Consider the following 274,801-nt stretch of genomic DNA (forward strand, 5'->3'; position numbering starts at 1 on the left):
TATTTGTTTTAAATGCTTATTTTCATTTACTTTTTTCTTTTAGATAAGTAATAGAGTATTTCATAGGGTCAGATTTACAATGGCACAACTCTTAGGTCGCCTCTTATCTTACTTTCTTTTTTTTTCCTTTGAGAGTAATGACAGTGAACATTTATTAAATACTGCATGCTGGAAACCCTGGTGGTATAGTGGTTAAGACCTACGGCTGCTAACCAAAAGGTCAGCAGTTCGAATCCGCCAGGTACTCCTTGGAAACTCTATGGGGCAGTTCTACTCTGTCCTGTAGTGTCGCTACAGGGTTGCTATGAGTTGGAATCGACTCAGTGGCAGTGGGTTTGGTTCGGTTCGGTTCGGTTACTGCATGCCAATCAAGGAGCCCTGGTCGTAAGCTCTTGGCTGCTAACTGAAAGATTGGCAGTTCAAACTCACCAGCCCCTCCAGGGGAGAAAGATGTGGCAATCTGCTTGTGTAATGATTACAGCATTGGGAACCCTATGGGACAGTTCTACTCTGTCCCATAGCATTACTATGAGTCAGAATCAACTTGACAGCAATGGGAGGTTTATGTGCTAATCACATGTCATATACCTTACAGCTTACCAAATTTAGATACTCTACACTCAGTGGCAAAGTGGGCCAGTTACAGGAAGACTCCACCTCTATATCCCATATTCCTGAGTACTGTCCCTGAGACACTACAATGGGGAAAGTTGTAGTTGTATTTTCAAAGCAAAGCAAAGCATTTTAGAAGCATTGACTCTACTCCGATCATCTAGTTCACAAATGAGGAAATCGAAGACCCTTCCCTCTTGTCCACAGTAACAGAAAAACATCCACTGAAACCACTTCTTGTTATGAATGATATTTTATTTTCACGCATCTAATATGCATGTGAAAGCTAGACAATGAATAAGGAAGACTGAAGAAGAATTTATGCCTTTGAATTATGGTGTTGGGGAAGAATATTGAATATACCATGGACTGCTATAAAAAAAATAGGAACTAACAAATCTGTCTTTGAAGAAGTACAGCCAGAATGCTCCTTGAAAGCAAGGACGGCAAGACTTCACCTCACATACTTTGGACATGTTATCAGGAGGGACCAGTCCTTGGAGAAGGACATCATGCTTGGTAAAGTAGACGGTCAGTGAAAAAGAGGAAGACCCTCAATGAGGTGGATTGACACAGTGGCTGCAATGATGGGCTCAAGCATACCAACCATTGTGAGGATGGCTCAGGACCAGGTAGTTTTGTTCTATTGTACATAGGGTCACTGTGACTCCTACCCAACTCAACACCACCTAACAACAACAATGCCATAATAAAGGTGTGTGAAACATGGCAGAAAGCACAGAAGATGGAGAAACTATCTGCCAATCAAAACTTTGAGTAACTTTATCTGAGTTCTTTTCCTTGCCTTTTAAATAAATACCACTTAAATCTTGGTATTTTAAAACTGATGTTTTTGGTACTGCGTTCTATCGCATTTCATCAAACAACTTACTGAATCCACAGTATATAGCATATTGATCCCCTGTATTCCCTTATCTAAGAAATCCATCATTACATTAAAGAAGGAGATAATACTGGTTTGTTATAACTTTCTTTAATAAATTTGTGATATTCAGCACTTTTTTAAACATTTTGTCCCCAACTCTTCACGTATCCATAGAATTCCTTGGGTCACAAATTTAAACCATCTGGAAATCATATTACTTAACTTCGTTTAAAAAAAAAAAACTTTCTGTGCTTTTCAACTGTAATACCCCCACCCCAGAGTGAAAAATGTTCAATCTAAACAGTGCAGAACATTGAACCTAATAATGAAGTTGAATAAAGCAGAGGAAAACCGCTTTCACAATGTTTTTTCTATTAAAAGTGTTAGGAAGCAACTCTTAGTTACATTCTTAATTAAGTTCTTACCTTAGCAGACCCCAGACACACTCACTGGCCATTTGATTAAAAACATTTATAATAATAAAAAACATTATAAGAGAGATGTCAAAGTTATAAGAAAATAACAATACTTTGAGTTTTCCGTAATACTTCATATACATATAAAGTACTTTATCCCCAGAATAATCCTATGGAGTGCTAATTAATACCCCCCACGTTAGATATGTGAAAAGTAAGGTTCTGAAAGTTTGATGGATTTGCATAAGAAGACACAATAAGTAGGTAGCCTGAACACTACTTCGAAATCTTTTTTGATACAGGAAGTCACTGGGTTAAAAGGTCCCATTTACAGGCAACCTACTTGCCCTTTATTGTTATGTAAATTTGCCCTTACTTTGGAAAGGTAGAACCAACCCCTACCCGCAGCAATTTCTTCATCGCAGTCACCTTCGCTTACTGCACATGCAGCTTTTAAATCACTGAAAAGAGCCTTTTCTTGCACTAAAACTCAAAAACCCATTGCCATCAAGTGATTCCAACTCATAGCGACTAAAGTCAGGCTGATAAGAACCTTACGCACTTGTTCTGACTTACCTACAAATTCTACTTAAAGACAAACACACTTAGGAACTGATCTCATTCATAACCTTCAGACTGCGCGTGTTTCAGAGAGTAGCATAATTTCTAATCTAAAACTTAGCATTTTTACTCACTCCAACCATCTCCATTTATACTTAAAGGCATCTTTTTTGTTGGGATACTAGAACATTTCTGGTGGCATAGTGGTTGATAGCTACGGCTGCTAACCAAAAGGTCGGCAGTTCAAATTCACAGCTGCTCCTCAGAAATCCTATGGGGCAGTTCTACTTTGTCATATGCAGTGACTATGAATCAGAAGTGACTCAGTGGCAACAGGTTATACTAAAATAATTATAAAATAAATTAGAAATTCTAAAGATTGTTGTAGTTAATCACAAAAGCCGCAAGAATAAAGGAGACAGACTTTGGGAAAAGAAACAGCACTTAGCTCTGTCATATACTAGGCGAGCTTGAGGAAATGACTTAAGTTCTTTGAGCTTCTGTTCCTTCTCTGTAAAATATGGATAATAATACTTTACACACAGTACTTTGGTGACAGACGAGCTCTAGGAAAATAGGCAATGGTTGACATAGAACAGACACTAGATAGTAGGTAATACTGATTTAATATTAATTTAAGGAGCCTTGGTGGTGCAGTGTTAAGAGCTCAGCTGTTGACTAAAAGTTGGGCAGTTTGAATCCATCAGCTGCTCCTTGGAAACCCTAAGGGGCAGTTCTATTCTGTGCTATAAGGTCTCTCGCTATGAGTCAGAATGACCCGAAGATAGCTGGTTTTGTTTTTTTTTTTTTGATGGTACAGTGGTTAAGCACTCGGCTGCACTTATTCACTGGCAGTTTGAACCCACCAGGTGCTCTGTGGGAGAAAGATGTGTCAGTCTACTTCCATTCAGATCACAGCCTTGGAAACCCAATAGGGCAGTTCTACTCTGTCAGAATTGACTTGATGGCAATGAGTTAGGTTAGTTTTTAGTTAATATTAATTTTATTCTAAGAAAAGCTACCTTAGAAATTGATATTATTTTAAAGTTGCTAATAGTATTTTTTATTAAGACAACTCCAAAGTTCAGTCTTCAGACATCGTGCATTTATTTTGTCCTAAGGAATTTACCAAAGTCTTTTCCCTTTAAGTACTAATAATTTCTTAAAGAGAACTTAGCTGGCAACTTGCCCATAATGTATTCTGTGAAGGAGCCGGAATTACAAATTTGCATGAGTTTCCCCAAACTTATTGTCAATTAGAAAGCTATCTGGAAACATGATTTCACACATTCTCCACAATAGTCAAACACCCGAATCTGGAAACAGCACTTTGAGATGTCATTTAGATTTGCATTGCTTAAGAGAGGAGAAATATTCAAGTTTACAAATTCTTAAAGACCTTGATAATTGGTGCCAACAAAAAGTTAAAATCATAATTAGCAAGATATACCTAGAGATTAATTAAAAGCAAATATTATTTTAGTTCAAAGGATTTTAAGACTGCAAGTATATGTGGAACAAAGAACCATATGGAAAACAAATTTGTCTTTTGACAAAAACCAAGAAAAAGCAAGTTTATATAAACTTCATATATTTAGGAAGACATATGTCTGAGTGCATATACGGTCTTACCTTTCAGTAGAGTGAGGATGTGTGTGTGTGTATTCTACCTTTGAACAGATAAGGAGAAAATATGTGTAAATACACATACATAACAAGTTTTTTTGTTTGTTTGTTTGCTGTTTTGTTTTCCTGAAGACCCAGGGCCACAAATACAGGCTTAACTTTTGTTTTCATTTTTTGTAGGTGCTACAACTGCTAACCAAAAAGTCAGCAGTTTGAATCCACCAGGCACTCCTTGGAAATCCTATGGGGCAGTGCTACTCTGTCCTGTGGGGCCACTATGAGTCGGAATTGACTTGACAGCTACAGGTTTGGTTTTTGGTTTATATAACTTGTTCATCTTTCTCTTCCTTCTATTTCTTATCTTTTATTTTTCTCTCACCTTTATAATTTATAACACCCTTTTCCCTCCCTCATCATGACATTTCATCTTCTGAAATTTTACTTTTATACCCCCTTTCTTCCTTCTCCTCCATGCAACCCATGACCTAATAACTAAAAAAAAAAAAGGGTCTACGCAGTCCAGTAATACGTGCCCGGAGCCATGACTGGATGGGTGATTCTGAGGAGAATAGTTCTCACTGACTGGAGGAGTCGGTGAAGGAAAATGTTGATGGGAAAAAAAAAAAAAATGGGGGCCTCCAAAAAGCTGTGAAAGTTCTGAGAGGTTCAAACAAACCCTGGATGATTTCTTAGAGGAAATGGAAGAATTCTTCTAAAAACTCAGCTTCCAAAATTTCATTTGGCCTTTACCTGTGAAAGTAAATGGATCCATAATTTTAAAGTATCTAAAAACAAAACAAAACACAAAAACAGGTCTAGAAGGAACACAACAGCAACGTCCACTATCACCATTTCTATTCAACATTAAACTCAATGTTTTGGTCAATGTGATAAAGAAATAAAACATGAAAGATAATACTAAGATGTACTATTTTGTTTGTCTTTGTCTTTACATGTATACAATCATGTCATCTATAAATAATGACAGATTCCTCTTCCTTTTTAGTCTTTATAATTTATGACCTTTCCATTGGCTACAAGTCCTGCAAAATGTCAGTTCCTGCTTCTGACCTAAAGCCTAGTTAGTCTTCAACAGGGTTACCCAGGAAACTTAACCTGTTACCCTGCTGTTAGGTGGGACACAGTGGACTGGACAACCTAAAAGGCAGAAATAGCAGCTAGCTGTGCCAATGGTGCAAAAGAAGGAAGGGAGAGGTTTGCTGCCTCATGAAGCATCGCTGACCTCTCCAGAGTTTGTTCATGGTAAAGAAGGCATGAGTGTTTCTAGAGAATCAATAATGGGACATGTGAGAGAAAGCCAGACTGACACCATTGTAGATTCTCTCACAGGGAAAATAACGTTAATGATAATGAATTCTTACATCATTCTTCCTACAATTTAATATTAATTTAATGAACCCTGGTGGCACCAGTGGTTAAGTGTTCAGCTGTGCTTAATCACTGTCGGTTCAAACACACCAACTGCTCTGGGGGAGAAAGATGTGACTGTCTGCTTCCGTAAAGATCACAGCCTTGTAAACCCAATGGGGCAACTCTACTCCGTCCTTTAGGGAAGATAGATAGATGATAGATAATCTCCCAGATAGTGGGATAGATAAATATGACTTACTCTCAGCCTCTCCACTTACAGAGGAGGAAACTGAAACAGAAATATTAGGTAACCTGCCCAAGGTAACACAACTACTAAGCAACAGAACCAGGGTTTGAACTCAGTCAAGTCCAAGAGTTTCTTAAGCACCACACAATGCGACATAAACAGAGAAGGTCTAGGTGGAGTAGACAGACAGAAAATCAGGAGCTAGTCGGAATCGACTCGACCGCACTGGGTTAGGTAGGGTGGGGAAGAGGGAGAGAGGGCGACCAATCAGAGAAAATTGCATCACCTGCAACAGTGGAATCTACGAATGTACACATGAAAGAAATGCTGTTGAACGCCGACCCGGCTCAGAAACAGAAAGCCAATTTAGCAGTATCAAACAAATAAGTTCGAGGGTTTTTTTTTTTTTTTTGCTGTTGTTTTTGCCTCCCCCCGCCCCTTCTCTTCCCCCTTTCCCCAGTTAGACCCTAGAGATTTCTGGAACATTTGTAAGAAAACAGGGACAAGAAAGGGACATCTCTCCCATCCCATGTTTCCAAGGAACCATAATAATGAATGAAGTTGGAAGCTTTGACTATCACAAGGAGGTGGACATCCTAAGAAATGAATAAAAACTGTGTTTTGCAACTTAGAATGGTGATAGGAATTTACATTACCTGTGAATAAGCCAAGGACTACCGTAAACTGTGTGAATGTTCTTCGTGGGACTGATGAAAAACTATCCTTTTGGAGGAGATTTAAAGGACAGTGGTAAAAACAGCAATAATCATGATGGAAATAATAATAATGTTTCTGGTTTATACCCCATGAGAACTACTTGTTCATTATACCATTTCTGGAAAGGTTAAAATTACAACAAAACTATAATTCTTGAACAAGTATCGTAAACCTTATCCTCCAGCCTTCCAGAGGTTATGACACAGTATGTTTAAAAAAAACTCCAAATCACAAAAATAAAAACAAACTACAGCAAGTATAACTGGGGGATGACTATCCCTTTGATGAAAATATTTTTTCACCTTTAAATGAGTTCATTCTAGAATGTTTTTAATTAACAAAATTCATTGACATTGAAAGTGTCATATTTATACAGCACATTTCGAGAACTCATTTATGGCAAAAAAAAAAAAAAAACTGAGTATATTTCTACAGAATTTTTAAAATCCTGTATCATCTTGATTATCGTGGACTGGCAAGGTGTAAATATATTAAATATCACCTTAGAAATGTCATCTTTTTTTTTTTTTTTTTAACTAAATAACTGTTTGCAATTTATGTTGGGCTGATTTTTGCGTTATTTTGATAGGCTTTAAAAAACACATATTTCATATGGATGATGTAAGTGTTTATTTTTATGGGGATTTAAACCATTTTGATTATATCCTGTGAATGAAATATAATTATCATCACCATTTTATAGTGGAGTTATGTGCTCCTTTTATTGTTCTATAGTACCTTCCTCACTAGCCCCTTATGTTGTTATTTATTTTCTGTCTTTCCCAGTAGACTACAAGCTCCCCGAGGGACTATGTTTATCTTACACAGCCTTATGACTCCTTGTACCAGCTGTCTGACCTAGGATAGTAAATTAATAATTGTTTAACGACCAAATGCGGAAATGAATGAGTGAGATTTAGTGACTTGTTGGAGACCATCCAGGCAGCAAGTGACAGGGCTAGAGCATGAACCCGAATTTTCCAGCTCCAAGTCCATGAGCTTTTCCTATTTTCTCTTGTTATCTTGTTATATCTTTTGTTGGGAGAAAAAAGACTTTTTAAAAATGAAATAATAATTAAAAATTAAAAAAAAAAAACCAAACCCGTTGCTGTCGAGTCGATAAGGACTCATAACGACTCTATGGGACAGAGTAGAACTGCCCCGTAGAGTTTCCAAGGAGCACCTGGTGGATTTGAACTGCCGACTTTTTGGTTAACAACCTGTATGACTTAATCACTACACCACCAGGGTTTCCAACTAAATAATAGGACACCAAATATTACATAGTTTTGCTTAACAAAAACATGGCAATAAACTGACATGTATGGGGAGAGGAGAGGAGGGGAAGGAAGGGGAGGAGAGAGGAGAGGACATTGATTGACCTCAAGGGATTGAGTCACGCAATTGTTGGGGCTGGCAAGTCCAAAATCTGTAGGGTCTCCTAGTGAAAGCGTTCCTCCCTCTAGACCAGCAGAGCATAGGGTCTCAGGGACAAGAAGCAAAACTTTTACAAATGAACCACTAGGGTAATTGTGAGTGATATCACTCCCACTTCCACCCCTTGATTCCTGGACCCGTGAATCCTGGCTATAGGAGAAACAGCACCATATATTGGACACTGATTTAGATGTGTATATTTTTTTTATAATAGGTAAGGAAACCCTGGCTGCATAGTTGTTAAGAGCTATGGCGGCTAACCAAAAGGTCAGCAGTTGGAATCCACCAGGTGCTCCTTTGAAACTCTATGGGGCGGTTCTACTCTGTCCTATGGGGTCGCTATGAGTCAGAATCGACTCAACGGCAGTGGGTTTGATGTTTTGGTTTGGTTATAAAGAGGTAAAATTTGTATATTTTTCTTTGTTTCTGGAGATAAAATATTTCCCCTTTAACTGTATTCATCCACAACATTTTTTTTAAAAGAACTACATTAAAAAAAAGTTTTAGCTCATATTTGCCAGATTCTCTGATTCTGATTGCTCTGAGGAGTTACACTACTGCTTGCAGTTCACTGTAGTTTGTAAATCTCTAGTCTCTGAGGGCGCGTGGCCTCAGTTTCAAAAAGGACCAAGTGCCTATATTTGGTAGCACAGGATATTAAATAAACGGGCAGAGACCATGGATTAGTGGTTCTCTTTTTCCTCCTACAGTGTTTCCCTTGCCAAAGCAATTAAGTAAACAAGCTGTAGTTTCAATTTCAATTCTAAAAATAAAAACACGGAGCTACAGTTGCCCAAATATGTTTTTCTTTTCATATAGGAAAAGGAATACTCGGAGGATTTAATTATGGCAAGCCTCTGACATTTGTAGCATAAATACGATGTGTTAGTTAATGTTTGTGTACCTTCTCTAAACACAGAAACAAACTGAAGGCTCCAGCAAGCAGCCTGAATGCTGTCCAACAGCTTACAAGCTGGAAATTTGTCATATGGATGCCGTAACAGTCTTAATTAGCTGGCAGTTCCTGGACTCATCAGGCAAAAATGCTGTCATTCCTTGTGGAAATTAGCAGTGTAGAGGGGAAATACTGGGAGAATTAATATAGTCTTATGGAGGTAATAACTGTCAAAGCAAAAAAAAAAAAAAAAAAAGATTATTCGCAGCCGAAGTTGTGAAATGTGCAATTTACTGCAAGAATCCTTGAATGAGGGCCTAAAATATTGCTTTCAGAGGAATCATGCGGGTGGCCCCCAACAGCTGCTTTCACCTCAGCCTACAGATATTTTAAACTTCAAGGTTTGGTTGAGGCAGGTGCTAAGCAAAGACTGGGAAGATCCTTTTGGAAGATGATGGGCAATGGGATAGTTGCCAAGAGTAGGAGCAGGGGCATTAGCCAACAAGGATTTTCTAAGGAAAGACTTTTCCAAGTTCTGATTGGGCCATCGGCAACAGGCTCATGTGTATCCTGAAATCTGCTAACTTCAAATATCAACAATTTCTTCGAAAGCGTTAAGCTTTTCGCAGAAAGAATGTTTCTAAAGGAAGCATTTCCCTCTACTTCCCGCTTCTCCAGACAGCTCTAAAAGGGGCTAATCAATCCTTTTCAAAGTCCAAACTGTGCTTCTAGAATTAGGTGTTTGATGTTTTCACTCTGCTTATGGAATCACACTGAGGAAAAGAGAGCAATGAAATTCATTCATCTCCCAACATACGCATTTTTGCTCTCTCTCTCTTGCCTCCATATATTACTGTAAGCTGTTATTTCAGCTTAGAACACTCCTTCTTTGAGTTGAGTCTCAGTTTAGATGTTCCTTCCTCCAGGAATCTTTTTTTTTTTCTTTTTGACTCTTCCAGTGATGTGGAAACTTATGGGACAATCCTTGACCCTCATCAATGTAGGATTCATGCAAGAATATATTAAACCAAAAAATTTAAAAAAACAGTTGCCATCAAGTGGCAACCCCATGTGTTACAGAGTAGGACTGCACTCCATGGGGTTCCCAATGGCTATGATCACCAGGCCATTCTTCCAAAGTGCCTCTGAGTGGGTTCAAACAGCCAACTTTCCAGCTGGTAGCCAAGTGCTTAACAGTTCGTGCCACCCAGGGACTTTAAGGACCAAACCCATTGCTGTCGAGTGGATTCCAACTCGTGGCAACCCTATAGGACAGAGCATAACTGCCCCAGAGGGTTTCCAAGGAGCAGCTGGTGGATTTGAACTGCCAACCTCTTAACAGCTGAATGCTTAACCACTGAGTCACCAGCGCTCCAAGGGCACATTGTGGACGAGTTGATTCCAATTCAAAGCAACACTATAGTACAGAGTAGAACTGCCTCATAGGGTTTCCAAAGCTGTGATCTTCAGACTATTACATCTTTCTCCTGACGATCAGCTGGTAGGTTCTAACCACCTACCTTTAGGTTAGCAGCTGAGTCCTTAACCACTGTACCGCCAGGGCTCCTTTGTGCTCTCATAGTGCCCTATATTTCTGCTCTCATAGCACTTAACATGCAATGCATTGAATTTGCTTATTTACTTTTTTTCCCTTAACTCACCATATAATCCCTCAGGAAGTAGAAAATCTGACTTTACCGTTCATTGTTATGTCTCCAGGGCTTAGTGCAAGGTCTCTTTCATAGTTAGAACTCCATAAATATGTGGAAGGAAATAATAGATAAGCTCAAATAGAATGTGCACAAAAATTCATACAGCAAGGTTCCAACTCAGAAAAAAAAATCAGAATTTTGAACAGCATCGTTAAGAGTCAATCAGCAACACCAAAAAACAAGCAAGAATGGCAATCCAAAGTAAATATCTAGAAGATACTATTAAAAATGTGGGAAATAGAAGCAAAACTTACCAGTAGACACAAAACATTCACCAAAAAGTAAATTTATAAGCAAGATGGAAAAATGCACCAGTTAGTTAGTCATAATTTTTTTCAAATGCTGACTGAAGCTATCTCTTTTGTGAAGAAAATCACAAAGCAGAACTATAAAAATTCAGGACAAAGATGGTGAGAAAATGGAGGAGGTAAAAGGCAAGCTGTTAGAAATTAGCAAAGATGTAGATGGAAAACAAATCATAAATGAAGACAACGTTTGAAGGAGCACAAAAGAACACGGGATTGTTTCAGTAATATTTGATATTAGATCCTTCTCCTAAGAGACGAAATTGTTAGTATACCTACTAATTGTGATGAGTTTCCAGCAATGATAAGACATGTATAAGTATTCAATTACACTAATAGACCAAGCTGGTATATCATAATGCCAAGGCAATAAATTAATTAGGCCAGCTAGGTAAAACAACGAATACATATTTCTGGAAAAACAGTGTTATAGATTGAATTGTATTCCCTAAAATATATATTTAAGTTCTAATCCCTGTACCTATAAATATGACCCTGTTGGGAAATTGGGGTTTCTTTTGTTATGTTAAGAAGGTCATACCCAAATAGCACATAAAACTCATTGCCGTCTACTCCATTCTGACTCATATTGACCCTATAGGACAGAGTAGAGCTTCCCCATAGGGTTTCCAAGGACTGTCTGGTGGATTCAAACTAACTTTTTGGTTAGCAGCCAATCTCTTAATCATTATGCTACAAGGGCTTCTACCGGGGATGGGGGGGAGAGATAAACCTAACCCCTCTGAGTGGTGTCTTATAAAAAGTGAAAACAGACATGGAGAGACAGACACACAAGAGGAAGAGACCATATGAGGCATATCTACAAGGCCAGAAATGCCAAGGATTGCCAGAAGCTACTAGAATCTGAAAGAGACAAAAAAAAAAAAAAAGACTTTCTCTTAGTGCCAGTGTCCTGAACTTGAACTCCTAGCCCCCAAAACTGTGAGGCAATAAATTCCTGTTCTTTGAAGTCACTCACTTGTAGTATTTGTTGTTACAGTGGCACTAGGAAACTAAGAAAGGCGCCAATCTTAGAACTTCAGAAACAATTACATGTTTGTGAAAGGTAAGAAATTAGGGTTTCATGATGTAACAGAGTGGACTTTGCGGTAAAAACTGACTCCGCCTAATCACCAAAGTTCCACGTTCAAAGCAAAAATCACCTAATTGACATCAACGAATCTGCAACTTCAGCCAATCTGAGACCACTTTCTTTTGGGGGTTATGATAGTGGCGGTGGTGCTGTCAGGAGAAGGGTTGTGAGATTACTGTGACACTCAGAAATAAATATCTGGTAAAATTATTGTATTGTCAACAAGTTATAGAAATGAGAGTAGAACAAAAACAAGGAGAACTGTTTGTTGTTGTTGTAGTTGTTGTTGTTCTTAGGTGCCGTAGAGTTGATTCCGACTCATAGTGACCATATGCACAACAGAACAAAACACTGACCTGTCCTGCACCATTCTTACAATTGTTGTTATGCTTGAGCCCATTGTTGCGGCCACTGTCAGTTCAGCTCATTGAGGGTCTTCCTCTTTTCCGCTCACCCTGTACTCTACCAAGCATGATGTCCTTCTCCAGGGACTGATCCCTCCTGACAACATGTCCAAAGTATGTAAGATGCAGTCTCACCATCCTTGCCTCTAAGGAGCATCCTGGTTGTACTTCTTCCAAGACAGATTTGTTCGTTCTTTTGGCAGTCCATGGTATATTCAATATTCTTCGCCAACACCACAATTCAAAGGCGTCAGTTCTTTTCCAGTCTTCCTTATTCATTGTCCTGCTTTCACATGCATATTATGTGATTGAAAATACCATGGCTTGAGTCAGACGTACCTTAGCCTTCAAGGTGACATCTTCCTCTTCAACACTTTTAAACAGGTCTTTTGCAGCAGATTTACCCAATGCAATGTGTTGTTTGATTCCTTGACTGCTGCTTCCATGGCTGTTGATTGTGGATCCAAGTAAAATGAAATCCTTAACAACTTCGATCTTTTCTCCATTTATCATGATGTTGCTCGCTGGTCCATTTGTGAGGATTTTTGTTTTCTTTATGTTGAGGTGCAATCCATACTGAAGGCTGTGGTCTTTGATCTTCATTAGTAAGCGCTTCAAGTCCTCTTCACTTTCAGCAAGCAAGGTTGTGTCATCTGCATAACGCAGGTTGTTAGTAAGTCTTGATGTTAGTGAATCCTGATGCCCTGTTCTTCTTCATATAGTCCAGCTTCTGGAACTTTGTATGCTCAGCATACAAAGGAGAAGAATAAGGAGATACAAAGAAATAGATTTGATCCCTTGGCAGTGGGTCAATTTTAATGTCAGTGTAATGATTTTATGATCATTGTGGTATTTTCTTGGGTTTTTTATTTTTTGTCTCTTAAAGGATCTGAAGGGTTTCTGAGGCTTTCATATATTTAACTTTTAATTTTAATTAAATGTTTAGGAGAGTTCAATTTATATGTTAATGCTTGGTGAAGTTTAATAATGCATAAGTTTCAACTTATAAATTGTACAAGTAGTGAATCAACACTCAGAGAAGTTTTAATTGTTGAATTGTAGCAGTTATTCTAATAGATTAATTAGATTAATAAAGCAGATAGTAGATAGAGTAGAGCGGTGGTGGTATTTCCTCTCCATGTTTCAAAGACCATAGGACATCCAAATACTACTAAAACGGTGTACATAAAATTAGCACCTCTTGTGTAGTAAAAATTTCAAGAATATAAAATATACCTTATTCGAAAGTAATCTTTTATGCTCATGTTTCCTTTGGATTCAAAATTTGAATACTCCTTTCAAATGTAACAATGACAATCAGAGATGGAAGATGTTGAGCAATGATGTAAATGGTAGCTAATAGAGAGTGATTCCCTTGTGCCAGGTACTCTTCCGGAAGCTTTATGCATGTCCTTACTGTTGTTGTTAGGTGCCGTCGGGTTGGTTCTGAGTCATAGCTAGCGACCCTATGCACAACAGGAGGAGACACTGCCTGGTCCTGCGCCATCCTCACAACTGTTACTATGTTTGAGCCCATTGTTGCAGCTATTGTGTTAATCTATCTAGTTGAAAGTTTTCCTCTTTTTTGGTGACCCTCTATTTTACCAAATATGATGTCCTTCTCCAGGGACTCATCCCTCCTGACAACATGCCCAAAGTACGTCAGATGTAGTCTCACCGTCCTTGCTTCTAAGGAGCATTCTGGCTGCACTTCTGCCAAGACAGGCATGTTCGTTCTTTTGGCAGTTTATGGTATATTCAATATTCTTTGCCAACACCACAATTCAAAGGCGTCGGTTCTTCTTTGGTCTTCTTATTCCTTGTCTAGCTTTCACAAGCATATGAGATGAGTGAAAATACCATGGCTTGGGTCAGATGCACCTTAGTCCTCAAAGTATGACATGCTTTATGCGTAATAACTAATTAATACCAAAATTAACCCTATGAATTTGGGTTAGCTTTTTTTTATACATAAGGCATCTGAAACAGAGGTTAAGAAAATTGTCCAAGCTCTCACAACCTGTTTAACTATAGCAGATGCATTTGTGTCAAATTTTGTGCAATTGTTCAATGTCCCTGGCCTCCTCCTGGGCCAAGTTCTCAGCAGTCTCTGACTGGGTCACAGAAACAACCCCCAAACTGGGCCCCTGCTTTCAGAGCTCTTTCTTCCCTACAATCTACTCCACAAATCAGCCTAAGTAATCTTTCTAAAAGTTAAGCTGATCATATCATCCTTCTGATTAAAACCCTGATTAGTTCCTGGGTTAAAATCATTGCAGTGGTTTTCGAAGGTAATTAGAATAAAAACCAAACTTTTAATCTTGTCTTTCAAGCCTCTCTGATCTAGACCCTATGTACATTTTTAATCTCACCTCTTGCAACTCTTCTCTTTTCACTTCCATCCAGTCAAGCCCGTCTAAGGGCCTTTCACTTGAAGTCCCTCCACCTGGAATATTCTTTTCAAGATCTTCACACTTCAAGTTCCTCTGTCTGGTATGTTCTCTTAAAGACCTTCATACACCTGACCCATTCTACTTTTTTAAGCTTCAGGCTGTATGTCACCATAGAGAGGTCTTCTCTGAATACAGCCACCAAGCAATCACTCACCATCCAATTAACTGGCTCCTACTTATTTATACTATCAATCACTATTTGAATTATCTTAATTATTATTATTTCTATGTTTATTGTCTGTATCCCATATCCCACCTCCCACTAGAATATAAACTACTTAGATAAAGGTATTTTGTCTTTTTCACAGAGCTTAGAATAATGGCTTGCACACCGGAATTCAATAACTAACTACAAGTTGAACAGATGATTATCTATGTTGAATGGATGATTACTGTGCCTTCCATTTCTACAGGGCTATACTCTCAGTGCTTCTTACTGGTTTGGTAAGATAATGAATGTGAACCTGGCCATGAATAATAACATTTCATTTATTAACTATCCCTGAGTTGTTTTAAGCAAACAAGTTATTCTTCATTCAAAACAAATACCTACTATAAGAATTTTAAGTGAGTGTACAAGCTGGTAGAGAATCCATTCTGGAGGCAAGAGACTCTTCTTGGTGCTTAAGATAATGCGATCTGTAATATGTAAATTCCATATGCATATAATATACATATCAAAGAAACTCAGCCGGAGTTACTTCCAGAGACAATGCAAGAACTGAGGATGTAGGGTGAGAGGGGAATAAATGTTTTACTATAAACACCATTGTCCTGTTTGAAATACCTGCCAGGGGTATATGTTACACTTTCAATTTTTCAAAAATAGATGAAAAATACTACCTATTCTTCATGTGTATTATTTTTGCCCCACTTAGCAAGGGATGCAAAATGAATAAGGAAAGGCAACACCCAAACTGTCATTATTATAGTTTTGCCCATGTTCATCTCTGCTTATCAAATATTACTACTTAGGGCCATTTATAAAGATAAGGAGCCCAGTGGTTAAGAGCTTGGCTGCTAACCAAGAGGTCAGCAGTTCAAACCACCAACTGCCCCTTGAAAACCGTATGGGGCAGTTCTACTCTGTCCTATAGGGTCGCTATGAGTCAGAATCAACTAGATGGCAATGGGTTTGATTTCTTTGGTTTTATAAAGATAAAAATGTATATTTTATAGATGTTACATATAACTTTTTCAAGAAAAACTGTTACAAAATATAATTTGTTTCCTCATATTGGAAGTGCTTTATACATTAATTTGTTAAATGACCATTGTGAAATGTGCTCCCACTATAATGTATCGATCGCTGTGGGTTAAGTAGTCACTCTATTTATTAATAGCAATTGCAATGTGTTATATCTACATGTACTAATATTAAAAAATATTTCTTTAAAACACCACTGGCTTTTCTGATCTCCATAATTCCAGTCTTGTAATCATTCATTTTAAATTGTAACCATTCAATATTTAATATACCACGAACTACCAGAAGAACAAACGAATCTGTTTTTGAAGAAGTACTTCCACAATGTTCTTTAGAAACAAGGATGGCAAGGATTTATCTCACATACTTTAGACATATTATCAGGAGGGACCAGTCCCTAGAGAAGGACTTCATGCTTAGTAAAGTGAGGGTCAGTGAAAAAGAGGAAGACCCTCAACAAGATAAATTGACACAGTGGCTGCCACAATGGGCTCAAGCAAAGCAACAATTGTGAGGATGGAACAGGACCCGACAGTGTTTTGTTCTGTTGTACATAAGGTCAATATAAGTCAGAATTGACTTGGCGGCACCGAACAACAACAATCATTCAACATCAAATCAGGAACAAATCTCATACTTTCAAAGCCACACTGAGGTAGTGTGATGAAATATCATTCTAAGATATTGTTTCAGTTGTCAGAAAAATCACACCTTTGAAGAGAACTAGTCTATTTGTCTGTTTCAAAATGAATTTTTTTTAAAAAAAAAAAAAACCTCTTGAGAGATAATAGATAAGTGACAGAAAACAAGACTTACAGTAAGATAAGTCACTAGTGTTATTTTGCTTTCAGCTCAATTGGACCCACCAAAGAAATAATAAGTCACAAAACAAGGAGTGGGATGGGGTTGGCAGTGTTGTCTTTCACTATTGAGCTAAGTAGAGACAAACAAGAACCTCAAACCGTAAGGAAAGCACTTACTCTTTATATAATGCATTTGATATAAAATGCATATTTGATGTAAATAGTATTAGCCATCATTTGGAGAGATAAAGGATAATCATAATAACTGACATTTAATAACACATTCTAATATACCTAGCACTCTTATATTCAATGTCACATTTAATACCCCATTTTTAAATATTCAAGATAACGAAACAAGTATCAGAAGAGTAAGGATTTATTCAAATTAATAAACACATGACATAGAAGGGGAGAAACTCAAATCCAGTATCTCTCAATTCTAAGTACAAAGTGGAACATACAACATTGATTCACTAAATATTTATTGAGTGCTTACCTGCCAGGTGCTCTGCTAGGACCCTGGGGTGCAATTCTCTCAAGGAGCTTAAAGTTTAGTCGGAGAGGTAGATGGTATCAGGTGAACTAATTTATTTTTAGAAATTACATTTCATGGTAATTGAAGGAAATAAACAGTGTGCTATGGTCCGGACTGAGACGGGGAGTCAGAGATGGCTCAGAGGATGCGGCATTGAGTTGAGCACTGAAGAAAAAAAGCAACACAAAGGACATTATTAGCAGAGGGAAAAGCAAAGTCCCTGAGTTTCTAAAAAAGAACTTAATATGCTGGAAGTCAGAGGGCAGTATCATAGCCTTTGTTTTGTGGCACTTGGAAAGAAACCGTACTGCTTTTAGTTTTCCACATTTCAGTAAAGGTGGAGGGATCATACATCCTTTGCGCTTTGTGTGGTAGATTGCAAAAAATGGCCACAATATTTTGCAGGAAAAACACCAACACAAAAACCCAGGTTGCTGAATGGTGGAACCAGAAGGAGAGAGGCATGAATTGAGTTGATAGGTGCCGAAACAGGGCCAAATTACATAACACATTGTAGATCATGAAAGGAGTTCAAATCTGTTCTAAATGACATAGGAATTCACTTAAGGGTTTTAAATGAGAAAGCAATTCTATCTACACTTTTAAATGTAAAATTTGTTTGGCAAATGAGTAGATGGTGGTACTATTTACTTAAGTTGACTGTTTAACTTACCCTCCAAACAAGGATTGTTCTGAGAATAAAAAGAAGCATTTGCTTATAATTATATAATGATAGTCAATAGGTCTAAATTATGACTGTCCTGGGTGTAACAGCTGGCTTCTGCTACAAAAAAAAAAAAAAAAAAATTACCAATTGTCTTTAAACAGCAACATTTATTTAGTCCTGATTCTGTGAGTCAGTTAGGAGAGACTTATGGTCTGTGCCAGCTTGGTTTATTTCCACTGGGCTCACTTGCAGAATGCAGAAAGCCATTTGGTAACTGGATGATCTAAGGTGGCCCCTAGATCAACCTAGGCTCACGTAGCTGGCTGTTGGCATGTGATTAGCTCAAGGTGTGAGAGCTAACATGCCACTTGTCCCTTATTAATCAGGCTTGCTCCTCCACGTGGTGGCCATATGGTTCCACAAGCAGCAAAAGTGAAAGCTGTAAGACTTCTTTAGGTTTAGGCTCATAATTCATGCAACTTGTAACTCATCATTTCTACTACGTTCAGTATGCCAAAGAAGATCACGAGGCCAGCCGCAGATTCAAGGAATGAGGAATCAGACTTCACATATTGGGAGAGCTATTACAAAGTATTGTGGCCATTTTTGCAAGCTATTACTCCAGATACACTACATTTGATCACCCTATATGTACTGATGTACTGAAGTGCAGAAAACTAAAGGAAGTACAGCTTCTTTCTAAGTACCAAAAAACAAAGACCGTAATACTGCCCTCTGACTTCAAAGACAGGTCTTAGAATTATACAAAACATCACCTTTGGAAGCCAGACCAGGACCACAAAATATTAAAGAGAATTCACAGTTTGACAGCTTGTGTAAAACGGACCCACTGGGTTAGGATAAATCCTTTCAATACTCCCTAAGTCAACCACAGTCTCATAACGAAATAACCCACTGCCGTCGAGTCAATTCCTACTCATAGCTACCCTATAGGACACAGTAAGAACTTCCCCCATAGGGTTTCCAAGACTGTAAATCTTTGTGGAAGTAGACTGTTATATCTTTCTTCTATGGAGCTGCTGCTCAGTTCAAACCACCGACATTTTGGATAGCAGCTGAGTTCTTAACCATTGTGCTACCAGGGCTCCCTCATAATGAGGTAAACAAACAAACAAACAAAAAAGCCATTGCTGCTGAGCCAATTCAAACTACTAGTGACCCTATAGGATAGAGTAGAACTGTTTCACGCGGTTTCCAAGGAGCAGCTGATGGATTTGTATTGCTGACCTTTTGGTTAGCAGCCAAGCTCTTAACCACTACACCACCAGAGCTCCTCACTTTTAAAGCCAAATACTTAAATCAAGTCTCTTCACAAGGTGCATTGGTCAAACAAGCTATTTTTTCATTCCTGGTTTCTCATGCAGCCATTGGAACAAAGTACTCTCACAGTCTGGATTCTTTCCCTTCGGTGAGTGTGTTGATGGCAGTTGAAAATTCAATGGCCACGTTTGGACCATTAACTAACTGCCTGTAGCTTTGCCAAATTTTCTTCCTAAGGAAATTCAAAGGCATCAGAATGAAACTCAAGCATCACTTAAAAAGGAGGGACGTGCCAAATCCAGTGGTCTCATCCTCTATTTTGAGCCCTAGCCTTGTTGTGGTACTCGCATCTCCTCCTGCCTAGAGCATTAGCACCAAATCCCCACCTACTCCTACGTGTAGTCAGTTCCTAATGGACTGAGTTTTAACAGGAGTCTTTATTTTTAAAAGCTTCCCAGAGTATCTTGATGAGCAGCCAGGTTGGAAACCACTGATGTTATCAACAAGTTTATATTGGAATCTAAATTCTTCATTTAATCTTGTGCAAAATGACATTTGCATTTTCTCTGAACTAAAGAAAATATAAAGTATAGATTAATTTCTAAGAAAAGACAAATTAGTCTTTCAGTTTGTCTGAAATACTTTTACTAGGAAAAGAAAAGTTTATGTCCTTAAATAAAGAAATCCTCCTAGTAGTGATATACTTCTCCAATTTCAGATACCTGCTTCCTGTAAATTAGGAGTTTCCTAGGGATATGCCCGGCAGATGCCACTTTTAGGTAGTAAATCTTCAAGACTGGTACATTATTCTCCTGAAAAAAAGGTGGAAATGTATAAAAATGAACAATAACCAGCACAGAGTACACAGATGGAACACTCCTGCTCAGTCGCACAGGAACTAATGGAGTGAAGAATCAATGCAAAGGCCCATGTTTACCTTTTCTTTCCTTTGTGTACAGCAAACGCTGTTAAAGTCATAATAGCAGTAATGGCTAAAATATTGAGTCCCCCATTATGTGCAAGACTTTTCACTAAGTATTTTACTTGCATTAGTCTATTTAATTCTCACCAAATTATGAAGTGGTTGTATTGTTCTTACTTTCAAGATGAAGAATCCAGGACTAAGAATGTTAAATAACTTGTCCAAGTTCACAAAGCTGGTAACTGGCGAAGTAACAATTCAATGCAGGCTGTCATACTCCAAAGCCCATTAATTCAACCATTACTGAAACCTGCCACAGAGCACTACCACATGTCTGTCAGTTTTCCGTACTATGGTGGCTTACCTTTTGTTATGATGCTGGAAGCTATGCCACCAGTATTTCAAATGCCAGCAGGGCAGGGTCACCTTTGGTGGACAGGTTTCAGCAGAGCTTCCAGACTAAGGCAGCCTATGAAGAAAGGCCTGGCTGGTGATTTACTTCCAAAAATTAGCCAATGAAAATCTCATGGATCATAACGTGATATTATCCGACTTACATAATACCTTAGAGAGGGCATCAGGGGAGATCATTCACTAGAGGAGGACATCCTGTTTGGTGAAGTAGAGGCATGAGATACCCTTGGTGAGATGGCTTGGCACAGCAGCTGTAATGACGGACTTGAACATGCTAGAGATTGTGAGGATGACACAGGACTGGGCAATGTAAGTTCACCATGAGTCAGAGTTGATGCGATGGCAGCTATCTATCTATAGAGTGAGCTGACTAGGGGTGGAGCTAAGGTGGAGAAGTTGGCAATATCTGAAATCACGTTCATGATTTGTCAATGTATGCTTAGTAAAGACGACAAATTTGACTTCAAAATGTAGAATTCTTCTAAACCCAGCTACCAATCCATAATGCAGATAAATATATAACTATTCCCAGGGAAAAGTGAATGGCATATCATGTTTAATAACTATGTTCATCTTCTTATCTTTTTCACTTAGAAAATTTTATTAAGCTAAACTGTAGTTTTTTGCAGGGTAGGGAGGAGTATTGTTTGTTTTTGTTTCTATACTTATTCGGACAGGTCAATGAGATGAAAATTTCTTGGTGCTTGATCAATAAAAAGCAATAGAATTCAGGGACTGCCAACCAAGTGAACAGTGGTCTTTGATTGGGATTAACTGATAAGTCAATTGCTGGGTCCCATTCAAGGGAGAAAAAGAAATCGATGCAAGTCCTGGTCTCCCACATATCATTATATGGATCTTCCTGCAAGAAGAGCGACATTTCACTAATTTCCAAGCAGTTCAGTTTTTTTTTTTCATAACAAGTAAAGCAAATTTACCATACATTTATTATTGCTAATTAGGAACAATTTTATTTGAAAACGATTTGTTTCTCAACTAGTAGCAAGAAGTCACTGCAGATAATCTGAACATAGTTTCGCACTGTGAATTTTTGCTGAAAAGGCTTTCAAAACGTATTAAGCAAGACTTTTCAAATATGTCAGGCATTCATATGTCACTTCTTTTGCTTGATTCTGTTTTTATCATAACTTCTAAATGAGAATTTATCTTTTTAAATTTTCACAGCAAATGACTTAAGTGGTTTTGCTAGATATATTCCATAGAGACATTGTCTCCATTAAATGCAATATTTAAATATTTATAGTGTATCTTTTTATTTTGTCCTGAATGTTATACACAGAGCTTTACTGCTATTCTCACAAAAGATTTTAAATTAATTATTACAAACTATGTAAATTTATTTTAAGATCCCTGAGTGGTGGAAAGAGTTTGAGCCTGACTACCAACCAAAAAATTGGTGGTTTGAATCCATCCAGTGGTGCCATGGAAAAAAAGGACCTTGCAATCTACTTCCGTAAAGTTTTGTCATTGTTAGATTCCAACTCATAGTGACCCTACTTACAACAGAACAAAACACTGCCTGGTCCTGTGCCATTCTCACAATCTTTGTTATGCTTGAGCTCATTGTTGCAGCCACTGTGTCAATCTCATTGAAGGTCTTCCTATTTTACAGTCATTGAAAACTCTGCAGAGCACAGCTCTACTCTTAAACATGTGAGGTCACCATATGCTGAAATAGACTCCACGGCAATGGAGTTGGGTTTTTAATTTTATTTTAGATACAGTCTAACAAGTCAAAATTAATGATTTTGTTACTGCTGTTAGGTGCCATCAAGTCAGATCCGGCTCATACTTTCATACTTACCCTATGTACAACAGAATGAAACACTGCCCAGACATGTACCATCTTCACAGTGGTTGCTATCCTTGAGCCCATAGTTGGAGCCACTGTGTCAGTCCATCACTTTGAAGATCTTCCTCTCTTTCTCTGACTCTCTGCTTTACCAATCATAATGTCCTTCTCCAGGGCATGGTACCGCCCGATAACATGTCTAAAGTGCCTAAGACAAACTCTCACCATCTTTGCTTCTAAGGAGAATCTGGCTGTCCTTCTTCCAAAACAGAATTGTTCATTCTTCTGGAAGTCCATGGTATATTCAGTATTCTTCGCCAACACCATAACTCAAAGGCGTCAAATCTTCTATGGTCTTCATAATTCATTGTTCAGCTTTCGCATGCGTATAAGGCATTTGAAAACACCATGGCTTGGGTCAGGTGCACCTTAGCCTTCAAGGTGATAGCTTTGCTTTTCAACACTTTAAAGACGTTTTCTGCAACAGATATTCCCAAGGCAATGCATTGCTTCATTTTTTGACTGCTAATTCCATAGGTGTTGATTGTGGATCCAAGTAAAATGAAATCCTTGACAACTTCAATATTTTCTCCATTTATCATGGTGTTGCTTATTGGTGCAGTTGTGAGGATTTTTGTTTTCTGTATGTTGAGGCATGATCCATACTGAAGTCTTTGATCTTCATCAGTAAGCGCTTCAAGTCCTCTTAAATTTCAGCAAGGAAGGTTGTGTCATCTGCATAACGAAGGTTGCTAATGAGTCTTCCACCAATCCTGATGTAGCACTTTTTCACGTAGTCCAGTTTCTCAGATTATTTGCTCAGCACACAGATTATATAAGCATGGTGAAAGGATACAACCCTGATGCACACCTTCCCTGATTTTAAACCACACAGTATCCCCTTGTTCTGTTCGAACAACTGCCTCTTGGTCTATGCACAGGATCTACATGAGCACAATTCAATGTTCTAGAATTACCATTTTTTCCAATGTTATCAGTAATTGGTTATGATCCACACAGTCAAATGTCTTTGCATAGTCAATAAAACATAGTAAACATGTTTCTGGTATTCTCTGTTTTCAGTCAAGATCCATTCAACAACAGCAGTGATATCCCTTGTTCCATGTCTTTTTCTGAATCCAGCTTGAATTTCTGGCAATTCCCTGTTGATGTACTGCTGCAACCTCTTTTGAATTATCTTCAGCAAAAATTCACTTGCCTGTGGTATCAATGATATTGCTCAATAATTTTCCACATTCTGTTGGATCACCTTTCTTTGGATGGGCACACATATGGACATTTTCCAGTCAGTTGGCCAGGTAATTGTCTTCCAAATTTCTCGGCATAGATGATAGAGGACCTCCAGTGATGCAATCATTTGTTGATACATCTCAGTTTGTATTTCATCAGTTCTTGGAGGCTTATTTTTCAGCAATGCCTTCAGTGCAGCTTGGACTTCTTTCTTCAAAACTGTCGGTAGTTGATCTTATGCTACCTCATGAAATGGTTGAACGTCAACCAATTCTTTTTGGTACAGTGACTCTGTGTATCATTTCCATCTGTTTTTTTTTCCTTTTTTTTTGATGCTTCCTGGAGCATTCAATATTTTGTCCATAGAATCCTTCAATATTGTAACTCAAGACTGATTTTTTTATTTAGTTCTTTCAGCTTGAGAAATGCCAAGCCTGTCCTTCCCTTTTGGTTTTCCAAATCTAGATCTTTGCACATTTCATTATAATAGTTTACTTTATAATACTTTATTTTGTCTTCTCGAGCTGCCATTTGAAATCTTCTGTTCAGGTCTTTTACTTCATCATTTCTTCCATTCACTTTGAATATCTACATTCAAAAGCAAACTTCAGAGTCTTTCCTGATATCCATTTTGGCCTTTTCTTTCTTTCCTGACTTTTTAACGACCTTTAGCTTTCTTCATGTATGATACCCTTGATGTCTTCCCCCAACTCATCACTTCTCCCGTCATTATTGTTGAATGCATCAAATCTATTCTTGAGATGGTCTCCAAATTCAGAAGGGGTATATTCAAGATTGTATTTTGGCTCTTGTGGAATTATTTTAATTTTCTTCAGCTTCAACTTGAACTTGTGTATCTGCAATTGATTGATTGTGTCATCAATCCCTGACCTTGTTCTAACTGACGATATTGAGTTTTCCATCATCTCTTCCCACAGATGTAGCTGATTTTGCTTCCCGTGTATCCCTTCTGGTGAGGTCCGTGTGTATAGTCGCCATTTATGTTGGTGATAAAAGGTATTTGGAATGAATAAGGCATTGATCTTACAAAATTCTATCATATCATCTCCAGCATCGTTTCTATCACCAAGGCCATATTTTCCAACTACAGATCTTTCTTCTTTGCTTCCAACTTTCGCATTCCAAACTCCAGTAATTATCAATGCATCTTGATTGCATGACTGATCTATTTCAGACTGCAGAAGTTGGTAAAAATATTCAGTTTCTTCATCTTTGGCCTTAGTGCTTGGAGTGTGAATTTGAATAATAGTTGTATTAACGCGTCTTCCTTATAGGGAAATGGATATTATCCTATCACTGACAGCATTGCATATCAGGATAGATCTTGAGGTGTTCTCTTTTAGAATGAATATGACACCATTCCTCTTTGATTTGTCATTCCTAGACTAGTAAATCATATGACTGTCTGATTCAACATGGCCAATACCAGTCCATTTCACCTCACTATTGCCCAGGATATCAATCTTTCCATTTCATTTCATTTTTGATGACTTACAAATTTTCCAAGATTCGTATTTTGTACATTCCATGTTCCTATTATTAATGGATGTTTGCAGCTGTTTCTTCTTCCTTTGAGTGGAGGCACTCAAAATCAGCAAATGAAGACCCTGAAAACTTGACTCCACCCATGTCATTAATATAGAATCTGCTTTGAGGAGGCAGCTCTTCCCCAGTTGTATTTTGAGTGCCTTCCAACCTGAGGGGCTCATCTTCCGACACTGTGAAAGACAATGTTCCAACGCTATAAAAAATAAAAAACTTCCCTGTAATGCAGTGCCACTAGGTGGGTCCAAGTATTTGAATGTATCCAAACACAATTGAAAGGAATATAACTGTGTATTTTCTGAGTGTATATTCTTAGTTTCATAAGCCCTCTCACTTCCTTCTATTTGTTTTCAATACCAAAGGGAAGGTGGGAGGGAAGTTTGTAACTATTTGGTCCTGTCATCAATGTTTAGAGACCTGTGCCTATGGTTTAGCCAAGCAGCATAGGGTGAAGTTTTATCATAAATGCAAACCCCTCCTGAATCAGTGCTACCTGAATCTATGAGCAGGAGACGAAGGCCAGACTGAAGAGTCTTAAGATATGAAACGTACATGGCTCTCAATAAGGCTTGCAGAGGACATGTGTTTTCTTTCAAATGCTATATTTAAACCAGTTTCTAATAATTGCTCTTAGAAAAAAAAATTATATCTTCTTCCTTCAAACGACTTGATAAAATCCTGTATCTATATCTAACCAGAGATTTCAGGTGTGTCAGGAGCCCCACTTAAAAGAAGCACCCAAGAAGTAGATCTACACACAGCCCATCTTGACAAACAGGTCTGAAAATTCACTTTGTGGGACTAAATGACTGAGATGAGCTGTCCACATTAATCAGATTACATAAGAAATGACCAGATGTTTACTATGTGCTATATAGAGATCAACACTGACAATCAAAGCTAGGGAGTTTTAATGAGGAAACTTAATTAAGATACAAATCATTTTCAAACATATGATTCCTTAATTCTGCGAGAATCACTGCCAAACTTAGCTTCAGTATGCTAATTAGCAAAGATTGGGTGTGCAGAAAATCAGGCTCTTAGAAAAAGGTATGCTAAAGACTGGTTTTACAGAGCATTGCACAAATAGTCTATTATTGGCACTTTAATCCTATGACACAGACTTTTGTATATTTGAAAGGGATAGGTTATTAAAAGATATCTTGTAGACCTCCCCACTAAGTGCATAGTTCTAATATACAGAATGCTTCAAGACATCAGGGATGACCTCAGAAATGAAATAAGGCAATCTACAGAAAAAGCCAAGGAACACACTGATAAAGCAGTTGAAGAACTCAAGAAGATTATTCAACAACATAGTGGAAAAATTAGTAAGTTGCAAGAATCCATAGAGAGACAGCATTCAGAAATCCAAAAGATTAATAATAAAATTACAGAATTAGACAACGCAATAGGAAGTCAGAGGAGCAGACTCGAGCAATTGGAATGCAGGATGGGAAATCTGGAGGACCAGGGAACTGACACCAATATAGCTGAAAAAAATCAGATAAAAGGATTTAAAAAAATGAAGAAACTGTAAGAATCATGTGGGATTCTATCAAGAAGAATAACTTGCGGGTGACTGGAGTCCCAGAACTGGGGGGGATAACAGAAAACACAGAGAGACTAGTTGAAGATCTGTTGGCAGAAAACTTCCCTGACATCATGAAAGACAAAAGGATATCTATCCAAGATGCTCATCGAACCCCATTTAAGATTGATCCAAAAAGAAAATCCAAGACATATTATCATCGAACTTGCCAAAACCAAAGATAAAGAGAAAATTTTAAAAGCGGCCAGGGGTAAAAGAAAGGTCTCCTACAAAGGAGAATCAATAAGAATAAGTTCAGACTACTCAGCAGAAACCATGCAGTCAAGAAGGCAATGGGACGACATATGTAGAGCACTGAAGGAGAAAAACTGCCAGCCAAGGATCATATATCCAGGAAAACTCTCTCTCAAATATGAAGGTGGAACTAAAACATTTACAGATAAACACAAGCTTAGAGAATTTGCAAAAACCAAACCAAAGCTACAAGAAATACTAAAGAAAATTGTTTGGTCAGAAAACCAATAATATCAGATGCCAGCACAACACAAGGTCACAGAACAGAACATCCTGATATCAACTCAAATAGGGAAATCACAAAAACAAATTAAGATTAATTTTAAAAAGAAAAAAAAAATGCTCAAAACAGGGATCATTGAAGTCAATATGTAAAAGATCACAATAATCAAAAAGAGGGACTAAAAACACGTGGCATAGAACTGCCATATGGAGAGGGATACAAGGCGATATAGGACAATACAAGTTAGGTTTTTATTTAGAAAAACAGGGGTAAATATTAAGGTAACCACAAAGAGGTATAACAACTCCATAACTCAAAATAAAAACCAAGAAAAACATAACGACTCAGCAAACATAAAGTCAAATACTATGAAAAGGAGGAACACACAATTTACAAAGAAAAACGTCTGAGCACAAAAAAGTAAGTGGAAAAATGAAATTGTCAACAACACACATAAAAAGGCATCAGAATGACAGCACTAAACACATACCTATCTACAATTACGCTGAATGTAAATGGACTAAATGTACGAATAAAGAGACAGAGAGTCTCAGACTGGATAAAGAAACACTATCCACCTATATGCTGCCTACAAGAGACACACCTTAGACTTAGAGACACAAACAAACTAAAACTCAAAGGAGGGAAAAAAATATATCAAGCAAACAATAAGCAAAAAAGAGCAGGAGTAGCAATATTAATTCCTGACAAAATAGACTTTAAACCTAAATCCACCACAAAGAATAAAGAAGGACACTACAGAATGATAAAAGGGACAATTGACCAGGAAGATATAACCATATTAAATATTTATGCACCCAATGACAGGGCTGCAAGATACATAAAACAAACTTTAACAGAACTGAAAAGTGAGATAGACACCTCCACAATTATAGTAGGAGACTTCAACACACCACTTTCGGAGAAGGACAGGACATCCAGTAAGAAGCTCAATAGAGATACGGAAGACCTAATTGCTACAATCAACCAACTTGACCTTATAGACTTATACAGAACACTCCACCCAACAGCTGCAAAGTATATTTTTTTTTCTAGTGCACATGGAACATTCTCTAGAATAGACCACATATTAGGTCATAAAACAGACCTTTGCAGAATCCAAAACATCGAAATATTACAAAGCATCTTCTCAGGCCACAAGGCAATAAAACTAGAGATCAATAACAGAAAAATCAGGGAAAAGAAATCAAATACTTGGAAACTGAACAATACCCTCCTGAAAAAAGACTGGGTTATAGAAGACGTTAAGGAGGGAATAAAGAAATTCATAGAATGCAACGAGAATGAAAACACTTCCTATCAAAACCCCTGGGACACAGGAAAGTCAGTGCTCAGAGGTCAATTTATATCGATAAATGCACACATACAAAAAGAAGAAACAGCCACAATCAGAGAACTGTCCCTACAACTTGAACAAATAGAAACTGAGCAACAAAAGAATCCATCAGGCACCAGAAGAAAACAAATAATAAAAATTAGAGCTAAACAAATTAGAGAACAGAAAAACAATTGAAAGAATTAACAAAGCCAAAAGCTGGTTCTTTGAAAAAATTAACAAAATTGATAAACCATTGGCCGGACTGACTAAGGAAATACAGGAAAGGAAACAAATAACCTGAATAAGAAACGAGATGGGCCACATCACAACAGACCCAACTGAAATTAAAAGAATCATATCAGATTACTATAAAAAATTGTACTCTAACAAATTTGCAAACCTAGAAGAAATGGATGAATTCCTAGAAAAACACTACCTACCTAAACTAACACATTCAGAAGTAGAACAACTAAATAGACCCATAACCAAAAAAGAGATTGAAACGGTAATCAAAAAACTCCCAACAAAAAAAAGCCCTGGCCCAGATGGCTTTACCACAGAGTTCTACCAAACTTTCAAAGAAGAGTTAACACCACTACTACTAAAGGTATTTCAAAGCATAGAAAATGACAGAATACTACCTAACTCATTCTATGAAGCCACCATCTCCCTGATACCAAAACCAGGTAAAGACGTCACAAAAAAAGAAAATTACAGACCTATATCCCTCATGAACATAGATGCAAAAATCCTCAACAAAATTCTAGCCAAACAGAATTCAACAACATATCAAAAAAATAATCCACCACGATCAAGTGGGATTTATACCAGCTATGCAAGGGTGGTTTAATATTAGAAAAACCATTAATGTAATTCACCATATAAATAAAACAAAAGACAAAAACCACATGATCTTATCAATTGATGCAGAAAAGGCATTTGACAAAGTCCAACACCCATTCATGATAAAAACTCTTACCAAAATAGGAATTGAAGGAAAATTCCTCAACATAATAAAGGGCATCTATACAAAGCCAACAGCCAACATCACTCTAAATGGAGAGAGCCTGAAAGCACTTCCCTTGAGAACGGGAACCAGACAAGGATGACCTTTATCACCGCTCTTATTCAACATTGTGCTAGAGGTTCTAGCCAGAGCAATTAGGCTAGACAAAGAAATAAAGAGCATCCGGACTGGCAAGGAGGAAGTAAAATTATCTCTATTTGCAGATGACATGATCTTATACACAGAAAACCGCAAGGAATCCTCCAGAAAACTACTGAAACTAATAGAAGAGTTTGGCAGAGTCTCAGGTTATAAGATAAACATACAAAAATCACTTGGATTCTTCTATATCAATAAAAAGAACATCGAAGAGGAAATAACCAAATCAATACCATTCACAGTAGCCCCCAAGAAGATAAAATACTTAGGAATAAATCTTACCAAAGATGTAAAAGACCTATACAAAGAAAACTACAAAGTACTACTACAAGAAACTAAAAAGGACCTACTTAAGTGGAAAAACATACCTTGCTCATGGATAGGAAGACTTAACGTAGTAAAAATGTCTGTTCTACCAAAAGCCATCTATACGTACAGTGCACTTCTGATCCAAATTCCAATGACATTTTTTAATGTGATGGAGAAACAAATTACCAACTTCACGTGGAAGGGAAAGAAGCCCCAGATAAGTAAAGCGTTACTGAAAAAGAAAAAGAAAGTGGGAGGCCTCACTCTACCTGATTTTAGAACCTATTATATAGCCACAGTAGTCGAAACAGCCTGGTGCTGGTACAACAACAGGCACATAGACCAATGGAACAGAATTGAGAACCCAGATATAAATCCATCCACATATGAACAGCTGATATTTGACAAAAGCCCAGTGTCAGTTAATTGGGGAAAAGATAGTCTTTTTAACAAATGGTGCTGGCATAATTGGATATCCATTTGCAAAAAAATGGAACAGGACCCATACCTCACACCATGCACAAAAACTAACTCCAAGTGGATCAAAGACCTAAACATAAAGACTAAAAAGATAAAGATCATGGAAGAAAAAATAGGGACAACCTTAGGAGCCCTAATACAAGGCATAAACAGAATACAAAACATTACCAAAAATGACGAAGAGAAACCAGATAACGGGGAGCTCCTAAAAATCAAACACCTATGCTCATCTAAAGACTTCACCAAAAGAATAAAAAGACCACCTACAGATTGGGAAAGAATTTTCAGCTCTGACATCCCCGAACAGCACCTGATCTCTAAAATCTACATGATTCTGTCAAAACTCAACCACAAAAAGACAAACAACCCAATCAAGAAGTGGGTGAAGGATATGAACACGCACTTCACTAAAGAAGATATTCAGGCAGCTAACAGATACATGAGAAAATACTCTCGATCATTAGCCATTAGAGAAATGCAAATTAAAACTACGATGAGATTCCATCTCACTCCCACAAAAAAGGCTGGCATTAATCCAAAAAACACAAAATAATAAATGTTGGAGAGGCTGCGGAGAGATTGGAACTCTTATACACTGCTGGTGGGAATGTAAAATGGTACAACCACTTTGGAAATCTATCTGGTGTTTTCTTAAAAAGTTAGAAATAGAACTACCATAAAAAAAAAAAAAAAAAAACACACACACAACCCAGAAATCCCACTCCTCGGAATATACCCTAGAGAAATAAGAGCTTTCACACGAACAGATATATGCACACCCATGTTTATTGCAGCTCTGTTTACAATAGCAAAAAGCTGGAAGCAACCAAGGTGTCCATCAACGGATGAATGGTTAAATAAATTGTGGTATATTCACACAAGGAATACTACGCATCGATAAAGTACAGTGACAAATCTGTGAAACATTTCATAACATGGAGGAACCTGGAAGGCATTATGCTGAGTGAAATTAGTCAGAGGCAAAAGGACAAATACTGTATAAGACCACTATTATAAGATCTTGAGAAATAGTATAAACTGAGAAGAACACATACTTTTGTGGTTACGAGGAGGGGAGGGAGGGAGGGTGGGAGAGGGTTATTTACTGATTAGTTAGTAGATAAGAACTACTTTAGGTGAAGGGAAGGACAATACTCAATACACGGAAGGTCAGCTCAACTGGACTGGACCAAAAGCAAAGAAGTTCCGGGATAAACTGAATGCTTCAAAGGTCAGCGAAGCAAGGGCGGGGAGTTGGGGACTATGGCTTAAGGGGACTTCTAAGTCAATTGGCAAAATAATTCTATTATGAAAACATTCTGCATCCCACTTTGAAATGTGGCGTCTGGGGTCTTTAATGCTAACAAGCGGCCATCTAAGATGCATCAATTGGTCTCAACCCACCTGGATCAAAGGAGAATGAAGAACACCAAGGTCACACGATAACTATGAGCCCAAGAGACCGAAAGGGCCACATGAACCGGAGACTTACCTCATCCTGAGACCAGAAGAACTAGATGGTGCCCGGCCACAACCGATGACTGCCCTGACAGGGAGCACAATAGAGAACCCCTGAGGGAGCAGGAGATCAGTGGGATGCAGACCCCAAATTCTCATAAAAAGACCAGACTTAATGGTCTGACTGAGACTAGAGGAATCCTGGTGATCATGGTCCCCAAACCTTCTGTTGGCCCAGGACAGGAACCATTCCCGAAGACAACTCATCAGACATGGAAGGGACTGGACAATGGGTTGGAAAGATATGCTGATGAAGAGTGAGCTACTTGTATCAGGTGGACACTTGAGACTGTGTTGGTGTCTCCTGTCTGGAGGGGAGTTGGGAAGATAGAGAGAGTTGGAAGCTGGCAAAATTGTCACGAAAGGAGAGACTGGAAGGGCTGTCTCATTAGGGGGAGAGTAAGTGGGAGTATGGAGTAAGGTGTATATAAGCTTATATGTGACAGACTGACTTGATTTGTAAACGGTCACCTAAAGCTCAATAAAAATTATTAAAAAAAAAATAAAAGGGTGCAGAACAAGGGATATCATTGTTGATGTCAGATGGATCTTGGTTGAAAGTAAAGAATACTAGAAAGATGTTTACCTGTGTTTTACTGACTATGCAAAGGCATTCGGCTATATGGATCATAACAAATTATGGATAATATTGCGAAGGATGGGAATTCCAGAATGCTTAATTGTGCTCATGCGGAACATGTACATAGGCCAAAAGGCAAGAGGCAGCCTTTCCAACAGAACAAGGGGATATTCACTAGTGTAAAGTCCAGAAAGGTGTGCGTAAGTGCTGTATCCTTTTACCATACTTATTCAATCTGTGGAAACCCTGGTGGTGTAGTGGTTAAGTGCTATAACTGCTAACCAAAGGGTCGGCAGTTCGAATCCGCCAGGCGCTCCTTGGAAACTCTATAGGGCAGTTCTACTCTGGCCTCTAGGGTCGCTATGAGTTGGAACCGACTTGACGGCACTGGGTTTGGTTTTTTTTGGTTTTTATTCAATCTGTGTGCTGAGCAAATAATCAGAGAAGCTGGACTATATGAGAAGAACGCAGCATCAGAATTGGAGAAAGACTCATTAACAACCTGCATTACGCAGATGACACAACCTCCCTTGCTGAAAGTGAAGATCAAAGACCATAACCTTCAGTGTGGATTACATCTCAACATAAAGAAAACAAAAATCCTCACAACTGGACCAATAAGCAATATCGTAATAAATGGAGAAAATGTTAAAGTTGTAAAGGGTCGACAATCAACGCCCATGGAAGCAGCAGTCAAGAAACCAAACCACACATTGCATTGGGCAAATCTGCAGAAGATCTCTTTTAAAGTGTTAAAAAGCAAAGATGTCACTTTAAGGACTAAGGTCCACCTGACCCAAACCATAGTGTTTTTAATTGCCTCACATGCATGTGAAAGCTGGACAATGAATAAGGAAGGCTGAAGAAGAATCGATGCCTTTGAATTACGATGTTGGTGAAGAATACTGAATATACCATGGAATTCCAGAAGAATGAACAAATCTGCCTTGGAAGTATAGCCAGAATGCTCATTAGAAGCAAGGAGGTGAAGACTTCATCTCACATACTTTGAACATGTTATCAGGAGGGATCAGTCCCTGGAGAAGGTCATCATGCTCGGCAAAGTAGAGGGTCAGCAAAAAAGAGGAAGATCCTCGAGGAGATGGATTGGCACAGTCACTGCAACAATGGGCTGAAGCATAAAAATGGTTGTGAGGGTGACTCAGGAATGGTCAGTGTTTCCTTCTGTTATTCACGGGTGTCTATAAGTCAGAACCAGGGCACCTAACAACAGTGGCTGTTTGTATTTCTCCTTTGGAAATTGCTTTTTCCTTGGTCTTTGATTACTTTTCTATTGAGCTCTCTCTTTGAATGTTTTTAGAGGGCTTTTTTTTTTTTATGTATTAAGAACACTAAACATTGTCATAAGTATACTGCAATATTTTTCTCCTTTTGTTATTTGCCTTTCATACTGTAAATGAAATTTCTTTTTCTGTACTCAAAGTAACGTTCTTTAATAATGGTTTCTTTTTATGGGGGTCTTCTTTAAGAGTCACACATTGTATAAAAATTCACCTATATTTTCTCCTAGTGCTTTTTAAAATTCCATTTTTATATTACATCTTTAATAAATCTGAACTTTTGGTACATGGAAAGAAGAAACTACATTTTTTTTTTCTAAATTATTATCCATTTCCTTGAACATTATATATTGAATACAGGCAGTTCCCAGGTTAGGAACATGTCTTACGGACAGTTCATATCTGTCCTTTACTGTTATGTAAATTTGCCCTCACTTGCAATGATTGAACCAACCCCTACTCTCAACAAATTCTTTATCACAATCACCTTCACTCTTTGCACATGTAGCTTTTAAATCATTGACTTGGCTTCGAGTCTTTTCTTGTGCTGAATTACAGCTAAATAAGAACCATACGCACCTGTCCCAACTTGCCTACAAATGGATTTTGCTCATAACCCAGGGACTGCCTGTAATCAATTTTTTCTCCCATTTTTTGAGATGTCACCTGTATCATACACCAAATACCTAAGTATAAAAAAAAGTATCTCTATTTTTTATTTTCTGTATGATCCCATTTTTCTGTCTATTAAACTTATTGCTCTATCAAGCAATCTATTAATCAATGTATTCTTATTACACATTCTACTTACTACCACTTTCTAGGCTGTGATACTTAAAATTTTTTGTTTCTTAAAGACATTTGAGAATTTCATGGGAATTACAAATTTTTCAGCTGGAAGAATGCATTTATGTACATACATGACATTTTTTCATTAATTTCATACAGTTTACTCATCTCTGAGACCCATATGTGGACTTCATCTTTGCACGTATCTTATGAACTTAAATCCTAAGTATTTTATAATTTAGACTGCAATCGTGATAGGGCTGTCTTTTCCATTGTACATTATATCGATGATAAATAAGAAAATTGTTGATTTTTTAAAATATCTTTTTCATCCAGCTGTCTTATTGAACTCACATCTGAATTCTAATTGTTTTCTATATAAATTGTGTGTTCTTTATAAATAACCTGCAAGGAATATAATATTGCCTATAATATTTCCTTTTTATTTAAATATATGTATTATGGATTACACCTCAATATAAAGAAAATAAAAATCCTCACAACTGGACTAATAAGAGACATCATGATAAATGGAGAAATGAAGTCAAGGATTTCATTTTACTTGGATCCACAAACAATGCCTATGAAAGTAGCAGTCAAGAAATCAAACCGTGCATTGCTTTGGGCAAATCTGCGGCAAAAGACCCCTTTAAAGTGTTCAAAAGCAAAGATTTCACTTTGAGGACTAAAATGGGCTTGACCCAAGCCACAATAAATTCAGTTGCCTCTTATGTATGTGGAAGCTGGACAATGAATAAGGAAGACCAAAGAAGAATTGGTGCCTTTGAATTATGGTGTTGGCAAAGCATATTAAATATACCATGGAATGACAGAAGAACAAACAAGTGTGTCTTGGGAGAAATACAGCCAGAGTGCACCTTGGAAGTGAGGACAGCAAGACTTTGTTTCACCTACTTTGGACATGTTATCAGGAGAGACCATTCCCTAGAGTAGGACATCATGCTTGGCAAAATAAAGGGTCAGCGAAAAAGAAGAAGACCCTCAATGAGATGGATTGACACGGTGGCTGCAACAAAGGGCTCAAACACGATTGTGAGGATGGTGCAGGACCAGGCAGTGTTTTGTTTTGTTGTATATAGGGTCACTATGAGTCAGAACTGACTCAATGGCACCTAACAACAACAACATCACAGTAAGAATGTCTAAAACAATAATAAATAATAATGTAGATAATATGCCATTTTTATTCATTTTTTTTTTGCATAAGTTAATGGAATGTAACTAAGCTTTGTTCGTAATATAGCATTGGCTATATATGTGATGTAAAAATTCTTAACTGTGTAGAGTTTCCTTCTGTTCTTCATAAGTGTTTTTTATGAAATTCACAGTTTGTTGTCTTTGGTCTTGTAAAATTCTATCATGCCACCTCTGGTGTCATTTCCGTTACCAAGGCCGTATTTTCCAACTAGCAATCCTTCTTCGTTTCCTATTTTTGCATTCCAATCGCCAGTAACTATCAATGCATCTTGACTGCATGTTTGATCAATTTCAGATTGCAAAAGTTGATAAAAACCTTCAATTTCTCCATCTTTGGCCCTAGTAGTTGGTGCATACAATTTGGATAATCGTATTAACTGGTCTTCGTTGTAGGCATGTGAATATTATCCTATCATAGGATAGGATAATATTCAAGGACTGCATTGTCCTTCAGACTAGATCTTGAAATGTTCTTTTTGATGATGAACACAATCCCTCTTCAATTTGTCATTCCCGGTATAGTAGACCACATTATTATCTGATTTAAAATGTCCAGTACCAGTTCATTTCAGCTTACTTATGTCTAGGGCATTGATGTTTATGTGGTCCAATTTCCCTATGTTCCAATTATTAAAAGATGTTTGCAGCTGTTTCTTCTTATATTGAGTGGAACCCACATCCGCAAATGAAGATCCTGAAAGCTTTACTCCATCCACGTCATTATTATGAAATCTACTTTGAGGAGGCAGCTCTTCCCCAGTTGTATTTTGAGTGCCTTCCAAATTCTTAAACCCTAGTGGCATAGTGGTTAAGAATTATGGCTGATAACCAAAAGGTAAGCAGGGTTGCTATGAGTTGGAATCCACTTGAAGACAACGGGTTTGGATTTTTTGTTTGTTTGTTTTCCAACCTGAGGGGCTCATCTTCCAGCACTGTATCAGACAATGTTGTGCCGCTATTCATAAGGTTTACACTAACCAATTTTTGAGAAGTAGACTGCCAGATCCTTCTTCCTAGTCTGTCTTAATCTGGAAGTTCAGCTGAAACCTGTCCACCAAGGTTGACCCTGCAGGCATTTGAAATATCAGTGGCAAAGCTTCCAGTATCACAGCAACATGCAAGCCACCACAGTACGACAAACTGAAAGACACGTGGTGGATTCCCAGTTTATTAACCATAAATTCCTTTTTAAATTTTTTCTATTGAGATGCAATTCACATACCATAAAATTCTCCTTTTAAGTATACATTTCAGTGGTTTTTAGTATATTCACAAAGTTGTCCAAACATTACCATTGACTAATTCTAAAGCATTTTCATCACCCAAAAAATAAACCATTAGTGGTTACCCCTCAGTCTTTTTTCCCAGGCCCTGGCAACCATTAATCTATTTTCTGTTTCCGTGAATTTGCCTGTTCCGGATATTTCATATAAATTGGATCGCATAATATATGACTTTTTGTGTCTGGCTTCTTTCACTTGGCATTAAGCTTTCAAGGCTCATCCATGTTGTTGAATGTATTAGTGCTTCATTGCTTTGTATTGACAAATAATATTCCATTGTATGGGTACATTAATTTATCCTTTCACCAGTTGATGGGTATTTGCTCTGTTTCCACGTTTTGGCTATTATAAATATTGGTACTATAACATTTATACACGCATTTTTGTGTGAACATATGCGTTGAATTCCCTTGGGCATATACATAAATGCTTTCTATTTCATAAAATACTTTTTCTGCTGTGTCAAGATAAATATATGCCATCATTCTCAGGCTTTGATTTCCAATACTGAACCCTTCCATTCCTTAAGTAAACTTGCTTTGGTATTTTGTGATTTTAATGTTTTGATACACCCAGTTTGTAACCGTTTTATATAGAAAAGTTGCCTCTATTTTCATAAGCTAGATTTATTTACTACGCCCCTTTTTACTGAATTCAGCCTATTATTCTCAACTGTAGAGATCTTCCTGAATCCTGATTCTACTCCAGTTTATGTCAGTCATTAATTTTACATTGCCAGATGAATATTGATCAGTTTTATATGCATGTCTCTGTGACTCAAGTCGTCAATAAATTTCAAGCACCAGGGAGGTGTTAATTACTGATCAACTTCTGTCTTAGAATATTTTGTTACAGTTGTATAACAAGCTCAAATTCACTCATCTTTAGAATCACCTTGTCTGCATGTCTTTATTGCCTCAAAGACCCTGTTAAACGTTTTGCTAAAAACATAATAGTAGCCAAACCCTGCCACATGCAGAATCAGGCTTTGGCAAGGTTTATTCTGTCTCCATATACTGACTCATAACTAATCAATCTACTCTTTTCTGTGTATGAATAAACTATTCCTTTCATAACTCAATCCATACTCTTCTTTGATATTAACTACCAACCAACTGACTCACAGTTTTCATGACAAAGCCTTTCCAAAAAAACCCTATCTTCAGTGTTTTTCCCTACTCTACATTCTGTAACCTTTCTGTTTTTCATAATGTGTCATAAATCACACATAAGGTGACAATGGCTAAATCGCCACTTCAGTGTCTGCTTTGTAAGCACAACAGCCTGACTGGAGAAATGATGAAAGAAAGGACAACATAACTCACAATATGTACAGGTGTTAGCGATTCTTGAGCCACAGTTTACAGAAACTTGCATATTGGATTTTTTATAATCAATAATCCAGTTTAACATTCCTTCCTCAAACATTTGATAAAAGTATATTATCATTAAAGATGAAAAGTAATAGACTAATAAAATATCACTTGAGGTAAGAATTTTACAAATACCTACTTGGGGATCTCTGATTCAGGTGACCATAGGATCACAGGATCGTAAACATTGTGTTATCTTGTTCAGGGCATGCGTATGCAAATCTGCAAATATGTAAACGAGGACACCTTTACCTGAGGTGAGGCTAATGAATGTTTAATGAATTCTTGAGTGATGTAACCTTTCAGTGACAGTGCTCCCTCTGATTTTAATGCTTGCATACAAGATACTTTTGTAATTACTGACTTAAATTTTTGCCTTTCATCATTTAATGGATAAAAAAGATAAGCTTCAATATATTCTATTATGGCAGAAAATGACAAAATACTATTATAACCAAAGAGGAAAAATATTTTGAAAAAGCTAGTAAAGACCTACTTTGTTGTTTTTAATACTAACCATAGTTACAGAAATAAAAACTAATAACTATATATTACAGAAATAAGGTTTATGAAAACCCAAAGCTTTCATGTTCTGTTTCTGAATATGGTGAATAGGCACTGCCACAAAACAGAAGAAAAGGTGAGCCTTACAATACTCAATCTAGAATGTGTCCATGACCTTTTGTGCCTTGTACTGAATAATGTATTATTCATAGAACATACAACGTTGATAACGACGTGACATACAGCCTCATACATAGTGGATCAAAGCCTTGAGCTGGGAGATGGAAGACTTTAATTCTTATTGTGGCTCTGTCACTAACTGTGTTATACCAAATAATCTATTCAATTATTCATTCATTCACTCACTCAACAAAATTTTAGGGAATTCATACCATATGTTATGCACTCTTCCAGGCAGTGAAGATATAGCAGTTAACAAAACAGACAAATATTCCTGTTTTTACACCCCTTACATTCTAGTCTTTTAACCCCTACTTCCACCAGCCGTTCCTTGGAAACCCTGTGGAGGGCAGTTCTACTCTGTCCTATAGGGTCACAATGAGCCAAAATTGACTCAGTGGCAACGGTTTTTTTTTTTTTTTTTAAGTCATTTACCTTCTAGTCAAGGTATCTAATTTGCTTTATCTTCAGTGTTCCCATTCATAAAATGAAATAATTGGATTGGTTTATTTCTATTATTCACTCAAAGACCCCTGAGTCTTCATCAATAAAACATGGTTTTTCTCTCTTTCTCAGTAATGATGGTAGGTTGTCCTGAGTTATACAAGATGGTCCCTGTGTGTCCATGGACAAGTTTCTTGAGCCAACTGGCATTCTTCCTATATGATATTTCAAATGCCATCATGATACTCCCTGAGCAACATAGGTGTCAATCCTGTGATCATGACCTCTGTAAATTCTATACCAAAAATTAGAGCATCCCAACCAATGTAAGTGGGTTACAGATGTGACAAGATATTGATTCCCTCCAGCTTCAGGGAGGACTGATAAGGGCGTAGGAGGCTGGCGCACCTGGATCGTGGTCTCCAATAGCAAGCAGCCTGATCTACTTCCTTTCATGTACTTTCGTAGTCATCAGTGCTGCTATAACAGAAATACCGCAAGTGGATGGCTTTAACAAAGAGAAATTTATTTTCTCACCGTCTAGTAGCTAGAAGCCCAAATTCAGGGCGTCTGCTCCAGGGCAAAACTTTCTCTCTCTGTTGGCTCTGGAGGAATGTTCTTCTTGTTGATCTTCCCCTGGACTAGGAGTTTCTCCCTGCAGGAACCCCTGTTCCTGGTGCTTCTTTCTTGGTGGTATCAGGTCCCCAGCTCTCTGTTTGCTTCCCTTTCCTTTTATCTTGTAAGATAAAAGTGGGGCAGGCCACACTCCAGGGAAACTCCCTTTACATTCATTGGATCAGGGATGTGACCTGAACAAGGGTATTATATCCCACCCTAATCCTTTTTAACCACAAGCAGAGATTATGGTTTATAACACATAGGAAAATCACAAAATGTAGGGCAATCACACAATACCGGGAATCACAGCCTAACCAAGTTGACACATATTTTTGGGGGACACAATTCAATCCATGACACGTACCATATACATACTATCGTTTTCTAGGTATGCCAAGATATAGAAAGAAATTGAGAAATATTTCTTCATTTTTGTAAAACAAAAAAAATTCAAATATTACATTGCAAATAAAGAAATAAAGAGCAGAAGAAAATTAGTAAAAGGTCATAGTCTTGTTTGACATAGTCTTTTAGATCACCAAGACTAATTTAATTATCTGCAGAAAATTGAAACCAATAGATCTTAGGCTTTTTCAGAGGCATAAAACTACATGAATTAATGTAAAAACTAAAGTGAAGGAATAAGAAAGCATCTTTTGTCAAAAGGCTCAAGGAAAGCTATAAATTCACCAATTCAGTTTATGAGGTCATGTTCTCCTTTAGTCAATAGGCTTGTAAAGAGCATTCTGTAAAGGGGCATACATAGCCTCTACATTTTTAAACTCAAATAATATATGTTACCAAATCTAAATTCTCCTGATTGTATCCATGGAACCCCAAGGATCAATATTTATAAAGCTTCCTTCAACTAGCCTAAATATAATTAAGTTCTGTTAATCCTACCACCCCTCAAGTCGCTCAAATCTGTCCTGCTCCCCAATCACATGGCCACAACCTAAAGTCTAGCTTTCATGTCTGTCATCCAGACCACCTCCCCATTGTTAACAAAATGCTTCTCTGTCTTATACAAAACCTTTTAAAGGATCCTCTTTTTCTATCTAAATCATGTGCATGAAAGTGCATGGTACCATTATCTCAAAATTCTTTTAAATGGGTTTGTATGTTTTTCTAATGAATTTTATTTAAAAACAAGTAATACTGGTCACCTGAATGAAGCCTTCGCTCATTCCTTGATATGGCACATGAATTTCTTCTTGATCTATCCCCAGCATATATCTTCAGCATCATAGCCTACCAATCCTACTTCAAACCATTTTTAACTATTCCCCCTAATATTGGTACAATGAATACTGATACTTTTGAAAATACCTTTCTTTTGCCTAGAATAATCTGCCTCTCTGCTTGTCACATTCTTCAGTTAAACTTCTCTGATTTTCATGAAGTTAATCACTCCCTTCATGTTTTACACCTGCTGTGCTTAAAACATGAAACAGCAGGTATGTCTACCTTACCTACTAAACTAGGATACATTTGAGTTTAGAGATTGTGAATTTTTCTTGTTCCACCAACAAAAGGCCCAGTATATACTATCTACTCAATAAACATTTATTAAATAAAAGGAAAATCCTTCCTATGAAGGTTTTCATAATATTCATTGAAGCTTTAGAAATCAAATTATGGTTGGATCCTTGTAAGATTATATGCTGTCAACTTGAAAAAATATTTCAACTCCTTACAAGGTTAATAATAAGTCAGTGTGTTGGAAGAAGGATTTGTAGTTACAATGTCAAGATTCAAAATTCCTTTCCCATTTCAGCAATGACTATGAAGTAGGCATTGTGCTATAGAACAGAGTAGAAGAACTGCCCCGTACGGTTTCCAAGGAGCGGCTGGTGGATTTGAACTACCAGCCTTTTAGTTAGCAGCCATAGCACTTAACCACTATACCACCAGAGCTCCAGCCATTGTGTTAAGTAGTGAGAATTCAAAGGTAAATAATGAAGGGCCCCTGTAGCCTTCAGTACAAAAGGTATGTGGTTAGCAGTTTTTATGAAGCTACCCAAACTTCACTCAAATATTCATGAAAATAACAGGAAAAAAACTTAATGTTGTCAATATCATTAATTAGTTTGATTAATAAAAGTCAATACCAGTGCTCTGGGAAGGAAATGAATCAGAACGGATACATTTTTAAGGTTTTAGTTAGTGTCATATTTTGCCTTTATTTCACAAAATGGACTCAGGCTGCAATAACATAACATATGCTTCAAGATTCTGAGGAAAATTATTTTAGACCTAAAATTCTATACCAAGCTACAACAGGGAAACTGTCTCCTGGCTTCTCCTGGCAACTCCAGCTTATATCATCTTTTTTTTTTTTTAAAGGTAAACTCAATGTAAAGAGACTTCTCATTCCTGATATTTCCAGGGGTGGGTGGGGGAGGGATCTCAACATTTCTTCTGGTTGTACTAAAATGGGTCGCGTGCCAATTTCTGACTCAATCACTGTAGTCATGAGAATTAAATGAGTTATTTGGCCAGACTTAGGTCATATAACTTCCCTAAAGAGACAAAAATGACAGCAAGGAGCCATCCACACCTGAACCACATAAACTAAGTAAGAGTGGACTCCTCCAAGTGTAATCATGTCACTGATCAAGAAAAGAAAAAGACACTGGGGGTAAAAAAAAGTCCAAGTTCACCTTAGCATAAGAAGATGACTTGGGAGAAAACATCAAATCAGTATTAGTCTATGCTCTCCCTTTCAGTATTATTCCTCACTAAGGATATGAAGACTATTGTGGTACCAGGTGCTCTAGGTAGGGCAAATATCCATGGCCGTCGAATAGATTCCAACTCATGGCGACCCTACAGGACAGAGTAGAACTGCCCCATAGGGTTTCAGAGGAGAGGCTGGTGGATTCAGACTGCCAGATCTTTTTGCTAGCAGCCATAGCTCTTAACCACTGCACAACCAGGGCTCCAGGTAGGGCAAATAACGCCTTTCAACTCATAGGGTTGCCCTGAGTTGGAATCAACTCAGCAGCAACAGATTTTGTTTTTTGGTTAATTCATTAAAACCATTTTGACTTCGCAGACCTCGTGAAAAAATATTGGATCTCCCCAGAGATCCATGAACCGCATTTTGAAAGCCACATTTGTAGATAATCCTTCTCAAATTTTGATAGGTACATCAATCACCTGGAGGCTGTGTTTCGGATAAAGTGGTGTAGGTCTTTATTTCAATTGGTTTGGGAACGGGTTTGAGATTCTTCATTTCTGACAAGCTGCCAGGCAATGGGAGCGTGGTTTATGGACCACTCTTTAAGTAGCAAAACTTAAACAGTAAGGACATAATTGACTCACATAAATGAAGATCCAGAGGCAGGAAAGAATTCTTGATTGGTTTACTCTGATGTTTTTGTTTGTTTTTTCTCTCCCTCTACCTTACTTTTTTTCTGAGACTCATTTCACCCTTGATAATAGGATGTCTGCAAGAACCATTTGAGTTTTGTATTTCCTCATTCATGTCCAGCTGATGAGGGCATTCCCACAACCAGTCCACATTCCCTAGCCTCTCTTGAAGCAGTCCCTGCAACCAGGAAAATGCCATGTGCTGACTGGCTTGGAGCTGCCATACCGGAGCCATTCACTGTGGCAGAAGTAACTGATCTACTCTAGTTAACTGAAGAGGGAAATGGTGAGGTATAACGTTGAGTCAACAAGTTCTGCTTCAATTCAGCATAAAAGAAGAGATGAAGTATATGAAACAAAGACTGAGAGAGAGGAAAGGTAAATATGGAAATCACAGCTTCAAGAAGGAAGGAAAAGAAAGAATGAAGAAATGGCTCATTCTGCCATGGCTGTTGAGATGATTCTGACTCATAGCAACCCCAGAGGAGAGAGTAGAGCTACCCCCATAGGATTGGTTTCCAAGGCTGTAATCTTTATGGAAGCATACCATCACATGGTTCTCCCTAGGAGCAGATGGTGGGCTCGAACCACTGACCTTTCAGCTAGTTACTGAGCTCTTAATCACTGCTCCACCAGCGCTCCTTGAAGAAATGGCAGTGTTAAAGAAATAAATGAAAAAAAAAATTCTCAGAAATACTTTAAGTACTGGCAAATAAAGAAGCAATGACTAAAATCATGGAATTAGAAACTTTTTTTAAGTAGTAAAGAAAAAATGTTCAAATAGTTAAAGAAAAATTGGGTAAATAAAATGCAAAAATAATTTTGGAAATGAAAACAAGCAGAAATGACACAGAGACATTACAAAATGATACATACAGTATGATGACACAAAATTTGTCAAAACACACCAGGTGATATATTCTTTATGAATAAACACATGTAAAGCACTAGTGTAAATGAGGCAGAGAATTCATAAGCACCGGATTCATGATCGTTCGTACTTGCCAGGAGGGAAGGTAAATGGGATTGAGAGTGGTCTGCAGGAGGTTTCAACAGTATCAGTTATGCATTATTTCATTTTAAAAATTATAAATCAAGAATAGATAGAGCTGACTCATGGGTATTTGGGTAGAAATTATATTTTTTGTGTATTATATAAATATATAATAATAACATTTTAAAATAAAAGATATTCCAGGTTAAAAAAAAAAAGCAACATTTATACTTGCTTTTTCACAATATCTGCATCAAAGCAAATAGAATTAAACGTAAAACACATTAGAAGAGAGAATAAGGGACATTTCATGCTGGTAAAGGGAGCAATACTCCGAAAGAATATAATAGTCGTAAATGTGGATGCACTTTACAACCTAGCTTCAAAGACATGTGAAGGAAAAGACTGGTAGCGTTACAGGCAGAAATTGGAAACTCCACAATCACAGTGGGAGAGTCTAACACACTGCTCAGATGTGAACAAATCAAGTAAACAAAACAGTAGAAGGATACAGATGACTTGAGTAATACAAATAACAAAATACTGTGAGAAATGTGTAGAAATTTGTAAGTAAAGCAGAACATTCTCATATACATAAAAAAGATTCTCATATACACTTAGGACGTTTACCAAAATAGATCACATATTTGGTCTTGAAAATAGTTATATTAAACAATCAAAATGGCTAATGAAGTTAAAAAAAAATTCTATATCTTTAAAATTTTACAAAACTCACAAAAATGCAAATTAAAACAACAATGTAAAATAGTTCTTCTACAATAAAAGTGTTTGATATTATCAAATGCTGGAAAGGCTATGAATAAATTGATATTCTCAATCACTGTAGATAGGAGTGCAAAGCTGCAAAACAACTTTGCAATGCGTCTTGACAGTGTTTATTAAAACCAAAACTGTATCGATCAACTAAACTTTTAGGTGTCTACAGTGACAAAACCCTTTTGCATCTTCATAATGAAATATTTATTGCAGCGTAACACATAAAACCAGCAATTTTATTGGCATTTTCTCATTGGTAGAGAAATGGTAAATAAAATGTGGTATACATAACAGTTAAAAAGAATGTTAGATCTATATACAACACGGAATTAATACAAAAATATATTGTGCGAGATGAGCATTATACCAAATTATAAAATATAAATCTCTTTATTTTAAACATGCACAAACTAGATGATTCTGTACATTTTCTCTGGTGTATCATAACAGATATAATCGTAATAGTGATAACATCTGAGGAGGAGGTCGGGGCCCAATTGGGTTATAACCATTTTCTGTTGTTCTAAATATTCTTTTAAGGAGCCCTGGTGGATAGTGGTTAAGCACTTAGCTGCTAACTGAAAGGCCAGTGGTTCAAGCCACCAGACACTCTACGGGAAAAAGGCGTGGCAGTCTGCTTCTGTAAAGATTATAGCTTTGGAAGCCCTATGGGGTGGTTCTACTCTCTCCTGTAGGGTCGCTATGAGTCAGAATCAACTCGGTGGTGATGGTTTTTGTAAATATTCTTTAATAAATAGTTGAACCCGAATCTAATTAAGCCTTTACAGCTAACATTTTTTTTCCAGTTAAAGGAAATGTGAGACAAAGAAAATGAAGTTAGATGACAGCACAAAGAAGGAAACACAAATTCAAAATTCAGTTGCTCTAGTCCACTGATCCAGTTTTTTCAATAACTCGATGCTACAAAGAAAGAAAGAAAAACAAAAAAGAAGAAGAAGGAGGTGGAGGAGGGGCAGACAGTGGGAAGAAGGATTGATCTAAATTTTTTAAAGTCTTAAGAAACAACAGTAATTTAACATACAATTGGCCTAGTACTTCTACAAAGCAGGAGACTTTGGAGCCAGGGCTTGATGTCAATTAGGAAGTTACATTAAAACCAGCCACAAATGGCTGGAACTAAATGATTTTTTCAAAACCCTTCCAGCATAGTTATTCTGTGATTCTCCATGACTACACCAACTGTTGGGAGTATGAAAATATACGGCCCACAGCTGACACTCCATTACAGCGATTACTTGGATCACTAATGCTTCAAGCCTGGTGGGTTTCAGTAGAAAGCATACTGATCTCAATGCTGATAAGCTGTTTTGCAAGGTCTGAAATCTTTTGATAAATTTGGTAGAATTAAAAAATCAGTAATGTGGAGGTACCCCTGGGTTTCCAGTGCTAAACTGAAAATGCATGAATGGTATATACAATAAAAGGTGAAAATAAAATTTGTTTTTACTGCCATAGATCTAATGAAAAAGTAGTTTAGGGAAAGAAATGAGGCCATGATAGCATGTTGCTAGTACATACCAACCCAGGAGGAAATTTTAGAAGAGGGAGAATAAAAGACGTAATCACTTCCCAATGAAAAAGTAGCTTGACCAGACCTAAAATTTTGCTAAATCTTTGGGAAAAATAAAAATTTAATTGCAGAATTAAAAGTGGAGATTTCTACACCTGTGACACTGGAAAAATGGTTGTTCAGTGTTGCTCTCAAAAGCGGTTTGATAGGAGCCAAAGTGCCTCTTGGCTTGTGAGCCTAAGTGATAAACTGCTCAGCCAGCATGTTCTCTCTCCAAGCCCAGAGAAGTCTTTCATTACACTGTTGCTGACAGTTGGTTAACAAGCCTAAATGATCAAACCGAAAACTACCCTTATTAAAAGTTTAGAGTGCTACTGAAAGTGTTGAAAATAATCTCAAAAGTTTTCTTTTTTTTTTTTTTTTTTTTATTGTACATGGTTAACCACAAAATATAACTGTGGGTCTGAGAGCTACAAATCTTTTTTTTTTTTTTTTAATTAAGGAACCTTGATGATTAAAGGTGTAATCCAAAGAGAAAGGATTGAAAATGTATTTAGCTCTCTTTCAAATTATTGTTAAAAAAGGTGCTAATTTTCTTGCAGTTATGAGTAAACAATATTCACACATTGAAAATGTACTGTTCAATTTAATTACACATTTTTCATAATTTATGCATTTACAAATTTTCACATTCTATATTGATCCACGTAAAGAATGGACAGCATGATTAAGTTATCCTATTAAAATGTTATTGTTGGTAAAGAAACCACTAATAAATACCCATAATTATCCACTGACGTGTATATCTGATGTAACATACTGAACACAGTAGAATAAAAGACCTAACTAGAAGCATAGAAACTAAAGATAGGATAAACCAGTTTTCGTAAATGACTTCATATTCAAATACTGCATTCTCAGAACTCCTTTTCTGTTGAACATGTCCCATTAGTAAAAAAGATGTAGTTTATTACAACAAAGTTTCTTGTTATATAGTCTTGAATATGTGGTTGATCAAATTATGTTCCCCATATGTAATGTAATATGTAGTGTGATTTGTTTCCACTATAGACAGTTCTCAACTACCCTTCAAATTCTATTCTATAGTATCTCTTTATTGGGTAGTGAAATTAATTTCCATGAATTTTCTGTAGAAGCCAGCTGTGTTTTTCATGTGTCTGACTCAGAGAGAGAGAACTCTATGCACAGGACCTTAAGAGCATATGGCTATGAATTACCCATCTACCTTTCTGATATTAGCCAAAGCAGAAAGTGAATAATAAAAAGAGTGGCGGCAAGAAGCTGTAGCCACAATTTTATTTGAAATAAGGTCCTTGCCATGGGTATATCAGTGAGGTGGCAGAGTAGTTTTCCAGGTTGCCCCTCTACATTAGAAAGTAAAGATCTATCAAGGCACAGGAGAACATCAACAGTATTATTAGGTTAAGGCTTACAAAATAAGTTTATGTAAAAGATAAAGATATATGCTGCTGACATGATCAAATACATTAAAAACATAAGAAACTATTAAAATTTGAGTGATCTTCTGTTAAGTGTATAAATTGGGAATATTAGCAGTAAACAGTAAGGATTTGATTGTACCAACTCAATGAGAACATCTATGTAATGTGAACTGCGTTCAGCACATAGCACATGTTCAAAAATGGTGACTATGAGTAGGTGGAAAATAACAAAGTCACCTCAAAAATGTCTCATGGAACATAAGTTTCATATCCTGTGACCCAACAATTTAGACTTGGAAAAGCTCTTCCTAAGGAAACAATGAGATACGCGTGCCAAGATTTGTATGTGATGATTTTCATAAAAGTTAGATATAATAACAAAATTGTTATCAACCTAAGTATTAACCAAAAAGAGGTATACTTAAATCAATTATGATTCATCTGTAAAATGAAATGCCAGGCAACCATTATAAATGGGGTTGTAGAATAGAAATAATTTTTCACAGTATATTGTTAAGTGGTAAAATATATACGTCTGAGATGATTTAATTTAATTTTGAATATCTGTAAGTATAAACAAACAACAACAACAAAAAAAACCCATCGTCTTCAGATGGATTCCAACTCATAGTAACCTACAGAACAGAGTAGAACTGCCGCATGGGACTTCCAACGAGCACCTGATGGATCTGAACTGCCGAACTTTTGGTTAGCAGTGGAATTCTTAACCACTACACCACCAGGGTTTCCCATATATGTATACATATATTCATTTTAGGTATATATTTTACATGTGTGAAATTTTTATATAAATTTAGAATAGGTATATATATTTGATACTATTTATATATTCTAAATTTACATACATATATATACCTCCCCCACGTGTCTGTCAGTTTGTCATACTGTGGAGGCTTATGTGTTGCTGTGATGCTGGAAACTTTCCACCGGTATTCAGATACCAGCAGGGTCACCCATGGAGGACAGATTTCAGCTGAACTTCCAGACTAAGACAGACTAGGAAGAAAGACCCAGCAGTCTACTTCTGAAAAGCATTAGCCAATGAAAACCTTATGAATAGCAGCGGAACATTGTCTGATATAGTGCTGGAAGATGAGCCCCCCAGGTTGGAAGGCACTCAAAAGATGCCTGGGGAAGAGCTGCCTCCTTAAAGTAGAGTCAACCTTAATGACGTGGATGGAGTAAAGCTTTCGGAACCTTCATATGCTGATGTGGCACGAACCAAAATGAGAAGAAACAGCTGCAAACATCCATTAATAATTGGAACATGGAATGTATGAAGTATGAATCTAGGAAAATTGGAAATCATCAAAAATGGAACGCATAAGCATCGATATTCTAGGCATTAGTGAGCTGAAATGGACTGGTATTGGCCATTTTGAATCAGACAATCATATAGTCTACTATGTTGGGAATGACAACTCGAAGAGGAATGGTTTTGCATTCATCGTCAAAAAGAACGTTTCAAGATCTATCCTGAAGTACAACGCTGTCAGTGATAGGATAATCTCCATACGCCTAAAAGGAAGACCAGTTAATAGGACTATTCTTCAAATTTATGCATCAACCACTAAGGCCAAAGATGAAGAAATAGAATATTTTTATCAGCTGCAGCAGTCTGAAATTGATCAAACATCCAATCAAGATGCATTGATAATTACTGGCGATTGGAACACAAAAGTTGGAAACAAAAAAGAAGGGTCAGTAGTTGGAAAATATGGCCTTGGGAATAGAAACAATGCCAGAGATCAAATGATAGAATTTTGCAATTTCATTCCAAATACCTTCTTTCACCAACATAAACAGCGACTATACACATGGGCTCCACCAGATGGAACACACAGAAATCAAATTGACTACATCTGTGGAAAGAGATGATGGAAAGCTCAATATCATCAGTGAGAACAAGGCCAGGGGCCGACTGTGGAACAGACCATCAATTGCTCATATGCAAGTTCAAGCTGAAACTGAAGAAAATCAGAGCATATCCACTAGAGCCAAAATATGACCTTGAGTATGTTCCACCTGAATTTAGAGACCATCTCAAGAATAGATTTGACACATCAAACACTAGTGACCGCAGACCAGACGAGTTGTGGAATGACATCAAGGACATCATCCATGAAGAAATCAAGAGGTCACTGAAAAGACAGGAAAGAAAGAAAAGATCAAGATGGATGTCAGAGGAGACTCTGAAACTTGCCCTTGAGCGTCGAGCAGCTAAAGCAAAAGGAAGAATTAATGGAGTAAAAGAACTGAACAGAAGATTTCAAAGGGCCTCTTGAGAAGACAAAGTAAAGTATTATAATGACATGTGCAAAGAGCTGGAGATGGAAAACCAAAACGGAAGAACACGCTCAGCATTTCTCAAGCTGAAAGAATGGCAGAAAAAACTCAAGCCTTGAGTTGCAATAGTGAAGGATTCCATAAGGAAAATATTAAACGACGCAGGAAGCATCAAAAGAAGATGGAAGGAATACACAGAGTCATTATACCAAAAAGAATTAGTCGATGTTCAGCCATTTCAAAAAGTAGCATATGATCAGGAAAAGATGGTGCTGAAGGAAGAAGTCCAAGCTACTCTGAAGGCATTGGCGAAAAACAAGGCTTCAGGAATTGATGGAATATCAATTGAGATGTTTCAACAAACAGATGCAGCGCTGGAGGTGCTCATTCGTCTATGCCAAGAAATATGGAAGACAGCTTCCTGTCCAACTGACTGGAAGAGATCCATATTTACGCCTATTCTCAAGAAAGGTGATCCAACTGAATGTGGAAATTATAGAACAATATCATTAATATCACACACAAGCAAAATTTTGCTGAAGTTCATTCAAAAACAGCTATAGCAGTATATCAACAGGGAACTGCCAGAAATTCAGAAGAGGATGTGGAACCAGGGATATCATTGCTGATGTCAGAAGGGTCCTGGCTGAAAGCAGAGAATACCAGAAGGATGTTTACCTGTGTTTTATTGACTATGCAAACGCATTCGACCATGTGGATCATAACAAACTATGGATAACACTGCGAAGAATGGGAATTCCCAAACACTTAATTGCGCTCATGAGAAACCTTTACATAGATCAAGAGCAGTTGTTCAGACAGAACAAGGGCATACTGATTGGTTTAAGTGAGGAACGGTGTGTGTCAGGGTTGTATTCTTTCACCATACCTATTTAATCTGTACACTGAACAAATAATCCGAGAAGCTGGACTATATGAAGAAGAACGGGGCATCAGGATTGGAGGAAGACTCATTAACAACCTGCGTTATGCAGATGATACAACCTTGCTTACTGAAAGTGAAGAGGACTTGAAGCACTTACTAATGAAGATCAAAGACCACAGCCTTCAGTATGGATTACACCTCAACACAAAGAAAACAAAAATCCTCACAACTGGACCAATGAGCAACATCATGATAAACGGAGAAAAGATTGAAGTTGTGAAGGATTTCATTTTACTTGGATTCACAATCAACAGCCATAGAAGCAGCAGTCAAGAAATCAAAAGACGCATTGCATTGGGCAAATCTGCTGCAAAGGACCTCTTCAAAGCGTTGAAGAGCAAAGATGTCACCCTGAAGACTAAGGTGCACCTGACCCAAGCCATGGTATTTTCAATCACATTATATTCATGTGAAAGCTGGACAATGAATAAGGAAGACCAAAGAAAAATTGACGCCTTTGAATTGTGGTGTTGGCGAAGAGTATACCATGGACTGCCAAAAGGACGAACAAACCTGTCCTGGATAAAGTGCAGCCAGAATGCTCCTTAGAGGCAAGGATGGAGAGACTGCGTCTTACATACTTTGGACATGTTGTCAGGAAGGATCAGTCCCTGGAGAAGGACATCATGCTTGGCAGAGACAGGGTCAGCGGAAAAGAGGAAGACCCTCAACAAGGTGGATTGACACTGGCTGCAACAATGAGCTCAAGCATAACAACAATTGTGAGGATGGGTCAGGACTGGGCAGTGTTTCATTCTGTTGTGCATAGGGTCGCTATGAGTCGGTACTGACTCGACAGCACCTAACGACAACAACAAAATATATACCTAAAATGAGCATCTGTATCTGGTTATTACTTGTATCTTTTATTTCCTTTTCTGCATATTTCAAGTTTTCTATGCAATATGTATTATTTTTCAAATGTTAATATTGATCAAGTGGCTTACTAAACAACACTTTTTGTAGACACTATAAAACTGGGGAAGGGATTGAATGAGGACATTGATTTGGTTTTATTTGAAATCTGAGATTCTAAAGGACCTTAATATTGTAAATCAGAGATAGAGCCAACGATGAAATGAGTACCTTGTCCTGACTTTGGAAGTCTATAAAGATACCTTTAAGCATTTCCTTAAACCACAATTTATCTAGGATTGACCCAGATAGGATCTTCAAGCAGTTTAGAACACTAGTTCACTAAATCAAGTCAGCACTTTGACAAGTTCATTGAGAGATGATCTCAATGATTCCTAATGCCTTAAAATTCACAGTAGGAGAATGTGGTCCTCCTCCCACATCTGAACAACTCAGCGGAAAAGCTAAAATAAAGATGGCACAAATGAATATGAGGATCCAAACAGCAGATGGCTCTGCTGGTCTTCAGCAGGCGTTCATTTACATGTTTTGGCCGTAACCTCCCTTTCCTTTCCTCCACCATGGCAAAATACTCTGGCTTGAATGTACATTTATTCCAGAAGCTGCATGATCTATTGAAAAGGACATTGAATAAAGAAAGAATCTCGGGTTTGGTTTCTTATCTGGATCCTGACGCTAAGTAGATGGGCTATCTTAATCAAGTCACTAAACTTTGTGAACGTCCCTGTCTTAGGCTGTGTTCTCCAAAAAAAAAAAAAATTAGAGAAGCAAAATCAGTGAAGCATATAAATACATACATAGGGAGAGAGAGATTTATATCAAGGAAATGGCCCATGGGTTTGTAGAGGCTGGAAGGTCCTAAGGCTATGGGTCAGGCTGGAGGGTTCTCCTGACTCATATAGTTGCAGGGGTTGGGGAACCCAAGATCGGCAGGTCAGGCAGCAGCGCTCTGGCTCACAGGCTACGGAGACCGAAGAATCCTAAGATCAGCAGGCAAGATGGCAGGTAAGCTGCTGGCTCAAGTCTCAAGAACCGGAGGTTATACAAATAGGAGCCAGCTGCAGGATCCAGAGCAAGCAAAAGCCCACGATCCTTGCCAGAAAGGCTACCTATATTGGATATAGGCCACACCCCCAAGGAAAATCACTTTCAAAGGATTGGCTACTCACAGCAGATCCCATCATGGAGGTGAGCACATTATAGCAGGCCTCATCATGGAAGTGATTGCATCAATATACAACTGCCAAACTACATCATAACTGCCAAACCACTGAGAATCATAGCCCAGGCAAGTTGACACACAACCTTAAGGCTCACAGTCCCTTATCCTCAACCAGAATTCCTGGTCATAATATTCAGACAGAAATAAAAGAAAACTAAACGGAAAACTTCAGAGGAACTTGGATTCCACCATAAAAAAAAAATATATATATATATAGCTCACTGATATTTCAAGAGCCCAAATTTTGGGAAGAAACAGAATAGTATACTGGGGAAAGCCATAAAAAGTGAGATCAGGAGATTATAGTTCTGTCTCTACCACTAGTCATAGTGCGAACTTTTATATATGTAACTTCTTCCATCCTTAATTTACCAGTGTGCAAAATATGAGTAGAGAAAGGGAGAAGAGAAGACAGGAGTTAAACTATATTGTCTTTAAGATCTTAATCAACTGTAAAATCCTTTGATTCTGTTCTATGAATAATCCAGTGGCTTGTTTTCCAAGAAAAATAAATCTATACTCAAATCAAAAATTATTGGCACATGTTAAAGGGAATATATAATAGAACAGCACTGAAACAAATGATGTATAATGGAATTAAACAAAAAATTGCCCCAAGTCAATTTCAACTCACAGCATTCCTATAGGACAGAGTAGAACTGCCCCATGGGGTTTCCAAGGAGCAGCTGGTGGATTCGAACTGCTGACCTTTTGGTTAGCAGCCACACACTTAACCACTGTGCTTAGATGTATATTATTTTTCTTCTTTCATACTAGCTAAATATAAGGGCATCTTCTGACATAGAATATTCTGCCAGTATTAGTAGTGTAAATTTTGTCACTGTGATTCTTTTAGATATCAAATTATTGCCTAAATTAGTTTTTACAGCACTCATAGAGCTTTTGGAATAGAAGACTAAATAATATTAAAATTTGTAAGAACCAATTCAGACTAGTTTAAAGCCTCTTTTATAGCAATTATCTGGTATTTTTATATATATATTTGCTGACTTTTTTTTTTTTAATCTCCAAGTATGGTCACTCGACAATCTATGTGTCATAAAAATAAATTAATTATGGAAAAATGATCCTCTGCAAAGAGTAGACTTGTCTGGACATTTGATGATGCAGTCAAATGTTTTAATATCACTGCCTTTACATAAACTAATTTTTTTTAAGTAAATTCAAGGTTTTATTCAAAGGTACCCATTTATACAGCAAAGTGTGATTGGGTGTTTGTGTATACAGCACTCTAGAGGGCATTGGGAAACCCTGGTGGCATAGTGGTTAAGTGTACTGCTGCTAGCCAAAGGGTTGGCAGTTCGAATCCACCAGGCGCTCCTTGGAAACTCTATGGGGCAGTTCTACTCCGTCCTATAGGGTCACTATGAGTCGGAATCGACTCGACAGCACTGGGTTTGGTTTTAGTGGGCATCGAAGTCTTTAAATAATGTTAGGTGAATATTTCAGAGGCAAATCATTGTAATCTCAATTTCTTTGTATTGCTCTTTTGTCTTCATGATATGTTGATCTTTATATTGGGAATAGGATCTGCCCATCCCTTGAGAACTTTCAATTATACAGAACTTTAAAAAATATGAACATAGAGAAATGTTTTATCTAAGGGCCAACTAAACTAAGTAGTATTGGAGATCACAGAGCATCTCACCAACCTAATTATTTTTGTTCTAGGATGTAGGAAAATAAACAACTTTCAAATACAGCATGAGTGAATCATTTTGAGGATGAATTATGTCAGCTCCCAAAAGGATAATAACTTCCATGTTGAATTTTCATAGATTTTAGAGAGAGAATGACAATGAATCATATTCAAGAGATAAAAGAACCCTTTGCCATAGATTTTGATCTGCTGATAAAAATGCATTGCCATCCCAGAAAGAAAATAATGATGAGAATCTGAAATTTGTACAACTCATCAAGTTTTCAAGCAAGCATAATACAATACAATGAAAATACAGGAAAAGAAATGATCAAAAATCTCATGTACAATCTATTTATCTGCAGTAGTTGCTTTGAATCCAAAGGAAATCAAGATATTCCCTTTGCTGAGCTGTAAGTATTTTCTGAAGAACTGAGAGCTTCAACGTTTTGGAAATCTGCTTCAAATCCAGCACTGAATTGGCTTTCAAGGATTCTAAAATTGACATTGAGAAATATTGAATCTTTTAGAAGCAGTAGCATTTTTTAATGGTTACTTAAAAATAAATTTTACTATTTTAGGTAAGTGTAATGAAAGAGAACTAATCTGATTATTACAGAAATGTAAATTATTTGCCAGTAGCTCTCTTAAAGGAAACCCTGGTGGTGTAGTGGTTAAGTGCTATCGCTGCTAACTGAAGGTTTGGCAGTTCAAATCCACCAGGCGCTCCTTGGAAACTCTATGGGCAGCTCTACTTTGTCTTGTAGGGTCACTATGAGTCGGAATCGACTCGACGGCACTGGGTTTGGGTTTTTGGGTTTAGCTCTGTTAAAAGCTAGGGTGGAATTAATGCACAAATTATTACATCAAAGTTTGCAGATGAATTTCCAGTGGTCACCCGCTATTCAGTTAAGAGGACTAAATGGCCACTTTTGACCATCCCTTACTCTTTGTTTACATTTCATGTTTTCCTGTTTGTTTTGTTGTTTGCTTCTTTCTACCTATTCAATTTTTCCTGACAGGTAATCAGTTTTTAAAATATACTTACTTCTATGATGCAAAAAATTACAACAATTTTAAATAATTATAGATAATAAGATTTATATGGTATTAAATATTGAAAACCAATTTCACATTGATCATTTTGTTTTCAATATCCCTTTAAGGTACCGATTGGTATATTATAAACAATTTTTTTTGAAGATAGGTTGATATGCTTGTGAAATTGGTTCTATGATAGCGAGGATTGAGTTGTTTTCAGATGTATTGATGAATTCTGCCACTTTTCATACATATTCGATCTGCTTAAATTGTTCTGCCAACAAGGAAACTAAAGTTGTTGTTGTTAGGTGCCGTCCAGTCGGTTCCAACTCATAACGACCCTATGCACAACAGAACAAAACACTGCCCGCTCCTGAGCCATCCTTACAATCGTTGTTATGCTTGAGCCCATTGTTGCAGCCACTGTGTCAATCCACCTTGTTGTTGTTCCTCTTTTCCACTGACCCTGTACTTTGCCAAGCATGATGTCCTTCTCCAGAGACTGATCCCTCCTGACAACATGTCCAAAGTATGTAAGACGCAGTCTCGCCATCCTTGCTTCTAAGGAGCATTCTGGTTCTATTTCTTCCAAGACAGATTTGTTCATTCTTCTGGTGGTCCATGATATAGTAATATTCTTCACCAACTCCACAATTCAAAGGCGTCAATTCTTCTTCAGTCTTCCTTATTCATTGTCCAGCTTTCACGTGCATATGATGCAATTGAAAATACCATGGCTTGGGTCAGGCACACCTTAGTCTTCAGAGTGACATCTTTGCTCTTCAACACTTTAAAGAGGTCCTTTGCAGCAGATTTGCCCAATGCAATGCGTCTTTTGATTTCTTGACTGCTGCTTCCATGGCTGTTGATTGTGGATCCAAGTAAAAAGAAATCCTTGACAACTTCAATCTTTTCTCCGTTTATCATAATGGTGCTCATTGGTCCAGTTGTGGGGATTTTTGTTTTCTTTATGTTGAAGTGCAATCCATACTGAAGGCTGTGGTCTTTGATCTTCATTAGTAAGTGTTTCAAGTTCTCTTCACTTTCAGCAAGCAAGTTTCTGTCATCTGCATAATGCAGGTTGTTAATGAGTCTTCCTCCAATCCTGATGCCCTGTTCTTCTTCATATAGTCCAGCTTCTCGTATTATTTGTTCAGCATACAGACTGAATAGGTATGGTGAAAGAATACAACCCTGGCACACACCTTTCCTCAATTTAAACCAATCAGTATCTCCTTCTTCTGTCCAAACAACTGCCTCTTGATCTATGTAAAGGCTCCTCATGAGCACAATTAAGTGTTCTGGAATTAACTAAAGTTAAAAAATAAAAAAAATATACGTGCACCAAATTTGGACAGGGAAATTTCATGAAAGTAAACTCAAATGTGAGATAGAGTGAGAAGTAAAGCAATCTTCTTCCTTTAGAAATAGCTTATATTTTATTTTTGTCCCAAAGAAACAAACGTGTAATACGTAACATTTCATTTTGACATACCTACTATCTTAAAAAAAAAAAAAGGCAAAATGTGACAAGTATTCTAAAAGGAGTGAAGAACTCTTTAGTTCAGAACTGCTTAATGAATCATGGTGCACAATTTTAAAACTGGAGAAGAGAAGATAAGCTACCAAATAACCCATAGCCATTGAGTCAATTCTGACTCATAGTGACCCTATACAACAGAGTAGAACTGCCCCATCAAGTTTCCAAGAAGCAGCTGGTGGATTTGAACTACTGACCTTTTGGTTAGCAGCTGAGCTTTTAACCACAGTGCCACCAGGGCTCCAGATCAGCTAGGTATTTGCCAAATAAATATCTTCCCACAAGCTTTTAAAAATAAATCTCTCTTCTACAGATTACATCTTGTACAATGGCATCATCTTCTTAATGATAGAAGGCAAATACCATGAGGGATTTTTAGAAGCTGACAAGGGAATATAGATAGAAGTGAAGCCAAATCTTCTAAAGTTATGTGACAAGTCTAAGAAAAGCAAAGAATAGTTTCCTGAACTCTAAGCTTTCTATCTGTTGCTTGGTTCACTAGAGTACGTTGCTTTTTGTGATGTGTACAGTTGAGCAATTCTTATTCATAACACTAGAAACAATTGGGGAAACCTGATGCTATTTCAAGCCTGAATGGGTGTGAACTGACAGGTAGTTTGATGAAGGTAGTCATATGATGGCTCTTTATAAGGAAAAGTTTGACAAGCTGTCAAAATTCTTTTGGAGGAAGAAGTGGTGGATAGAATTGCTCTAAGGGACACATGTCAATTCAGGTATCTTATTCCTACATCATGTTTTGATGCTAGATGAGTGATCTTGGTGAACCCATGCTGGAAATGAGGTTGAAGTAAAGACAGTCAAATAGGTTTTGAGTCATTTAATTAATGTTACTAGGACAGCAGTGATAGTCATGCCAAAATCTCACCACAAATTAAGCTTGTTCTTACCACAAATTAAAGCAAATTATTGACAGTATGTAAATAAAGTTTATGGCTTGATCAAATATCTCTATACAAACCCAGTAGTTCAGAGGCTCAGATTTCAAATATCCAAAGTTAGAATCTGAAAAGAAAAACTGCCAGGAGATAGCGAAAGAAAGGTAATTCTCTGAAAGTAGGTTAAAACCTACAATCTGTCATTTTACAAGAAGACCAGGGAACAGTTGTATAGTAGATACATTGAGTAACTATAGAGATGTCACACAAGTGCCTCCGCTAACTTCACCCATCAATGTGTTATTATATTTCCCACATCACTGAACATGTTGTTGTTGTTGTTGTTGTTATTAGGTGCCGTTAAGTCGGTTCCGACTCATAATGACTCTATGCACAACAGAACGAAACACTGCCTGGTCCTGCGCCATCCTTAGAATCGTTGTTATGCTTGAGCTCATTGTTGCAGCCACTGTCAATCCACCTTGTTGAGGGTCTTCCTCTTTTCCGCTGACCCTGTACTTTGCCAAGCATGATGCCCTGATCCCTCCTGACAACATGTCCCAAGTATGTAAGACGCAGTCTCGCCATCCTTGCTTCTAAGGAGCATTCTGGTTTTACTTCTTCCAAGGCAGATTTGTTCATTCTTTTGGCAGTCCATGGTATATTCAATACTCTTTGCCAACACCACAATTCAAAGACGTCAACTCTTCTTTGGTCTTCCTTATTCATTGTCCAGCTTTCACAAGCATATGATGTGATTGAAAATACCATGGCTTGGGTCAGGCTCACCTTAGTCTTCAGGGTGACATCTTTGCTCTTCAACGCTTTGAAGAGGTCCTTTGCAGCAGATTTGCCCAAAGCAATGTGTCTTTTGATTTCTTAACTGTGAGCTCTCTCAACATAGAACTTCTCAAAAGTCCAACTCTATCATGTGTATAAACTGAATTATGACTTAGCATCTCCTAAGGAACACCATCCAACTATTTTAGTTTTGGCATTCTACACTCTCTGTGGTCTCAATCCCCTATTACTCTCCAGTCTTATCTCTGTTTGCCGTATTCCAGACACACTAGACCACGTACCTTGTCTCTGCATTCACGGCCTACAAGCCTTCGCTGCTCTTCTCTTTCCCTACCTTTCACTACTGAAACTTTACCTAATTTTTAAAGCTCAATTCGAATATTCACATTACATCCCTAGCAAGAAAAGTCCTCTGATTTTCTAGTGAGAATTATGCTGTCTTGCATACAGATCTTGGTTGGATCTTTAATCAACTCACCACAGTCTGCCTTGTATTACAGTTTATTGTATACTTCAGTCTCTTTCCTACCAATAGAGTATCCTAAAGTGTAAGCGTGTCCCAATGATATTTGAAATGATTGTGGAATTTAATTAAATAAATCAACAATCAGATTAGGAAACAACCCATAATGTTACAATTTAAATATCCTTTGTCAAAAGCAAACAAAACTACAGAAGGTCTTTGAAGACCTTGATCTCCCAATTCCCAGGACATGTCTTCTGCCACATGTCTACTCTTCCATTTGGGCACCCAAGTATTTCCTAGGGCAGACATACCTCTGAAATTTTTAAGACTCATTTTGTATATTTATTTCCTGGTAGGTGACCATAGTATCACATAACATGAAAACATTTCCAATAGCACTAAACATTTCTGTCTCATTTGTGATTACAATAGTCTGTAAAACATCACACTGGATTGTACACTGAATGCTGAAAATTAAAGTTGAAGATATGAGCTATTGGCAATGACTAATATATAATTTTTTTTTGTTATTAGGTGCCATCAAGTCAGTTCCAACTCATAGCAACCCTTTGTGGAACAGAAAAAACACTACCTAGTCCTGTGCCACCTTCACAATTGTTGTTTGAGCTCGTTGTTGCAGCCACTGTGTGAATCCATCTCATTGAGGGTCTTGCTCATTTTTGCTGACCCTCTATTTTAGCAAGCATAAGGTCCTTCTCCAGGGACTGGTCCCTCCTGATAACAGGACCAAAGTATGTGAGATAAAGTCTCACCATCCTCACTTCTAAGGAGCTTTCTGGCTGTACCTCTTACAAAACAGATTTGTTCATTCTACTGGCAGTTCATGGTATATTCAATATTCTTCCCCAATACCATAATTCGAAGGCATTAATTCTTCTTTGGTCTTCCTCACTCATCGTTTAGCATTCACATGCGTATGAGGCAATTGAAAATATTATGGTTTGGGTCAGCCACACCTTAGTCCTCAAAGTGACATTCTTGCTTTTTAAGATCTTAAAGAGGTCTTTTGCAGTAGATTTGCCCAATGCAAAGCATCTTTTGATTTCTCAAATGCTGCTTCCGTGGACATTGATTGTGCATTGAAGTCAAATGAAATCCGTGACAACTCCAGTCTTTCCTCTGTTTATCATGACGTTGCTTATTAGTCCAGTTGTGAGGATTTTTATTTTCTTTACATTGAGCTGTAATCCATATTGAAGGCTGTGCTCTTTTATCTTCATCAGTAAGTGCTTCAAGTCCTCTTCACCTTCAGCAAGCAAGGTTGTGTCATCTGCATAATGCAGGTTGTTAATGAGTCTTCCTCCTATCCTGATGTCCCATTCTTCTTCATATAGCCCGGGCTCTTGGATAATTTGTTCAGCATACAGATTGAATTAGCGAAAGGATACAACCCTGACGCACACCGTTCCTGACTTTAAACCATGCAATATCCCTTTGTACTGTTAGAATGAACACCTCTTGTTCTATGTACAGGTTCCCTATTAGGACAATTAAGTGTTCTGGAACTCCCATTCTTCACAGTGTTATCCATAATTTATTATGATCTACACAGTCGAATGTCTTTGCATAGTCAATAAAACACAGGTGAACATCTTTCTAGTATTCTCTGCTTTCAGCCAGGATCCATCTGACATCAGCAGTAATATCCCTTGTTCCACATCCTCTTCTGAATCCAGCTTGAATTTCTGGCAGTTCCCAGTTGATGCAACTGTTTGTTAATAATCTTCAACAAAATTTTACTTACATGCAATATTAATGATATTGCTCAAAAATTTCCACATTCTGTTGGATCACTTTTCTTTGGAATGGGCACAAACGTGGATCTTTTTCAGTTGGTTGGCCAGGTAGCTGTATTCCAAATGTCTTGGCATACACCAGTGAGCACTCCCAGCTCTGTATCTGTTTGTTGAAGCATCTCAATTGATATTCTGTCAGTTCCCAGAGGCTTGTTTTTTGCCAATGCCTCCAGTGCAGCTTGGACTTCTTCCTTCAATACCATCGCTTCTTGAACATATGTTACTTCCTGAAATGGTTGAATGTCAACCAATCCTTTTTGGTACAGTGGCTGTGCGTATTCTTTCCGTCTTCTTTTGGTGTTCTATACTTTGCCCATGCCAAAAACCAAACCCATTGCTTTCGAGTCAATTCTGACTTACAGTGACCCTATAGGACAGAGTAGAACTGTCCCACAGTGTTTCTGAGGAGCAGCTGGTGGATTCAAACTGCCAGCCTTTTTGGTTAGCGGCCAAAGTGTTAGCTAGTGCACCACCAGGGTTTCCAATAGAATCATTCAATACTGCAACTCGAGGCTTGAATTTTTTCTTCAGTTCTTTCAGCTTGACAAATGCCAAGTGTGTTCTTCCCATTTGGTTTTCTAACTCCAGGTCTTTGCACATTTCATTATAATACTTTACCATTTCGAGTTGCCTTTTGAAATCTTCTGTTCAGGTCTTCATCATTTCTTCTACTCACTTAAGATACTCTATGTTCAAGAGTAAGCTTCACAGTCTATTCCGACATCCATTTCGGTCTTTTCTTTCTTTCCTGATTTTTAATGACCTTTAGCTCTCTTCATATATGATGCCCTCGATGTCATCCCACAACTCGTCTAGTCTTCGGTCATTAGTGCTCAATGTGTCAAATCTATTTTTTTTTTATATAATTTTTATTGCGCTTTAAGTGAAAGTTTACAAATCGAGTCAGTCTCTCACACAAATACCCATATACACCTTGCTACACACTCCCAGTTACTCTCCCCCTAATGAGACAGCCCGCTCTCTCCCTCCACTCTCTCTTTTTGTGTCCTTTTCTCCAGCTTCTAACCCCCTCCACCTTCTCATCTCCCCTCCAGGCAGGAGATGCCAACATAGTCTCAAGTGTCCACCTGATCCAAGAAGCTCACTTCTCACCAGCATCCCTCTCCAACCCATTGTCCAGTCCAAAACATGCCTAAAGAGTTGGCTTCGGGAATGGTTCCTGTCCTGGCCCAAAAGAAGGTCTGGGGGCCATGACCACCAGGGTCTTTCTAGTCTCAGTCAGGCCATTAAGTCTGGTGTTATGAGAATTTAGAGTCTGTATCCCACTGCTCTCATGCTCCCTCAGGGGTTCTCTGTTGTGTTCCCTGTCAGGGCAGTCATCGGTTGTAGCCGAGCACCATCTAGTTCTTCTGGTCTCAGGATGATGTAGTCTCTGGTTCATGTGGCCCTTTCTGTCTCTTGGGCTTGTAATTGCCTTGTGTCCTTGGTCTTCTCCATTCTCCTTTGATCCGGGTGGGTTGAGACCAATTGATGCATCTTAGATGGCCGATTGCTAGCGTTTAAGACCCCTGATGCCACTCTCCAAAGTGGGTTGCAGAATGTTTTCTTAATAGATTTTATTATGCCAATTGACTTAGATGTCCCCTGAAACTATGGTCCCCAGGCCCCTGCCCCTGCTACCCTGGCCTTTGAAGCATTCAGTTTATTCAGGAAACTTCTTTGCTTTTGGTTTAGTCCAATTGTGCTGACCTCCCCTGTATTGTGCACTGTTTTTCCCTTCGCCTAAAGTAGTTCTTATCTACTATCTAATTAGTGAATACCCCTCTCCCACCCTCCCTCCCTCCCCCATCCCGTAATTAATGAATGTCACTCTCCCACCCCCCCACCCCCGTAACCACAAAAAAGTGTTTTCTTCTCAGTTTAAACTATTTCTCAAGTTCTTATAATAGTGGTCTTATACAATATTTGTCCTTTTGCAACTGACTAATTTCACTCAGCATAATGCCTTCCAGGTTCCTCCATGTTATGAAATGTTTCACCGATTCCTCACTGTTCTTTATCGATGCATAGTATAACATTGTGTGAGTATACCATAACTTATCCATTCATCCCTTGATGGGTACCTTGGTTGCTTCCAGCTTTTTGCTATTGTAAACAGAGCTGCAATAAACATGGGTGTGCATATATCTGTTTGTGTAAAGGCTCTTATTTTTCTAGGATATATTCCAAGGAGTGGGATTGCTGGATCCTATGGTAGTTCTATTTCTAGCTTTTTAAGGAAGCACAAAACCGATTTCCAAAGTGGTTGTACCATTTTACATTTCCACCAGCAGTGTATAAGTGTTCCAATCTCTCCACAGCCTCTCCAACATTTATTTTGTGTTTTTTGGATTAATGCTGGCTTTGTTGAAATAAGATGAAATCTCCTTGTAGTTTTGATCTCCATTTCTCTAATGGCTAATGATGGTGAACATTTCCTCATATATCTATTAGCTACCTGGATGTCTTCTTTAGTGACGTGTCTATTCGTATCTTTTGCCCATTTTCTCATTGGGTTATTTGTCTTTTTGCAGTTGAGTTTTTTGCAGTATCATGTAGATTTTAGAGATCAAGCACTGATTAGAAATGTCATAACTAAAAACTTTTTCCCAGTCTGTAGGTAATCTTTTTACTCTTTTGGTGAAGTCTTTGGATGAGTATAGGTGTTTGATTTTTAGGAGCTCCCAGTTATCTAGTTTTTCTTCTACATTCTGTATAATGTTTTCTATACTGTTTATGCCATGTGTTAGGGCTCCTAACGTTGCCCCTGTTTTTTCTTCCATGATCTTTATCTTTTTAGATTTTATATTTAGGTCTTTGATCTATCTTGAGTTAGTTTTTGTGCATGGAGTGAGGTATGGGTCTTGTTTCATTTTTTTGCAGGTGGATATCCAGTTATGCCAAGACCACTTGTTAAAAAGACTGTCTTTTCCCCATTTAACTGTTTTGGGGCCTTTGTCAAAGATCAATGGCTCATATGTGGATGGATTTATGTCTGGATTCTCAATTCTGTTCCATTGGTCCATGTATCTGTTGTTGTACCAGTACCAGCCTGTTTTGACTACTGTGGCAGTATGGGTTCTAAAATCAGGTAAAGTAAGGCCTCCTACTTTGTTCTTCTTTTTCAGTAATGCCTTACTTATCCGGGGCCTCTTTCCCTTCCATATGAAGTTGGTGATTTGTTCCTCCATCTCATTAAAGAATCTCATTGGGATTTGGATTGGAATTGCATTAAATGTATAGATCGCTTATGGTAGAATAGATATTTTCACAATGTTAAGTCTTCCTATCTACGAGCAAGGTATGTTCTTCCACTTATGTAAGTCTCTTTTCGTTTCTTGCAGAAGTGTACTGTGGTTTTCTTTGTATAAGCCTTTTACATCTCTGGTAAGATTTATTCCTAAGTATTTTATCTTCTTGGGGGCTACTGTAAATGGCATTGATTTGGTGATTTCCTCTTCGATGTTCTTTTTGTTGGTATAGAGGAATCCAACTGATTTTTGTATGTTTATCTTGTATCCTGATACTCTGCTGAACTCTCCTATTAGTTTCAGTAGTTTTCTGGAGGATTCCTTAGGGCTCTCTGTGTATAAGATCACATCATCTGCAAGTAGAGATACTTTTACTTCTTCCTTGCCGATCTGGATGCCCTTTATTTCTTTTTTCTAGCCTAATTGCTCTGGCTAGGACTTCCAGCACAACGTTAAATAAGAGTGGTAATAAAGAGCATCCTTGTCTGGTTCCCGATATCAGTGGGAATGCTTTCAGACTCTCTCCATTTAGGGTGATGCTGGCTGTTGGCTTTGTATAAATGCCCTTTATTATGCTGAGGAATTTTCCTTCTATTCCTATTTTGCTGAGAGTTTTTATCATGAATGAGTGTTGAACTTTGTCAAATGCCTTTTCTGCATCAATTGATAAAATCACGTGATTCTTGTCTTTTATCTATGTGTTGGATTACATTAGTTGTTTTTCTAACGTTAAGCTATCCCTGCATGCCTGGTATGAATCCCACTTGGTCATGGTGAATTACTTTTTTGATATGTTGTTGAATTCTGTTTGGCTAGAATTTTGTTGAGGATTTTTGCATCTACATTCATGAGGGACATAGGTCTATAATTTTCTTTTCTTGTGGTATCTTTACCTGGTTTTGGTAACAAGGATATGGCAGCTTCATAGAATGAGTTTGGTAGTATTCTGTCCTTTTCTGTGCTCTGAAATACCTTTAGTAGTAGTGGTGTTAACTCTTCCCTGAAAGTTTGGTAGAACTCTGCAGTGAAGCCGTCCGGACCAGGGCTTTTTTTTGTTGGGAGTTTTTGATTATCTTTTCAATCTCTTCTTTTGTTATGGGTCTATTTAGTTGTCCTACCTCTGTTTGTGTTAGTGTAGGTAGGTAGTGTGTTTCTAGGAATTCATCCATTTCTTCTAGGTTTTCAAATTTGAGTATAATTTTTCATGGTAATCTGATATGATTCTTTTAATTTCAGTTGGGTCTGTTGCAATATCACCCCTCTCATTTCTTATTCAGGTTATTTGCTTCCTCTCCTGTTTTTCTTTTGTCAGTTTGGCCAGTGGTTTATCAATTTTGTTGATTTTTTCAAACGTCCAGCTTTTGGTCTTGTTAATTCTTTCAATTGTTTTTCTGTTTTCTATTTCATTTAGTTCAGCTCTAATTTTTATTATTTGTTTTCTTCTGGTGCCTGTGGGTTTCTTTTGTTGCTCTCTATTTGTTCAAGTTGTAGGGATAATTCTTTGATTTTGGCCCTTTCTTTTTGGATGTGTGCATTTATTGATATAAATTGGCCTCTGAGCCCCGCTTTTGCTGTGTCCCAAACGTTCTGATAGGAAGTGTTTTCATTCTTACTGGATTCTCTGAATTTCTTTATTCCATCCTTAATGTCTTCTATAATCCAGTCTTTTTTGAGCATGGTATTGTTCAGTTTCCAAGTGTTTGATTTCTTTTCCCTGCTTTTTCTGTTATTGATTTCCACTTTTATGGCCTCGTGGTCAGAGAAGATGCTTTGTAATATTTCAATGTTTTGGATTCTTCTAAGGCTTGCTTTATGACCTAATATGTGGTCTATTCTAGAGAATGTTCCATGTGCACTAGAAAAGAAAGTATAGTTGGTTGCTGTTGGGTGGAGTGTTCTGTATATGTCTACGAGGTCAAGTTGGTTGATTGTGGCATTTAGATCTTCCGCGTCTTTATTGAGCTTCTTTCTGGATGTCCTGTCCTTCACCGAAAGTGGTGTGTTGAAGTCTCCTACTATGATTGTGGAGCTGTCTATCGCACTTTTCTATGCTGATAGAGTTTGTTTATGTATCTTGCAGCCCTGACATTGGGTGCATAAATATTTAACATGGTTTTATCTTCTTGGTGTATCATCCCTTTAATCATTATATAGTGTCCTTCCTTATCCTTTCTGATGGATTTAAAGTCTATTTTGTCAGAAGTTAATATTGCCACTGCTGTTCTTTTTTGATTGTTGTTTGCTTGACGTTTTTTCCCATCCTTTGAGTTTTAGTCTGTTTGTGTCTCTAAGTCTAAGGTGTGTCTCTTGTAGGCAGCATATAGACGGATCTTGTTTTTTAATCCATTCTGCCACTCTGTCTCTTTATTGGTGCATTTAGTCCTTTGACATTCAGGGTAGTTATGGACACATATGAATTTAGTGCTTTCATTTTGATGTCTTTTTTTGTATGTTGACAGTTTCTTTTTCCCACTTGATTTTATGTGCTGAGTAGATTTTCTTTATATGTTATCCTTTCCTCATATTTGTTGTTGTTGATTTTGTTTCTGCTGAGTCTGTATTTTTCCCTTGTATTTTATTTTGATGAGTAGGATAATTGGTACCCCTATTTTTCTAAATTTAAAACTAACTTTTATTTCTTTGTATCACCGTATCTTCCTCTCCATATTGAAGGTGCATAATTATGTTTCTTAGTCCCTCTTTACTATTTTAATGTTATCTTCTTTTATATAATAACATCGCTGTTACCCTGTTTTGGGCTTTTTTTTTTTTTAAATAATCTTGCTTTGTTTTTTTGCATTTCCCTGTCTGGGTTGACTTCTGGTTGCTCTGCCCAGAGTTCTAGTCTTGGGTTGGTACCTGATATTATTGATTTTCTAACCAAAGAACTCCCTTTAGTATTTCTTGTAGTTTTGGTTTGGTTTTTATGAATTCCCTAAACTTCTGTTTATCTGGAAATGTCTTAATTTCACCTTCATATTTAAGAGACAGTTTTGGAGGATATATGATTCTTGGCAGGCAATTTTTTTTTCCTTCAATTTTTTAAATGTGTCATCCCATTGCCTTCTTGCCTGCATGGTTTCTGCCGAGTAGTCTGAGTTTATTCTTGTTGGCTCTCCTTTGTAGGTGACTTTTCGTTTATTCCTCACTGCTCTTATAATTCTCTCTTTGTCTTTGGTTTTGGCAAGTTTGATTATAATATGTCTTGGTGACTTTCTTTTAACATCTACCTTATGTGGACTTTGATAAGCATTTTGGATAGATATCTTTGCATCTTTCACAATATCAGGGAAGTTCTCTGCCAGCAAATCTTCAACAATGTTCTCTGTATTTTCTGTTATCCTTCCCTGTCGTGGTACTCCAATCACTCGTAGATTATTTCTCTTGAGAGAGTCCCACATGATTCTTAAGGTTTCTTCATTTATTTTTAATTCTTTTATCTGATTTTTCATCAAATATATTAGTGCCAAGTGATTTATCTTTGAGTTCAGAAATTCTAGCTTCTACTTGCTCAGTTCTGCTTTTCTGACTTTCTATTGAGTTGTCTACTTCTGTAATTTTGTTGTTAATCTTCTGAGTTTCTGATTGCTGTCTGTCTACGGATTTTTCCAGCTTATTAAACTTTTCATTATGTTCCTGAACAATCTTTCTAATTTCTTCAGTTGCTTTATCTGTGTGTTCCTTGGCTCGTTCTGCGTGTTGCTTCATTTCCTTCCTGAAGTCTTGAAGGGTTCTGTATATTAAACTTCTGTATTCTGCATCTGGTAATTCCAGGAATGCACTTTCATCTAAAAGATCCCTGGATTCTTTGTTTTGAGAGCCTGTTGAGGTGATCATGGTCTGTTTCTTTATGTGACTTGATATTGACTGTTGTTTCTGAGCCATCTTTAAGTTGCTGTATTAATTTTTGCTTGCTTACTGTGTCATAGCTGCTTGGTTTGTTTTGTTTTGGTATACCCCTATGGGTTGCTTGAGAGAGCTAGCTTGATTATTTTCACTTTCGGAGCTCCAGTGTCCTGTCCCCAGCTGGCCAGAGCTGTTATCAGCTGTATCAGTCTAGGAGTCCACTCAGTTTTCTTGTATGAATTCAGCTCAGGTTTCCAGGTGGCTGATCATCAAGTGTGTGGTACATGCTCTGTCCTACAGTCTTAGAGGGGCAAGGGTGATTGGTGTATATACCGGTATCTAATTGCAGCAGGGGGTCACTCTCTAAACAAGGCAGGGGGCTGAGAACTGACCCCCAAGTGTCTCTGAGAAAAATGTGTCTCTGTTCCCTAGATCATGCTGGTGGGTGGGTTCTGCAGAGGGACCATGGACACCCAAAGTTTTTGGTTGTAAGGACTGGGAGGTACCACTTATCTTCGGACCCCTGTCGTGGGTGGCTGGGTGACCTGAGTGGAGCTACCAGTCCTTAGGTCCCTGATGTGGGTAAGTGAGAACCTTGTTTAATAGGAAAAGCAATGTCAAAAGTCAAACACCCACCTCTCCACCACACAGCTGAAATGGTTGGAGTTTGCCAACAAGGGCCTATTCTCCTGAAATAGGCCCTCACAGGTCCATGCAGAAGGGAAAGGTGCTCAAGGTCTATGGACAGTTTATGCCCGGACAGGAGCTGCTTCTGTCCTGAGCTGCCCTGGTTAATGGAGCTAGCAAACTATCTTTTCCCCCAGTTGCAAATTTTTTTCCTTCCCCAAGGCCGGGAGGATGGCTCTAGGTGCTCACCAGGGTCTATATCAGGCCCAGGGATTCAGCCACTGAAGCCAGCTTGGGGGTGGGAGGGTGCTGCAAAATATACACAAGTACTTAGCTTTTGCCGAGAGCGCCGTTCTCCTCAGGTTCCAGAGGTATGAGTGGGCTGTGTGGCTGGCTGCTTCTTCCTGAGGAAACTGTGGCCTAACGCTAGTACCAGCCCGCCGTTGCCGCTGCTCCGGGAATGGTGCCTGAGGGCTTCCCGCAATTCAGGTCTATTAACTCCTCTCCGCTTCTGAACGGTCTCTTCCTCCCCCTGCCTCTCAGTTTGTTGTCTAAGCTTGCCTTTGATGCTCAGGGCTCCCAGCTTGTCACAAATATACTCGTTTCACTTGTTTTTTTGGGTGTTTGTTGTAAAGAGGGCTCGCCGGAAGTGTCTGTCTGTTCCACCATCTTGGCTCTGACTCTCTAAAGTCTCAATGTGTCAAATCTATTTTTGAGATGGTCTCTAAATTCAGTTGGAATATACCTAAAGTTGTACCATCTTTGATATATGTCTGTATGTATATATATATATATATACATATACACATACATACAGTTTCAGATGCTAGATTAAAATGAGAAATATTTCTTTACTATGGAATAACTTCAGGGTTTCCACAATAACATTCTGAATTTTCCTATGTAGTAAAAAGAAAAGAATGTATATCTTTATGTTTACTTATTTATAACACCAGTATTACTCTGGAGTTGTAGTCAGGCATGAGCTCAGATCTTACCAGGGGCTCCCAGCAGTTAACATCTTCTAACTAAGCCTTATAATGTTAATATTTTACGAAAAGGCTGGCTTAAATGATCAATATAAGAAGTGCCTCTGCTAGAAAGCAGTGGCTGCACCATTCTCTGGCAATCTCTCAGTAGTCAGCTATTTGTTTTTAGGCTCTAATACCTATAGGCATCCAGGGAAGAGTTACTGAGGGTGAAACTCATCCAGAGAAGACAGCAATAAAGGAAGCTGGGGTGTGGGGGAGCAACAAGCCTCAGCTTCAGGATCATTCTTTTCTTCCCTCTTTTAGTCTGGCTCTGTGTCTCCGTTCGCATATAATCTTGCCTTTGCTCCATCAATTGATGAAGACGTCTAATTCATCAGTTCTTCAACCAATTCCTCTCTTACTGTGCTTCCATTTCTTCAAAACACTGTAGTTGATTTACATGAATCCTGGACCTCCTGCTCTGCTTTGTCTTTTTTATCTGTGTACCTGCAACAGATCCTCTTGGTGCCTGGACCTACTAAGTTTGTGCATATATCCGCTTCCCCAATTATGGCTCCTCAGGGTCTTCTCTGCTCACGACTGGAAGAGGCAATCTGCAAACTATAGCTTTCACTTTCTCAACTCTTCCCAAATACCAATTTTTACACAGCTTTTTAAAATCATTGAAATTAAAAATGTACTGGAAGAAAAGGATAAGGGAAAAGAATGGTTTATACGCTGTTTGGTCAAATTTAGTAGCAAAAGTTTAGGACTATTCAAGGTTATCTGAGTCTGACTTCAGATAAATACATCCCTAGTCTTGCAGGATGTGGTTACACTGACTTTCTCTGCCTTTGTTCTTCTTCAAAGAAAACTTCCCGAAGTCTGAGTGCCTTATGCATTTTCACAGGATATAGTGATTTGGTTTATTTTGTTCACCATAACTACAATTAGTTTTCACGTTTGCATCACCAGCAAGCTTACGTTTTAGTGAATAAATACTTAGTCCCCCATAGTTTATTGGATACTATTAGGAACAAAAGGGGGTTATAAAATATATATGAGTGATAATTCACCCCTTCAGGGAACTTTTAATTTAGAAGAAGACTAACTAAATCAAAGGTAGATACTGTGCTAAACTCATAAAATAAGGTATAAATGAAGCATTATAGATTTTGGCAGAGGAAACAAATAACATCACCTGAGGGATAAGGAAATGCTTCCCAGAAAAAATAATTTTAAATTTAGGTCTTAAAGGATAAATAAGGGGGAGAGAATGAATACTCGCCAGCAAACTGGATTAGGTGGGACATTGCATTAATTGTTCTTAAAAATTCTACGATTCTATGATTCTGTTGTCTTGTTGATGTTATTGTTAGGTGCTGTCGAGTTGCTTCCAACTCATAGCAACCCTATGTACAACACAACAAAACACTGCAGGCCCTGTGCCAGCCTCACAATCATTTCTATGTTTGAGCCCATTGTTGCAGTCACTATCAATCCATCTCATTGAGGATCTTCCTCTTTTTCGCTGACCCTCTACTTTACCAAGCATGATGTCCTTCCTCAGGGACTGGCTCCCCCTGATAACATGTCCAAAGTATATGAGATGATGTCTCGCCATCCTCACTTCTAAGAAGCATCCTGGCTGTACTTCTTCCAAGACAGATTTGTTCATTCTTCTGGCATTTCATGGTATATTCAATATTCTTCAGCAGCACCATAAGCCAAACCAAATCAAGCCCAGTGTCGTCGAGTCAATTCCAACTCATAGCGACCCTATAGGACAGAGTAGAACTGCCCCATAGAGTTTGCAAGGAGTCCCCACAGGATTCGAGCTGCCAACTCTTTGGTTAGCAGCCATATCACTTAACCACTACACCACCAGGGTTTCCACCAGCACCATAGTTTTTGAAAATGGATTGATGACATAAAAACATCAGACATGAATAAGCAAAGGGCAAGGAGAGTACATACAGCTCAGTGTATTAGAATTAAGGCTAGGGGAATTAACTGGAGAAAACCAAAGACACAAGGAAAATATTAACCCAAGAGACTAAAGGATCATATAAACCAGAGACTCACCAGCCTAAGACCAGAAGAACTAGATGGTGCCTGGCTACCACCAACGACCAGCCTAACAGGGAACACAACAGAGAATTCCGAGATTTGGCAAAGGAAGAGGTCAAACTGTGATGCAGGCCCAACAGAGCCCAGCTAACCCAAAGGAGAGCTCTGGGGTAAGTATTGCCCTTCAGGACGTCTGTGTCAGGTCTGATGACTGAGCCCTTAGCCCCTAAATTGGATCAATCGCTGGATGGGGGTTACCCCAGGAAGGAAGCCAGGTCTGGCCATGCAGCTTTCTGCAGCCGATGTGGACCATGCAAGACCTGACAGCTGCAGGCTGTCTGCCGACCACACTTTCTGTGGCTGAGGAGCAAGTTTATCCTTGTAGGGGAGTCTGATTGGCACATCTCCGTGTCACCTACACCAAGTATTTAAAATGTACCTATGGGTTACTCTTTTAGAAATTGATTTGTTTCACTTAATATATTATGAATATTTTCCAGGAACTGCATGTTCTTAATGTTCAGCTGATGATCCCATGGTTCCCCGAAGAGATAACTTGTGGTTTAACATTTGGGTTACTTCCAGTCGTTTTTGTTTCTTTGTTTTTTGTCTTAGTTATCTAGTTTTGCTATAACAGAGATACCACAAGTGGATGGTTTTAACAAATAGAAGTTTATTGTCTCACAGTCCAGTAGGCAAGAAGTCCGAATTCAGGGTACTGGCTCCAGGGGAAGGATTTCTCTCTCTATTGGTTCTGGAGGAAAGTCCTTGTCATCAGTCTTCCCTTGGTCTGGCAGCATCTCAGCACAGGAACCTCAGGCTCAAAGGACATGAATTGCTCCTGGCACTGCTTTCTTGGTGGTATGAGGTCCCCTTGTCTCTCTGCTCATTTCTCTCTTTTATATCTCAAAGAGATTAGCTTAAGACACTTATCTTGTATATCTCATCAATATAACTGCCATTAATCCATCTCATTATCTCATTTCATCACAGTGATAGGATTTACAACACACTGGTATATCACATAAAATGGTGGACAATCACACAATACTGGGACTCATGGCCCAGCTAAGTTGACAGATATTTTGGGGGGACAAAATTCAATCCATGACAGCTATTATGAACAATGCGGCCATGAACTGTGAACTTTAATACTAATGTTATTCACCTTAGACTTATATTAATAATATTCACCTTAGACTTAATTTTCCGTCCTGTCCAGAGAGCTAATCACACTTTTCTCCCATCCCTCATAACAATCAGATCATATTGGGGTAAGAAGCAGTAAAGAATTGAAATCTAAAACTCTATAATTCATCTTCTAAAAGTTATATTTTAGGACTGAATATTGTATTTTTTTCTGGCATTAAGGCCTAAAGTTTTTCTTATGAGTATACTGTTTGCACTAATGAATGCAAAGAAATAGGAACCTAGTCAAAATTTATAAAAGCTCAATATTAATTTTAAAAGTAAAAATCTAGAGCAGATCTGAGGTGCTCCATTCATAGTCAACCTGCTTCCCCATCTCAGGTGCCCTGGGAGTTTCTCATCTCCCACCATCTCCATCCTGTCAATCCCATTGTCACGGGCTTTAGCTTTACCCACATTGAGACGCAAAGGCCTGCTCTCCCGGTCCTTAAGTTCTAAGCCTAATTCAGAGCCAATATCTTGAAACCATATGAATTAAGAAGGCTTCTACACTCCCCTTCCACGAAGCTAATTCTGAGCGCGCATTTATGTCAACCAAGAAGAGTTAGAAATTCTCTAACCACAGAGAGTGTTTGGGAGATTAACAAACCCTGGTCCTGTCTACACCAAAAAATGAGTCATCCTAGAAGGCGTCATGCTATTTTTGCCTTGTTCAAAAATGTCTTTATCCAGATGCATTAAGAAATTAAGAAACATTTGGGAACAAATTCATAGCAAAGAGTGGAAAATTTTGTTAGTATTTGCAAATATGAATCACTTTTTTACATAGATGCAGATGCGTTAATAATTGTGCCAGCACTTAGAAGTAAAATTGTATTCAAAGGAAAAAGTTTGTGCATTCTTAAATACATCCCACGCATAATTGCTCAATACAAAATGTTTCTCCCATGCCTGTTTCCACTACTTTTAAAAGAACACCATCATTCAAAATTTAATTGGGTACTAAATTGTCATGTCACAAATTACCTCGTCACACATAACTTTTAGCATCAAATAAAGAAGCATTCACAGCAAATATTTCTAAGGTTAAATGTTCAATGTAATAATATATTAAAAATAATTTGGGGTTTGTGTGAAAGAAAGCCTGATGTAGCTAAATTGCCCTCTGATTAGAAAGTGAAAATGAAATAGACACCTAAAGAATAATACAATAAAAATTCTTTACTTATTAAATAGTTCATTAGTAAAGTGAGTACATTTCTTTTGCCTAGAATTTATGAGCAAACTGGTATTTGCAAGTGCTTGTGTGTACTGAATTTTTTCTTTTTCCATGTAAGGAATACTACGTCTGAATATAGAACAGTCACTATGACAAATTATTGACAAAAACAAACAAGAAGTTATTGTTCACTATTATGGAATCGAGTTGGGTGGAGATGAAATTAACTGAATTACGATGATCTGACAGTTAGATAATTTTGTTGGACTAATTAGTGTCACCCTGCAATGAAAGGAAGGGATAATTGGGCACCAAACCAAGATCTCATTTTAAACAGACTCTTCTGCTTCCTTTTAAGGCATGTGAAGGAAATACCTGTCTCCAAATGAATTAAGACACTAACGGTCGCTGTAAGTCAGAATCGACTCGATGGCAACAGGTTTGGTTTTTTTGGTTTACTAACAGTGAAGGGGTTTCAAAAGTACCACAAACATCAGTGAGCTTGTAGATGATTTAACATTTCTATTCAAGTAGCCACTTTTGTCCCCGTCACTGTAAGGCCATTTTTTATCGCAGTTAAGACAATGATAACTTGAAACATAATAATCGTAGGATTATTGTTTCAGCCTGCAAAAGGGGTCTGTCAAAGCAACTGCTATCAATGGAACATGCACAATGTAAGTCCATGGTGTGGCCTGAGCAGGGTTGGGGTGGAAAATGATCACTCTTCAGGTCTTGGCACTAAAGCAGGTTCTTGTAATAGGAGAAGACTAAGCCCACATGTACTATGGGTACTCTAGCTCCCCGTTTCTAGTTGTAGGGACAGGTCATAAAGATATGGGGTGTACCCCAAAGAGGGCTGGGCTTAGCAAGGAGCAATAGGCTCTTCATTTCTATAATTCACATAAAGCCCAGGAGCTGGTCCCCAAATTCATAGTAGTGTTGGTTTGTGCAGATGGGTTGGCAATCCTAGGCCTTTATCTGAGACTGGCCTTCTGGTATGATAAACCAAAAAAACCTGTTGTCATCACGTTGATTCCAACTCATGACAATCCCATGCGTTACAGAGTAGAACTGTCCCATAGGGTTTTCTTGGCTGTAACCATTACAGAAGCAATTCGCCAGGCCTTTCTTCCATGTAGCCACTGAGAAAGTTCAAACCATCAACCTTCAGGTTAACAGCCAATTGAAAACCGCTTACATCACCCAGGCTGCTTTCCAGTATGACACATGTTCCTTATCCTATGACTGTCTTTACCTCTGGTCATGCCAGGGGAAGAATAGGAGAGAGTCGAAGAAAGTTTGCAGGAAGAAAAACGGTGTTAAATAACAAATCTGGCAAGGCAATAAAAGGGAAGGGAAAGGTATAAGGTCAAAACGGTGAAAGATTAGAGACAAATTAAAATGTGGTGATTAAAATGGTTAGGATATACTCTCCAAGACAGTAACCATGAAAAATTCAAGAATTTTGGAGACCACTTTTTTGGAATGCCCACTATGTGTTGTAGAAGGGAACCATACAGCTTAAAACAAATCTTTCCTTTGGAACGCCCTTGCCCACCCCCACTTCAACATCATAATAAACAGAAAATACTGAAGTTGTCAAGATTTCATTTTACTTGGATCCACAATTAATGCCCATGGAAGGAAGCAGCAGTCAAGAAATCAAACAGCACATTGCCTTGGGAAAATCTGCTGCAAAAGGCCTTTTTAAAGTATTCAAAACTAAAGATGTCAATTTAAGGACTAAGGTGTGCCTGACCCAAGCCATGGTATTTTCACTTGCCTCATATGCATGCGAAAGCTGGACAATGAATGAGAAAAACTGAAGAACTGATATTTTTGAATTACGGTGTTGGGGATGAATATCGAATATACCACGAACTGTCAGAAGAACGAACAGATCTTCTTGGAAGAAGTACAGCTGGAATGCTCTTTGGAAATGAAGATAGTGAGGCTTCCTCCCATGGACTTTGGACATTTTATAAGGAGGGAACAGTCCCTGGAGAAGGACATCATGGCTTGCAAAATAGAAGGTCACCAAAAAAAAGAGGAAGACCCTCAACAAGGTGGATTGACACAGTGGCTGCAACAATGGGCTCAAGCATAACGATTGTGAGGATGACGCAGGACGGGGCAGTGTTTCACTCTGTTGTACACAGAAATGCTGTGTGTCAGAACTGACTCAATGGCACCTAACAACAACAAAACAACCCCCACCCCATCTGCCTGAACAACTCCTACTAATACCTGAACTCCCTCCTGTTCTAACTCATGTCACCTGCTTACTCCTTTGATAACACGTGGCACCATCTGTAATTACTTATTTGTGAACATACTCACTACTAATTTTTTTTTATTGTGCTTTAAGTGCAAGTTTACAAATCAAGTCAGTCCCTCACAGAAAAACATATACACCTTGCTACATACTCTGAATTGCTCTCCCCATAATGATAGCCCGCTCCCTCCCTCCACTCTCTCTGTTTGTGTCAATTTCGCCAGCTTCTTATGTCCTCTATTCTTTCATCTCCACTCCAAGGAGGAGATGCCAACGTAGTCTCAAGTGTCCACCTGATCCAAGAAACTCACTCCTCACCAGCATCCCTCTCCAACCCATTGTCCTATCCAGTCCCTGTCTGAAGAGTTGGCTTTGGGAATGGTTCCTGTGCTGAGCCAACAGAAGGTCTGGAGGCCATGACCACCAGGGTCCTTCTAGTCTCAGTCAGACCATTAAGTCTGGTCTTTTTACGAGATTTCGGGGTCTGCATTCCCACTGTTCTCCTGCTCCCTCAGGGGTTCTCTGTTGTGTTCCTTGTCAGGGCAGTCATCGGTTGTAGCTGGGCACCATCTAGTTCTTCTAGTCTCAGGCTGATGTAGTCTCTGGTTTATGTGGCCCTTTCTGTCTCTTGGGCTCATAATTACTTTGTGTCCTTGGTATTCTTCATTCTCCTTTGATCCAGGTGGGTTGAGACCAATTGATGTGAAAGATGGCCGCTGGCTAGCATTTAAGACCTCAGATGCCACTTTCCAAAGTGGGATGCAGAATGTTTTCTTAAAAGATTTTTTATGCCAATTGACCTAAACGTCACCTGAAACCATGGTCCCCAAATCCCCGCCCCTGCTATGCTGGCCTTTGAAGCATTCAGTTTATTCAGGAAACTTCTTTGCTTTTGGTTTAGTCCAGTTGTGCTGACCTCACCTATATTGTGTGTTGTCTTTCCCTTCACCCAAAGTGGTTCTTATCTACTATCTAATTAGTGAATACCCCTCTCCCACCCTCCCTCCCTCCCCCATCCCATAACCATCAAAGACTATTTTCTTCTCTGTTTAAACTATTTCTTGAGTCTTATACAATATTTATCCTTTTGCAACTGACTAATTTCACTCAGCATAATGCCTTTCAGATTCCTCCATGTTATGAAATGTTTCATGGATTCATCACTGTTCTTTATTGATGTGTAGTATTCCATTATGTGAATATACCATAATTTATTTATCCATTCATCTGTTGAAGGGCACCTTGGTTGCTTCTATCTTTTTGCTATTGTAAACAGTGCTGCAATGAACATGGGTGTGCATATATGAGTTCACGTAAAGGCTCTTATTTCTCTAGGATATATTCTAAGGAGTGGGATTGCTGGATTGTATTGTAATTCTATTTCTAGCTTTTTAAGAAAGCAAAAAATCGATTTCCAAAGTGGTTGTACTATTTTACATACTCACCAGCAGTGTAGAAGTGTTCCAATCTCCCCACAGCCTCTCCAATGTTTATTGTTTTGTGTTTTTTGGATTCTTACTAATAATTTTGATGAATGAATGAATGGATTCAAGATCTAATTCAAAAATCATCTGTATAAAATTTTTGCTAAATACCTTAGTAACTTCTTCCTCTGTGTAATGATGGTACCTTCTACATACAATTGTATTATACTCTACTTTCATAAACTCACTTGTTTACCTGTTTATTCTAACAAAATAAGAGTTCCTTGAAGGTTGAGCCTCTTTGTAACTGAAGACCGTTGGCATATAGTTTTGTGAATAGATGAATGTGTTTGAGAAAATGCCATTAGATTGGTTACCAGAACCATTTTGACCAAATAAGAAAATTTACATTACACAAATTATCAAATTTGGAAAGCGTACTTATTTATAATTCAGATAGCAGAGAGGTTTGTATTATTTGCTTATGTATATTTTTATATATACATATAAATAGTAACCACTAAGACAGTAATACCTTGAAACATAATAATTTTAGGATTATTGTTATAAATTATCAATTATTGTTACAGCCTTGTGTCAATGCAACAGTTATCAATGGAATTTGTTCAATGTCAAGGCCAAGGTACTGCCCAAGCAGGGTTGAGGTGGAAGATGGAAATACATCATTATTGAAAAAGTATTTTCTCTTTACCTATAACTTCCATTTTCTATTTTAACCACTACGTTAGGTAAAGAATTAGCTATTCAAAATAGGCAAATACAAGGCTTTGAAACATTTCTGAAGAATTCTTTTTGTGAATTGATGACTGGCTTCCTAACTCCTTCACTTTCTTCAATTTATCAGATACTATGATGCCAGTAAATAATTATGAGTTTCTCTAGAATACCTAATAATAAATTGTAGGAATACCAGGAACTCGATAAAAAAAAAAAAAAAAATTATAACAGGTATTAATTTCAAGAAAATCATTTTTCACCTTTTTGCAAAATTGCCACCTAATAAAAGTCCCCTGTACTTTATTAAATTAGAAGGAGATATTAAAACTACAGAAAAGCAGACTTTCTTTTTTTAACAATAAAAACAGAGGACTGTGATTAAGGAAAGTTGTTAATATTTTTCTCCGTTATGGATATTAACATTTAGTCTTGCCTAAAAACTTTTTTTTTTAAACATTTACTTAGATATAATTTGCAATGAAACATTTAAGATATATTTGCTTTAGACTTCTTAAGAAAAGAATTACATCATTGGGCAACCAACTCTACCAGTTTGCTTAGGCCTGAGAATACAGGATTTCAGCACTAAAACCAGGACAAAACCAGGACAGTCCCAGGCAAACCAGGGGGTTGATCATCTCAGGCCGATATAACATTATTACTATCATTTTTTTTTTCTATTTTTACGTAAGTAATATACTTGTTGAAAGAGTTTCTGGAATTTTATAAGAATGCCTGTCTACAGTACAGTTAAAGAGAGAAAGGTAGCTCATTTCTGTTTGAAGGGTTGACATTTTTATGTTTTATTTTCATCCCAAGATGATGATGATGATTTATTTATAACAGTTGTAAGGGTACGCGGCACTTCACAAACACATAAAAGACAACATTCCTGTGAGATTTTCTATTTAACTCAATACACAATATACCCTATAAGAGTTCAAGAGCAAAGGAGGAGGTGGAAAAGAGTTGGAAAAAAATCAATGTTGGAAGGCTTAGTGAAAGAAATGTGTTCTAAACTTTCAAGAAGAGATGTCAAGGAATAAAAGGGACTTTTTTCAAGGACTATTCTGGTTTTAAGCCTATTGAGAATTATACATGCATAAATAATAGGTAAACGAATTTCTGTATCTTTTTTTCTTGTTCTATCTTCCCAGTATTTTTTTTTTTTAATCATTTTGTAATGACCCACTTTAATCTTAATGTTTTCTGCCTTAAACTCTGTTTTCTCTGTGTTATATAGCTACACCCACTTCTCTGGTTAATATTTGCCAGGTACTTCCCTTACTTTGGAAATCCTCTGGTGTAGTGGTTAAGAGCTACAGCTGCTAACCAAAAGGTCAGCAGTTGGAATCCACCAGGCACTTCTTGGAAACTCTATGGGGCAGTTCTACTCTGCCATGTGGGATTGCTATGAGTCGGATTGGACTCAATGGCAATGGGTTTGTTTTTGTTTTCCTTACTTTAAAATTTATCATGAAACTATATTTTAGATGTGATTTTTAAAATAGCCAAATCCAAACCAAGTTCATTGCCATCAAGTCAATTCTGATTTACAGCGACCCTATAGGAAGAGTAGAACTGCCTCACAGGGTTTCTAATGAGTGGCTAGTGGATTCAAACCGCCAACCTTTTGGCTGGCATGCAAGCTCTTAACCACTAGCCACCAGGGCTCCTTTAAAATAGCGTATACCTGGAAATAAGTGATCCAATCATAGAATTTCCATCTTTTAATTCTCAAGTTTATTCCATATTACCCAGCCTTACTGTAATTCTTAAAGTTCTATTGTATTCATCTTACTTCATGTTTTTATGTTTTTTCTTTTTTCTTTACTGCCTTCAATTGGATTGAACAAGTGTCTACTCCATTTTTGGCCTCTAAATTACTGGAAATTATACATCAGTTTCTGTCATTTTAGTGATTCCCCTTAAATTTCTAATATGTGTGACTTAACCTGAGAAAGTCTAAATTTAATCAGTGTCTTTATATTCTCCTGTTGTAAGAAAAATAACTTTGATAACCCCTTTCATGTAATTTATGTCTAATATTTTACTTTAGCCATGTTTCACACCACAACGATTAGTCATTTTTTACAGTAATTTTGACTTACGTTCATCACATATTTACCAAAATCCATTTTACCATACATTTTTGAATCCTGCTCCTTCCTTCTGAGTACAGTACTTTTTTTTTTTTCCTAAAGGAAATCTTTGAATGGTAATTTAGGGGATGGAGGGTCTCTAAGTGGTTTTAAAGAACCCCTCTCTACCTCAAAATATCTTTGGGTGTTTTTTGTTTGTTTGTTTTTGTTTTTTCCCTACTCTCGTTCTTGAAGAACGTTTAGCAGGGTATAGAGTTCTAGATTGATAATTTTGTCTAAGCATTTTGAAGGTTTTTTTATTTTCATGTCTCGATTGTTGCTTTTTTCAGATACATGCTGAAGTCCAATCAATCTCTGTCTCTGTCTCTGTGTCTGTCTCTGTCTCTGTCTCTCTCTCCTGGTTGTTGTTAGGATTTTTCTTGGTGCCTTTGGTGTTTAACAGTTTCAATTAGATGTGATTGGTGTGTTTTTATTTTTGTTTATCCTGGTTGGATATTACTTTGCCTCTTGAGTATGAAGATTCTTATTTTTCGTTAATCTGATTTAAAAAAGAAAAAAACCTTTTAATCATTATCCATCCGAATATTGCCCCTCTCCACTTCTATTTTTATAACTCATACTAATATGTATGTTGAATTTTCTCTTCCATCCTCCCTGTGTCTTAGTTTCTTCTTCATATGTTTAATCTTTCTATTTCTCTGGGCTACATTCTGGGAAAATTTACTAGCCAGTCAGATCAACATTATGTCTACAGCTTTATTTAATATACTGCTTGGCCTGTTCATTGTTATTTTTATTTCAAGAATCTCTTTTCTTTTTTAATTTCTGGGAGTTTTAAGTGATTATTTTTGGAATCAGCTTGTTTGCGCTGACAGTGGCTTTTTTTTTTTTTTCTTAAAGCTTCTGTTTCTTCCTTTACAGCTTTAACCATACTAAGTATGCTTATTTTATTGTGTGTTTCAGATTGCTCTATTATATTTTGCTGGTAACTTCCTCCTGAATTTTTTGATACTTGGTTGTGATCTTATTTATTCTGGAAGCATTTTACACAGCATCGATTTGGAAGCATCTCTTCAGAATATGTTTACTTTGTATAACTGTATGCCTACTTAGTTTAGACGTGAAGATTTTACAGGAGTAGATAAAATAGGTATGGCTAAAGAATGTAAAGCTTTGTCTTATTTTTAACATGTGTCTTGGATTGAATTTTATCCCCCCAAAATATCTGTCAGCTTGGCTGGGCCGTGAATCCCAGTATTGTCTGATTGTCCACCATTTTAAGTGATTTCCCTATGTGCTGTAAATCCTATCATTATGATGAAATGAGATGGATTAGCTAGTGACAGTTATATTGATGAGATATATAAGATTAGATAGTGTCTTAAGCCAATCTCTTTGAGATATAATAGAGAGAACCAAGCAGAGAGACAGGGGAGCTTCATACTACCAAGAAATCAGTGCCTGGAGCAGAGCACATCCTTTGGACCTGGGGTTCCTGGGCTGAGATGCTCCCAGACCAAGGAAAGATTGATGACAAGGAACTTCCTCCAGAGCCGACACAGAGAGAAAGCCTTCTCCTGGAACCGGTGCTCTGAATTTGGACTTGTAGTCTACTAGACTGTGAAAGAAAAAATGTCTTTTTGTTAAAACCATCCACTTGTGGTATTTCTGTTATAGCAGCACTAGATGACCAAGACAACATGCCAAAATTATTTTATATATTTCCGAATTCATATTTTGGGTTAAAAAAAGATCTAAATTAAATGCATTTCCAATTTATTAAAACAGGTATTTTGTTCTGCGTAATTCTATAGATGTGACATTGTAGAATGAAGTTTTACACAGAGACTTCCTTAACAAGATTAACAGCTGATATAGTCATCCTTAGCTGAGTGAATTTATTTTGTAGAGGATTGTTTTGCTCTGTTGAATTTCCCAATAGATGTTCATCTCATTTTCTCATAATTTAATCTTTTAAGATCTTTACATGTGATGTTTTAGCATTATGTTAATTTACTTCTGCAGGCAATTTTTTTCTCCCTATAAAAATAACTCTACTCAGTTTCACTTTCAGGTGAAAGCGTAACATTTTTATTTTTAGTACATATGTTTCTGTAACTTATTTTATGTCATCTATTATTTAGGAGTTTCCTTTAAGTTGTTTGATGTCAACTAACAACGGTGCCATAAAATAAATATGAGGAATTTTCATACAATGCATCAGTAAAATAATGCTATTCTACCAAAAGTTTCCTGAGTATGTTAACGGTTGATGCTGGGCTACTAAATTAAGAGTTGGCAGTTCAAACCCACCAAGTGGCACCATGGAACAAAAGGCCTGGCAATCTGCCTCCATAAAAATTACAGTCAATAAAATCCTATGGAGCAATTCTACCCTGCAACACATGGGACTGCCATGAGTCGGAATCAACTCGACTGCAATGAGTTTGATTTACTCTTTCAAAAATGACAGACATAAAAGACTCTGTATTTATCTCAGAGCTTTTTCATTAAGATAAAGGAAAAAGCTTTGATTGTATTTTCTCATATTTGAGAGATGAAAATTCACAGTGGAAAGTTAAATTTCTCGCCTAGCTGAGTAGAGAGTTTGAAAATGATTATTTAACTTCCTGGGCATCAAGAATGAAAAATTAGCGCTAAAACACATATAAAGGATTTTTTTTTAATGTATTAGTAGAACTGAAACAGCAATATTTGAGTCCAATGCATAAGTTTTGTCGTGTGTAATATTTCAGTTTTCTGTAGAGATTCTTCTTGGTGTAGAGCTTACCTGGCAGTTTCACTAATACATGTGTACTTACAGAAGCACTTTGAAGCTCAGTGGGAGATAATAGCTGAACACAGGAATTGGAAGTAAATGTGACTCCGTTCTCATTTTCAAAAATCTTTGTTTTTCATAGAGTTTACTTGAAATTTCACATAATCCCTGTGCAAGAACAACAGATTGCGAGAGCACAATCTAAGATTCCAGTTACCGAATAATAAAATAGCTTGCCTCTCTGTTTGAGAAGATAGCCTTAATGCTATAAATCAAGGCACCAGTTTCTTGTAAACTGCAGGGAAGCCAGACAGCCTGGAACAATTTAACACCAAGAGAGGTGTGAATGTCCTCTATTTATCTTAATAAAGTGTTAACTTCAAACTATTTAAGTGCTTACGGTTTTATTTCAAAATAAAATTGCGCAGATCCAGCTATGGAAACTTAATTAAGTCACTTCTCATTCCTCAATGTCTTTCGTATGCCCTGCTATTTAACCCTAGTATATTAACAATGGAAACACTCATGGTAGTGGTTAAGTGCTAGGCTGCTAACCAAAAGGTCGGCAGTTCAAATCTGGCAGGCGCTCCTTGGAAACTCTATGGGGCAGTTCTACTCTGTCCTATAGGGTCGCTATGAGTTGGAATTGACTCCACCACTGTGGGTTTGGTTTGGTTTTGGTTTATATAAACAACAGGAGCCCTGATGGCACAGTGGTTAGGAGCTCAGTGGCTAACCTAAAGGTCAGCAATTTGAATCCACCAACCACTTCTTGGGAACCTGATGGGGCAGTTCTATTCTGTCCTATAGGATCGCCGTGAGTTGGATTCAACTTAACGGCAATGGGTTTGGTTTTGGTTTTTTATATAGGCAACAGGTTCTCCAGAACCAATGAAATGAGTTGGTGAAATAAACTTCTGACCATAAACATAAAAAGCATGTTACCATACTGCCCAAGTTTTATAAATAATAACTTTGTAAAGAAATTAAATGATGCATTGCATTGGGCAAATCTGCTGCAAAAGACCTCTTTAAAATGTTGATAATAATAATAATATCATTGTGTTTATCATGTAATAAAACCTGTTATTTCACTGCAGAGTTATAAATTGGCATAAATCATAGCAATTGAGCTTCGTTATAAAGAGCACTGAATCCAGAGTAAAGTTTTTTGAGTTCAGACTTTGTCTCTACCATTTACTATCTAAGACTAATCTTGGGCTAGTTATAGAACCACTCTGTGCTTCAGTTTACACATCTGTAAAATGGGAATCCCCCACTCATCTGTCAATTTGTCATACTGTGGTGGCTTGTGTGTTGCTATGATGATGAAAGCTATGCCACCAGGATTTAAAATACCAAGAGGGTCACCCATAATGGACAGGCTTTGGTGGAGCTGACTTAGCTAGTTAAAATCAAACCAGGAAAAAAACAAAGTTTTACATTTAGATGTTAAAAAAAAAAAAAGTTACATCTAGATTGGAGGAATTTTGTTTAACAGAGATTCAGTGTTCTAGTAAATGGCAAGTTCAAAATCAATAACATGTTCTAGTTGCCTAAAACCACTATTAAACTTCAGATTGCATTCATAAATATGTAGTATCCTTATGCAGTACCTGGGTGGTAGAAATGCTTAAGCGCTGAGCTACTTAACCAAAAGGTTACATTCCAAATCCACCTAGAGGTGCCTCGGAAGAAAGTCCTGCTGATCTAGTTCTGAAAGATCACAGCCATTGAAAACCCTAGGACTTGAGGTTCTGCTCTGAAATACATGGGGTCACCACGAGTCCTAATTGACTGACAGCATCTGGTTTCGTGTTTTTGGTTTCAGTCACAAAAAAAGGAAAAGAAAAGAAAAATGAAGAAGAACAAAGGAAAAGTTATGCCGGAATCTGAACAGGTCTAAGCATTCCTAGAATATCAGAAAACACCAGGGAGTGTAGTTTAAGGTAGGTGTTGACTAGCTGAAGTATGTGTGGAAGAAGCCAGGACAACTAGAGAATGGAAACCTTGGGAAAGGTGGAACAATTGAAGTGAACAAGGAAGTTTAGTCTAAAAAGGAGACACAAAAGTACAGGATAACTGTCTTCGGTATCTTGAACTCTACTGAGTCCTTTAAAGGAATTTTATCTTTTATTCTGTTACTTTTGAAAACAGAAATCATTTTGAAGTGCTTAAACACCCACTATTTTAGCAAAATTTTCCTCTTTCTACTTGACATATCCACTGACATTTCTCAGAGCTCCTCGTCCCCATCCTCTCTATAGCATCTATCTTATTCTCCTAAAGCCCTCTTCTGCCTTTTCTTCACTACCCTGCAGCCTTGTACTCTCACCCTTCCTTTGCCTCCTCCTTCGAAGGTTCTCCTTTCAACTTTCACTCCCTAGACTAGGCGCTCAGGAAAGTTCTGTTTTCTCTAGGCTATATAGATATACGTATATATTTCTCTCTATATACATACCGTAACTATGCTCTCTCTACACTTGTAAATAAACAGCTGGAACTGTACTTAGCCTCTCTCTCTTTCATTCCCACGTATCATCTGTCATTTCTTTCTCAATGACTGCCACATTTATTTTCTTAGCCCTGTCTCTAGGTGTAACCATTCACAGCCAGGTAACTCAGAGTTTCTGTTATCACCGCAGTCATTCAGGCACAGCAATTTCTGGTAAAGATAAAGAAGGGAGGAATTAGGAGTGAAAAGGGAGAAGGCTCAGAGAGAGCCTCTGTCAAGCAGTATCAGAGATAAGATGTAGAAAACAACCAAAACCCAGTTGCCACTGAGTCAATTCAGATTCATGGCAACCCTGGGTGTATCAGAGTAGAACTGTGCTCCACAGGATTTTCAATGGCTGATTTTTTAGCAGTAGATCATGAGGACTTTCTCCTAAGATGCTTCTGAGTAGACTCAAACCTCCAACCTTTATGAGCACATTGACCATTTTCACCCAGAAACTAGTGGCTAAAGGGAGAAATCCAGGATACTTATAAATGAGTAATGATATCAAAGTAAACTCTTTTTCTTAAGAAATTTTATATATATATAAAATCCCATTTAAAATTAGAAGAAATATTTACCTTTTACATCTAAAGTAAGTAACCAAAAAAAAAAAAAACCAGTTGCTCGGGAGTCAATTCTGACTCATGGCAACCACGTGTGTTGCAGAGTAGAACTGAGCTACATAGAATTTTCATGGCTGTAACCTTTCAGAAGCAGATTTCCAGACCTTTCTTCCCAGGCACCTCTGGGTGGGTTTGAACCACCAACCGTTTAGTTAGTAGCTGAGTACTTAACCATTTGCACCACCCTAGTGTTTTTTTTTTTTTTAAGTCCACTCTAATATAATTATGCTTACAAATGTGAAAAGTGTGGGTTAAAAAAAATACTTTGTCCGTATGTGCCTATGTTCCAGGCAAGTAATTGACAAGCCAAAAAGAATTGCAGTAGGAAGAATTGATGGCAGAATTTGCACAAACGGCATTTCCTGGGCCTCATACGCATTTGTTTCTTGGATTCAATAGCCTCATATGCATTTGAAAGCCAGACAATGAATGAGAAAGATAAAAGAAGAATTGATGCCTTTGAATTATGATGTTGATGAAGAATATCGAATATACCATGGACTGCCAGAAGAACAAACAAGTCTGTCTTAGAAGAAATATAGCCAGAGTGCTCCTTGGAAGCGAGGATGGCAAAACTTTGTCTCATGTACTTTGGACATGTTATCAGGAGGGACCAGTCTCTGGAGAAGGACATCATGCTTGGCAAGGTAGAGGATCAGCGAAAAAGAGGAAAACCTTCATCAAGATGGACTGACACAGTGGCTGCAACAACAGGCTCAAATATAGCAACCACTGTGAGGATGGCCCAGGGGGAGGCAGTGTTTTATTCTGCTGTGCAAAGGGTCGCTATGGGTTGGAACCCACTTAACAGCATCTAACAAGCTCTGAGAAAGAAAGAACGCATGGTTAAAAAAAAAAAAGCTTGAGAAACATTGCATTTGCCTTCAAGTGTGCTCTGATTAGAGGTTGTTGGCACGGAGAAGCTGGAGGGAGGCCAAATAGAAGCTGAGGGTCTTATGTGATTGGTTTCAAGACAATATCTAGCTTTCTCTGTTTGGTCCTGAGTTGGTAAAACCCATTGCTGTAGAGTTAATTCTGAGGCATAATAACCCTATGTGTAAGGAGAACTGTTCCATAGGGTTTTCTTGGCTGTAATCTTTACAGAAGCAGATCGCCAGGCCTTTCTTCAGCAGTGCAGCTGGGTGGGTTCAAACCACCAACCTGTAAGTTAGAAGTCAAGTGCAAACTGTTTGAGCTACCCAGTGACCTCCTGAGTTGGTAGTGGGGGCAAAAACATAACAAAGCTGGCAGTCATTAACTTGATTAAAGCCTGCCCATTCTGGATCAATTGTTACCGAAGCTGTGGTTTGGCCCCTGTTTATTGCTCTAACTGCACTCTAAAGAGAGAAAACGTGGTCCAGGCCACACGCTAGGGAAACTCCCTTTACCCTGGATCAGGGAGGTGACCTCAGTAAGGGTAGTCTTACACTGAAACTTTAACATTTTCACATTATAGGTTTATATCAAAACTTTCTTCACTGTACTTTTAAAAATTATAATTTGTAATCCTTATTACAGTAATTGTTAGCCTTCGAGTAGCTTTTTCATTCTCCTTCAGTAGGCATAGAAAAAAAGTAATGGAATGTTTCGGCATTAATAAGACTATAGTGCCTTACCAAGTTGATTTAATCTCTCATTTTTTCACTTCCTTATTAAGTTGTACTGTATATTCATGTTCAATTTTCTTCGTTTGTCAGACAAACTAATTGCTAATGTGTAGGAAGGCAGTGTAACCTCTGAAGCTAGATGAGCCCCTTACTCTACTACTAACAGGGAGACTGTGAAAAAGAAACAAGATTGGAAGTTACTCCACGTGTAGCAAGCGTTTGCGGTCCGAGAGAAACCAAGACCAACCACCATAATTTTTTAAAAATCACAGTAACGTACGTGTCTGCTAGATATCTTCATCACAATCTGTAGAATTTGGACAATCTTAGGCTAAACAAAGGGACAGGGAGCATGTAGACAATTCAGTACATAGAGGTTAAGAGGAAAACTAGGAATGTGTGGTAGCAAATTGAAAATGCTTCGAAAAAGGGGAGTAAGAAAGGCTGAAAAGTGATCTATGGCTTAGCACAAAGAGGTCTTCTGTGAACCTGGCAAGGGGAGTTTCAGTGTAATGGGGTGGGGGAGGGGGAACGGAGAGTTGGAAGCCAGAGGAAAGAAACATTTTTCCTGAACATTTTTCAGTCAGCAAATATTTAGCACCTACAATGAATCAAAGGGGTCCCAGTGGTGCAGTGCTTAGGCACTGCACAGGCCTCATGGATATAATGAACTATTCTCTCTGCACTCAAACTTAGGCTAGTGGAAGAACGTGTTTAAAGGGCTATGGGAAAGAACCCATAGGGAGAAAACTCACTGCCATGGAGTGGATTCCGACTCATAGCGACCCTATAGGACACAGTAGAACCGCCCCATGGAGTTTCCAAGGAGCGCCTGGCGGATTCGAACTGCGGACATAGCACTTAACCACTATGCCACCAGGGTTTCCCACAGGGAGGGAAAGTCGAAAATGTTGAGAGAATATAATTAATTGACAACTGATATGAGATGAAAGGACCCAGAGCCTATGTGAAGGGCTTCCCTTAAGGAAGAGAAACACTTTATTTCCGAGCTGGCTGAGGACATGCAAGGTACGAGGAAAGGACCTAAGCCTTACTTAGCATTGTTTTCCTCTAAGGGACACCTCAGACTCTTGTAACTTTTGGCTTATGCATGGTGTAACTGAATACTGGGGGAGGCAAGGGGAAACGGAAGACGAGCTTATGCTGAATACATCCTATTGAAAAAAGGTTACTTTTAAAAATTAGCTGTACCCCCCTGTAAATGTCTACCTATAACAGATATTTTAGTTCAAATTAGCCTCGGAAGCATTCTTTATTTCATTACGGTTTGACGGTTTCACTTAAATGATAGGAGGCATAAATCATAAATTAGCAAAGGGTTCTCAATTAACAGTACATTATTAATTACGCCATAAAACCACAGACCTATAAACCTATGAAAAGGTTAATCAAATCCGTCTGAAAACAGCATTTCTCAGTAGTATTATGCCAAAGCCCTAAAATTGTTATAAAAACCATCAAATAACATTGTTATCGCTGTAATTTTTTTTTTTTTTTTGTAAAAACTGAATTTTGGAGATGATTGCTTCTTCAAGGAGAGAAGTGGGGAAAAATCGCAGGGCATTGTCCGTAGGCGCTTCCAGTCTACCAAAACAAAACAGCTACACCACCCCCAGTTTTGGAAAGGCTTTTCAGCGGTTCGGAGATTTAGGAATGGCGCAGAGCACCCGCCTCACTGAGGGTGAGGGGGCGTCTCCCGTCAGGCCGAGGGGCAATGACAGGGGCGGGGCTAACGGGAACGGTGAGGATTCCTGATAAACGCGCCCCGACTGGTCAGGGCCTGTACGGGCACGCCCGAGGCCCGGGCACTCTGACGCAGCTTGTCCTCCGTGGGTGCCTCAGCACGCATGCGCGGGATCTGGGCGGCAAGCGTGCGTGTGACGTCACGGGCGCGCCAGCTCGCGCTCTTCCTAGTTTTCTAAGATCCCGGGTGAGTAAATTTCTTAGTAATTTTGGAGTTCGTTCCGTGGTTAGAAGGTGGGCTAGGGCCTGAGCTGATTGTAAAGAAATTGATTTAGTTTAGATCAAAATTTGAGGTAGTTATTACAGAGAAGCCCTCCATACGAGTCTTTATCGAGAGGCTGCTGTTACAACGTTCAGCCTCTTGTTTGGCGCTTTGGGAGAAGCTGACATGAGCGAATCCAAATCCTTGCAGTCACAGAGCTCTGACTGCACTTAGGGAAGGGAGATGGGCACACATTAAAATTAAATATTGACACTGATTGTCCCGGTGAAGAGATTTAAAAAAGACTGAACTACAACACAAGTTCACATGAATGTATTAGTCGTTTATTTCAGCTGCTTGGAGGCAGCATATATTTTGGAGTGATAAGGTTCTGGTGCACAATTTGGGTATACACTATTACAACTGCCAAACGAATTTAAAAAAAGTTTTTTTTCAAATCCTCCCCAGCCGTTCATAGCTTTTACATTTTAAATCACAGTGGTAAAGGCATGCGTTAGCACAATTTTCAGAGCTCGTAAAACTGGCGTTTGTAGTTACTTCTTTAGATACAAAAACAAATGTAAAAGGGTTAGTGTCAGTGCTTTAAGAGGATTTACGTATTAATCTTTGTAATTAAATTACCAAATAATTCACCACCCCCTCACAGTGATATCTAAAAAGAAAAGCAAAACTAAGTTGTTACGTGCCTTCAAGTCGGTTCCGCCTCATAGCGACCCTGTGTAGCCCTGGTGGCACAGTGGTTAAGAGCTTAGCTGCTAACCAAAAGGTGGGCAGGTTTGAATCCACCAGCCAGTACTCTTTGGAAACTGTGGGGAAGTTCTACTCTGTCCCACAGGGTTTCTATGATTCAGAATCGACTCAACGGCATCGGTTAAAACTAAGCCGCATAAAGCAAATTATTCACTACATTTTGGATAAAACCCTGGTCTTTGTGTCTTCAGCGCAAGTTCTCAGCTTCCCTCGTTGAATTTGATTCGGACAACACTGTGAAGCAGAAGTGATATGCCACTTGAATTAATAAAGGAAGTCAGTGGGGTGCCTGAAGTTCAACTGCTAAGCAAATTTCACAAAGTAGATTTCAAATCCCTACGACCGGGTTGTGATTATAGCAAGAAATATATCCAGGTAAGAATTTCCATAATTCAGAATGTTTTTTTCCCATCTAAAGTGAATGCTGATTTTTGTGGTGAATTTTTTTAATGGGAGCTGTTTTAAGAGTGATCTACCTGTGTCATAACATTTGAGACTGAATATTTTGATGATAAATTATTCTTAATTATGCAGCATTCACATAGGGTACGTGGATTGAATTTTTATGTAATAACACTGAAAAAAATGTTGGAGGTACAAAAATGAATAAATACATTTCCTGAATCTAAAGGTGATCACATTCTTGTGGGGTTTGACAGTTTGCCTAATCTCTAATTCTAATTAATGTATGTAGTATTAGCATTGTGATATGTGAACATTTAAGAGAGAACTTTTTGATTCTGACAAGTTAAGTCAGGAAAGTTGAGCTGCAACTTAGAGAATGACATATTATACCTTCCTTTTGAGTAAAAGCAGCCCTCTTGAGCATATTGATGAGTTTGGGTGTTACCCTAACAACTGTGGGGCCTTTACAAGAATTTAAGCAGGAGGAAGACATGATTCACTTTGAAATCTAAACTACTCTGCCTTCTGGGTGAAGAATGCGTTGGAGAGGACAAGATTAGAGGAAGGATATTTAGTTAAGAGGCAGTTGCAGTCATCTAGTGAAAGTTGTTGCTGGTCTGAACTGGTGGCAGAGGCACTGAAGAGAAGGAAATATAAAAAAATAGTAATAAAATAGTAACGACAATAACATAAGTTAACATTTATTGGGCTCTTTCCATGTGTTCGGTAGTATTCTAAGTGTTTTACATACATTAACTCATTTAATCATCACAAAATTCTCTGAGTTAGGTACGTTCTTCATATGTAGAGGATGAGGATACTGTGTTTCAGAACAGTTAAGTAATTTGCATGAGAACTTATAGCTAATAAGTGGTAGAGCTGGAATTAGAACCTAGATGACCTGCTTCAGAGCTGACAGGTTAAAGAAAATGAACAAGTCTTGGAGAACAATTAGATATGGGGGGGCGAAGAACAGATCAAGAAACTTCCATGTGTCTGATTCCTGGTCACCATGAGGAAGACAATAGGTGGTGGACAGTTAGGGAGAAAGATGATGAATTCAATATGGGACTTCGAGATGAGCCATGATGAAAACTGGGCTAGCGGAGGGCTGTCTGACCAAGACTCATAGCGATCCTATAGGACAGATTAGAACTGCCCCATAGAGTTTCCAAGGAGTGCCTGGTGGATTCTGACTGCCGACCTTTTGGTTAGCAGCCTTAGCTCTTAACCACTACGCTATAGGGTCGCTTTGAGTCAGAATCATCTTTATGGCAGTGGGTTTGGTTTTTTGGGGTTTTTTTTTAGAGGGCTGTAGCTCTCAGTAATTAATTGATATCATCCAGTGGCTGCAACAATGGGCTCGAGCTTAACGATTGTGAGGATGGCAGTGTTTCGTTCCATTGTACATAGGGTACCTGTGAGTTGGAACTGACTCGACGGCACCTAACAACAATAGTGGTGTTTTACAAGATTTTATTTACTTACATAGCAGTTAGAACTCAGGTGAATGGGATAAGGTTTGTTGTGGGGTTGACCTCCCTCAGATCCCTGTCCCAGGGTGAATTGATAAAGGAAATCTCTTCTCCACGTAGAAGGCTCCAAGTTTACATGGCAGGCGAAAGGCCCCAAGGCAGAGAGGTCTAGGGGTTTTGTACCTCAGAATTCATTATTGGGACGGTGAAAAGGAGTGAGAGGAAGGGGCCTTTGTTCTGCTGCACCTAGCCTGACCATCCTGTTGCCGAGCTTGAAATTCAAACAGCATGGTAGTCGTTTGGGTGCATGTCCAGAGAGAACATTTCTTCCCCCACTGGCTATAAGATTAATTACTTTAGTACAATTAAATAGTTGTGTTACCAGGAGGGACCAGTCCCTGGAGAAGGACATCATGCTTGGTAGGTAGAGGTTCAGCGAAAGAGAGGAAGACCCTCGATGAGATGGGTTGACACAGTGACTGCAACAGTGGACTCAAACATAGCAATGATTGTGAGGATGGTACAAAACCAGGCAGTGTTTCGTTCTATTGTGCATAGGGTGGCTATAGGTCAGAACCAACTCGACAACAACAACAAGTAGTCATAGGTAGTCATAGAGACAGAAAGTTACTGTGGGTCCAGAAAAGGCAGGAAGACTTCTCTGACAAGGAGAAGGGACTGGGGGGTTAGAGAGAAACCCAGTTCCCAGCCTCTTTACTGGAGAATGCTCTAAGCCCAAGGCCTCAGCTTAGGCAGCCTGGCTGGGAATCCTAAAGGCAGACTACCCTTCCAGCAGATGTGTTCAAGGGGTCATTGGAGTTATTCAAGGGGTTATGTTCAGTGGGAAAATGGATTTAGGAATCTGGAGTTCAAAGGGTCTCTTACTCAGGGAATTTTGAGCTAAAGAATAGAGAGTCAGTGAAAGAAGGTAGCAGGAATAAGCAACTGAGATGGTTTCAGAAAGTAGAGGAAATTGGGAGGAAGTAGGGTCTTAGATTCTTAGGGAGGCAAAAGTTTTAAGGATTGAGTAATATCAACTCATAGGTTGCTGTCTGGTAGGCACCCTCCTAAGTGCCCTTACGTATGTTATCTTTCTTAATCCTCATACGAACCTTGTTGTTACGTGCCACCGAGTCGGTTCCAATTCATAGCCACCCTGTGTACAACAGAACAAAACACTGCCTGGTCCTGTACCATCCTCATGATCGTTATGCTTGAGCCCATTGTTGCAGCCACAGTGTCAATCCATCTTGTTGAGGGTCTTTCTCTTCTTTGATGACCCTCTACTGAGCATGATGTCCTTCTCCAGGGACTGGTTCCAGCTGATAGAATGTCCAAAGTATGGAAGACAAAGTCTCTCCATCCATGCTTCTAAGGAACATTCTGGCTGTACTTCATCCAAGACAGAATTGTTCATTCTTCTAGTAGTATGTGATCCATACTCTTCTCCAATATTCTTCTCCAACACCATAATTCAGAGGCGTAAATTCTTCTCTGGTCTTCCTTATTTATTGTCCAGCGTTTGTATGCATATGAGGTGATTGACAATACCATGGCTTGGGTCAGGGTCACCTTAGTCCTCGAAGTAACATCTTTACTTTTTAACACTTTAAAGAGGTCTTTTAAAGTAGATTTGCCCACTGCAATACATCGTTTGATTTCTTGACTGCTGCTTCCATGGGCATTGATTGTGGATCCAAGTCAAATGAAATCCTTGACAACTTCAGTCTTCTATTTATCATAATGTTGCTTATTGGTCCAGTTGTAAGGATTTTTGTTTTCTCTATGTTGAGATGCCATCATAACGAATCATAATACTGACCTTCATCAGTATGTGCTTCAAGTCCTCTTCACTTTCAGCAAGCAAGTTTGTGTCATCTGCATAGTACGGGCTGTTAATGAGTCTTCTACCAATCCTGATGCCTCGTTCTACTTCATATAGTCCAGCTTCTTGGATTATTTGTTCAACATACAGATTGAAGAACCTTATAAAAAACCAGAAACCCGTTGTCATTGAGTCTGTTCCAATTCATAGCAACTCTATAGGACAGAAAGAACTGTTCCATAGGGTTTCCAAGGAGCAACTGGTGGATTAGAACTGCTGACCTTTTGGTTAGCAGCCAAACGCTTAAACCACTGTGCCACTAGGGCTCCAAAGAACCTTTCCCATTTTTAGTTGGGAAAACATAGATTAAGTAGTCTATTCAGGATAAAGTAACTAGTATGTGGCTGAGCTGTGATTTGTATTCCCATTGTCTTTGCTATTAACCAAAGCAATATGTTGCTGTCAGAGGCTAATTCTGAGGTCTGAAAAGCATTTGTTTGATTTAACCACCAAGAAGTTATGATCACTTGGCAAGATTAGTTTAGCTTGAGCCCTAAGAAATAAATACATTTTTCAGTGATTTGAGGATAAAACGTTAGGTGAGAAAAATGAGGCAAGAAGTATCATCCCAGAAATTTTGTTATGGTAGTTTTGGTATTCTTATTATGTGAGTCATAGCCCTAAAATGCAGATGGAAGTCTTTCTCATCCTAGTTAAGTCAGTTTTACATTTGGATAACAGTAACTGGCTTTTAAGGAGCTCTGGTTGTGCAATGGTTAGATGTTCAGCTGCTAACCAACAGGTCGGTGGTTAGAACCCGCCAGCGGCTCCCTGGAAGAAAAGACCTGGCTGTTTGCTCACGTAAAGATTACAGCTTGGGAAACCCTATGGGCCAATTCTACTGTGTTATACAGGGTTGATGTGAGTTGGAATCGACTTAATGGCAAATAACAACAGGCTTTTATGCTACCTAAAATCAACTCCATAACCAGTTCTCTTTTCTCATTGCCTATAATTGTACTAGAGTGAAACAAAACCAGTATGAATTCAGAAAAGCTATTCAGCTTTAAGAGTGTATCCACATTTACTTTCCTCCTCTATTCTGCTCTCTTGTCCCCAAAACACACCCATAAACCAGTCACACTCAAACTCACAGGCCAGTATCGCTAGCTTGCTCCTATAGCAGTTAAGCATGCTGAAAAGGAGTGTGAGCCCTGAAGTCAGGCTGCTCGAGTTCAACTGTAGGTCCACCATTTATTAGCTCTATGATTGGGAGAGTAATTTAGTCTTTCTATGCCTTATTTTCCTCATTTGTAAAACAAGGAAACCTTGGAGCAAAGTTGTAAGGATTAAAGAATTCTAAGCATTCAATTCATCCTGGTGGCACAGTGGTTAAGAGTTTGGCTGCTAACCAAAAGGTTAAAATCCACCAACCACTTCTTGGAAACTGTACGGGGCAGTTCTGCTCTGTCCTGTAGGGTCTCTGTGAGTTGGAATCGACTCAGTGGCAACAGGTTTGATTTGATTTTGGTTTAAGCATTCAATAAATGCTGTTTATTGTGGTAAAGATGATTACTTCAGCAAGTGTCTTTGTACGGTGAATTTGCCTGGCCTCTCAGTTTTTCAGGGGTGAAAATAACGTACATAGCCCCATTGACCAGCGACAGAATTTTTATGCAGGTAGTAAACCTCAGGGGTCCTGGTGGCACAGTGGTTAAGAGCTTGGCTGCTAACCAAAAAAAAGTCGGCATTTTAATTTACCAGCAGCTTCTTGGAAACCTTACAGGGCAGTTCTGCTCTGTCCTGTAGGGTTGCTATGAGTTGGAATCAACTTGATGGCAGTGGGTTTGTTTTGTTTTTGTTCAGTGAAGCTCAGTCTTCAAAGACTCTTGTACAAGCCCTTCCAAGGTCCTGAGAAGACCTTAGAAATGAGTTTACATATCCATGTATGTGTAATAAAGAATTTGGCTGATCTTTGTTCCTGTCTCTGGTTCCTGGGAGGAAGTGTTCAGATCCTTGACATTTTCTGAGTGATTGGAGTGTCTTTATTATTAATGGTGGGCCCTGGGCCCACCCTGGTAGTCTGTGCTAATGAGGTCACTCATGGTGGGTCTCTAGGTAGCTTGTGCTGATGAGGTGACTCATTAGAGGGGAGGAGACTAGAGATTGAGTTCAGCCAAGGGGCAGTGATTCAGTCAGCCATGCTCCTCCTCTGCCTGGTTAATTTATTATGTTTTATACTGAGCTCAACTGTGACTCTCTCCAAAAAAATTTAGCTGATTATTTCTCCGCTTCCTGGTAGTTGGTTAGAGATCCCTCTTCTCTTTTTATATGCTCAAGTGGTGCTTAATATATTGTATTATAGTTTTCTATTTTTGTCTCTGACTGAATAAATGAACGAGAGAAAGAACACATAACAGAAAGGGTGGTTGGCGTGTTCATTAGGCACGGCTGAATCCCCAGTGGGATGCTAACATAGAAAGCAAGTTGTTGGACTGAGGGGAGAATTGCGAGGCTGAGCTGAGAGGCCTGCTAGTAAAAGACAAAAAAATAATGCCACATTTCAGTACATTAAATAATGTACTTAATACTTTCCATATAGACATTTGTTTGCTGTGTCTTTTATCCTTTATTTTCCATTTTTGTGTTATTTCCTTTCATTTGAAATAAGGTTTTATGGACTACAGTTACATCTACTACTTCACTGTGGTTAAAGTCTTTCAAAGGTTGGCTGCATTCTCAAACTCATTTTACAGTCAGGTGGTTAGTGTGACATTTCGGGCATAACTGTATGTAGTAATACAGTGCTGGGGTTTGACTCCTTTTCTTTCCCACAAATGGTAATAATTACTGAACTGCATCTGGTTTTGACATTCTTTTCTTACCTTTGTGTTAGTGTCACAGCTGAGGAACATTGAACTTATCCAACCCCCAGCCTTATAAGAGATGGTATGTTTTTAATGTATGTATTTATTCATTTTTATCCTGAAAAAAAGTGAGATTTCTAGAATAGAGGAGGACCATTATTATTACTTTCAGCAACAACTGCATCAGTTCCCCAAGCCCCATTTTACTTATTCAAGGCGATTCGCTGAGGGCTAATGTCATCCTGTGCTCGTAAAGGGGACTTCTTGCACCTTAGGAGAAGGATCCCAAAATTACGAATTTGAGCCTTTATAAAGGACAGCTGTGCAGCTTCACCCTCCCCACCTGAGAGAGGAGGAAAAACTAATCTCTCTAATGTACATACCTCCTGTGGAATCTAAAGGAATGGCGCTAGGTTCCATCTCCTACTGGAATGTAAACACACACCTCTGAGGAGATAAATCTCTCTGAAGTCTGTCCCTTTCAGTCATACTTTAACTTCCAGAGCTTGTCCTTTAACTCAGTTTCCATTTTTCTTTACTCAGAAAGCCCTAACCCTGCAGAAACATGAAACTATATTGATTCTTGACCACCATCCCCCTTTTTTATAGTTTGACTTCAGGCAGATTTTTTACGTATGTGGTATATGCCATTCCATCAGTCATTCTGAGTAATCTCACTGACGGGCTAGGACCCAATCTGTTCAATTTGTTTTATAAGCACTTACCAAAGCTGTGGTTAGCAGGATGAGGCCAGTCTGCTCTATTGATCTCGGCTGTGCCTTCCTCCCCACCCTGCCCCGGGAGTCCTGGATTTACCCATTAACCATCTGGATCTACCTTGGAAAGCCAGGTGACTCTCTCCATAGGTTTCTGTATTGGTCTTTCCTGCCCAAGGTATTAAACCAGGTACAGAAGGATATATTAATAATTTGCACAGGCTTTGCCTTGGCCTGCAAGCAGGAAGTCTGGCAAATCCTAGTATTCATTACAGCTCTGGCCAGTGAGTTGAGGTTGACCTGAATGCCTTCAGCACTGAGATAGTGACATTGATTGCTCTGCTAAAGTCAGGGACAGAATTCATACCAGCTTCCTAATGAAATAATTCCCATTGGAGGGACTTTCCTGATCTACTGGGGGCATTTTCTTAAACACCTGAATGTTTTTATAACTATATGGGCAAGTCACTGTTTTTGTGGTTAATTTCACATAAGGAACACAATTCTGAGGACACACATGGTGCCCCTGGAAACAGTCTAAACTTGTTGGGGACCCCTCCAAGAAGGACATATGGATCAGTCAGGCAGCACAGGTTGACAAGATCCCCGCATTGTGCTCCTGTCAGTTGGTAAGACTCCCAGTTCGGTCCCAGTAATTTAGTTCATTCAGTCCTTGTTTCCAGAGGGACTGCCACTGCCTGAGGGCAGTCAGTCTGTCCAGCTTGTCTAATTTGTTCACCTTATAAAGTGTGAAGGACCCAAAAAAACCCAGTGCCGTGGAGTCGATTCCGACTCATAGCGACCCGATAGGACAGAGTAGAACTGCCCCATAGAGTTTCCAAGGAGCGCCTGGTGGATATGAAGTGCCGCCTGGTGGATATGAAGTGCCGACCCTGTAGCACTTAACCACTATGCCACCAGGGTTACATTTGGAGGTATTCTACAGGTGAGGTGCAGAAGCTAGGCCATCCCCTGCTGTCTCTTGTTTCAGGTGGAGAATGGTAGGCTCAGCAGGTGGTTTGCTTTCAAAGCTTGCAGCATTTGTGAGAGCTGCACCAGCACGTGTTCCTTTGGGAGGAGGGGAAGGCTCCTGGAGCAGTTCTAAAAGGCAAAGATCCCTAATGCCGCTCAGGAGCTAAGGGTTCCCTCCTCAGATGCCAGGGATCCTTCCCTAGGTGCTTGGGTTTTTCGTTCTCTCTCCATTGTATCAGTGTTACATTTGAGCAACCATGCCTTCACATTTTTTCCATTCTCCTCCTCTCAGACCTTTCTTTGAGTTGGGTCAGGTATAAGAGGAACAGAAACATTCATTTCAAGTTTAATTTAAATAAAGCGAGAATTTAATGTTGTGGTTCTCTTGATTGTTTTGTGTCTTGACAGCTTGTTGACTTTTGCTTTTTTTGTATGCCTCCTGTTTGGTGGTGGTGGTAGTGGTTGTTGGAAGTCTTACATCTCATGTAGGACAGTGGCAGCTGAAAGAAGTAGTTTTTGTTTTTTAGTTTTTATTGTGCTTTAAGTGAAAATTTACAAATCAAGTCAGTCTCTCATACAAAAACTTATATACACCTTGTTGTGTACTCCTAGTTGCTCTCCCCCTAATGGGACAGCACATTCCTTCCCTCCACACTCTACTTTTGTGCCCATTCGGTCAGCTTCTGACCCCCTCTGCCCTCTCATCTCCCCTTGAGACAGGAGCTGCCCACATAGTCTCATGTGTCTACTTGATCCAAGAAGCTCACTCTATACCAGTATCATTTTCTATCCCATAGTCCAGACCAATCCCTGTCTGAAGAGTTGGCTTTGGGAATGGTTCCTGTCTTAGGCTAACAGAAGGTCTGGGGACCATGATCCCCGGGGTCCTTCTAGTCTCGGTCAGACCATTAAGTCTGGTCTTTTTATGAGAACTTGAGGTCTGCATTCTACTCCTCTCCTGCTCCTTTAGGGGTTCCCTGTTGTGTTCCCTGTCAGGGCAGTCATCAGTTGTAGCCATGCACCATCTAGTTCTTCTGGTCTCAGGCTGATGTAGTCTCTGGTTTATGTAGCCCTTTCTGTCTCTTGGGCTCATAATCACCTTGTGTCTTTGGTGATCTTCTTTCTCCTTTGATCCAGTGGGTTGAGACCAATTGATGCAAAAGATGGCCACTTGCTAGTGTTTAAGACCCCAGATGCCACTCTCCAAAGTGGGATGCAGAATGTTTTCTTAATAGATTTTATTATGCCAATTGACCTAGATGTCCCCTGAAACCGTGGTCCCCAAACCCCGACCCCTGCTACGCTTGCCTTCGAAGCATTCTGTTTATTCAGGAAACTTGTTTGCTTTTGGTGTAGTCCAGTTGTGCTGACCTCTCCTGTATTGTGTGTTGTCTCTCCCTTCACCTAAAATAGTTCTTATCTCCTATCTGATTAGTGAAAACCCCTCTTCCTCCCTCCCCACTCTCGTAACCATCAAAGAATATTTTCTTCTCTGTTTCAACTATTTTTTGAGTTCTTATAATAGTGGTCTCATACAATATTTGTCCTTTTGCAACTGACTAATTTCACTCAGCATGATGACTTCCAGATTCCTCCATGTTATGAAATGTTTTCACGGATTCGTCATTGTTCTTTATTGATGGGTAGTGTTGCATTGTGTGAATATACCATAATTTATTTATCCATTCATCTGTTGATGGGCATCTTGCTTGCTTCCATCTTTTTGACATTGTAAGCAGTGCTGCAACGAACAGGGGTGTGCATATATCTGTTCGTGTATAGGGTCTTATTTCTCTAGGATATATTCCAAGGAGTGGGATTTCTGAACTCTATGGTAGTTCTATTTCTAGCTTTTTAAGGAAGTGCCAAATCGATTTCCAAAGTGGTTGTACCATTTTACATTCCCGCCAGCAGTGTATAAGCATTCCAGTCTCTCCACAAACTCCAACATTTATTATTTTGTGCTTTTTGGATTAATGCCAGCCTTGTTGGAGTGAGATGGGATATCGTTGTAGTTTTGATTTGCATTTCTCTAATGGCTAACGATCGTGAGCATTTCCTCATGTACGTACTATCTACCTGAATGTCTTCTTTAGTGAAGTGCCTGTTCATATCCTTTGTCCATTTTTTTAATTGGGTTGTTTGCCTTTTTTTGTTGAGTTTTTGCAGTGTCGCGTGAATTTTAGAGATCAGATGCTGACTGGAAATGTCATAGCTAAAAACTTTTTCCCAATCTGTAGGCAGTCTTTTTACTCTTGGTGAAGTCTTTGGATGAGCATAGGTGTTTGATCTTTAGGAGCTCCCAGTTATCTAGTTTCTCTTCTGCATTGTTAGTAAGCTTTTGTATACTGTTTATGCCGTGTATTAGGGCTCCTAGTGTTGTCCCTATTTTTTCTTCAATGATCTTTATTGTTTTAGATTTTATGGTTAGGTCTTTGATCCATTTTGAGTTAGTTTTTGTGCATGGTGTGAGGTATGGGTCCTGTTTAATTTTTTTACGGATGGATATCCAGTTATGCCAGCACCAATTGTTAAAGAGACTATCTTTTCCCCATTTAACAGACTTTGGGCCTTTGTTAAATATCAGCTGCTCATATGTGGATGGATTTATGTCTGGATTCTCAATTCTCTTCCATTGGTCTATGTATCTGTTGTTGTACCAGTACCAGGCTGTTTTGACTACCGTGGCAGTATAATAGTTTCTAAAATCAGGTAGAGTGAGGCTTCCCACTTTGTTCTTCTTTTTCAGTAATGCTTTACTTATCTGGGGCCTCTTCCCTTGAAAGAAATAGTTTTTGTCCGTGGAAACATTCACCCTTTCCTTCTGCTAGGCCTTAATGTGATGCATTGAGTTAATCTAGTCAGTTGTTGAGTTGGGTTTGTGGTTTGTTGTTGCTGTGGTACAGTGGTTAAGTGCGTGTCTGCTAACCAAAAGGTCGGTGGTTTGAACCTGCCAGTTGCTCCATGGAAGTAAGATGTGGCAGTCTTCTTCCGTAGAGTACAGCCTTGGAAACCCTATGGGGCAGTTCTACCCTGTCCTATAGGGTCGCTGTGGGTTTGGTTTGGTCAGGTTACTTGAATACATTACAGGCTTCAAGCTTCTCTAGAGTTACTTTGTATTTTAGGATGGGGCTCGTTGGCCAGAGGATTTCATTTTTACCCCTACCCTTACTTTTAGGCCTTTCCTGTAGGGTTGGTATGAGTCAGAATCGACTGGACGGCACTGGGTTTGGTTTTTTTTATCTTCATGCTTTGCGTCACAGAAGGTCTCCATGCTCTGGAGCCTTTCCCAGTAGTAGGCCATGTTACTTTTACTAGCCTCCTGATGGGGAGTGGTCTCTCTTGTTCTGATTAAGCCTCCCGGTGACAGGTATTGTGTTCATGGGTCTTGTGGGTGAGGCCTTCTCCGTAAACCTGCCCTGCCCCTCCCTGTAAGTCTAGGCCTTCCCACCTGTGCACCTTTTCCTGCTCATCCCTACAGGGCTAGAAGGTGTATTTCTGGTCCCCTCATCTAGCTGCAAACTCTTTTTTTCTTTGTAGGGAACAGTATTACAAGTGAAAATGAGACAAGGAAAAGTTGGTCTAGTTCAGGTTTATCTGTGATATGAGAAATTGATGGTACTTAACCAATAGGATTGTTTAAGGAATTAAATTATGAACCCAGTTCTCTAAGTGTGACAAGTTTGTTGCCCTTCTCCCAGCAGTTTAAGGCTTTTGGGGTGAACAAAAAAGATAAGGGAGAAAGATCCAGGCAGGATTTTGTGCCTTTTCTGTAGTTACTGCTGCCACCCTGGCCCCCTCCTGGCCTTAACCTGGAGAAGAGCTTGAAAGTGGTTATGAATTCCCCTTGTATATGCAGCTCCCAGGGGCTTCATGTTCTTTTCCTAGCCCATTCTTGGCCTTTGGCAATTCATTAATAATGTTAGATGAATTTTTCTTACACTTGTCTGGTAGCATTTGCCGTTTGTCTTAGGTATGCAAGTGCTTGTCTCGTTCTGTCCTTGGAGGCACCTTTCTCCTTAGATTTCTGGTTATTTGGTTGCCCCGTGATCTAAACTCTCTGGTGGGCCAAGAAAAATTTAAAAAATTGGAGATCGTCCAACTTTTTGTTAAGTGTGAAAGGTGTACTCTTTCTAGCTTTCTACCACCTATGTAGAACTATTTACCTTTACTTTTGACTGTTTGGGGCCCTGGTGGCCAAGTGATTAAGAGCTATGGCTGCTAAACAAAACGTTAGTAGTTCAAATCCACCGGATGCTCCTTGGAAACCCTATGGGGCACTTCTACCCTATCCCATAGGGTCGCTATGGGGTGGAATCCATGGCAGTGGGCGTTTAATGGGCTTTTTACTGTTATTCATTATTTACTGTTGATAGGCTTATTTGTATTTTCTTATTTTTATCTGTAAGTAATACTGATGTGTCAACATAGCTTTTTATTGTTGACTACATCAAAGTGTGGAATATTAGTGTGGGACATATGTACTATAGGATCTATTTTTAAACTCCGTAAATTAGATTTCTGTGTGAAAGTTTTCAGAGTCCAATAATATATTTACTCATAGAGTGATTAAAATTTAGAATCAGAAGAAATTCTAAAAACTATCCAGATTAAACTTTTCCTTTTATGTGAGACTGAGTAAATGACTTTTTTTTTAAGCTAACAGAGCTGGTTGGTTACAGAAGCAGAACTCAGACTAAAATGTACTTGTATCTTAGTCCGTGTATTTGTCCATGACGTCCTAATTTAGGAGATTATTATTTGGTACTTTTTCATTTTTCTTTATTAGACTTTCATTTTTTTCTAGGAGCACCCTCCTCATTTTTTTCTTTAGTAGGGAACAGTATTACAATTAAAATGAGACTGGGAAAAGTTGGTCTAGTTCATCTGTGACTGAGGAATTGATAGTACTTAACCAATAGGATGGAAACCCTGGTGGCGTAGTGCTTAAGTGCTACGGCTGCTAACCAAACGGTTGGCAGTTCAAATCTGCCAGATGCTCCGTGGAAACTCTATGGGGCAGTTCTACTCTGTCCTATAGGGTCGCTATAAGTCGGAATCGACTCGACAGTACTGGGTTTGGTTTTTTTTTTGGTGACCAATAGGATTGTTTAAGGAATTAAATTATGAACCCAAAATGTCTTTATGCCCTCTGGTTTTTCTCTAGAAAAATGAATTCAGCACTGTTTTATGACTTAAAAACAGTTAGTTGAACACAGTACTTTTTTTTGAAAGGTAAAGCTCTTTATTGCCTTAAAATATTTTTCTGAGTTTTCCTTTTATCTTGGTATTATAACAGGCTCTTTTGGCTCTTCTGTATAACTGTTTTTCTCTCATTTCAGGGAAAACTTTCACTTATCTCTTCTTTAACTTATCGTGGAAATGGAACAGCTGTTTTGAAAATTGAACTCCAAGGTATATATCATAAGCAGATTGTATTTCTGCTTAGCTTCTTGCCGGTAATCTAAATGGCAACTTCATATATATGTACATGTACATATATGTGTTTAATAGATACTACAGAGTAGTATAAAATACACAAATTGAAAGGTTAACCTTTTCCTCTCTTAAAAGTTTTTTTTCAATATCAGCATCTGACTCTTCCCCACCCCTGACCCTGCAATTGCTTCTGTTCAAGTTCTTTTAACAGCATATGGAAACTATTGCAGTTGTTAACTGGACTCTTTACTTCTAGTTTCACTAATGTGACCTAAACACCTTAGCAGACTTAACCTTCCTAAAACTCTGCTTTCAATACGCCACTTCTTACATATGATTAAATAATTCTGTCTCCCTGATAACTTTCAGATAACCTTGGTAAGCTAGGAGGAAGGCTACTTGGAACACTTGGAAACCAAAGTAGATCTCATATGAAGCCTGAAATTGGTTCGAAGGATGGTTTGGAGCAGTGAATGGGAAGCAAACATTGAATTATAACATTCTACGATTGTCGAACCAACTATGTGCCAGCCACTATTCTAGGTACTGGGGACACAGCAGTAACCAAAACAAAGTCCCTGCCTAGGTGGAGTTTACGTTTTAGGGGAATAAAGAAATTCAATAAATAATTGCATAAAATAATGTTAGGTAGAAATAAGTGGTCTGAAGAAAAGTGAAGCAAGTTAAAGTGGTAGAGAGTGAAGCACTTGCCACCTAGTTGATTCCTACTCATGACGACCTCATGTGTTTCAGAGTGGCACTGCACTCCATAGGGTTTTCAGTGGCTGTGATCTTTTGGAAGTAGATCGCCAGGCCTTTCTTCCATGACACCTCTGGGTGGATTTGAACTGCCAAGCTTTTGGTTAGTAGCTGATGACTTAACTGTTTGCACTACCTAGGGACTGCACAGAAAGTAAACGTATTATAAATAAATTTTCTGAGTAAATTAATGTAACTACATTTATCAACTACTGGATATTTGCAGAAAATTGAGCTACTTCAGGAGAGGGTTTTTCTTTTTTTGTATTTCCAGTAGTTAGTGCCTTATACATAGCAGAAGCTTGGTAAATGATTGTTAAATTACTGATAAGGGTCAGGCAAGGAGCTCTGATGGTACAGTGATTAAGCACTCAGCAGCTACTCTGGAGGTTCAGCTGTTTGAATCCACCAGCTGCTCTGTGGGAAGAAGATGTGACAGTCCATTTCCATAAAGATTACAGCCTTAGAAACCGTGTAGAGCAGTTCTACTCTGGCCTACAGGGTCGCAATGAGTTGGAATCAACTAGATGGTGGTGGGTTTTGGTTTGAGGTATTTGCAGAAAATTGAGTTACTTCAGGAGAGAATCTTTTTTCCCTTTTTTGTATATCCAGTGGTTAGTGCCTTGCACACAGCAGAAACTTGGTAAATAAATTTTTAAATGACTGATAAGGGTTAGGCAAGGAGCCCTGGTGGCACATTGGTTAAGTGTTTGGCTGCTAACCAAAAGGTTGGCAGTTTGAACCCACCAGCCGCTCCACAGAAGAAAGATGTGGCGGTCTGCTTCTGTACAGATTAAAGCCTTGGAAACCCTGTGGGGCTCCTCTGTTCTACTCTGGCCTTATAGGGTTTCTGTGAGTCAGAATCAACTTGACAACAATAGGTTTTTAAGGGTCAGGCAGGGCCATTTATTAAGTAAAAAAAAAGGCACAATTTTGGACTTCTCCTTTGTGATCTCAGGGAGAGAAGTCATTCATTCAAAAAAGAAAGTTAGCACATTGGTGAATACAGTATGACATGGTGCCCATGAATTGTAATTTCAGTCAATCAAGGTACATTTCTTGAAGGCACTGGATTTTTTTTTAGTGCGCAGAAATATGTAATGTGCGTATAGAAAGATAGACAAATCATAAGAGTACCCAATAATTTTTACAAAGAGAACACACATTTATAATTAGCATTCCAATCAAGAAAAGACCATCTGTGAGCATCCCAGAAGCTTCCCTTCTAGTCACTCTTTTCCCTAAGTGAACCTATTCTCCTTACTTACAGTCCCATAGATTAGTTTGCCTGTTTTTGGAATTTATATAAGTTGAGTTATATAGCATGATCTCTGTTGCATCTGGATCCTTTCACTAAATATTATGTTTATGAGGTTTTGGTTTTTAAGTTCTTCTCATTACTCTCTAGTATTCCATTGTGTGGATATTGTACAATTTATTTATCTTTTCTACTGTTGTGTTCGTTTTGTTGTACATAGGGTTGCTATGAGTCAGCCGACTCAGTGGTGTCTCACAACTGTTGATGAGCAATTGGTTACTTTCATGTTTTTGGTGATACCAAATAGTGCTTTCATGAACATACTTATACATGGTTTTGGCAGATGTGTGCATTCATGTTGCATGTGTATACCTAGTAGTGAAATTGCTGTCATAGGACATACATATGTTTACCTTTAGAATATACTGATAGATGCTTTCCTAAAGTGGTTTTGCCAGTTTACATTCCCACAAACAGTGATGAAATTTTGGGTTGTTCCACATGGTCATCAACACTTCATAGTTTTCATTTTTTTAATTTATGTTATCCAGTGGGTATATAACACCAGTTGATGATGAAAGCACTTAGGCAGCCAGGAATATAAGAAAGCTTCCTTAATCTGTCAAAGAGTGTCTGCAAAAATTCTACAACAAATGCCATGGTTAATGGTGAAGTATTGAAAGCTTCCCCTCTGAGATCCGGAATGTGACCTGTCACTACTTGTACTCAACATTTTGCGGGAGGTCTTAGTGAGGACAATAACTAAGAACAAAGAAATAAAAGGAATAAAAACCAGAAAGGAATTAGTAGAACTGTCATTGTTGACAGATGACATGACTGTGTATGTAAAATATCTAAAAGAATTTATGGAAAAAAACGCAGGATGTAGCAAGTAAATTTAGTCAGGTTGCTGGATAAAAAGGTCAGGATACAAAAATCAATTTTATTTTTATATACCAGCAGCAGCCAAATGATTTTGATTGCAGTTGTGTTGACTCTGTAGATAAATTGAGGACAAGAGATATTTTAATAGTATTCAGGTTTCTGATCCATGAGCTTGGTATAAATCCCTATATTTAGTTCATTGATGTTTCTTAATAATGTCTTATAGTTTTCATTGTACATATTTTGTTGATTCCAAAGTATTTCATACTCTTTGATGCTGTTGCTAGTGTTTCTTTTTTGCTTTGTTTCCGATTTCTAGTTGTTTGTTGCTAGAGTATAGAAATGCAATCGAATTTTGTATGTTGAACTTAACGCTTTGCATCCTCGCTTAACTTTCTTATTAGTTCTAGTACCTTTTGTAAATTCCTTAAAATTTCCTGCAGAGATCGTTATGCCATATGTGATTTAAAACAGCTTTCTTCTAACCTCTTAGCTTTCCAACCTATAAGCCTTTTATTTCTTTTTCTTTATTCACTACATTGGCTAAAACTTCAGTATTGTGTTGAATGAGATTTTAAATGACTGCAACTTAAAGGGCTCATTTAAAATATGCGAAGTAAGAATTATGACTTGTAATTTTTATGTTGTAAATTTAGATTATTAGATTTCTGTAGAGTGACTGAATTGTTTTAATGCTGGGAATTTTAGATTTCTTGTCTTTAGGGAAGAAGATTATGTTTTTATGAAACTTAACCTAATAAATATATAGTGTTTGTTGCTTGTTAGTGCGTTTTTTTTGTAACCTAATTGTTTCATTAAGATTTTATCTAGACAAATGTGGTTTTCTCCCCCAGCACCCATAGTAAAGAGAAAAGGACCAGAGTGTGCTGTTATGAACCCAGCTATCTGTAATTTTAACAGTGAGAATTACTGGAGGAATAAGGAATGAATAATCTAGGGTAACTGTAGTTTACTAAAATTGAAGTTCAATAGAAATGAATTATTTTGGAGGTGATCTGTTATATACTTCTAAATTGAATAATTAGTACTTTATTCGATTTATTTTGGTTACAAGCATGGAAAAGGAAACAGTGGAAGATACATTTTGGCAATACTTAAAGTATTAGAGTAAACTAAAAGTGAATTATAAGCACTTAAATTATTAGTCCTTATAGTTACATTTTAAAGTAGCTATAGTTTTTAGAATGTAGTTGTCATCAATTGTGTGTATTAGACTGCCGTACGCTAATAAGTGCTTTTCTCTGTGCATGTGTTTTTCTCTCTAGAAAAAGAAAATTCAAATTTGGAGGTCAACACCATCAATGTATTGTTTTTTGGAAAGCTAGCAAAGGATTGTGCGGACGTTTTCTATCAAGGGGTAAAATATTTTTATATTGCTTTGAAAGTAGATTTAGAGTTACATTGATGATGATTCGTTATATATTTGCAGGTATGTTAAAAATGATACTAAAAGAAAAATCTTTAAAATAGCTGCAGTCTTAAGAGATCATGAAAACTATCACTAACATAAAAAAGCACAGTTCTTTCTCTCACTTAATTTTAATTTTTAGCATCCTACAGACTTTCTTAAAGATATGTACAATACCTAGATGTAATAGAAAGTGAGAATCCTCTTTGGCCGCAGAGAGCAGCACTGTCTTTAGAACTTTTTGTAACAGGTAAATGTTTTGTATCTGTGCTGTCCAGTTTGGTAGCCAGTAGTCATATGTGGCTCTTGAGTACTTGAAATGTGGCTAGTGTCATGGTGCAACTGAATTTTTTAGTTTAATTTTTAGTAATTTAAATTTAAATAACCACGTGTGGCTAGTCCATATTGTATTGGGCAACACATCTCCAGGTATGAACCACTGTTTAGTGTATAACCTTAGAGATTTTTTTGTTTGTACATTAAAATGATTTTCTTTAAGAATCATATGGCCATAATTGGAGATCCCTGAGATATTTGCAAAATTAAATTTTGGAGTTACTACTATGAAAACATATAACTATTAAGTAGATTGTTGAGTCAGCAGAAATTCTTGAAATAAGCTGTTTAGAGTTAGACAGTTCTTCTAAAATAATGCTGTTACAGAAATATTAGATATATGGCTTCAATTCCTTTTGATTTATGGTTGTTACTAACAAGTAAATGATGTAAGTAAAAAAATTCTGGTTTTCGCGAAATCACACAGTCAAATGAGATTGTTCTGTGTTTCTCTCCGTTTACACTCACTTGGGCACAGTCAACATTTATTAACAGCTGACATTTTGTTAAACGCTGTGCTAGGCTCTGGAGAAACCAGAATGAATAAGTTACAGTGCTTGTCCTTATGGAGCTCACCATCTCCAGTCTAATGGGAAATGATTTGATAGGGGGACTATAATAGAGTTATAATAGCAGCATCAATAACTGTGAATCTACCTGGAAGATTTGGGAAAAATAACGAACGGTGAACAACTTTGCTTTTCTGCTAAGCATTTTATTTATTAGTTCTAAAAGTTGTCATTATGGCAAATTTCAAGTATATATAGGAAGCCCTGGTGGCGTGGTGGTTAAGTGCTAGAGCTGCTAACCAAGAGGTTGGCAGTTCAAATCCACCAGGTGCTCCTTGGAAACTCTATGGGCTAGTTCTACTCTGTCCCCATAGGGTCTCTGTGAGTTAGAATAGACTCGACGAAAGTGGGTTTGGTTTTTGGTACAGAAACATTGAGAATTATATAATGAATTTCCATATACCTATTGTCTAATTTTGACAGTTATCAACATATACCACTTGCCCTTGAGTTGACTCTGACTCATATCAGAGTAGAAATGTGTTCCATAGAGTTTTCAGTGGTTAATTTTTCAGGAGTAGATCATCAAGCTTTTCTTCCAGGGTACCTCCAGGTGGACTTGAACTTCTAACCTTTCGGTTAGCTACCGAGCACGTTAACTGTTTGCACCTCACAGGGATTCCTGTCAGCATACAGGCTATCCACATACAGGCTAGCTTATTTTATCTGTTTTCATCATTTATTTGCTTTACTGCCACATATTATTTTGAATAAAATTCCAGGAATTACATGGCTTAAAACATAAAAATTTTAGTATATAAAAGAGAAAGATACCTAAAATTATTCATTTATGTGTACCTTAGTTTTACTCAAGTAACGCACACCTTCTGCTTTTGTGTGCCAGCCGCGCTTGCCCCCCGCAAGGTATTTTTGTAAGTGTGCCATGCTGATTCTTTTTTTACAGCAACATGTGGAAGAAGACTGGCATGGCATTGCTTACAAGGGTACATCCTGGGGGAGAGGGCAAAGCCGGCAAACAAACACAGAAAGCACCTGTTATTTGTGTAAATATATGGTACACATAAATGTATAATTTTCGGAATCTTTTATTTTATATTCAGGAGCTTCTCCTGAATGTATAAAGACCAAAACTAAAGCATTGGTGGACTTCCCATGGAATTGATTAGCTGTGCTTGTGTGCATGGGGTGGGGTACTCTGCAGTACTGGAGGCAACACTTAGCAGATAACCAAAACCAAACCAAACCCAGTGCCGTTGAGTCGATTCCGACTCATAGCGACCTGATAGGACAGAGTAGAACTGCCCCATAGAGTTTCTGAGGAGCGCCTGGTGGATTCAAACTGCCGACCCTTTGGTTAGCAGCCGTAGCACTTAACCACTGTGCCACCAGGGTTTCCACTTAGCAGATATGTCTGTAAAAACATGTTCACTAAGTCCTAAGTTTGAATTTTTGTTAAATGCAAAACATTATTTGTTCTCACTTTTTTCTACATTAAGTCAAATCTGAGTAAAAACAGCTGTTCTTGGGTATTAAGTGTTCCTATAATTTGCTGATCTAACATAGCATGTGTGTCAGATGTTCATTTGACACTCTGAAATGTGTTACGTAGGAAAGTGAACTTTCCTTCCTACTTTATGTAGGAAGAGCGTTACAAGCATATTCTGAAATATTTTCTTGCCCTTTAAAATACTTATTTTTTAAAGCATTTAATTCTGTATCTTAATTTAGAGAAACATTATGGCAGATTGCTGACGTAGCAAGAAATAGAAGTTATGCTGAAATGTTTGCCTAAAACTTAAGTCACAAAATCCTCTTTTGTTGGTATTTTGTAATAAGCAAATAAGCACATAAACACCAAGATTGTACAGAAATTTATTATAATATTTTTACCTTCCTGATTTCCTCAGATCAGAATATTTATAGTTCGTAACTTCTTTTAATAAGGCAAGCTTGAACATCATCTTTCAGTCCTTTAAAAATTTTTTCTCTCAATTTATCAGCTGATAAGTATAGTATAGCATAGTATCTAGTAGTAGATAAGTACAACCAGAATGTTTCTTAGAAGCGAGGGTAATGAGACTTCAGCTCTCTTACTTTGGACATGTCAACAGGAAAGACCAGTTTCTAGAAAAGGACATCATGTTTGGTAAAGTAGAGGGTCAGTGTAAAGGAGAGAAACCCGCAGTGAGATGGGTGGACTCAGTAGCCGTGATAATGGACTCAGATATACCAACAGTCATGTAGATGGCCCAGGAGCAGGCAGAGTTCCTTCTGTTATACCTAAGGTTGCCGTGAGTCAGAACCCATTCTACGGCAACAACATTTGATGAGTGGATTTGTGCCATTTGTCCTGTTAGATGAATTACTTAATAATTATAATAGTGCTAGGAGTGAGGAATGTGCTCAGGACTAATCTTCAACCAGTGAGCACAGGTATTTGGCTGTACTGGTCGTAAAATATTAAAGTAATTCTATAGAGAATGGTGAATAACTGCCGTTTGAAGTTTCCCAAGCATTCCTTACCATTTCAGCCCCTGGGACCCCTGACCTGAACAGGCAGTGCTTTATTCCTGCCCCCATCCCTGCTTGCCCCATGTGTGGGAGAGACTGTGCCTCTGATGGTAGTCCTGCCACTCTGGTGGATACTTAGCGTTGCCCTTCTGGCCTTCTGAGGCTGTGGCCACCACCTGGCTTTGTAGGAACTAGGGCCTCTATGGCATCCCCTACTAGCCTTTTGTATTGTAAATATTATCTCTCTGTGTCTCTGTTTCCCAGAGGGGAATGTAAGAGTATCAGTGTGTATTCATTCAGTCACTCACACATTTTTTCAGCAAATACTTATCGAACACCTGTTATGGGCCAAGGCCTGTTCCTGGGCACTGGTGATTTGAACAGACAAATTTTCATTCTTATGCAGCTTACTTTTTGGTTGTGAAAGACAATAAGCAGATAAGTAAATCAGTGTATAATTGTTCAAGTGACAAACATTGGTATGGAGAAAATAAATCAGTAGAAGAGAGATAAGGTGTGAGGATGAGAAAGGAAGGGAAGATATGTTTTTATCTTATGGTAAAAGAAAGACTCTGATAAGGTGACATTTGAAAAGTGACTTTAGGAAGTGATGAAGTGATACTTTTAGACATTTGGAGTAAAAGTACCAGTAATCAGCACGCGCAAGGGCTCTGAGGTATGAGCACACATTCCAGGCATAGCAAGGGGACCAGAGTGCATGAATTGTGGGGGAAAGTAGATGAGATGCCATTGGAGGCGATGGTGAGTGTGGTGAGCGATCATGGAGGTAGGACATTATGACATTCTGGATTCCATGAGTTGGAACAGCAATAGAAAGTATAGGCACTGGCATGACCTGTTTGTTTGTTTGTTTGTTTGTTTTTGCATATAGGCACATGCTTGTACATTCACTACCTGATGGAGAGTCAAGAATGCAGATTTATAGCCTTTTAATATTACATGTAATCAGCTACGAAGTACTTACCAGATTGTTCCTTAGATTTTAAAATTCTGGTGTTTGGGTTTATGACAGTTCGAGTTGCCCTGCTTACCTCAAGGAGATGCTACTAGACGTGACACACAAATCTGAGGTTGTGTGAAATTATAGATGACAAGCTGAAGGTCAAATTGCTGTTTAATGATAGAGTTAGCCTTCCTAGGCGTTTTCTATCAGCAGCTCTATTTAAGTGTTTAGTGCTTAGTCTTGTAGGGTAAAAACATTCATAAAGTTTAGAAAAGCAAGAGAAAGTTTTGTTTGGCATATATTCAAAAAAGCAGGAGTGGGAAGTCGGACAAGCGTGCTGCCAGAGCCATGTCCACCTGCATCCAAGGAAACTGCAGAATAGATGACAGTGGGAAAGTGGACGAGCGTGCTGCTGGGGCCGTGTCTGCCCATTCCAAACGGACGAGCGTGCTGCTGGGGCCGTGTCTGCCCATTCCAAACGGACGAGCGTGCTGCTGGGGCCGTGTCTGCCCATTCCAAACGGACGAGCGTGCTGCTGGGGCCGTGTCTGCCCATTCCAAACGGACGAGCGTGCTGCTGGAGCCGTGTCTGCCCATTCCAAACGGACGAGCGTGCTGCTGGAGCCGTGTCTGCCCATTCCAAACGGACGAGCGTGCTGTTGGAGGCGTGTCTGCCCATTCCAAACGGACGAGCGTGCTGCTGGAGCCGTGTCTGCCCATTCCAAACGGACGAGCGTGCTGCTGGAGCCGTGTCTGCCCATTCCAAATGGACGAGCGTGCTGCTGGAGCCGTGTCTGCCCATTCCAAATGGACGAGCGTGCTGCTGGAGCCGTGTCTGCCCATTCCAAATGGACGAGCGTGCTGCTGGAGCCGTGTCTGCCCATTCCAAATGGACGAGCGTGCTGCTGGAGCCGTGTCTGCCCATTCCAAATGGACGAGCGTGCTGCTGGAGCCGTGTCTGCCCATTCCAAATGGGAAGAACCATTGAAAGCTTCACCTTTTCACAGATTCGCAAGAAACTGTGATCCTACATTTTGAATTATCTTTCTTAATAATCCTTGGTACAGGTTTCAGTAATGACAGTCAGGAGAGTCCTCATTGGTCCAACAAATCTTCTATTCACTAAGTGCTAATAAAAAAGGTAAGAATGGATTGGTTTATGTCAAAGATTCCCTAAAAGATATTTTCCAAGATTTTCCCAGCTATTGTTTTTATACCTCAGGGCCCAGTTGATGTGTACTTGTGAATCCCTTGTGGGTCCAGCTCCAGCTGGGTCACATTTTAGGACAGGGAATAATGGCTCCGATATTATATCCTAAATCATTAGTTACATGGGACTATACTTGTCATACAAGAGCCAGTCATGGGTCTTTACCTTACCAACAGATATGACCTTGAGCAAAACCTTAAACTCCTTTCAGCTTTTTGTTGCTGTTGTTGTCGTCGTTTAACTTTTAAAATGGGAATAATAATACCTGCCTTTCAGGATTGTTGTCAGGATTAGAAATAACACGTGGAGATATCCTACCACTGGCATGTACATGGCAACTATTATTATCATTACAGTTGTTGTTGATATTGTTATTAATTCCAGCCCTGATGAGGAAGAGTAGGGTGGAGAAAGGATATCTGGACTTGAACTCAGGAGTCTGGCTTCTAATGCCTGATTTTCCTCCAGTTAATTATTGAACCTTGAGTAACTATTGAATCTCTCCAGATAATGAATTTAATTAAATGTAACGTGAGGATGTTGGATTAGCTAAGAATTCTGTATGGTCCTGGCATGGTGTATTTTCAGAAATTGTGATGATTTACAGGTAATTCAGTGGACTTGATTTTGGCAAAACCTGAGTCTAGAATAAAGATCAACTTCAAGGAAACTGCCAGAACATTTACTTTTTTTTTTCTTGGACAACAATTTTATGGGTACAGTGCTAACCCCAAGTTTACGTTTTGCTGAAGTTTCTGTCCAGCGGTGGTAGATGGTTAATTTTTTTCTGTTTTATATTTTGAGCAAAGAAAAAAAGTTGTTATTAAAATTAGTGGCATATCTTGAAAGCATACACTTTACAATTGAGGAAGCAGGGCTGTTGCCATGTGATTCATGTTGTGAAGTTCATTGGATAGCTCATCCAGCCATTTCTTAAAGAATGATGACTAGGGTGATTTAGATAGAATTTCTCAGTTTTGGTTGATACTAATTTTTAATCTAATTGGTATGGCACAGGGAAGTTTTAGATCAAATATACTGAAAAAGAAGTGTTCTCTGAGCCTTATCAAGGAAGGGGACTAGGAAATAAAATAGAAAAATGTATATATACACACAAAATCATAGCTGCTTGAGACCATTGAGGAGCTGTAAACAAGTCCCTGGAGTCTTGGTGTCACAGTGGTTAAGAGCTCAGCTGTTAACCAAAAGGTTGCCAGTTTGAACCCACCAGCCACTCCTTGGAAACCCTATGGGACAGTTCTACTCCGTACTATAGGGCTGCTATCAGTCGGAATCCACTTGACGGCAACAGGTTTGAATCAAGTCCCTATACCTGTTGCCATCTGGGCGATTCCAACTCATAGCAACCTTGTAGGACAGAATAGAACTGATCCATAGGGTTTTCAAGGCTATAAATCTTTACGGAAGCAGACTGCCACATCTTTCTCCCGAGGAGCAGCTGATGGGTTTGAACTGCCGCCCCTTCAGTTAGCAGCTGAGCACTTAAGCACTGCACCACCAGGGCTCCTACAAGACCCTATGTTGACTATTAGGATGAGGCACTTGTTAGTGGGTGGCTCCAGTAAGGCCTGTTATCAATACTGTTATTATTGTTCCTATTATTATTCTTGCCTTGAAGGCATGACTTTTTTCCAGCATAGTGACTAATAATGATGATGACAGCTCCGAATCATGAGTTTGGTGTTTCAGAGGACCTGAAATGATGTCATTTGTTTTAGGAAGATGTTCTTCAGAAATGATGAGATTGAGGGGGAGAGAGAGTATGAATGAAAGTGAGAATATAAATTTAGGTATTTAACAGAGGAAGATTTACTCATTTAGGAAGATAATTTCCATGTCTTTTTTCCTTTGAACTAGGAAACATATTAATCACAAGACTTTGTTGGGCTAAGAGAAAATTTAAAAAATATGTAATGTCTAGCTTCCATGTGAATACTAAGGTGTAACACATACTTTCTCTGACTCCTTGTCACTCCAAAAAAAACCAAGCAAAGCTGTTGATGGCCTCTCAATTCTTCAGGCTGCTAGATAGGAATACGCTTTGCCTTTTTTTTTGCCACAACACTGTGAATTAGTAAAGATTTAGTTTTCATGGGTTATGAGAAAACATGAAATAGACAAAATGTAGTTTTTCATGTCCCTATTTCAGTGAAACTCTTCCCTTTATGTAAAGAAGCATTCTTTGAACTTTTTTAGAGCGAAGGATTCTCTTAACTTTAGAGATTTCCAGGCCTGGTTCTGGAAATTACAGTCTACTTCCTTTTAACTTCCTGAGATCACTAGAGTAGCCTTTTATTTCTTCTCTCCTGATAATGATTTAATTAACAAGACATTGAAGTGCTTGCTTCTGATTACTTCAGGGGAGAAAAGACCATTTTAATGAATGATCAGGAAGAAACTGTAGCACCCCGTTTGCAGATTCACGTAACTGTATAACTAAGTGTAGCTAACTTTTGTGAAAGGACCAGCAGTTTGTAGGTGAGGATGAATATCCTAGGGTGTAGGGTTCTCCTGATGAACCCCCAGCAGTGTATAGATGGGCATCAGAGGTTTTTGAATTCACTAAGAGTATATGTAAACTATATATATGTATCTAATATTTTTCTCTTAAGGGATTATCTATAACTTTGTCTCATTCTTACAGAGATCCATGAAGAGCCGCTTTTTAAGGGCAGAACATCATATGATTTTATAATGGTATATTCTCAAGTTAATATTGACCTCTGAGAGTAATTAGTTCTGGGTCCCTGTTATGCATAAGTAATTATTTGATGTTAGAAATTGGTACCATCTAAAACTTGCATTATTTTTAGAAAAATTTTATGTTCATGAAAGTTAAATGCTAATATAAATCCAATGTTGTCATCTTATTCTTTAAAGAATTTTTTAAAACAACGCAGAAGAATATCTTTGGGAGAAAATCATGTAGGTAGAGGAGGTGTGAGACAGGTGTTTGTGTTATACGGTGAAACCCGTGAGAGCCAGAACTAGACAGGACTACCTCGTTCTTCTGGGTCTCTTGAGTTTTCTGTCTGTGGTAGGGTGCACTCTTACCACTTTTCTGTGGCTCTCTTATTAGTGGAAAATATTTGAATTTTCCTTCCCTGACAGATTTCTGCCTTACACAGGTTCTGGCTGTCACAGATTTTACTGTATTTGTATGTGTTCCAGTTTACCTTACAGTCCTTCCTCCTCACCGCTCCTGGGGTGTGGGTGTCTGTGACTAGTACGTGTTAGGTGCCAGTGAGTCGCTTCCAACTCATAGCAACCCTATACACAACAGAATGAAACATTGCCCGATCCTGCGCCGTCCTCATAATCGTCGTTACACTTGAGCCCATTGTTGCAGCCACTGTGTCACTCCATCTCTCACTGAGGGTCTTCCACTTTGTCGTTGTCCCTCTACTTTACCAAGCGTGATGTCCTTCTCCAGGCAGCGGTCCCTCCTGATAATGTGTCCAAAGTATATGAGATGAGGTCACGCCATCCTTTCATATAAGGGGCATTCTGGCTGGACTTCTTCCAAGACAAATTTATTTGTTATTCTGGCAGTCCATGGTATATTCAATATTCTTCACCAACACTGTGATTCAAAGGCGTCAATTCTTCTTTGGTCTTCCTTATTCATTATCCAGCTTTTGCATGCATATGAGGCTATTGAAAATGCCACAGCATGGGTCAGGCATTTAAGATCCCTGCTGCTAACTGAAAGGTCGGCAGTTTGAATCCACCAGCTGCTCCTTAAAAAGCCTGTGGGGCAGTTCTACCCTGTCTTATAGGGTTGCTGTGCGTCGGAATCGACTCAATGGCAACAGGTTTGGTTTTTTGTTTTGGTTCAGGTGCACCTTAGACCTCAAAGTGACAACTTTGCTTTTTAGCACTTGAAAGAGGTCTTTTGCAGCAGATTTGCCCAATGCAGTACGTTGTCTGATTTCTTGATTGTTGCTTCCATGGGCATTGATTGTGCATCCAAGTAAAATGAAATCCTTGACAACGTCAATCTTTTCTCCATTTTTCATGCTGTTGCTTAGTGGTCCACTTGTGAAGATTTTTGTTTTCTTTATGTTGAGGTGTAATCTGTACTGAAGGCTGTGGTCATGATCTTCATTATTCATTAGTAAGTGCTTTGAGTCCTCTTCACTTTCAGCAAACAAGGCTGTGTCATCTGCACACACGCATGGTGATTTGTAACTTTTAAGGAATTTTCTTCAGTAGGATGTTTGGATGTTTTGAAGTAGAAAGATGTAAAGAGATGCAGATTCCAATTTCTAGCATGTTAAGAAGATTAAAGAAATTACTTCCCTGTTCCTTTTCTTATTCTTTGTTTATTTTACGTAGTTCAAGAGCCATTGATAAATGCATGCTTAAAAGGCTATTAGGTTTTGCTTAAAAAAATAAATGGTAGAAAACATGGCTTCTGTATTAGACATTTATTATAACCAGCTTTTAATTTATATTACATACGTAAGGCATTTCACAGATTGCAGAGTATTCCTCTGTGTGGTTAGCATTTGAGTCCTTACCTAGTCTCTGTGGTGATGGTTATTAGTGCTGCCATTATGAAGATAATCACTCTAAGGCTAAGGTTTGTTAAAGGACTTGTAGTAAATGGAAGACAGTCTTCTCAAAGACCATTTTTTTCGTACCCTGTGGAGGTATTATGAACTTGAACTAGGTCTTGCAAATATTTTGTTTTAAAGATGTGGTTTTCTTGTTGTATTGTCATGGTTGAAAAAAATTTGAAGCAGAATGGAAGGATATAACATGAAAAGCAAAGCCACCTCTCTGAACCTTCTCCCATTTCCCAGTCTCGTTTGATAAAACCACTGCTATGCCTTTTTTTTTTTTTAATGTATATTCTTCCAGCTTTTATGAGTGTGTATATATGTGTGTGTGAGTTTATGTAGGAAACCCTGGTGGCATAGTGGTTAAGTGCTACGGCTGTTAACCAAGAGGTCGGCAGTTCGAATCTGCCAGGTGCTCCTTGGAAACTCTATAGGGAGGGCAGTTCTACTCTGTCCTATAGAGTAGATGTAAGTCGGAATCGACTCGACGGCAGTAGGTTTTTGGTTTTGGAGTTTATGTATATGTGAATAGAGTGTGTGTGTGTGTGCGCGCGCATGTGCGTGCACATGTATAGGAGCCTTGGTGCCTGCTAACCAAAAGGTAAGCAGTTCAAATCTACCAGCCACTCCTTGGAAATCCTCTGAGGGGGTTTCACCCAGATGACTTCATACTATCTATAATGTTTTGTAAGTTGCTTTATTTTCACTTAATATATCTTGGACATCTTAGTGAAAGGGTTTAAAAGTAAATACATAATTTTGAATATTAGGAATTTATTTACTTATATTTTAAATACATTTTGATCTTCATCCTTAAGATTCTTATATTTATTAAATACTTGAGAAACAGTATAAAAGGTTTATAAGAATGATTTAGCAAGACGTGTATAGTACATGTATAAAACATGTACGGTATGTTAGGTATTAGAGTTTTACCTGACATATGAAAGACACTTTCTGCTGTTGTAATGAATTTTCAATGGGTATTCATTGAAACATAATAGAACTCTACCCGCTAATTAGTTTAGTACTACTTGTCAGATCATAGAGGATGTTAATAATGGTAGGCAGCATTTCTCACTGAGGCCACAGTTTAAATTCTTTTTGGGTTTATAATCCACTAATGTTGATCATTTGAGAATCTAATTCAGCTATTTATTTTAGAATTTATAGCATCAAGGTTAAAGATTGTTGTAACTCAAAGGTGTAGCATTATTACATGAGTTGTTCCAATTAGATTGCTGTAATATAATTACCACACATCCCACTTCTTGGTCACTTGCTTGTTCCCTTAAGTTTAGCTGTGTATTTGAATATAACAAAGATCCCAGAATACTAAAATGAGTTTTAACAACATTTAAATCCTTACTTTGCTAGACTAATGATATGTTTTATAGGAAAACATGTGCTCCAATTGAACCTACCTCCATAGGAGGAATTTTTGGAGTTTTAGCTTTCATTTTAGGTAAATTTAACATTTAATGTGTAGATATAAAATATGAGGAAAGATTTTTCCAAAGTCTTTTGAAAGTTTTATAAAACTATTTGTCACAAAACTGTCAGAATTACGGACATTTATTAATATATTTTTTTTGCACCTCATAAAGATTAGTCCTGAAAAAGAAGGTAGAATAGAGCCTGGCTTGAAAGTCAGAAGACCTGGAGTCTCGTTTTGGTCATAAGTAATGAGCTGTGTGTGACCTTAGACCATTCATTTAACTTCTCTGATCCTTGTTTTCTTATCTGAAAAATAGTTATTTGATTACATGATTTCTATGGTACTTTTCAGTTCTTAAATGCTAAGCTTCTATGAAGTAAGTTTTGTAGTAGTTTTTTTTATTTAAGATTTGACAAAGGTATGTCATATATATATTTATGAGTATTCACGTACGAAACCTACTCACTTACTTGTCCAAATACTTGTCGAGTATTTTCTGTGTCCTGCTATGTCAAGTTTTGCAAATATAGTAATGGATAAGACAGTCATGAGCCTTGTCCTCATGGAGCACAGTGTCCAGTGGAGAAGAGTAGATTAAATAACTATTATATAATCAATTATTTTATCCAGATAACGATATGTTACAAAGAAGATAAGAGTTTCTGGTGGTGCAGTGATTGAGTGCTTGACTGTTAACCAAAAGGTCAGAGGTTCGAACCCACCAGTGTTCTGCAGGAGAAAAGATCTGGTGATCTGCTCCCATAAAATTGACAGCCTAGGAAACCCTCTAGGGTATTTCTACCCCATCCTACAGGGTTGCTGTGGGTTGGAATCTACTCAGTGGCACACAATAGCAAAACAAACCCTTTCATGGGTGAATAATTTTGTTTTTTGGAATTTTTTTGGTGATGCCATGTTTTTTCACTAATGGAACGAATGCTGAATCATTGTGTGTTGGTAGTTTTTTAGTATTTGAAAAAATTGGGTGCCAGTTGCAAGTGGGCCATATTGGTCCTATGTTCCATGAAGTACATCACAAATGCGGCACATATCGGTCCCATGACCCGTGGGAAGTGTATCACAAACTGTTTTCAGGGAGGTGAGCATTTTGTAAAAAATGTCAGGGAGGCGAGCACTTTATAAAAATGTCATTAGGGAGGTGAGTAATGCAAGCTGGCCATACTGGTTCCGTGTCCCATGAAGCATATCATACACACTATACAAATGGGTCCTGTGGTCCAGGAAGTGCATCATAAACTATTTTCACCCCCAAAATAACTCATTTATTCGAATATTTCCAAATGCCAATAACCGTATCTTCCCAATAGCGCAAAGGAAATAAAACACGTGCTTGCAAGCCTCACTTCCGTGTACAGAAGCCAAAAGACACAAAAGTTTGACACAGTCACTCCTCCAGGAAGTATCCTTTAGTATGAATGGCTCTCAATACTCAAATGTGGCACAAACCAGCTTCCTTGTTTTTTAGGCAGTTGCACGAGAATCCACCATGATGCCAGAACATACTGAAGTGGGTCAAATGCCTGCCAATAAACCACCAGGGTTGGAAAATGTAGCTGGAACACGTGTGTGCCATCGCTTGTTAAAGGGCTAAGAAAATGGAATAGCAGAAGAATAAGCACGGGGTGCTGGGGAAGTAGATCGGTAAGAGAGAACAGAATATGCAAAGGCCCCGAGTGAGGAAGAATCCTAGTGTTTGAGGAGTTAAGAGAAGGCAGAATACCAGGGAAAGTCACACATTATGTGGCTAGTGAGGTGGGTAGGCATTGGATCATGTAGTGACTTGTGGGTCATTTAAGGATTTTAGTTTTTATGTTAACATTTCTCAAATATATTTATGTCCATGATTTCATATGATTCAGCTGGTGTAGGGAACCCAAGAAATACATTTTTTTATGTTAGAGAAACATTTTCTGTCAGTCATTAGGCTGTCATTGATACCAGGCCACTGGTTTTACCCTGTGCCCTTTCACTTTTTAAGAATGTTTTCAAATATGATAACCTAACAAGATTTGTGAAGTCAGTAAACTTGAGGCCATCGAGTCGATTCCAACTCATAGCGTCCAAATGGGACAGTACAGAACTGCCCCGTTGGGGTTCCAAGGAGTGGCTGGTAGATTTGAACGGCCGGCGTTTTGGTTAGCAGTCAGACACTTAAACACTGTGCCACCAGGGCTCTGTAAAGTTAGTACACTAGAAATTATTTAAGACTTGTTAAAATCAGGTAAGTATTTTTTGGGGGAGAGGGGTTGGTAATCAATTGTTTCATATTTTCTGTATCTTTCTGGTCTTTTAGTTCACTGATTTGAGAATTTTCAGTATATTATCTATGAAAAATTAGCACATTAACATACTAGGCTTGTGGTTTATATTTTTGTTATTCAATATTGATTTGCTTATTTCATCAGTGATTTCTTCATTATGAAATATTAGCATGTAAAAATCACATTTGTTAATATACATTATGTCTGATTTACTTTTGTCTTCTAAGATAATTGATTTTCTAAAAACACGTTCTTATGTTAAAAAGACCTGTTTTGATTTCATTTGTTTTCCAAGAGACTGGGTTACAGTAGAAATATTCCTATCGACTAAACAGGACAATTGCCCACTGTTAGTAAGGCAATATGCCACTGTGGTACAGACATGAAAGGGAAATGACCCATTTGCTGATAACTGAGTGTTCTAAGTTACTTTAAAGATTTCAGTTATAGCAAGTGTGTTTTTACATTTGAACAGTCATGCATATGCGCTGATAAAGCCTTATCACTTTTGGTAGTATAGTATTCTTCCCAGGCTGGTCCTCTAGTACTTCTTTCAGCAAATTGAGGTAAACACCTACTCTGGTATGTCCGAGAATCTCCTCTTAGCACTGAACGTTGTAATTAGTATGCTCTTCACAGAAGCTTAGAACATTGTATATTAAATCTCATTTTCAACTCTATTAGTGTTTATGCAAACTTATGCTACCTGTTATATCTTTGTTGTCCTCCATGTATTTGAATTAATTTAAATGTCGTTATGATTTATAAGTTCATGGGAAATTTATCTTAAGAATCATTTTTTTACTCTTTTGTTTAAGTCTGTATTTCAGTTTTTGTCATTATTAATTGATTTCACAGATATTTGTGGAGCACTGACTCTACACAAAAGCCTCTGCCCATCACTTTTACAGGATATACAGGTGAATAAGACATTATTCTTAGTCCCAAGGAGCTTAGAGTATATGGTAAGAGCATTAAGGCAGGTTCATAAATAAGTAACACACAGTGTGAAAAATGATGAAATGCTGTAAAAGGGAGTTGAGAGGAAGGAGAAGTTATTTTGTTGTAGAATGGGAATAGTCTAGGACAGACCTCACTAGGAAGTAGCATTTAAAGGCCAGACTTTGAAACATGGAGAGGGTCAGATGTGGGAAGAATGCTATTTATTCCTAGCGGGGTATTCAGAATAAGCCAAGGATGCGTATGGAGAAGCACTGGGTATATCGGGAATCTGATTTGTCTAGTATTAAATGAAAGTATATAGAGAGAAAACAAGCAAGACCAGTTGGGGTGAGATCAGGGAGGGCCTTCAATGCAATTTATTTGTGTGTATTTTTTTTTTCGTTATTCGAGCATAAATCTGCGTTTATTAATATAATAAATGAAACACGATTTTTCTTCAGCAAATTATTTTTGATTATTATTTCCATGTTGTTGAATGTCTGCTAGAGGAAAGGTTGTAACCTTTAACTGAATCATGTGTCACTGATATTAAAATAGGTTTTTGGACTTTACTTTTCCTGCGAATGTTGATGTCTAGCTTTTAATCATTTATTTTCTTTCTATGAATGTTTCTTAGCCTGTTCAGTCTATTGCATAGTTTTCGAATACAAAGTAGTTTAATTATTGCATTATCTCTTCTTAAGTATAAAAAAAATACCAAAACCATTGCCATCAAGTTGATTCCGACTCATAGTGACCCGATAGAACAGGGTAGAACTGCCCCGTAGGGTTTCCAAGGAGCACCTGGTGGATTTGAACTGCCGACATTTGGTTAGCAGCTGTAGCTCTTAACCACTGCACCACCAGGGTTTCCTTCTTAAGTATCAGTAACTTAAAATGTTGGCTGTTTTAATCCTTAGATCAAATTAGACATTCCAATTTATATGTGTCTTTAGCAGTATAAAAATACAGACCATTAGTTGTTTCCTTTGCTCCTTCATGTATTTTATTTAGTGTGTTGGTAAATAAAGTTTCAGTGTCCAGATCTTTTTGAAAGTTTATTCTCTTTATCATAAAAGAAATATAAACAGAATTAAAAAAAAATTTTTTAGACTATCCAGAAGAATAAAAAACACTTATTTGTACCCCTAGCACTTGTACTTAGTGCATTTCTTTCCATATAATATTTATGTTTGGAAACCTTTTTAAGCAGAATAGAGAATAACGTCAGTTAGGTTATTTTTTGTGCTTACTAAGAGAATTTAGAAGTAACAGACCAATGGGTTCCATAGTTCTACTTATCATCCTATATTAGTTTGGTTAAGCAATTTTCGATCTTTGACTGAAATCTTAAGTTTTCTTTTAAATTAGAATGTAGTGATCTGACATAAATTGAAAGAATTGAATGTTTTTTAGTTTTTAAAAGTGATTTATTCCCAGAAGCAATCAAACTGCTTATTTTATTTTTTTAAACTACCTAAAACATGGTAGCAACAACATGTGAAATCTTCAATGAGTAGGGAATGTTTCTCCCGTTTAATTGGGAAGAGTTGTGGTTATTTGACATTATCAACATAGTCACGATTATGTTTGTAGACTCACCTGAAGAAAAAAAAAAGATCCCAGGATTGGGAAGCTAATGTAACAGGTTAAGGCCAGAGAAAATTTAGAAAGGCAACATAAGATTCTTCCTTTGATTCACGTGACAGCTTTTTTATAGAGGGCCTAGTTTATGCCAAGTTCTGTAAATATAAAGCAGAATAAACATGACCCCTGTCTTCAAGATGCTCACAGCCAAGTTAGTGGATCTGAATAGAGAATTCTGGGGATTGACACCAGGCCTTTGCATGTTTAAAGCAAAAAGCAGTAATTTAAAAGACTTCCACTGGGTAGAGAGCAAATTATCATAGAAAGCTGAATTAAAGTCCAGGAATTTTTATATATCTTAAGATTTTGGTATTAAAATTAGAGGAGTGAGATTGTGTGTGTGTGTGTGTGCAGTAGCAAGACAAAACTTTGAGTTTTTATGTTCCTGTACCTGGAAAATCAGACAAAGGGGATGCAACTGAAGAATGAGAGAGACATGAATAAATGGAGAACTGCTTATGACTACTATTGTAAACCTAAGTAAAAAGAAACTGTTCTTATTGATAGATAAATGGAAATTTCTTATATAGTTCGTTCCCTGGGTTTATATGCACATATACTAGTTTTGTTGTAACGTGAAGTCTTTACACTAAGGGCGTGCCTTTCTCAAGGTAGTCTCTACTCTGAGACTTAGTTTCATTTGAATTATATTCTTTGTTGGATCATCTGTTATCTCTTCACTGTTTTTATTTAGGCAAAATTATTTACACAAATTGAGATAACATGATTTACTTAGTGTTTCCCTGGTCTGGGAAATGGTACAAAGAATCTAATCATTAAACTCATCTGTGGCTATTAATATAGAGGTGGTGATAACCTAAATCTTATGTTCAGAAAGCGTTAAATGAGTTTAGGCTACCCCGTTTTCCATTTTTATAGAAATGATTCCTGTTTTTAAATAATGATACAAATAAGGATTTATATGACTTATTCTGAATTATAGATATTTTGGTGTTTGATTAAAAACATTTTTTTGCTTGTGTAGGACACCATTGCAGTGGCGAGATTTGTTGTTATTTCAGCATCTCCATCTGCAACCAGTGATGGTAAAAACTGCTTGTTTTTGAAAGCATTTGAAGGCTTCAAATCCACCGTTTATGTAAGTGTGCAATATATTGTGGTTTTCATGAGCTAAAGTGATGGAATAGAAGTAGGTATTTCTGCAAATCTGCAGATAAGCTACCTCATCTGACAATTATTTTAATTGAATGTTTTCAGTTTAAAAATAGAAATTTTTTCTTAGCTTTGTATTTAGAACAATCCCTGATAATAAAGAAAAATCTCTTAAAGATATTTATTAGTGAAATTAAAAAAAAACTGTACATACACAATAGACCTTATCCTATTCTTTATATCATCACCTTCTTTCAACGATCTGCTTGATTCCACCTTAAGTTGTTGTAGTGCCCCTTTCTAGGTAAAACTGATACCCTCTTACTCTGTTCTTCCTTAAGATGATCATCCCCTTACACAACTACAAGCCCCCCCCCCCCCCCCCAGCACACACACATTTGAACACTACCTCTTCAGTCAGGGCTGCTGGGAGAGTTAGGCCAAGCCACGTGCCTGCAGGACAACATCTAGTTGTTTTTTTTTCTGATATTCACAGATATACTGTATGAGCTAGGGAATAGCCCTATGTTATTAAAATTAATGAACTAGAGTTAAGATTTGCATTAGAGTGACTGTTAACTGCATTTACTTTATTTTTTCTTTCTGAAAAAGTCCAGGATTCTCTGCAAAAAAAAAATGTTAAATATGAACTTTGATTCTCCACTTCTTTTGGACTGTTACAAGTTTATTCTATTTTACATTTGATCCTTAGAATTAAATATTGGTGTACTTCAAATTTAGTCTCTATTAAGTTTCTTTAAAGGACATTTTTATATGCCCTTATAGCTTTAATATTTTTAGTATCAGTAGCTTAGAAAATCTTGTTTATGTCACTCTTAATTTGTTTTTTTTTTTTTAATTTGTAAGGCATAACCATAAGCCATTTTAGTGAATTTGAATATTATACAAATAAGTGTATAGTTTACCACAACTGAAAACCTGTAATAATGTTGAAGGTTGTTTGTATAAATTAAGCCCTCTTTTTTTTTTCCCCAGGTGTATGTTAAATCCGTAAGAGATTTTTCTGCAGAGTCAATGTCTTTGGTAAGATGATATTCATCTTTAATATTTAGAATGAATATACACACACGCACACTCTTACATATATATGTGTCTGTGTGTGTGTGTATATATATATTTCATTTATTTTATTGTCTGATTTTGAAATAGTATCAGTGTAATGGGAAAACAATCTCTACTTTTTTGATATCTAATAATGTCACGTTCAAGTTCTGTTTTTACCTAGTAGTTAATATCTGATTATTCTGTTGTCTGCAATATCTGCTGATATTTTACATAAACTACATATTCAAGAAAAGTAAAATGAAAAAAAAGTTTTGTTTAAACTGCAGGCAACTTAATTTTTAAATTTTTCATCAGTGTTTATTTAAATGGATTTTTACCTGTTGAACTGTGATTTGACAAATTATGTAATTTTGAGTAAAGACGTTTATTTATTACATTAGTGATACATTGTGCTTTTTCTTTAAACACTTTTTTAACTGTTTTAAAAGATTTTGTTTCCTCATAGCAGTAGATAGGTTTCCATACTTACATGTGGGCGACTTGTGTTGTCCTCGTTAGGTGCCACGTTGAGGAAGTTCTGACTCGTAGTGACCCTATGCACAACAGAACAAAACACTGCCCAGTCCTTCACCATCCTGCTGTGCTTGAGCCCATTGTTGCACCCACTATCTTGAGGGTCTTCCTCTTTTTCACTGACCCTCTACTTTACCAAGTATGATGTCCTTCTCCAGGGACTGATCTTTCCTGATTACATGTCCAAAGTACGTGAGACGAAGTCTCGTCGTCCTTGCTTAGGAGGAACGTTCCGGTGGTACTTCTCCGAGACAAATTTGTTTGTTCTTTGGCAGTCCATGGTATATTCTATGTTCTTCATCAACACCACATTTCAAAGGTGTCAGTTCTTCTTGCGTCTTCCTTATTCATTATCCAGCTTTCGCATGCGTATGAGACAGTTGAAAACACCATGGCTTGGGTCAGACACACCATAGTCCTCAAGGTGATATCTTTGCTTTTTAACACTTTAAAGACATCTCTTGCAGCTGCTTTGCCCAGTGTAGTGCTTGTCTTTTGATTTCTTGATTGCTGCTTCCATGGGTGTTGATTGTGGATCCAAGTAAAATGAAACCCTTGACAACCTCAATCTTTTCTCCATTCATCATGATGATGCTTATTGGTCCAGTTGTGAGGATTTTTGTTTTCTTTATGTTGAGGTGCAATCCATACTGAAGGCTGTGGTCTTTGGTCTTCATCAGTAAGTGTTTCAATTCCTCTTCACTTTCAGCCAGCAAGGTGTGTCATCTGCATAGTGTGGGTTGTTAATGAGTCTTCCTCCAGTCTTGATGCCCCATTCTTCTTCATATAGTCCAGCTTCTTGGATTATTTGCTCAGCATGCAGGTAAAATAGGTATGGTGAAAGAATACAACCCTGACATACACATTTTCTGACTTTAAACCATACAGTATCCCCTTGTTCTGTTCGAATGACTGCCTCTTGATCATTGTTCAGATTCCTCATGAGCACAATTAAGTGTTCCAGAACTCCTGTTCTCTGCAGTGTTACCCATAATTTGTTATGTTCCACACAAACACACAAGCCCCCACAGTACAACAAACTGAGAGATGCATCAGGGGTGGAGGGAAGCTACTTATAGTTGAATGAAATTAGAAACAAGGTAATATATTGAAAACTTCAATATACTGTTTATGTTCTACCTGTATTAAGCCTTTAGGTTCCAATAACCAAACAGAGTCTAGGGGCTTTCAGTTTCTAGTTAGAAATGATTAGGTGATACAGATTTTAAATTCTGAGTAATAGTATAATTTAAATTTATTATTTGGGGAAACCATCCAATGAAACATCAATGAACTGTTTTTAAAAATGAGAATTATTTCCAGAGGTTAGCATTTTCTAAAAATATTATTTGTCAGCTTAAAATATTTGATAACACCTGTGAACCTGTTGATAAGGCAGGGGTAAACCAAAAAGCCTTTGAACTTGGCAAAATGATTTTTCACAAACCTTAGGCATTCTAAACTATTAGAATCTCAGGCACAGATTTATTTGACTTCATTTTCTTAATTCTAAGATGCAGTTTTACAGTTTCACATTTTTAATTGAGCATGTGTCTTGGTTATCTAGTGCTGCTATAACAGAGATACCACAAGTGGATGGCTTTAACAAAGAGAAATTTATTTTCTCACAGTCTAATAGGTTACAAGTCCAAATTCAGGGTGTTAGCTCCAGGGGACGGCGTCCTCTCTCTCTTGGCTCTGGAGGAGGGTCCTTGTCCTCAATCTTCCCATGGTCAAGGAGGTTCTCAAGCCCAGGGACCCCAGATCCAAAGGACACGCTGTGCTCCTAGTGCTGCCTTCTTGGTGGTATGAGGTCCCTAGCTTTCTGCTTGCTTCCTTCCCTTTTATCTCTTGAGAGATAAAAGGTGGTGCAGGCCACATCCCAGGGAAACTCCCTTTACATTGGATCAGGGAGGTGACCTAAGTAAGGGTGGTGTTACAATTCCACCCTAATCCTCTCAACATAAAATTACAATCACAAAATGGAGGACAACCACACATGGCCTAACCAGGTTGATAAACACATTTTGGGGGGAACAAAATTCAGTCCATGACAGTATAGATCTTGCAGTATATATCAGGAGAGCTTCTAGTTATTGTTGATATTCTTGTGTTTTTCTGAAGAAAATGTTACTAAGTTGAAAATGTTTTCCTAAAAATGTATTATTAAATAATAAGCCTATTTTAGGACTAGAGGTATTTTCAGAATTTAGGAAATATGGCCTTTTGTTCTGCAGTAATTGCCCTTGTAAGGTTACTTAGGGTAATGAGTTGATTTTGTATCTCTCAGATTTAGAAGCATCAGACTAGTTCAGTTATGTGATCTGAAGGCCCAATTTAAATTAGCCCCTGTCTTCCCCAGTTTAAAATTGGAAAAGGTGCGTACCAGGCTTGAATGCTTTCACCATACTTACTCAGTCTGTATACTGAGCAAATAATCTGAGAAGCTGGACTATATGAAGAAGAATGCTACATCAGGAGTGGAAGAAGACTCATTAACGGCCTATTAGAATTGCCGGAATTTTAGTGGTATAGTTTTCTATTTTTTTACTGAAGAAGTGTGATGTTTCAGTATAAACTAGATTATAGGTTAATTATGTTTTGGTAGGCTGGTGTACAAATTATACCGTGTATAAACAAATTTATTTCTAAGGGAAACTATAGCAAGTGTCATATAGTTGGTTTGTATAATAAGCTTTATACGTTGTGTGTTAATTTTTTTCCAAGCTATAGCCTTTTAGACTTGTAGAAGGATAAATGCAGTTATGTGGATTTGCTGATTTACAAATTTGATCATAACATGATTCTAAAATGTAAATATTTCATGTTGACATGTGCACTATCTTCTCCTTTTTTAGGTTCCAGCAACACATTATACATATACACCGCTGGATCAACTTAAGGATGGCACAGTTGTCAATGTCTATGGTGTTGTGAAGTTCTTCAAGCCTCCGTATCTAAGCAAAGGAACTGGTAGGTATTAAAATTGGTAAGAGCTTTTTGGACTCTTAACAGCTTTGTTGGTTTCAAGAACACAGCTCCTTCAGTGCTGTAGGTCTTAATTAGAAACTAAATTCAGATTTACAGTAGACTGATGCATTTCATTGGCACTTTTTATTCATAAGTATGGTCATTGGATTCTTGAGTCTAGTTATTTTAGGCCTTTACCTCAGTTGTATTATACATACTTCGGTACTTTCTCAAAGTAGATCAAAAAGGTATAGCCCGTTGTTACATGATAATGTAAACTTTTTAACAGATAAAAAGTGATCTTTTGATGTGAAAGAATGCATGAAAACAACACGAATTTCAGTTTACTGACTTAATAAAGTGAACAGATAAACTTTCACCTCAGTTTAATTCAATATAACTAAATTTAACAACTATTATTATATCTCATCTAATCTAAAATACCATCATTTGTAAAATGTACTATTATTTTGTGTATCAAGAAAAACACTGTCAATTAAATTTGCTTCAGTGTTAGTTGTAAGATGTAGCTATATTTTAGAAATGTTAAAAACGTGAAGCAGTAAATGTTGTTGAGGAAATACTGTATTTTTCTACTGCATGCCAGGAGCTATGATTTATGCTGGAAACACAAAGATGTTGTCACTGAGTTCATATTATAAAAACTTCTTGTTTATAAAGTACATATATTCATATACTGTTGTTAGGTGCCCTTGAGTCCATTCCTACTCATAGCAACCCTACATGCAAAGATGCCCAGTTCTCGCCGTCCTCACAGTCGCTGTTATTCTTAAACCCATTGTTGCAGCCACAGTGCCAATCCATCTCATTGAAGATCTTCCTCTCTTTCTCTGATCCTCTACTTTACCAAACATGATATCCTTCTCAGAGACTGGTTCCTCCTGGCAACACCTCCAAAGTACTTGGGGCAAAGTTTTGCCATCCTTGCTTCTAAGGAGCGTTCTGGGTGTCCTTCTTCCAAGACAGACTTATTTATTCTTCTGGCAGTTCAAGGTATATTCCCTATGCTTTGTTAACATGTAATTCATAGGCATCAGTTCTTCTTCTGTCTTCCTTATTCACTGTCCAGCTTTCACATGCATATCAGGCATTTGAAAACACCATGGCTTGGGTAAGACACACCTTAGTCCTTAAAGTGAAATCTTTGCTTTTTAACACTTGGAATAGGTCTTTTGCAGCAGATTTGCTCAGAGCAATGCGTCATTTCATTTCGTGAATTCTGCTTCCGTGGGTGTTGATTGTGGATTTAAGTAAAAGGAAGTTCTTGACAACTTCAGTCTTTTCTTTGTTTATCATGATGCTGCTTGTTGGTCCAGTAAGTGAGGATTTTTGTTCTGTGTTGAGGTGTAATCCATTCTGAAGGCTGTGGTGTTTGATCTTCATCAGTAAGTACTTCAAGTCCTCTTTACTTTCAGCAAGCAAGATGTGTCATCTGCATATCACAGGCTGTTAGCGAGTCTTCCTCCGATCCTGATGCCGCATTCTTCTTATAGTCCAGCTTCTTGGATTATTTGCTCAGCATACAGACTGAATAGGTATGGTGAAGAGATACAACCCTGACGCACACCTTTCCTGACTTAAAACCACGCAGTATCCTCTTGTTTTGTTCTAAAGACTGCCTCTTAGTTTAAGTGCAGGTTCATCATGAGCACAATTAAATGTTCTGGAATTCCCATTCTCCTCAGTGTTATCTATAATTTGTTATGATCCACACAGTTGAAGGCCTTTGCATAGTCAGTAAAACACAGGTAAACATTTTTCAGCCATAATCCCTCTGCTCTCAGACATAACCCACCTGAGACATCAGCAATGATATCCCTCTTTTAGTGCCCTTTTATAAATCTGGCTTGAATTTCTGGGAGTTCCCTGTCAATGTACTGCTGCAACCGTTTTAGAATGATCTTCAGCAAAATTTTACTTATCTGTGATATTAATGATATTGTTAAATAATTTACGCATTCTGTTGAATCACCTTTCTTTGGAATGGGTACAAATATGGATCTCTTCTAGTCGGTTGGCCAGGTAGCTGTCTTCCAAATTTCTTGGCATAGATGAGTGAGCACTTCCAGCACTGTGTCCCTTTGTGGAAGTATGTCAACCTCCCAACTGGTATTCCATCAATTCCTGAAGTCTTGTTTTTTGCCAGTGCCTTCAGTGCAGCTTGGAACTCTTCCTTCAGTACCATTGGCTCTGGATTATATGCTACCTCCTGAAATGGTTAAATGTCAATGTATTTTTGGTATAGTGACTCTGTGTATTCCTTCCATCTTTTGATGCTTCCTGCATTGTTTAATATTTTCCATGTAGAACCCTTCAATATTGTAACTCGAGGCTTGCATTTTTTCTTTAGGTCTTTCAGCTTGAGAAATGCTGAATGTACTCTTCTGTTTTGGTTTTCTGTCTCCAGGTCTTTATACATGTCTTGATCATCTAGTGCTAGTATAACAGAGATACCACAAGTGGATGGCTTTAACAAAGATAAATTTATTTTCTTACAGCCTAATAGGCTAGATCCAAATTTAGGGCTTTAGCTCCAGAGGAAGGCTTTCTCTCTGTCGGCTCTGGGGGAAAATCCTTGTCATCCATCTTCCCTTGGTCGAGGAGCTTCTCAGGTGCAGGGGCCGTGGGTCCAAAGGATGCAACTCTGCTCCCAGTGCTTCTTTCTTGGTGGTATGAGGTCCCCAACTCTCTGCTTGCTTTCCTTTGCTTTTATCTCTTGAGAGAGAAAAGGCAGTGCAGGCCATACCCTAGGGAAACTCCCTTCACATTGGATCAGGAATGTGACCTGGTAAGGGTGTTACGATTCCACCCTAATCCTCTCTAACATTATATTACAGTCACAAAATGGAAGAGAACCACAGAATACTGGGAATCATGGCCTGACCAAGTTGATACACACATTTTTAGGGGGACATAATTCAATCCGTGATGATATGTTTCATTAAAATACTTTGTCTTCTCAAGCCGCTGTTTGAAATCTTCTGTTGAGCTCTTTTACTTCATAATTTCTCCCTTTCATTTTAGCTACTCTGTGTTCAAGAGCAAGTTTCAAAGTCTCTTCTGACATCCATTTTCGTCTTTCTTTCCTGTTCTTTTAATGACCCCTTGCTTTCTTCATGTATGATATCCTTAATGTTATTCCACAACTCTTCTGATCTTCGATCATCAGTATTCAATTCATTCCATCTATTCTTGAGATGGTCTCAAAATTTAGGTGGGATATACTGAAGGTCGTACTTGGCACTCCTGGACTTGTTCTGACTTTCTTCAAAATTAATGACCTGGCAGTCTATGTCTGAAAAAATTGGCCAGTGAAAACCTTATGAATAGCAGTGGAACATTGTCTGATACAGTGCTGAAAGATGAACTCCTCAGGTTGGAAGACACTCAAAATAAGACTGGTGAAGTGCTGCGTCCTCAAAGTAGATTCAACCTTAAAAACATGGGGTCAAGCTTTCGGGGCCTTCATTGTGCCGAGATGGCACAACTCAAAATATGAAGAAACAGCTGCAAATATCCATTAATAATTGGAATGTGGAATGTACAAAATATGAATCTAGGAAAATTGGAAATCATCAGAACTGAAATGGAATGCATATGGATCGATATCCTAGACATTAGTGAGCTTCAGTGGATTGGTATTGGACATTTTGAATTGGGCAGTCATGTGGCCTACTCTGCTAGGAATGAGAAATCGAAGAGGAATGGTGTTGCGTTCATTGTCAAAAAGAATGTTTCAAGATTTATTCTGAAGGACAGCACTGTCGGTGTTAGGCTAATATCCATACTCTTACAAGAAAGATCATTTAATATGACTATTTTTCAAATTTATATACCAACCACTGAGGCCAAAGAACAAGGTATTAAAGATTTTGCCAACTTCCTCAGTCTGAAATTGATCAAACATGCAATCAAGGTGCATTGATAATTACTGACAATTAGAATGTAAAACCTGGAAACAAAGAAAAAGGATTGGTAAATTGGAAAACATGGCCTTTGTGATAGAAATGATGCCAGAGATCGCATGGCAGAATTTTGCAAGACCAATGACTTCTTCATTGCAAGTACCCTTTTTTTTTTTTTTTAACAACATAAGCAGTGACTGTACTTGTGGATCTCGCCAGATGGGATATACAGGAATCAAATCGATTACGTCTGTGGAAAGAGACAACGGAAAAGCTCAGTATCATCAGTCAAAACAAGGCCAGGGGCCGACTATAGAACAGACCATTGGTTGCTCATGTGCAAGTTGAAGTTGAAGAAAATTAAAACAAGTCCAGAAAAGTCAAAGTATGACCTTGTGTAAATCCCACTTGAATAGACACCATCTCAAGAATTGTATATGCACATATAAAGGTATGTATATTTATGAAGATGCATATTTTACTTGCTGGAAGTGTACTTTTTAGTGGAGTAGATAGGAAAAAAAATCTTTTTTCATGTGGACGGATATTTTATTCATCTGTAACGTAAAGAGTTAGTCTGTGTGAATATGGCGATGTGAATACTATTAAGTTTGGAAAGGAGAAACTTGAAACAGGTGATAACTAAGTGTGAAGACTGTAAAAGAATGTTTTATTGAAGACACTGATTACTTCTGGTTTGTTAGGGTGAAGGCAAACAAAATTTAATCAGAGAAGTTTTTGTTTAAATTTGTAGTTCTCAAATATTTTCATCCTGACTTTCCTTTTTCCCAGAAGCCTATCTTCCCTTACCTCATCATACACGTTGACACACACCCACGTTCATCTCAGCACCTTCTTTTCACTATTAGATTTTTTCCCTGAATTTTACATGTGCTACTACTAGGAATTAGCCATGAAGGTATGACCACTGTGATCCTTTTCTCATTGTAAGTGTTACTTGCCGTGTTTTAACTGGCCTGCCAAACTTTAACATTATAATTCAGTTTACCATTTAGGTAGTTGGGGATGGACTTGCTTACAGGACTCAAGAAGAAGCTACATTACTGCTAATAACGTCCTTCTAACTAGAGAGATGTTTACTTGTGTTTTATTGACTGTGCAAACCCATTCAACTGTGTGGATCATAACAAATTATGAATAAAATTGCAAAGAATGGGAATTTCAGAACACTTAATTGTGCCCATGCAGAACTGGTACATAGACCAAGGGGCAGTTGCTCAAATAGAATGAGGGGCTACTGCATAGCTTAAAGTCAAGAAAGGTGTGCATCAAGGTTGTGTCCTTTCACCGCACTTATTTAATCTGGATGCTGAGCAAATAATAAGAGAAGCTGGACTATATGAAGAAGAGCAGGGCATCAGGATTGGAGGAAGACTCATTAACAGCCTGCAGTACGCAGATGACACAGCCTTGTTTTCTGAAAGTGAAGAGGACTTGAAGCACTTACTGACGAAGGTCAAAGACTACAGCCTTCAGTATGGATTACACCTCAACATAAGAAAAAAAAAAGTCAAGAAAAATCCTCATGACCGGACCAGTAAGCAACATCACGAGAAATGGAGAAAAGATTGAAGTTGTCAAGGATTTAATTTTACTTGGATCCAGTCAGTGACCATGGAACCTATAGTCATGAAATCAAACAACATATTGCATTGGCAAATCTGCTGCAAAAGACCTCTTTAATGTTGAAAAACAAAGATACCACTTTGAGTACTAAGGTGTGCCTGACCCAAACCGTGATATTTTCAGTCCCCTCTTATGCGTGTGGAAGCCGGACAATGAATAAGGAAGTCTGAGGAAGAATTGATGCCTTTGAGTTATGGTATTGACAGAGAATACTGAATATACCATGGACTGCCAAAAGAACTAACAAATCTGCCTTGGAAGAAGTACAGCCAGAATGCTCCTTAGAAGCAGGGATCGCAAGATTACGTCTCACATACTTTGGGCACGTTATCAGGAGGGATCAGTCTCTGGAGAAGGACATAATGCTTGGTAAAGCAGAGGGTCAGCGAAAAAGAGAGAGACCCTCAAAGAGATGGAGACTGAGTAAGAAAGACCAAAGAAGAATTAATACCTTATGGTGTTGGTGAAGAATATTGGACATATTATGGACTGCGAGAAGAACGAACAAGTCTGTCTTAGAAGAAGTACAGCCAGAATGCTCCCTGGAAGTGAGGATGGTGAGTGTTTGTCTCACCTGTTTTGGGCATGTTATTAGGAGGGGCCAGTCCTTGGAGAAGGACATCATTCTTGGTAAAGTAGAGGATCAGTGATAAAGAGGAAGACCCTCAACAAGATCTGCAACAATGGGCCCAAACAGCAATGATTGTGAGGATGGCACAGAACCGGACAGTGTTTCGTTCTGTTGTACATAGGGTCACTGTGAGTTGGAACCACTTCAACATCACCTAACAAGAACAACAACTTGGTAGAAAAAAAATTTTTTAATTTATTTGCACTTGGAATGTAGCTTATTCATGTCATTGAAAGCTTTTTAGAAGATCGATTGGCCAATATATAATTTTCAAAAGTAACATAAAAATGATGGTCACATAGAACAAAATGATAGCTATTTTGAAAACATTGATAACTCAATATTAATTTTAAGTTGTTATTAGCATAATCATGTTTTCTTCTGGTAACAGTATTAAATCATTTCATAAAAATGAAAGCCATGGGAAACTATAATATTCCTTTTGTGTATATATGTGTGTGTGTGTGTGTGAGTATCTTATAACTCTATCAGATATGTTGAATTGGATCCAGTCCCTTAGAAATTCATGACTAGTAATGAGCCTTCTGTTATTACAGAGATAACATCTTTCTGTTTCTTCTGAGATACTAAATTAAAATGAACATCATCAATTTTATCTGAATATATTCATTGAAACTCTTAAATGTATTTTAAGACGTAGCAAGATGTCTTGCTAGCAAGACATAAAGTTTTAACACTATCCATCTTACAGCTGTAGTTACCCTTCCATCAAATCTATTGCTAGCCGCTTTTTATTTCTGTTGATAGAACTCATTCTTCAACAGGGGTAAATGCTGCTGAAGAGCCAAGGAGTGCTGATTTTTGTGTTCAGGAAAGCATCAACTTCATTAGTATTACCGCAGAGAAGCACCAGAATAGATGTACAGGAGCAATCCGCAGCTGTGCCTTTTTTACGTTGCATAAAGCAACATGTATTTTACAGATACAGAGCTACGATCTAAATAACATCCAGATGTACTTAAGTTATGTGGAGGGAAATTACCTTTATGCAGCTCAAGTCAGGTAGATGGAAAAAGTTTATTCTGTTATATATCAGTAGCTAGAATTTTTCATTAAATTTTATTCAGTGTGGTAGCAGCAATTTTGTGTAATTTGGCTTCCTTATCCCTTGACTAAAATTTTCTTGTAGACTTCCCTGTCGTCCTAAGTAATAAAAATTACACGTGACATGTAGCATGCTGCTATTTTATTTCTGGTAGCAGATGCTTTGTTTCCCAAGCTTTATCTCCGTTCTTGGGGGAATTGTAGTTTTACTCTTATAGAAGTCTACCAGTTCTGTTGTTAAAAGGACGTATCATGCTGTAAATACTTCCTATTCAGTTGTGATAAGATTCATCATAAAACTGAGGAAGAATTCTCAAAGATTATGGAGATAACATACATTAAAAGATCGTTGTATCATCAAAACTGACTTTGATAATGATCATCGGATATGTAATACGGCCTCTTTCATATAACCTGTTGCCACCGAGTTGATTCTGACTCCTAGCAACCCCATAGGACAGAGTAGAGCTGCCTCAGAGAGTTTCCAAGGAGTGGCTGGTAGATTCAGATTGCCAACATTTTGGATAGCAGTCAAGCTGTTAACATCTGTGCCACCAGAGCTCCAAGAATAAATGTATATAGCACATAAAATATCCCCACTGTGTTGGTAGTATATGGTTAGCATCTGTTAGTAGTATATGGCTTCTGCTTGCTTGATCACTGTCATAATGCCTGTTCACTTTGCAGAGAGTAAAACGAATCTCCTAATAGTTGGATCCAGAGGAAGAGAATAGGCAAGATACTCATGTCTTCATTATTTACCATTAACTTCTCCTTTTTGTCCTTTCCCCAACTTCCAACTTTAGAGGGCTCTCTTTTTAAGCCCCAGAGCTCTCGGAATTTCTATGCCGTGTAACGTGGTACATCCCCAGTGACTCTCGACCCTGTCTCAGGAATGTTGTAAGAATTTGTAAGAGTTTCAAACCTTGGTATTTCAGAAACTACCAGCACTAAAACTAAAATGCATCCAGTACCCGGGAAAGGCATCTGCAACATGCCTGATAGAGGAAAGGGTAACATCCTCATTATATTAGGAGCTCTTAAGCTTTTAGGAATCACTGAGAAAAAAACAAAACCCAAAAGCAAAAAATATGTAAGAAAATATTTTGATTTTCTTAATGATGTGAAAAGCAGGAAGGAGGAAGTCTAATACCAAAGTAGAAAGGGCTTTTGAAAATGCAGTCAGTTATCAAAGAAGTTTGTAGCTTAAAAATAATTTTCATGAAATGGAATAGTCCTAGAATGTATTTGACCTGAGAAGTAATGTAACAAGGCAGCCATTTAAAACATTTTTTTGTAATTACTCTGACCAAATAATCTTTCAAAACTAATTGTCAACTATATGATAGTTCTGTCATAAAAATAAAATTGTTGATTGCATATACAGCCAATACAGCCTGAACAAATCAGTTTACCACATATAGAAACAAAAAAAAGAAGAAAACCAAACCCCTTGCCGTCGAGTCGGTTCCAACTCATAGCAACCCTCTAGGACAGGGTAGAAGTTTCCAGGGACCACCTGGTAGATTTGAACTGCTGAACTTTCGGTTAGCAGCCATAGCTCTTAACCACTATGCCGCCATAAATTAAATACAGAAAATATTTCTTACTTTGGTCTAGAATATAAACAAAGTATACTCCACAGAAGTATCTTGGCTCCTTGTTATTGATCCCTGAAAAAAGATTGATACAGGACCATAAAATTAGGCATCAATGTATTGCTGACATGCTGCTATTTAAAATTATGTATAACTCAAATTCTGCAGTTGCCTTTGGAAACTGAAACGTTCGTGTTTTCATTTTAAAACTCTGGCAACTTTTGTTGGTTGCTGTTTCCAAAGTCTGGGATGTTGGTCTCTTCTTCCTCATCTGTCAGAATCTAATTTAGCCTTGAAAGTTCAGCTCAAATGCTGTATCTCTTAGACACCTTTCCCCTGTTGACATTAATCTCTCCATTCCCACTCCCACAGCACTTTGCTTGTTCCTAAGTTACAGCATATAACTGTGCCTTATATTAGTTGATTAAATTTAGGTCTTTCTTACTTGTAAACGCTTTTCAAGCCTGGCATTTTATCACTGTGGACAACTGAGACGACCAGTACAGTGTTACAGAAGGGTAGCAATCTTCTTTTTTAAACGTATTTTAATGAAATTTTAAAGGAATTCTTTTTTAAGGATAATTCACCATGTTTCAAGAAAGGAGAAAATGGTACTGATTTTTATGGTCCACTAAAACAATTCCGATTATAAGCTAATGAAACATAATTCTCTACATTAGCAAGCTAATAATTTGCTCATCATGAAAGAAGTCGTAAAAACTGGAGTCCAAGAGTATACGTAGAAAGCCAGATGGAAGCCTCCAGCTTCATCTAAAAAATCACCGCTGCTACATATGAGAACCAGCAGGTAGAACATTGTGTCCAGTTTCATTCTTGGGTAAATACTTAGGATTTTTTTCTGTCAACAGTAGAAAATCTTTGCCTGTGTCTAAGGAGAGGAGCAACAAAGCTGGAAAAGAATTTGGGGGCAGTATGGTAGTGTTGTGGTATCGTAGAGAGGAAGAGATAGGGATAAAGAACACTATTAAGTTATTGGAATGGCCTGGTTATGAAAGAAAAAGAATGTGAATTTGGGCTGTGATGTTGAGATGGAAGAAAAATAGGCGTGATCGTGAGGTAAGAAGTAGGAACGGTCAAAGTGGCATTGGATTTATCTACCTTATAAGGATGTTGTCAGGAGCCCTGGTGATACAAATGGTTGAACACTTGGCTGCTAACTGAATGGCTGGTGGCTGGAACTCACCCAGATGATCTACTTCCATAAAGATTATAGGCAAAAAAAAACTCCTGTGGGCCAATTCTCCTCTGCCACATGGGGGCAGTATGATTCAGAATTGACTCAGTGGTACCCAACCATAACAACATAAGGATATTGTGTAGCTTAATTTATGTTTGTGAAATTACTGGGAAGTTTTTTGACAGCATTAAATGCATACAAATCCTAGGTATTATATCTAATCCAATCAAAAGATATTGAAATTCTGCTGAATATATGAATTGTCTTTTCTCCAGAGTAGATTTTATCTTTGTGTGATTTAACTATAATTTTTAAACTATAAAAGGTTTTAATGAGTCATAAAGAAGTCTTTTCTCTCCCCACTTACAGATTGATTTTACTCCCATTTAAAAACATTTCCAGGTAGTGACATTTTTTTAAGGTATGAAGTTAAGAATAAAAAGAGTTAGAAATATTGTAATAGAGTATATGGATGTTTTTAAGTTTAAATAGCAATCTTCTGATACATTCTTAAATTAAAATCAGGAATAAGAATGATTTCTTTCTGTTGAATAGTGAAGTCTTAGGAAACTAAGTCCTAAAATCTCAGTTACTTTTATGTGGTAATTCTCTATTCTTTAAAAATACTCAGTTTATGGTTTGAAAATGATTTTAATTAGGATAATATGCATTTCTCTTTAAAAAGCCTATTTAGAATGAAATTCATAAATACCACAAAAGAGATTAATGTTGAAGTTGTTTGGAATCACAGAGATTACCCTCGTGTTCTGTGAAATTTTCATTCCTATATTCTTTAGGGGCATAACCCTTTATTTTATATATTTATTATCATTTACTGAGTTCCTGTTGTCTTTTATATATGATTACCATTTACATTTTGCAAAAAAACTTAAATGTGATGTAGTATCTTCTCCATTTATAGATGGAGAAGCTTGGGGTCAGAAGGTTAACTAACTTGCTCATAAGTGGCAGGAGTTTTTCTTTCCCCTATTCCAAAAGAATTTTAAACAGATTATTTGTTTTATTAGTTACTTATTAGCAGTATCAGACATGCCGTACAGGAGCACCTTTCCACAGGCATTGCTTGCTGTTGCTCAGGATTGTGACCCTTGACTCCTACTTCAGGTCCGGTTTTAGGGGTATTTTAGAATTGTCCACACATACACAGATGCCTTAATTGGAAAGTATTCTTAGGGCATAACTTCTGTGGTAGCCATACCAGTAACCTCCTCTTTCAGATGTGAGGTGTTAATGGTTGCGATTTTGAGTAGTTTAGATACTTTCAGTGGTAAGTAAAAACGGAAATAAAAATATTAACAAGGATGATGAGTAGTTACTATCTAGAAAGTACATGACACCTACCACAATATATCCGTTTAGTGCCTTGAAGCAGCTGTTTAACTAGGTGGTGATAGTCCTTTTCTGAACAGCTTTATTGAGTTATAATTCATATAGCACATAATTCACCCATTAAAGGTGTACAGTTCAGTGGCTTTTATTATATTCACAGAGTTGTGCATCTGTCGTAACAATGCAACATTTTTATTTCCTCAAAAAGAAATCCCTGACCCCTTAGCTACCACTTCCAAATCCCCCTATTTTCCCCAGCCCTGTTGTTGTTAGTTGCTGTCAAGTCGGCCCTTGATTCATGGCAACCATGTGCACAATGGGATTGGACCATGTAATCCATAGGGTTTTCACTGGCAGATTTTTTCAGTAGACCTCCAGGCTTTTCTTCCTAGGCTGTCTTAGTCTGGAAGCTCATGGCAACACGCAAGCCTCCACTCTCAGAAAAGTGGTGGCTGTACTTGAAGTGCGTCGGCTGTGAATCACGCCTGGGTGTCCCACATGAAAGGTGAGAATTCTACCACTGAACTGCCACTGTCCCCTTCCCAAGCCTCTGGCAACCACTAATCTACTTTTAGCTCTATAGATTTTCCTATTCTGGATTTTTCACATAAAATCATTTAGCATAATATTTTAAAGGTTCATCCGTGTCGTAGCATTGATCAGTACTTCATTTGCATTTACTGCTGAGTAATATTCATTGTTAATTGATAGCATTTTATTTATTCCTTCTTCTGTGGATGGACATGTGGGTGGGTTGTTTCCTCTTTTTGGCTGTTGTGAACACTCGTGTACGTGTTCTTGTGTGAATTTATGTTTTCATTTCTCTTGGGCGTGTACCTAGATGTGGAATTGGTAGTGTGCCTCAAGTGTTTTTATCTGTTAAAGAGTTTGTCTTATTAGAAATAATTGTTGCTTTGCCTTGAAGATCAGCATCTTAAGTCTTTGGAGCTTTTATCTCCTACACTAAGTTATTCTTGAAATTTTGTAAATTGATCATGTAAATAATACTATGTTTAATGCTGAGCTGTTTGAATAATAGTGCCATTACTTTGAAAATTGAAGTAAGTACTCAATAAGTGTATAGTTTACTTTAGAGTCTTTTCCTGCTTCAGAAATTTGGGATTATGTGAGTATTAGGCTATTTATTCTTTATTTCCAGTATCCTTTTTGTATGGTCACCATTCATCTAGTACAGAGATTGGCAGATTTTTTTCTTAAAGAGCCAGATAGTAAATATTGTAGCCATTGCCGGACATACAGTCTCTGTCATAGCTACACAGTTGTGTCCACATAGCATGAAAGCAGTCATAGATAATATGTAAATGGATAAATCCTAATGAAACTTTATAACAACAGGCACCCGGCCCACAGGTCATAGTTTGCTGACCTCTGATGAAGTTCATGAATATGGTTTTCATCAAATTTAAGATAGATTCAGAGGGCAGAACACACGCGTTTATATTTGCTCCTCCCAAGTTGTCGCTAAAATGTCAGAAAACAGTTTAACCTTTAATGTCAAATAGAATTTAAGAGGAGTTGAAAGTTGGCAAGTGATAACAACAAAATTTCAGATGCTGACAGTTTGATGGATTCGTGCTAACCGATTGACTAAAAAGAGTAACTTTTAACTTCATGGGTGAGGAAGGCATGAACAAGCAGTACCTCACCCGAATTTTAACTTCATGGGTGAGGGAGGCATGAACAAGCCAGTGACACACCCCAGAAACCTAGAAAGGCCCAGGAATAGGAGGCACCATACTGTGAAAGGTGGAGTATGGTGTGGGACTGAAAAGAGGATTGGTTGAAATCATAAGAAGTATCGAACCCTTAGATTTTCTCTCCTACATCGTGAGTCCAAACAACTGCACCTTTCCCACCCTGACAGTGGATTACTGGTTTATTCATTGGGGAGGAAGAAGCAGAGTGGCTCTGGCCTTGAAGTCTATTAGACATAGCAGTTAACAGTTTTTCTCATCCTTACAGAGCTTTCAATCCACTCTTTAGTGCCTCATTTATAAATATGTATGAATAGATAACCAAGGTTTTCCTGCAGTTTGAGGAAAGCACCTTATATGAGGGAAAGAAGCTAAAACGAACAAATGAAAAGATGCTTAGAGCAAGATACAATGTAGGGAATGGAAGGAAACTCTTCCTTCATGCCCTCCTAACCAAAATAAACGAACAGTGTATTTAATATATGTGTATATATTCTTTTTAAATATATATTTTTAAAAAATACCTGTATTTAATATCTTCAGAGGCATGCATCCATGAAACAAGGCCAAATATTATTTTTAAAAATAAATTTGCAGGAGGTTAGTTAAAAAGCTCTTGAAATTATTTTTGTAGGTAGCAGAAATAGAAAATAAAACCAATATGAATGCTGAGGAACTCTCACAGAAAGAAGACTGAAAAGGCCAAGACGTAAAATGGGAGGTTTTACTGAAATCAGAGAACTAGTCGAGGTGCCAGGAATTCCAGAACAAAAAAATGAAGGAAAGGAGATTATTAAACAAATAATACACCCACATAAGAAAAATTTCCTGGGATCGAAGGACCCGAATGTCTACATTAGCAGAATCTACTGGGTGCATAGCACGAGGAATGAAAGAACACCAAACCAAGGTACATTTGTGAAATTTCACATCACCGGGGCTTAAAAAAAGTATCTTAAAGTTTTGACCAAGTGGGACAAAAAAAGGAGATTTACAAAAAAACTGGCAATCAGACCGGCATCAAACTTTTTTCTGCAGTATTTTATTATGAAATTTTCGTTAGTATATTCAACAGTGTGAAATCATACACCCATGTTGGAAGAATTTTACAGTGAAATTCGTATGTCTACCACCTGATTCCTGCCATTTTACTATATTTACAATATGTGTTTGTTATGTGCCTCTTCATCTATCTGTTCATTAATCCATCATATTTTTTGGTACATTTAAAGGAGATTGCAGACATCAGTACACTATACTTAATATTTCAGCATGTATATCATCAACTAGAATTCAGTTTTTGTTTATGTTATTGTCGTGTGCTATTGAGTTGATTCTGACTCCTTGTGACCCTGTAGGATAGAGTGGAACTGCCCCATAGGGTTTCCTAGGCTGAAATCTTTATGGGAGCAGATTGCCAGGTCTTTTTTCCAGTATAACGGCTAGTGAGTTTGAACCACTGACCTTAGGGTGAGCAACCAAGTTCTTAACCTTTGTGCCACCAGGGCTCCTTGATATTTGTTTATACATGTTTTATTTTGATGTAAACTCTGTATACAGTGAGATATAAAATTTAAGTGTACTTCTGTTGATTTTTAACAAATACATGTACAGGCAGCCCCAGGGTTACAAAAGAGATCCATCCGTATTGTCTTTAAGTTGAATTTGTAGGTAACTTGGAACAGGTACGTAGAGTTCTTATTTAGCATCAATTAGTCAAACATTTATCTTAGTATATAGTATGTATCTGAACCTTTCTATGTATATAAAACACTTAAGAAACGCTTCCAAACTGCATAATGTTTTCATGAGCATCACAAAGTAGTGTGTGCATTCGTTATTACTAACCATTGTATTTAGCTCAAATTTTTAATGGTCTTATGGGAGTCTGTTCTTAACTATGAGTTGTTTGTGAGTTAGATATTTGTAATCCGAGAATTTCCTGTATGTATGTAACCCAGAATCTACCGAACATCACCATCACACCAGAAAGTTTTCTCTAGCCCTTTGACATAATTTTTAGGTCATACTCAAGCTAAAGTAGTTTCAAGAAACACTGTAAATTCTGAAGGAAAAATGATTTGTGACATAGAATTTTATACAATCAAGTTTAAGGGTAGAATAGCATTTTCAGACATGCACATTTTAAAAACATATGCCTACATTGTACCTGTTCTCAGAAAATTACTGGGTGATATGCTTTACCAAATCAAGAGAATAAACAAAGAAAGATTACATAGGGGATCCATAAAGCAGAGAATCAAGTACAGTAAACATTTCAAGGGACAACTGTGCAGCACAGAGCAGTCAAATGTGAGCAAGAAGATGGAGGAAAATAAGTTTCTAGAAAAATATTAAACTGATAGTATCTGTGTTTGAATGTACTGTGAAATGATTTTCAAGATTTTGTTTGGTTGGTTGTTTTTTGAGAGTTTGGGAATGAAGAGTGATAAAGAACCAGAAAATGAAGCAGTTATCTCCAAGTAAAACAAGTTATACAAGAAAGGAAAATTGAAGAACTCACAACTAAATACCGGTTTATCCAAAAGAATGATGCATCTCTCTTGGGAGGATGGGAGAAGGGAAGCTTATGGGGGAATGGGAGGAGGCTGATATAAAAGAGTCAAATCTTCTTTCCTAATTGGAAATAAATGGATAGTATTTAAAACTAAAAATACAGGAAATTAGAGTAAACAATGTCATTTAGAAATACAGAGGTAAATGGTAGTAGAAAGAGCTCAACAAGTTAAAAGTTATCATCTTTGGTAAGTTAGAATTGGAAATGGGAGGAATGAAGATATATTTGAGGGGGCCTTGGAGGCCTTCTAGCACTATATCTGACTTTAAAATTATTTTAATGTATAAAATGGGAAAAAATTGGGTACACTTCAGCACAATCATCGTATTTTAGTATCTATTTATAAAATAGATAAAAAGAGGATATAGAATGTGTATTTCTAACTTAAAGGATAATAAAACTAACTAATTCAATTTAATAAGTAGAACATTGCTAGTATTATACATAGTATTTTATTACATGAACATATCACTGTTTTTCCATTTTGCTGTTGAATTTGGATTGCCATCCTCCCCCACCCCCTTTTTATTCCGTGGTAGAAAGTTGGTTCTGACATAAGTCGAATACTTTTTTTTTTTTTTTAGTTTTCATTATTATTATTTTTATTATCAGTATCTATAAGTCCAATCTTTATTTGTCTTTGGGGGTTGGTGTGAGAATGATAACATCAGCAAATTACTGCAACATTGTATGAAATACATGTTAATAAATGGTAAGATGTACAGAAAAAATTGGACAGTCATAGTGTGGTTCCTTACAACTTGAATGTGTCATAAGTCAGGGACTACCTGTACAGTATACAATGTTCTTACGTGCCATCAAGTTGATTCCAACTCATAGTGACCCTACGTACAACCGAACAAATGACTGGTTCTGAGCCATCCGCACAATTGTTGCCCATTGTTGCAACCACTGTGTAAGTCCCTCTCATTGAGGGTCTACCTCTTTTTCGCTGACCCTCCAGTCTACCGAGCATGATGTCCTTTTCCAGGGACTAGTCCCTTCTGATAACATGTCCAAATTATGTGAGACGAAGTCTGGCCATCCTTGCTTCTAAGGAGCAACATACCGTAATTTTACACAAATAATGCGCACCTTCTTCCCTTTTGGTTTTCTATCTCCAGCTCTTTGCACATTTCATTATAATACTTTGTCTTCTCGAGCCGCCCTTTGAAACCTTCTGTTGAGTTCTTTTACTTCATCATTTCTTCCTTTTCCTTTAGCTGCTCAACTTTCGAGAACAAGTTTCAGAGTCTCCTCTGACATCCATCTTAGCCTTTTCTCTCTTTCCTGTCTTTTCAGTGACCTTCTGCTTTCTTCATGGATGATGTCCTTGATGTCATTCCACAACTCGTCTGGTCTTCAGTTAATAGTGTTCAGTGTGTCAAATCTGTCTCTAAATTCAGGTGGGATGTACTCAAGGTCATACTTTGGATCTCGTGGACTTGCTCTGATTTTCTTCAGTTTCAGCTTGAACTTGAGTATGAGCAATTGATGGTCTATTCCACAGTTGGCCCCTGGCCTTGTTCTGACTGATGGTATTGAGCTTTTCCATTGTCTCTTTCCACAGATGTAGCCAATTTGACTTCTGTGTGCTCCATCTGGCAAAGTCTATGTGTATAGTCTCCGTTTATGTTGGTGAAAGAAGGTACTAGCAACGAAGAAGTCGTTGGTCTTGCAAAATTCTATCATTCGATCTCTGGCATTGTTTCTATCACCAAGGCCATATTTTCCAACTACTGATCCTTCTTTGTTTCCAACTTTCACATTCCAATCGCCAGTAATTATCAATGCATCTTGATTGTGTGTTCGATCAATTTCAGACTGCAGCAGCTGATAAAAATCTTCTTTTTCTTCATCTTTGATCCTAGTGGTTCGTACATAAATTTGAATAATAGTCGTATTAACTGGTCTTCCTTGTAGGCGTATGGATATTATCCTATCACTGACAGTGTTGTACCTCAGGATAGATCTTGAAATGTTCTTTTTGACGATGAATGCAACACCATTCCTCTTCAAGTTGTCATTCCCAGCATGGTAGACCATGTGCTTGTCCGATTCAAAATGGCCAATCCCAGTCCATTTCAGCTCACTAATGCCTAGGATATCGAAGTTTATGCGTTCCATTTCATTTTTGACGATTTCCAATTTTCCTAGATTCATACTTCGTACATTCCACGTTTGAGTCAGTTTGAGTCGTGCCACATCAGCAAATGAAGGTTCTGAAAGCTTTACTCCACCCACGTCATTAAGGTCGACTCTACTTTGAGGAGGCAGCTCTTCCCCAATCATCTTTTCAGTGCCTTCAAACCTGGGGGGCTCATCTTTCAGCACTATATCAGACAGTGTTCTGCTGCTATTCATAAGGTTTTCACTGGCTAATGCTTTTTAGAAGTAGACTGCTGGGTCTTTCTTCCTAGTCTGTCTTAGCCTGGAAGCTCAGCTGAAATCTGTCCTCCATGGGTGACCATGCTGATATCTGAATACCAGTGGCATAGCTTCCAGCTTCACAGCAACACGCAAGCCCCCACAGTACGACAAACTGAGAGACACGTGGAGAAGAACACGCTCGGCATTTCTCCAGCTGAAAGAACTGAAGAAAAAATTCAAGCCTCAAGTTGCAATAGTGAAGGATTCTATGGGGAGAATATTAAACGACACAGGAAGCATCAAAAGAAGGTGGAAGGAATACACAGTCATTATACCAAAAAGAATTAGTCCATGTTCAGCCATTTCAAGAGGTAGCATATGATTAGGAACCGATGGTACTGGAGGAAGAAGTCCAAGCTGCACTAAAGGCATTGGTGAAAAACAGGGCTCCAGAAATTGATGGAATATCAATTGAGATGTTTCAACAAAGACATGCAGCGCTGGAGGTGCTCACTCGTCTATGCCAAGAAATATGGAAGACAGCTTCCTGGCCAACTGAGTGGAAGAGATCCATATTTATGCCTATTCTCAAGAAAGGTGATCCAACCAAATGTGGAAATTATAGAACAATATCATTAATATCACACGCAAGCAAAATTTTGCTGAAGATCATTCAAAAACGGCTGCAGTAGTATATCAACAGGGAACTGTTAGAAATTCAGGCCGGTTTCAGAAGAGGATGTGGAACCAGGGATATCCTTGCTGATGTCAGAAGGATCCTGGCTGAAAGCAGAGAATACCAGAAGGATGTTTACCTGTGTTTTATTGACTGTGCAAAGGCATTCGGCTGTGTGGATCATAACAAATTATGGATAACATTGCAAAGAATGGGAATTCCAGAACACTTAATTGTGCTCATGAGGAACCTTTACGTAGATCAAGAGGCAGCCGTTCGGACAGAACAGGGCGATCCTGATTGGTTTAAAGTCAGGAAAGGTGTGCGTCAGGGTTGTATTCTTTTACCATACCTATTCAATATGTATGCTGAGCAGATAATCCAAGAAGCTGGACTATATGAAGAAGAATGGGGCATCAGGATTGGAGAAGACTCGTTAACAACCTGTGTTAAGCAGATGACACAACCTTATTTGCTGAAAATGAAAAGGACTTGAAGCACGTACTAATGAAGATCAAAGACCACAACCTTTAGTGTGGATTGCACTTCAACATAAAGAAGACAAAAATCCTCACAACTGGACCAATGAGCAACATCATGATAAACAGAGAAAAGATTGAAGTCAAGGATTTCATTTTACTTGGATCCACAATCAACAGCCATAGGAGCAGCAGTTAAGAAATCAAAAGACGCATTGCACTGGGTAAATCTACTGCAAAGGACCTCTTTAAAGTGTTGAAGAGCAAAGATGTCACCTTGAAGACTAAGGTGCGCCTGACTCAAGCCATGGTATTTTCAATCACATCATATGCATGTGAAAGCTGGACAATGAATAAGGAAGACCGAAGAAGAATTGACATCTTTGAATTGTGATGGTGGCAAAGAGTATTAAATATACCATGGGCTACGAAAAGAATGAACAAATCTGTTTTAAAAGAAGTACCACCAGATTGCTCCGTAGAAGCAAGGATGGTGAGACTGCGTCTTACATACTTTGGACATGTTGTCAAGATGGAACAGTCCCTGGAGGATATCATGCTTGGCAAAGTACAGGGTCAGCAGAAAAGAGAAAGACCTTCAATGAGGTGTATTGACACAGTGGCTGCAACAGTGAGCTCAAGCATAACAACGGTTGTAAGGATGGCTCAGGACCGGGCAGTGTTTCTCTCTATTATGCATAGGGTCACGATGAGCCAGAAGTGCCTCAACGGCACCTAACAACAACAATGCACACCTTCTATGTTTGTTTGTCAATTGTACCCTACCTCACGAGGTATTTTTGTAAGCACGCTATACTAATTTTTTTCTTTACAGCAGCATGTAAAAAACATTTGGCATAGTGTCACTTAGAAAGTGGACGGGGTGTGCAGGGCGCAGTTTGCAGAGAAACATAGAGGGCATGTGCCATTTGTGTAAAAATGCTGTAATTTATCAGAATTTTTTGTGACTCATTCAAGAAACCATTGCCTACTCTCAGGCCATGAAATTTATTTCCTGTATTTTTTTCCTAAAATTTAAGTATTAGAGAACAGTGCCTTTTACATTTAAATCCTTGATTCATCTGGAATTTATTTTTGTATATTGTTCTCATTCTTTCCATGTTGATAATCATTTTGTCCCAGTCTCTTCTTTTTGTGCTGATTTGCAGTGCCAGCTTGGGCACATACCAGATTTCCTGAGTCTGGTTCTGGGTTCTGGTGTGGTTTTTGGGTCATTTTTTCCATTCCTATTTACTGTCTTAATCACTCTGGCTTTACTATAAGTTGTGCTATCTAGTAGGAGAAACAGCCCTGTCAGCTGCTGCTTTTCCAGGATTGTTTTACCTTTTCTTTGCTATTTGTTCGTCCCTTCAGGTTTTGGAATAACCTTACCAATATTCACAAAAATGCCATCAAGATTTTGAATAGAATTCATTTTATAGATTAATATGGGGGAGTTGATATCTTTACACCACTTATTTTTAAAATCCACAGTCCTCATATTTATCTCCACTTACTTAGGTCACCTTTAATGTATCTCAGTCCTTAGTTTTATGTGTAGAAATGTTGCACATGTTTGATTATATTTTCCACCCTTAGGGCCTTGGGAATATAAATCTCCTAAAATGTCCAACTTCTCCAACTAAGAAACAAACTGTTCCAATCAGCATATTAAGTATTTAGATTTCCACCAGAGAGCTAAAGAGAAACTTAAAAGGTCAGGGTTTCATAGTCCCCTTCAGAATTGCTGTTGTACAGTTAGTTCTACAGCAGCTGCCCAGTCTGGGACAACCATGGGGGTCATTAACTTTTCGGTACTTTTTTTTTTTTTTTAATGCATTGACATAGGTGCTTTGTTTTTTATTTTTGTTTTTTTTTGTGTGTGTGTGTGTGTTTTGTTTCTGATTGTTTTTTCCACCTTTCTATGATAAAAGGATAGTTCAGATATCCTCTGACTTCTGCATACTCATATTTTTTTTAGCTTGATCAGAAAAATGGATCTTAGAATCTTTTGTTAAAACTATTGATATGTACTTTCCCCAGAAAATCTGGGAGAAGGTACAACATCTTTTAGATTTCGTTTACATCTTTCTAATTGTAATCATATAGGTAACTGGAATTTCTGATTCTATATGCCTGTCCAGAAATTTTCTAATTTGCTCTTTGTATTTAAAATACTCCTGGTTATTCAGTAAGAAAGTTTCAAAATTTAAAAAAAAAAAAAAAAAAAAAACCATGACTCATAAGAAACATTTTATTTAGACCTCAGTTTACTTAAAAAAGAGCCCTGGTGGCGCAGTGGTTAAGATCTTGACTGCTAACCAAAAAGTTGATAGTTTGAATCCACCAGCTGCTCCTTGGAAACCCTACAGGCAATTCTCTTCTATCCTATAGGGTCACTATAAGTTGGAATCAACTCAACAGCAGTGGAATTGGGATTTTTGGTTTTTCTTAGGAAAGTAAAATAGATAAAAATTGGAAAAATTAGTACAGTTCATTAGAATGTGCTAGTTTCATGCTGTACACTAACCTAACACATAGTCTGTATCTACTGTTCAATGCAATATATATATATATATATTTTTTTAAACAGCATTCCAACCAAAATCAAACCTGTTGTTCATAGCAACCCTATAGGAGAGGGTAGAACTGCCACATAGGGTTTCCAAAGAGTGGCTGGTGGATTCAAACTGCCAACGTTTTGGTTAGTAACCAACCTCTTAACCACCGTACCACCAGGGCTCCTAAGTAGCATTACTGAAGCATAATTTATGTCCTCAGAATTCACCTGTTTTAAGCATACAGTTAAATGATTTTTGGTAAGTTTATATAAAGTTGAACAACCATCACCTGTAAAAGATTGTGTCTGTTTGCGGTCAGTCCCCATTCCTGTCCCTAGCCCTAAACAATCACTGATCTGCCTTCTCTCTGTACAGATTTGCTTTTCTGAACATTACGTATCAATAAACTCCTACAATTTCTGGACTTTTGCTTCTGGCATTCACTTAGCATAATGATGGCTGAATATCAAGACACTTTTAGTTACTTGAAAAACTTATTGTTTTGTGTCACTTTTTTAAGTACAAATTTTGTGAAGGTAGAGACCATGGCTAGTCTAACACCTAGATACACCATCTGTGAGTGCTCAGTGCATTAAGTAAAACTCCAGAATGTGACTTCAGGATAACATTTATGAACTTACATAATATTTGTCTGTCTAATTTAAACCCTGGTGGCGTAGTGGTTAAGTGCTACAGCTGCTAACCAAAAGGCCGGCAGTTTGAATCCGCCAGGTGCTCCTTGGAAACTATACAGGGCAGTTCTACTCTGTCCTGTAGGGTCGCTATGAGTTGGAATCAACTCCACGGCAGTGTGTGTGTGTGTGTGTGTGTGTTTTGGCCTGTCTAATATCTGCGTATCTAATTTCTATCATAGTATTTACGCTAGCCTCTCTATCAAAAAAAAAAATTTTTTTTTTTTTGTTTTCTCTATCCTGGGGGAAATTATGCAACCTCAAGCCAGCATAATAGAGGAAGTGCTCTTATCTGTGTATTCCTTGTAAAAGGAGTATTCTTATAGCCTATAACGTTGCCTTCAGTGATTTACCGCCATAGTTTTTACTTGAGTGTTTCTGTAATAAGTTTTTATACATTTAGAAGAGTGTTGCTGAAATGCTGATTTCTTTGAAAATAACCGTGTGGTAGTAGATAAAAAGGAAGCAACTTTCATGGAGGGACTTTTGTGGATTATATAATTTATGAATGCATGCTTCTTTTGATTAAAGACTTCACTTAGATGTACTAGCAACTTTCCCTTATAATAAAACTCCAAAGCAACTTGCACTTAGTCAGACTGAGGAAATTAGGTGAGTTACTCAAGATTGAAGAACAGCTTAATTTTTCATCTGTTATCTTTTCCTGATTTATATCAAACTATGTGATGTATCACCACAGTGTTAAAGTATTTAAAGTAAACACTTTGTCAGTAGTTTAAATATGAAGTATTATTAAAACATTAAAGTCAGCACTTTATCAACAATTTAAGTATGTATTTTTAAGTATTATGTACTATTTAGGTACAGTAAGAATACTGATTTATTAAAGGTCTTTCTACTCTCCGCACCTCCCCTGCTGATGTTACCTGTCACAAAGGTGGTGGTGGTTGTTGTTAGGTGGCGTCAAGTTGGTTCTGACTCATAGTGACCCTATGCACAACAGACCAAAACACTGCCCGGTCCTGTACCATCCTCAAGATTGTTGCTATGCTTGAGCCCATTGTTGCAACCACTGTGTTGCTCCATCTTGTTGAGGGTCTTCCTCTTTTTTGCTGACCCTCTGCTTTAGCAAGCATGATGTCCTCCAGGGACTGTTCCCTCCTGATAACATGTCCAAAGTGTGTGAGACGCAGTCTCGCCATCCTTGCTTCTAAGGAGCATCCTGGTTATACGTCTTTCAAGACAAGTTTCTTTGTTCTTTTGGCAGTCCATGGTATATTTAGTGTTCTTCTCCAGGACCACAATTCAAGGATGTCCATTTTTCTTCGGTCTTCCTTATTCATCGTCCAGCTTTCACGTGCACATGATGCACCTGAAAAAAGCATGGCTTGGGTCAGACGCACCTTAGTCCTCAAGGTGACGTCTTTGCTCTTCACCACTTTAAAGATGTCCTTTGCAGCAGATTTACCCAGTGCAACGAGTCTTTTGATTTCTTGACTGCTGCTTCCATGGCTGTTGATTGTGGATCCAAGTAAAATGAAATCCTTGACAACCTCAATCTTTTCTCCATTTATCATGATGTTGCTCATTGGTCCAGTTGTGAGGATTTTTGTTTTTATTATGTTGAGGTGTAATCCATACTGAAGGCTGTGGTCTTTGAAAAATAAGGTAGCACGGGGTAAATAAAAAAGTTTAAATCCTTCAATAATGATTTAATGGAACAGTAAAAATATTTATTTACCCCCTACGAAAAATAAGGCAATATGGGGTAAATAAATATTCTTACTGTTTTGTTAAATCATTATTGAAGGATTTTTTTTTTTTCATAGAACACTTTATTTCCTTGGAGCAGTTAAATAAAGAAAACCTACTTTAACAGTTTGCCTTGTTAGTATTTGTTAAAATGAGTTGTCACAGATCTGATGCTAGTTGATAGACCCTGAAAGCTATTTAATACTTCATTTCAGTTGCTATTTACCTTCACTGTTCTTGAGAACGAATTATTGGACAGATATTTTTAAATCCACTCTTCTTTTAGTTGAATATCTGTTTATTTTTTATATTCCTGCGTTGTGTACATACTTTATAACTTCTATTTAAGCTCAGAAAGTAAGATATCAGAATGGCGTTTTGTTTCAGAACCCCTCATTATTCTGTAGATAACCTTAGGAGATTCCAAGAACAACCTAATGTGTAGTTTTGCCTTTCTGGAAGCTTGCTTTGCAGCAGGCAGGTAATATTTTGAAGAATTATGCTATTGTCAGTTCATTTGAGCCTGCAGCTCAGCAATTGAATAGAATTGAGTGAGTGTATGTGCTTGTACACCCCTGCACGCCTGCAAGGAAAATACTAAGCTAGATTTAATATGCTAGCAAGTAAATGTCAAATAAAATGAGGTTTTATATATATATATATATATATACACACACATGTTTCTTAATTCTAATATTACAATCCCTGATATTAAGGAAGTGGTTCTTTGATAGTTCTGTCATTATATATACATATAAATATGTGTATATATTTGCATATTAGCATTTTTTACGACTAAAATTTCCATAGAGAATGTAGTATCACTAGATATTCTTTGGTGAGAGTGGTGACATGGTAGAAGTGTTTCAGGAATGCTTTTCTAATTCCTGTATGCAATTTGAAAAGAAGAACTCAAAGGTAAAAAAAAAAAATAATAATTTCAGATTGTAGCCGTAGTTCAAAATTGGAGCTATAGAAATGTTGAAATAAAGAAACAAATAATGAGAACTAATTTACAGGAAGGTTTTGTAATTTTTCCTTGTATCTTTTGAGTATTTCTTTCTGAATGCACTTATTTGCCCCTTCCTTCTGTCCGTCAACCAGGGGCTTATAATGTGCATTGCTATAGTTACTCAAATAATGTGAAGACAGTTTAATTCATTGATGTGTAGTCCTAAGCTTTGGGGTGAAAACATGTAAAATACCTACTGGAAGTATTAAATAACACAAATTTGCAGTGGATATGGATTTACTTTAATGTTTGAACTTACCGTCTGAGTTATTAGAGGGCAAAGGTGCTTTAAAACAGTAGAAATGTGATAGATGTATAGCTTCATAACAAGTTATTCAAGGAGATACTCTTAACTTTCTTAGAAAATTTATTTTCTGAGATTAAAACCCCAACTACCCCACCTCCCTCAGCTTTCCTTTGCGGCAAGGGGCGGAGGGGGGGTGCGAGGAACTATTTTTGGCTACAAAAGAAAAGGATTTTGAAAAGTAGGGGTTTGGAATAGAAAAACCAGTTAAAATTGTATGTTAAAATATTCCTTATAAATATTTTGTGCTTTAATTATTTACTTGTAGGAATCTGAAATATTTTCCTTTTTTTGGAAAACAATGTAAGAACTTCAGAAGATTGAATATATACTTGGATATTATCACAGACACTAAATTGACTAGTTGAAAACCGAGAGTTTGATTTTTAGAGTACAGTATTAAACCAAGCGCATATTTCCTGCTTTGCAGTAAAGTGATTAAAAGCTCTTATTTTTTGGCTAAATAGTTGAAAGATTTGTTACTGTTTTTATATATTATATAAATTTAAGATTAAACAAAAGATTATTGGGAGCATATACTAACAACGAATACGAACTAAGACATCTGAGTGAATTTCTATAACACTAAAAATAGTTTTGTCTATTTAATAATATGTAGAACATGTGCCCCCCCAGCCTCACCACCACTTCAGCAGTTGTCCATCATAGGTATTGTCAAATATTTTCTTTCTATTTTGGTGTTGAGATAAGTTTAGTAATACTTTTAAATTCTGATATGATTAAATCAGAAACTTTTGAGAATGTAACAGGTCAAAACATTCTATGAAGGTGTTCCAGTCCAAAAACTAGTAAAAATACTATCATAGGGAAAATACTAAATCTTAAAAATATATAAAACCCTATATTTTCTCAGTATTTTATTATAAAAATATTTAAATATGCAGAATATCTGAAGGAGTTGTACAGTGAATTGTTGTTGTTGTTAGGTGCCGTCAAGTCAGTTCTGACTTACAGCGACCCTGTGCACAACAGAACAAAACACTGCCCAGTCCTGCGCCATCCTTACAATCCTTGTTATGCTTGAGCCCATTGTTGCAGCCACTGTGTCAGTCTACCTTGTTGAGAGTCTTCCTCTATTCCACCGACCCTGCACAGTGAATACCATATTCCAGCCACCATTATTGGATCCATTAATCCCTTTCTTTTTTTGGTCCACTTCAGAGTGAGTGGAAGGTTTCAATATGCTTGACTCCTACAGATTTATGAATATCTGTTTTTGTCTGTCCATAAAACCAAATACCAAAATACTTCTGGACCTTGTTTTTTAAAAAAATTAAAATCTTTGGTTATTATTTTATTGAGAATACCTGTTCATGTAGGAAACAGAAATTTAGGTCTATAAACTTTAGTATAAAGAAGATGGAAACTACAATAGACTTTTTTGATTGCTTTTGGACTTCTCTTATAAGGTATCTGCTATAGGGGTTGCCAGTTACTTGCATTTTTAAGGATGGATTATAAGAGCATATTTTGTTAATAAGGAGTTTTGTCTCACCTGATGAGTTCAAAGCTTATCTGGGTTACTTGGTTTTATAGTTTGTGTAGATTTGGGAACATTGTTTAAAATGGCAGCTGCCCGCTACACATTTTCTGGGCAAGTAGGGATGCCATTCCTCTTCTAATCCCTGCAAGGAGAATGGGAGAACTAAAATTAGCAATCTGCTGTATATTGGGAGGCATCAAAATGGGAATTTACTATTGATTTTTTGCACTCTTGAAAGTAACAACAGAGAAAGATAGAAGGCCAGAATGAGGCATACGTCTTAACTACTTCGTAGGCTGCCAAGAGATAGGGTAGGTGGTGGGGAGGCAAGAATCACTGAAAAGAATGTCCCAAGACAACAGTAACTCTGGTGCTGGTTGTTTAACTCCTCAAGTGTTAACGTTATCTATATACAAATACATATACACGTACATACACATATATAAACCCAATGTTTAAAAAAAAATATGAGAAGAGTGGTATTGTTCCATATTTTTGCAAATCTCTTTAATGTCCGGACTAGTAGAGGGTGGCAGGATTCTCTTCTGTACAGCATTTAACCTGTTACGTTATTTCTGTTGATGTATATATATAAAGAAATTCTGACCCCACGAAGATATGTAACTGGAAAAGGGGAGATTCTTTCTGTAACCTTTTCAGATAATTTTGTATGCTCTTCGATACTACACCAAACCCAGCAAACCCCTTGTCGTCGAGTTGATGCTGAGTCACAGCTAGAGCAGAGCAGGTCCCTGGGGTTCCAAGGCTGTAAACCTTTACAGAAGCAGACTGATACATCTTTCTTCCACAGAGTGGCTGGTAGGTTTAAACTGCTGACCTTTCAGTTAGCAGCCAAGCTACTAAAAAAAAAAATTTTTTTTTTTTTAAAGCTACAAAAAAAAAAACAGGGCTCCTAAAATCCAGAAAGTGGTAGTTTCTTAAAGGTTGGTTGCAGCGATTAATCTGAAACAATAACAGTGCACTGGTGGTACTATGTTGAATTGAAATCCATTGATCTTACACTTTAAGTGATTTGTAATGCATTGGTCATTGGGAAAATACTGATTTTTCTGAGTTATACAGGTCTTCTAAATCTTGACATATTGTACAATACTGAAAAATACTGATACCAAAAATTCACATCTATTAATGTCACTCAGCACTCTCATGAGAAGTTTTCCAGAACTTGAAAGTATAGATTTTATCACTGGCAAATAAAGAAAAAATGTTGCCACTTGTTTCCCCAACTGTTCTTGTTATTGTTGTTGTTAGGTGCCTTCGAGTACACTGTCCAATCCTGCAGTATCCTCACAGTCATTGCTGTGCTTAACCCAATTGTTGTAGCCTCTGTGTCAGTCTGTCTCATTGAGGGTCTTACTCTTTTTCACTGACTCTACTTTACAAAGCATGATGTCCTTCTCCAAGGACTGGTCCCCCTTGATAAAATGTCTATAATACATGGAACAAAGTACAGTGAAATTTCATCATCACCACCACTAAGGAGCGTTCTGGCTGTACTTCTTCCAAAACAGATTTGCTCATTCTTCTGGCGGTCCATGATATGTTCATTATTCTTCACCAGTACCATAATTCAAAAGCATTAATTCTTCTTTAGTGTTCGGTATTCATTGTCCAGCTTTCCCATGCACATGAGGCGATTGAAAATACATCATTTCTCAACATACAGATTGGATAAGTATGGTGAAAGGATACAACCCTGATGCACGCCTTTTCTGCTTTTAAACCACACAGTATCCCCTTGTTCTGTTCAAACGACTGCCTTTTGGTGTAGGTACAGGTTCCTTATGAGCACAATTAAGTGTTCTGGAATTTCCATTCTTTGCAGTGTTATCCATAATTTGTTATGATCCACACAGTCAGGTGCCTTTGCATAGTCAATAAAACAAGTAAACATCTTTCTGGTATTCTCTGCTTTCAGCCAGGATCCATCTGACATCAGCAATGATATCCCTGGTTCCTCTTCCACTAACTGAAAAGTTGGTGGTTCTAATCCACCCAGAGGTGCCATGGAAGAAAGGCCTGGTGATCTTCTCTCAGATGGTCGCAGCCATGAAAGCCCCATGGAGCACAGTTGTACAACACATAGGGTTGACATGAGCTGGAATCAACTCAACAGCAGCTGGTTTGGTTTTTTATGCAGTATAGATAAGTTGACTCTTCCTCAGATTTTCTGCAAATATCTTCATCTTTTGTTTTCACTTTAATTATGTTTATTTTATAAGTCATATTTATTTATTTAAATGTTTGCTCTCTGGTTTCCAGAAAAATTACTACCCCTCCTGATAATTTTTTTTCTATGGGATATTTATAAAAGGAGCCCTGGTGGTGCAGCGGTTAAGCACTTGGCTGCTAACCAGAAGGTTGGCGGAGGATATTTATAATGTTTTACTAACTTTTCTAAATTACTTTTTTTGGGGGGGGACTCTTGTAAAATAATTTGGCAGTGCATGTTGAAAGCCAAAAAAATAGCTCTACGTTTTGATCCTCTTCTTAGAAGACTTAATTAACAGGAGGAATGTAGTTTGGTGTTTTGAACTCAACATATTCTTATTTTGTCAAATGCTTTGAAGTACTAAAAGTCAGGTAATGCTAACTTCAAAACATTTTTGTGTCTTCCAGATTATTGTTCGGTTGTAACAATTGTGGACCAGACAAATGTAAAGTTAACCTGCCTGCTTTTTAGTGGAAATTATGAAGCCCTTCCAATAATTTATAAAAATGGAGACATCGTTCGCTTCCACAGGCTGAAGGTATAATTCATACTGTCTGAAGCTTATGTTGTTTGAAGAGAACACTGTGTTGTTCACTAAAGCTAGTTAGCACTAATTATATGCTTCCTTTGTTAGAACATGACATCAAGCATTTCGGTAGATAAGAAGAAAGGTAAATAGTGTCCGACTGCAAGTAATTTGTAGTGTGAAACCTCTTCATTTGAACAAACAGCCTGTCCTCCTTCCTAGGAATGTATTAATGGCCACGATTCAGGCTGCATTCTGTCTTGTTTTTTCTAAATATAGATCAATGTTTTACAAGTTTTTAAATAGAGTTTCATAAATAATATTTGGTTTAAAAAAAAGTCCTTAGATCAGCAACAAAAATGTATAAGAAATTTGGAGATTATTCTGTCTTATTTTTGTATTCAAGTACAATGAAAGTATTGAGATGTACTTAATTTTGAGACATGACATAAAATCAGAGTAAATTAATCTTCATTTAAGATAAATGTGTTAAAACATGAACCCAACCCTGTTGCAGTTGAGTCAGTTCCAACTCATAGTGACCCTACAGGACAGAGTAGAACTGCCTCTTAGGGCTTCCAAGGGGCACCTGGTAGATTCACACTGCTGACCTTTCGGTTAGTAGCCTGTCACTTAAACCACTGTGCGAACAGGTACTTACAAAGTTATGGTAGTTAAATAAATAAGAGAAAACCATTAATATGAAAGAAGAGCTATTAAATGTTACATTTTTTTTAATAAGAATTTTAAAACTTAAGAGTGCAATTTTTCCTTCTAACTAGTTATCCTTTTTACTCTAATATTTCTTTAATTGAAGTTTTTTTTGTTCAGTGCATTTTTTGAACTGTTCTTTGAAAGTTACTATATGGCGCTCTTGATAACTTTTAAATACCCTGGTATTTTCAGTCCCTTAGGTTAAACATGGAGCCCTGGTGGCGAAGCGATTAGGCATTCAGCTGCTAACCCAAAGGTCGGCAGTTCGGTCGGCTGTTCAAGTCCACCAGCCACTCTTTGGAAACCCCCGGGGCAGTTCTGCTCTGTCCTATAGGGTCACTGCAAGTCAGAATTGACTCAATGGCAACACGTTTTAGATTAAACATTTCAATTTCCTCATCTTATTCTCTTGTTACATGGAAACCTTCATTATCTTGGTTGTCCTTTTCTTCTAATTCTTCAGTTTATTGATATCCCTCATGGTCAATATGATGCTCATAAATGAGCACAGTATTCCAGATATCGTAGGAATATTACTTATCTTGACCTATTAGTGCTGTTCCCCTGAGGGATGGCAGGATGTTTGCTTGAAAATAAAAAGAGAAATAGAAATATAATCTTAGCAATATATTACAGGTTTATCCAACCTTTAAAAAATTGCTTATTCTCACACACTGTTGTTTCCTAGTGGGTTCATATTCCACCAGTACACTCTCCCTTCCTGATGTTTTTAGTTGTTGCTCTTGTTGTTTAATTGAAATATAATATACATGCAAAAAAGTATGCTTATAATATACAACTTTCTGGTCACTATGTTGTTGTTGTGTTAGGTGCCATCTAGTTGATTCCAACTCACAGCAACCCTATGTACAACAGAACAGAACACCGCCGTGTTCTGTGCCATCCTCACAGTTTCTGCTATGTTTGAGCTCATCACTGCGATCATTGTGTCAGTCCATCTCATTGAGGGTCTTCCTCTTTCTTGCTGACCCTCTGCTTTACCGAGCACGATGTCCTTCTCCAGGGACTGGTCCCTCCTGATAACTTGTCCAAAGTACGTGAGACGAAGTCTTGCCATCCTTGCTTCTAAGGAGCATTCTGGCTATACTTCTTCCAAGACAGACTTGCTTGTTCTTATGGCAGTCCATGGTATATTCAGTATTTTTCACCAACACCGTAATTCAAAGTCATCAATTCTTCTTTGGTCTTCTTTATTCATTGTTCAGCTTTGGTATGCATATGTGGCGATTGAAAATATCATGGCTTGGGTCAGATGCACCTTAGTGCTTATAGTGACAGCTTTGCTTTTCAACCCTGGTCACTATAAGCACACTCATATAACTAGCATCTGGACACCTCCTTCATATCCCTTCCTGGATAAGTCCCCCAACCAAGGAGTAAACTATTCTCATGACTTCTGCAGCATACGTTAGTTTCATCTGCATTTACTCTTTATATAAATGAAGCATAGAATATGCAGTATGTTTTGTTTTTGTCTTTTTCTTTTTTTGTTTTTATGTCTGGCTTATGCTTGAGTGTTTCAGCTATATTGCCGTGTTTAGTTTTACCTTGTTCATTTTTTTTGCTGGATGGTATTCCATTGTCTGAATATATCAGAATTTATTTATTGTGTTGTTGAACAATGAAGTAGTTTCTAGTTTAGGGGTGATTAAATGGAAATATACCATTACACACGCATTTTTGAAGTGGAAAGTATAAAATGGAATGGGAAAGGGGGAAATGTGAAATGGCAAGTAGTAAGTATGTAGTAGAACAATATTGATTCCATGTCGACTCCAAGAAGTTAAGGATTCATTCATAACTAAGAGGAAAAGAGTGGAACACTAATAAGACCACCTGTCTGTCATTTGTCGTACTGTGGTAGCTTGCATGTTGATATGATTTTGGAAGCAATGCTACTGCTATTTCAAATACCTGCAGGGTTACCCACAGTGGACAGGTTTCAGCCAAGCTTCCAGACTAAGATAAATGTGGAAGAAAAGTCGTGGCAATCTGTGTCTAAAAATTAGCTAATGAAGATCCTGTGGATCACAACAGAATATTGTCCAACATAGTACTGGATGTTGAGCCCCCAAGGTTAGAAGGCACTCACAGTGCACACTGGCTGCAGCAGTAGACTCGAGCATGCCAACTATCACAAAGATGGCTCAGGATTAGGCCATGTTTTATTTTATTTTGTTGTACGTGGGGTCACCATGAGCTGGAGCTTGAACTCGATAGCATCTGACAGCAACAACAAATAAGAATTCCAAAAGAAAACACAAATGGAACATTAGGTAAGGAAATAATTTTTAACAAGCAAAAATACAGAGGATAAGGAACAAATGGGAAACCAAATAATGAGATGTGAATACAACCATATCCATAATTACATTAAATGCAAATAGATTAAACATGCCAATTGCAAGGAAGAGATAAAGAAAGCACAAATGACAAGTCCAAGCAGTCTACAGGAAGCTCACTTTAAATATGAACCTACAACAGGTTGAAAGTAAACGTGTGCAAAAGGCTATACCAAGCAAACAGTAAGTGTAGAGAAAATGAAAGAACTGTTAATATCAGACAAAGAGTATCACAAGATATAAAAAGGGGGGAGCATTTCATAAGGACAGAAAGGCTGCTTCGTGAAGAAGATGTAACCATCATAAATGTATGTGCATTTAATAACTTCAGATTTATTCAGAAATTAAAAATCCTTATGGCATACCTCAGTGCTCTCAGTCAGACTGATTAAACCTTAGGCTCAGCTGTATTTTATTCACTTCAAGATTTTATATTTTAAGAGTTCTAGTTTTTCATATAACATTCATAGGTAACTGTCATTCAGTATCTTTTCCTTTTGTGTGTTATACCTTAATAGAAAAGATAATAAATAAAGTGTAAAAATGTAAAGTTGATAGGATCAAGGAGTCTACTCCCTAGCTTGCTCAAAAAATACAAATAAATTTTGTATAGTGTTTTACAGTTTACTCGGTGCTTGTACATCTTGATGTAGTACCAGTTGAGTTTATAATTTCGTATGCTAATTAAAAAGAATTATGTCCTCTATTAATTGTGCTGGCAAGATTTTATGTCTCTAGTTTTTTAGTTCCTCAGTTCTGCATCAGTAAGCTGTTTTGTTTGTTTTTGTTTTGTTTTCTACTTTGTCCCACTTACTTAGATCCAGGTGTATAAAAATGAGACTCAGGGTATCACCAGCTCTGGCTTTGCATCTTTGACTTTTGAGGGGACTTTGGGAGCTCCTGTCATACCTCGGACTTCGAGCAAGTACTTTAACTTCACCTCTGAGGACCACAAAAGGGTAGAAGCCTTACGTGTGTGGGCATCTAATCACATCCCATCTTCTTCGACATTACTAAAATTGTGTGATGTTCAGCCAATGCAGTATTTTGACCTGACTTGTCAGCTTTTGGGGAAAGCAGAAGTAGATGGAACATCATTTCTTCTAAAGGTAGATATTTTTACTACTTGAAATTAAGAGTTGTAAGCATCACCTACATATCTGCAAAGAGTCTGTATTTCAGCATTCTGATATAATAAATATGCATACTGTGTATTATATTAAGAACTTAATATTTAGTTCACAATTTTTGATGAGCCTGGATAATCATACAGCTGTCCTCTTGCACTTTTTCTTCACACCCTCCTTCCAGAAGAAAGTAATATTAAGTCTGTGTTCTAAATACATTGTTGTTAAGTGCCTTTGAGTCAGTTGCAACCCATAGCGACCCCATGTACAACAGAAAAGAACACTGCCCGTGCCTGCACATCCTCACAGTCATTGCTATGCTTCGGCCTATCGTATATGCTAAATATTGGATGGTTTATGCTATGTTTATTTATGTATTTCTTATAGTAATAATAATAAAATACCAACTTGCTTTCTACTGTTCTTAGTTGAAGCTCTCTCTGTTTCTTTCTGCTTCCCTATCAGGGAGGCCTTCTTCCTTCTCACTCATTTACTTTCTTGGTAAGTTGGATTCTCTTCCCTCATCCCTTTACCACCTGCTTCATGGATAGGTCACGGGCAGTTTTGAATTGTTTGTTGTTGTCGTTCTTTTTATGCTTTTTGTTTTTGAATCAACAGGATAAAGAAAGTAATGTAAGACCCATCTATCCTTTGTTTATACCAAACCCACTTTAGCTCATTAACAGCTTCTAGAGAGGGCGGTTGTGAAGTATTTTTTTCCCTTGCCTATCTTAGGAGGATGCATTTGAGCAAACAGTGCTTTGACCCTGCTGCCTTGATTCTTTGGAGCAATAGGACAAGAGAGGGAGTGTGGTGGCACTTAGACATACTAAGTCACAGTGAAGAGAAGTCTTTGAATTAAAGACGAAGTTTTTGAAGTTGAAAATATCTCATATTTATACACAGAAATGCTTTAAAAGAGTAAATGCATGTTATAAAGGAAGTTAAATGAATATGACAAAACTGAAGCTAAAGCAGTATAAAATCATCCACAGTTAGGAGGAATCTTAGTCAGCTGGTCATACTTTCCACCAAGTGTGACGTCTTTAACAGATGAGCATGTGCTGTCTCCTGAGCACTTGGGAATGACAGTGGCAGGGAGTCTTCTGGGCAGAGAGGTAAACTCACATGTTTCGGCTATGACATTGTTGGAAAATTCTTAAATTCTGAGACAACATCTGCCACCTTTTACCTGACACTGTTGATTGTATATTTTCTCTCCAAGGCAGCACAACATATATGCCTACATCCCATTTTTATAGATAACCTCTTCAGATAAGTGAAAACAACTTTCATGGAACTTACTTTAAATACAGCATTCTGAAGTAAATGTAAGAAATTAAATTAGTAAAGCTTTCTTCAGGGCAGTTTCAAAATAAATCTCAAAAGTCTTTGTATACCTTTAAGTCTATTGTCATGAATCTATTTTAAGGAATAGTTTAAAATGCATACAGAAATACAGTTAAAAGAATATCCTTTCATTTTTCACAATAGCAAAAATTAAAATTCATTTGCTAACAATAGAGAATGAAGTGTGTGAACTATTCATATATAATGGAATACTCTGACTGTAAAATGGCATTGTATAAATACACTTATTGAGGTAAATGTTCACAATATTTAATTTAGTGATAAAAGCAGTTTCAGTTATGTACTAAAAATTTGCATATACAGAGCAAAAGTATATCTGGAAGAATAAATAGCAATATTTTACTGGTGTTATCTCTGAGAAGTAGAGCTATGAATGATATTTTTTCTTCTGACAATATTTCTAGTATAACTGAAACAATTCTTTAGCTTACTCTTTTAAAAACATTACTCCATACCAGATCTGGTCAGCATGGAGTATAGCCTAAGTATTTCCTATCTCAGCCCGAATACAACACTAATATACCACAATGCATTTATTTTCATGTTTCTGGTAGCCATGTTATACCAATGGTTTCCATTAAAATTATAATTTAATAAATCTGTAGACCCACTGACATGAGTTCAGATTTTCTCCCTTTGCCTATGCTTGTACACTTTCTGAACAATAAGCTTTTAAACTGGGTTTTTCTTTAAGTACAGATATAATATTTTTTGAATAGCCACAGTGTTCATAAAGCCTCATCTTTTCAGTGTGTTTTTGTAATCGGCAAGAGATCATTCATACCCAGAGCTGGTAGATAGTTTGTGCATCAAACATGTAATGCAGTTTGGAGACCAAAAAAAAAAAACACACAAACGAGAAAATCATCATATTAAAGGGACTAATTCAAATTTGTACTATTTACTTTTTCATATGGGCAAAGGTCAGCGTACATTTCTGAGAGCTAAGAATTAATCCTAAGAAAATTAGCAGACATACTCAAAGGTTTATATACAAGATAGTAATTAGTGAATTATTTAAAATAGCAGAAATGTTCAAAACAACCTACCCGATCAGTAAAGGGTTAAATAAATTTAGGTGCACCCATACCATGAAATAATATGAACCCATTGAAAAGCATATTTTAGAAGAATATTAGAACTGCCTGTTGAAATATTCAATAATAAACTGAGAAATGAAAAGCAAAATATGCCACTTTGTTTAAAATTTATAGATATATAGATGTAATTTACAAGCACACAAGAAAAAAATGAAGTAAATGCAACAATATGTTACTATTTTTCTAGGGTCATAATGCAAATTTTTATTTTCTTCTTTACATTCTTTGACATTGTCCACATTATCCATAGTTCGTAATGTGGGCCTCTTATAGCCAAAAAATAGTGCACGTTCTAAGTGCTGCAAATAATTAGGAACACACATTTAATTACTTTAAAGTTATATAGCATAAAAATCTCTTTTTAGCATCAGCAGTTTTACAAAATGATCATCAAACTTTGCTCTGCCCTTATGTGACAGGTATGGGATGGCACCAGGACACCATTTCCATCTTGGAGGGTCTTAATACAGGACCTTGTTCTTGAAGGTGATTTAAGTTTCATCCATCAGCTGCAAAATCTGGCGATAGACATTTTGGTCTATGACAACCATGTTCGAGTGGCAAGATCTCTGAAGGTGATACTTCAGTAGCAAACATGTTTGTTACTTTCTATTTTTATAAATTGGGGGGTAAATCGCATTAATAGGTGGTATTTGGAGTCTAGAAGTCAGCTTCAAATTTATTTTTTTACTTATAAAATGTGTTTAAAATAAATTAGTAAAAGATATCTTAATTCATAATGGATTGAACAACTTGTTTAAAGAACGTTTCCTGAATATCTTAAAGCCATGCACAGCTTTGCTACAAAAATATTGTTGTTAGGTGCCATCGAGTTGGTGTTTTTCCTATGTGTTGTAAATTCTATCTCTATGATGTTAATGAGATGGGATTAGCAGCAGTTATGTTAATGAGGTAAAACTCAATCTATGAGATTAGGTTCCTTTTGAAGCCAATCTCTTTTGAGATAAAAAAAGAGAAAGGAGCAGAGAGACAAGGGGGGACTTCCTACTACCAAGAAAGCAGCACCAGGAGCAGAGCGTGTCCTTTGGACCTATGGTTCCTGTACTGGGAAACTCCTAGACTAGAGGAAGATTCATGACAAGGACCTTCCTCTGGAGCCAACAGAGAGAGAAAGCCTTCCCCTGGAGCTGGTGGCCTGAATTCAGACTTCAAGCCTACTAGACTGTGCGAGAATAAACTTCTATTTGATAAAGCCATCCACTTGTGGTATCTCTGCCATAGCAGCACTAGATGACTAGACATCAAGCATTATGTCCTTCTCCAGGGACTGAGGGGTCCTGATACACCCAAAGTATGTGAGATGTAGCCTCTCCATCCTTGCTCCTAAGGAGCATTCTGGCTGTACTTCTTCCAAGACAAATTTGTTCATTCTTTTGGCAGTCCGTGGTATATTCAGTATTCTTCATCAGTACCATATCCATAAAGTAACATGTAGAGATCTTATATGAATTTACGTGTTAGATTCACCTCACTCCCACACTCTTCATACCTACTCTCACATTTCCTTGCTTCCCTTTTCCCCGTGCTGCTTCCATAGGTCTTTCTGTTCCCCTGCTTTCCTGTTTTCCTTGTCTAAGTCCTGAACAGTGTCTAGCATGGTGCTTTCCGTAAGGACAAAGAAAATAGTATCCGCTGCTGAATGAATAAGTGCTGTGAATTTTTTCAGATTTTTTTCCTTCTTTCCCTTTTTAGTGTGTTTTATTTTCCCCACTAGAGGGTGAGAGGAGCACACATGATTAAAGTATATGGCACTTTAATTCTCTAAAGACAGCCACCGTGGCGTCTTTGTATTATTTACCTGTAACAGCGTATAAAAATGAAAAGGATTTTCTGTGTAGGTAAACAGGACAAGTCCAACCCCTGTTTAATGTGCACTGACATCACGTTCGTTTTGAGACAGCTGCTGTAACATTTCACTTTAGTTTAAGGACTTCCCAGAGTCAGATGACATCGACAGAAGTGAATCATTATCAGCACTTGGAGACAGCTGTTCAAAATTGCACTTTTATACCAAAATACGTGGAACCAATTCAAGAGATTTATGTTGTATAGGAACAGGAAGGAAAAAAGTGTTTTTTAAAATAAGTAGAACAATTATGGTGATTATAAATTCTGATATAATCAACTTATATAAATGGTACATTTTGCAACCAAAATTGCCCTTAACGTTTTCTTAAATCTTACTTTGAAAAGTAACTTATGTTATTTTCTAAACATTTTACATAGACACAAACGTGCAAACACATTTCAAAACTAAAGTCCTATTTTTAAATTCTCAGTCTTATGCTGACAAACAAACCAACCAAACCTATTGCCATCAAGTCAATTCTGACTCATAGTGACCGTATAGGACAGAGTGGAACTACCCCATAGTGTTTCCAAGGAACAATTGGTGGATTCCAACTGCTGACCTTTTGGTTAGCAGCAGAGCACTTAACCACTGTGCCACTAATAGCTCCACCTTATCCTGATACAATTAAAAGAAATTTATGAAACATATGTAGTCATATTATATTTGGGTTTTCATTGACCCAGGAACTAGTTTGATTTGTTGTTTTGAGACATACACAAGAAATTAGAAATGATAAACCTAAACGGAAATTCTTGACGGTTTATAGGGGGGGTATTTTGATTATGTCTAAAGAGGTAGTGATTTCTTGGTAGCCATATTTGCTTGTTTGTTTAGTGTTTGTGTATTGAAATGGATCTTTAAATTGTATTTTTTAAATCTTTCGGTTATGACTCCCTCACTTGGATATTTGGAATCTTATGACATTATGGACAAGCAGTGCCTGTCTGTTGCAGTAGAACATCTGGCACGTTTCATCGTATAGTTAGCCAAACTTAAAAAAAACGCAGTGCTGCCTCCAGAAGGAGTTTCTGGAAACCACAATTTATTGTCTTTACACATTGATTCTTCCCTGTGCTCCTGCCTGATGTCATTTTCATTGTTCTTAAGCCTCCTCTCTTTTATCCCTACATGTAGGCATGTGCACCCATGTTTATTTTGCTTTATTTTATGTACATTTATCTGAAAACTACAGTGTGTCACTCTGCAAATTTCCTTTTTCCTTTGACATATTTTTAAGATTTATCCATGTTGGTACATGTGTCTCTGCTTTAATACCATACTGTCTTACTTTATTTTTAAATGATACTAAAAAGTGCAAGTCCCCTTTCTTACTCAAAATTGACTTGGCTATTCTCTTTTGTATAACTTAAGGATCAACTTTCCAAATTCCATGAAAGACACTGGGGATTTTGATTGAAATTGCATTAAATGCAAAGATTAATTCTGGGAATATTACCGTTTTAATAATAAAATTTTAATACTAAGTATTTATTAATATAGTATCTTTTTCCATGTATTTAGGCTTCTTTCCAGTCTTTTGTAGATTATATACTTGGACTATTACCAGTATATTATGTATATTAAAAAAGAATGAAAAAACAATAAAGGTATAAATAGAATAAGAAAAATAAATAGAAATAGGGATTTTTATATTTTCATGCATATTCCACTTTGTAGACTATGAGGAAAGTTAGTTTTGTGTTCTTACTTTCTTTTTGTGTTTTCCTTTTCTCACTGTCTCTTTACCTTGCTCCTCAGACATGATACAGATATGTGCAAAAGAAATCAGAGAATACTAAATAACTACCTCTTCCTCACAGACCCATCACTGGATGGGAAAAAGCCCCTTGGGAAATATGGGGTAGTACCTGGGGTAGTAATGGAAACCCTGGTGGCATAGTGGTTAAGTGCTATGGCTGCTAACCAAAAGGCCAGCAGTCCGAATCCACCAGGCGCTCCTTGGAAATCCTGTGGGGGAGTTCTACTCTGTCCTATAGGGTCGCTATGAGTCGGAAGCGACTCGATGGCAATGGGTTTTGGTTTTTTTTTTTATCTGGGAGTGTAAACATCTTTCTGATACTCTCTGCTTTCAGCCATGATCCATCTGACATCTGCAATGGTATGCCTTGTTACATATCCTCTTCTGAATACAGCTTGAATTTCTGGCAGTTCCCTATCAGTGTACTGTTGTAATCGCTTTTGAATGATCTTCAGCAAAATTTTACGTGTGTGTGATAGGAGTAAGAATCAACTCGACCGCATGGTTTTTTTGTTTTTGGGATATTAATGATATTGTTCAATAATTTTTGTATTTTGTTGGATCTTCTTTCTTTGAAATGGGTGCAAATATGGATCTCTTCCAGTTGGTTGGCCAGGTAACTGTCTTCCAAATTGCTTGGCATAGATGTTTGAGCACTTCCAGTACTGCATCCTTTTGTTGAAACATCTCAGTTGGTATTTTGTCAATTCCTGGAGCCTTGTTTTTCACCAGTGCCTTCAGTGCAGCTTGGACTTCTTCCTTCATTACCATTGATTCTTTATCATATGCTACCTCGTGAAATGTTTAAATGTTAACCAATTCTTTTTGGTACAGTGACTCTTTGTATTCCTATTATATTCTTTTGATGCTTCCTGGGTCTTTTAATATTTTCCCTTAGTACCTTTCAGTACTGCAACTCGAGGCTTCAATTTTTCTTCAGTTCTTTCAGCTCGAGGAATGCCAAAGGTGTTCTTCCCTTTTGGTTTTCTATCTCCAAGTCTTTGGACATTTCACTGTATTTTTCTTTGTGTTCTCGAACTGCCCTTTGAAATCTTCTCTTCAGCCCTTGTACTTTATAATTTCTTCTGTTTGCTTTAACTACTTGACGTTCAAGAGCAAGTTTCAGAGTCTCTTCTGACATGAGCTTTTGTCTTTTTAATGACCTGTTGCTTTCTTCATGTGCGGTGTCCTTGATGTCATTCCACAACTTATCTGGTCTTCAGTCATTAGTATTGATTGCTTCAATTTCATGCATCTATTTTTTTATTCTTTAGATGGTCTCTAAATTCAGGTAAGATATACCCGAAGTCGTACTTTGGCTCTTGTGGACTTCTAATTTCTTCAACTTCAACTTGAATTTGCATATGAGCAATTGATGGTCTGTTCCACAGTTCATACCAGAAAAATGTTTACCTATGTCTTATTGACTACGCAAAGTCATTTGACTGTGTGAATCACAAGAAATTACGGATCACATTGTGAAGAATGGGAATTCCAGAACACTTAATTGTGCTCATGAGGAACCTGTACTTAGACCAAGAGGCAGCCTTTCAAATAGAACAAGGGGATACTGCGTGGTTTAAAGTCAGGAAAGGTGTGCATCCATTCTAATTCAGTCTGTATGCTGAGCAAATAATCCAAGAAGCTGGACTATATGAAGAGGAACACGGCATCAGGATTGGAAGAAGACTCATTAACAATCTGTGATATGCAGATAAGAAAACCTTGCTTGCTAAAAATGAAGAGTACTTGAAGCACTTATTGATGAATATCAAAGACCACAGCCTTCAGTATGAATTACATCTCAACATAAAGAAAACAGAAATCCTCACAACTGGACCAGTAAACAACAACATGATAAATGGAGAAAAGACTGAAGTCAAGGATTTCATTTTACTTGGATCCACAGCCAACGCCCATGGAAGCAGCAGTCAAGAAATCAGACGATACATTGCATTGGGCAAATCTGCTGCAAAAGACCTCTTTCGAGTGTTCAAAAGCAAAGATGTCACTTTGAGGACTAAGGTGCACATGACCCAAGCCATGGTGTTTTCATTCGCCTCATATGCATGTGAAAGCTGGACAATGAATAAAGGAAGACTGAAGAAGAGTTGTTATCTTTGAATTGTGGTGTTGGCGAAGAATATTGAATATACCACGGGCTGCCAGAAGAACGAGCAAATCTGTCTTGGACGAAGTACAGCCAGGATGCTCCTTAGAAGCAAGGATGGTAAGACTACATCTTACATACTTTGGACATGTTATCAGGAGGGACCAGTCCCTGGAGAAGGACATCATGCTTGGTAAAATAGAGGACCAGTGAAAAAGAGGAAGACCCTCAACAAGATGGATTGACACAGTGTCTGCAGTTATTGGTCAAATGTAGCAAAGATTATGAGGATGGAGCAGGACCTGGCAGTGTTTTGTTCTTTTGTACATAAGGTTGCTGTGAGTCAGAATGGGCTTGATGGCACCTAACAACAACAGCCTGGAAGTATGAATTTTTATTTCCCCATATGTCTCCTCCATTAGACCTATAAGGTGTAATGAGGAATATAATTAAGAGAAGCAACAATAAGCAGAGGTGGGAGATTGGTTCACTGCCTCGTCTCCCCCCGCCCCCTTTATTTAGCTTATCTTTTACGTACAATCTCACCACTGTTACTCAATCCTGAGTTTGTAGAGAAAAAGCGAATGGTAGCCCCACCATCTTGGAGTAGTCAGGAGTTTTTATGCAAATGAGGTTTCAAGTTGCCAACTCATGTGTAAATTTTTCTTCATAAAAATACATTGTCAACATGTGATTCAGTTTACCTAGCTCCTTTTGGGTAGGCAGTAAGTTCTTTGAATAACATTCTGCATTTCTCTCATTTGAAGTCTTCTTCGTTAGAAGAAAATCTCAAATTCTATATAAAGGCATTTTTAGAACTTTTGGCAAGCCATCTGAAAGTAACTGTAGAATATTTGTACCACGTGACCAAAGTAGAATAATCACAGAATCTAGCCTGCAAAATCTCGTTGTGGAGGCTGATCAAGTCAAATTCAAGGTTTAAATCTTTAATCGGTTTTCTGTGTTTGAACTCAGAGAGTGTGTTTCATACAGTGGTGATGCTGGCATAAATGCTTTCTTTAAAAAGTTTTCCTTCCATCGACCTTGTGAGATAAAGGGGTGCTTGTTGTTAGGAAATAACTAGCAAATTAAAAAAAAAAAAAATTTCTGGTGTTTCCATAATGAGAGTTTAAGTGATTATATTGGACTAAATCTTACTTTACATAAGTGTATTTTCAGAAACCTTAATGAAAGAGAGTGCTTGAATTTTATTTCGACAATGTATTTCTTAACTACTATATTTTACCTGTGCTAAAGTTTTTAAGGTGCAATATTGTTTTTCACATTTTATTGTCTCTGGGCATATATCTTAACAATTGAAAGGATATTTGGATAGATATAGACATAGATACTGACATTTTCTTTTTGATATAGTGTCCATTGGGCTGATATTCAGCCAGTAAACAGTGGCTTAACATACCAGCCAGCCTTTGCTCATTCTTATTGGTCAGTGCCCCTGGCATATTGGTTGTTAAATATTTTGACTAGCAGAAGATGTTTGTTTTGTTTTTTTTCTCTCACTTTCTAAATAAATATCTGTTTTTAGATTGGATGCTTTCTTAGGATTTATAGCCTCCATACCAAACTTCAGTCAGTGAATTCCGAGACTCAGTCAACATTATTAGCCCTAGAGTTTCATCTCCATGGAGGTACCAGTTACGGTCGGGGAATCAGGGTCTTGCCAGAAAGTAACTCTGATGTGGATCAACTGAAAAAGTAAGCATGTTATATACCTGTTTAGAAAATGTAAATAAGGTATTCATTAAGCTGGTTTCCAGGAAGACATTTTTCCTGGGTTGGGGCAGGGATGGGGATCTGATAGGTGCTTTGTAGTTGATCCATATATACTCTTCTGTGGTGTTGTCCCTATTTTTTAATAGAGGGACCAGATAAAACAAATCAAGTGATCGTTGTTTCAGATATCAAATTAGTAGCAGAGCCAGGGCGATAATCCGAATTTTCTGGCAGTTAGTGCCTCCTCTTTGCCCTCATGCATTTTCTTCTACCCTTTGCCACACTCTCCAAGTCCAGCAACAAACAGTAGAAACTGGAGCTTAGCTAAAGTTTGGAAAACTTGATAACATATTTAGGATTCCAAAAATACTTTATCCTTCCATGAAAAAATATCTTTCCAGAGTACCTACAAGAGAATAGATAGATAACAAACGTTTTAGGGTATCATATTTTCCAGACTTTCAGATGTGCCCAGAAAGTCAAATAGTATCTTACTATAGATAGAGTTCTCTTTTCCTTGAAGTATTCCTAGTGAACACTGTGTAGAGAAACTTTTTGACCAGGGTTCTAGAGAAATAAAAATAAATCTTCTGTATACCTTCAAAGCGATACAGAAAATATATCATTTAGTAAATCGAAATGAAACAGTATGTTTTGATTTATTGAAGTCAGTATGACTTAAAACCAACTTAAATAATCTTTTATTTAATAATCTTATCAATTTCACTGCTTTACAACTCATATTGCAGTATGTAGCAGCATACTGCTTCACTTCCTTCTGTCTACAGTGAGATTGTTCTGAGAATGTCACCCATTAAATCCCGGCCTATTTTTGTTTACAGTATTTCATCATTCTGCTCCCTGGTAGCATAAATGATTAAGCACTCTGCTGCTAACCAGAAGGTTGGCAGTTCGAACCCACCCAGCTGCTTAGAGAGAGAAAGACCTGGCGGTCTGCTTCTGTAAAGATTACAGCCTAGAAAACCCTATGGGGCAGTTCTACTCTGTCACATGGTATCATTATGAGTCGAAATCAACTCGACAGCACCTGACAACAACAACTCTTCACTTGTATCTTGCTAGACTCAGTTTTTGGCTTTTGGGAAGCCTTGGAACTCTCAGATAATGTGGTAAAAGTTACAGACTCACAACTTAAGAATATATAGATGCAATATTTTGTGTACAATCTTAGTGAGTTCTTGGATTCTTTGTGTAGAGATAAACTGGCTATATTTGTGCATAATTTAAAATTATATTCTTTCTATTATAGGGTTTTAGAATCTGCAGATTTGACAGCTAGTCAGCATTTAGGTGGTGTCTGTTTATCACAATGTGAAGATGGCTTTCCAACCATGTCAAGTAAGGACAATTTTTACATTGACAGTTTAGTCCCTGCTAAGTAAAATGGCCTTATCAACCTTAACATAATCCTTTTTTTTTTTTTAATTTTTATTTTATTTATTTACTTATTTTTATTGTACTTTAGATGAAGGTTTACAGAACAAACTAGTTTCTCATTAAACAGTTAGTACACATATTGTTTTATGACATTGGTTCACAACCCCATGACATGTCAACACTCCCCCTGCTCAATCTTGGGTTCCCTATCACCAGCTTTCCTGACTCCTCCTGCTTTCTTGTCCTTGCCCCAGGGCTGTGTTAGTCTTGTTTTGTTTTTTTTTTAAATAACTTTTATTAAGCTTCAAGTGAACGTTTACAAATCCAATCAGTCTGTCACATATAAGTTTACATACATCTCACTCCCTACTCCCACTTGCTCTCCCCCTCTTGAGTCAGCCCTTTCAGTCTCTCCTTTCTTGACAATTTTGCCGGCTTCCCTCTCTCTCTATCCTCCCATCCCCCCTCCAGACAAGAGTTGCCAACACAATCTCAAGTGTCCACCTAATATAATTAGCTCACTCTTCATCAGCGTCTCTCTCCCACGCGCTGACCAGTCCCTTTCATGTCTGATGAGTTGTCTTCGGGGATAGTTCCTGTCCTGTGCCAACAGAAGGTCTGGGGAGCATGGCCGCCGGGATTCCTCTAGTCTCAGTCAGACCATTAAGTTTGGTCTTTTTATGAGAATTTGGGGTCTGTATCCCACGGATCTCCTGCTCCCTCAGGGGTCCTCTGCTGTGCTCCCTGTCAGGGCAGTCATCGATTGTGGCCGGGCACCAACTAGTTCTTCTGGTCTCAGGATGATGTAGGTCTCTGGTTCATGTGGCCCTTTCTGTCTCTTGGGCTCTTAGTTGTCATGTGGCCTTGGTGTTCTTCATTTTCCTTTGCTCCAGGTGGGTTGAGACCAATTGCTGCATCTTAGATGGCTGCTTGTTAGCATTTAAGACCCCAGACGCCACATTTCAAAGTGGGATGCAGAATGATTTCATAATAGAATTATTTTGCCAATTGACTTAGAAGTCCCCGCAAACCATGTTCCCCAGACCCCCGCGCTTGCTCCGCTGACCTTTAAAGCATTCATTTTATCCCAGAAACTTCTTTGCTTTTGGTCCAGTCCAACTGAGCTGACCTTCCATGTATTGAGTGTTGTCTTTCCCTTCACCTAAAGCAGTTGTTATCTACTGATTAATCAATAAAAAACCCTCTCCCTCCCTCCCTCCCTCCCCGCCTCGTAACCACAAAAGTATGTGTTCTTCTCAGGTTTACTATTTCTCAAGATCTTATAATAGTGGTCTTATACAATATTTGTCCTTTTGCCTCTGACTGATTTCGCTCAGCCTAATGCCTTCCAGGTTCCTCCATGTTATGAAATGTTTCAGAGATTCGTCACTGTTCATTATCGATGCGTAGTATTCCATTGTGTGAATATACCACAATTTATTTACCCATTCATCCATTGATGGACACCTTGGTTGCTTCCAACTTTTTGCTATTGTAAACACAGCTGCAATAAACATGGGTGTGCATATATCTGTTTGTATGAAGGCTCTTGTATCTCTAGGGTATATTCCGAGGAGTGGGATTTCTGGGTTGTATGGTAGTTCTATTTCTAACTGTTTAAGATAATGCCAGATAGATTTCCAAAGTGGTTGTACCATTTTACATTCCCACCAGCAGTGTATGAGAGTTCCAATCTCTCCGCAGCCTCTCCAACATTTATTATTTTGTGTTTTTTGGATTAATGCCAGCCTTGCTGGTGTGAGATGGAATCTCATCGTAGTTTTAATTTGCATTTCTCTAATGGCTAATGATCGAGAGCATTTTCTCATGTATCTGTTGGCTGCCTGAATATCTTCTTTAGTGAAATGTGTGTTCATATCCTTTGCCCACTTCTTGATTGGGTTGTTTGTCTTTTTGTGGTTGAGTTTTGACAGAATCATGTAGATTTTAGAGATCAGGCGCTGGTCGGAGATGTCATAGCTGAAAATTCTTTCCCAATCTGTAGGTGGTCTTTTTACTCTTTTGGAGAAGTCTTTAGATGAGCATAGGTGTTTGCTTTTTAGGAGCTCCCAGTTATCGGGTTTCTCTTCATCATTTTTGGTAATGTTTTGTATTCTGTTTATGCCTTGTATTAGGGCTCCTAGGGTTGTCCCAATTTTTTCTTCCATGATCTTTATCGTTTTAGTCTTTATGTTTAGGTCTTTGATCCACTTGGAGTTAGTTTTTGTGCATGGTGTGAGGTATGGGTCCTGTTTCATTTTTTTGCAAATGGATATCCAGTTATGCCAGCACCATTTGTTAAAAAGGCTATCTTTTTCCCAATTAATTGACACTGGTCCTTTGTCAAATATCAGCTGCTCATACGTGGATGGATCTATGTCTGGGTTCTCAATTCTGTTCCATTGGTCTATGTGCCTGTTGTTGTACCAGTACCAGGCTGTTTTGACTACTGTGGCTGTATAATAGGTTCTGAAGTCAGGTAAAGTGAGGCCTCCCACTTTCTTCTTCTTTTTCAGTAGTGCTTTGCTTATCCGGGGCTTCTTTCCCTTCCATATGAAATTGGTGATTTCTTTCTCTATCCCCTTAAAATATGACATTGGAATTTGGATCGGAAGTGCGTTAAATGTATAGATGGCTTTTGGTAGAATAGACATTTTTACTATGTTAAGTCTTCCTATCCATGAGCAAGGTATGTTTTTCCACTTAAGTATGTCCTTTTGAATTTCTTGTAGTAGAGCTTTGTAGTTTTCTTTGTATAGGTCTTTTACATCCTTGGTAAGATTTATTCCTAAGTATCTTATCTTATCTTCTTGGGGGCTACTGTGAATGGTATTGATTTGGTTATTTCCTCTTCGGTGTTCTTTTTGTTGATGTAGAGGAATCCAAGTGATTTTTGTATGTTTATTTTATAACCTGAGACTCTGCCAAACTCTTCTATTAGTTTCAGTAGTTTTCTGGAGGATTCCTTAGGGTTTTCTGTGTATATAATCATGTCATCTGCAAATAGTGATAGCTTTACTTCTTCCTTGCCAATCTGGATACCTTTTATTTCTTTGTCTAGCCTAATTGCCCTGGCTAGGACTTCCAGCACGATGTTGAATAAGAGCGGTGATAAAGGGCATCCTTGTCTGCTTCCCATTCTCAAGGGAAATGCTTTCAGGTTCTCTCCATTTAGAGTGATATTGGCTGTTGGCTTTGCATAGATGCCCTTTATTATGTTGAGGAATTTTCCTTCAATTCCTATTTTGGTAAGAGTTTTTATCATGAATGGGTGTTGGACTTTGTCAAATGCCTTTTCTGCATCAATTGATAAGATCATGTGGTTTTTGTCTTTTGTTTTATTTATGTGATAGATTACATTAATGGTTTTTCTGATATTAAACCAGCCTTGCATACCTGGTATAAATCCCACTTGATCATGGTAAATTATTTTTTTGATGTGTTGTTGGATTCTATTGGCTAGAATTTTGTTGAGGATTTTTGCATCAATGTTCGTGAGGGATATAGGTCTATAATTATCTTTTTTTGTAATGTCTTTACCTGGTTTTGGTATCAGGGAGATGGTGGCTTCATAGAATGAGTTGGGTAGTATTCCATCATTTTCTATGCCTTGGAATACCTTCAGAAGTAGTGGTGTTAACTCTTCTCTGAAAGTTTGGTGGAACTCTACAGTGAAGCCGTCCGGGCCAGGGCTTTTTTTTTTTGGGAGTTTTTTGATTACCGTTTCAATCTCCTTTTTTGTTATGGGTCTATTTAGTTGTTCTACTTCTGAATGTGTTAGTTTAGGTAGGTAGTGTTTTTCCAGGAATTCATCCATTTCTTCTAGGTTTTCAAATTTGTTAGAGTACAATTTTTCATAATAATCTGAAATGATTCTTTTAATTTCATTTGGTTCTGTTGTGATGTGGTCCTCCTCATTTCTTATTCGGGTTATTTGTTTCCTTTCCTGTATTTCTTTAGTCAGTCTAGCCAATGGTTTATCAATTTTGTTAATGTTTTCAAAGAACCAGCTTTTGGCTTTGTTAATTCTTTCAATTGTTTTTCTGTTCTCTAATTCATTTAGTTCAGCTCTAATTTTTATTATTCGTTTTCTTCTGGTGCCTGATGGATTCTTTTGTTGCTCACTTTCTATTTGTTCAAGTTGTAGGGACAGTTCTCTGATTTTGGCTCGCTCTTCTTTTTGTATGTGTGCATTTATCGATATAAATTGGCCTCTGAGCACTGCTTTTGCTATGTCCCAGAGGTTTTGATAGGAAGTATTTTCATTCTCTTTGCTTTCTATGAATTTCCTTATTCCCTCCTTAATGTCTTCTATAACCCAGTCTTTTTTCAGGAGGGTATTGTTCATTTTGCAAGTATTTGATTTCTTTTCCCTAGTTTTTCTGTTATTGATCTCTAGTTTTATTGCCTTGTGGTCTGAGAAGATGCTTTGTAATATTTCGATGTTTTGCACTCTGCAAAGGTTTGTTTTATGACCTAATATGTGGTCTATTCTAGAGAATGTTCCATGTGCGCTAGAAAAAAAAGTATACTTTGCAGCAGTTGGGTGGAGAGTTCTGTATAAGTCAATGAGGTCAAGTTGGTTGATTGTTGTAATTAGATCTTCCGTGTCTCTGTTGAGCTTCTTACTGGATGTCCTGTCCTTCTCCAAAAGTGGTATGTTGAAGTCTCCTACTATAATTGTGGAGGTATCTATCTCACTTTTCAATTCTGTTAAAATTTGATTTATGTATCTTGCAGCCCTGTCATTGGGTGCATAAATATTTAATATGGTTATGTCTTCCTGATCAATTGTCCCTTTTATCATTATATAGTGTCCTTCTTTATCCTTTGTGGTGGATTTAAGTCTAAAGTCTATTTTGTCAGAAATTAATATTGCTACTCCTCTTCTTTTTTGCTTATTGTTTGCTTGATAAATTTTTTTCCATCCTTTGAGTTTTAGTTTGTTTGTGTCTCTATGTCTAAGGTGTGTCTCTTGTAGGCAGCATATAGACGGATCGTGTTTCTTTATCCAGTCTGTGACTCTCTGTCTCTTTATTGGTGCATTTAGTCCATTTACATTCAGGGTAATTATAGATAAAAAGTTTCTAGTGCTGTCATTTTGATGCCTTTTTATGTGTGTTGTTGACCATTTCATTATTCCACATACTTTTTTGTGCTGAGGCGTTTTTCTTAGTAAATTGTGAGATCCTCATTTTCATAGTGCTTGACTTTATGTTAGTTGAGTCGTTACGTTTTTCTTGGCTTTTATCTTGAGTTATAGAGTTGTTATACCTTTTTGTGGTTACCTTGTTATTTACCCCTATTTTTCTAAGTAAAAACCTAACTTGTATTGTTCTATATCGCCTTGTGTTACTCTCCATATGGCAGTTCAATGCCTCCTGTATTTAGTCCCTCTTTTTGATTATTGTGATCTTTTACCTATTGACTTCCATGATTCCCTGTTATGTGTATTTTTTTTTTAATTAATCTTAATTTGTTTGTTTTTGTGATTTCCCTATTTGAGTTGATATCAGGACGTTCTGTTTTGTGACCTTGTGTTGTGCTGATATCTGATATTATTGGTTCTCTGACCAAACAGTATCCTTTAGTATTTCTTGTAGCTTTGGTTTAGTTTTTGCAAATTCACTAAACTTGTGTTTGTCTGTAAATATCTTAATTTCGCCTTCATATTTCAGAGAGAGTTTTGCTGGATATATGATCCTTGGCTGGCAGTTTTTCTCCTTCAGTGTTCTGTATATGTTGTCCCATTCCCTTCTTGCCTGCATGGTTTCTGCTGAGTAGTCTGAACTTATTGATTCTCCCTTGAAGGAAACCTTTCTTTTCTCCCTGGCTGCTTTTAAAATTTTCTGTTTATCTTTGGTTTTGGTGAGTTTGATGACAGTATGTCTTGGTGTTTTTCTTTTTGGATCAATCTTAAATGGGGTTCGATGAGCATCTTGGATAGATATCCTTTCGTCTTTCATGATGTCAGGGAAGTTTTGTGTCAGGAGTTCTTCAACTATTTTCTTTGTGTTTTCTGTCCCCCCTCCCTTTTCTGGGACTCCAGTCACCCGCAGGTTATCCTTCTTGATAGAGTCCCACATAATTCTTAGGGTTTCTTCATTTTTTTAAATTCTTTTATCTGATTTTTTTTCAGCTATGTTGGTGTTGATTCCCTGGTCCTCCAGATGTCCCAGTCCGCATTCTAATTGCTCAAGTCTGCTCCTCTGACTTCCTATTGCGTTGTCTAATTCTGTAATTTTACTGTTAATCTTTTGGATTTCTACATGCTGTCTCTCTGTGGATTCTTGCAACTTATTAATTGTTCCACTATGTTCTTGAATAATCTTTTTGAGTTCTTCAACAGTTTTCTCGGTGTGTTCCTTGGCTTTTTCTGCAGTTATCCTAATTTCTTTTGTGATATCTTTAAGCATTCTGTAAATTAGTTTTTTATATTCTGTATCTGATAATTCCAGGATTGTATCTTCATTTGGGAAAGATTTTGATTCTTTTGTTTGGGGAGTTGGAGAAGCTGTCATGGTCTGCTTCTTTAAGTGGTTTGATATGGATTGTTGTCTCCGAGCCATCACTGGGAAACTAGTTTTTCCAGAAAATCCGCTGCGTCCAGTCCAAATCCCGGCGGGACGGTTCCCCGGCTGGGATGCTGCTCTTCCTGCTCCAAGACCAGTCACTGCCTCCCGGGGACTTCTCCTACCGGCTGCGTCCCACGCCGCCCACAGAATGGGCTGGTCTCCCTCCCGGGGTTAGTTCAGGGGGGTGGAGCAGCTCTCTGTGCTTATGCCGTACCTGACTGGTACGCTGGCTCCAGGCTCTGGAAACAATCAGTGCTTCCCTGTATTAGTTCGTTCTCCGTCTCTAAATCTGTGTTTGTTGTTCAGGGTTCGTAGATTGTTATGTATGTGATCAATTCACTTGTTTCTCCGTGTCTTTGTTGTAAGAGGGATCCGAGGTAGTGTCTGCCTAGTCCGCCATCTTGGCTCCGCCTCAATCCTTTTTTTTAATGTCTTACTTTTTATTCTTTTGTTTCTTTGTTTTTTGTTAAGCCCATAGTCTTTGAATAGAAAAACCCTAATTCTTTGTCTGTGTCCTCTGCAAAGGTTATTGTGACTACTCCTTAATTATATAATCGTATTTTCAAAATCAGGGTGCTTGGGTTCACTTGATTCGTCTGTATGAATGAGTCTCTATGCGTGTGTGTGTGTGTGTGTGTGTGTGTGTGTGTGTGTGTAAAATCCAAACGTATTGCCATCAAGTCAATTCTGACTTATAGTGACCCTATAGGACAGAGTAGAACTACCTCATAGGGTTTCCGAGGAGCAGCTAGTGGATTCATACTGCTGACTTTTTGGTTAGCAGCCAAGCTGTTAACCACTGCACCGCCAGTGGTTAACATACGGAGGTATGTATGTATGGTTAAGAGCTTGGAAGCTAATCAAATGATTAACAGCTCAGATCTACCAGCTGCTCCTTGGAAACTCTGTGGGGCAGCTCTTCTCTGTCCTACAGGGTCGCTATAAGTCGGCATCAACTTGACAGCAGTGGGTTTGTTTTTTTTTTTAATATATAAATCCACTGCCACCAAGTCGATTCTGGCTGATAGCGAACCCATAGGGTTTCCAAGGCTATAAATCTTTTCGGAAGCAGGCTGCCACATCTTTCTCCCCTGGAGCTGATGGTGGTGTCAAACCACTGACCTTTTGGTTAGCAGTTGATTGTTTTACCACTGCACCACAGGGTTCATGTATACACACACACATACACGCACACACACTTACTTTTTTTAAAAAATTCTGTAGTAATTACCTATGGGACTATTTTGTTTATCAGTTTCTGAAGGAAGCAAAGATCATTTTTGATGTTTTATTTCAAACATTCCCAAGTATTTTTTTGCTCATGTGTATATTAGAGGTGTATATAGGGTCGCTATGAGTCTGAATCAACTCGATGGCACTGGGTTTATATGGTTCCTGGTCTTTATTGAATTAACCACGTACCTAATCATAAGGCATTAATGAATGATAGGGGGTATATCTGTATTATTGGCTACCTGAGTAGGTGACAATTCAAATTTTAATTTTAAAATTCTAAATAAGCAAGATTTTTTGCTTTACCATATTTTGTCTTACAATCTGCATGTACATTCTGGAACCTAGAATCTAGTTGATGTTTCTTTCCCATGCTTTCTTTTTTACTGTCCAATTCCTGCATACTGTGATGCAAAAAACCATTCTATGAATGTTTACTGACTTTCTGTACCAGTAACAATAAACATGAAAATTAATGTTGTAGGTGGGTACTTTGTAAGTACCTACGTGTGTTATTATTTAATCCTAATGACAGTCCTATGAGGTTGATATTATTCGTTTCTTCCATTTATAGAAAGAAAAACTAAAGCTTTGAGTGGTAGAGGTCATATAAGTTGCTCAGGGTAACTCAGCTGATAACAAAGCCAGTCAGGTTCAAAGGCAGGCAACTTGATTTTTCTGTACATATTTTAAATTTATTTTTTCATTCTCTCTGACTTAAAACTTCCCATATTTTCTTAGTGATAGCATTTTAACCTGATCTGAGATTATTTGAGCTACCATTAGGAGGCCAGTGTAGTTCAATCGACAACCATTTGGAGATGATATAATCTTTAATTACACCTTTTGCAATCTCTTTCCTCCTTTTCAAATGGTTCTTTTATTATTTTCAAATTAGAAAAGTGATCCATGTTATGATATCAAGTTCAGTAGCTTTTTGTGTCACTTTACAGCCACACTCCCTGAGGTAACAAATGTTAACAGTGTAGTGTGATTCCTTCAACACCTTCATGCTTATACGAATACATATTTATACGTAAACAGATAACGTCTTGTCCTTCTTTTAAAATTTTTTATAGAAGTGGAACTCTAGCATACCAGTTGCTTTTTTAAAAACAATATATTTTATACTTCTTTCTGGGGTAACTCATATAGGTAAAACTCACTCTTTTAATAGTTGCATAATATTTTATAGTATGAATGTGACATTATTTAGAGGGATTCTCCGTTCGATAGACAAATAAGTTCTTTCCACTTTTTTGCTCTTATGAGTGATGCTTCAGTATATATCCTTGAGCATGTGTACTTTAATGCTTTTGTTTCTCTAAAATAAATTCCTAAAAGTGGGGTTGATAGGTCAAAACATAGGCACTTCTTGTATTTTAATAGATGCTGCCAGATTATTTGATGGAAAGATCATAGAAATTCATATCCCAATAGCATTGTAGGAAAATGTCCCGTTCCCACACCCTCAGCAGTTTTGGATATTCACACTATATGCAGTTTTTGACAATTTGACAGGTAAAAAATGATTATTTTATTTCCCTGACTACTTGGTATCTTGAAAATCTTATTATTGTATTTATTGGCCCTTTTTAACTTTTCTTTGAATTATCTGCTTCTACCTTTTTTTTTTTTTTTTTTACCTATCCCTTACTTCATACATTCCACCTTCCGATTACTAATGGGTGTTTGCAGCTGTTTTTTGTCATTTTGAATTGTGCCACATTAGCAAACGAAGGTCCTGAAAGCATTCCCCCATCCATATCATTAACGCCAACTCTACTTTGAGGAGGCAGTCTTCCCCAGTCATATTTTCAGTCCCTTCCAGCCTGAGGGGCTCATCTTCCAGCATTATATCAGACAGAGCTCAATGGCTATTCATAAGGTTTTCATTAGTCACTATTTTTAGAAGTAGATCACCAGGTCCTTCTTTCTTAATCATTACACCCATTAATAATCAGAACATGAAATATACGAAGAATCAATCTAGGAAAATTGGAAGTTGTCAAAAATGAGATGCAACACTTGAAGATCAGTCTCCTAGGAATGAGTGAGCTGAAATGGACTGACATTGGCCATTTTGAATCAAACAACCATATGGTCTGCTATGCCAGGAATGACAAATTGAAGAGAAACGGCGTCGCATTCATCATCGAAAAGAGCATTTCAAGATCTCTCCTAAAGTACAGTGCTGTCAATGATAGGAACATATCCATACGCCTAGAAGGAAGACTAGTTAATATGACTATTACTCAAATTTATGCACCAACCAGTAAGGCCAAAAATGAAGAAATTGAAGATTTTTACCAAATTCGGCAGTCTGGAATTGATCGAGCATGCAGTTAGGATGCATTGATAATTACTGGTGATTGGAATGCTGATATTGGAAACAAAGAAGGATTGTAGTTGGAAAATATGGCCTTTGTGATAGAAACAACACTGGAGATGGCATGATACAATTTTGCAAGACCAACGACTTACTCATCAGAAAAACCTTTTTTCAACAGCATAAGCAGTGACTAAACACATGGTCCTTGCCAGATGGAATACACAGGAATCAAATTGACTACATTTGTAAAAAGAGACAATGGAAAAGCTCAATATCATCACTCAAAATGAGGCTAGGGGCTGACTGCAGAACAGACCATCAATTGCTCATGGGCAAGATCAAGTTGAAACGGAAGAAAATTAGAACAAGTCCACGGGAGCCAAAGTACAGCCTTGAGTATATCCTACCTGAATTTAGAGACCATCCCAAGAAGAGATTTGACACTAGTGACCAAAGACCAGATGAGTTGTAGGAGGAAATCAAGAACATCATACATGAAGAAATCAAAAGACAGGAGAGAAAGAAAAGATCTAAAAGTCATTCTTGAACTTAGAGTAGCTGAAGCACAAGGAAGAAATGATGAAGTAAAAGAGCTGAACAGAAGATTTCAAAGGGCGGCTCAAGAAGACAAAGTATTGTCATGAAATTTCCAAAGATCTGGAGTTAAAAAAATCAAAAGCAAAGAACACCCTGGGCATTTCTCAAGATAAAAGAACTAAAGAAAAACTTCAAGCCTCAAGTTACAATATTGAAGGCTTCTGTGAGCAAAATTTTGAGCGACTCAGAAAGCATCAAAAGAAGATGGAAGGAATATATAGAGTCACTATAGCAAAAAAGAATTGGCTAACGTTCAGCCATTTCAGGAGGTAGCATATGATCAAAAATTGATAGTACTGAAGGAAGAAGTTCAAGCTGCGCTAAAGGTGTTGGAGAAAAACATGGGTCCAGGAATTGACAGAATACCAGTTGAGATATTTCAACAAACTTATGCAACGTTGGAAGTACTCACTTGTCTATGCAAAGAAATTTGGAAGACAGCTACCTGGCCAACCAGCTGGAAGGGTTCTATATCTGTCTCCATTCCAAAGAAGAGTGATCCAACTGAATGCAGACATTTTTGAACAATCAATAATATTGTATACAAGTAAAATTTTGCCGAAGGTAATTCAAAAACAGTTGTAGCAGTACTTCAACAGGGAACTGCCAGAAATTAAAGCCAGATTCAGAAGAGGATGTGGAACCAGGGATATCATTGCTGATGTCAGATGAATCCTGGCTGAAAACACAGAATTCCAGAAAATGTTTACCTGTGTGTTTTATTGACTATGTAAAAGCATTCGACTGTGTGGATCATAACAAATTATGGATAACATTGCGAAGAGTGGGAACTTCAGAACACTTAATTGTGCTCATGTGGAACCTGTACACAAACCAAGAGGCAGTCATTCAAACAGAACAGGGGATACTACGGGGCTTAAAATCAGGAAAGATATGTGTCAGGGTTGTCCTTTTGCTATACTTATTCAGTCTGTATACTGAGCAAATAATCTGAGAAACTGGACTGTATGAAGAATGTGGAGGAAAGATTGGAGGAAGACTCAAACAACCTGGAGTATGCAGGAGACACAACCTTGCTTGGCGAAAATGAAGAGAGCTTGAAGCACTTACTGATGAAGATCAAAGACTGCAGTCTTCTGTATGGATTACACCTCTATGGAAAGAGAACAAAAGTCCTCACAACTGGACCAATAAGCAACCTGATAAACAGAGGAAAGACTGAAGTTGTCAAGGATTTTTGTTTTTCATTGACATCATACCTTGCCAGCTTGAGATGTCCATTATTTGTCCTCTTGCTGTAAATTCTCATGCCATTTATCAACCATGTTGAAGAAGGATTACAAATATATATATCTGCATGTGATACTACAGAAAATATAAAAGCAAAGTATACTGTTACATATAATAGAACGTAAGCTAATATAATCGTAAAATATAGATACTTTTTTAAAATCTTAAATTTCTCTACTAAGAGCATTTTGTAAATGTATTCCTTTTTTTTCTACTTTAGCTTTCTTGTTAAAGCAAAGTTGTATTATATGATGTTCATCAAGTCGTTCTGTTAAATGTAGTAAGAGTTTATTTTTTTATCCACCTCTCCCTTTATCTCCTTCACAATGTATTTTTCCAATATAACAAAATTGCCAAGTATTCAGAAAAGTTGGAATAATTGTGTGGTGAAAACTCATATACCCACCACCTAGACAACCCCTTTGACATTTGCCATTTGCCATACACCTGTCTCTCTTCCCCTCTTTTTATCCATAGATCCATCTTATTTTTTGATGTATTTCAAAGTAAAGTACAGACATTAGTGTACTTCTCCCTAAGCATTTCAGTGCGAACATTGTTAACTAGAGTTCAGTATATTTTTAGTTTTTTTTTTTTTGAGGTAAAATTACATGCAATGAAATGGACACCTTGAGTGTACTACTCCGTGAGTGTTGACTGAACATAAACCTATGTAACTCAAATCCTTCCCAAGATACAGAACGTTACTACCATCACCACAGAGTGCTCCCTCATACACTTCCGGGTGAGTGCCTACCCTCATCCCCAGCCCAGAAGCATCCAGTGTTCTAATTTTTTTCCAACCATAGATTAGTGTTGCCTGTTCTAGAACTTCAAGTAAATGGATCACACATTATATATACTCTTTTATACATACTATATGTTTTTGAGATTCATCCATATTTTTACATGTGTCAGTAGCTTGTTCCTTTTTATGCTTGGTAGCATGCTATGAGGTAGACTTTTCTTTTTTTAATGTAAATTTCTAGCTCCTATGGCACCATTTGTTGAAAATGCCTCCTTCTCCAGGTAGATAGCTTTGGTATCTTCGTCAGAAGTCAAATGATCATATAAATGTAGGTTTACTCTGGGCTTTCTATTCAATTCTGTTGATCTGTTTGTCAGTCCTTATGCTAGTACTCGTCTTGATTACTTTAGCTTTATAATAAGTCTTAGAGTCATGTAGTATGTGGCCTCCAACTTTATTCTTCGTTTTCATGATTATATTTTATATTCCAGGTTCTTTCCATTTCCATTTAACAAGTAGAATCTACTTGTCAATTTTTATAACAGAGCCGCTAGAATTTTCATAAATTGCATTGAATCTACCTATCAATTTGGGGAGAATTGATACCTTAACGATGTTGAACCTTCCAATTTATGAATATGGCATATTTCACCATTCCTTGAGATTTTCTTTGATTTATCTCAGCAATGTGTTATAATTTTCATTGTCACATCGAATTTTTAATGGACTTAGAAAATGTATGTATAATTCTTTTTTTCTTGTCATTCCTTTAGGCTCTGGATCAGTATCTCTATATGAGGTAGAAAGATGTCAACAGCTATCTGCTACAAGTAAGACCATCCAGCATTTTTGAAATATGAACATATTCCTAAAATTGTCAACTAATTCATGAGAGATCCATGAGGCAAAAATATGCCCATTTTTTTTTAATTTTGTTTTTATTCCTCTATCTTGTCCTATACTGCCATAAAATGGAACCCATAAAAATACACATTTTATATTGAATATGTATTTTAAGACAAGTATCTCCAATGTTTATGAAAGATATTATACTATTTAACAGTGCAGCAGGGCTTATTTTTAGTTTGAGGATGTACATTCTCTTGTGTTGCATTAATTTTATTCAAGTCACACTTTATGTTGAGCATAATAGCAGTGTGTCCCTAAAGGAGCTCCTTATAATATCCTCCAAAGCTTTAATTTAATGTTAGCCATGATAGTATCTCTGTCAGTTTCCATCCTTCCTTTATTTCAGCTATGATAAAATATCTTGAGAAGAATAGTTGTTAAGCACTGTTGTTGTTAGGTGCCGTCGAGTCAGTTCCGACTCATAGTGACCCTATGCGCAACAGAACGAAACACTGCCAGTCCTGCGCCATCCTTACAATCGTTGTTATGCTTGAGCTCATTGTTGCAGCCACTGTGTCAATCCACCTCGTTGAGGGTCTTTCTCTTTTCTGCTGATCCTGTACTCTGCCAAGCATGATGTCCTTCTCCAGAGACTGATCCCTCCTGACAACATGTTAAGCACTAGTCTATTAAATAATGTACTGTTGTAAAAATGAGTTTCTCACTCTTGGAGAAAGGAAATATATATATAGAATAAAGGGAAGACTAGAAAAAAGCTTGTTGTGTTGAATTAGAATTGGAGGTACCAGTATGTACTCATGATTTTATAGATACAAAAATAGATATGTGTTTGTGTTTATGAATATATTCACAAACATACATATACATATGCAAGTGTATGTATGAATGTATAGGTATGAACGTGTGTGTGTGTGTATATTCTAGCTCTGCCCATTAACTGATGTAGAAGTAATGGCACCTGAGTAGCAGTGAGCACACCTAGTACACAGATCTTGTTTTCTAAATAACATACCCACCTAAAATGAATCAGGGCTCCTTAGAGAAATGGCAGATTTCAGGGGTGGGACAGGGGACTTGCCAGGTAAGTCTGGAACATTTTATTGTGTAAGAAAGTAACAAAGTTCCCAGTAAATGATGGAACATGTTGAATGGCATAGGTACCAGGTTGAAGGGATTCCCACTTGCCAAATATGTGACAATTTGAGCATCAGAATACGTAATAATGGGTCAGAACTCATTGAATAAAGTAGGAACCCAAGAGTCCATGTTGATAATAACCAAATGATAGATAAATAGGGTTGAATGGAAAGCTTCTTTTTATAATAGAATGACAACTAATGATTGAAAAGGAATAATGAAGTTGGAAAAATCACCATTTTGCAACCACAATGGTAATAATTGATTCAGGTGAGAATCGTCAAGGGATCATAACTAGTGGGAGAACTTTTGATGAAGGATGGGATATTTACATTGTCCCAAGCACCTTATTAATTACACGGGAGAGAAAATAAGTTTACAATGGAGAAACCTGGTGAACGCCACCCACAACTGATCACAGTTAACATCACCAATGACATCATATGCATCTTGACGCACTCCTGCCAAAAATGCGTAACCTGAACACACGTTACTTGGATAAGAAATACGGTAAATGACATTTACTCCTCAAATATATCAATGTCATGAAAGATAAAAACTAAGGAATCATTCTACGTTAAAGGAGTCCAAAGAGACATTAAAAGTAAATGTATTGTCTGGTCTGAGATTAGATCTTGGACCTGTAAATAAAATGCTAATGAGAACATTATGGGGATAATTAGAGAACTTTGAATAACGTCTGTTCTTGATGCTTAAAATTGCGTTGTAGTTGTGTCAACAAGTTTTTTTTTGCTCTTTTGAAACGCTGAAGTTTTTAGGGACGTGACATCTGAAAATTCTCAAATGACTCGGTAATATACATATAAACATAAAGACAGAAATGGAGATAATGATAAATCAAATGTGGCAAAATTTTAACAATTGGCGAATCTTGGCAAAGGGTATACAGGAGGTCTTTATATTATTACTGCAATTTTTCTTTAAGTTTGAAAATATTTTAAAATAAAAAGTTGAAATTTTTATCTTAAAATGTGAATTTTAAGCAGTTGCTACTTCCACTGAGTAGTATTTTACATTAAGCTGATCAGGTCTGTCTATGGTCTTTTATTTTAAAAACAGCAAAAAATATTTTGCTGTAAACTTTTACTGTTTGCTCCCTTGAAAGAAAATTTATTCAACAAAGGTTTGGTTGGATTAAAGGTAAGTACAGAAAGGAATAATCCTAACCATTTGAGATTCATAAGGTTTATGTGCCAGTTTTGTTTTCTGAAACATAGGAAGGTGTTAAACTTCAGTATCTAGCAAGTCAAGTAAGGATTGCTGCCGTAAGTTAAGGGTCACCAAGAAATTTTGTACTTAACCCAGTATAAACTGGCCAGTATTTTCCCAAGCCTTCTTTCCGAAAGTATCTGAGGAGACCCATTTTACTAATTTGCTGACTTATTTCCCAGTGTGACTCCTCTTCCTCCCTATCCTCCTCTACCAGCTCACCACCACCATGACATCAAATTGGTTTTCCGCTGATGTCCTTCGGAGTCCCTGGGTGGCACAAACCATTAAGCGTTCAGATACTAACTGGAAGCTTGGAGGTTTGAATCCCCCCAGAAGCACCTTGGAAGAAAGACCTCATGACCTACTTACTAAAGACAACAGACAGCCATTGAAATCCCTATGAAGTGCAGTTCTACTCTGAAACACATGGGGATACCATGAGTTGGAATCAACCCATTGGCATCTGGTTTTGGCCTTTTTTAAAATACTCCCTCCCACTCTAGAACAATCTATGATTCTAAAAATGATGGCTCAGTAGAAGGTTACTAATTTGAAATATCAGAGGGAGGATCCCATCTGACATATTCTTTAGCAAAGGTGTGTTTTGTTACCTTCTTTTGTAAAAAATTTCAATGAGAATCTAAGTAAACTGTTGCCTAACAGATGGCTACGAAATCAGTAATTTAGGGAATACTTTTAAACGTTTAGTAATTAAATTAGCATATTATTTTTGTGCTTAGTTAAATAAACTTTGCTCTTTTTCCTAAGTTATCCAGAAAATCACCATTATTGCCATTTATAATAACTTTTTTACACTTCCTGGATAGTTAAATTATTTCTTGCCCAAAGTATCTAACGTTTATTCTGTAGATATTTGTTATGCATCTACTGTGTACCTGACTTTATGCTAGTGAATCTTGGGTGTATCAGGGAATAAAGACATAACCCTTGCCATCATGGGGCTGACATTTAATGCAGCTTAAATTAATTAGATTTTACTGTATATATTTGGTTTAGGTCATTCATGTCATGAATATTCTTAAGATTTTTGTAAATTATTCTGATTTTATCTAAAAACTCTTTACAGTACTTACAGATCACCAGCATTTGGAGAAAACCCCACTGTGTGCCATTTTGAAACAGAAAGCCCCTCAACAATATCGCATCAGAGCAAAACTGAGGTCATATAAGCCCAGGAGACTCTATCAGTCAGTTAAACTTTACTGTCCTGAATGTCATATGCTGTAAGTATTTTCCATCATAGAACAGAATATATTTGTGTATATATGTGTGTTGTTGTTGTGTGTAAGTGAATCGATTCTGACTCATAGTGACCCTGTATGAGTGGCACTGCCCCATAGGGTTTCCTAGGCTGTAGTATTTACAGGAGCAGATTGCCGGGTCTTTTCTTTTGTGGAGCTGCTGGTGAGTTCAAACCACCGACCTTTTAGTTAGCAACCCAGAGCTTAACCATTGCACCGGCAGGGCTCCTCGTGCATATGTGTGTAAAAAAAAAATGTGTACATATATATTATATAATTTTAAATAAGTCTTGGCAAGGAGTAAATTGTGATTTTATGTGTTGTATTTTGAAAGAATGCTAAAAATTTTTAAGGGAAAGTACTACGTTCTTAGAAAGTAAATCCTTTTTGTTTTTCTTATTACTAATAAGTGAAAGTAGGTGCTGTTTTCACAGCTGCAATTCAGTGGTGCTGATATATGCAAATGAAAAATAATAAATTATGAAGATATTTAGGGAGATTGTCTCATTTCACAAAAATATCTTTTTAACTGTAAACCTTTACTAACTAAAATCCATAGATAGAAAGATTTCTGGTTAGTTGAATTTCTAGTTAAGTGATACTAGAAAGCCTTGTTGGAAATATTTCTGTCCTGCTTAATAACTACCATATAGTAAATTTAAGTTCACTTTTCTTTGGTAATTGAGAATTTCTCAGTGCCTCGAGGTCTTTATTCCAAACATAAGTTATTGTATAGATACACAAATGTGTATAGAGTATTAGAATTAATATATACTTAGCTCAAGACTGGTGGCACAGTGGTTAAGAGCTTAGCTGCTAACCAAAAGGTTGGCAGTTGGAATTCACCAGCTGCACCTTGGAAACCCTGTGGGGCAGTTCTGCTCCATCCTGTAGGGTCGCTATGAGCCGGAAGTGACTTGACGGCAACGGGTTTGGTTTTTTGTTTGTTCGTTTAGCTCAAGACATAGTCTGAAGATTATTTTTAATCCCTGTTTATCTTTTTCACGGAGTTTGCCTATTTTCCCTCTAAACATATAAAATATTTTAGAATATGTAGGTAATTAATGTGCATTGCCAATAACCACATGTCCACTAAATACGCATATACAGTTGTAAATATATATATACAATTGTGTATATGTTCTTATGAGTGTATACCTTTGTGTATTTCTGTCTATGCTAATATGTAGATTGTTCTCCAAAATGTAAATATAATCCTATTTGGGAGCTTTTTGATAACCAGATCTCCTTAAATAAAATATAAAAGACTGTCTTCTACCCACTTGACCTTCACATGATAGTTGGGATTAAAATATACCATTCTTGAGGTATTACCAAATTTTGGTTCAATGAATTATATAAAATACAGCTTTTTAAAGCCTAACCCCCTGCGATCTTCTTTTTTTTCTTATTTTTTAAACAAATAAGGAAATCATTTCAGAGAAGGTAAAAGATGTTTTAAGGGTACGCTGCTGGTAACAGAACTAGGACAATATAGACCTTTTGTTTCCAGATCACACTGTATCTGGATATCATGCTTGCTATATCATACTTTATCACAGGACTTTTTAAAATTATTATTTCATATTAAAGGGAGTTGAAATGAATATTGGTTTGTAAAGGAGGCACCCTATGAAGTTGAGATTACCTAGGTGCCATGTGGGTGTTTAACTAGAGAAAAGACAGCGAACTGCTAAATTTTTTCTCCCACTGGGAAGGTTGGCATGATGACAGAACATAAAGTTCTGCCGGTAGGTTATAGTGTCCTACTAAGAATGGCGGCAGCTTTCCTTGATTTCAAGTTCTGTTGCTTGCACTATTAGTCTTTTGGTGTTTATGTAATTTCCTTTTGAAGAATACTTCATGGAATATACTATTTTTAAAATTCTTGTGAAAAGGCATTAATTTCTTAGACTTTTTTTGCTGCTAGAAATAATAAGTAACTTTCATGTCACAGAACCATGGAAGTATAATTATGATGTAGATATACTTAGCCACAAATGTCATCAAATACATATCTTTTGAAAAAGAATTATTTAATCTGTAAGTTGAACTTCATGTTTTTTTAAAAAGTAGTTGCCTTTTAAAAGTAGCAGGATAATTTGTTAGATTGGAATTCTCACACTTTGAACAAAGTTTTCTGTTATTTCATTGTCAATAATCTTAGGCAAGAAGTTCCACATGATGGCGATTTGGATATAATTTTGCAAGAGGGTGCAACTAAAACCCCAGATACCAAACTACAAAATACATCATTGTATGATTCCAACATCTGGACCACTAAAGATCAAGGAGAACGAAAAGTAGCCATTCATTTTGTGAAAAATAATGGTATTCTCCCACTTTCAAATGAGTGTCTAATTTTGATAGAAGGTCAGTTTTTTTATGAGAGCATTTTTTATTACTTGATTTTATTTGAATATACTTTTGCGTATGTCTTTCTCTGACTATTGTAAAATACATATTACAGGCAGTCTAGTGCACATAAAGTCAAAATATTAATTTAAATTTCATAAAATGGCATACATTGTATTTAAAAATTAGATTCAAATATATATACATGTGTGTATATCTGAATTAAAGAAATTATACATTGAAATCAAGCATTTTCATTTATCCATCTTGGTGGATTTTTGCATGTAGTCTTGTCAGATCCAAGCTCATTATCAAGTTGAGTTATAATAAAGACACTGCTTGCTTATGTACAAAAAAAAAAAATGTACAGTTACTCTTAAATTGGCCTCTGGATGTCACTGTTGTTTCATAAAAATAGGATGAAAGCCATCCATTGAGATCTAAATCAAGGAAGGGATTGTTGAAACAAGTAAAGATAACTTGACAAGTTTTAAAAGGATGAAATTTTGAGTTATGGTTATTTTTACATTTCCATATTTATCTAACATATATTCCATATTCATTTAGCTTTTTCAGTGCCAAATTTGGAAGTTTCATCATTTTCCTTGAGGCTTTTTTCCCATAATAACCATCTGTAATAAAAGAGAAAACCTTTCATTCGTATTACAGAAATATTTGGCTTTTGTTTATAAATGAGATAAGCGTATTATAATACATTATTATCGTTTTTGTTGCTGACTTTTTTCTATTTATAAAAGTAATTTTAAGAACATAGAAAGTATGTGTATATATATGAATCCACATGTATATAAGCATTGGTATTTTCATGTACATAGCTCTCTTTTTTGAACATTTACAGTGTGCTAGAAACTACTATAGGTGATTTTTGTGTTTTAATTTTTTTGATCATCACAACAACCCTACGTGGGTTGGTACTGTTATGTGCTGTTTTTTATAGATGAGAAAATTGAGGCACAAAGAGGTTAAATGTCTTACCTAATACAGGTAGTAAGTGGTAGAACGGAACCGTTTCCTGTTTTTTTGACATAGTAAGTAATTCTGTGATGAACTTTATTTCACCTTTAATGAAGTGTAATTTTGGTCACAAGGAAGCATTAACTAAATGTTGTCCAGTTACTTTCTAGTAAAGCATATCCCTATATGCATATGCTTTAACATCGTATGAGATTACTTACTCCTCTTCCCTACCAAAATATATTAGCATTTTTAAAAACTTAGCTACTTTATGAGTGAAGTGCGATGTCTTATCCATTGGCAGTATTTTAATCTGTACCATGAGATAGCTGTAAGCGGAAGGGGGAAAAAGGTGAAGTAACACTATTACTATGCCCTAAAAATAAAGGCATGGCCCTGTCATGTTCTATAAGAACTGTCCACATAGGGCCAACTGAAAGGATGTCAGGTCTGCCTTAGGGTCCTACTCTATTACACTGCCTCTTACAGAATTCTGTATTTTAGCCTAGCTGGCCTTGAAGGTCCAAAGGAAGCTTGAATAAAGAAGCTCCACCTTAGCCCCCAGTCCTGTCTTTAATTACCGCTCATCCCACAAACTTCAGTCTCAATTGCTATTCCTCAATTCCCATCTGACCCTCCAGCCAAAGCAAACTGATAACACTTCCCTAAACTGAGTAGATTTTTCTGTGCATCTTTGCCATGCCATTACTATTCCCTCTCCTGAAAATTTCCTTTCTACTGTTTCTACAAAAGTAAGCTCAGTAACTATCTTTATTCAGCAATTCATATCAAATATTTAATGAGTTCAGACACAATGTTCTGCTGCTATTCGTAAGATTTCACTGGCTAATGCTTTTCAGAAGTAGACTGCCAGGTCCTTCTTCCTAGTCTGTCTTAGTCTGGAAGCAGCAGAACACTGTCTGATATAGTGCTGGAAGATGAGCCCCCCCCCAGGTTGGAAGGCACTCAAAAGATGACTGGGGAAGAGCTGCCTCCTCAAAGTAGAATCGACCTTAATGATGGAGTTGGAGTAAAGCTTTTGGGACCTACATTTGTTGATGTGGCACGACTCAAAATGAGAAGAAACAGCTGCAAACATCCATTAATAATCGGAGCCTGGAATGTATGAAGTATGAATCTAGGAAAATTGGAAATCGTCAAAAATGAAACGGAATGCATAAACATCGATATCCTAGGCATTAGTGAGCTGAAATGGACTGGTGTTGGCCATTTTGAATCGGCAATCACATAGTCTACTACTCTGTGAATGACAACTTGAAGAGGAATGGTGTTGCATTCATCATCAGAAAGAACATTCTGAGATCTATCCTGAAGTACAACGCTGTCAGTGATAGGATAATATCCATATGCCTACAAGGAAGACCGTTAATACGACTATTATTCAAATTTATGCACCAACCACTAGGGCCAGAGATGAAGAAATAGAGGATTCGTATCAGCTGCTGCAATCTGAAATTGATCGAATATGCAATCAAGATGCATTGATAATTACTGGTGATTGGAATGGAAAAGTTGGAAACAAAGGATCAGTGGTTGGAAAATTTGGCCTAGGTGATAGAAACAATGCTAGAGATTGAATGGTAGAATTTTGCAAGACCAACAACTTCTTCCTTGCAAATACCTTCTTTCATCAACATAAACGGTGACCATACACATGGACCTCACCAGGTGGAACACAGAGAAATCAAATTGACTACATCTGTGGAAAGAGACCATGGAAAAGCTCAATATCATCAGTCAGAATAAGGCCAGGGGCCGACGGTGGAATAGACCATTAGTTGCTCATATGCAAGTTCAAGCTGAAACTGAAGAAAATCAGCAAGTGCACGAGATCCAAAGTATGACCTTGAGTATATCCCATCTGAATTTAGAGACCATCTTTAGAATAGATTTGACGCAACGAACACTAGTAACCGAAGACCAGATGAGTTGTAGAATGACATTAAGGACATCATCCATGAAGAAAGCAAGAGGTCATTGAAAAGACAGGAAAGAAAGAAAAAGACCAAGATGGATGTCAGAGGAGACTCTGAAACTTGCTCTTGCATGTCAAGCAGCTAAAGGAAAAGGAAGAATTGATGAAGTAAAAGAACTGAACAGAAGATTTTAAAGGGCGGCTCGAGAAGACGAAGTAAGGTATTATAATGACATGTGCAAAGAGCTGGAGATAGAAAACCAAAAGGGAAGAACATGCTTGGTGTTTCTCCAGCTGAAAGAACTGAAGAAAAAATTCAAGCCTCGAGTTGCAATAGTGAAGGATTCTATGGGGAAGATATTAAATGACGCAGGAAGCATCAGAAAAAGATGGAAGGAATACACAGTCATTATACCAAAGAGAATTAGTCGATGTTCAACCATTTCAACATGTGGCATATGATCAGGAACCGATGGTACTGAAGGAGGAAGCCCAAGCTGCTCTGAAGGCATTGGCGAAAAACAAGGCTCCAGGAATTGATGGAATATCAGTTGAGTGTTTCAACAAAGAGATGCAGCGCTGGACGTGCTCACTTGTCTATGCCAAGAAATAACGGAAGACAGCTTCATGGCCAACTGACTGGAAGAGATCCATACTTATGCCTATTCCCAAGAAAGGTGACCCAACCGAATATGGAAATTATAGAACAATATCACATGCAAGCAAAATTTTGCTGAAGATCATTCAAAAACAGCTGCAGCAGTATATTGAGAGGGAACTGCCAGAAATTCAGGCCGGTTTCAGAAGAGGACTTGGAACCAGGGATATCATTGCTGATGTCAGATGGCTCCTGACTAAAAGCAGAGAATACCAGAAGGATGTTTACTTGTGTTTTATGGACTATGCAAAGGCATTCCACTGTGTGGATCATAACAAACTATGGATAACATTGCGAAGAGTGGGAATTCCACAACAATTGTGCTCATGAGGAACCTTTACATAGATCAAGAGGTAGTTGTTCTGACAGAACAAGGGGACACTGGTTTAAACTCAGGAAAGGTGTACGTCAGGGTTGTATTCTTTCACCATACCTATTCAATCTGTATGGAGAGCAAATAATCCTAGAAGCTGGACTATATGAAGAAGAATGGGACATCAGGATCGGAGGAAGACTCATTAACAACCTGCGATATGCAGATGACACAGCCTTGCTTGCTGAAAGTGAAAAGGACTTGAAGCACTTACTAATGAAGATCAAAAGACCACAGCCTTCAGTATGGATTGCATCTCTACGTAAAGAAAACAAAAATCCTCACAACTGGACCAGTGAGCAACATCATGATAAACAGAGAAAAGATTGAAGTTGTCAAGGATTTCATTTTACTTGGACCGACAATCAACAGCCATGGAAGCAGCAGTCAAGAAATCAGAGGACGCATTGCACTGGGCAAATTGGCTGCAAGAGATCTCTTTAAAATGTTAAAAAGCAAAGATGTTGCCTTGAGGACTAAGGTGTACTTGACCCAAGCCGTGGTGTTTTCAATCACCTTGTATGCGTGTGGATGCTGGACAATGAATAAGGAAGACCCAAGAATAATTGATGCCTTTGAATTGTGGTGTTGGCAAAGAATATTGAATATACCATGGACTGCCAGAAGAATGAACAAATCTGTCTTGGAAGTAGTACAACCAGAATCCTCCTTAGAAGCAAGGATGGCGAGACTGCGTCTTACATACTTTGGACGTGTTACCAGGAGGGATCAGTCCCTGGAGAAGGACATCATGCTTTGCAGAGTACAGGGCATCAGAAAAGAGGAAGACCCTCAACGAGGTGGATTGACAGTGGCTGCAACAATGAGCTCAAGGAAAACAACGATTTTGAGGATGGTACAGGACTGGGCATTGTTTCGTTCTGCTGTGCGTAGGATCGCTTTGAGTCAGAACCGACTCAACAGCACATAAGAACAGTAACATTTTTTAACGAGCACCTGCATGTACTAATCACTTTTCAGATTCATAGAGTATGTTTAAGTAATTGTTACTACTCTGTGTTTTCATCACACAGTATATAGACTTCTAAGAGAGCACTTTTCTTCTTGTATTATACATGTGTTTTGTTTCCCTTTTAGACTATGAGCTCCCTAAGGACAGGGTATATGTTTATTTTAGTGTAGGTATCTTCAGTACCTAGCATAGTACAACTGACATGTAATTGAGTCCCAGTAAATAGTACTGAACAAAAAAGTACATCCAGATACTAGCACTTTACCTTACAAAGCTGTTAATGGAAGTGAAATGAGAGTGTATTTTAGAAGCTCTTTGAAATTTAAAAGGCTACATACTAATATAAGCTATTTTTATTTTATCATATTTCTGAATATTATAACCCAAGCCAAGGCCTCATTGGTTGGAATCTTTAGTCCATTTACATTTAATGTAATTAATACGGTAGAATTGACATCTGCTGTTTTGTTATTTGCTTTCTATATGTCTTATATCTTTTTTGTTCCTCTTTTCCTTCCTTACTGCCTTCTTTGTGTCAAATGGATATTTCCTAGTATAGCATATTAATTCCCTTCTTACATCTTTTGTTTCTTTTTCTTGTTATTTTCGTAGTTATTGCCCTGGGAATTACAATTAACATCTTAATTTACAATCTAGTTCAGGTTAATAGCAACTTATTTTCAATAGTTCACAGTAACTTTGCTCCAGTGTACTGCCAATATTCCTCCATTCCTTCCCCCTTCTTTGTGTTATTATTGTCATACAAATTACATCTTTATGTAAGCCCATCAACACAGTTTTATAATTTGCTTAATGCAGTTGTCTTTTAAATCAGAAGAATAGTGAGAATCATCTCATAGTTTGGCTTTCAACTTTATGCTTTTCTGATTATTTGAAGCAAAATAGTCCCGGCATACAAGGGAAATTTGTATAAATTTAAGAAGATTGTTGTTAGAATTTCACAAGCCTTGTATTTTACTCAAGTCTCAGCATTTTTGTACGGTGGTATATTTAATCAGTGTGCATGACCCTAACTACAAATTATTATTTTTCACAGTAAATGTGTTGACTCTGAATTTATGACTAACTGCATTTTCCTGTCAGTCCCTTTGGGCTTTTACAGTATAGCTCATGTGTTACTTAGTAGGTACACCATTTTGCCTGCATTATATTTGTACTATTTGAAGGATTTATTTATTCTCTTTTAATAGGAGGTATGCTCAGTGAAATCTGCAAACTCTCAAACAAGTTTCATAGTGTAATTCCTGTCAGATCTGGCAATGAAGACCTGGAACTCCTCGACCTCTCAGCACCATTCCTTATACAAGGGAACGTACACCACTATGGGTATGTTTTAAATTCTGGGAATTTTTAGAATTAAAAACTGTTTGAGTAATTTTTATTTTTATTATTTTATCCCACCGGTTGGTATATGTTCAGTGATACTTAGTGAATACCAACTTACATGTACTAGGTTCTTTTAATTAGCATATGTATTGAATGAGTGCATATTTGGGTGCTGGATGTAAGGCTACCAACTTTTTGAACCTCAGCCAGAGAGTAATACTCACTGGTTTTCTTTTACAAAAATTTAGATGCTAGTTACAGAGAAATGTTCAGAGCTCCTACCTAATAAAAGTAGAGTAATAAAATTCCAGAATTTCTGAGCCACTTAATTATAAATTTGTTGCTATTAAGAAATGGAGAATAACAGAATATATTAGGAGCTAGAAAGATTTGGAAGATTTCTTGATTTGGAAGGAGGGGGTAAAAATACTAACAATCACCCTAGATCTACTGTGCTTTGAGAAACCTTAGATTACAGAATACTTCTTGCTGTACCATCTTTCTCCCTTTCCTGTTCCCAAGTGAGAGCAATTGTTACTCGTTGTTGTAGTTGTCGTCGAGTTGGCTCAACATAACAAAACTTTGCGGGTTATGCACCATTTTCATGATCATAGCACTGTATCAGACAGTATTTTTTTGTGATCCATAGGGTTTTTATTGGCTAATTCTCCGAAGTAGATCACCAGGCTTTTCTTCCTAGTCTTAGTCTGGAAGCTACACTGAAACCTGCCCACATGGGTGACCTTGCTGGTATTTAAAATACTGGTGGCATAACTTCCGTCATCATAGCAACATGCAAGCCACCACAATACAACAAACTGACAGACAAGAGGTGGTTATAACTCATTGTTATAACCTATCTATCTTGATGTCAGTTGAAAAATTTCATGCTGTGATCATATCTCCCTGATTGTGACTTCTAAAGTCATTGGTCGGCATGCAGAAATCACTGTGGGTTTTGTCCCATCTACAGAATTTCGTAAAGTGTCAACCATAAAGTGGAACTAGTGAGCCACGGGGTTGAATCCCTGGGCCATAGCTGTTTTTACTCTGAAGAACCTAGTGTCCTTGTCTTAGCCTGGGTTTTCTAGAGGAGCAAAACCAGTGAAATGTATAAATATATAGAGATTTACTTGTAGGAAATGGCTCATGCAATTATGGGGGCTGGAAAGTCTAAATTCATCAGACGGTTAGCTGGCTCGGAACCTCTGCCAGCTCACAGGGTTGTTGGGCTTGGCAAATCTAAAATCTGCAGGTCAGGTGGCAAGCTGGAGATTTCTCTAGGCTTACAGGGTTGCAGAGGCTGGCGAATCCAAAATCTGCTGGTCAGTCAGCAGGCTGGAGACTTCTGTATGCTTCCGTCCTGAGAACTGGAGGTCAGGTGATAAGGAAAGTGCAGGATCAAGAGATAGCTTTGCCAGAACATTCACTTATATACTGGAGGCAGGCCTTACCTCAAAGAAACTCCCCTTTCAACTGATCACATCATGGAAAGTGATTGTATTATATTAAGAAAGAGCAAATAGTCCAGTGTCTGCCAAACCACTGAAAATCGTAGCTGTCTTAGTTATCTAGTGCTGCTGTAACAGAAGCACAAGTGGATGGCTTTAACAAAGAGAAATTTATTTTCTCTCAGTCTGTTAGGCTAGAAGTCCAAATTCAGGGCGTCAGCTCCAGGGGAAGGCTTTCTCTGTCTGTCAACCATCTCATAATCTTCCCCCAGACTACGAGCTTTTCTGTGCAGAGTCCCTAGGTCCAAAGAACGCCCTCTGCTCCTGGTAGTGCTTTCTTGGTGGTATGAGATCCCCCTATCTTTCTGCTCTCATCTGTCTTATATCTCAGGAGATTGCCTCAAGACACAATCCAATCTCATAGATTGAGTCCTGCCTCACTAACACAACTGCTGTCCATCCTCGCTCATTAACATCATAGAGGCACAATTTATAACATATAGGAAAATCACACAGTACCAGGAATCGTGGCCCAGCCAAATTGATACACACATTTTGGGGGACATAATTCAATCATGACAGTAGCCTGGCCAAGCTGACACACATCATTAACCATTGCAGCCCTTAATTGTCTCTCTTATTGGACTCATGACCTCAAAGTCAGTTTCGTCAAAGTTTACCCACAAGTTAATTAAAAAATAAAAACCCATGAAATTCTGTTTTTCTTTTTTGACCCTCATCCTTGTTAGCTATGTGACTTAGAGCAGTTAGCTAATTTTACGTTTCAGTTATTTAATTTGAAAATGAGAGTAATAAAACCCATTCCACCTGGTTGTGGTGAGGATTAAACAAAATAATGCATTTTGCAGAGTTCTTGGCACATTGTGCAAAATACATTTAATAGCCTTTTTTCCTGCAGATAATTTTGCCTTTGCTGTAGGTGCTGCTGATTATAATTAATCCTATACCTTAGTTTCCTTATTAAAACAATTTTATCTAGGCAGTAATACTCCTTAATTATTTATTTCTGTTAGAAATGAAATATGTATGTGTTTGAACAGTGGAAGGGGTTACAGTTTTTATATTTTTATTCAAGTGTATTTTTCAAGTATATTTTCTGATCAACATCTCATAAACATTGTCATGATATATACGTAGTCAAGCAAAAAATAAATTACTCATACTTATGTAAGTAAAGCCAAATCCTTCTACTAAGTTCTGTACAATCTTAGCATATTTTATAATTTTTTATTTATTTCTATTACAAAAGATAGCTCTAGCATTAGGCAACAGAAACTACTAACCTCTGAATATGTGTTTCCTGAAAAAACTACCCAAAATCTTGCTAAGATTGACTGTTTTAGTCAAAAAGATTTTCTCCTAGTGACTGCATTTAGTTGAGACTTTGGCTGATAAATATTGCTCAGAGACATAAGATGAAAGGGCCTTTACAGATTATCTTCTTTATCTTTGTCTTTGTACCAAATACAGAAATTAAGAGCCACATCAGTTAAGTAACATAATCTCAACCTGGCACCCAGTCTCCTTTTTCTCCATTTAGTATTTTTTATTCTGTCTGACACATGTTATTTTTTTTATTTGCTTCTATGTAAAAAGCTTGTTTTTTGATAATTCTTTATTTGAAACAAGGACATTACAATATAGAAGGTGCAGCGCTCGTTTAATAAATACTTTTTAAGCTGTGCATGTTTGAACAGCACAAATAAATTATAATTACATTAGTTATAGTAATAATATAAATGAATTATAATAAATTATTTTAAAATATTTTTGTTTTGTGTTTTTCTTTTATTAATTGCAGATGTAAACAGTGTTCCAGTTTGAAACCAATACAGAATCTAAATTCCCTGGTTGATAAAACATCATGGATTCCTTCTTCTGTGGCAGAAGGTTAGTGAAGTTTTCGTCCTACAATTTTAACTGTATAATGTTATCCCGGAAACCCTGGTGGTATAGTGGTTAAGAGCTATGGCTGATAACCAAAAGATTGGCAATTTGAATCCACCAGGCACTCCTTGGAAACCCTGTGGGGTTCCTCTGTGTCCTATAGGGTCATTGTGAATCGAAATTGACTAGACAGCAACGAGTTTGGTTTTGGTTTAATGTCATCTTGCTGATTTATATTTCAATATTTGTGAAGATAGTAAAACCAGAGCAAATGCTGAGCTAACTTTTAACTTTCCTTATTTAAAACCATTCACAGTGATCGTAATAAAAGTTTAGATGTTTAAAATACTTGAATTCATTTTCAGTCATCTGCCGGTATTTTTAATCATAACACATATTTTAATATTCAAAAATTTGTTTTAGCATTAATCATAAATACAGGTTTGAAAAATCTCTCCAGTTCACATCTTGAGAGCAAAAAGAATTTTAGAGAAAACAGTTACGTTTCACCTAATACAAGTATTTAGCTTGAACAATAAAAATCTCTTTATAGCATATTCTTAACTGTGGTCATCCAGCCTTTGCTTAAAGCACTTCCTGTAACAGCTGCTGCAGTTTGCCATCAATTCCGACTCACAGTGACCCTATATGACAGAGTAGAACTGCTTCATAGGGTTTTATAGGCTGTAACTTCTTTGTTTGTTTTGTCTCTTTTTCTTTTTTTATTATACTTTAGATGAAGGTTTACAGAGTAAATTAGTTTCTCATTAAACAACTAATACACATATGGTTTTGTGACATTGGTTGCCAAACCTATGACATGTCAACACTCTACCCTTCTTGACCTTGGGTTCCCCATTACCAGCTTTCCTGTACCCTCCAGCCATCTCGTCCTTGCCCCTCAGCTGATGTGCCCATTTGGTTTTGTTTTGTTTTATGGGCCTGTCTCATCTTTGGCTGAAGGGTGAACCTCAGGAGTGACTTCAGTACTGAGTTAAAAGGGTGTCTAGTGGCCATACTCTTGAGGTTTCTCCAGTCTGTGTCAGACGGGTTAAGTCTGGTCTTCTTTTGTGAGTTAGAATTTTGTTCTGCATTTTCTTCCAGCTCAGTCCGGGTCCCTCTATTGTGATCCCTGTCAGAGCAGTCAGTGTTGGTAGCCGGGTACCATCTAGTTGTAGTGGAGTCAGTCTGGTGGAGGCTGCGGTAATTGTAATGCATTAGCCCTTTGGACTAATCTTTCCATTGTATATTTAGTTTTTTTCATCCTCCCTTGGTCCAGACGGGGTGGGACCAGTTGAGTATCTTAGATGGCCACTCACAAACTTTTAAGACACCAGATGCTACTCAACAAAGTAGAATGTAGAACATTTTCTTTATAAACTATATTATGCCAGTTGAGCTAGATGTCCCCCAAGACCATGGTCCCCAGCCCTCGGCCCAGTAATTCTGTCCCTCAGGGAGTTCGGATGTGTCTATGAACCTTCCATGACCTTGTCTTCTTGGCCAAGTTGTGCTGACTCCCACAGTACTGTGTACTGTCTTACCCTTCACCAAAGTAACCACCAGTTACTTGTCTAGTTCATGTTTTTCTCCCCTCTGCCCTCCCCTCCCTTGTAACCATCCAAGGTTGTTTTTTTCCATGTGTAAACCTTTTCATGAGTTTTTATAGTCGTGGTCTCATACAGTGTTTGTGCTTTTGTGGTTAACTTATTTCATTCTACGTAATGTGTAGGCTGTAATTTTTATGGGAGCAGATGTCCAGGTCACTTTTGGGTTTGGACCACTGACCTATCTATTAGCAGCAGAGCACTGTACCATCGCACCACCAGGGCTCCTCTCCAGCGGCAGGGCACTCATTCTATTGCAAGGCAGCACGTTCCCGCCGTTCAGGCAGTTTGTCATCAAACTCTGCCTACCTATAACTTTAACATGGGCCAACTTCTGTCTGTTAAAATTACTGAGAGTATATCTGTTCCTTCTTCTGGAAGAGAAACAGACTGTACATAGTAAGATATCTCTCAAGCCCTCATTGAGTATTTATTTCTCCAAGCAGCCACCCCTGCCTTCTTGGCCCTTTACATGCTCCTTAGTATTTTGTCTCTTCTCCTCAGTTTTTTTTTTTTTTCTCAGTAAGCATCCCGCTTGACCAATGCTCTTCTCTCAGCTTGGCATCCCAGGCTGGACACAGGGCTCCAGGTATAGTCTGGTCAGTTCAGAACATAGTGGAAGCCATTATTACCCCAAAACCAGACACTCCTCTTCTGCTAGCCTGAAATTTCACTACACAGATACTTTTTAGTATCAGCAAAAACCGCACCCGTTGCCATTGAGTCAATTCTGACTCATAGTGACCCTATAGGACAGAGTAGAACTGCTCCATAGGGTTTCCAAGGAGTGGGTAGGGGCTGCTGACCTTTCAGTTTGCAGCCCAGCTCTTAACCTCTGTACTGTCAGGGCTCCATTTATCAGTATACTTGAGTTTTATTTTCTCTTTTTTCTTTCTCTTAATCCAGCTGTATGACACTTCTGTCTTATATTTAGTTTGTGGTCCAGTGAAATTCCAGGTTTCTTTCACAGAAGCTTCCCAACCTATTCTTAATGCAGTTGTTTGTTTATTTGGTCCCTCAGGGTAGGTTTCAAGTTTGTCTTTCTTGATTTTAGCTCAGAGTTTTAACCTCTTGAGACCTTTTTGAATCCTAAAAATCAGTCTATAATAATAATTCCTATAATATTGACATGCCTAGTTCATTCTTCTTACTTGCTTTCCTTGGGTGGAAGATAATACTCCATTTTATATGTATATTGAGTGTCTTCCATTATGAAAAACAAAGACATACATCTTTATATATGAATTTTTATATGATTTAGGATATCTTTAATTTCTTTCTTCCTAATTTTACCAAATTATGAAATCCCAGGTTCTGAAATTTTTGTCCATTTAACCAGAAGCTATCTCTTAAAAAATAACAAGTGATCCCTTATGCTTATAATGCAGAGGATAGACATGTTATAAAATCATAAATATTGAATTATGTGCTATCTTTAGAACATTCTGATATTTTTATTTTGTCTTCCATAAGACTAACATGCAACTGCTTGCATTTTATGAATCCGTTTTTATGGTTTTTATCATGGTATCTCATTTTAAAGATACATTACTATTTAATCAAAAAGGATTCAATTGCTTATAATATTCTGAAGTATTGTCACTGTACAGGTGCAGTGTAATGTTCCAAAATGAATCTGCAAAATGAGCTTAGTATAGTGGTATGTGTGTAAGTTGTTCTCTATCTCATGATTTATTTTGGCACTCAAAATAGGTGTATACTATCATAAAACAATTTTTACTTTACCTTAAATATAAGAAATCCCAACTCATGGTTTGATTTTTTTTTTCCTTCACCTAGTACTGGGTATTGTCCCCCTCCAATATGTGTTTGTTATGACATTTACTTTTGATGATGGAACAGGAGTTCTGGAAGCTTATCTTATGGATTCTGTAAGTAACAGAGATAGAAACATATTTAAAAAATAATGTATTTTTAAAATTTTCATACCTTTATTCATACTTACTTTATTCCTGAAAGGATTTAAGACAACTTAAAAGAATAAATAAGATGGCAGAAATCTTAATTTGTCTGTGTATTTATCTCGCTTCTGATTCAACATTTTTAATCTTAAAATTGAATAGTGAAAAGTTGAAGAATAGGTATTTGAGGAGAGTCATTCTCCATACCATGCAGAAGTTCTACTCCAGGGCCTGAAAGGCAGAGGCATGGCCATGCCATCTAGGCATTGTCTGTAGTCAGCATTTCACTGTCCTTTTTTTTAAGCCTCCACATTTCATATTCGAGAGAACAAAATTACTTTAACAGGGAGGTTGATGTCGTTGTGTAAAGTTAGGGGGCAGTCTGTAAGACCACCCTTACTGCTGACACCACATCAGCCAAGGGAGGAGACATATGGGGCAGAGTCCAGGAAAGCTTCAAACCGAGCTTCCAGTTGTTCTTTCTCTGTGAAGTCCTAGACAGTCGGAATAGACTCCATGGGAAGGGGTTATTGCCCACAGGGTACGCTCACCCAAGCTTTGGTGTCCAGAGTTTTGGCAGTCATGATTGAATGCTCACAGGGCTGATCTCAGTCTCCACCCTTTCTGGAGGTCAGGCTGATACTATGTGTCCTAATGCCCCTGCCCTAAATCATCTTGTTAGACTCTAGGTATGGCCCAAGGCCCCAGACAGAGACACTCCTTTCAGGCATGATACTCCAAGGGCTTAGAGATCACCTCCCAGAAGATGAGGGCAAAGGCCAGACCTCTTTCAGGGCAATGTTAAATTTTTTACTACACACATTGGGATAGGTGTGAGGTTTCCAGTGGGGTTAAGAGGAGAATTTTTCTCCCGTCTACCCAATTCACTTACCCATTTTTAATCAGTATTTAATGAACACCTGCTGTGTGCTGGCTAGTGCTGTATGTGATGGCAATCAATCTCTTCCCTCCTGAGGCTCATAATCTAGGGGGGGAGATAAAAATTAAACATTTTTACATACCATACCATATGGTATGCGCTTTTAAACTTATTACTCGATTTTCTTATACGCGAATAGCCTCATTTTTTTTTAATCCTCATTGTTATTTTTATCATTATTAAGTCAAAGAAATTGAACTTGATTGTGAAATACGTCAAAGCTGTTTGTAGGTTAAAGTAGTAAATCACATTTCAAAGTTCATACCAGCACTCTAATTCATAAATCCAGTAATCTTGATAGAGTGAAATAGTCTAGATTATTTAGTTAATTAGAAAATATTGAAATGCTTAATTAATTACATTTTAAATAAAGAGTAACACCATTTCCTTTTTTTGTCATATGATTTTATTTTTATAGGACAAATTCTTCCAGATTCCAGCATCAGAAATCCTAATCAGTGATGACCTTCAGAAAAGTATGGATATGATCATGGATATGTTTTGTCCTCCAGGAGCAAAAATCGGTGGGCAATAATATTTTAATCCTATTCTCTCTCTCTCTCATTTTAAATAAAAAAAAAAAATAGCACCTAGCATATATCTGATCTGTAGACTTCTAGAAGTATGACTATTTTGAAATCTGAATCTAAGTGAATTACTAGGTAGTGAGTGATTACTGTGTGATGACATTTTAATTATTTGGAAATACAATAAAGGCAAACAGTTTTGATCACAAGAACATTAAATGCTGTGTTTATGCATACAGACATTTTCAACTGAAATTATACCAGTAGAGATGAAATTTTGGCAAGAAACATTTTCTGTAATCTCGCCAATTTAGCTCATTGATAAATTTTCTTTTAGATATTAACTAGTTTCAAATTTTACAAGTTTTTATTTACTAATTATTTTTCTCAACGGTAGTTGTTTTCTGTATAACGTAAGCACATCTGACTCATCAGCCATATATTTTCCGGTCAGATTATACTGATTTCACCTACTGCCACGGATTTTGTTCTGTGGCCATTATTTCTATTTATGTTGAAACTTGCAGATCTAAATTATATTAAGACAATTTGATTCTTCTAACAATTTTTCATCGATATTGAATTTTACCAGCTCCAGAATTAGCTGTTGTTGAGTTAACTTTTACAGGTGGTTTTTAATCAGGCTTTATTTCCCCTTGGTCATTTTTACATTTTATAACAATTCCAAAATGGTAGGAGTTTTTGTTCATCTGTAAAAGTTTAGCTTTTATACCTTTATTTGTTGTCAGTTTTAATTTGTGTTGGCTATTTTTCCTGAGAGCAAGAAATATTAGTGAGTAGATTTTTTAAACTAGTTTCTATTGCTAAACGTTTAGATCGTTTCTGAGTTTTTCACTATCGTGAATAAAGTTTCATAAATTCCCTTCATTTTTAATCTAATCATTCTGGAAATAAAACGCCATATCAAAAAGTGTGGGCCTGCGAGGCTTTTAATACATACCGCCAGATTGCTTTTCAAAAGTATTTCACCTATTTATAGTCCTGGCAGCAGGGCAGAAGTGTCTGGCTTCACTCTTGCTGGTATTGAGTACTTTATTGGATGTCTCTCCAACCAGAACTTGTGGAAACAAAAGTAACTTTTCTAGAAGTTATAAATAAATTTACTGTGGTTATAACCAAGGCTTGGAAATGGCATCTGTTGCTTCCATCGTTGCCAGGGCTCCATACCTGGTACTCGATGGGAGTTTCATCCAGCAGGTCTAAGGGTTGACTTGATACGAAGTTCATGTTGAGTTTCTTTCCAGTTAATCAAGAAAAGACCAGGGATGCTTAATAAGCAGTTATCGATTAAAAAAGGGATAAAAGTTGAGGATGAGATAACTGAATACCTTAGCTACCACACATTTTGAAAACTTCAGATTTAATCACTTTTACCTATTGTTAGGGAAAAAATGCAAGTTAATCATAATTGCTGCAAAACAGTAACATGAATCCACTGTGTATTTGGAAGAGTGGTTAATGTTAAATTTCCTGAGTGCATTTTACTTTACTTTTCAAACTAAATTGAATATATATTAAATTTTCTAGCTAATCTGTATGCTTAGATACATATTTTAGAGGTATGTGTTTAGTTTTAATGGTTAAGTGGCATTTTCTTTTTGGTTTATAGATGCATATCCATGGCTGGAATGCCTCATCAAGTCATATAATGTCACCAGTGGAACAGAACAGAAAATTTGCTATCAGATTTTTGACACAATGGTTGCAGAAGATCTTATCTAATATTGCCACCCACTTTAGCATATGCAAAATATTGTAATTTTAGAAAATATTACTGTTTTCTATGAGATTGTTATAAAACACATGAGATTTAGCTCCTTGGTTTATTTTTGAAATACAGTCTACATTTCCATTTTAACCACTATGTTAAATAGGCATTGTGTGGTTATCTTAATGCCTTCCTGTTAATACGTTAAAAATGTCCTTCCTGCTCAAAATAGCCATCATGCTCGTTTCCAGGGATGTAAATGAAAAAGAGATGTGAGTGCATAAGTATATAGGAAAACTGTGCGTTCATTTACTCTTTGCACTCATTTTGGAAAAGCTATTTTGTTCGCTAATAATCATTTTTCCAGTTGGGTTTTCTGTCTCTCCGCCACTGATTCCTCTGCTGTCCCTCATCCAATGTTGGCCTTCATCTCCTGCCTGAATTTCCGTTTCAGCAGTGTTGGTTGTACCACAGGCATGGGATTAGAAAATGCCCTTATTTAAATCTTAGCTTTTACTAAGTGAAAGGTAAATAGCCATTAGTTGTGGGTTTGTTTTCCTTTGCTTTTGTACAGAGAGGTCTGTTTAAACAAGTACTGCTTGTAAACAAGTACTGCTTATAGAAGTGTTTCTTTGAATGAGCTACAGTGAACTTAAATGAGTGATTTAAGTGGAAGTGGCAGAATTGTTTGTTCGGGTGTGCTGGTATTGACCATTTTAGGGTAATTATGTGCTCTGGTGGCTTGTTTCTCTCCATGCTGTTAGAACTTGGTCCATTCCACCTCAGTCTCATAAAATGGTCAGATTTAGCATGTTAGTTACTTAAATCATGTTAACCCTTTTTTCTGTTTGTTTTTTATATAAAATACCTATATCACAGGCTAAACATCAAATGAGCTCTTAATATAATAATCTGCTTTTTATTGGACATTTTTTTTAGTGTTTTTCAAATTTAAAATCATGACTATTCAGTTTTATACAAACATTTCTGTATATTTGTGTATATATTTGTATTTGCTATTTGCTAAAGACTGAAATGCAAATCTGCCTAGTTCAGTATTAGTAAAGAATAAATAAATGCACTCATTTCAGCTGTTCCATTGATTTGTCCCAGGTTGATCTGAGGCACGATGTGAGGCAAAGAATCATAGTGGGTATGTCTGTATAGCAGATATTTCTGGCTGTCCATATACCAGGCACTGTGCTAAGGACTTCACAAGTATTTGACCTTGCAGCAACCTGTTTTCCTGATAAGAAAATTGAGGCTTGCTTAGTAAGCTAGCTTGACTGAGTTAAGTGCTAGAGTCAGTACTTGACATCAGATATATTCCTGTTCAGAGCCTGCACTATTAACCACTTTGGGATTCTGGAGGAAAAGCTATCATGGGGGTGGCTGCAAACGAGTCCTGCCTTGAATAGTTGAAGTAATAGTGGAAACAGATGATACAGGAGGCAATGGTATGTTTTCCTACATTATCAGAAGGCTGTTAACACTCTGTCAAAGGGGTTAAGTATCTGATTTCCTCTCTCATGATAACCCTAAGTTCTGTTTCCTGGGTGCCTGAGCACATCTCTAACTGTCCAGCTCCCATCACCCCATCATCATCATCACACCTAACTGCCCACCTCCTGTCATGGCTGAGCTGTATCAGTGTGTCTGAGACAGTGAGGGGGACTGAGGCTGCTATTTTGGGGATGTAAACTCTTGGTTCAAAACTTTTTTCAGGGAAAAATTGTAAAAACCCTTCAGCTGAACAGATGAGTTTCAGTATCGATGACACGCTAGGGATACAGAGGTGAGGTAGAAGCTTTCTCTGCCTTCGGGAAATACTCGGTCTAGAAGAGTAAGAGTCCAAGTGTGCACCAGGTTCTCGTTGTGAACCTGAGACAACTCCAAACTTACGAAGGAAAACTCTTCCTATAAGTGTTCATGAAGATAAGTCATTTCTCTTTTTCTTTTCAAGTAAACCCTCACCTTGTCATCATTTGTTTTGTTTTGGTTTCTCCTCCCCCCACCCCCTGCTCCACTTTTCAGTTTCGAAGAAGAAAGATTCCCTTCAGCACCCAGTGTGTATCCCATGGAAAAGTATGTGACTGCCTTACCCTTACCGTGAACCTGGAGCATTAAGAGAGTTCAACAACTAGACTGCAGTTTATTGTGCTTAGATTGGAGCCCTGTTGCCTATGTTTGGCAGACTTATAACTTAGGTAGCTCAGCTGTATTCTTGTAGAGTCTCCCCTTATTTCCAAAGCCTGGTTCTCAGACTGAGTTGATGGATCATTAAAATCAAAATGCCCAATGTTAGCTGCTGCCTGCTGGTTTCTTGCCATGTTTTTTGCTTGTTTGTTTTTCCCCTTAGTTACAGTTTCCAAACAAATACAGAAAAATGTATTGAGTGCAGTGAGATGAGAATAATAGTATTTGGGACATGTATTATTTCCTAATCAGTGGAGAAGTAGTTGCCTGGCTTTCTAATTTACAGACTCCAAGTCTCATGGCAGGAGACGCATCCAGTGTGTTAGAGGGAGGAAGGAAGTATTCTGGCCTTCTGAGCCAGAGTTTGTTCTGTTTCATAGTGAAGCATGGGTTAACTACTAATTATAATTTTCCATTGAACTCTTAAGTCCTATTTTTAGTGCAGTTTCCTCCCATTTTCTAGCAATAGGTTATCCATAAATCTTACTTTCTTTTGAGTTTTTTTGTTTACCTTTTTTTCTTATGTTTTCATACATATGTTAACAGGAAGTTGAGAGAGGGTATGCTGTGGAATTTTTGGAAATTCCAATTCCACCTTAAAACAGAATTATCTAGTATGTTGTTCAGTGCCATTGAGTTGATTCCGACTCATAGTGAAGCAATGTACAACAGAACGAAACACTGCCCAGTCCTGTGCCATCCTCAAGATCATTGTTATGCTTGAGCCCGTTGTGGCAGTCACTGTGTTAATCCATCTCATTAAGGGTCTTCCTCTTTTTTTTGCTGACCCTCTACTTTACCATGCATGATGTCCTTCACCTGGGACTGGTCCCTCCTGATAATGTGTCCAAAATACGTGTGATGAAATCTCATTATCCTTGCTTCTAAGGAGCATTCTGGCTATTATCTAGAGTATGTTTTTTAAAATTTTCTTAGATACTCTATAGCCAGTAGTATTCAGAGATTGCCCTTCTTTTGAGTCTTTGGCTAATATTTCATGCTACAAAATAATTTTGTGGGTCCGATATCCGGATCTGTAAAATAGTATTCTCCCTCCCAATTGCCCGGGAGAAGTTTATCTGTCTAGATCTGGTATTTGCCAGTGGATGTGATATGGGGATTTCTCTTAACCTCTTTTATTGTCAGTGAGGATACTGGTAGACTCTCCCTTTCAAATTTAAAATGATATAAATTTAAGAAAGGATATGTGCAGCCTCTTCCTGTATTGCCAGTCTCTGCAGCATTTTTTTTTTTTTTAAGACTTGACTGGATGGTCTCTTATTGCCCCTTCATTGTTCTGTATGAGGAAGAGAATGCATATCTTGGAAAATTTTAGGCAATTACTCTTTATCTAGATGCACTAATGAAAAATGCACTGCGTCCAGGCGCTTTCTGTGGCCACTGTCAATTATAGTGCTCTATTTGAAGGAACTTTGACAGCAGTGGGTTTGGTGGGTGATACATGCCAAGGAAACCCTGGTGGCGTAGTGGTTAAGAGCTACAGCTGCTAACCAAAAGGTCAGCGGTTCGAATCCGCCAGGTGCTCCTTGGAAACCCTATGGGGCAGTTCTACTGTATCCTATAGAGTTGCTATGAGTTGGAATCAACTTGATGGCAACGGGCTTGGTTTTTTTTTTTTTCCATACATGCAAAGGTCCAGTGCATCATTTCTTTTTACCTCTGGTCCTGTCACACACTGGGAGTTGTGTCCAAGAGAATATAGAAGGACATGTTGATGGAACAGAAGAAGCTGAACATACCTCTGTCTGCATTAGAAAACAGTCTCCACACAACAGGGCACGGGCTGCTCACTTTCCTAATCGGTGTAGATCCTGTGCCTTAGCTAGTTGCAGGCCACAGGAACTGGCCAAATCTTTGGCCGCCCACTTCCCAGCTGGCCCTTCAGTTTCATCTCAGAAGTGAAAGCATGAATTGGCCACTACTTGTGACTCTCAGTCCAGCCAATTCTCTTCTACACTTACCAGAAGCTTTCCTTGGTCTCTGGAAAAAAGCTACATTCTTCTGGTTATTTTTAATATTGTTTGAAATGTTGACCTTCTTGGATTTCATCAAGTTTTGTTTTTGTCTACCATATTTTTTTTTATAATAAAAGTAATTGATACTTGTAAGATTTTGAAACAACATAGAGTCTGTAAAGCTGATCTCACTGTTGCTGTAACCAGTATCCCAGTACATAACGTTTTTTAAAATAGCATCATGCTTATAGTTCTGCAACTTTTGTCACTTTATATAATGGACTTTTTTGTTCCACGTTGTTACACAGAGAGGGAGAAACTCATTGTTTCTAAGCAATCAGCATAAGTAACTTTTTAGTTATGGGTATTCTCCAAATAGTGTTTTTTTTTTTTTTTTTTAAGATGTTCTATTTCTTACTGTGTGCCAATTTTGGAATTTTACGTTTCTACATTTTTTTACATGAGTGTATCCATGTTACCTATTTTACTGAAATTATTATCTTACAGTTATCCATGATATTATTTTATTATTTATTTCTTAATCTGTATTTTGTCTGGTGTCATTTACCCTTTAAATAAACCTAGAGACGCTGGGACCTGGTTTCTCCATATCTCCTGGAGGTTTTCAGGTGATCAGATTCTTAGAGGACTGCCCAGACTTCTAGAAGCCTGGGAGGTCAGTATACAGATTAGGACTTTGCCTTGACATAGTTGTCTTAAAATATTCTTTCATGCTTTGAAGAACTCATTTTGAAGAGTATAATGTTAATATAGGAAAGTAGAGCACCTGTCTGTGATGCTTTTCATTAGAGAATTCGGGCTGTCTGAAAGGAAGGCTGTGATCAATCACGCTGACGTCCTGAAACTTCATTTTAGGGGAAATAAAAAATGTCTCTTCCCGTGCTGGCCCCTCACGATCTCCGGATGGTGTCAAACCACCTGCCATTCCAGGAAAAGCATCCTAGTCAGCTAGTAAAATCTGGGCATGAAGATTTTCCTTCTTTTCCCTCTGGTACTTGGAAATAGTATCAGAACTTACCACGTAGGAACTTACCCAGGTGCCTCAGGTATGTGAGACTGTGCTGGCAGGCAGGAAACGAATCAGTAGCACTATGTATTATTTTTCCCTGCAGTATTGTGATTTAAGCCATTAGGAAATTCAAGATTGGAGAGGGTTTCAAAGTGATGATCATTTTACGTGGAGATGAACATCTCTTCCATTCAGGATACATTCGATGGGTTGAGAAATGTTAGTTATCAATTACAGTGATACAAGGATAATGCATCAGTGTGTATGGGCACAGTCCCTTAGATGCGACACTTGGTGAAATGTGGATAGTTCAGACTCCTATGCTATTTTTAGACTATAGTAACATCTTAATGTCTGTGTTTTTTCTCATTGAAATCTAGGCCACAAAGTCACATTGGTATGTGTGTGCGCGTGCGTGTTCACTGTTATTCTCTGTCCTGAGTGTGCTTTGCAGGATACAGTATTGGAGTTTACCTGACCACCTAGTCAACAACCTCCAAATAAAGAAATTTACAACTCGTGTGAGAAGTTTCTTTTTAAAAGCTTGGAGCATGTATTAGCTTACAACTTTAACCCTTCTATTATTTCTTAATAAAATATTCCATCAAACATTGTTGCCGTTTCTAAGCAGATACTTTTTTGTATACAATTCTGAAGCTGCAGTATGTGCCACCTTTCGTTTCTCTATACCTTCAGAATGATTTTTCCCTTCTTTGAAATACAAACTCCCAGGTAAAGCCAATTTGTCTCCACATGTAACTGCTCAGCAGACTTGTGTCTTCCATTGGAGGGCAAAGTCCTTTTAGAATTTAAAATCTCTGGTCAAGTTTAGCTACCTCTGAAGTGACTTTCTGTCACATGTTCATCCACAAATAGTAATACAGCCAAGGAGCCCTGGTGGTGCAGTGGTTATGCACTTAGCTGCTGACCAAAAGGTCAGCTGTTTGAATCCACCAGTCTCTCCACAGGAGAAAGATGTGGCAGTATGCTTCCATGAAGATGACAGCCTTGGAAATCCTGTGGGGCAGTTTTTCTTTGTCCTGTAGGGTCGCTGTGAGTCAGAGTTGACTCGATGGCGCACAACAAGTACAACCAGACTTGCGTAGCACTATAGAAAAGTCGACATTTAAAAGTCAAAATTACAAACCTCTGGAGTCAGATGAAAATACAGCTTGCAGTAGATAGGCATGGTTGTGGTTTCATTTGGTTGAATAGACAATCCTATGTGCTTATTCCCCTTTAAAGAAGGTCCTAGAAAAATACACTTAAATTTGGAATTGTTAATAAATATTTCTGCATAATGATCAAAGCTTAAATGGATGTTAAGATAAAGAATAAAAAGTACAAAAAGGTATTTAAAAGTCAACTCATACATTTATGTTAATTCATTATTCATACTTTTTCTGTATCCAGAAAGGATTTGACGTGGCCAGCAATAAAAGACAGACATGGGATACAACCTTTAGAAATAGGTAAAAAAAAAAAAAAAAAAAGCCCTATGGAGCACAGTTCCCTGACTCATACAGAGTCACCACATTGTTGGAGTTACCTCGACCGTAACTGGTAGCTATGAATGTACTCATGAATCTTAAAAAAAAAAAAAAAATTAAGTGACCAAAAATCTTGCAGTTGAAAATAACCTTTAGTACTGTTGTCTGATAGCACTCAATAAAAATTTGTTGAAATGAAGAAAAATAATATGAAAAAAAGAAATAGGGCAAGAAATCAAGAACCAGATAAAGAGAGGGGAGCGTTAAAACAATCCAAAGACCCTAACCTAAGGGATGTCCAGGTTTTGAACAAAAGCGAACACACTTGACCGTCAAAATGCAACAGGTTGCATGGTTCTTATTTTTAAAAAGCTACCACATAGTATGATTAGGATATATAAACTTTTATCTCAATATTAAGAGTAACAAGTGTGGACTTCTATATTAAGCACAGAGAACAACATAATGATTTATGTAATTAATAGTAGTTATTTTGTTATTTTTGTTTAGAAATGTAGACACTTAACCCCAATGGTAGGTAAGCTCTGAAGATGGAAGAAATAGGGTAATTTTCCACAGGCTGTCTGCCATTTGGCTATTTGAGGCACTTTGGTTTTCATTGCTAGTGATTTTTTTTTTAATGATCGGTATAAACAGTCTCGAATATTCCTGCATATTCCAAAATTGTTAGCAGCATTAATATATCAGATTACAACAGGAAAATGGCAAATATTTTTTCTGGTATGAAAATACATATATAGTCTTTTTGAAGTATGCACCATAGGGTTTTCAGTGACTGAGTTTTCAGAAGTAGGTTGTCAAGCCTTTCTTCGGAGGTTTAAAGTGATTTTAGAGCAGTGGTTTCCTGGACCCAGACCTTTGCACTTAAAAATAAAACCTAAGTAATTTTGATCAGATTGAACAAAGATTTCATGGATTTGAAGTTGAGTTAATTGCATCCCCCAGGTGATTCCTTTTGCAGGTAAGAAGTTGAGAACCAGTATTTGAGAAATTATTTAGAGCATGGGGTCTGCATTTGATTGCTTCAAACATTAATTTTACCTGCCTGTTGTTAAAGTACTTTGATGTAGAGTCTGGACCAGTGAGTGATTCTTAACCCTGGTTTCATAATCACCTGGTGAGAGAGCTTCAAAAGAATCAGGTCCTGGGACCTCACCCTGTGCTGTAGCTCCAGTCTGTGTGATTCAGCCTCTGGCTGCACTTCTAACTAGCTGTTTGACCTTAGGCAACTTGCTGACCTTTCTTTCAAAGTTGGAATGATAATAGTACCCACCTCAGAAGACCATTGAGCCCAAACCCACTGCCGTCAAGTCGATTCCAACTCATAGCGACCCTATAGGACAGAGTAGAACCGCCCCGTAGAGTTTCCAAGGAGTGCCTGGTGGATTTGAACTGCTGACCTTTTGGTTAGCAGCCGTAGCAGTTAACCACTGTGCCACCAGGGTTTCCTCAGAAGACCGTTGGAGAGGATTAAATGAGATAATGTACGTAAATTGCTTAGAACACAACCTGGTGCTTCATAATGGATTAGATATTACCAATCTTTGATGCAGACACTAATCACACTCATTGTTTCTATTTTAAAAAGTTTTCAAATTTATTTTCCTAATTTGCTGACTTCCTGAGCATCCTAGCAAGCCCTGTTGCAGTGATGACAAAGGGAAATAACGATACACTGAGGTCATTTCAGCCCCAATCTAGTGAAAGTACTACAAAAATGGGAATAGAATGGAGTAATGTCGTATGACCAATTGACCAGGAATCCCCTCCAAAAATGGTTATCTAGGACAGTTGTGTGATTTCAAACCCTGTTTTCTCATTATTTCATTCTTACTGGGAAAAATACAGAGAAATAAACTCAAGAAAAACAGCACTTGGTATAGAGTAGGGGAATTTTTTTTTTTTTTTTAATAATGGTGTAGCTTGACTAAGTGATGGGAGGAGAAATCTGAAAATAACACAGTGCAAGCACTAAGCATGAAAAACTTTTTTTTTCTGGTTAGAAAACAGAAGGAAGAAAAAGTAATGTAAATTTGATGGGAAAAGTTTGCAATGTAGTCACTTTGTAAAAGCCTTTTAATTTTTTCATTTGATTCATTTAAAACAAATACAAGTAAAGCCATGGATTTCCCAATGCTTTTATCACTCAAAATATTTTAATAATTCTCTGACGAGCCATTAGTTGTTCTCAGAGAGTCATCGGGGCATTTTTTTTCCCCTGGTATTTGGTAGGCTCTAATATTGGAATGGATTTATATTACTGAAGGTACCTGTCTCTTTTTGTTACAATAGAGATTTAAACAAACAATAATGATGGAACACACTACCAGTGTTGGGTCCCTTGGTTTTAGTTAAATCTAAAGGTAAATCAAAATGCATTTTTTTATGCTAGGGTATTTGGTGAGATTTTTTAATGTTTATTTTATGGTTCCACAGACCATAACTGACACCTATTTGAAAGCATTAAATTTGCAAAATTACTTTCTGTCTTAAGGTCACGAAAGGGGCATATGACACATTGTAATTTATCTGCCTCAGAAAATAAGATTTGGCTCTTATAGAGTGGACACATAATTTAGGTACTTAAAATTTGATGAAACCTGGCTTCAAATTTTCCTCAGTCCTTGAGACCAGAAAAATTAGATGGTGCCCAGCCACAACCGATGACTGCCCTGACAGGGAAGACAACAGAGAACCTCTGAGGGAGCAGGAGAGCAGTGGGATGCAGACCCCAAATTCTCATTAAAAAAAACAGACTTAATGGTCAGATTAGAACTAGAAGGACACCAGAGGCCATGGTCCGCAGACCTTCTATTAGCCCAAGACAGGAACCATTCCCAAAGCCAACTCTTCAGACAGGGATTGGACTGGAATATGGGATGGAACATGATACTGGTGAAGAACGAGCTTCTTGGATCAAGTAGACACAGAGACTATGTTGGCATCTCCTGTCTGGAGGGGAGATGAGAGGGCAGAGGGGGCCAGAAGCTGCCCGAGTGGACACGAGGAGAGAGAGTGGAGGGAAGGACTGTGCTATCTCATTAGGGGGAGAGCGATTAGGAGTGTATAGCAAGGTATATGTACATTTTTGTATGAGAGACTGACCTGATTTGTAAACTTTCACTTAAAGTGCAATAAAAATTAATTTCAATTTTTTTTCCTCAGTCTTTATAGCACTGCACTTGTTTTCCCTAAGACCACCAGTGATAAAACAGATCTTTCAGAATGAGACCACATCCACAGCATCTTGATGGAAGAGGTTAAACCACAGGGCACAATTCAGGTATTTTCCCTTGTGAGGTAGGCATAGCCAGTGCTGCAAACACTTGCAGCATGATTTCTCCAGCTCCACTCTGAAGAGATGAGTGTTCTTTTAGAAAGTTAAGAAAGTCTAAGTCATACTTGGCTATCTACCAAAAATTCCTCTGGCAAAAGAACACCTACTGACAGGTTGAAACCTTCTTGGAAGGCCTTAAACCCTCATAAAATCCAAATGAACCAGAAAAGTGTAGTGCCTTAAGTTGTTAAAAGGAGTCCTAGTGGTGCGGTGGTTAAGTACTCAGCTTCTAACCAACAGTTCAGTGGTTTGAACCCACCAGCTGCTCCACAGACTCATAGCAACCCTATAGGACAGAGTAGAACTGCCCCGTTGGGTTTCCAAGGAGAACCTGGTGGATTCGAACTGCTGTTTGGCTAGCAGCCAACCTCAACACCTGGGCTCCTCTGTAAAGATTACAACCTTGAAAACCCCATGGGGCAGTTCTGCTCTGTCCTATAGGGTTGCTGTGACTCAGAATCGACTGAACAACAATGGGTTCTGTTATGAAGTATTTCAGATTACTGTAAAATCTTGAGTGACATCTTATTGGAAAAAGAGGACTGACTGCAGAGTTACCAAGTACCAGCGTGAGAGATCTGCATTGTACCGTTCAAGGGGACATTCTGGAGTGTTTGGAAGTAGAGGCAGAACTGGAAGATGAGATTGCTTACCCCAACCTTCACCTGCTGGGAGCCTGAAAACTTGAGATCCAGTCCCAGTCTTCACACTACCTCATGTGACTCAGCAACTCACTAACTCCTTTGGACACTTATCTATAAACAGACCATTTGTTTCCAAGTTTTCACCATCCAGGTTTCCACTGATTTGTTTGAAAAGTTTTACCTACAAAATTTCACTTATTAAATAAGAATTTGCTTTTCATTTTAATTTATGAAAAACAAGAAGAGTTTTTGGTCTGATCAGTATAACATGTGCTCTGAATTTACTTAGTACATCTAATCCTAGACAAACACAAGGAATTAAAGGTTTCTCATATTTAATTGTTCAATTTTTAAAGTTTTTGGAAGTACTGAAAATAGTTCATTGTGGCATATATGATGTTAAAAAAAAAAAAAAGTTGAGTTGATTCTGACTCATAGCAACCCTGTAGGACAGAATAGAACTGCCCCATGGAGTTTCCAAGGAGCATCTGGTGGATTCCAACTGCCAATCTTGTGGTTAGCAGCCGAGCTGTTAATGACTGCACCACCAGGGCGCCATATACGGTGTACCAGCCATTTTTTCTGTCTCTCAGGTTCTTTGGTAGTATACTTTTACCACTGAACATACTTGCTTCCCTCCAGTGGAGACTTGCATAATGGTGAAAGACAAAAGAAACGTTAGTTGAAGCAAATTAGTTGGGATATGAGGCTTGCAAATAAGGTGGTGGTGCAACCAGAAGTGTGATTGGGTGACAATTTTGTCTCTGTTGTCATTTGTACCCCTAGATATGCCTTGTAAGCATGTTTATGGTTTACTGTGTGATAGGGAGTCCTGGTGAGTTTGGTTTGGTTTTGTGTATGGGTGTGTGTTTGTCATATTTGGAAAACCAGCAGTTCCCCATGTAACCTAATGGAAGTCACCACGAAAAACATCAACCAAGGTTCAGGGGTACAGATGGGCGACTGCTAATTATGTGTTTGAGAACCCGTGAAGTACCAGATAATATTTCTCAAAATCCATATTACCCACCAAAAATTTAAACACACTCTGTGATTCAGCATGCTTCCATTAATGAAAACCCATGGTATTAAAAAAAAAAATTCAAAGCAGAAAATAATTGCACCTCGAAAATATTAAGAACACTACTTTATTCACTGCTTCTTTTAAAGCCCTCCAAGAGTTCAGAAATCCAGATTATAAACCAGTGAACTAAGTATCTCTCAGATCCCTTCCAGTCCTGACATTTCTGTGATTTTGTGATTCTTGGTTTCAATTTTTTCATGAAACACTGTTGTATCCAGCTATTCTTGACTGCCCTGAAATAGGGCTTACTTCTCCCCAGTAACAACATGTTTTACACAAGTAAAAGGCTTCATCTAATGAGCATTCTCAGTGGAAAGAGTGAAAAAAAAAGATAAAAAACTAACTGTATTGTAGTCAGACTTTTCAGACATCAGGGCCAAACGGATCCTTAAATAGCCTAAAAGAAAAGTAAATAGAAACCTAAAGTGTTATCACCATCCAGAATCATCGCTGACCCTTATTCCTTTCAACTGTTCCTTTCCTTGTTGGGATTCTTTCCTCTCCTGAAATGAGAGTTTTTTGGCATCTGAAAGAAGTCTTTCAACCCCATCTTAAATAACTTTGGATTGTCCGTGTTCAAGTCAGTTTTTTGAGAAAGTGGTAAATTAATTGCTTAGCTCCTTCATCAGAATGGAGTTTTTAAGACTATTAAATTCAATCTGTAGCAAGTAGAACTAGTGTTCTAGCAAACCAAAGTGTAACCATTAATATCCTTTAAGTTCGCAGTTCGTTTAGGAAGTAGGTGATGTCTGTTAATGGAAAATTATGGACTTAAAGAAATAATCACATACATTTGAATAACCCTTCACAATTTATAAAACATGTAAGAGAGTTAGGGTTGGTATTATTAATCTGCCCCAGCTTCCCTATGTCCCTCCTCCCACCCTGGAGCAGTTGGGAGGTGGGAGAAATGTAGGCTATAGTCTGAAACAGTTTTCCTAGTCAATTCTTAGAACACTCCTCCAACCCCTGCAGAAGCACTGATCCAAATATTCAGCCCAAAACTTCACCAGAAGCCACTATAAATTATATTATTACCTAAAATGACCTTGAAATGAGGGTTCATTCCACATTTATTTACTGCACTCCGTTATGTGGAAAGAACTATGAAAGCTGCAATCTAGTATCAGACATGCCCATTTCCTTTCCCAAGAGTGAATCGGGAGACTGACACTTCAAACTGAAAGCACAAAGACAGATGGGAGAGTTAAAAATTTGGATGAAAATAAACGGCCCACAACAGTCAGTGCACAATCGACCTTTGTAACCTATACTCATTCACAACACAGATGTGAGCAAGAATCTGTGCGGTAAAAGAATCTATACATTAAAAGCCATCAATAATCATGATGACATAAATATTTAATATGAATTGGAATTGACTCAACAGCAATGGGTTTGGGTTTTTTGTTGTAAATATCTAAATCAGAGTTACCTAGGTGTCGTAAACAGTTTGCACTTGACAGGCTAACCTAAAGGCTGGCGGTTCAAATCCACCCAGCAGTACTGTGGAAGATAGGCCTGGTCATCTGCTTTCATTAAGATGATAGCAAAGAAAATGCCATTGAGCAGTTCCTCTCTGTAACACATAGGGTCTCCATGAGCCAGAATATACTTAACAACAATGGGTTTGGTTTGGTTTTTATTCCACTGAGGACTCCCAAACTTTTTCCACAGCGGTTGCATCATTTTACATCACCGCCAGTTTCTCCACATCCTCACCAACACTTGTTAGTTTTTTTTTTTCTCTCCTGCCTTTTTCTCTTTTTTACCCTTCCTCTTTTCCTTTTTTATTATAGTCATCCCAGTGGGTGTGAAATGGTATCTTATTGTGATTTTGGTCCACAATTTCCTAATGACTAATGATGTTGAGCTGAGCACCTGCTCATGTGCTTATTGGCCATTTGTGTATCATCTTTGGAGAAATGCCTATTCAAGTTCTTTGCCCATTTTAAATTAGGTTGTTTGTCTCTTTTTTTGAGTTGTAAGGGTTCTTTATATATTCTGGTTACAAGACTTTCATCAGATATAAAAAAAAAAGATTTGCAAATATTTTGTCCTAATCTGTAGATTGTCTTTTAACTTTCTTGATAGTGTCTGATGTGTAAAAGTTTTTAATTTTTATGAAGTCCAAACTATTTTTAATCTCTCCTTTATCTCTCTCCTTTATCTTTTTTATCCACCCTCTTTATCAACCAAAATATTGATTAAATTACTGATCACCAAAAAAATTGGAATATAACAGCCTTCAAAGATCATGTTTTAGATGATTATTTAAAAACATAGGAATATTCCTATATATACTGTCCATGAAAAGAAAAGTAGAAATTTGTAATAGTCTGACCCCATTTCAATGTGTGTGTCTGTGCATTTATTCAACAAGCAAATGCCATCGAGCCCTTACTTTGTTCAGAGTAGTGTGATGAGAACTGGAGATGTAGCCATGGGCAAGAAATCCCTTCCCTCAAAGATCAAATGCACACCTACAGGTAGAATGAATCAGAAGGCCAACAGTGATTATCTCTGGCCGATGGAATGTTGGTGTCTCTTTATTTCCTTCTTTAAGCCTATCCAAACGTTCCGAATCCTATGAGAAGCCTATATTAGTTCATAGACAAAAGAGAAAATACAATTTTGTCACGTAATTCACTTAGTGCATGAGTGACAAATCTACCATAATGAAAGTCTTCTTAAGCTGCTGCTTTTTCACAGCAATCTATTACATCATAGCATTTATAACAGTCTTCACAGCATGCTATTACTCTCCAGGATAATGAAGGAAACTAATAAAGATAGCATACTATTTTCTGGTATTTCCATTTTACAACTAAAAGAGACATTATTTTTAAAAATTTAGTTCAGTGTACCCCAGGAGATATTAATGCTTTTACTGTTCAGAATTTTTGTGAAAATTACTTAATTTAACATTGATTCCATGAAGTAGAACGCTGTGTATGGTCTGTCATTTTCCATTTTGCTAAAAAATTCCATATGAAGGTGTCACAAAAGTGTTTGAGCATCAATTATAATTATCCTTGGAAAAAACATCTTTTGGTTCCACTGGGTTTCTAGAAGAAATGCATAATTCAAGAAAACCACGGCTGATTTTAAGTAACTTAATGTAAAATAAATCTCCTACATTTTTCATAAGCTTTCACATTAATCAGAATTCATTATTTCTAATTTTTAATGTCCTTGGTGATGAGAAGGTTAATTTTTGTTAGGACTTTGTTGATGAATCATAGCTGAAGTTAATATTAAAATAGTTGGCAGATGCTTTATGCCTTTTTCAGTTGTGAATTAGGCAAGATTTTAACAATCAAATTTTTGCCATACCCTTAGATTTCAGAATTACGCTACAGAGAAAATAACACATATATGTGAAATAGACAGTGAAATTCAAACTCCTACTGGCAGTGGAGCCCTGGTGGCACAGTGATTAAGAGCTCAGCTGCCAGCCAGAATATCGACAGTTTGAATCCACCAGCTGCTCCTTGGAAACCCTATGGGGTAACTCTATTCTGCCCTATAGGGTTGCTAGGAGTCAGAATTCACTTGAGGGCAAGGGGTTTTGTTTGTTTGTTTTTACTGGCAATAGGCCACTTAAGACTTAGTCATAAAATTAAGGTAATAAATGTATGCCATTGTCTTCACTTTGGTGATTTTGAATATGATAGGCAAAAAAATAAGGAGCCCTGGTGGCACAGTGGTTAATCGCTCAGCTGCTAGCCAAGAGATTGACAGTTCAAACCTACCAGCTGCTCTGTGGGGGAAAAGACCAAGCAATCTGCTCCTGTAAAGATTAAAGCCTGGGTAACCCTATAGGGTCACCATGAGTTGGAATCAACTCAGCAGCACACAATAGGCAGAAAATAATCATTCTGAGAGATCTTTTCTGAAATACTCAAATTTTTCTCTCATTCTTTGAGCAGATGTGGCTTGTATACTTTGGATTTGTTTATTTTTCCATCTGAAATTCATTAGAAATTATTTTCCAAAAGGAAAGGGGGTTGAATTTGAGGCTTGTGAAAGCTGAAGAAAATTACTGCACGTTACAAAGATGTGGTTTTGACTTCAGCAGCCTGAAATACTGACTTTGTATGAGACACATAAGATTCGAGTCTGAATGTGAAGGAGAACGTCAGGATACTAACTAGTTTTCGTACGAAGCCACAGTCCATGCTTGTTTAGAATGCGGCTACTTTTGATCTCAAAGAAATCCTAGTAAAGGTATCAGAAGTAAAGTTCTGAGGATAAGTCTTGCATTAAATCCCAACCAAATTCTCCTTGTTCTTTTCCTTTCTTATCCTGATACGACAAATTGATGAAAAAACTTGTGTCTATTGGAAAGCCAATATTTGTCAAAAAATTTAACACCAGTAATGAATTCAGATGAGTTGAGGGGACCTTTGATCCCGTACTTTCAGTCTCTTCATTCAGATTTTCTTGGGCAGTGAAATTTACCAAATAGTTTACGTGGTTCATTTAGGAGGGTCTTTTGTTCATTCATTCAACATACATGTATTGAATACCTGCTATGTAACAATCATAATTCATAATCCACTATGACTATCAAGAACATATTAAACAACTACGTGTGTGTGTATGTGAGATTCTGAACAGGAAGGAAAATATCCATTAAACCAGGGCTGTTCTTGTAACTAGGAAAAGTCAGACAGATTCAAGTGTTTTATTGGTTCTGGCATTTACTTGTCTACCACAAATGATTCCATGTCCCTGTGTGCACTTTTTTCAAGCTCAGGTATAAAGGCGTCATTTGCCTTCATTTGAAGCACTATTAACCACCTGTCTTCTCTTGTGAACGTTTATAAGAATTCATGAGAAAGCTTTGGGGAAAGTTTATTAGCTTTTGTGAATTTTCCGAATATTTGCCTTTTTAAAAATTAGTGAAAAGCCTTTTTATAAAGGTCAACAGAAAGCGTTTCTCAAGATTTTAGAAATCTCCATTTTCTGATTTCAGATGCGGATACACTTGGCCTTTAAATTTCATCCACGATTTAAATTGAAATAGTATGAAGATTATCTGTGATTTTATACCAAATACCAGATTTTCCTTTTTGTATTTCAATAAAGAAGCAAAGCAAACATTTTATAGATGTTGTACTTTTACATAAGAAATAAAAATTGTGTTAAGAGGTGTGATTTGTTTAGTACAGATTTCAATTGTATTTCAAATAAATAGAGGCAGCGACATTCTGATTTTGTTTGGTAGCTGTTGATTAGCTCTTCAATCATTCTTTATACAAGTTTTATCATCAGTGATAAGAATTTATTTTTAAGCCCTGATATCTCTGGTATGTCAGCCTCTTCTTCTATGACCTTTTCTTAGAAATGAGAGATTATTTGATTAAAATGAATCAAATGAAAGTTCAGTGTGAGAAACTGCATTTGTATACTCTTATCAGATCCCTTTTCAGCCTTTAGGTGTGAAATTCCTCAGGTCTTTGACCTTGAAATATATGTTTGTAAAGAAGAAATTTTAGTAAAGAAAGAATTGAGAACATGTGCATTTTTTTACTTGCTTTCTCAGATTTATTATAAAGGAGAGAAAGATGTATGTGGTACAAAGGAGTGATCTCCACTTATCTCACAAATATAAAAAAAAAAATGATGTCACTAAGACTCTGGGAACAATGGAGAGATTGAGATTTATGAATGTCTTTGGGTACCAAAATGATTTTGCAATGTCTTGGCTTCCTCAGTGCTTTAGTAATACATTCTCCTTATTCTCCTTCACCTTTAGGTATTTGTAGATAGGTAGGGAGTTTGGAGAGAAAAAGTGGAAAGAGAAGTATAAATATCAGAGGATTTGTTCATTTGTTTGCCTTGAATGATTAGTTTCTCTTGTTAAAAGCAATGAAGAGTTTTAAGAAGAGTGGTAAAGTTGAAGCTACTGCTAAGTATCTTGATATTTTTCTCTAATTACTATTTGTGGCAAATAGTGTTAGTTGGCTGACCCAAAACCCATCTATAAGCTTCTTCTTTCTAGCCAAATTCCAGAGAGTGGTGACCATAAAATACATTGCTGGCCATGAGCTATAAGCAGAAGTTTGCTTTTTGAGGAGTTTACTTTCCTGATTGAAAAAAAACACAGAGATAGATTGAGCTGGCAACTCACTCTAACCTTCATACCTTTTTCTTCTTCCTTCTGTTTCTTGCCTGTAATGCAGATGTGATACCTAGAGATACAGCATCACTTTGAAATCACGAGGCAGTAAGTATGAGAACAAAAACCTTCGCATTGAAGATAGTGAGGTACAATGTTAAAAAAACAGAGCCTAAGTTCCTGATAACATCTTTGACCAGCTGAACTAATACTAAACTAAATTACTGAACTAATACTCAGTAAAGAGAACTTGAAGCACTTACTGATGAAGTTCAAAGCCTTCAGTATGGATTACACCTCAACATAAAGAAAACAAAAATGCTCACAACTGGACCAGTAAGCAACATCATGATAAACAGAGAAAAGACTGAAGTCAAGGATTTCATTTTACTTGGATCCACAATCAACAGCCATGGGAACAGCAGTCAAGAAACCAGAAGACGCATTGCATTGGCCAAATTGGCTGCAGGAGATCTCTTTAAAATGTTAAAAAGCAAAGATGTTGCCTTGAGGACTAAGGTGCGCCTGACCCAAGCCGTGGTGTTTTCAATCGCCTCATATGCATGCGGAACCTGGACAATGAATAAGGGAGACCAAAGAAGAATTGATGCCTTTGAATTGTGTTGTTGGCTAAGAATATGCCAGGGACTGCCAGAAGAACAAACAAACCTGTCTTGGAAGAAGTACAACCAGAGCGCTCCTTAGAAGGATGGGGAGTCCATGTCTTACATACTTGGACATGTTATCAGGAGGGGTCAGTCCCTGGAGAAGGACATCATGCTTGGTAAAGTAGAGGGTCAGCAAAAAAGAGGAAGATCCTCAAGGAGATGGATTGACACAGTGGCTACAACAATGGGCTTTAGCATAGTAACAATTGTGAGGATGGCGCAGGATCAGGCCGTGTTTCATTCTGTTGTGCATGGGGTCGCTATGAGTCAGAATTGACTCAGTGTCACATAACAACAACAACACAAAAAATGAACCCCTATCTGCGTAAATTCCTATTAATGTTTTCTGTTATTTGCAGATGAAATCATTCCAAGTTAATATACAATTTTAAACCTTAGAGTTAGCTGCCATTATTTGATAATTACCATGTGACAGGCATGGTAATTAATTAATCCACAGTGTAGCCATATGAGGTAAGTAATACTTTATTACAGATAATGTATCAGTATACAGGGTGGATGGAGCCTGGATTCCTGTGTCCATGGATGGAGGAGAACCCAATGAGGCCCACTGAGTGTATAAGACTTTTCATGAGCAGAAAGTAAACTTCTGCTCAATTAAGCCCAGATATTTTGGGGTTTGTCTGTTGTAGCAGCTACTGTTAATTACCCTGACACATAAAACCTCCTAAAAATTGTACCATATTATACTGCCAATAGCAGTGTATGAGAATATCCATTTCCGTAAGCCCTTACAACATTGGTTTGGCTTTTGCTATGTTCTTGGCACTAAGCTAGAATGTGTCTTAATCCTTATACACTCCTCTAAGGTATGACTCCTATTTTATCAAACAAACAAAAAAAACTGAAGCTCAGAAATGGTAAACAATTTTACAAAGCTGTAAGTGTTAATATTAAAATTTAAATGTCAGTCAGATTACAAAATTCTTTCTAGTTTTCATGATTTAAAAGAAGCTCATTTTTACTTTTTTTCTTCACCACATTTTTACTTGTATTTGATTTATTGTGAGGTTGAAATTCTTTTCAAATATATTTCTTATTATCATTCACTTCTATATCAAGGCATTTCTGTTATTAAAAATGTGGCTGAACATCTATTTTTTTCTCATTTGTACTTTTTACTTTGTTTAGGGGTTTTATTTATTTTGTCATGAAAATTATGACATTGAATTATTAGTTTCTTTTATACTTTCTGGTTATTATGCCATGCTTAGAAATTTCTAAGAAAAAAATACATAGGTATTTAAGAAAAACACATTATTGTTGTTGTTAGGTGCTGTTAAGTTGGTTCCAACTCATAGTGACCCTGTGTACAACAGAATGAAACTCTCCTGGTTCTGTACCAACCTCACAGTTGTTGATATGCTTGAGCCTATCATTACAGCCACTGTGTCAATCCATCTCATTGAGGGTCTTCTTCTCTTTCTTTGCCAAGTATGATGTCCTTCTCCAGGAACTGGTCCCTCATAACAAAATGTCCAAAGCAAGTGAGATGTAGTCTCTCCATCCTTGATTCTAAGGAGTGTTCCGGCTGTACTTCTTCCAAGACAGATTTGTTTGTTCTCCTGGCAGTCCATGGTATATTCAGCATTCTTTGCCAACACCGTAAAAATTCAAAGGCATCAATTCATCTTTGGTCTTTCTTATTCATTGTCCATCTTTTGCATGGATATGAGGCGATTGAAAATACCATGGCTTGGATCAGTCACACTTTCGTCCTCAAAGTGATACCTTTGTATTTGAACACTTTAAAGAGGTCTTTTGCAGGAGATGTGCCCAAAGCAATATGTCATTTGATTTCTTGATTGCTGCTTCCATGGGTGTTGATTGTGGATCCAAGTAAAATGAAATCCTTGACAACTTCAATCTTTTCTCCATTTATCATGATGTTGCTAATTGGCCCAGTTGTGAGGATTTTTGTTTTTGTTTTATGTTGAGGTGCAATCACTGAAGGCTGTGGTCTTTGAACTTCATCAGTAAGTGCTTCAAGTCTTCTTCACTTTCAGCAAGCAAGGTTGTATCACCTCTTAACGCAAGTTATTAATGAGCCCTCCTCCAATCCTGATGCTGCGTTCTTCTTCAAATAGTCCCATTTCTCAGGTTATTAGCTCGGGATACAGACTGATTAAGAAGGATGAAAGGATACCATCCTGACACACAACTTTGCTGGTTTTAACCATGCAGTATCTTGTTCTGTTCAAATGACTGCATCTTGGTATATGTAGAGATTCCTCAAGAGCACAATTAAGTGTTCTGGAATTCCCATTTCTAGCAATGTCATCCATAATTTGTTATGATCCACACAGTTGAATGCCTTTGCATAGTCAATAAAACACAGGTAAACATCTTTCTGGTATTCTCTGCTTTCAGCAAGGATCCATCTGACATCAGCAATGATATCCCTGGTTCCACATCTTTTTCTGAATCCGGCTTGAATGTCTGACAGTTCCCTGATGATGTACTGCTGCAACAACTTTTGAATGATCTTCAGTACAATTATACTTGGGTGTGGTATTAATGATGGTGTTTGATAATTTCCGCATTTGTTTGGATCACCTTTTTTCGAAATGGACAAAAATTTGGATCTTTTCCAGTCGGTTGGACAGGTAGCTGCCTTCCAAATTTCTTGGGATAGATGAGTGAGCATCTCCAGTGTTGCATCCATTTGCTGAACCATCTCAACTGGTATTCCATCAATTCCTGGAGCCTTGTTTTTCACCAATGCCCTCAGTGCAGCTTAGACTTCTTCCTTCAGTGCTATCAGTTCTTGATCATAGGCTACATCCTGGAATGGTTGAATATCAACCAACTTTTTTTGGTATGAGAACTTTGTGTATTCCTTCAGCTTAAGCTTGAAGTGGCATATGAGCAATTGATGGCCTACGCCACAGTTGGCCCCTGGCCTTGTTCTGACTGATGTTATTGAGCTTCTCCATCCTCTCTTTCCACAGTTGCAGTTGATTCGATTCCTGTGTATTCCATCTGGCGAGGTCCACATGTGTAGTCACCATTTTTGTTGCTGAGAAAAGGTATTTGCAATGAATAAGTCGTTGATCTTGCAAAATTCTATCATGTGATCTCTGGCGTCATTTCTATGACCAAAGCTATATTTTACAACTACCAATCCTTCTTCTTTGTTCCCAACTTTCACATTCCAATCACCAATAATTATCAATGCATTTTTATTGCAATGCTTGATAAATTTCAGACTGCAGAAGTTGGTAAAAATCTTCAATTTCCTCATCTTTGGCATTAGTGATTGGGGCATAAATTTGAATAATAGTCATATTAACTGGCCTTCCGTGTAGGCATATGGATATTATCCTATCACTGACAGTGTTGTACTTCGGGTTAGATCTTGAAATGTTCTTTTTGATGATGAATGCAATGCCGTTCCTCTTCAAGTTGTCATTCCCAGCATAGTAGACCATATGATTGTCCGATTAAAAATGGCCAAGGCCAGTCCATTTCAGCTCACTAATGTGTAGGATATAGATGTTTATTTGTTCAATTTCATTTTTGACAACTTCCAGTTTTCCTAGATTCAGACTTCATACGTTTATTAATGGATCTTTGCAGCTGTTTCTTCTCATTTTGAGTCATGTCACATCAGCGGATGAACGTCCCAAAAGCTTGACTCCAACCACATTGTTAAGGTCGATGCCACTTTGAGGAGGCAGCTCTTCCCGGTCATGTTCTGAGGGGCTCATCTTCTGACACTATATCAGACAATAAAGTTTTCACTGACCAATTTTTTTCAGAAGTAGACTGCCAGGTCCTTCTTCCTACTCTGTCTTAGTCTGGAAGCTCACAGAAAACTGTCCACTATGGGCGAGCTTCCAGCATCACAGCAATACACAAGCCACCACAGTGTGACAAACTGACAGACAAGTGGTAGAAAACTAGTGGAAGAAAAACATATTCCTCCCATATTTTTATTCACATACCTTTATAGTCTCTTTCTTTTTAAATCTTTGATGTACCTAGATTTATTTTGATGTAAGGTATGACTAATATTACAACTTTCTCACATTATTAGAATGCTACCTCTACCATGTACAAAAACAAAACAACAAAAAAAACCCTGTAAATTCTGTTTATAACTGAAATTTCTGTTTCTTTTTATTGACCTCTCAGTCTATTTAGATACCTATACCATAAAATTAATGTTATAATATGTTTTAGTATTCAGTAGGCTCATGGGAACTTTTTCCTGGAGTACTTGCATGTTCAAAGCTCTTTTGCCTGTTGCTTTAATATTTGAACAACACTGTCATTCAGAATAAACTTCTTAGATCATATTTTCTTTGCTTATGTGCTTTGTAAACATCTTCCCTCTGTATTTGTGAATTGAATAATCATATGGCAAAGTCCAAGACTAGCTTATCCCCTCCCCAATGCCATGATTAGTAATAAGGTATTTTTGTTTAGATTCTCAAGGATCCTTTATCTTTGTAAACCGATAACTTTACCAGAATTTTTATCAAAATTAACCACTCTGAGTCAATGTTTTTTCCTGGGATATTGTGGGACCTTCAATTATAGAATCAAGTTTTATGTTATATATGAAATATTTTCTTGAGTTATGTAGTTATATATTTTTCTATCCCATTATTTTTGTTCCTTTTTTCAGGACACCTGTGTGTATGTTGGACCTTCTCTTCCTGTGTTCCACATTTGTCATTTTTTCTCATATTCTTTTAAACTATGTACGGTAGTTTCTTAGGGCTGCCGTAACAAATTACTACAAACTTGGTGGCTTAAACCAACAGAAATTTATTCTCTCGCAGTTTAGGAGGCTAGACATCTAAAATCAAGGTATCAGGAAGGTCAAACTTCTCTGAGAGCTCTAGGGAAGGACCCATACTAGCCTCTTCTTAGCTTCTGGTGACTCCCAACAACCTTTATTGTTCCTGAATTTATAGCTGCATCACTCCAACCTCTATCTTTATCTTCACATGACCCTCTATCCAAATGAAAGTATTTAAATAAATATTATCCAATTCCTACTTCACTTTTGGTAAATGAGTATGTATATGGAGAGGCATATGTCTTGTCTGTTAGTTTCAATTTGATGTACCACACAGAACTACATGTAGATATGATGAGACTGCTTCATGAGAGCTCCTGGGCTTTGACTGGGCTGCAGATAGGACTTTGAGTTTTCTTCTTTGAGAGGATGGATGAGTATGTTTTATGTGTACATATAATATGGGAATAAACACTTAAATGGCCAGAAGGGCAGACTGGTGGAGAATGATAATTCTCCCCTGATATTAATTTGCCCCTTTTTAATTTTTAGTTATGGAATATATCCCACCCCAGACTTATCTAAGTATATTGTTGCCCAACTAGAGATTTCTCAGCTTCCATTTCAGCTTAGTGTGGCTCAGTTTTTGTTGTGATTCAAGCACAACAGTTGTGTTTAATTCCCACTTCATGTCCTTAAAAATTTAGTTATTTGGCCTCCACACTTTTTCCCTTTTCCTTCAAGCTGGACCGCAAAAGTAGAAGTGTTCCAGCTTCAACCAGGCATATTAGGAAAACATTGTAGGAGACGAACTACTTTAAACATTTCCTTCTGTTTTGCTGATATTCTCAAGGGAAACAATCTATTAACATGTCTTGTGAGGGATGACTTCTTAAAGCTTTTATGAGTAAAAGAAGCAGTTTGTTATGTTGATTTTAACCTTTTAAAAAGTGCATTCTTTAAGTTAATAGGAAAACTTTTGTAATTAATTTCTTTGAAATTTTGTAAATTAGACACATCAGATAAATACACAGAAATAGATACAACCATATCATGATATGAATTTTAAAATAATTATTCCGTGAGCAATGCCTGTAGAGTATGTAGTGACATAATTATAAAATACATGGTCTAACATAAAGAATATGTCTTTCATAATCATACACAACATTATAAGTAATGGAGAATTATAAAAAGAACTCTTATATTTAAGTAAAATAGAAAAATACATAGCTACTTAAAATGCTAGAGGCTATGGCCAATGCCTTAAGTTATGAAACAGATCCAGTAGTTTAAATATAGGAAAAGAAAACACAAAGTTATGAATATTTTCAAAAATTGCTGTGATGTTAGAAAATCCAAGCATTAAATGAGAAATTAAAAACAGTAAGTTGGCAAAACAAAATTTAACTATTCCTAAATTATAAGCTTTCTTATATACTCTTATATTTAAGTAAAATAGAAAAATACATAGCTACTTAAAATGCTAGAGGCTATGGCCAATGCCTTAAGTTATGAAACAGATCCAGTAGTTTAAATATAGGAAAAGAAAACACAAAGTTATGAATATTTTCAAAAATTGCTGTGATGTTAGAAAATCCAAGCATTAAACGAGAAATTAAAAAAAGTAAGTTGGCAAAACAAAATTTAACTATTCCTAAATTATAAGCTTTCTTATATACTAGTGAGACTGAATAAAATTTGAGATTATAGTTTGTTTTTTCTCCCTGTATATATTTTTTTCCTTTTCTTTTCTTCTCCCCCTCTATCAAAATGTAAGTAGGTCCCGAGTCTGCATTTAATTTCCCCAGGAAAGTATTGGTTAGGCAGGGAGCAAAATTAGCCTCTAATATGTTCTGGCTTCATTGTCCAAAACTCAATACTTAGGAGAACTTGGAGGGTATATCTGGAGTGTACGTAGAGTCAGACTGCCTTGAAGATGTAAGTTTTGAGGATCTAGGAGATCAATAAATAGAAAGTAAATTAAATATGCACACCTGTATAGGTATATATCTCTATACAGATACACACATGTAAAGATATGGAGACGTAAATACACACATATATATAGATCCAAAAAAACAAACCAAAGACTTTGCCATCAAGTTGATTCTGACTCATGGAGGCCCTGTAGGATAGAGTAGAACTGCCCCCACATGGTTTCCAAGGAGCAGCTGGTGAATTCGAACTTCCAACCTTTTGGTTAGCGGTTGAGCTCTTAACTACTGTGCCACCAGGGCCCCATATGTAGATAGGTGTAGATATAGATATCTATCTGTGTGTGTATATATAAAGAGAGAGAGACAGAGAGACAGAGAGGGAGCGAGAGATTAGATAGATAAATAGATAGGTGAATGATAGGTAGAGAGATATAACAGCATAGGAACAATATAAAGAAAAGAGAAGAAAGCCCCTGGGACTCAGAATACAAGGGATTTAGGGGCCCTGTTTCTTGGAAGAGCCTCTGGAAGAGTTAGGATCCCAGAGAAAGGTAGCAGCAGGATATTTAAGCCCTAGACACTTGATACCGTAGTGCATCTATGAGATAGCATACAATGTAGTCTTTAAAGATACGTTGACATAGAGTTTTTATTAACATAAGAAAATGCTTATACTGTAATAGACCAAAAAAAAAAACCCGCTGCCATCGAGTCGATTTTGACTCATAGCGACCCTATAGGACAGACTAGATAGTAAATAAAAAAAACAGAACTGTACGTGTAGTATGGACCTATGTTTGACAGAATGAGGTACTGAAACATTAATTGGTGACTTGTTCTTTACTCAAAATTCTGAGAACCTATAAAAAAACTGCCCTGAAAGTAACAAAAGGAGTTACTCAGAGTACTGCCCACCCCATTCAAGGGAGATATCCACAATCTAGGTTCTCCTGACCTTTACCAAATAAAAAAACCAAACCTTTTGCCAGCAAGTCAATTCTGACTCATGAAAAACCCACATGTGTCAAAGGAGAACTGTTCCATAGGGTTTTCTGGACTATAGTCTTTATGGAAGCAGGTCACCAGGACTTTCTTCTGTGGCATTGCTGGATGGATTTGAACGACCAATCTTTGTAGCCAGTCATGGTAGATTAACAGTTTTGTAGTTGTTGTTGAGTATTTAAGTCCAAAAAAGTAATATTTTTGAAATTCTAGGCCCTTTTAGAGGAATTTAGCTATGTGTACCAAAATTTTTTTTTTTTTTTTTTTACCCAGAAGGAAAGTGGACAAAGTATCAATTTAGAGTTTTATTTCAAAGATATTAACCTTAACTTGCCTCATGACCTCATATTTCCAATTAGAGGCTTATTCATATGAAAGTCGTGTTCTCAGAGGGAGGGCATTAACTCAGTGATTTTTGAAATGTAGTTTTTCACCAAAAATAAATAGATAATATAGATCAAATACATCCTTTTTTTAAGAAAATTAAGTTAAATGATTCCAGAGAGTAAGCAGACATGTTCACATAGCCTATGAGAGAGGGTTGTTTTTTTTTTTTTTTTTGCATTTTACATAAAATATCAATTGTAACCACTGGAAATAAATGCTTTCCTGTGAACAGAGAGCAGAGTTTCCAGAATTGGTTGGGGAAAGTTACTACGAAAGTGAAGACGCTAATTTTTCTGGATATGCTAACTAAAGAACAGGTATCTTATTCATAAAAGATTTTTTAAGGTTTCTCATCCTCCTGCCTCTTGTTCTCTAGTTCCAACCATTATAGAGATTAAATTCACCTGAATTCATAGCCCTTAATCCTGAACAGAAGAAGTCCTGGTGTCTCTATGGTTAAGTGCTTGGCTGCTTGGTTGTCAGAACCTTCCCAGTGGCTCCACGGGAGGAAGGCCTGGTGATCTGCTTCTGTAAAGATTTTGTTGTTATTGTCAGGTGCCGTCAAGCTGCTTCCGACTCATAGCGACCCTATAGGGCAGAGTAGAACTTCCCCGTACGGTTTCCAAGGAGCGGCTGGTGGATTTGAACTGCTGACCTTTTGGGTAGCAGCCAAGGAGCCACCAGGGCTTCCTAGAGAACTCTTTATGAGGCAATTCTAGTCTATCACGTGGGGACACTATGAGTCAAAACTACTCGACAACATCTAACAACAACAATCCTGAAGAGCAGTGAAAATCCCCCCTCTTCTTTTCTTATCCTCATAAATAAGGCTGTGTGACAGAGAAGAAGACCCATATCTCTGGTTGTACCTTGGGCTAGAAGCAACCAGTTCTTTGATTGCTTTGCCACAGCCTAGTGTCCTCTAGTTTCCTACTATCAAAGCTGCATTCCAATGAGCAGGAATTCCAGTGCCAATTAGAAAGTTAGCCCCTGCCCCCCATCCTTACCCCCAACACAAACACCCCAAAATTCTAAGGCTTACAGGGGCTGTACATCTTCCCAAAGGCCTAAATTTTCCCAATTCTCAAATGCTTCCAGCCCTCTTACACTTTGAATCTTTGTTCCACAAATGTCTAAAGATGCCTGTGCCTTTGCAGAGGTAGAGGAGAACTTCTCTAGCTGACATATTGTTTTATCTGCATCCAATCTTCCCTTTTTTGATCCTTTGCTTCTTTCTCTATGTTTATCCCATTCAAAAGTTGCAGGCTGGTTCCTTACCCTTTGTTGTATATTCTACATTGAAGGCTCATGCTGCCTGCTGCCTGCTGCCTGCTGCCTGCTGCCTGCTGCCACAAAGCCATCACCAGCCAGGAGGGAGCTGCTCTGAGTTCTTCACCTCCATTTAGACTCAGTTCTGCCCAGTTTTCAGGCACTGCCATTGAAGGCCCCAGAAAGTCCCTTAAAATAAGGCTGCAGATGGTGTGTGTATTTATGAACTGAATGAATGCCCACAGGAGTGGTTTCATTCAGCGCAAAGGGAATGGCTCTTGGGTTGTTATTCGTCCACTTGTTGAAGGGATACCCATAGCTACCTCAGAACATACTTTGCCTTAGAGTAAATGGTGTACAGGAGTCTTTCAGGGAAAGCATGCTGATTTTTCATGCAGCTGCTGGAGGTTACTTTGCCACTTACACAACAGACAAAAGCATGACTAATTGTTTCAGTGAACCTCTGTATGTTCATCTGAAATTTCATGATCTTCCAAGTGAAAAACCTGACAACACAGACATTGATACCGAGAAACTATGGCAGCTGTGATCTGAGGAAGAGTGTTCCAAGAAGTGAAGATGAGAAATGCCTTATTTATGAGGCTAAGAAAGAAGAGGGAGAGTTTCCACTGCTGTTCAGGACTATTGTTGTTAGGAGTCACCAAGCCAGTTCTGACCCAGCAACCCTATGTACAACAGAATGAAATGCTGCTCGTTCCTGTGCCATCTGTATAATCATTGCTATGTTTGAGCCCATTGTTGCAGCCGCTGTGTCAGTCCGTCTCATTGAGGGTCATCCTCTTTTTCGCTCACCCTCTACTTTACCAAGCATGATGGCCTTCTCTAGGGATTGGTCCCTCCTGATAACACGTCCAAAGTATCTGAAACGAAGTCTCGCCATCCTCACTTCTTAGGAGAATTCTTCTGGCAGTCTATGGAATATTCAGTATTCTTCACCAACACCATAATTTAAAGGTATCAATTCTTTGGTCTTCCTTATTCATTGTCCAGTTTTTGCATGCATTATGAGACAATTAAAAATACCATGGCTTGGGTCAGGCACACCTTAGTCCTCAAAGTGACATCTTCAATTTCTAAGTTCAGGACTATAGTTGTGAATTCAGCTGAACTTAATATCCCAGATGTTTGGACCTGGAGAACAAGAAGCAGGAGGATGAGAAACGTTAACAATTCTTGTGAATAAGAAATCTGTTCTTTAGTTAGCATATCCAGAAAAATTAGTGTCTTCGCTTTCCTAGTTACTTAAGGCCTAACCTTGGAAGTTAGAATCATTTCTATGACATTATATATATTCATTAAAACAATAATGAATATATATATGAATATATATATTCATTAAAACAAGTCATGTGACTAGCCCAGACATACAGGGAGGGAGAGTAAAAATTCACTTCTTGACTGGAGGAGTCACAAAGAATTTTCAGCTGTCTTTAAACCACCACAGCCAGAGTTCAAATGGATTTTAATGTGACTGTAGTTTTTTGATGTGTTTATATTACACTGTAATATTTCAGGAGGTAACATATGAACAGGAACTGATGGTACTGAAGGAAAAAGTACAAGCTGCATTGAAGACACGGATGAAAAACAAGGCTCTGGGAGTTGACGGAATACCAACTGGTACGGTTCAACAAGCAGATGCAGCACTGGAAGTGCTCACTCATCTATGCCAAGAAATTTGAAAGACAGCTACCTGGCCAACTGATTGGAAGAGATACATATTTATGACTATTCCAAAGAAAAGTGATCCAACCGAATGCAGAAATTATCAAACAATATCACATGCAAGCAAAATTTTGCTGAAAATCATTCAAAAACAGCTGCAGCAATACATTGACAAGGAACAGCCAGAAATTCAAGCCAAATTTAGAAGAACACGCAGAACCAGGGATATCATTGCTGATGTCAGATGGACCCTGGCTGAAAGCAGGGAATACTAGAAAGATGTTTACCTATGCTTTATTGACTATGCAAAAGCATATGACTGTGTGTATCATAACAAATTATGGATAACACTGCAAAGAATGGGAATCCCAGAACACTTAATTGTGCTCATGAAGAACCTGTACATAGATCAAGAGATAGTTGTTCAAACAGAACCAGGCGATACTGTGTGGTTTAAAATTGGAAAAGGTATGCATCAGGGTTGTATCCTTTCACCATACCTATTCAATCTATATGCTGAGCAAATAATCCAAGAGGCTGGACTATATGAAAAAGGAACAGGGTATCAGGATTGGAGGAAGACTCACTTAGAACCTGTATTATGCAGATGACACAATCTTGCTTGCCCAAAGTGAAGAGGACTTGAAGCACTTAATGATGAAGCTCAGAGATCACAGCCTTCAGTATGGATTGCACCTCAACATAAAGAAAACAGAAATCCTCACAACTGGACCAATAAGCAACATCATGATAAATGGAGAAAAGATTGAGGTTGTCAAGGATTCCATTTTACTTGGATCCACAATAACAGCCATGGAAGCAGCAGTCAAGAAATCAAAAGACGCATTCATTGCATTGGACAAATCTGCTGCAAAAGACTTCTTCAAAGTGTTGAAAAGTAAAGATGTCACCTTGAGGACTAAGGTGCACCTGATCCAAGCTATGGTGTTTTCAGTCACCTCATATGTATGCAAAAGCTGGACAATGAATAAGGAAGACTGAAGAGGAATTGACGCCTTAGAATTGTGGTTTTGGACTGCCAAAAGAATGAACAAATCTGTCTTGGAAGAAGTACAACCAGAATGCTTCTAGAAGCAAGGATGGTGAGACTATGTCTCACATACTTTGGACATGTTATCAGCAGGGATCATTCTTCCAGGGATATCATGCTTGGTAAAGTAGAGGGTCATGGCAAAAGAGGAAGACCCTCAGTGAGATGGACTGACACAGTAGCTGCAACAATGGGCTAAAGCATAGCAACAATTGTGATGATGGCGCAGGACCGGGCAAGGTTTTGTTCTGTTGTACATAGGGTAGCTATCAGTCAGAACCAACTCGACGGCACCTAGCAAAAACAGCATAATATTTTCAATATATGTAATATGATTCTGTAATCATTATCACTTTAAAAAATGATTTAACATGTGTGTCTTAGGCTGGGTTCTCTAGAGAAGCAAAACCGGTAAAGCATATAAATATCAATGATTGATTTATAACAAGGAAATGGCTCACACAGTTGTAGAGGCTGGAACATCCCAAGTCCATGGATCGGGCTGGAGGTTTCTCCTGATTCAAATAGCCACAGGGGCTGGCAAAGCCATTTTTGGCAGGTCAGACAGCAGGGCTCTGGCTCACAGGCTGTGAAGACTGACAGATCCCAAGATTGGCAGGTAAGATGGCAGGCAGTCTGCTGGCTCAAGTCCCAAGAACCAGAGGTCAGATGCACAGGAGCCAACTTCAGGATCCAGAGCAAGCAAAAGTCCAGAAAGTCTATTTATATTCAATGCAGGCCACACCCCCAAGGAAACTCCCATTCAACTGATTGGCTACTCACAGCAGATCCCATCATTATATCAGATTTTATCACAGAAGTGATCACATCATCATACAACTGCCAAACTACATCATAACTGCCAAACCACTGAGAATCATGGCCCACCCAAATTTATACACAACCTTAACCATCACAACATGTAGTAACTGAGAGAGGAGGTCCATGAAAAAACTAAACTTTAGGAAAACTAAATTTAAAAGAAATAGTATGGAAGAGTGAAGTAGAGTGATTGATATAGCTTTCAGCAAATTTTTATTTAAGAGATTTTGTAACCAAATGTGTGTGTGTGTATGTGTGTGTATAATTATATAATGTGTACATATATGGGATCGACTTGATGGCACTGGGTTTTTTTTTGATATGCATATATACATTTATATATTGTGTATACACACACCCAAATGTATACTCTGTGTGTGTGTGTGTGTGTATAATGAATTCTCTATACTTACGGAAGCACAGTTCTTGACCACTTAAACATTCAAATCCTGTAGGATCACGGAAAAAGAGAAAAAAAAAAAAAGGAATAAAGTGGGAACAGGTTAAAAAAGTGCATTACATTAGACTATCTACAGTGCAATATTTATTCACTTTTTTAATTAGAAATTCAAGAATAAAAACTGCTCCAAATATGTCAGTTAAAGGCACACATTTGACAAAAACAGATAAGGAAGAATGAGGTTTTCTTGCCTTCTTTATTTCTTCAACAGAAAGCTTGAAAGGGTCTCTAAGACTTTTTTTTCTCCCTCATTTTTAACATCATGTTTGGCGTTTTGGTTAACATGGAAGCTGGTATAGTATAGAGAGTTACATAAAAATCAAAAAGTAAGGCTTAAAATGGAATGCTAATAAAGTTAACAAGCTCAATAGAAGAAAGGACAAAGTTAACCAGGTCAGTAGTTAACTAGCATTTCACTGTATGTAAATTTATGCTAAAATATAAGAAAACATACAAAACAAAGTGAACAAAAATAGACATAAAGTATCAGAATATTGGGAGTAGGACACGTGAATTTATATTTTATAACCTCTTTTCTTTTTTCCCTTAACTGTGATGGTCATTCATGTTTTGAAACTACCAGCATAGACCTTACCAACCTCCCCGAGGTTTTGAAAGCACAAAGGCTCTCACAAGGCTGGTCTCTCCTTCACGCCCATCACTCAGTCATAAGAGTAGCAGGAACCTCAGACTTGTCAGCTGCAAAGAGCTGAATATGGCCTAATGACCTGCCAAAACTATGTTATAAAAATGACGAAACCCACTGTCATCCAGTCGATTCCGACTCATGGTCACCCTATAGGACAGAGTGGAACTGCCCCATAGGGTTTCCAAGGCTGTAATCTTTACGGAAGCAGACTGCCACATCTTTCTCCCGTGGAGCGGCTGGTGGGTTTGAACTGCTGATCCTTAGGTTAGCAGCCAAACACTTTGACCATGACAGTTATGAAAGCCTTGGAGCGTTTAACAGCTTGCTATTTTCAATCTCTCTCCTCTCTTTTTATTTTATTGTGCTTTACGTGAAAGTGTACAGTGAAAATTAACTTCTCATACACAAATTGTTCTGAGACATTGGTTGCAGTCCCCACAATGTGTCAGCAATTTTCGCCTCCCCCCAAACCCCCAGGTTCTCTGTGTCCATTTATCCAGTTTTCCTGTCCCTTCCTGCCTTCTTATTTTTGCTTTTGGGCAGGTGTTGTCCATTCGGTCTCATACACTTCCTTGAAGAAGCACATTCTCATGTGTGTTATTGTTTTATAGGCCCGTCTAATCTTTGTCTGAAACATGGACTTCAGGAGTGGCTTTAGTTCTGAGTTAGCAGGGTGCCTGGGGGTCATAGTCTCAGGGGTTCCTGCAGTCTCTGTCAGACCAGTAAGTCTGGTCTTTTTTTGTGAATTTGAATTTTCTACATTTTTCAACCACCCTATTCAGGACCCTCTATTGAGATCCCTGTCAGAGCAGTCAATGGTGGTAGCCAGGCACCATCTACTTCTTCTGGGCTTGGACTGGTGGAGTCTGTGGTTCATGTGGCCCACTAGGCCTTTGGACTAATATTTTCCTTGTGTCTCTGTTTTTTTTTTTCATTTTCCTTTGCTTTAGACAGGATGGAACCAATAGATGTATCTTAGGCGCCTACTTGAAAGCTTTTAAGGCCCCAGATGTTATTCATCAGAGTAGGATGTAGAACATTTTCTTTATGAACTCTGTTATGCCGATTGACCTAGTCGTCCCCCCGAGACTGTGGTCCCGAGCCCTCATCCCCAGTAACCCAGTCCCTCATGGTGTTTGGATGTGTCTAAGAAACTTCTGTCACTTTGCCTTTGTCAAGTTGTGCTGACGTCCTCTATATTGCGTGTTGTCTTTCCCTTCACCAAAGTTAACTCTTGTCTATTATCTAATTGGAAACCCTGGTGGCATGGTGTTTAAGAGCTATGGCTGCTAACCAAAAGGTAAGCAGTTCGAGTCCACCAGGCATTCCTCGGAAACCCTATGGGGCAGTTCTACTCTGTCCTATAGGGTCGCTCTGAGGCCAAATTGACTTGATGGCAATGGGTTTGGGTTTTTTATTATCTAGTTAGTGATTTTCCCTCCCCAACCCTCCCCTCTCTCATAACCATCAAAGATTGTTTCTTTCTGTGTATAAACCTTTCCTTAAGTTTTTATAAAAGTGGCCTCATACAATATTTATCCTTTTGTGATTGACTTATTTTACTCAGCATAATGCCCTCCAGATTTATCCATGTTGTGAGATGTTTAGCAGACTCATCGTTGTTCTTTATCATTGTGTAGTACTCCGTTGTGTATATACCATAATTTGTTTATCCATTCATCTGTTGATGGGCACTTAGATTGTTTCCATCATTCTGCTATTGTGAACAGTGCTGTAATGAACATGAGTATGCATATATCTATCTTCATATTTATTTGACTTATTTCTCTAGGCTATATTCCTAGGAGTGGGATTGCTGGATCATATGGTATTTCTAACTTTTTAAGGAAGCACCTTATCATTTTCCATAGTGGTTGTACCATTTTACATTCCCATTAGCAATACATAAGTGTTCCAGTTTCCCTGCAGCCTCTCCAACATTTGTTATTTTATGTTTTTTTGATTAGTGCCAGTAATGTCAGGGTGGGGTGGTATCTTATTGTAATTTTGATTTGCATTTCTCTAATGGCTAATGATGGCGAGTATTTTCTCATGTGTCTGTTAGCTGCCTGAATGTTTTCTGTGGTAAAACATCTATTCATATCCTCTGCCCATTTTTAATTGGAATATTTATCTTTTTGTTGTTGAGGTGTTGAAGTACTTTATAGATTTTAGAGAGTAGACCATTGCCGGATATGTCATTGCCAAAAAATTTTTTGCAGTCTGTAGGTTCTCTTTTTACTCTTCTGTGAAGTCTTTGATGAGCTTAAGTGTTTAATTTTTAGGAGCTCCCAGTTATCTAGTTTATCTTCTGGCTATTTTCTCTTATTCTTACATGCATCTAGTTAACTTTTATCTTCTCTCAATTTGTCTGCCTTATATAGGCATTGATGGAGAATTACCATCATCTGACACTTCAATTTTCGTAGGAAAAGGAGACTTCCAGGGGAATATCTTTGTTCTCTGTCAATCCATGCATTTGTGGCCTGAGCGAGTTTTGCTTTGAGGTTTTAAGGAGGCAAGTCCGTGGCATATACTGTGTTTATATAAAGCCAAATCTGTTTGGGAGATGAAGAGTGTGTCCAAAATGCCAGAGAATCCAGTGGGGCCTGCACTGCATCATTACACAGGTCATGAGAGATGTGACATGAAACTGCTGCTGGTGCCTCTGGATGTCACCTTCCATTACACTGAGTGAAAAGGTAGAAAGAAACTCTTCAGAAAACATGCTGATCTGAAATCAGGAACATACTTCACAGTGTTAATGTGCACGTGCTGGGAGTAGAGATTACATGTGCAAATCTCAGTGTGGGTATAAAAACGTGATTATTTGTAGGACACATGGGTTTTAAATGTTTGAAAGCCTTTGAATTCACTGTGAAGCAGACGGAAGTAAACTCTGAGAGAGAAAAGATATAAAGACTTTTTGAGAACTGATGGTAAAAGTTGCTGGGGTAATAGGAGCAGAAAGTGTCACCTAAGCAGTGGAAGTCACCCAGGATAAGTCAGGAATCTCATCTTCCAGGAGCTTGAAGGCATGATCAGGAAATAAGACAATGGCAACAAGGGAAAGGCTGAACTTGGTGAAGAAGGATATTGTGTGCCTCTCAGAGTACATTTTATATTAGAATGGAGAAAAAAATGCTTCTTATCAATAGACTGGGGAGCTTAGCTCTAGAATGTATAGATTGAGTGAATTTTGTATGATTAAATAAAACATCATCCTTTTATTAAAAATCTGAAAAATATGCTTACCATATTAATGTGAAAGGAAACAATAAATTTAAATCTTGTCTATGAATTCAATGTTTATTCCTTTCTATTCCTTAGGAAAACTAAAAAAAGCAGACTAGAGTAGAAAATAAATGTACTGTGGGAGGTAAAGTAAAAAAGGCAGCCCTGCTTATCTCTGTGGGCAAAAGGAGAGGGACAAAGTAAGTGGTAGAAAAGAGAGAATGAGAACTATATGAATAGAGAAGCAAAATGGAGGAAATATGAGCAAAAAAGAAAAAAGGGTAAATGTCAGAAAATGTAAAAGGGAAGGTAAACCCATTGCCATTGAGTTGATCCCAACTCATAGCGACCCAATAGGACAGAGCAGAACTGCCCCATAGGGTTTCCAAGGAGCAGCTGGTGGATTCAAACTGCCGACCTTTTGGTTAGCAGCCTTAACACTGTGCCACCAGGGCTCTAGAAGGGAAGGTAAAATAGGAGAAAAATACATCAAACGTGTTTGAAAGACTGAGATATTACCTTCAGGAAAAACAACGCAGACAAAAGAATTGTATAGAAATGGTGAACAGAAAATGAAAGAAGTGAAAGGGTTCAAAGGAGAGTAAGAGATAGAAATCCTGAGAACAGAAAGGAAGTGCAATAATAGATGTGTGCCTCTGTCTTTCTGGTTTGTTGTGAGCATGTAGATGCCTGTCTCCAGCAGAACATAATTTCTAGTCTTTGGGAGCATGGACCGATTATCTCTGGAACCTAAGTCTTTGTGTTCTTTCTTAGTAGTAGAGTAGAGAATGGATGGTAAGGGAAGAGAAAACTTTCCTGCAGGCAGTGAAATCTTTATATGTTATATATAATATTTGCTTAGAATTTGTTAGGTTTTTTAGGATTTGACTTCCTCCTTAATTTTTTTTTACAAATGACAAACACATTCCTTCAAATGCCATGTAAATTGAACAAATATCTACAAGAAAAAAAGCATCTTCCTACACTTTCACAGACTCAACAAACAGGTGTTGAGGACTCATTATGTTTAGAACCCTGTATTAAAAAAAAAAAAAAGTTGCCATTCAGTCGATTCTGACTCATGACAACCCCATGTGTTACAGAATAGAACTGCTCCATAGGGTTTTTTTTTATTCTGCACTTGCCCACTGGCCTTATGGAAGCAGATTGCCAGCTTTTCTTCCACAGTACTACTGTGTGGGTTTGAACCACCAACATTTAGGTTAGAAGAATGCAAACTGTTGGCACCTACTGCAAAAACCCATCACCGTCCAGTTGATTGCAACTCATAGAGACCTTATAGGACAGAGTAGAAATGCACCATGGGGTTTCTACTTTCAAAGGCTGTAAATCTTTATGGAAGCAGAATGCCACATTATTGTCCTGTGGAGCGGCTGGCAGGTTTGAACTGCCAACCTTTTAGTTAACAACTGAGCACTTCACCACTGTGCCACTAGGGATCCTTTTTGTGCCACTCAGGGACTTTATATGTTGTTATTAGTTGCTGCCAAGTCAATTCTATACTGTTGTTGTTGTTAGGTGCTTTTTAACACTTTAAAGAGGTCTTTTGCAGAAGATTTGTCCAATGTAATATGTCGTTCGATTTCTTGATTGCTACTTCCATGGCTGTTGATTATGGCCCAGTCAAACACCAAGTAAAATGAAATCCTTGACAACTTCAGTATTTTCTCTGCTTATTACGATGTTGCTTATTGCGCCGGTTGCGAGGATTTTGGTTTTCTGTACGTTGAGGTGTAATCCATGTTGAAGGCTGTGGTCTTTGATCTTCATCAGTAAGTGGTTCAGGTCCTCTTCACGTCATCTACATATCGCAGGTTGTTCATGAGTCTTCCACCAATCCTGATATTGCATTCTTCTTCATATAGTCCAGCTTCTCAGATTATTTGTTCAGTTTATACCACACACACACACGTTGCCATCGAGTTGATCTCTGATGCATATAGCGATCCTATAGGACAAAGTAGAACTGCCCCATAGGGTTTCCAAGGAGCAGCTGGTGGATTTGATTTGCCGACATTTTGTTTATCAGCTGAGCTCTTAACCACTGTGCTACGAGGACTCCTTGCTCAGCATACAGATTGAATAAGTATGGTGAAAGGATACAGCCCTGACACACACCTTTCCTGATTTTACACCACGCAGTATCCACTTGTTCTGTTCGAACGACTGCTTCTTGGTGTGTGTACAGGTTTCTCATGAGCACAATAAGTGTTCTGGGATTCCCATTCTTTGCAGTGTTATCCATAATTTGTTATGATCCACACAGTCATATGCTTTTGCATAGTCAATAAAGCATAGGTAAACATCTTTCTAGTATTCCCTGCTTTCAGCCAGGGTCCATCTGACATCAGCAATGATATCCCTGGTTCTGCGTGTTCTTCTAAATTTGGCTTGAATTTCTGGCTGTTCCCGGTCGATGGGCTGCTGCAGCTGCTTTGGGATGATCTTTGGCAAGATTTTAGTTGTATGCGATATTAATTATATTGTTTAATAATTTCTGCATTCTGTTTGATCACCTTTCTTTGGAATGAGCACAAATAAGAATCTCTTCCAGTCAGTTGGCCAGGTAGCTGTCTTTCAAATTTCTTGGCATAGATGAGTGAGCACTTCCATCTTAGTTGGTATTCCATCATTTCCTGGAGCATTATTTTTCGCCAGTCCCTTCAGTGCAGTTTGGACCTCTTCAGTACCATTAGTTCTTGATCATATGCTGTCTCCTGAAATGGTTGAACAATGACCAAATTCCTTTCAGTACAGTGATTCTGTGTATTCCTTCCACCTGCTTTTGATGATTCCTGCGTTGTTTAATATTTTCTCCATAGAATCCTTCAATATTGCAACTCAAGGCTTAAATTTTTTCTTCAGTTCTTTCAGCTTGGAAATGCAACGTGTGTTCTTCCTTTTTTGTTTCCTAACTCCAGGTCTTTGCACATGCCATTATAATACTTTACTTTGTCTTCTTGAGCCTCCGTTTGAAATCTTCTGTTCAGATCTTTTACTTCATTATTTCTTCCATTCTCTGTAGCTACTCGACATTGAAGAGCAAATTTCAGAGTCTCTCCTGACATCTGTTTTCTTTACCCATTAAATTTTAGTCCAAGTTTGTGGGGAAAAAAAAAAAATCATAACAACCCTGACAGAGAAACATTAGATTTCGCCATTTGCAGGTAAATAAAGCATATATTCTTGGCATGGTAGGTGCTATCCAACCAGGACCTGTTAAATTCAACTTCACTCCATACCAAGTTCATTAAGCAGTAGTGTATTCAGGAAATGACAAGGGATGGTGGGAGGGAGCACAGTTGTTGAGTAAATTTGTTAGTCTGAGATGTACCTGTAGTGGTTAAGCTCATGGGGTCTGGAGCCAGACCTGGGTTGAAAACACAGCTCTGCTACTTCCTGGTAGTGTAAGCTTAGTCAAGTTATTTCATTCCCTTGGCTTCGGTTCCCTCAAATTTCCTTAAAATCCTAAGATTTAAAGAGAATAATGAACATAGTGCAAATAGCACCATGTCTAGTACATAATAGTAGCCAGCATTTATAGAACATTCACTAAGTATTAATTGCTGCTAATTTGGGGATCTTCCACAGGAGTGATAGGAATGAAATAAAAGCATAGGTGAGTGACATTACTGAAAATTAATTACTTCTTTGTTTTTCTTTCCATCTCCCTTCTCATAACAACTCTTTCATTCAGATCCTTGTGAAGTTATCAACAAGTGTTGAACTTTTGTGATTGAAATTCAGAAGCTCTAGTACCTTTTAAAGTATTTATGATTAGAGAACAAGGAATTTATCTTACAGCGATCACTTAAAAAATATTTTGATTTTGAAGACATGTCTAAAAACCCTGTTTACTGGAATGAAAAATGTAACGAGGCAATTTTTGTATGGCTTTGACTACAGGAGTGTTTTCTTACTTCTGGCCTTTTGAGTTTTTGTATTTTCATATTTAACCTGTTATCAACAAGTAAAAAAAATCCGCCAAGTGCTAATTAAAACTTTCTTGACCTTTGATATTCCTATATGTAAGGCAGAGCTTTCTGTGGTCTCTATCATTTACCTTACAAAACTAAAGATTTAAATGTTAATATTTGGCATTTGTACATTTGTCAAAATTCAAGTCACACATAAACACGTCATATGCATGTTGATTGACTACCACAATTTCCTGTAACAGTCTTGGATTGGAAATGAACATAAATCACAATGGAAAAGATTTCTATTGGTTCTAAAGTCTCATATGAAATAATTGTTTTTCTGGAGAAAATCTGTAGTCAACACACAAATTATATTTTTGTTACTACATACAATCTGTGGTCAGTGTTGTAATTATGCATTTGTATATACATAAAACTCACATTTACAAATCAAGGACTATAAATATAGAGAAGACCTAATCGAAATACAGTGCAAACTTCCTTCATTGATGTGATCACATTAAACTGTTAGGCTGCTGGGGGCCCTTAATGAGCCCACCCTGCCAATCACACACCATGGCATTCATTACCTTCCGCAAGGCAGGCAAGCAAGCTCTTCCCTGCAATATTCTAGAATAATCTTTTGTGGGGAGGGGAAAACAAGCATGAAAAGCCGGCACAGTCAGAGGAAACACCCCACAGGTTCATGCAACATCATGTAATGCTGGGTTTGGAGACTATGACAAACATAATCAGACTTGCAGCAGCTGGGAGCCAAGGAGGACTTTTCTCAATTCTGTTGAGGTGTTCAGAGATGCCAAATGACTTTGGAGGAATACTACAGTGACAGTGTTCAATCAGAACTAAAAAAAGAAGCTTTCAACCCAGTTTACCACTGCTTTGATTCTGACTCATGGCAGCCCCACATGTGCAGAGAACTGTGTTCCATAGGGTTTTCAGTTACAGTGATATTTTGGAAGCAGATCGCCAGGCTTTTCTTCTGAGGTGTCTCTAGGCCGGGCGGATGGTTTCAACCCAAACAGTAAGTCCACACAATTGCAATCCCAGGCTACAATTCCGAGTGTTCTGGGGCCAAACTAATCAGGCAAGTGCCTTATGACCAGCTTTCTCTGAGTAATTAAGGCTCCGGCATTAGGCCAGCCTTTGTTGCATTGTTGTTGTGTGCCATCAAGTCAACTTTCAACTCATAGCAACCCCCTGTGCTCGCTCAGTGGGCAGTTCAAACCCACCCAGCAGCTCCTCAGAAGAAAAGACCTGCTTCCATAAAGATTATAGCCTAGAAAACTCTATGGAGCAATTCTACTCTGTCAACTCAACGACACCAAGCAACAGCAAGGCATATTTTTAACAGTTTTTTTTTTTTTTCTTTAATCCTGTCCTTTTGAGTTAGTTTGGTATTTTATACATTTTAGAGGCTTTCAGGTGCTCATCTCATCATCCCAGCCATTGTCATTAATGTCAAAAGTGGAACCATTATGTTATTGCTTTGAGCAAGTCGATGGGCACTTCTGAGTTTCAGCAATGGGCTGAAAATAAAAAAAAAGTTGACACTGAATTGTGGCAGGGTGGATTGAATACTTCACATTAAATTTGGTTGTTCTCAGAAATAAAAACATCTCCTGTAAACATAGGTTATCATTTTGAAATGATAGCATCTTTCATTTGATTTCTAGCATTCACAAAATAATTGAGAAGGGTATCAGAGTTCTCTAGAGAAACAGGACAGGTAAGATATATATAAATATATATATGTATATATATATATAATTTATATATGTATAATTTATATATATTTACATAATAAAAAATATATGTATATTATATACTTATATATAACATAAAAACATACACAGACAGAAATTTATTTTGAGGAATTGACTCACTCGATCATGCGTCAAGTTCAAAAGCAGTCTTGTGTTCCTAAATGGGTAAGATTGGTGGTGGTGGCGTGAGAGGAATTCTGGCAGCACATCTATAGTCTGGAGGCAGAATCCTCCCTCAGGAGACTCTGGTTTTACTCTTAAACCTTTCAGCTGATTGGATGAGGCCCTCCCACATTATGGAAGGTAACCTGGTGTACTTAAGGTGAACTGATTTAAATGCTAATCACATGTAAACACTTCATAGCAACACTCAGATTAGTGTTTGAGCAAACAACTGGGCACCATAGCCTAGCCAAATTGACACATAAAATCAACCATACATGTTTTCAGGGAAAAGTAAGAAAAATGGAACCCGAAGTCATTTTGTTGGAAAATTGAGACCTAGTTGTTCAACTGAAGTCTTTATCTGGAAAGACAATTTTGGGTTCCAGAAGAAAAGGCAGGACAGAAAGGATACCTGGGCCCTGTGTTTGCCATTAATTAGGTATATCAGTGAAAGTTTACTTCCTACGCTGGGTCTCCGGCTAAAACATTGTCACGTGTAGAGTATTGGGCTTAGTAGATGTAAAAACTATTGGAAGAGTTTAAGTTTTCACATTTATAAGGTATTTATTAGAAAAAATGAAAGCATGTAATTTTATAAGTATGTATCTGTATCTACACATATAGACATAAAGAACTAGTATCGCTATGATATAGGACATAGGAGGAAAGCCTTTGCCCTACTCAGGTTGACCCATACTTTCTGGGCTCAGGTAACTTCTACGTCCCCTTATTCTTCAGCACACGTTCCTCTACCGTCCTTTCACTTCCCTAAGACCTAATCTCTACCATTCTAATTGTTGTTGTTGGGATCTTGCTAAAATAAACTACCCTCTGAATTGTCCTTCTGTGAGCATGTCATGTTTCCCATTGTAAACCTGATGGATACAACAATCATTCATTCATTCATTTTTTAGCAAATATTTCTTTAGTGCCCCCTAAGTGCTCTGAGGATATGGGTAGTGTTCAAGAACAGTCACAACCTCTGACTTCAGAAGATTATAATTTCATGGCCAAAATGACTGATGTTATCATTTTTTCACTTGGTATTTGATATTATCTAACTCAAACTCAATGTGAATGTTGCACTTCCAGCCTTGTAAGCAGCTGCTTTCTCTCCTTAGTGTATTTCCTGGTGCATATTCTGCTGAAGGGCATGTAGAGGTAGCAGGTGTGGGTATTTCCAGACAGGAACATTCTAATTAGCTGCCAATAAGTTCCACCTGGCTAGACATGCAGCCACGGAGGCTGGTGTCCATTCCTCTAAAACCTTTTCCTGGTAGGCTAGTCCAGATATACTTAAGCATCATCTGGTGGGCCTGGGAGATCACCTTTTCTTGGTGGGGGTATTTTGTCTGACTTAGTCACTTTACTCCATAGAGAATAATCTAAAATGGTATCAACTTCCTTGCAGGAGGTTTGTGTTGTGGTTTGGAATGCGGACACCTAATCAAATGCCATCATCAGAGGAAAAAAAGTCCACGTGAATAATAACTTATAGAGAGACTGACATTATTTATCTATGTTTCAGCTTTCTAAAATCATCCTAGCTATGACCTTCAGCATGGCTCTATCAAAATCGCTTTTCAAAGTCTCTTTCCGTTGCTATCATTTAGTTCATAAATACCTTTTTATAGTTATAACACTAAAATCCTTCCTTCAAGTTCTTAGTCTTAGTTAGAAGTCTCTAATCTAGAAACCACATCACAAGCAATGCCCTGATTTGGAGAGAAAAATAATCGGAGAATTCTCCCTGGCCATTCAGTTTCTTCTCCCTCTTATTCTTCTCTGTGTCACAATTCTGGCATAATAATAATTGGGAAGCTAAAATTTCAAAGTTTCACTTGACAAAGTGGGAAAGTTTTTTTTTTTCTCTTGCCCCTTATATTTTCTGTTTAAAATAGCTCAAAAGGTTTAGCTTCTAAAAGAAGAAAAGAAGGAAGCCTGGGATGTAAGATTGTATACACTGAAACATTTATATCCTAAAAATGTATGCTGATACTGATGCTTATAAAACATACCCAAAACAGCCAAACTCCATCTTTTCACCTTTGTCTGATAATGAAATCATTCACTCCAAATCAGAAGACATTTTGAACATTTGACGTTGTAACGTTTATTACGAGCCCAGGACCCACGCCACTCTTTGCTTGATGCCGGCCTGCCGCAAGGGAATGAGGCAGAGCCCACATCCAGGGAGCTTACAGGTTGGTGGTAAAATAAACACATGTGCAGTGTCATACCATGGTGTCCATGTACAACATGAAAAGAAGCAATCTACATTTTCTCCACTAAATATCATAGTTACACACTTAAAGTCTGGTTTTTCCTTTTTTTCTCTTCGTATCCTCCCTCTGTAACTGTGTCGTCAGACTCTAATCTGCCCTTCACAAACAGTTACATCCAAAAGGGCACGGCTGTGTTCTTCAGAGCCGCCGTTCCATTGCTTGTTCATTTGGGTGAGTTGTGAACGTGCTCAGGGCCTCAGTTTCTTCATCTCTAAAGGGGGTATAATAATTTCTACATTGTCACAGTGGGTAGTAATGAGATCAACATACACACTCAAGATTTTAATGGCAAAGGATTAGCACAGTTATGGAGACAGGAAAAACAAAGTGAGTGAATAGTTACATAGCGGAGAGTCACACAGTAAGGGCTCAGAGACAGGGATGGCTTCTCATTCTCCCAGCATTCCGATGCAATTATGCAGTTTTGGATGATACCGGCCGCCTGAAAGGAGAAAGGGCTTCGCCACGTGGGAGAAGCTGCCTTTGCTATTTTCCAAGGAGTTTTATGTCCTACTGGTATCAGCCAGACTGTTGTGGAGACTCTTGCTCCATGTCTGCATCCTCACTAGGTGCAAATAACTAGTGTAAAACAAAATTATTACCTTCCTGACTGTTTACATTGAGGCAGGAGGAAGCGAGGTTCTATTTCCCCAGTTCAGGCTTCAGCAGGCCTGGGCTCCGGGACTCTGGGAGGCCCCTCCTGCAAACACCTAGCTCATAAAGATGAAATATAGAAATGTTTAAAACACCTGGCTCAAAACAGGCACTCCAACAATTAAAAACCGGAATTTCGTGACACGTATAATAGTGTCTGTAATTCTATAGGTTTATTAATATATTACTAGGTTGGCCTGAAAAGACAATATTCTATGAGCTGGGTTTTCTTTATTGCTAAGGCTACCCATTATTAGCAAGTTATTATTATTAGTCAGTGTTATTATTTTGAGTATTATTATTCTGTGTACTATATTCAGATTAATATTCATATTTTTTGTATTCCCGGTGTCTTACGCATTTATTATATTCTAAGTTCTCTCAAAAGGAGCATCAGTTACCTTTTCATGTAACCAATACTGGTGGCTATAGAGTAGTTTACCATCGTTTGGCTCAAGAACACCAGTGTATTTGCTTAAAAGGGTGATTATTCAGATATGTAATTGGCTTTAGTCAGAACGAGCTTTTTTATTTTCTTCATACTACAATAGCCAATTGTACTATTTCTGGATACACATCATACATTTTAAAAAGCCACGACATTACATATGAAAACATGCAACTTGTAAATAAGTGTTCTTATGTAGTTTTAATGTTTTCTTATATATGATGCTATGTTGTGCTTTCCACAGTCTGGATATAAACCACCTTATATTCAATTCCAATTACTCTTGCTTTATGCAGAAATCATTAACAGCTGTCTATTGGTGAAGCTGAGACCTGATTAAATAAAGTATAAAAACAAACCTGATCATGTCTTAAACAGCATGACACCCCCACCGACGGCAGACACACTCACGCATAAACACCTAAAGTCCTTCATTAACTATATTTTTCTCGGGACAGAGACAAGACTCCTTACCGTGGCCTCCAAGACCCTCATGACCTGGCTCCCCTTTCTTTCCAGCTGCTCCATTGCATGCCACCCTCCCTGGGCCCTTCAGCCACATGACCTTTTACTGTCTGTACTGATCCTGCCTCTCCTGCCACCATACTGAGGACATGGGTGCTTCCTCTGCCTGGAATATCTTTTCCTCCCCTTGATGAGTAGTTAGCTTCTAAGAATCCTTTAGAACTTCTTTAGAGAAGCCGTCTTTGACCTTCCAGATTAGGTAAAATATAAATTCTCCACTCGCAGATTCTATGCATCACAGAGCTCTTCTTCATCAAATGTGCATCCGCTGCAATTTCACATTTGCTGTCGTGCAAACAGTTAAGCAGTCAGCTAGCAACCAAAAGGTTGGCAGTTGGAATCCACCCAGAAGTGCCTCACAAGAAAGGCCTGGCAATCTACTTACAAAAGATCACAACCATTAAAAACTCAATGGAGCCAATTCTACCCTGAAACACATGGGGTCACCTTGAATCAGAATAGATTCAGTGGCAACTGCTTTGGTTTTTTCACACATGTGCACGCTTGTATATATGTGTGCGTGTGTGTGTGTGTGTGTGTGTGAATACTTAATTACTATAGCTGCCTTCCTGCCCTCGTTAGACCTCATGAGGGAGGTTCCTTGCCAGTTTTTGCTCACCATGACAGCCTCCTATGCCTAGCACAGTGCCTTGGAGTGCAGGAACTTGATAAATATTTGTGGAAAGAATGAAAAATGACTGTGAGCAGTGTGAGGAATCATGTCTTGTTGGCCAAGTTTCAAGCTCATCTATTTGTGCAACTGAAAGACCAGAAGACATAATAGATGGTTTAATTTATCTGTTTGGAATATTGAAATAAAAAAACAAGTGAATAGAGTGCTATTTGTTTCTGCCCTTGCTTTTGATTCCCTAGGGCACCCACTAATTTACCAAATGCCTTGGATGAAGCTGTTTGCATTTTCTGTGATTTTTATTTGTTTTCTTGTCATCCTCAGGGAGCAGCCTGGCTGTCTGACTCACCCTGACAGATCAGCGATGGTAGGTCTGCTGTTAGAGAAAATTCTCAAACCCAAAGGCTTTTAGCTCTCCTACAGGGAAGGCTCAGGAGCAAATGCTGTCATTAGCAACCGTGCACTGCAGAAGCCATGCGGTGAGAAAATATGTCAGGCACTGTTGTGATGTACAGATTCTAACAGAAAACCATGAAGAGTTTTCAGGATATTGAATATAGATTAAAACAACAACCTCTAAGTCCTGAGAACTTCCCTTAGTGTTTTTTTTTCCCCCTCCACCTTTCAAAAATTAATGCAGTTGCTTTCTTGTATTTTTCAGGGAAAGTGCCTTAATCAGATAATTCTTTTTAGCTATTGGATTTCACCTCACTTCTTGATTTAAAAATCATCAAATCAAAAACTTAACTTCTTGATTTAAAATCATCAAATTAAGAATGTTTCTTAAAGCCTGGACAATATACGTATCAGCTTCCTTACATAAGATCTCTTTTTCTCTGTTCACGTACATACAGGCACACAACACACGGTATTATTTTGCACATAACAGATATTAAGTATTTGTTGAATTAATAAGCATGTACAATAGTTGTATGTGTATGTACTTCGCCCTTCGCCAATCAGTCTGGAAAATAGTAACACTTCGTTTAATTTTGTCAAAACATGCTCTGTTTTTTGGTTTTTTTTTTTCAATTGTAAAAAAAAAAAATTTATTTATTTTTTACACTACTGGAGTAACAATCCTATACTATGCAGGGAACCAAAAGTTGGGCGACTGGATAGATTTGGCCAAGAAATAAAGATAGCAGGAATTAGAATAATAGGATTAAATACAGGTTTGTTGATGAATACTTTGAGATAATTGCGTTCAGGCTGTTTTGTTTCAGGTTGGTGTGGTTCAGGGGGTATCTATGCTTTAAGGAGCTCTGGTGATGCAGTGGTTAAGTGCTCAGCTGCTAACCAAAAGAGTTTTCAGTTCAAACCCACCAGCCGTTCTGTGTGAGACAGATGCGGCAGCCTGCTTCCGTAAAGATTACAGCTTAGGAAGCCCTATGGGGCAGTTCTGTTCTGTCCTACAAGGTTACTATGAGTCAGAATTGACTCCCTGCAATGGGTATGGTTTGTTTATAATTAGAAAAGAATTAGGGAGGAAAGGAAGGTTTTGAGGTTCATATATAGATGAAAATTAAAACCACACACAGTGTATCACCTAAAAAATCACTATGAATATTTTTCATCATTCTTCCAATTTTTCTAGATTTATAGTATTCTATTATGTGTAGACCACTTACAAAATAATGCATAGTTTTAAATCACGCTTCGTACCTTTACCTGATACTACATGCATGTGTCAAAAATAACAAAGTATGTTTTTACTGTATTCATTGTTGGGTTACAATGAATGTTAGCACTGATGTTGGACCTAGGACCAGAATTTCTAGATTTCCTTCTCTTTCATAAGTCCACTGTATAAAAGAGAGGTTTTGTTAATACAAAGAAAATGAATCACTAATACGCAAAGATATAAACAAAATATTTATTTTGTCTTGAAGTGTCATGTACTTTTTAAACTGTGTCTTAATCATTTAGAAATGAAGAAACATGGATACAGAAAGATTGTGATGCCCCCAAAATTACTGAACCAGATAGTCAACAGTAGTCAGGATAAGCATCCAGGGCTTTTCTCAATGTTGTATTATTTATGAGAACCTGATTAAAGTGTAATTATTTGCTATTTAAGTGAATAGTATACTGTAATAGTCTGAGGTGATGTTTTCTTCTTGAGTGTATTTTCCTCTGTTAAAATGGCAGATTTCTTACCCTTTCATAATTTAAAATTATACCACTTTCTTTATAAGCAGTTACAGAACCACAACAAAATCTCCTCAAAAAACAAAAACTTTGAATTGTTTTTTTCAAAATGGCACCTGAAGTTAAAAGAATTTGAGAACTTGCTAGAAGTAAAAATAATGCTCTGTGTTATGTTGCCCCCAAAGTTCTGCATATAAGTTGGGAGCCCACTTGTAGATTTTAAACAACTCAAAATTAGGAATTGTTAAAAAAATTTTTTTGTTAGCTCAGTTCATTTTGTCAGGCACTCAGCATGGTGCCACATGAAGAGGGTACATAACGGGTACTTGTTGGTCGACTATCTCCAGTATGTCTCTTTCTTTAATGGAATCTCCACGTCTTTCTTAAATATTGTACTTTTTTAAAATTTCTCTTCACTTCAAACATGAAGCAAAGAAATGCTTTCTCCACTCATCTCCCATATGCTCAGTAAAAATCAAGTGAAACTGTTCTCCACAAAAGCTGGTAATAGGGAACCCAAGGTCAAGAAGGGGTACTGTTGACAAGTCGTGGGGTTGGCGACCAGTGTCACAAAATAATATGTGTACTAATTGCTTAATGAGAAGCTAGTTTGTTCTATAAACCTTCCTCTAAAGTACAATTAAAAAAAAAAGATGAGAAGATAAGGGGGCAGGGAAACTAGAGTACTGGAAATGGAACAAACAACACAATTAAAGAGAATGTTGACACATTGTGATATATGTAACTAATATCACTGAAAAATTTGGGTGGAAATTGTCAAGTGGAAATCTAACTCTCTATGTAAACTTTCACCAGAAACTCTATAAAGTATTATTTAAAAGTAAAATTAAAAAACTGTTCTCCACAGCCCACTCATTTTATGTGTACCTGAAGGAATCCAGGGAAAAAAAGGGCAAACACAGGTTAGCTTCCCACAACAGCTCCATAGAAGGGCTGTGCTTCAAGCTTATCTCTGATAATTTGTTGGGTAAGAGTGTGAAAGGGATATGACTTCCTTCCTATCCCTTCTTAATTTCTCTCACTCTTTTTTTTTTTTTTTTTTTAAATAGGCCTACAGAGGAAACAGCAGTTTGAATTTGCCAAGTGCTCCTTGGAAACCCTATGGGTTAGTTCTACTCTGTCCTATAGGATAGCTATAGGGTTGCTATGAGTTGGCATTGACTCGATGGCTATGAATTTTTTTGGGTACAGAGGAAACACAATTGGTCAACTATGGAACAGATCATCAATTGCTCATATAAAAGTTCAAGTTGAAGCTGAAAAAAATTAGAGTAACTCCAAGAGAGCCAAAATATGACCTTGAGTATATCCCACCTGAATTTAGAGACCAGCTCAAGAGTAGATTGGAGCCATGGTGGTACAGTGGTTACGAGGTTGGACGCTAACCAAAAGGTCAGTTTTGAATAGATTTGCCACATTGAACACAAATGACTGAAGGCCAGATGAGTTGTGGAATGGCATCAAGGATATCATACATGAAGAAAGCAAGAGGTCATGAGAAAGACAGGAAAGAAAGGAAAGACCAAAATGGATGTCAGAAGAGACTCTGAAACTTTGTCTTGAACACAGAGTAGCTAAAGTGAAAGGAAGAAGTGATGAAGTAAAAAAGCTGAACAGAAAATTTGAAAAAGCAGCTTGAGAAGACAAAGTATTTTAATGAAATGTGCAAAGACCTTGAGTTAGAAAACCAAAAGGGAAGAACACACTCAGCATTTCTCTAACTAAAAGAGCTAAAGAAAAATTCAACCCTCGAGTTGCAATATTGAAGGATTCTATGGGGAAAATACAGACACAGGAAGCATCAAAAGAAGATAAAAGGAATACATGCAGTTACTGTACAAAAAGAACTGGTCGATGTTCAGCCATTTCAGGAGGTATCATATGATCAAGAACCAATGGTATCGAAGGAGGAAGTCCAAGCTGCATTGAAGGGAATAGTGAAAAACAAGGCTCCAGGAATTGACAGAATACTAATTGAGGTGTTTTAACAAACAGATCCAGTGCTGGAAGTACTTGTCTATATCGAGAAATTTAGAAGACAGCTTCCTGGCCAACTAATGAGAAGAGATCCGTATTTTGCACCCATTCCAAAGGGAGGTAATCCAACAGAATGTAGAAATAATCAAACAGTACCATTAATATCACATACAAGTAAGATTTTGCTGAGGATCATTCAAAAACAGTTGCAGCAGTACATCGACAGGGAACTGCCAGAAATTCAGGCTGGATTCAGAAGAAGACTGAAACAAGGGATATAATTGCTGATGTCAGATGGATCCTGGCTGAAAGTAGAGAATACCAGAAAGATTTTTACCTGTGTTTTATTGACTATGCAAAGACACTCAACTTTGTGGGTCATAACAAATTATGGATAACATTGTGAAGAATGGGAATTGCAGAACAACTAATTGTGCTCATGAGGAATCTCTACATGGACCAAGAGGTAGTCATTTGAACAGAACAGGAAGATAGTGGGTGGTTTAAAGTTGGGAAGGATATGTGTCAGGGCTGTATCCTTTCACCATACTTATTCAATCTGTATGCTGAGCACATAATTCCAGCAGCTGGATTATATGAAGAAGAGCATGACATCAGGATTGGAGGAAGACTACCCATGTTATGCAGATGACGCAACTTTGCTTGCAGAAAGTGTAGAAGACTTGAAGCACTTGCTGATGAAGATCAAAGACTACAGCCTTTAGTATGCATTGCATCTCAGCATAAAGAAAACAAAAATCCTCACATCAGGACCAATAAGCAACATCATGATAAAGGGAGAAAAGATTGAAGTTGTCAAAGATTTCATTTTACTTGGATCCACAATCAACAGCCATGGAAGCAGCAGTCAAGAAATCAAATGACATATTGTTTTGGGCTCATCCCCTGCAAAAGACCTCTTTAAAGTGTTCAAATACAAAGGTATCACTTTGAGGACTAAGGTGTGCCTGACCTAAGCCACAATATTTTCAATTGCCTCATATTCATGAAAAAGTTGGATTATGAATAAGGAAAACCAAAGAAGAATTGACGCCTTTGAACTATGGTGTTGGCGAAGAATGTTGAATATACTGTGGTCTACCAGAAGAACAAACAAATCTGCCTTGGAAGAAATATAGCCAGAATGCTCCTTAGAAGGAAGGATGGTGAGACTATGTCTCATGTACTTTGGACATATTATCAGGAGGGACTAGTCCCTGGAGAAGGACATCATGCTTGGTAAAGTGGAGGGTCAGCAAAAAAGAGGAAGACCCTCAATGAGACAGACTGACACAAAGGCTGCAATAATGGACTCAAGCATAACAAGGATTGTGAAGGTGGTGTATGACCCGGCAGTGTTTTGTTCTGTTGTATATGGGGTTGTTGAGTTGGAATTGGCTTGACAGCACCTAACTACAACAGAGGAAATCTTTCTATGTATAAAAACCTCCATGGGTTGGGGATACAACATAGCCTTGTTTATTGCCTAAATATAGGGAAAAAGCCTTAAGTTTAAAAGAAAAAAAAAATCCAAGGCCTAGAGAAGCTAAAAGTCTCTGGGTGATGCAAAGGGTTAAGTACTTAGCTGTTAATCAGTGGAAGGGTTGGTTCCAGTCTACCTAGAGGTGTTTTTGAAGAAAGGCCTTGTGACCTAATTCCAAAAAAGCAGCCATTAAAAATCCTATGTAGCACAGTTCTACTCTGACACACATGGGGGTGCCATCAGTCAAACTCAAATCCACAGCAACTGATTCGGTTTTTTAGTTAGAAAAGCTAACGGTTTTGTTCAAAACTCTGCTGTTGTTGAAAGCTCTGCCTGTGATTAGTCTAACAAAAAAAAAAACAATACTACTAAGTTTAAAATGTGTGTTGTGTTTTTGCAGTGATGATACCTCTCAGTAGTACAAGGCTGTCTGAATAGGAAAAAAAGCATTTAAAATTTTTATTACAGTATTTTACATGCATTCCATTGGCCCATCAGGTTGTTGTAATCATTGAAGAGGTAATGTATGTAGAATCAAAGAGCATAGTGGCATACAGTTGGTGCTCAGTAAGTACCTATTATTTAACTAATTTGCTTTTGTTGCTTGAATATCAGTGAAGAGATTATAATCTTTACAAGGACCCATTGTTTTGTCTTACACCACCACAACTCTTCACTCCCGAGTCACACACACTTTTCTGGGAAGCATGCCCACACAAACACAGTTAATTGTCCCAGTATTGGCTCTGTCCAATTGACCAAAGCTTGGCCAGTTAGTCCCATCTGTGGGACTTTTACAACTGGAAAATAAACAGAATTTTCCAACTGGAAAGAAACGGAAAGAGGATGTGTGAGAGTAGCTTCTCTCTGGGTACTTTACACAGGACTTGGGAGCTGTCGGTAGCCATGTTTCAAATGAGGACAAAGGCTCACAGAAGAGCAATCTGGTGCTAGGGAGACGAAGGAGACTCAGAAAGAGAAACCCACCAGAGCTCCAGAGCCTAGTTCTGTTCCTGAAATCCAGCTGCCTTTCAGCCCTTGAAGTCCATGAGATACTCTCTTTTTTCACTAAGTAAGGTTGAGTTGTGGTCCAGTTGTTTACAATCAAATCTGTCAGTGTGAATCCTAATTCCCTGCCCACAGATGCCTTATTATACTTTTATCTCCTCAAATTCCCTAACCTTTAACAAAAAAAAATCCTGAGTATCATTGTAAGAAAAAGGATGGAGTGTATGGTACTACAGGCAGTTTACTGTTGCTGAGAATGACACGTGAGAATTTTTTATTCCTAAAAGAAATTTTTGGAGGGTCTGAAAAAGCACTCGGGACCACTGGGGTTGCCAGTGGGAACCTGAAAATGCAAACACTAGAGAACTAGTGAAGTCCCTGGGCAGTGCAAATGGTTAAGTCGGTTGCTAACTCGAAGGTTTGAGGTTCAAGTCCACCCAGAGATGCCTCAAAAGAAAGGCCTAGTGATCTAAAAAAATTTTTTTTTTTTTTTTTTTAGTGATCTACTTCTGAAAAATCAGCCATTGACAACCCTGTGGAGCACAGTTCTACTCTGACACACGTGGGTGGCTGTAATTTGGTAATGACTCAACACCAACTGGTTTTAGAGAACCAGTAATCTCAAATATCCAAATTTGATTACCTTGGGGCAAATTTTAAAATTCTATTAATTTGACCACTCCAAATTTTTGTGTTATCAGATCAATTTATTGTGGTAATAATACCCAGTCACAGCCTGTCTGCATCCTGAGTGAGTTTAAAAAATAAATATAAACTAGAGCTCCTTCCCACCACAAGCACAATTTTATTTTCTTTTTTAGATGTTAATTCCAACAGAAAATATTCTCTGTAGAAGATTCTAGAACATTAACACAAACAAATCAGAAAGATTGTACTGGAGGAGTTTATTGTTTCCCTTCTGTCTTACAATCTTTATGATAGAGTTTTATGACTTTCACAAAGCAATCTTTGTTTTGGCACCATTTACATTTCAGTTACTATAATCAAGAAAATAATTGCTGAAGTGCCAAGATTCAAGGCTTAGCTATGTCCATCTAATTGATTTCTTTGTTGGAGCTAAAATTTAAAAGGTTGCTGAGAGAACCAAATCAATGATGTATTCTCTTTTAAAACTCCCTCTATCTCAGCTTTCTGATTTTCGTATAGAAATGTATATTCTTCCTTATTGACTCTGTATAGACAGATTACATTCTAGTAAAATTGCTAAAAATACAAATTTACTTGGCACTGGTTATTTTAAGTAAAGACTAATGCTTCTGGAGTTCCATTTGACTTGCTTTTATAGTTACGTATCATCCAACATTAATGCTACATAGAAAACTGATTTAAAGAAAAATGCTTGATCGGAGATACACCAATAGAAGAATATGAGGATATATTTTGGAGACTATGAGGATATATTTTGGAGTCTTAGAGGGAATACTTTGGACCCAAATACTAGAAGGGATCAAAATATATATCTTTACAGTATCACCTTTTCTTTGATTAATTGTTGAAAAACTCTGCTTATTGTGATCATAGAATTTAAAGTTAGTGCAGTGTAATTGCTAGGGAGATAGCATTATTTGAGAAATCTTGAAGTGCTCTGGTTCCTGCTGTGTAATTATTGGCTAAATGCTGGGAAAGGATCAAAATGTCTTTGCTTCTCAATGGAACTTCGTCCAAAGGCATTAAGAGCTGTGAGAAACTCAGAAAGCTGGGTTACGTACATGTTAATTTCCCCATAATTTTACCTTTTTTGACTTGAAGTTTCTTTCAAATCAAAACAAAACTTGGCCATGCAATATAACATAGTGGTTTTCCAAGTGTGGTCCATAAATACATCTCATGTAACCAAACATCTATGTTGTTTTTTCTTGGTGTAAATAAAAAACTGAAAAAACCAAACCCGTTGCCATCGAGTCGATTCCGACTCATAGCGACCCTATAGGACAGAGTAGAATTGCCCCATAGTGTTTCCAAGGATCGTCTGATGGATTCAAACAGCCGACCTTTTGGTTAGCAGCTGTAGATCTTAACCACTGTGCCACCAGGGCTCCTGTGTAAATAAAGGAAAAACGTACCTTTTAAATACTTTCTTTTTTTAATATTATTTTTTTAAATAGACATAACCATATTGGGGATGTATCCCCCCAAAGTGCCTTTTTATCCCAGGTAACTCTACTTAGGCTCTCAGATGTGGCAAAAGAGAGAAATTGGGGTAGATAGTCACTAGTAGCTTCCAGACTGACAACTAGTCATTCAGGGACAGAGTTTGCAATCACAAACTGTTTGTAAAAAGGACGTGTTTTGAGTCTCAAAAAATAATCTCCTGGTTGTGTGTTAAAATTTCTTTTTGTGAAATGGGCTTTTCGATTCTCTGAGGGCAAAAGGAAGGAACAATTATTTGGGAAGTGAATGGTGTGCTGGGTAAAACTTTTTTTCTTGTTCAATGAAGTATCTAAAAACTTGAAATTTCTCTTATTCCATAATGTGTGTTATTTCAGCACACCACACACTAAATGGCTCAGGACTGGGCAGTGTTTCATTCTGTTGTATATAGGGTTGCTATGAGTCGGAACCGATTCAATGGTACCTAACAACAACAACAAACACTAAATGAAGTGTAAAAGATTGTATAGAAATATCAAGACAGGTAATAATTTGCATGTTCTCTTTTGTATATTAAAAAATGATTGGTACATATTAAAACCCTGTGGAATGCTGACACAGAAAAATTCATGGTCAAGTCAGTTCTTGCACAGATAAACGACCTCAGATGTAAACCAGTCAATGGTTACCTAACTTATTTTCTGATCTGTATTTCTCAAGTAGAAACTGGAGAAATAGATATGACTACTCCCATTAAAAAATACGTAGTTACAGATAAGATAAACTCAGGAAAAAGACTTGGAAGACGTTTGTTTTTCTTTTACAGTGACTGTTTTCTTATAAATTAAAACTATGACTTTTAGATACAACTCATTTATCGAGCATAATCTCCTTCAAGGCTTATATGTTCTTGATGTATTTAAGTTTTGCTAATAACAACAGGTAACTACGAAAAAGCAACGGCAACAACAGTATTTCACACTTTGCACTTTGTGACGTCTTCTCATATCCACCTAATCATCCCAACAACTTCGGTAAGCAGAACTGAGAGCAGTTTTCACAGACACTGCACTTCCCAAAGGATTGATGACTAATACTGCCTCAGGCTCCAGTGGTGGTTGGAGTCCTTTGCAGTTTTATTCAAGGTCAAAATAATCTTTCCTCAGGTGCTCCTTGTCCTCTGTCCTATAGGGTCGCTATGAGTCAGAATCGGCTCGATGGCGACAGGTTTTTGGTTTGGTTCAGGAGCCAGAGCATGGCAGCTATCCAAGTTAGAAGGCATCATTGTTCAGGTTAAGAAGAGGGCTACTTTGCATAAGGAGGTATCATCTCGGACAAGCACAGGCGGTACCTCCTCCAGGCCTTTCCTAAGCACTCTCCAACTTGGATACCACTAGCCATTTTGAGAATGACAGCCAACTCAGGCCAAACATGTGCTTAGTTAGAATGAAGTTTCTGAGAAGGAGGCAAAAGGGTTCCCTTCTGGGTAGGGGTGGAAATGAGTGAGACGTTTATGTGGTCCAGGTCATCCAGATATAAAAACAACTATGGCCCAAGCTTCAAGCTAATAAGTGAGAAGCACCCTCTGATTTTATGTTGGCAATTTATTATTTTTTTCCAGAATTAGCTCAGATTACCCGCTCCTGGTTCTTTTTTTTTTTTAAAGAAACAAAAATCATACAGTTAAAGTAAAAGCTTCTTTCCATCCCATTCCTATCCCTCCATCCCGAGGTGACTAATATTCTGAAGTTGATGTGTATTCTTTCCATCTATATATTTTACACTTTTATGACATATTATACTTGATATACATTGTTTTGTGTGCTTTTTAAAAGTTACTCAAATAGTAGCATACTATTTGACATTGAATCTTGCTTTTTTTCCTTACATTTATGTTTCTGTGATTTAGCCTTATCGATGTATGTAAATCTAGCTTGTTCCTTTATATGAATGTACTAATTTTTCCATCCCTATATTAGTTGAGGAAACACTGGTGGTGTACTGGTTAAGGGCTACGGCTGCTAACCAAAAGGTCAACAGTTCGAATTCACCAGGGTGCTCCTTGGAAACCCTATGGGACATTTCTAGTCTGTCCTATAGGGTCGCTATGAGTTGGAATTGACACGATGGCAACGGGTTTGTTTGGTTTTGGTTACATTGATTGATATTTGGGTTGTTTTCATTATTTAGATTCTTAAAAACACAAGTAGAGGTTTGCTTGTGCACACATGCAAGAGCTCCTCTAGAATTCATGCCTAGGTGTCTTATTTCAAGGGCATATAGTATACACCTTTTTAGGTATTAAGAAATTGCACTCATCTAACCAGTATGGTATGAGTTCTCATTTCCGCCTATCCTCTCAAACAGTTGAGTATCATCATTCTCTTTAATTTTTGCCAGGGCTGATGGAAGTGAATTGATAGCTCATTGTTGTTTTAATCTGATCATTGGGAAGTTTGAGCATCTTTTCACATTTTTATTGGTCATTTGTGTTTTCTCTTTTGTGAAATACAGGGTTTCATCCTTTGCCCATCTTTTTTCAATTATTGTTGTTGTTGTTAGGTACTGCTGAGTTGGTTCTGACTCTTAGCGACCCCAGGTACAACCATCTTCACAATTGCTGCTATGTTTGAGCCCATCATTGCAGCCACTGTGTCAGTCGATCTCACTGAGGGCCTTCCTCTTTTTTGCTGACCCTCTACCTTACCAAGCATGATGTCCTTCTCTAGATAAAACCTGCTGATAACATGTCCAAAGTATATGAGATGAAGCCTCACCATCTTCGCTTCCAAGGAGCACTCTGGCTGTATTTCTTCTAAGACAGACTTGTTCCTTTTGGCAGTCCACAGTATATTTTTCAGTTAGCCTTTTATTTTATTTTTTTCCTTACCAATTTACAGGTTTTTTTTTTTTTGTAGGTATTGGAGACCACTCCTTTTGTCTGTCTGTGTCACAAGACACAGTCCAAAGATCTCTGTGGCATGTGGTTTATTTGATAGAAAAGGATACCAATCAACAAAATCAACCCATTGCCGTAGATTTGATTCCAACTAATAGTGACCCTATAGGACTGAGTAGAACTGCCCCATAGGGTTTCTAAGGCTGTAATCTTTACGGAAGCAGACTGCCATATCTTTCTTCTGCAGAGCAGCTGGTGGGTTCCAACCACGGACCTTTTGATTCGCAGCTGAGTGCTCAACTACTGCGCAACCAGGCCTCCTCCAGAAAAGAATAAAATGGTACTAAATAATCTCAAGATCACAGTATGCCTGGGGTTCCTATGAGAACCACTTCTCTCAGTCCCAGAACAAAGCTTCTCTAAGTGTGTTCCAAACCAGGGTACTGCTTGGGGACCATCTGTGAAAGCCACCTCTGAGTTTTGTTAACATGCATGAGAACTAATATAAATTATATAATTTTGTTTCAATCAATTATATAACAAAAATTCATCTCTGAGCAAACACTCTCAGTACTTGTTTCATAAGATCCTTCTATAAACGTCTACCATATTATTGTTTTGTGTGTTTAGAAGACCAGCTAGAGCCAGGCTTTTCTTCTCCTGGTAGGCTGCACTAGATCTCACTATTTCTTCAGGACCACTGTCTGCTTCCACGCTGTGGCTTGATTTGAACTTTGTTGATGATGTCCTTTTTGGTGCAGAAATTTAAAACATTAAGGTAATTCATATTTGTTATTTTTATCTTTTATGCTTTTGAGTCCTACCTGTCTTACTCTGATGTTATAATGATATTTTTGTTTTCATCTAAAAATTTGAAATACTTTTCTGATTTAGGTCTTTAATCTGTCATATATTTTTATATATAGAATGAAGAAGGAAATACAAATTTTGCCATATATCTGTCAATTTTTCCAATAGCATTTATTGAGTAATCCAACTAACCCTACCATTTGTAATGGCAGTTCTTTTCATATATCAAATTCCCATGTAAGATTATTCATGTTTCCTTATTTCCTGTTCTGTTCCATTTGTCTATTTGGCCATCCCTGCACCAACAACATGCTAGTTTTATACTGTAGCTATATCAGTAGTCTTGCTATGTGGTAAAGTCCATCTGTGAACTAAAAAATATATGTATAATTCTATTAGATTTTTTATGTAGGCTTATCTCATCTACAAATAATGCCAATTTTATTTCTTTCCAATGCTTATTTGTTTTTCTTGTCTTATTTCATTGGTAAGGATGTTCAGTACAATGCAGATGATAGAAGAGGTCATTTGTGTTCTGTTCTAATTTTAAAGGGAATTTTTTTTTGATATTTTGACATTAATGCTCACTGTCTTTTATTAGTTGACATTTATATTAAGGAAGCTTCTTTTCTATTTCTAGTTAACAGTATTAATAATGGATGATGGTTGCATTTAACCAAATGCTTCTCCTGCATCTATTGAAATGTATTTTTGTCCTTAAATATTTCAACTGGCTAAATTATAAAAATATATCCTATATTTAAAAAAAATGGATGCTGCTGAATTCAATTTGTCAGAATTTTATTTTGGATTGCTGTGTATATGTTTGTACCAAAAAAACCCAAACCTGTTGCCGTCGAGTCAATTCCGACTATAGAGACCCTATAGGACAGAGTAGAACTGTCCCATAGAGTTTCCAAGGAGTGCCTGGTGGATTCAAACTGCCAACCTTTTTGCTAGCAGCCGTAGCTCTTAACCACTACGCCGCCGGGGTTTCCTTTTACGTTTGTAAGTGCTCAAAAACTGCCTCATCGGAAAGGCTTTCAGTGATCGTCCTTGTAAGTGAGCATCCCTCCCTCATGCAGCACTGTATTCCCTTTCTGTTCTTTTCTTCATAGCACTTAGCGTTATCTGACACATTATACAGTTATTTGTTTAATTGCATATTCCCTGTCTCCCCCTGGAGAATATAAATTCAGTGAGAGCAGAACTTTATTTTGTTCACTGTTGTACCCTTAGTACCTTGAGCAGAATATTTGTTTAATGAATAAATGCTTTTGAGGGAATGAATTAGTGTATTTGAATGACTAAATTAATTTATGAAAGAATAGTGTTATTAGCCTATAATTGTTTGTCTCTGTGTTTCTGCCTGGTTTTGACATCAAAGTTATGCTGGCTTCATAAAATGAATCGATTAGCTCTGGAACATTTTCTACAAGTGTTATTTCTTGTCATCCCTGTTTAGCACAAATGACTAAGCACTTGACCACTAACCAAAAGGTTGGCTACTCCAACCCACCCAGAGATGCCTCAGAAGAAAGGGCTGGCAATCTGCTTCCGAAAGGTCACGGCCTTAAAACCCCTATGTGCGGATCTACTCTGAAACAGATGGGGACCCCGTGAGTGGGAATCAACAGGAGGGTAACTGGTTTTTTGTTTTTTTTTTTTTGGTTTAGCACTGAAACATTTTATTTAAGTGTGTATTTATTTCTTAGACTTTGTTAAGGCTTGGTGCTCTCTTGTGGGTAGATGTTGATGAATGATTTGATTTCTTTAATGCTATTGGTCTATTTAGTTTTCCAATTTTTTTTTTCTTGTGCTATGTTTGATAGTTTATATTTTTCAGAAAATTGTTCCTGTTGTTTACATTTTCAGATTAATTTGGTGGATTGCTGTCGTATAGCTGCAGTAGGAAATTACCACAAACTCAGTGGTAATTTGATGCATTTACACGATGTATTATTTTACATTTCTGGAAGTCATTAGTCAAAAATGGTCAGTCAGGGCCTTATCCTTGCCTTTCGAGCTTCTAGGGGCTGCTGGCATTCTTTGGCTCAAGGTCGCACATCACTCCGACCCCTGCTTATGTCCTCCCATCTGCTTCTCTGATTCTGACCTTACCGCCTCCCTCTTACAAGAACCCATGTGATTACATTAGCCTAATGGGATAATCCTGTATTATCTCCCCATTTTAAAATCCTTAATTTAATCACATTTGCAAAGTCTCTTTTGCCATGTAAGGGGTCATATTCACAGGTATCAGGGATTAGGATGTGCACATTTTTGGGAGACCTTTACTTGCCACCACTGGCATATTTTTCATTGTGTTTTCTTCTCTCTAGATATGTTGCCTTTTTTATTTTAAAATGTGTTTATTTCATCCTTTATTACTTTCTCTTAATCATTTTGTCTGAGACTTGTATATTTCATTAACCATAAGCCCATATCTGTGACAGGGGTGTGGAGTATGGTATACAGGCTAGGAAGGCAGGGTCAGCCACGCTGGGAGTTTTGTTCAAGTTAATACCTCCCCTCCTGTCATTTTCTAAGAGGAACACTGGTGGCGCAGTGGTTAAGTGCTTGGCTGCTAACCAAAATGTCCGCTGTTCGAACCCACCAGTTGTTCTGAGGGAGGAGAAT

General features: G+C 37.7%; 1 protein-coding gene across 3 annotated transcripts; it reads left to right on the forward strand.

Moving 5' to 3' along the window:
* The first annotated feature begins 91,098 nt into the window (after positions 1–91,098).
* POT1 (protection of telomeres 1) lies at positions 91,099–217,260 on the forward strand. Of its 3 annotated transcripts, XM_049893168.1 has the most exons (20): positions 91,099–91,214; positions 92,192–92,375; positions 105,603–105,675; positions 109,888–109,979; positions 127,461–127,574; positions 128,585–128,632; positions 132,046–132,160; positions 161,817–161,947; positions 165,831–166,121; positions 169,030–169,185; positions 175,899–176,068; positions 177,357–177,445; positions 190,994–191,050; positions 194,548–194,704; positions 196,890–197,095; positions 203,204–203,339; positions 206,613–206,701; positions 210,106–210,197; positions 211,586–211,691; positions 213,325–217,260. In XM_049893168.1, the coding sequence occupies exons 2-20, from the start codon at positions 92,253–92,255 to the stop codon at positions 213,435–213,437; spliced, it is 2,358 nt and encodes a 785-aa protein (XP_049749125.1). In that variant the 5' UTR covers positions 91,099–91,214; positions 92,192–92,252; the 3' UTR covers positions 213,438–217,260. The 3 variants fall into 3 exon arrangements, with proteins under 3 accessions (XP_049749125.1, XP_049749127.1, XP_049749126.1); XM_049893170.1 differs by lacking the exons at positions 91,099–91,214; positions 92,192–92,375; positions 105,603–105,675 and adding an exon at positions 124,745–124,806 and having other exon boundaries at positions 109,909–109,979; XM_049893169.1 differs by lacking the exons at positions 91,099–91,214; positions 92,192–92,375; positions 105,603–105,675; ... (2 more) ...; positions 128,585–128,632; positions 132,046–132,160 and adding an exon at positions 144,635–146,197.
* The last annotated feature ends 57,541 nt before the right edge of the window (positions 217,261–274,801 follow it).

Source organism: Elephas maximus, chromosome 8, assembly GCF_024166365.1.
Source record: "Elephas maximus indicus isolate mEleMax1 chromosome 8, mEleMax1 primary haplotype, whole genome shotgun sequence".
Lineage (NCBI taxonomy): Eukaryota > Metazoa > Chordata > Mammalia > Proboscidea > Elephantidae > Elephas > Elephas maximus.

Coding starts and splice junctions, on each gene's coding strand:
- POT1 (XM_049893168.1), top strand. CDS start 92,253: ATGCCACTTGAATTAATAAAGGAAGTCAGTGGGGTGCCTGAAGTTCAA. Junction 161,948..165,830: donor TTCGCTTCCACAGGCTGAAG/GTATAATTCATA, acceptor CCACTTACTTAG/ATCCAGGTGTATAAAAATGA. Junction 197,096..203,203: donor GTGTCTAATTTTGATAGAAG/GTCAGTTTTTTT, acceptor CTCTTTTAATAG/GAGGTATGCTCAGTGAAATC.